Source organism: Mercenaria mercenaria, chromosome 5 (assembly GCF_021730395.1).
Source record: "Mercenaria mercenaria strain notata chromosome 5, MADL_Memer_1, whole genome shotgun sequence".
Lineage (NCBI taxonomy): Eukaryota > Metazoa > Mollusca > Bivalvia > Venerida > Veneridae > Mercenaria > Mercenaria mercenaria.
In genome coordinates, this window is record NC_069365.1 from 73,946,566 (window position 1) to 74,154,689 (window position 208,124).

Genomic DNA, 208,124 nt, shown 5'->3' on the forward strand with positions numbered 1-208,124 from the left:
AAAGTATGACCTATAATTCATAAAAACTTAACAATAAATTTCCTTAATTTTTAAGGAACAAAAGAAACTATAAATCTTAAAAAAACAATGCTGGGTTACTGTTTCCTGCTATACAGGGACCAATTTTTAAAATGATATGTGAACACAGTTTCCAAGTTTTAAACAAAAGCAGTACCTTTGATCGATCTTCCGGAGAAAGGCTCCAACCTACAGATTGATCCAAGGCAACGCCGACGCCACGGCCTGAAAACTTCAATATCATCAAACACCATCAATTATTTTCAATAAAATAAAAGCTTAAAACATGATGTCATTTTATACTTCTCTCATTTTAAAGAAAGCTGCTCCAGTGAGAAGACTATCACTCCCTGCCTGATGCTGTGGACCTATTCTTTCAATCTGAAGTTAAATCATAAACTGTCACTTTTATGGCAAAAATTAATTTTACAATAATTTTGGCCTTTAAAATGGCTATAATTTACCATGGAAAATAACCCCATCAGAATTGTTTTTCATCTTCAAACATAAAATTAATCATGATATGTCAAAAATTTAAAAAGTTCCTATTAGTACTCTTGAAGTTCTTTAGAATTATGTGTACTATCAATGATATTGTCTTACATTAAACGAAACTTCAAAGAAAAACCTGGTTATACAAAAGGTAGGTCAAACACTAACTTCAATATTTTATCTGCTATACCTACAAAAACTTTGCTCTTAGGTTATTTAATACAATTAAATAGCAGTATCTTAAATCTGCCTAGTTCAATTAATCAATGTACAATGTTCTGCCGAGGCCGTGAGTTCGTGAGAATCTCGCGTAAAAATTACGATTGTTGTGCTAAAATTGGTCAAGAAGCGTCACAAAAATTTTGGGGATGAATGGGCGTGGCTAAAACGCAATTTGTTCCATTTCTTTATCTTATTTACAAGTATTGACAAATGCAAAGAAAAAAGTTTTATAAATTTTGAAAGATTTGACATGTATATTTTAGGTAGAGGACATGATTTGTAATGACAATCTGTCTTCTTGGCATTCTTCAGCTGTATATGTAGCCCTTAGACATATGAGCAATGATTTCAGTTAACAACGAGAATGCAGAAATCCCATGTTGGCAAAAAGCCGGTTAATATGAGTACTGACTGGGCCAGCGGTCAATACTGGTTGATTCAATACAGTAGTCACTCTTGGGTTTTCAATACTGATTTATTTAACACTTTTAGATTCACAGATTAGCACAGGCTGTAACAGATAAATCACATATGGAGAAAACATATAAGAAACGGAAATTACCAAATGTCATTGCCTACTATCTTAGTGGCACAGAATGTATGAAAACTTACTTCAAGCTGCTCGGCTACTTCTTGCAGACCACCTTTCAAGTTCTTACAGCTCTTCATTAAGTATTTCACATCGTAGATATTGTGGAAATATAACTTTATCATAGCAAAGAACTCCTCTTCCTCCTCGGGTAAAGCACAATCTGTGAGCACCTTTAACAGGTAGCCAAAGTCATAACCGCTGAAACAGAGGAAGGTACTCATTAAGACAAGAGGGCCATGATGGCCCTATATCACGCACTTGAGGACAAGAAGGTCCTCAGAAAAAATATCTAAGTCCAAAGGACTGGAACAATAAAGGGAAGAAATTTAACCAAAAAGAAAAAAAAAATTCTTACAAGGTACAGATATGTCAAAATACACCTAAAAATTGGAGGTACCATCCATGTTGTACCACAGAAAAGTGGTCTCGGTTTTTTCCTACGGCCAATAATAAAAAAGTTACTAAAAATAAGCTATTTATAGTAACGTAAAAGGGAAGTAATTAAAAAAAATTATTGTAAGTGAACAAAAGAAGGATCTGCCAAATAAATCTGTTGACATAAATGAAATTTCATATCAGTATCTTCATTAGTTACAGAGATATACCCATTTTAATTTGAAATAAAGGGAGGTAATTTGACATAAAATCAGTCCATAGTTATCTACCCTGATTGGCTCAGTCCAACTAATGACAATAATGAAATTTCAAATAAGCCCTATAAGTACTTTTATTACAATCAGGGGAGGTAATCCGATATAAAATAACTCTGGAACCTACAATTGGATCTGATTTGTCATGGAATCCAAGATTTATTGTTGTTGAAGATATTTTGGAAGTTTGTATCAAATAAAACCATAAATGAAGTATCTGTATGGCTGCAAAAGCCAAAATAGCCAATTATGGACCTTTAAGGGGCCATAACTCTGGAACCCATGATGGAATCTGGCCAGTTCAAGAAAGGAACCAAGATCTTGTGGTAATACAAGTTGTGTGCAAGTTTGGTTAAAATCAAATCATAAATAAAGCTGCTATTGTGCAGACAAGGTCAAAATAGCTAATTTTGGCCCTTTCAGGGGCCATAACTCTGGAATCCATTTAGGGATCTGGCCGGTTTAAAAAAAGAACCGAGATCTTATGGTGACACAAGTTTTGTGCAAGTTTGATTAAATTCAAATCATAAATGAAGCTGCTATTGTGCAGACAAGGTCAAAATAGCTAATTCTGGCCCTTTCAGGGTCCATAAGTTATTAACTCTGGAACCCATAAAAGAATTTCCCCAGTTGAAGAAAGGAACCAAGATATTATGGTGATACAATTTGTGTGCAAGTTTGGTTAAAATAAAATCATAAATGAAGCTGCTTTTGTGCAGACAAGGTCAAAATAGCTAATTCTGGCCCTTTCAGGGGCCATAACTCTTGAACCCATACTGGAATCTGGCTAGTTCAAGAAAGGAACTAAGATCTTATGGTGATACAAGTTGCGTGCCAGTTTGGTAAAAATCAAGTTATAAATAAAGCTGCTATTGTGCAGACAAGGTCAAAATAGCTAATTTTGGCCCTTTCAGGGGCCATAACTTTGAAACCCATAACGGGATCTGGCCAGTTTAAGAAAGGAACCGAGATCTTATGGTGATACAAGTTGTGTGCAAGTTTGGTTAAAATAAAATCATAAATGAAACCACTATCGTGCAGACAAGAAATTGTTGACGCACAAACGGACGGACGGACTGACGACTGGTGATCACAAAAGCTCACCTTGTCACTATGTGACAGGTGAGCTAAAAACAAAGAACTTTATCTTTATTCTGTTTTATGCAGCTGTTAAACCATTATTATAGATAGGGGCCAATTTCTGAGAATTTCTTGGTTGCATCAACTTTATCTCCACAATTATATGTCCCAAAGAAATACCTTACCTTTATAATTTGAAATGCATAATTTGCATTGAATTACTAATGTACAATAACTTCAACGTTACTTAATTACTTCCATGTCAGATTCCAGACCTCTTAGGAGAGTTTAGTCCACAACTTGATCAAGTTTTGTACAAGCAAAATCCAAGAATTACCATATCTGTGTGTTTAAAGTCTGCCATTTAAGTTGCTTTGCAATTGCTGAATTTGGGATTTCATACACCAGTCCTGCGCTACACTTGACTTTGTCATCTTGCAGCTGAAGCCATTTTCCACTTTTCAATAATAAAGTTACTTATCCCAGCCAGTTAATCTCTCAGTTCACTTAAATTGCATGCCAGTAAAAACAGCCCAACACGAATCATAGATGGTACAGGAATTACATTTAACAGATAATTATAAACAAAATGGTAACAAATTGTGTTTATTTCAGCTCTGGATAAAAATATCATCTGCAAATAGGTTTTCTAAAGCTCTTTATTTCAAACTATTCAAACAGTATTGAGACAAAATAATGAAATACCTGTGGAATGAAAGCCAAAAGACCTGATCAGACAATACAATTCCTGACGTCATCAGAGCTTCAGCGAAAGTGAATATATCAATGCCTTCATCCTCGTGCTTCTTGAACTGGATTCCCGAGTTGGTCAGGAGATCTATAGACTCTTGAGCATACATGTCCTCTCTGAAATAATTTATATACTTGATTTTACTTTCTGGTTTCGTGACATTGAACTAAACCTTTACCCGGATAAATTTCTATAATGGACTGGTCCATCATTCATTTGGGCAGAACCATTTATCATTTGAAGGGGTGTTTACTGAAAATTTACTGACTGAATAGCGAACAGTGCAGACCATGATCAGACTGCACGGATGTGCAGACTGATCTTGGTCTGCACTGGTCGCAAAGGCAGAATCACTTGCCACCAGCAGACTAAAGGTTAAAGGAGTTTAAGCTTGGTTTTCAAGCCATTACTTTCTGCAGGAAATTTTTTTTTCTATATTATACGGATGAGAAATATTTACATTATAAAAGATGCAGTTTGTTTAATCACGGATTAATTATGCCTGTACATAGTCAAATGCACTTCTTGTTCAGAATATTTATACATTAGAAATGACTGAAATGGCTTAGCATTTGGTGCTATCAAAAGTAATATGATTTGTTTATTGTTCTGTTTATTTTATGACGAAACAATTTAGGTCATATGGCGACTTTCCATCTTTTAATCCTGCAGTTACACAGAGGCAAACACCCAGGTAGAACCACAGACTTTTCACAAGCCAGCCTGATAGCCTCCTCCAATGAAAGTGACTTTGCTTTTAACACAATTTGACACCATAAAGCCATATATTGTGGAGGACCAATATCAATGTGGGGCGAGTGAGTCAAAACAAGACCTCTTAACCACACAGCCACTTAGGCCCCTCTTGAAAGACGAAGTACTGATAGTAGATGTATTACACATCACAACAGAAAATGTCAGAGAAAAGACTAAACATTCTAAGATAACCCAAAGAAAGTGTCCAAAATTAATGTATGATACTATCTTAGGTCCTTACGCTAGATTAAATTTGAAGTTAAACTGCCAGGTTGATATAGGTGATGGCGTGTTTCCATTCTCATCCATAAAAGTGAAGCCAATCTGGATTATCTTTAGAAGGTCGACATTACACCTGAGAAGCTGGTACTGATAATCTGCTGTACTTCGGAACTCTCCAATTGGTCGTGCAACAACTCCTGGGAACTCTGTATCCTGTGGTAAATAAATCAGATTTGAAGAGATCAGTTTTTCACATAAAAATAATTATGTAAAACTTAAAACCTTTTGTCCTACTACATAAATATTTTGCTGTGTTAAATTATCTGAAAATTATTATAAGTAGTTACCATGTTGCGTAATCAAAATCTGCAAACAGTCCATGAACTATATAAAAACGTCATCAATCAGTGCATACTGTGTTGTTTTTTTAGGGGGTTTAACGTCGCACCGACACTATAATAGGTCATATGGCGACTTTACAGCTTTGATGGTGGAGGAAGACCCCAGGTGCCTCTCTGTGCATTATTTCATCATGAGCAGGCACCCGAGTAGAACCACCAATCTTCCGCAAGCCAAATAAATACATATTTACAGCAGACCGAAACTGATTGAGTTAAAGATATTAAAACCATTGTAATTTCTACTTGAGATTTTACATGCGCAAAATTTTGCAAGTTAAGGCAAAAGTAACCCGCATTTTGGACCAAAACTCACCTCATTTTTACATTCCCAAAAAAACTGGTAATGAAAGTATTTAAACAACAAGATTGTCTGTTGACAGTGCACTCAACCATTTGTGAAGAATTGAAGTAAGTATGGGGACAAAATATTACCAGAGATTTTCAGAAAAAAAGAAGCAAAATAAATTAGACAATGTACATGTACTTGTATTTGTGGAACTGGATCAGCCAATGTGTAATGCATTAATGATATAATGTAAATGTAAAGCCATAGAATCAAAAAGATTTGGGCAAAATTTATACAGAATGGCACCCGAAACTCAACTAATTTTCTATGTCAAAAAAGGTCCATAACTGTGCCAAATTCCTTGTCCTAGCCATGCAGTCTTGCCTACATGTGGAGACTATGATGGTAAACAAGTGGTCAAAATTTTAAAGCCATATGTCAAACAGTTTATACAAACAAGAGCTGTGCGTGCTCCACTTTTCTCAGTGCTTGACTCTGAATTAGAGCTTTGCCAGTAAAACTTTATAACTCTTAAACCAAAAAATCTAAGTTAAACAGGGACATAAAATTCAAATCAGAGTTATGGGGACTGTTTCTCCTGGTGTAGACTGACTATTTCAAGTTTCAAGTCAATAGCTTTGATAGTACCAGAGATATTTGACTTTATCAAAAACTTTAACCAAAAATTTTATGTCAAAAAGGGGCATAACTCCATCAAAATTCAAACAGAGTTATGGGGATTGTTTCTCCTTTGGTAGTAAATAACTATTTTAAGTTTCAGGTCAATAGCTTTGATAGTATCAGAGATATTTGACTTAACCAAAACTTTAACCAAAAATTCTAAGTAAAAAAGGGGCATAAAACGATCAAAATTCAATTCAATTCAGAGTTACAGGGATTGTTTTTCCTGGTGTAAACTTTGATAGTAAATAAATATTTTCAGTTTCAAATCAATAGCTTTGATTGTAACAGAGATATTTGACTTTATAAAAAACTTTAACCAACGGTGACGCCGACATCGGGGCAAGTACAACAGCTTTACTTTTTCTTCGAAAAGTCGAGCTAAAAATGGACTGGTATGGAAATCTTACCTGATTTTTAAGTCCAAAAGGGCCAAAATATCTTTGACATAGTTACATACCCTTGACAACGGATGGAGATCATCAAGATGAACAAGTGTTCAAAGTTTCAAAGCCATATGTCAAACAGTTTTGACAAAATAAGGACTTGTCACATGGCTGGTCACATGTCAGATTACCCAACCCACTTTAAATGTGAATATCTATAAAAGTAAGTCAAAACTGGTAACAGTAATACTTGTTTATGAAACTTAATACATGTAGGTATATTGCCATAAAATATAAATATAATAAAAAAAAAAACATTTTGCGCAGACACCTAACTGGGACCCCCCCTTTGTTATGTCCCCTTGCCTTAAACTGGACATAACGATGGTACTCAAGTGTTGAAAGTTTCAAAGCTATGTGTCAAAAGGTTTTGTCAAAATGTGGATTGGTACAAGGTGTAACGCTGACACCAATGCCGACGCTGTGGTGAGTAAGATAGCCCTCCTTTAGTCCTTGTAATTTATTTTTCAGATAATCATGCTAAAAACTTACCATTGCCACATATTTGTATCTCTGAATGATTTGTCTGATCTTCCTGAATTCTTCTTCAAGGTTTGTCATCCACACATCCTTAATACCATACTCTGCCTGTGCTACTGAAGGCATATCTCTAACATGTCCTGTCAACTCCTCAATGAAAAACTTCTTTTGATCTTCGATTTATTCTAATGATTCCTACAAATATGTGTATTTACAGATAAGAATATATACAGAAATACTAAGTGAATTGTCGACAGAACAAGCCAAGCAGTAGTCACCATTATCTATGTAAGGTGAAGCCAAAAATTGAAATGCTACTATTTTATGAAAACAGGTTTTTTTTTGGCTGTTTTTATAGCCGTCATTCGGCTATATTCCCAATGCCAAAAAGTTTGTATTTTTCCCAAAATGAGTGCAAAAATTCCCAATCTACATTCTGAAAAAAAATTCCTCAAAATTGCACAAATATTGACCAAATTATGGACAATTTTGTAATGGAAGTATGTTAAAGAGGTTGTACAATGTGAAACAAGTGTATGAGAAAGTGCTTAAACACATCTTTACTATATCCTATGGGACTAAATATTTCCCAATTTTGAACATTTATGCGTCAAATTTCCCTATTTTGGGGGTATAGGCTATGTTCCCAATTAGCTAGAAAAAACCCTGGAAAATACCTCAAAATCCTCCCAATATTATGTTAATATATACACGGGGAGGAAGTGTCACATGAAGGATGGAGTTCTTCTGATAACCTGTCATGTTTTCTTCTGATAACTGTTACGGAGTTCCTGGAAAACGTTACAGAGTTCGTCTGATTTCTGAATGACGTGCCAAGGAATCGCAGAAAAAAATGGTTATTATTTATCTTTAAATAGAGAGAATGGGGTGTAAAACTAAAGTTTGATGATCAAGGTTGCCTGATGTCTTGTGCTATGCGTCAGAAAAAACTGTTTAGTCTAATAATCAGCTACTTTGAAAAGAAGACATTCTGAGTAAAATATTGAAATCGTTTGCGCTCAGTTACTGTAGTTGTCGCGGTATCAGCCAGCCGATTTTTGATAAATATTTCTCTTAAATCATTTTAATAAGAGGAAATGTCAAGGTAAATTTTTTTATCAGATACTGTCAAATGCTGTTAAACTGTCTTTGCACCATCATAATTTGTCAAACACATCATTTAAAGTGGAGATTTGGTCAATGTCTACGGAAGTGTAACAGTATCTGGACATACAATTTTGGATATCTGGATTTTGATCAATAAAAAATCGAGGCTAGGGGTTTTGGATACGGATAGGTGGGGATGAGAATCAAACAGTTTATATTCTATGCCTAAACTTGCAAAGAAGTGCAACAAAGAGTTGAAGTGTGGTGACAAGTTAGATATTAGCATTTCAAGACTTGAAAAATGCATCCATGAACATGTAAACTCACTTTTATTATTATCTCCAAATTTACCAGGTGAGCTCATAAAAATGTGAAAATATGGGTATATTGTATTTAAAAATGCAGAGGAAAAGATGTTCTTAAATGCTTTCAAAATGCCCCAGAATGCAGGAAATGAAGCGCTGAATTTCAAAATTTTACGGGGGAGCATACCCCCGGACCCCGCTAGCTGGCTGCCTACTTTTCTATTTCAGCCTGTTCAACAAAAACTTATTGACAACCCTGAGTAGGGATAATGTTGATAAAATACCGGTATTCCCCGATGGTACCGGGGTATCGTACCACGGGAAGATGGTACTACGGTTACCGGTAATACCGCGCACCTCTAAAACTTACATGTATCAAAAGGGGATTTAATTCCTCATTGATTTATGTAAAAATTATCAAATAATACCCAAAATTATGAATTTTCTGGTGATTTAAACCTATGTATGTACTGTACATGATTAACATTTACAGTGTATACACGCCAATACAGGGTTTTCCCTTGGAAATTTTGATAGGGGGTCATTATGATAGGGCTGTCATTGATTGGGTCTTTTGCATATCGACGATACCGATATATCGGAAGACAAATATCGACGATACATCGATATATCGATTATTAAGTTAGATTAACAATCTCTTTGTTTATGGGCATGCTATATACCTTCTTGTTAATAATGTTATGTCTTCTTTTTTTGCCTACTTTTTATATTACTGTTCGATTGTGTTGCATTTGTATCTATGAAATAAATAAAATAAATGAAAATTAATGAAATCTTTTATAGATCTTCATTGTGCCTTCACTCCTCTTTTGCATTTATCCTACTTTACAACCTAGTAAACTATAATACCAGGCACTGGAGTTGGGTTTCAAACAGCTAAAATTCTGCATTCTCTTCCACAGATATCTATTTATTTATCAAATTAATTAATTTATTTATTTACAATGTTTTATTTATTTTTAGCCTGTTTCATACCCTGTCTTAATTTTTACCTTGCACAAGTTTACATTCGGATTAGGTACTGGCACCGCGTGTTTTTTTTTTTTTTTTTGTTTTTTTTCTTTTTTCTTTTTTAACTTCTGCCAAGTTTTCAATGGGCCTCAAATTTGTAGTGTTTGACTGTTTGTTTGTTGTACTGAAAGGCATGTTTAAGCAACACCCTGTGTTTCTACGAACCCAAACAAAGCTTTTCCTTCCGTCTTTGACTGTTTTTCCACTATTTAAGCCGCGACGGCTTCCTCTTCGGCCATCTTTGATTGTTATTGTTATGGGCACTAGCTAAATTCTGTACCTTTTACTGAGTGATCAGCTATACGCGAACAAGTAAAAAAGCCGAGATTGACGTGAAACAGTATATATACTCTATGTTTTACATGCACAAACAACGAAGCGACCTTCAAGACAGGACAACGTAACTTTTTGCAAGTAGATTCTGAAGTTGAGCCCTTTTTACTTCTACCCATATAGGTAGTGCCGGCTAGTGGGAAAAGACTGCTACGGTACAAGTTTAGACATGACCTTTTTTGACAACTTCCGTTACTTTCGGCACATTTTTGCAGGCAGAAAAAGTTGTTTTAGAGGGTCTGAGTGTTTATCTAGACAGTTGTTTTTTCCCTCTGTAAAATATCGATTTTTGAAAATGGGAATCGATAATCGATCGACCAAAAAATATCGTTGATACATCGATATCGTTTCTATCGATGACAGCCCTACATTATGACCCCTTCATGTTTGACTTTTGGGGTCATTTTCAATTTCAAGGGGTCATTTTTTTACTGGTAAGTTACAAAACAAGAGGACCATGATGGTCCTGAATCGCTCACCTCTTCCCACATGATCCAGTTTTGAGTATGACGTCGTTTTTTCTATTATTTGACATAGTGACCTAGTTTTTGAGCTCATGTGACCCAGTTTTGAACTTGACCTAGATATTATCAAGATAAAAATTCTTACCAATTTTTATGAAGATCCATTGAAAAATATGGTCTCTAGAGAGATCACAAGGTTTTTCTATTATTTGACCTATTGACCTAGTTTTTTAAGGCACGTGACCCAGTTTCAAACTTGACCTAGATATCATCAAGGTGAACATTCTGAACAATTTTCATGAAGATCCATTCAAGGGTATGGCCTCTAGAGAGGTCACAAATTTTTTCTATTTCAAGACCTACTGACCTAGTTTTTGATCACAGTTGACCCAGTTTCGAACTTGACCTAGATATCATCAAGATAAACATTCAAACCAACTTTCATACAGATCCCATGAAAAAAATGGCCTCTAGAGAGGTCACAACGTTTTTTCATTATTTGACCTACTGAGCTACTTCTTGATGGCACGTGACCCACTTTCGAACTTGACCTAGATATCATCAAGATGAACATTCTGACCAATTTTTATAGAGATCTATTCACAAGTATGGCCTATAGAGAGGTCACAAGGTTTTTCTATTTTTAGACCTAGTTTTTGACGGCACATGACCCTGTTTCGAACTTGGCCTAGATATCATCAAGATGAACATTCAGACCAACTTTCATGAAGATCCGTTGAAAAATATGGCCTTTAGAGAGGTCACAAGGTTTTTCTATTATTTGATCTACTGACCTAGTTTTTGATGGCACGTGACCCACTTTCAAACTTGACTAGATGTCATCAAGATGAACATTCAGACCAACTTTCATACAGATCCCATGAAAAATTTGGCCTCTAGAGAGGTCACAAGGTTTTTCTATTATTTGACCTACTGACCTACTTTTTGATGGCATGTGACCCACTTTCGAACTTGACCTAGATATCATCAAGGTGAACATTCTGACCAATTTTCATGAAGATTTCATGAAATATATGGCCTCTAGAGAGGTCAAAAGGTTTTTCTATTTTTAGACCTACTGACCTAGTTTTTGACTGCAGTTGACCAAGTTTCGAACTTGACCTAGTTATCATCAAGATGAACATTCAGACCAACTTTCATACAGATCCCATGAAAATTTTGGCCTTTATGGAGGTCACAAGGTTTTTCTATTATTTCACCTATTGACCTAGTTTTTGATGGCATGTGACCCAGTTTCGAACTTGACCTAGATATCATCAAGGTGAACGTTCTGACCAATTTTCATGAAGATCTTGTGAAATATATGGCCTCTAGAAAGGTCACAAGGTTTTTCTATTTTTAGACCTACTGACCTAGTTTTTGACCGCACGTGACCCAGTTTCGAACTTGACCTAGATATCATCAAGATGAACATTCAGAGCAACTTTCATACAGATCCCATGAAAAATATGGCCTTTAGAGAGGTCCCAAGGTTTTTCTATTATTTGACCTACTGACCTAGTTTTTAATGGCACTTGACCCAGTTTCAAACTTGACCTAGATATCATCAAGGAGAACGTTCTGACCAACTTTCATGAAGATCTTGTGAAATATATGGCCTCTAGAGAGGTCACAAGGTTTTTCTATTTTTAGACCTACTGACCTAGTTTTTGAAAGCAAGTGACCCAGTTTCGAACTTGACCTAGATATCATCAAGGTGAACATTCTGACCAATTTTCATGAAGATCCATTGAAAATTATGGCCTCTAGAGAGGTCACAAGGTTTTTCTATTTTTAGACCTACTGACCTAGTTTTTGATGGCACGTGACCCAGTTTCGAACTTGACCTAGATATCATCAAGATGAACATTCTGACCAACTTTCATAAAGATCCCACGAAAAATGTGACCTCTAGAGAGGTCACAAGCAAAAGTTTACGGACGCACGCACGCACGGACTGACGACGGACACTGCGCGATCACAAAAGCTCACCTTGTCACTTTGTGACAGGTGAGCTAAAAATGAATAAAATGGTAATGCAATCTATATAAACAAGAGGACCATGATGGTCCTGAATCGCTCACCTGTTCCCACATGACCAAGTTTTGAGTATGACGTCATTTTTTTCTATTATTTGACATAGTGACCTAGTTTATGAGCTCATGTGACCCAGTTTTGAACTTGACATAGATATTATCAAGATAAAAATCCCAGGTTTTTTTTTAACGACTGGGGGAAGAGGCCCCAGCCTGTCATTGGGGGAAGAAAATAGCGCGCGACGAGCAGTTTTGGGGGATTTTTTCACTCAGGGGGGAATTTACAATTATGCATAATAAACACTTTAAACTATGTTTTTATTACATATTCTTGCAACTTTAAGCAACTATTCACACTGTCACTTAGCAATAGATGGACTTGCACTAATGTTCACTTATCATTGTAACAAGGTGGGTGGGAAGAGTTGAAATGCTCAAATCATTGAATATTTAAAGGTCACATGCTTTTATTCACAAAAAATGCTTTAAAATAAGAGTTGCTTTGCAAGAGTCATCATATTATTATTAAATGCATACTTTTGTTGGCTTTATATTTCAATTGTACTAGAAAATCTTGTAAGAAAGGATAAAAAAGTCTGAAAATCACGATCGCGAAAACGTGTGACAAATATGAAACAAGAGGACCATGATGGTCCTGAATCGCTCACCTCTTCCCACATGACCCAGTTTTGAGTATGACATTGTTTTTTCTATTATTTGACATAGTGACCTAGTTTTTGAGCTCATGTGACCCAGTTTTGAGCTTGACCTAGATATTATCAAGATAATAATTCTGACCAATTTTCATGAAGATCCATTGAAAAATATGGTCTCTAGGTTTTTCTATTATTTGACCTATTGACCTAGTTTTCGAAGGTACGTGACCCTGTTTTGAACTTTACCTAGATATCATCAAGGTGAACATTCTCACTAATTTTCATGAAGATCTCATGAAAAATATGGCCTCTAGAGAGGTCACAAGGTTTTTCTATTTTTATACGTACTGGTCTAGTTTTTGACCGCACATGACCCAGTTTCGAAACTGACCTAGATATCATCAAGGTGAACATTCAGATCAATTTTCATAATGATCCATTGAAAAATATGGCCTCTAGAGAGGTCAAAAGATTTTAATAATTTTAGACCTACTGACCTAGTTTTTGACCGCAGTTGATTCAGTTTCAAACTTGACTTGCTAGATATCATCAAGATGAACATTCAGACCAACTTTCATACAGATCCCATGAAAAGTATGGCCTTTAGAGAGGTCACAAGGTTTTATTATTATTTGACCTACTGACCTAGTTTTTTATGGCACGTGACCCAGTTTCAAACTTGAACTAGATAACATCAAGGTGAACATTCTGACCAATTTTATGGAGATCCATTCATAAGTATGGCCTCTAGAGAGGTCACAAGGTTTTTCTATTTTTAGACCTACTGACCTAGTTTTTGGCCACACATGACCCTGTTTCGAACTTGACCTAGATATTATCAAGATGAACATTCAGACCAATTTTCATACAGATCCAATGAAAAATATGGCCTTTAGAGAGGTCACAAGGTTTTTCTATTATCTGACCTACTGACCTAGTTTTTGACGGCATGTGACCCACTTTCGAACTTGATCTAGATATCATCAAGATGAACATTCAGATTAACTTTCATACAGATCCCATGAAAAATATGGCCTCTAGAGTGGTCACATGGTTTTTCTATTATTTGACCTACTGACCTAGTTTTTGACGGCACGTGACCCACTTTCAAACTTGACCTAGATATCATCAAGGTGAACGTTCTGACCAATTTTCATGAAGATGTCATGAAATATATGGCCTCTAGAGAGGTCACAAGGTTTTTCTATTTTTAGACCTACTGACCTAGTTTTTGATAGCACGTGACCCAGTTTCGAACTTGACCTAGATATCATCAAGATGAACATTCAGACCAACTTTCATACAGATCCCATGAAAAATATGGCCTTTAGAGAGGTCACAAGGTTTTTCTATTATTTGACCTACTGACCTAGTTTTTGATGGCACATGACCGAGTTTTGAACTTGGCCTAGATATCATCAAGGTGAACGTTCTGACCAATTTTCATGAAGATCTTTTGAAATATATGGCCTCTAGAGAGGTCACAAGGTTTTTCTATTTTTAGACCTACTGACCTAGTTTTTGAAGGCACGTGACCCAGTTTCGAACTTGACCTAGATATCATCAAGATGAAACATTCTGACCAACTTTCATAAAGATCCCATGAAAAATGTGACCTCTAGAGTGGTCACAAGGTTTTTCTATTTTTAGACCTACTGACCTAGTTTTTGACCGCACGTGACCCAGTTTCGAACTTGACCTAGATATCATCGAGATAAACATTCTGACCAACTTTCATGAAGATCCCATGAAAAATGTGACCTCTAGAGTGGTCACAAGGTTTTTCTATTTTTAGACCTACTGACCTAGTTTTTGACCGCACGTGACCCAGTTTCGAACTTGCCCTAGATATCATCAAGATGAACATTCTGACCAATTTTCATAAAGATCCCATGAAAAATGTGACCTCTAGAGTGGTCACAAGCAAAAAGTTTACGGACGGACGGACGGACGCACGCACGCACGGACGGACGACGGACGACGGACACTGCGCGATCACAAAAGCTCACCTTGTCACTTTGTGACAGGTGAGCTAAAAACGAAAGCAAACATTAAAAATTCTTGATAAAATACCCGTTTTAAATTTCATCTTTTCACCAGAACTATTCCATACTTATAATATCTGATTACTTAAAACATTTATATTTTATTTTGCGCTAGCAAAATACCTCGGCAAAGATAATAAATTTGCGTAACAGCCGACCGGCTTATTTAATCGAATCAAGCACATAAAATAATAACTTTAAATTAACAACACATATTACAAAATACAGAATAAGCTGTTACCGCTAATTAACAAGAGGTACAAACATGATAATCTGACGCTGCATTGTTTATCAATCATCTATATTACATACTGATGATAACCACGTGTCAGTCGGCGCGTGGCGTGATTGACATCTGTCAGTAGCTAATTAACATACGACGCTCCGCCTACTGTCATACTTACGCTGGTGTCGACAAACAGTATGAAGTTCACTGGCATTTTGATTGACAAGGGGCAGAGCTTTCGAACTCGTTACGCATCAAAGAGTATTACAGTACAAGCAGACGCCCACGGCATATTATGTGCGGGTCAGATACGAGTGTTTATCGATTTTCGCTGGTCAAAACCGGAACCTCGGGTCCACTGAACGCTCTTCTAACATTTTTCTACTATTTCTAAAGGTTTTCACACCCATTGAAAATTGTGAAAGACCGTCTGCAATTGTGAACGGGTCCGATATTCGGTCGGGAAAATCACTGGGAGTAATCTCCATTGCTTTGTTTACCATTTTGGAGGGGGGAATTTCGGATGTAGGGGAATTTCGACTGCGGTAGGGGAAATCCTTGGCTGTGGGGGAAATCCTCGGCTGGGGGACAAGGCCGATATTCGGCCTCTGCTATAGAATAAAAAAAAACCCTGAATCCTGACCAATTTTCATGAAGATCTATTGAAAAATATGGTCTCTAGAGAGGTCACAAAGTTTTTCTATTATTTGACCTAGTTTTTGAAGGTACGTGACCCTGTTTTAAATTTTACCTAGATATCATCAAGGTGAACATTCTCACTAATTTTCATGAAGATCTCATGAAAAATATGGCCTCTAGAGAGGTCACAAGGTTTTTCTATTTTTATACCTACTGGCCTAGTTTTTGACCGCACCTGACCCAGTTTCGAAACTGACCTAGATATCTCAAGGTGAACATTCAGATCAATTTTCATGAAGATCCATTGAAAAATATGGCCTCTAGAGGTCAAAAGATTTTTCTAATTTTAGACCTACTGACCTAGTTTTTAACCGCAGTTGACCCAGTTTCAAATCTGACCTAGATATCATCAAGATGAACATTCAGACCAACTTTCATACAGATCCAATGAAAAGTATAGCCTCTAGAGAGGTCACAAGGTTTTTTTATTATTTGACCTACTGACCTAGTTTTTTAAGACACTTGACCCAGTTTCAAACTTGACCTAGATATCATCAAGGTGAACATCATGACCAATTTTCATGAAGATCCATTCAAGGGTATGGCCTCTAGAGATGGCACAACATTTTTTCATTATTTGACCTACTGACCTACTTTTTGATGGCACGTGACCCACTTTCGAATCTGACCTAGATATCATCAAGATGAATATTCTGTCCATTTTTTATGGAGATCCATTCACAAGTTTGGCCTCTAGAGAGGTCACAAGGTTTTTCTATTTTTAGACCTACTGACCTAGTTTTAGACTGACATGACCCTGTTTCAATCTTGATCTAGATATCATCAAGATGAACATTCAGACCAATTTTCATACAGATCCCATGAAAAATATGGCCTCTGGAGAGGTCACAAGGTTTTTCTATTATTTGATCTGCTGACCTAGTTTTTGATGGCACGTGACCCACTTTCGAACTTGACATAGATATCATCAAGATGAACACTCAGACCAACTTTCATACAGATCCCATGAAAAATATGGCCTGTAGAGAGGTCACAAGGTTTTTCTATTATTTGACCTACTGACCTAGTTTTTGATGGCATGTGACCCACTTTCGAACTGGGCCTAGATATCATCAAGGTGAACATTCTGACTAATTTTCATGAAGATCTCATGAAATATATGCCCTCTAGAGAGGTCATAAGGTTTTTCTATTTTTAGACCTACTGACCTAGTTTTTGACCGCACATGACCCAGTTTCGAACTTGACCTAGATATCATCAAGGTGAACATTCTGACCAATTTTTATGAAGATCCATTCACAAGTATGGCCTCTACAGAGGTCACAAGATTTTTCTATTTTTAGACCTACTGCAAGGGTGAAAGTATGGAATATTGAAAATCCTGAAAAATTTGCTGGGGGCTTGGGGGCCGCTAGGGCCCCCGGTGGGTCCAGGGCAAAGCCCTGGTAGGGGGCCAGGGGGGCGAAGCCCCCCGGAAGCTTCTGAGAATTAGTGATTTTGAACGCTTAGAACAGCCCTATTCTACCCTTATATGTGTGCCAAAAATTTACTTATTATATTGCACAAAATGCATGATTTTCAGTTAACAGCAACTTTTCTAAGTCAAGGACTTGTTTCAACAATATACCCTTAACATATTTTTGTAAGATTCAGACTGAAACTACCTGAAAATTCTAGCAACATTTTTGTTTTTTCATGACACCATATTTTAATGTTCTGGCACAACATTCACAAAATGCAGACCCTGCAATATCCGGTTTCGTAGCCAAAGACCCCATCGATCACCATCAATGTCACATTCAGATAGCCAAGCCCATCTCCATTTGTTACCATGTTTGCTTTCTAAGTCCTAAGTATTGTACGCTGGCGGTAAAAACATTATTTTCAGGCACTATCCCGTGCAGCCCTAATTACGGCGTGTTAATCCCCGAAAGAAATCTTTATCTTCCTCCTGTTCCTCGTGGAAAGATTGATACTTTGGAGATAAAAAGCGTGCAAACCGTAGAAATCAAGACATGCGTGTGCAAGTCCGTGCAAACTTTGACGCGGCAACTTTTAGGCGCACGTGAAAGTCATGAAAAACGTGAGCGAATAGTTATATAAACGGTCGTCTAAAATGATGTTTTAAAACAAACAGTTGAAGTAAATTTCGGTACGTAACGGGATCGAGTAATCATCACTGCAATATTTTTTTATTAAAGTGACTTTTCCGTGGTTGACGCTTGTTTTATAATTGGAACTCTTTACAAGGTGTGTATAATAAAATCCAGACATCACGGAAGTTGCCAAAAATGGCCGGACATTCGGTCCTGCACTGCCGGGACGAAACATTAAATATAAAACAAACAGGAATCTTGCTTCCTTTTATCAGTATGCAGCTGTTAATTATTTTTCTTGTATCCTATCTGATCTAGATTGCTTTGGATTCGAAAATCCCGACAAAAAATTATCATCAACCCACCCCTGTTCAAAACGGGAAAAAACATTAACAATTATCGGTAAATATTCTGTTGATAAAATAAGAACTGGCCTTGTTTTCGTCATCAGTTAAAACCCCCTTAAAGAACTAAAAGAAGTGTGTCGGTATCATGGCATCTGAAGTGGAGATCAAAGTTGCCCGAGATTGTCATGGCATTACGTCATGTTTTCGCGCCATGTGACACATCACTGTCTAATCGTACCGCATCGGTTCTTTAAAACAGTAAAAAAAGTATCTTCTTAAATTTTTTTAAAAGCGAATGTGCAATATCCCGTATAAACTGACAGGTAAATGTGTCAAACGATAAGTGACCTATTTTCCCTAATTTTTTTTACATTATTGTTTGAGAAGAATATCTCACATAGTGTCGTGTCAAAAATACATCTACACATATTCATTTACTAATCAAACTTATTTAAAACCACAGCGACATCATACTGCTTTATTTTAAAACCATATTTCTATTTACGTTCACGAGGTCACGTAACCTATTCTGCCGCATTACACAGAAATCTGTTTGCCAAAAATTGTTTTACTCCTGTATTGAAATAGCTGCCGCTTTTTTATTATTTAAGATTTTTTAATTCTGTTTTTTGTACTTTCTTGTCAAAAGTCTGAATTTTATGACCATAGAATGTAGTATTTATTTACTTTTAGAAATAAATAAATATTTAAGATCGCGCTGTTTGAAATTTTACAAATAAATGTATGAAAATTCGATCGTTTTTATAGACTTTTGCCTACAGGTCGCACGTGTTCGTGGAATGGAAAATTACTGGTATGACGTTTTGATATCTTTACGATTCGCGGGTAAATTCCAGTCAATCCAGGTTAGTTTTAGGGATGTAATTTTCTGCATTTGGTAAAGTTACGAGGTAAAATCCACGCGTCCGATCGGATGAGCATACAGAGAGGTCCACTCGTCCCTATCCAGACTTTAACCCCCCAATACTCGTATAAGACATAACTCGCAATATACGAGGCGGCTATATGTCCGTGGTGTTTGAAGATAAAATTGCATGCAAGAAATCGAGAAATGCATGCTGCAGACAAAAGTCCGTGCAAATTCTGACGCGCGGGAACTTTTCGGCGCATGTAAAATTTATGAAAAACGTAACAGTTGTTTTCATTGAAGTACAGCGCCTATGCAGGCCAATCAAAATTGTCGTTACATATTGACAATATGCGAGATGCGCTGCAAACGGCAAATGTGATAAACAGAGTCGATTGTGTTTGTCGCCGATCGACTGATTTTTCAAGCTTTGTTGATTGATGACACAATACCAACCCCCCCCCACCCCCCCCGAATTTCGACCCGGATTTAGACGATTTGGAAAAACGATCCCGGCCGAGATGGAAAATCCGGAACTTCCGGAGTATTCCGGAAAACTTTCACCCATGCCTACTGACCTAGTTTTTGACCGCACGTGACCCAGTTTCGAACTTGATCTAGATATCATCAAGATGAACATTCTGACCAACTTTCATACAGATCCCATGAAAAATATGGCCTTTAGAGAGGTCACAATGTTTTTCTATTATTTGACCTACTGACCTAGTTTTTTGATGGCATGTGACCCATTTTCGAACTTGGCCTAGATATCATCAAGAGGAACGTTCTGACCAATTTTCATGAAGATCTTGTGAAATATATGGCCTCTAGAGAGGTCACAAGGTTTTTCTATTTTTAGACCTACTGACCTAGTTTTTGACGGCACTTAACCCAGTTTCGAACTTGACCTAGATATCATCAAGGTGAACATTCTGACCAATTTTCATGAAGATGTTGTGAAATATATGGCCTCTAGAGAGGTCACAAGGTTTTTCTATTTTTAGACCTACTGACCTAGTTTTTGAAGGCACGTGACCCAGTTTCGAACTTGACCTAGATATCGTAAAGATGAACATTCTTACCAACTTCCATAAACTGATAAAGATCCCACAAAAAATGTGACCTCTAGAGTGGTCACAAGCAAAAGTTTACGGACGGACGGACGCTGCGTGATCACAAAAGCTCACCGTGTCACTATGTGACAGGTGAGCTAAAAAACACAGTTTTAAGCCTAAAACGAAAAAAATATATGTTTTTTGGAATTTTTTTTCCCCTATATATACTCTTATATGAAAAAGGTGCTTGTCTTGCCATAACGCTATGGAGGTTTACTAGGACATGCTGTGGAACAACCTAAATGTCCAGTTCAGTAACAGCTGAGGCTACCTTGCTGCAATTTACACATCATGCATTTATAAAATAGCAAACAATCTTGTTCTGCCTACTAAACAGCCTTAAATAACTTACATTTAAATTCAAACAAGCCAAATTGTCTAGACACTTGCAAAGTAACAGTGACGATCGGCCATTTTGTTTCAAAACAAAAGTAGAAAACCTATTCCGTTGTTGGCATCTTTGAATTTAAATGTAAGTTATTTAAGGTTGTATACTAGGTAGAATAGGATTGTTTACTGTTTTCTAAATGTCCGATGTGTAAATGGCAGCAGGGTAGCTTGCATTGGTACTGAACTGGACATTTTGGTTGTTCCACAGCGTGTCCTAAATCTATCTATAAATACTGCATGACACCCTTGCGAGTATTTTATGCAGGTGCGCGTCAGTGCATAAGAGTTTAAAAGCAGGAATGTACAGGAGAAATAAAGTAATACATAAAGTATTTGTGAGAATTTGAGACAAAGCTGATAAAAGACGAAATGTACAGTAAAAGGATTAAAAACAGCCTGGTCACTCAGAAGTCCTGGCCCAGTTTGGTTACCCCTTGCCTAAACTGGTCCAGGGTAGGTGCTTGAGCAATGTCAGCCGTCCTAGTCCTAGTAAACCTTCATAGCGTTACGACAAGACAAGCACCTTTTCAATATAAGAGTATATACTCTATAGGAAAAAAAATTCGAAATCTTTTTTTTCCTTTTAGGCTTAAAAGAGTGTTTTTAATATTTTTTTCTTTTTTGGAGAGGGCAGCAGCCATATGGGCACCAAGACTGGACGGGCACCTGTGGTTTTGACTAGGGGACGTTTTGACTTGATACTGTAGTTGAGTTGCGTCACAAATAATGCGTCCAGGATTATTTTGAGGGTCATTCTGAAAACCAGTGTGCTAAAACACACAAAAACATGCATCAAGGAAAACTCTGCTACATGCGCAAGCGATAAAACCAATAATTTTACAAGACTGTGTACTGTGATTCATCCTGCATTATTTTGGTCCTTCGAAGTTTTGACGTTTAGATTGCCAGTCACAAATATAAAACAATCTGAACGTCGAATTATTTTGACTACAGATAAACTTATATACTAACAAACGATATATATACCAAACTCCTACGAATGCCTTCGCGAAAACAGGTGATACGGGAAGTAGGTCAATCTAATCTGCGCTTCTGTACAGCCCTCTGAACTGTTTGCACGAATAAAACCTAAATGCAAACAAAGATAAACAATGATTTAATCAAATTACTTTTCAAGTTTTGATGAATGATGACTGTACAGTGCCAAAATTGCTCGAGAACTACATGGCTTTGTGTGAAACTGCTGCAAAATTTCGGGAAGTTGCGTACATCACCGGAAGTTGGAATAGTGCACATGGTTTGATGACGTTTTGTGGTTTCCGGTCAGAAAACCAGGAAGTGAAATTACTCATCACAATACCTTTTGTGACCAATCTAGTAAATAACAAACCAAAGCGATGCCTTGGTTTGGCCAAGGAGGAAAGAAAGGCAAACTGCCTGGCGCAACAGAACTTCAAGTGCAAAGGACAAAGCAAATTGAATCCCTTAGAAGAGGAAATCTGAAGTATTAAATAATTAAATTCTACATTTAATACATGATTTTCAAAAAATGTAACCATCATCTTCAGTAATTGCCTCACGATAGAAGAGTATAAGAGAGATTGTGTTTGTATACAAATCCGTTGTATTTTCTATTTTTAGAACTGATAAGAGAATGATCGGGTGGGCAGAAGCCGAACGTCTATGTTTTTTGTAAACAGAGATGTTTTTCTAACGGCTTAACTTTCTTAAAACACAAATAATATCAATAATTTTTTGATCAGTGGAAAGGTTATAAAACAAGGAATTTATTAATTACTTTTTTAAAATTGTTATTTTTAAATAAAATGGATTAATTATGAACACTTAACTTACAGTGTTTTTCTAAAAGTTTTGATCATCACTACGCCGCTATTAAAATTATATGTCATTTAAAACGGTTATACATTTATAAAAGATATTTGAATACGAAAATATAAAAATTGTAAGTATTTCAAAACTTTTTGAATTTTGAAAATCCATAAATGAGCGAAGAAGTTATTACAAATTAAAAATTCAGATCCCATACACAAATGATGTAAAAACATTTGTTTTTCCCACCACCAGATAAACATGTATAATGGTTGACTTCACGGCGATCTCTCCTGTACTTGCACTTTGATTAAAATACTGTACATATGAGCTGCAAGGGACAACTATTTACATATAAAAGACTAAAAGTCTCTCTTTATTCACATGTAGTTTAAAAAACTGATACAACTTAGAGTGGCATTTAGAATGTTTTAATATTTCCTAGAACAGCCTTAAAGCCCTCTAGGACAACAGTGGCTGGGAAGAAGCTGTGTTGGTAGACAAATTTGCTTAACTGTTGGTTGTGGATTTTGGTTGATCTTTATTGCTGTAGAGGAGGATCAGGAATCATGTCGACAAGATTATGCCTAATTTTATACAACATGGTTACTCTGGACATATTGCATCTGTGCTGAAGTGTGTCCCACTGGAGTTCATGGAGCATTTTCGAGACTGAACTTGTTTGTTGGTAGTTGTTTTTGACAAACCTGGCAGCTCTTCGCTGAATCATCTCCAGCTGGCTGATGTGGCTGTCCGCGTAGCGGGACCACACAGTGAAAGCATACTCCACCGTGGGATGGAAGTATGTCTTGTAGGCTGTTGCTTTGGCACTTGGTGGACTTGAGTGGATGTTCCTGCGGATGAATGCCATGGTGGAGTTGGCCTTTTTGGTGATGTTCTTTATTTGGGTATTCCAAGAGAGATTGGGTGCGAACGTGACTTTGAGATATTTAGCGCCGTCTGTAGGTTTTAGCGGGGTGCCATGGATGTTGTATGTGAAGTCAAATGGATTTCTTTTGTTGGTTATGTGAATAACTTCACACTTGTCAAGATAAAATGATATAATCCACTAGTTCAGTGAAGTTTGATCAGTTAGAAACAGTGACAGCATAACAATAAACGTTTCTTATTTAATATGGGTAAAGTTGATGAAATCCCCACCAGTAATTGATGGAACAACTTATTTCAAGTCAAGCTTTTACCTCCACAGTATCCAGTCAGTGTACAATTTCAGATTGCACCTAGAACTTAACACCTGATTAGTTACTATGTAAGTTACAATCGGGAGTTGAAACCTGTACTGTGACTCTGTCCTGCTGACCACTGTGCCACTGACTCCTGAGGAAATGAATGTTAAAATGTTCAGAGAAACATTCTGAAGAATTGATACTGGTTATCTTAACCATTATTGTTATAAAGAATGGGTAGTCTAAAATGACATACAAGTTCTACAATGACTAATGCAGAGTGTAATTGAAACTGATCATATAATATATATTTTTCAGTGTGATTGAAACTCTTCGTGATGTTGAATACAGACTTACAATACAAGCTGCTGGGAACTCCCTTACCTTAATTATGTAAGAACAATATTATATTATCAAATATTTGAAAGACTGTCTACTGTAAGTTGGATATTTTTATAGTCTCTTTTCTTCCTGATTTAATTAGTAAAAGAATACATATTATATTTATAGTCAAACCTGTTTTAAGCAGCCAGCCACGGGAGCAAAAGAATTTGGCTGGTGACTTCTTAAAACAAGTTGAAATTAGAATAAAAATAAAAAATTGGGAAGTACATTGTAAGCTGACTGGCTGCTTAAAATCACCTTAACTGAAAGTGATCAGTTTATTTATACTTTAACAGTGTTACAACTTAACAAAACAAAAAAAACCTGCAAATAACATACCTTTTAAACTTCAAGAATTACGGATATTTGATATATTTTTTTCCTACAACAACAACTGAATTTCTATATATCTGAATAAAACTTAAACAAATATGAGCCTTATGAGCACAGAATAATTACCACCAAAATACCCTCATTTATTGTGCATTTTTATAAATATATGCTGTATGAACCTCTGGTTTGATCAACTTTTCCAAATGCATAATTATGTGGTATGTTTTTAAGGTCCTTCAATGAGTGTATTTCGTGTGGATATTTATACGTGGATTTTAACCTTTGAAGATTATAATAAAGTGGAATTTCATCAGTTAGCTGAGATTTAATTTTGTTGACTGATGCAACCACAGAATCCATGAAAATGAGTCCTCCATGAATATTTATGGTTTTGCATTAATGAATACATAAACACTGCTTGGAACTTATTGAATCCATTCACTCGGCAACAAAGAACCCAACATACTATTTCTTATTTTGTGACAACCCCCTTAATTTATGCCCTGCTAAAAGCCCAACTGTCACAAATTGGTTCCCAAGAGGGGAATTAACTCATGGGACTGTGACTAAATATACTCTGAATTCATGTTTACCTTGTTTCTTTATTGTTTCAGAAATTTACCACCACAGTTCCCACAGGATAAACCTAGTATTACAGTTCAACCAGCCGTCAGACACCCTTGGGTTGACAGTAACTCCAAAGTTATAAATTGTCCAAATATCAACAATGTATGTGTTTAAAAACATTCTTGTGTTACTTAACATTATTAGTTACAGATAAATGTTTATCTTAAAGCATATTTTACTCTTAGTGATACTAACATTAGGTTTTGTTTTGAAGTTACGTAAATTTTCACCAATAAGATGGCATTGACCACAAGTACAAGTTGCTATATCATTAGAACAACACATTCATAAGTATTCTAGCTATATAGTGAAAGTGTTTTCAGAGGTAAAACTATAGACTTATTATAAAATTATAAAATGCATTAATTTGTATTTACAATAAGATCTTAATTGTATTTTCTGTTTAATGTCAGTATCCTTGAAGAACAGTTAAGTAAGATTTTTTTAATTTGTTAGCTTCAGTTTGATAATAAACGAAATGTACAAATTCAATTAAAGTGATTAGTTTTAGAAAATTTCTGGTTAACTTTCTGATTTTGAATAAGTTTGGTATCTTTAAGAGTACTGATACTGGCAATGATTCCACATATTTTATTTCTCAGCAGGTAGATTTGTCTGTTATATGTTACTAAAAGGTGCTATTTTATTTCCTATATTCTTCAAAAAATTTGGTATCATTGAAATTCTTGAACTCAGTAAATAGAAAAAGTTTAGATGCAAATGTTTTTATACTAGGAAAATGTAAAATAGCAGGATTTCTTTTATAACTTCATCCTTTGATATCTATTGTGATACTGTAATATTAAATTATTTTCTTGTGACCAAAATTCGCAGAAATTTTGAAATGATGTAATTTTTCGTAGTTTAATCTTTGCTATAGCCATAAATGTTTCCGTTAAAAGAAATTAAAATTTAAGTTTACGAGAGGAATAACTCTTGTGAAATACAATGTAATGGATAACAGTTAATTAACAAAATTGATCTTTTGTGAAGATTTTTGATTTTACAGTACTTTTACAGTATGTCTTTATTTATATTTCAGTTTTCAGTACATTCTAGTCTCAATACAGCTGTACAGGCAGTTGTAGATGAATTCAGATCTAATCCACCAGCTCTGGTCTCTCATGTTCAATAGTAAGTGTTTAAAAATCCAACTATTTACTCTGTCATATGTAAGTGGTCCTCTATAGCTCTGGATATAAATGTTGAAATTTGGTACATATTATATCTCCAATTCCAAGGCATTTAGCATTTTATTTCAAGATATCAAAAGTTTAACTTGAAAGATGATACTGTGTGCACCTGTGTTTGGGATGGATTTGAGAATGTCTTCCGAATTGAAAGAATTTTGAGATAAGTGAGTTCGGAATACTGAGTTTGAATTGTGTTATATTTTCTATAAATAAACTCATTTCCATTGGTCAAAACTGCTACTTTTCACTTTGAATACATATCATAATGATTTTTATATCATATTTGATATTTTTAGCTCGACTATTCGAAGAATAGTCTAGCTATTCTACTCACCCTGGCATCGGCGTCACACCTTGGTTAAGTTTTTGCATGCAAGTTCATACAGCTATCATTTAAAGGCATATAGCTTTGAAACTTATTTATTCTTTTTCTAGGTCAATTACCAACCTCACTTGATCAAGTTCCATAACTCTAACATGTATTTTGAGCAAATTATGCCCCCTTCTGGACTTAGAAAATTCTGGTTAAGGTTTTACATGCAAGTTACGATCTCCAAAACTAATGCAGATATTGAATTGAAACTTCATATGTGTCTTCGGGGTTATAAAACTAGTTGATGGCACCAAGTCCCATAACTCTGACCTTCATTTTGGCCAAATTATGCCCCCTTTTGGACTTAGAATATTTTGGTTAAAGTTTTGCGTGCAAGTACATACAGCTATTACTAAAAGGCATATAGATTTGAAACTTATTTTTTCTTTTTCTAGATCAATTACCTACCTCACTGGTTCAAGTCCCATAACTCTGACATGTATTTTGGCCAAATTATGCCCCCTTTTGGACTTAGAAAATTCTGGTTAAAGTTTTGCGTGCAAGTACATACAGCTATTACTAAAATGCATATAGATTTGAAACTTATTTTTTCTTTTACTAGATCAATTACCTACCTCACTGGGTCAAGTCCCATAACTCTGACATGTATTTTGGGCAAATTATGCCCCCTTTTGGACTTAGAAAATCCTGGTTAAAGTTTTACATGCAAGTTACTATCTCCAAAACTACTACAGATATTAAATTGAAACTTCACATGTGTCTTCGGGGTTATAAAACTAATTGATAACACCAAGTCCCATACCTCTGACATGTATTTTGGGCAAATTATGCCCCCTTTTGGACTTAGAAAATCCTGGTTAAAGTTTTGCGTGCAAGTACATACAGCTACTACCAAAAGGCATATAGCTTTGAAACTTATTTATTCTTTTTCTAGGTCAATTACCAACCTCACTGGGTCAAGTTCCATAACTCTAACATGTATTTTGAGCAAATTATCCCTCTTTTGGACTTAGAAAATTCTGGTTAAAGTTTTACATGCAAGTAACTATCCCCAAAACTAATGCAGATATTGAATTGAAACTTAACATGTTTCTTCGGGGTTATAAAACTAGTTGATAGCATCAAGTCCCATAACTCAGATATGTATTTTGGTCAAATTATGTCCCCTTTCGAACTTAAAACTCTTTTGATATTTAACATTTTGGGTAATAATTTCCTGCTTCTGTGACAATATTTCGAATAGTCGAGCTTGGCTGTCTTACGGACAGCTCTTGTTTCATTTTTTTTTTCCCTGTTCTATATATTTTAAAGGTTCAAAAATAGAACTGTTTCCTTCATTAAAACAGTCTGTTCAGTTTTAGTAAAAATATAAAGAAAACCAAACATTTATAGTGGGTTTTGATTTTGTTAAGTTCTCATCAAGTGAATATCATTTATAAAAATAAAAGTAATAACATCAAGCGAAATATTTTCCTAAATATGGAAAATTATTTTGGTACACTATTTTTTTTCTGACGTACTAATAGATACCGGTATGTAGATGTTTGTTCCTTCTATTTGGTCTAAAAGTGCTTCAAGAAATCAATTAACCTAAAATTAGCCTGCTGGCAGCAAGTGATTCTGCCTTTTTAGCTCCACTATTCATAGAATAGTAGAGCTATTGGACTCACCCATGCGTCGGCGTCCGCATCCGCGTCCGCGTCCCGATTTGGTTAAGTTTTGTATGTAAGCTGGTATCTCAGCAACCACATGTGGGAATGGATTGAAACTTCACACACTTATTCACTGTGATAAACTGACTTACACTGCACAGGTCCCATAACTCTATTTTGCTTTTTTACAAAATTATGCCCCTTGTTTGACTTACAAATTTTTGGTTAAGGTTTTGTATGTAAGCTGGTATCTCAGTAACCACTTGTGGGAATGGATTGAAACTTCACACACTTATTCACTGTGATAAACTGACTTACATTGCACAGGTCCATAACTCTATTTTGCTTTTTTACAAAATTATGCCCCTTTTTCGACTTAGAATTTTTTGGTTAAGGTTTTGTATGTAAGCTGGTATCTCAGTACTCACTAATTGGAATGGATTGAAACTTCCCACACTTGTTCACTGTCATCATCTGACATGCACAAAGCAGGTTCCATAACTCTATTTTGCTTTTTTACAAAATTATGCCCCTTTTTCGACTTAGAGTTTTTTGGTTAAGTTTTTGTATGTAAGCTGGTATCTCAGTATCCACTAATGGGAAAGGATTGAAACTTCACACACTTGTTCACTGTCATGATATGACATGCAGTGCAAAGGGTCAATAACTCAACTTTGCATTTTACAAAATTATGCACCTTTTTAAACTTAGGAGTTTTGGGTTAAATTCTTATATGTAAGCTGGTATCTCAGTACCCTCTAATGGGAATGGATTGAAACTTCACACACTTGTCCACTGTCATGAGCTGATAAGCACTATGCAGGTTCCATAACCCTATTTTGCTTTTTTTTAAATTATGGCCCTTTTTCGACTTTCTTATTCATTCAGTCGTCAAGGCTGTTGAATAGTCGAGCGTTGCTGTCCCCTGACCGCTCTTGTTGACTAGCGCAAGCTGATCTTGGTCTGCACTGTCCCCTATTCTGTCAGTATATTTTCATTGAACACCCCTTTCCCCTTGAATAATAAATGGAGCTGTCCAAATTGAATGATGGACCTTTCCATTTTAGAAATTTCGCAAGCTAAAAGTTAATTTGGTGGGTATGAAATTTTGTGGGGACAAGACTTTGTGGATTTCAAATGTTGATAATAGATTGAATGGGAATGTTATTTGTTTGTTGAGATTAAATGTTGTGATTAATTCAACCACAAAATCCATGAAAATTAGACTTTCACAAATATTGATGATTTCACAGTATGCATGAAATGTTTTATTTTTCAGTCCTGTGAATACGCCAAATCGAGGCTATCCCTCCATGTTTCCGGTAACAACAAATATATTCAGCATTTATCCCTCCATGCCTAGCTACACCTCTCCAGCATCACCCACAGAAACAACCACGTCCCCTAGTCAGGTACGGTACTTACCAACCTATAAGACAAACCTTCTATAAGACGGTTTCTTTGATAACTTTAAATTGGCTGTATCTTGCAGACTCTTGTCTTATAAGTGAGTTATTGTCTTCGACATAAAGTATTAACAAGAGTCTGCAAAGTACTGCCAATTTTAAAGATTTTTCTTTTTAAATTCAGTCTTAATGTTTGCCTTGTCTTATAAATGAGTCATTGTCTTTGACATAAAGTATTAACAAGGCATTTTAAAGAGATAAATCTGTCTTATAGTTATAGATGAGAAAATACAGTAGTTGTGTTGCATGCAGATGATTAGAGATGTAATTGAAAATATTTATATATATATAATACACATTGTATAACTGTCACTTTAGGGAATAATCCATGTATTTTGGGCTGATTTAAAACATACGCAGAACAAGTTTTATACAGCACACTAGACTGAAGATGCAATTCAGGGGTGAAAGTTTGTATGTGCATATGTATATAGATAAATCTAGCACAAAGTCCAGCACCTATCCTTTACACTTATTACTTATATTTATTTTTACGATTCATTTGTACACCATTTAACAAAATGCTTTGTTACCAGTATTTTTTTTTATATAAATGCGGTTACCTACATGTATTTGCTTCAGTAGAAGTTTGTTTAAGTACTAAAATAGAAAATTTTATGACACAAGAATAAACTCACCTTTAAACTGAAATGTAATTTATAAAAAGAAATCTTTAAACCTCATTGAACTATTTAACTTTTTTCCAATATGAGCATGATATTATTTTCAGGGCTTCACAGAAAAGAATGGATAAAATTTATTTAAACCATTGTAAAGATATGAATATTTAAGAAATAATAAGTTCCCAATCGTGGTTTATTGTAGAATAACCCGTGTTTTGAGTCCTTGTGTGTCAGAATATATCACAAAGGCCGTAGGCCAGAGTGATATATTGTTTCGCATAAGAATGAAAACCTTGGGTTATTCTACAATAAACCACACTTGGAAACTTGTCATTTCGATTCTAACACGACATACTAGTATCAACAGTGTTAGAAAAAATGGTAACTACTTTTTACGACCGTGCTATACACCTGGACCAGATGACATTATTGCATGCGCATGAGTTATTGCAGAATAACCCGAGATAGATTTTGCTCTACATGTATACATGTAGGTTATTTGCTAGTCATGTTAGAATGTAGGATCAAAACATTTTTTGCTCATGAACACCAGGTTCTACAGTGTCATGCATGAAAATATTTCTTGTTCATTTGATGGACAATTTTATGATCTTTCACTGAAATGAACAAACAACCTCCACATATGCCATTAGAAAAAGATATACATTTATTTAACCACTTTCTCCTATCAAAGCTATAGATTGTCTAGGCAGTTAATTTGAGACCTTTAATCTGCCTTTCTGAACACATTGTATTGCTAAAGAACTGCTCTATTCCTTTGATTATTTTTATATATCGAAATATATGTTTGATATGTTTCAGAACGCTACTTCGACTACAGAAACTCAACTTTCCAACTGTGATACCAGCATTCCTGATTTCAGTCAAACTAATATTATGTCTACATTCCCAGAACTCAAAGATAAAGGGTAATTTTCCTTGTATCCAAATAAAACAAGGTTTGGAGACTATATCTTGTCTCATCCTGTCCGTCCCAAAGTGTTTTCTTTACGTATCTTTTGAATCAATATAGATATTATTTTTAAACTTGAAACAGACTTCAAGGATCCAGGGAAAAGTTCAGATATCAGGGTTCATACCTTTTCTTTTCAAAGAGTTTGTTTTGGGTTAAAGACTTCGCAAGACTCATGATCTCTTTTATGTGGGTGTGTAAGTTTCTGTCTCAAATTTGTTGTGACATTAAACTTTGAACTAGTGTGCTAAAAACAATAGGGTCATCTACTGGCCATATTCAATATGGCAATGAAATTTGATAGCCATAAGCTTGAGCATTCTCTCCAGCTACAGATCCTAAACCATTATAACCCTTGTTGTTTTAGGGTTCAGGAAGTCAAAGGTCAAGGTCAATGTGACTTTGACCTTTGACCTCCTGAACCCTAAAACAACAGGGGTTGACACTGATCTTGACCTTTCACCTCCTGAACCCTAAAACAACAGGGGTTGTCTACTGTCCTTAGGCAAACATACTGTAAAGTTTGATGGCTGTAAGCCTAAATATTCACCAGCTTTTTAGCTCACCTGTCATGAAGTCACAAGGTGAGCTATTGTGACCACTTGATGTCCATCGTCAGTCGTGCATCGTCAGTCGTGGGTCGTGCGCCATCCGTCAACAATTTCTAAAAAAATCTTCTTCTTGAAAACCACTGGGCAGAATTACACCAAACTGCACAGGAATGATCCTTAGGTGGCCCTCTTTCAAAATTGTTCAAAGAATTGAATTCCATGCAGAACTCTGGTTGCCATGGCAACCGAAAGGAAAAACTTTAAAAATCTTCTTGCCCAAAACCATAGGGCCTAGGGCTTTGATATCTGGTGTGTAGCATCATCTAGTGGTCCTCTACCAAAATTGTTCAAATTATCCCCCAATTTGACCTTGATTTTGACCTAGTGACCTACTTTCACATTTCTCTAGCTACAGCCTTCAAATTTGGACCACATGCATAGTTTTGTGTACCGAAACAAACTTTGACCTTGACATTGACCTAGTGACCTACTTTCACATCAGATGATGGTGGGCTATTCAAGTCACTCTGCGTCCGTGGTCCATCCGTCCGTCCGTCTGTCCAAGCTCACATTTGCATACTTAGGTGGCTATAGGAACAATAGGTAACTGTACTTTTTCTTTGATGTCATTCATTCCGTAAGGCTTTTATGTGGCTATTATTCTCTTACGTGGCTAAAAGAACAATAGAGAGAACAAAAGAGTAGCCACATAAGTATCCATATGTAGGAACGTCTGTTTACAATTTCTCGTTATTGCATCTCCTCAGAAACTACTGAGGGGATTTTGACCAAACTTTGTCAGAATGATGTATTGGTACCCTAGTTATGTCACCCTGAAAATCAGACTGGTTCAACAATTTTTGAGTGAGTTAAGGCCCTTTGTTTATTTCTATAATTTACATAGATTTATATAGGGAAAAACTTTGAAAATCTTCTTGTCCAAAACCACAGAGCCTAGGGCTTTGATATTTGGTATGAAGCATCATCTAGTGGTTCTCTACCAAGGTGATTCAAATTATTTCCCTGGGGTCAAATATGGTCACGCCCCGAGGGTCACATGGTTTATATAGACATGTATAGGGAAAAACTTAGAAAAACCTCTTGTCCAAAACCACAGGGCCTAGGGGGTTTTTTTTTTATATGTGACATCATCTAGTGGTCTTCTACTAAGATTGTTCAAATTACCCCCCTAGGGTCAAATATGACCCCGCCCTGGGGGTCATATGGTTTACATAGACTTATATAGGGAAAAACTTTGAAAATCTTCTTGTCCAAACCACAAAGCCTAGGGCTTTGATATTTGTAATGTAGCATCATCTAGTGGTTCTCTACCAAGTTTGTTAAAATTATCCCCCTAGGGTCAGATATGGCTGTGCCCCGGCGGTCACATGGTTCATATAGACTTTTATAGGGAAAAGCTTTTAAAATCGTCAATAACCTACAATATTCAAATTTGGACCACATGTATAGTTTTGAGTAGCAAGATGAACCTTGACTTGAGTCGACCTTGATTTTAACCTGGTGACCTACTTTCATATATCTGTAGCTACAGCCTTCAAATTTGGACAACATGCATAGTTTTGTGCCTAGAAAAAACTTTGACCTTGATATTGACCTAGTGACCTACTTTCACATATTTGAAGGTACAGGCTTTAAATTTGGACCACTTGCATAGTTTCGTGTTCCGAAATATAATTTGACCTTGATTTTGACCTAGTGACCTACTTTCACATTTCTCAAGTTACAGCCTTCAAATTTGGACCACATGCATAGTTTTGTGTTTCGAAATAAAATTTGACCTTGACATTGACCTAGTGACCTACTTTCACATTTTTGAAGGTACAGCTTGCAAATTTGGAACACATGCATACATGTAGTTTTGTGTTTTGAAATGAAATTTGACCTTGATTTTGACCTAGTGACCTTCTTTCACATTTCTCAAGCTACAGCCTTCAAATTTGGACCACATTCATAGTGTTGTGCACCGGAAAAAACTTTGACCTTGACATTGACCTAGTGACCTACTTTCACATTTTTGAAGGTACAGGTTTTAAATTTGGACCACCTGCATAGTTTCATGTTCCGAAATGAAATTTGACCTTTATTTTGACCTAGTGACCTGCTTTCACATTTCTCAAGCTACAGCCTTCAAATTTTGACCACATGCATAGTTTCCTGTACCGAAAAAAAACTTTGACCTTGACATTGACCTAGTGACCTACTTTCACATTTTTGAAGGTACAGACTTCAAATTTGGACCACATGCATAGTTTTGTGTTTTCGAAATGAAATTTCACCTTGACTTTGACCTAGTGACCTTCTTTCACATTTCTCAAGCTACAGCCTTCAAATTTAGACCACATGCATAGTTTTATGTACCGAAATGAACTTTAATCTTCAGAATGACCTAGTACCTACTTTCACATTTCTCAAGCTACAGGCTTCAAATTTTGACCACGTGCATATTTTTGTGTTCAGAATTGAAATTTGACATTGACTTTTACTTAGTACCTACTTTCACATTTCTCAAGCTGCAGCCTCCAGATTTGAAGCACATGCATATTTTTGTATACTGAAATGAACTTTGACCTTGAAATTGATCTTGTGACCTACTTTCACATTTCTCAAGGTACAGCTTTCAAATTTGGACCACATGCATTGACCACATGCATGGACCACATGCACAGTGTTGTGTACCAAAATGAAATTTGACCTTGATTTTGACATTGAGCTAGTCTTGAAATTGGAACACTCAAAAATGGCTCAGTGGTGGGCACCAAGATTACTCTGTGATCCCTTGTTTATTCAGCTTTGATTTATGTGGAGAAATTGACAGTTACTTGCAGAGAACAGGTTAGCACTGTTACAGAATCCAAGAGCATTAGTTAGCTTAACTTGCCACCATTACATAACTGAAATACTGTTGAAAATAGTGTGAAACCAAAACAAAAAACAAAAACAACAGCAATAAATAAATGCATATTTATGATAATTTCAGTCGTTTAGAGATGTTAGAAATATTGAATGAAGAGGAAAAGATTCTGGAAATCATTCAAAAGATGCCACAGGTTCAGCAAGTAGTACAAGAAAGAGAAAAACAGTCATGTAAATGTACAGAATTAGCCAGTAAGTTTATATGGTGTTACAGTCACACCAGTTAAGGTAGTGACACAGTTTGGCTGCATTAGGCTAGTGGAAATAAGAACAAAATGCCGATTTGGGAAATAAGCTGACTGTGTAAGGTAAATGACTGTTAGATACAGGTGACTGCTAAAGAAGGTTGAACTATATATAGACATATTAACAAGGGGAGTGGTGGTCTAATGTTTAAGGTGTCAGTTGCTCATCTCAAGGGTCTTGCGTTCAGGCCCCTATGTAGTCATGACCACACATTCTCATATGACATTAGTACTGGCTTTTCCAGGATGCTGACCAGAATGGTTCAAGTAATTTTGAATCTTTATCACAATCAAGCTAAAACAAATTAGTATCGGCTAAACTAAATTAAACTAACTTAATATAGAATAATACTGCGATAAGAATTCTACATTATTCTAATAAGTTGAACTACATTAATTTAAGTTTGTTAGATCTCTTGCTAAAGGTTTATCTTAAATGTAGAAAAGAAATTATCTTATTTTAATTATCAAATCTATAAATAGATCCTTCAGGAGCATAAAATGCAACCAAACAAAATGTTAGCAGACTTGGCTTTGGTCTGTAAAAGGTAATGGAATTTGCAACATCCCATATGGCCACTAGCAATTACTTAAATATGTCAAATGCAATAATAAAATACATGTAATATTGAAAACATGCCATAACTTAAAAGGACCAGCAATAATAACTGTGAGTAATAAACCGTTGGACCAGGTTAAACAATTTTTTCCTTTTATATGCTTGTCTTTAAGAAGTTGCTGTTTAGTTTTTGAAACTTACAGTTAGTTCACAAAATCAGTATTGGATAACATTACTTAAGGTGAGCATATTCTTTGATATTTTGCCTTTATCATAGCTGATACAAATCCTGTTTTCAGAAGAGAATTTAAGCAAAAAGCCTGTGATAGAAGATCTGAAACAGCAAGTTAGTGAAATGGTGAGTATATTTGATACCGTAGTTATGTAAAGTGGGCTATATTGCGTCTGAACCAAAACTTATGTGATTTTGAAATAACTTGGCATAAATGACCACAATAACAAGTCTAAGAGTCAAGGGTCAAGGTTACATTTTGAGCTGAAAATATAAACTGAAGTTCTGTATCTTGACATCACATAGCCTGGGCATTCATGTCATATGGACACATTTCTAGTTTATGCTATATTTGACAATTGCACATTAAATTACTAACTGACATCAGGAGTAAAAAATGTCGGTGTCCTCTTACTCTAAGTTTAACAAGAAAGTATACATACCTTGCAATAAAAAGATGGAGAAAAAAACCCAGCTTTATTGTTGGTATTTCATAGATTTAAGCATTGATTTTGTACCTCTTTTTGCGACTATCATTGTATCGGCTATTTATCAGAAAATAATTGACTGGATTACAAACCAGTTTAGTTATAAACTTATAATATTCAGTAGAAAAATATCACACACTGAAATTTTTTCATGAAAAAAAAAACCAGTGTATCTGTTGATGACTTCCTGGATGAGCTGGATGTGGCACTTGGAGACAAGTCTCAATAATTCATGTCATTGGTCAATTTCAAATCTGAGCTCAGAATTAACCAATCAGATGCTGGATGTTTGAGACTTGTCTCTAAATTTAGTTTTATAAAACTTTTGACCCAGTCCATCTGAAGTTAGAAAGAAGCTTTTTAACAGGGATGATGTGTATAATTAAAACTTGACTACTTTTTCAGATGCAGGAGTTTGAATCACTACGCACACAATTTGAAAGCAATCAGGAGAAACAGTGTTCACTAATAGACCAATTTCATCCCAGTGTTATACAAAATAATCTCAAAGTTGCCATTCTTGAGGCAGAGGAGGAGTCAGAAAAGATTGTTGAAGACTTTTTAGATAGTAAGTTGTCTGAATATTTAAATGCAATTATTAGTCTTTTTAAGTTTTAGAATATAATTATGTGATTATTTTTTGGTGATATGCCCCTGCTTATATAACTGTTTTGCATATAAAGTTTGGAGAAAAACAGATTGTACAGACTGGTATTTATCATTTCTTTTATTTCAGATTGTACTATTTTGCTGTGTTTTATGTCACAGACTTAATGAAGGTCCTATGGGGGACTGTCCAGCTTTAATTGTTGGCATCACCAACACAGTCCGGCTCCTCTTTAAACCACCAGCTTTGGATTGCTTCCTCATATGTAAAAGCTCTAATTCCCTTCTGGGTTTAGAACCCACATAGAAGAGCAAATGATTAAAAGGCCTTTTGTTATTTTTATGCCCCCGAAGGTGGGCATATTAAAATCGCACTGTCCGTCTGTCCATCTAATACATGAATCGTATGGGTGTCCAAGCACACGATTGGTACCTTAGGTGGTAGAAGGTGTGGCCTAGGACAATAGAAATCCTTTGTTCCTTAAGTGGTCATTCTACTGTTTTCAAACAATAGAATGACCACCTAATACATGAATCGTATGGCTTCCGTGTGTGCGTCCAGTAAATTCTTGTCCGGGCTGTAACTCTTCCATTCATGAAGGGATTTTGAAATAACTTGGCATAAATATTCACCATAATGACTATTAATGAGACGACATGTAATGTGCAAGGCCCAGACCCCTAGCTGCAAGGTCAAGGTCAAACTTAGAGGTCAAAGGTTAACATGGTCTATTTCGTGTCTGGTCCATAACTCTGCCATCCATGAAGGGATTTTGAGACAAGTTGGCATAAATGTTTACCATATTGAGACAACATGCCATGTGCATGCCCCAGACCCCTAGTTCCGAGGTCAAGGTCACACTTAGAGGTCAAAGGTTAACATGGTCTGTTTCTTGTCAGGTCCATAACTCTGCCATTGATGAAGGGATTTTGAAATTACTTGGCATAAATGTTCCCTATAATGAGGTGAGGTGTCATTCGCAAGACCCAGACCCCTAAATCCAAGGTCAAGATCACACTTAGAAGTCAAAGTTGTTTCTTGTCTGGTCCGTAACTCTGTCATTTATGAAGGGATTTGAAAATAATATGACACAAATGTTAACCATATTGAAAAGATGTGTCACACTTATGACCCAGGCCTCTTTAGGTCAGTGTGATTTTTTTGCGCATAAAACTGTGGCATTCTTGGACCTACTCAAGGGGCATTTGTCACCAATAGTGATAGCTCTTGTTGTGAGTATTGTTCACCTTTGTGTTTTTTTTAGATAAAAGGACATTAACTGTTACTGTCTTGTTTTCTGTTTCAGAAAAAATAGATATAGAAGAATTTACTACACAGTTTCTTGAAAAAAGAGCAGTGAGTTATAAATTTTCATTTTAAATTTTGATACTTTATCCACAGTTTTGTTAACAATGGTTACATAATTCATTTTAAGAAATACAGTAGATTTTTTTTTTTTTCTCCAAGTCTGAATAACAAATTTGAGCTCTCAGTTTTCTTCTTAATTTTTTTAGCTATTATGTTTCAAATATTTCTATTATACAAAAAAATCAGATGAGCGTCAGCTCCTGCAAGGCGGTGCTGTTGTTTAGCTATTATGTTTCAGATACTGAAATGGTGAAATGATTTAATTTTATTCTGATGTCATGGTTTTGGCCAAAACATTTATTTCATTGGGATATTAAATTGTTGATTTCAGATTTTTGAGATGAAAGATGTTGTGATTAAAGTTTATGCAACTATTAAATCTATAAAAGTTAGTCCCTTATGCATGATTATGATTTCTCCTTGAACTGTTTTCTGTTGAAATGTGTGAAGATACTGTTTTCTTAAGTATAGTTCTTAATGGAATATTTTTTTTTGGGGGGAGGGGTTTAAGGTTGCCTTTACCATTGAAATTAAATCCCAATGTATAAATAAAATTCCCATTTATTTTTATGCCCCTGGGCATATAGGGATCAAACTGTCTGTCCGTCCCTCCATTTGTCCTCATCTCCTTCCATCTGTGCGAACCAGATTGCCTGCAGCACACATTGATGACCAAATTTAGTTCATACCCTTGTGGCAGGACCTTTAAACTGACCTAGTCTGGTCCGGATCCATGCTGTTCGCTAATGGTTTCTCTAATTGCAATAGCTTTGAAAGCGAACAGCATGGATCCTGACCAGACTGCGCGAATGCGCAGGCTGGTCAGGATCCATGCTGGTCGCAAACCCACTATGTTGGTTTTCTCATGGCGTGGCTCATTTCTATTTTCAGTTATATCATACAAGAAGGGCCAAAGAAGAGAAGATGAATCATATGAGTATTGACCAAGGATTTTAAAACAGTCTTTCATGTGTTCACATCATCTAACATTTCAGTGTGGTGTTTTAGTTTGTTTTTCATTTGGTATAACAGCTATATTACAAACATGACAAGAAATCAAAGCACTGAAAGTATGGCAAAAGTTTAAATTAAAAATGATGTCAAATTTGAAGTGAAGTTCAGTCAGACTTTGTTTGAGATTACAAATTTTGACAACTTGTAGATAAACAAAACATTCTGATGTTTGTTAAGAAATGTAAGGTTTTGAGCATTTGCTTTGGAACCAGCTTGATGCTCAATTAAATAAATGATGAAGCTTGAATTGGTAAATGCTATTGTAATTGGCTAAGTTAGGCTATCAAGGGCATTGTAATTGTTGAGGTTTCAAGACATGTACATCAAGGTCTATTTAAAGAAATGCCCTATATGTAATAATAGGCATACATTGAAAATTTTTCTGGGAGAAAATATTGCTACATGTTAGTTGCCTGCTACATGTTAATGTACATTTTTTTGGTCTTACTTATACATTATTAATGTGTATGGCTATACGTGTGTTAAAATTGCAGTGCTGAATTTTGACACCGCAGGCGCTTATTTTAAATAAGATTAAAACCTCTTAATTTTCCCAAACTGTTTTTCTATGGTTTAAAAGTTTAAATTAAGAACAGTTATTTTGTATTTTTTGCTAGAAACATATTCGTTAAAGTATATAATCTTGATGTTTTTATGAAAAATTCGTATCAAGTTAACTATATTTGAGCCGTGCCATGAGAAAACCAACATAGTGGGTTTGTGACCAGCATGGATCCAGACCAGCCTGCGCATCCGCGCAGTCTGGTCAGGATCCATGCTGTTCGCTTTTAAAGCCTATTGGAATTGGAGAAACTGTTAGCGAACAGCATGGAGCCTGACCAGACTGCGCAGATGCGCAGGCTGGTCTGGATCCATGCTGGTCGCAAAGCCACTCTGTTGGTTTTCTCATGGCACGGCTCATTTGTTTTCTTCCAAGTGAGTATCAAGACTAACTTGACTACAAGTTATGTGTCTATATATAAGACACCTGGTAGTTATAAGGTTATGTGGGTCTTTTCTTGTTTTAATTACACTCAAACATCGTTTGCTCGAACTTAACGGGACCGGTAAAATTTGTTTGAGTTATCAGTAGTCCGAGCCATATTGTAAATTGGTAAATATGCCAAATGCGTAATCCACAGAAAATAAAGTCTTTACTTACTTACATTGAAATATTTATGTTATACTGGGATTTTGCCCGACTGACATGGAGTTCAAGCAAAGGGCGATGTTCTAATTATCCGAGTTTGAGCAAAACAAAGTTTGACTGTATTTCGTCTAAATAAGATCTGCAGTATAAGCTGTCTACCAGGTATAGAGATTTTTAGGGCATTATGAAAAGTTTTATCTTTATCGAGCAAAAGGTAATTGTGGGGTATTTATCACGAGGATTTCAGAAGGGCAAGAATTCCTGGATTTTTTATTTAAGAATCCATTGCTTTAATTTTTGTCAGGGATTTGATTTTGTGCATTGCTCTTACCATATAATCCAGAGAATATTTAGCAATTGGTAAATTACTGATAAATCATGATTTGAGCCGCACCATGAGAAAACCAACATTGTGCATCCGTGACCAGCATGGATCCAGACCAGCCTGCGCATCCACGCACTCTGGTCAGGATCCATACTGTTCGCTTTCAAAGCCTATTGGAATTAGAGAAGCAGTGAGCGAACAGCATGGATCCTGACCAGACTGTGTGGATGCGCAGGCTGGTCTGGATCCATGCTGGTTGCAAATGCACAATGTTGGTTTTCTCATGGTACGTCTCAAATGATGTATCACGTTTTTTTGTTGGGGACTAATAATGTGGAATTTTTAATTACAGCTATGCTTAAAATCAATTTCTAACAAGCATTGAACTCTAGATTTAGAAATCCAGGAATTCCCTTCTGTTCTGAAAGAACAGTTCTAGCCAAAATCACATGTTTTTATACCCTAAAATTGAGATTCACAATTATAGTTTGTATATTCTGTTCAAATGTAATTTACCTTTAAGTTAAAAACACTGTTAAAAATCTATCTGATTTTTAAGCTAATGTCTTAATTTTAACATCAATATTTTTTAATTCAAAATGGATCAAATGCATTGTACTGTTAAACCTGTATTAGTGGTATCCTATATTAGCCAGCAGCCTGTTGTTTGTCACCTCCCCGGGACATTAAAGACCCAGCAGTTTTGTTATGAACTGAGCTATGGTTTGCTATTATCTAGCCAGTTCTTGAGTGGATCCTAATCACAATTCAGCTGTATGTGCAGCAATTCATTTTTATTTTCATTGGGTTTAACATCACACCAACACAGTTATAGGTCAAATGGTGACTTTTCCAGCTTTTGATGGTGGAGGAGGATGCCAAGTGCCACTCTGGGCATTATTTCATTAAACCACCCACCTACCGTAAACAAGCTGGATGGCTTCCTCACTTGAAGAATTCTATGCCAATAGTGAGGCTCGAACCCATATTGGTGAGGAGCTAGTCATATGAAGTCAGCGACCTTAACCACTCGGCCACGGAGGTCCCCGTTCAGAAATTCAGTTTGTATAAAAAGGTAGGTGGGTGTAACCTATCATGAAAAGGCAACAAGTTTTCTCATGAGGATAAAACTTCAGTACATATATTTTATGTTTACTAGTTACTTTTATAGTTTAATACAGTATTAACAGGGTCATTTAATTTTGGTAGCTGTCTTTAATAGTAATCATAATATTAGGCTTCTTTTAAAGATCATCTTGGTTTTTGGATTTTGTTATTTTACTCTGTGCTATCCGACCTATTTGTTTGTTGATAATCTAGTATAATAGACTATGGACATTAGATATGTCCTGCATTTTGTATAGATATTTTTATGCTAGTACTGAACCTTCTTGTATGTAAATTTTGACCAGCTAACACTGTTTCTTTTTATACGCCCAAAGGGACGTATTATGTTTTACCCCGGTGTCCGTCTGTCCGTCCGTTAGCAATTTTTCATGTCGGCTCTGTAACTCTTAAACCCCTTGAAGGATTTCGAAGAAACTTGACACAAATGTTTACTGCATCAAGATGACGTGCAGAGCGCATGTTTCGGATGACTTGCTTCAAGGTCAAGGTCACACTCAGGGGTCACAAGTCATATGAGTTTGTTTCGTGTCTGCTCTGTAACTCTTGAACTGCTTGAAGGATTTCAAAGAAACTTGGCACAAGTGTACACCACATCGAGACAATGTGCAGAGCGTGTGTTTCGGATGGCTTGCTTCAAGGTCAAGGAGTCACACAGTCTGTCTGTCCGTCCATCCATCTGTAATTCCTTTCCAGAGACATATCTCTGAAAGCTTTCAGTAAATTTTCAAATTACTATATATATAATAGGACAAGGTCCAAGGCCAAGTACACTCTTGGAGGTCAAAGGTCAGATTTCTTGTCCATGTCTTCTCTGTATCTTAGGATTTTCATAAAAGGATTTTCATAAAAGGTGTATCAATTGTGTACCTCATCTTGTGCAGAGTGCACAACCCAGGTCACTACATATAAGGTCAAGGTCACATTTGGCTGTCACGGTTCAAATCAATCTCATCGAAAGGACCACCTTTTATATTATTGTACCAATATTGTTTATATGAAAATAATACATTTTTCTTTCTATACAAAACACATAGTAAAGGTAAATAGAAGGTGAATAAAACTCATAGGTGTTCACTATAATATAATGAGAATCACTCATGACCCAGGTTTCTGGGTCAAAGGCCAAGGTCACACTATGAGGTCAAAGGTCAAATGACTTAATTTCTTGTATGCTCCATATCCTTTCAACTTATATGTGTATCTGGAATAAATTCCAATACAGAATAATAGATAGATAGAATTTATTATGGTAAAATAGACATAAATGTCTGTTTAAAATTTTGCTAAATTTAATCAAGTTGCTTGCTGCAAATGAAACTTCGGGTTTTTGGTAAACAAGTACATTTTGAATGTGTACAGCTGACTTGTGTGAATAGCCCGCAATGCTCTAAATTTTGAAACTCTACAAATATATTCAATTACAAATGAAATTTTAAAATATACCTGTATGGGTACGGGTATGAAATCACAACTTAACTTCTTTCTAATATTGATCAAGTTTTAGCTTAGAAATAACACACATTTAAAAATTGTAATTGAGGGCATTTTTAGCTTTAGTGTTTGAGGAATAGGTAGAACTATTGCACTCTCTCATTTGTCAGCATCAGCTTTAGCTTCTTCATTGGCGCCCTGATTTGGTTAAGTTATAGGTACATGTATAAGCTGGTATCTCAGGTAACCTATTAATGGGAATGGCTTGAAACTTTACACACTTTTTCAATATGATGTAATGACATGCAGTGTACAGGTTCCATAACTATTTTGCATTTATACAGAATAGTCCCCTTTCTTCGACTGATCAATTTTAGGTTGTGTTTTTATATGTGAGCTGGTACCTCGGTAACCACTTGTGTGAATGAAATGAAACTTAATACACTCTTTCACTGTGATAATTTGACATGCATAGCAAAGGTTTCACTCTTGATTTTGCATTTTTGTAGAGTTATGCCCCTTTTCCAATTTAGCAATTATTTGGTGTAATTTGTTATCATCAAAGCATCATAAGTGGGGAAAGTTCTACGTCTCAAAATTGTTGCCCCCTTTTTTCTTGTTTATGTCTGTGTTTTCATCATTTAAACTGTATTTAGTGACAAAGTTTTTGAATAGTAGAGCGTTGTTGGCCTCCAGCAGCTCTTGTTTGAGAATACAATGATCTATTGCTTTTATTTGAGTAAGAATTATATATATTACTTTTGTTTATGATCTTATTTTCAAACATTTTCCTTCTTGCTTTGTAAAAGAACTCCTTTTTGAGTTACAATTGGGATTAAAAAGGGGAATAGATAAACTATAAGTTTGTCATCTAGAGAGTACTAAGGTTGTAAACTTGTTTTATTTTGTTTATGATTATTGTTATGTAGATTGCTAGTCAAAAATATCAAAGCACTGGCTTGCCTTTTTCTCCTGTTGTCTTTAATAAAGTGATTGAACTATTTTATTATGATTTCTTTTGTTTATTTAAATAATCCACTTTTCTGCATGGTTTATCGCCTGATAAACCATGGTTCACGTTTCAGATGCTTAAGGTCCAGTGGTGTCCAAGAAATTGAACAATGAAACTGTTTTACATGGAAAATTAGAAATTAATACTGTGCTGAAGTAGATATGCAAAGCTATATCACTCACAGTGAGTGTTAGGCACTGAGTGATATGGTTTACATGCATATCTCATTGATAAAACACAGTGTTTCATCAACTAACATAAAATAAAACCAAAACTTCAGTCAGTCATGTTTGATACAATAGCAAAATTTATTTTCATTAGATGTGAGTTTGATCCAACATGTTATATTGAATAACACAAGTTCCAATGTGGATTTATTTCAAGAAGTGTCCCATAATTCCAGCTAATAGGAGAACTGAAATTGATGAGAAAGTGCTTGAGAGGGACACCATAATAATCTAGTTGTCTTAATTATGTCCCCCCTCCCCCCCCCCCCCCTCTGGGGGAGACATATTGTTTTTGCCCTGTCCGTCCGTCCGTACGTCACACTTCATTTCAGAGCAATAACTGGAGAACCATTTGACCTAGAACCTTCAAACTTCATAGGGTTGTAGCGCTGCTGGAGTAGACGACCCCTATTGTTTTTGGGGTCACTCCGTCAAAGGTCAAGGTCACAGGGGCCTGAACATTGAAAACCATTTCCGATCAATAACTAGAGAACCACTTGACACAGAATGTTGAAACTTTATAGGATGATTGATCATGAAGAGTAGATGACCCCTATTGTTTTTGGGGTCACTCCATCAAAGGTCAAGGTCACAATGGCCTGAACATTGAAAACCATTTCCGATCAAGAACTAGAGAACCATTTGACCCAGAATGTTGAAACTTCATAGGATGATTGGTCATGTAGAGTAGATGACCCCTATTGCTTTTGGGGTCACTCTGTCAAAGGTCAAGGTCACAGGGACCTGAACATTGAAAACCATTTCCGATCAATAACTTGAGTACCACTTGACCCAGAATGTTGAAACTTCATAGGATGATTGTACATGCAAAGTAGATGACCCCTATTGATTTTGGAGACACTCTGTTAAATGTCAAGGTCACAGGGGCCTGAACATTGAAAACCATTTCCGGTCAGTAACTCGAGAACCACTCGACCTAGAATGTTGAAACTTCATAGGACGATTGTTCATGCAGAATAAATGACCCCTATTGTTTTTGGGGTCACCCTGTTAAAGGTCAAGGTCACAGGGGCCTGAAAATTGATAACCATTTCCGATCAATAACTTCAGAACCTCTTGATCCAGAATGTTGAAACTTCATAGGATGATTGAACATGCAGAGTAGATGACCCCTATCGATTTTGGGGTCACACTGTTAAACGTCAAGGTCACAGGAGCCTGAACATGGAAAACAATTTCCGATCAATAACTTGAGAACCACTTGACCTAGAATGTTGAAACTTCATAGGATGATTGAACATGCAGAGTAGATGATCCCCATTGATTTTGTGGTCAGTCTATTAAAGGTCAAGGTCACAGGAGCCTGGTCATGTAAAATCATTTCTGGAGAATAACTTGAGAACCACTTGACCTAGAATGTTGAAACTTAATAGGATGATTGGACATGCAGAGTAGATGACCCCTATTTATTTTGAGGTCACCTCATCAAAGGTCAAGGTCACAGGAGCCCGAACAGTGACTTCAGAACCACTAGGCCAATAGTGTTGAAATTTAGCGGGATGACTGGACATGCCAAGCAGATGATCCCTATTGCAGCCAACCATCAGTGTCTCTTTGACTTTTGCTCCTGACCTCTATTGACTTCTTGCCTATAGGACTTTGCATTGGGGGAGACATGTGCTTTTTTACAAAAGTAATTTCTAGTTCATAGCTGTTTTGCCAAAATATTGCTTAGGCGACTTTCTGCTAAAATTGTTATCTGTCTGAGCTGAGAAAAACTGTTGAGCTATTTTGAAGGTCATTATTGACATCTTGTCTAAAGAAAAATTGTAGACTACTACTGGTGGTATTTCAATGAAGTATATCAATGGAAGTCTTATTCAAGTTATTGGGCATACTTAATTAGATTTGCCCAGAGTTATGGATCTATAAACTTTATGATAAAGTATCAGAATAGCAAATCTTGTCTTTGTACTTACTTATTTGAAACTACTGAATAGATTTCAACAAAACAAATTTTCTAGTTTTAAGTACCGTGTTAAGTTTAATTTTGCATATTATCATCATTTTGATATCCAGACAACCTTGCCATCTACAGATTTGATTTTAGTCACATTTGGTATAACGTTCTGTTCCGAGTTTTTGCTCATAGTGTTTTCAAGTTGATTTTTGTTGAGCACGCTGGCAGTGAGCTCGACATGGTTGTCACAATGGCTGTTCAGTGTATGTGTGTGCGTGCATGCCAGTTTGTCCGGGCTGTAACTTATCCATGGGTCAAGAGATTCTTAAATAACTTAGCGCATTTATTTTCCTCAATGACACGGTATGTTGCATGCAAGGTCAAAACTCGGGTGTTTTGCTTTTGAGAGATTCTTAAATACTTTGGCTGGGCTGTAACTCAGCCATGGATTGCGGGTTTCTTAAATAACATGGCACAATTCTTTGCCAGAGTGAGACAGTCTGTCAGGCGTAAGTAGTTGAAAGGTCAAGGTCACACTTAGGGGTCAAAGGTTGATGCAGTTTCTGTTGTCTGGGCTGTAACTTAGCCATGGATGGAGTTGTTCTTAAATAACTTGGCTGAAATGTTTGCCACAATCAGTTCTGTCACCGTCAAATGGTATCATAAATGTTAGTCCTTTTGACAGCTGGCGGGTTCGGTATGTTGCCTGTGGGCATCTAGTTTTTGTGAATTGTGCCTATGTTTTAGTGATTTTCCTTTTTATTTTTCAAAACAATGAAACTTATTTTCTAAAACTATAATACCAAATGGTTAAGCCTATAATATTGAGTTTTAACAGTGCATGGTAGTAGAGTGCTTGCTACGAGTGTGGTAGGTTGAGGGGTCCTTCCCTGGATGCATTATACCCAAGGCATGGACAATGGGATCAGTAGCTCCCTTGCTTGATGCTCAACAGCAAAAGGGAAACTGGCTTCTCTATATCCTTGTGGCAATGGACACTACCAGGAATGAGGTGTCAAGAGTAATAGTTATAAGTTGAAGAAATTGTTTCGAAATTTACTTAAAAAGAATTATAAAAGGCAAGGACCACTATATACCCTCTGGCAGCTGAATTGGCAACAATTCATCACAAGAAACGCAAATAGTCTGAAATAATTTTTATTTTTCTGTATTATATGATGACATTGGTCAAAAACTATCTAAAATCCAATATGGCATTAACAACTAATAAACAATATGGCAGTCTTAAAAATGTACAATATATAATACATATATAATTACAATATATCTACAAATGTATGCCTGTAAGAAATGTAAAACATGCACAGCTGTCGGTATTTTGAGTCAAATAGCTTGTTTTATTTACCACCCAAGAACAGCTTTTGTCTCTTCCAAACAAACAGTAGAAGGAGGATAATAGAGTGAAGTGTCCCAATAAAACTGCTGGGGATGACAACTCTGCACTGATCAGTAAATTTTTTTAGACCTAACAGTTACCCCTCTAAAATTTTCATTGTCCTTTTAAGTTTTTCTTATGTTTGAATTTTTCTTTTGCATGCTGCGCCAAGAAAAGCTTGGTTTCTGCAAGTATCAAATGATTTGACACCTGAAGAGTTAATAACTCTGAGAAACATCAGAATTTACATATTCTCTACCCAGAAGAGGCAAATTGAACTCGCTTTAAAGTTAGAATGGCTTGTTAAATCACTTACATACAAAGATGATCTGATGACAAATGTATGACATTAAAGCTGGTAAAATGATGACAGTTCTGCAGAGGACATTAAAGCTGCATACCTCCAGATTTATGTTTTTTCTCGAAATCTTGAAAATGCTTCCCTTGTTATAAATTACAGTAAAGAAGAAATTTTAGAGTAATTTTGTATGTATTAAAAAGTTTTTATCAACAAAAACTATCTTTTAATCCATAAAATATGTAGAAAACCCTCAGACGTGTTGGTCATGCTATTAAAATTTGATATAACGTTGATGGAATATAGCTATACTTTATATCATATACATTAAAATATTAAACAATACTAGTTTTAAATTTCAACTGATATATATTTTAACACACTTGAAAGTTTGATACTGATCTGGAGGCATGTCCCTTTAAGGATTATAATTTCCCTTTCATACTTGGAAGAACAATACAAAAGTTGTGAAAGGTTTAAAGGTAGTGGACCTGTTATAACAGTCTGGAAATTATATTTGTTTATTTTTGGTTTAATGCTATTTTTCAACAGTATTTTAGTTATGAAACAGCAGGCAGTAAACCTTACCAGTTTTCCTGGATTCTGTACCAGTACATACCTGTTCTCCGCAAGTAACAGCCAACTTCCCCACATGAATGATCAGAGGTGGAGGACAAATGATATCAGATACAATGTCTTTTATCAAACCTTCATGGAGAACATACACTCCGCCCAGGATCGAACTCACGACCCTGTCATTCGTAGATCTGCGCTCTCCCTATAGAGCTTAGCGGGCAGGTTATGTATTCTCCATATTCGAACTCAGCATTCTCCTATTTTTACGTAAAGTCTTGTGTGTGTTGAGCTATATTTACCCTTTAAGAATGTTGTATTGCCCAACAAGAACACATAATCACAAAGAAATTGACAAATGTAAGAATGGGTCCACTACCTTAAAGTCCCCTTTTTTCTTAAATTTACATTTGTCCATAAAGAATGAAAGAGTAACAAGAGCAATGCAAATGCTTCTTAAAATCGGTAACAAAGGACTTTGATATATTTTTGTCAGCTGCAGGATAATTAACAAAACAACAGCAGAAAAGCTTGCAAAATGTGATAAAAAAGATAAAATTTTGAAGATCTCAAACGTTAAAGCACTTCATCTTTTGAAGAGTTAATGCAAAACAAGATTTAACAACAGCTCCATAAATTACATACAAACAATATATACACACTTTAATACTAGCAATACTGATTATCGAATTTTCAACAAAACTGGAGATAAACTTGCCAAGTATTTAAAATAGGTAAAAAACATAAACAATACTTATTTTTGGGACAAGTTGGCAATATTTCAACAAATCTGAAATTCAATTTTTGAGTATTAAGTGTGTGAATACAAATGAATCCCTAGAATTTTTGTTAGTGTTCTAGGTTTTTTGTGTATTTAAGTAAAAACTCAAGGCTTTTGCTCAGAGTATTGAAGTTAAAACGAAAGGTTTTTGTTCAGTGTATTGTAGTTAAAACCAAGAGCACCGCCAAGCCGGGCAATATACACCCAAAGGGTTATATCATAGGATGGGAGCAAAACTTAAAGAACTTGACTGTTGTAGCCCAAAGGACTGAAACAACAAAAGAAATACTTCAAAAAACAAATCTAAGTCCACAAAAAAAATATTCAAAGTCCACAAAAAAATCCTTATCAGGTACAGGTATGTAAAAATACACCTAAAATTTGAGGTACCATCCATGTTGTACCATAGAAAAGTGGTCTCGGTTTTTCCCTACGGCCAATAATAAAAAAGTTTCAAAATAAGCTATTTATAGTAACATAAAAGGGAAGTAATTAAAAAAAAAATTATATTAAGTGAACAAAAAAGAGATCTGCCAAATAAAAACAAGAGCACTGCAATGCAGAGCAATATACACAAAGCAAAGTCATATATGACCTTTGACCCTTAAGTGTGACCTTGACCTTGAAGTGAGTCATCCGGAACATGTGCTCTGCATGTCGTCTCAGTGTGGTGAACACTTCTGCCAAGTTTCTTTGAAATCCTTCCAGCAGTTCAAAAGTTACAGAGCGGACACGAAACAAACTGATATGACCTTTGACTTCTAAGTGTGACCTTGACCTTGAAGAGAGACATCCAAAACATACGCTCTGCACGTTGTCTCGGTGTGGTGAACATTTGTGTCAAGTTTCCTTGAAATCCTTCAAGGGGTTCAAGAGTTACAGAGCGGACACGAAATTGCTAACAGACAGACAGACGGACACCAGCGTCATACATAATACGTCCCTTCGGGAGTATAATAAAAACTTTTGTTCAGTGTATTGAAGTTAAAACTCAAGACCTGTTCAGTGTATTGAAGTTAAAACTCAATACTTTTGTTCAGTGTATTGAAGTTAAAACTCCAGGTTTTGTTCAGTGTATTGAAGTTAGAACTGAAGGCTTTTGTTCAGTGTATTGAAGTTAAAACTCAAGGCTTTTGTTCAGTGTATTGAAGTTAAAACTCAAGTCTTTGGTTCAGTGTATTGAAGTTAAAACTCAAGGTTTTTGTTCAGTGTATTCAAGTTAAAACTTAAGGCTTTTGTTCAGTGTGTTGAAGTTAAAACTCCAGGTTTTTATTCAGTGTATTGAAGTTAAAACTCTATTCTTTTGTTCAGTGTATTGAAGTTAAAACTCAAGGTTTTTGTTCAGTGTATTGAAGTTAAAACTTAAGGATTTTGTTCAGTGTATTCAAGTTAAAACTTAAGGCTTTTGTTCAGTGTACTGAAGTTGAAACCTAAGGATTTTGTTCAGTGTATTGAAGTTAAAACTTCAGGTTTTGTTCAGTGTCTTGAAGTTAAAACTCCAGGTTTTTGTTCAGTGTATTCAATTAAAACTCGTGGTCTTTGGTTCAGTGCATTACTGTAGAAACTTAGTTTTTTGGTTCAGTGTATTACACTTAAAACTTGTGACTGAAGTGAAACTAAGGGTCATCATTGACCAAAAATTTTATATTGAAATACATGTACTGACTGATGAATGTTGTTAGTTTATGTAAAATGCTCGAAAAGAAAATGTTATTTTAACATAAAAATTATAGCAAATAAAAAGTTATTTTAACATACAATTATCGAAAACAGCAGGTATACTTGAATGAAGTTTGATAAAAGTTTTGAACTGCAAACCTCCAATGATGTAGACCTGTTTATTTGTTAATCAATTTACCTCTGCAGAGCAACAACCTGTTTAACAAGCACTTTTCATTCTTATAAGCCTCACTGCTCCAGAAGGGCTGCACCACATTTTACAAATAAGTAATAAAATGACCAATTAATACAAATTTAATGAGTACTCAAAATAACAATGTGGGAGGAAAGTTGGGATTAAAATGTTAAACTGTTGTACCAGATAAATAAAAAAGCCGCATGGCTTCCATTTTATACTAAACCATTCAAGTTATAACTAGATTAATTAGCGACTATTAACTCAATCTGTATTGATTACTTTAATAAAATGAACATACTTTATCTGCTCTCTTAAGAGCACATTATGGTTGTTGGAATTTTCGCAACACACTGACAAAATTTATGTTTATATGACAAGTTTACAGCATTTGATGGTAACATAATACCCCAGGTACCCTTCTGGGCCTTATTTCAGGCACTGGTGGGCACTTGACTTGCATGCCAACTGAATGGCTTCCTAACATGGAATATTTAGACTCCAAGGAAGGTTTCAAACCAAGAATGGAAGAGGGAGGTAAGTCATTCAAAGTCAGTGACCTTGACTTACACGTGAGTATCAAATAAACAAAAAATGAAAAGCAGCAAGCTTTGGTCAATGGTTTCAACATGATCCCATAATTAAATAACAAACTAAATTATACACAAGTAATTATGCTATCAGTAAACCCTATTACTACATGCTATACATCTATGGGTTGTCATTAAACTGAAAAAAAAAACATATAAAGGAAACAAAAGGAAAGAACTCTTTCATTTATTTGCTTAAAGTTGAATATGTTCTCATACAGCTTGGACAGAGATTACATTATGCTACTACCAAAAAAGATACCAAACTATATTTCATTGATTTGACGAATTACAATTATGAATTTAAAAGAAAAGGAAATAGTGTCAGAAATTCATATAATCCAGGAATTTGCTGCTAATGACTGTAACAGAACTTTAAAAGCAATAAACTTATCAAAATGTTTTAAAATAGAATGTCGAAAAGATATCAGAAATTGAATATTGTAAGTTGATAATTTTTACATAAGCTGCGAAGAATAGCCAAGACTGTACTACATGTACTTTACATCATGACTGATCTCCAGGCTCATTTTTAAGATTAAATCATAGTATTCCTAATGCCATGAGTTTGCATAAAATATAAGCTAAAAATAACAAAATTTACAAGACTTTATTATTGCAAAAATCATTTCTTCTTCTGTTTCGAGTTCAATATATAAAGAAAAAACAGTAGTAATTATAGACAACTGTGACAAAATAAATATTGAAAACAACAGAATGACAGCTTGAGGTAATAGCAATAACACATCTTAGAAAAATAATCAGTTAAATAAAAAAATATCTTAAAGGGGCATGCCTCCAGATCAACATGAAAATAGCAAAAAATTTAAAACCGCAACATTTATCAAATTCCCAAAATCCTACATCAATACTATTTATTCAAATTACTGTTTTACCATAATGAGTGTGATGTAAAGCACACATAAATTCCTTTCATTTTAAATCAGATTTCATTTATGGGACATACAATTTAGTGGCCTTTTTTCATATTTTATAGTCTAAAGGAATGTATGAATACTGTGAAATCATTAATATTCGTGGGGGACTAATTTTCGTGGATTTAGTGGTTGAGGCAATCCACAAAATTTAATCCCAACGAACAAGTAAAATTCCCATTCATTTTATCTTCAAAAGTTGAAATCCACGAATTCATATCCCCACGAAAATTCCGTTTTGACCAAAACCACGAAATTAAATGATTTTACAGTAAGTAATTACTGCCTAGAACTTACTGAATCAACTTGTTAGTGCTTTATATATACTACTACTGACCAACAAAAGCACTTTTTAAACATTGAAAATCTCAAGGTATGCCACATAAATGTGATAAGTTGTATCTTGTATCCTGTTCCTTTTTTTTTTATTAAATTATAATGTGAACGTCCGGATTGTCGGGATGTCGAAATTACATACTCGTCCGTAGTCCCGAACGTTCTTGAAATGTCCGAAATAAAATACAGGAACAAATAAAAATCCCAAAAAATGTTGTTTTTTTTCAAAGTTGTTGATTTTCACATAAACAGTAAACAGCCGTGTCACATTGTTTATTCTATCATTTCATGCCTCAGCTGGTGTATGAAGTCCGCTTTAAATCATGCCGTCTTTGATGACACTGATAAGTTACCAGTTATTATGATGACTATTAAGAACTGACTGGATGCATCAAAATGTTAGGTACTTAAATTAGTAACAATGTCGGTAAATCTCTTTTTTACCATTGGCGGTAAAGCTACATGTGCCTTATGGACATTATGTAACGTGTCAATAAAACGCTAATTTTTAAAAGCCCTGTAACATTTAAGTCAAGTCGATGTCACAATTTAAAATTAAAATATTGTAAGCTTTTGCCGTACGACCGATTGAATTTACCGATTCAAATATTTTATTTGGCGATTGTTATTTACAAATATGATTTATTCCTAAGAGTCATTTATTATTACATAGTTAGCTTTAGTTTGATACCAGATAGTTAGAATTACTACGGTGACCAGGTTGATTCTTCGATATGTAAGTGTCTGATTCTGTAAACTCGGAACGCAACAAATTCACGTGTCCAAATATGATGTGTATTACCCTACAGGGATCAAATACAACCTGTGATCCGTAGATCTGTGCTCTTCCTTTTGAATGGTCATTTAAAAATATGATGCATGTCAATACATCTTGAAGTATTACTATATTTAATCAGATCTTGCATGTAAAGTGAAGGATGTGCTAATGGTCGCCGCTGGAACAACAGAAATTTTAGCAACTTGTGTAATACCCTTATCTCTCAAGATAGTTACAATTATATATTAAACACCTTCATCAGGAATTGCAATATAATAGATGTACATCATTTCATCAAATGTAGAAAAGGTATCTCATAAAACTGTACAGATGGAACAGGATTCAACGATGCAATAAAAGAATAGGTACAAGAAATGAAAAAAAAAAACATTTTGCTCCATAAACACATAGAGTATATTTACTTTAAAAGAGCTGTCACTAATGGTGACAAATGCCGAGCACTTGACTTGACCTGGTGACCCAAAGTCATTGGGGGTATCAAAAGTATATCGCTGTGAAGTTTAGGTCTGGTGCAGGGTTCACAGTAAAATCAGCAAAAGTTAACATTGTGAAGAACAAATGATCGAACTAACGAACAGGCCGGACAGTTGAAAATTAAAATGCCTCCCTTCAGGGGCATAAAAATCACAATTAATAGCCTTCACAAAACTAATGAAAGAAAATGAAAATGAGACCGATATAGTGCATGAAATGCTTTCATAAAGCTACAATCATGTATAAAACTACAAACTAACATAGTTTAGAAAATAAACCGGTTTGCTTCAGAAACATAATTCAATACAAAATGTATCATGGTCCTAGGTTATAAAACTGAAGTTGGAGAACAGAAACAGAAAGCAGCATTGCCATTGGTCAATTTCAAATTTATGCTCTGATCAGCCAATCAGAAGCTGGCATTTTGCATTTTGTCTTCAAACTCAATTTTATAACTTTTGATCCATTTCTTTCAGAAAACACAATACAAAATGTACCATTTAATACTGAACACATTGGCATTTCTACAATCATACTATCTGGAGTAGCAAAGAAAGTTAAAATAAGACTTAAGCCTAAAGGAGGCATATAGCGCTATTTGCGAAAGTCTTGAAAAGTTACATTCTTTTTCATTTTGTTTTTAAAGTATTTACGTGGATACTTTAAAAAAAAAATTTCAAGTTAAAAGGATCTCATGACTACAAAAACATAAAGGTTGCTAATGGTAACCTTGGAAAACTTCGCCAAATAAAATTTTGTCCCCTAAAATATGAAAAGGTATGCGAGAAGGAGTTGATTTCATGATCATATGCCAAACAAAATATTTAATGACGATACTATAATGAATTTCTCTCTCTTTGTGTTTTCATTTAAAATATTCATAAAGACAGAAATGAAAAAAGTTCATAAAATAAGAAATAAAATATTTAGTTTTTGTTTGAAACATTCTTAAAGAAAAATGTAAAATATTGAGTTTTTATATAAAATAATAATAAACTGAGGAAAAAGTATTAAAATCTTTGTGACATTAATAAGGCTATATAAAGAAATGCATTTAAGAAAAACAAGGTCACTTTCGGCATTAAAGACAATTTCACATACACACTAAACAAAATCCAATGCTGCTCTTTTTTTTTTCAGAATCTGCTGGGGCTTTCACTTATAAATGGGATTTTAATCCAAACCTCTAAGCAAAACAGTGATCGACCAACTTCCTGGAAAATTTGGCCCTTTTCACCTTTTCAGACCAAATTTGGCAATTCAACTCCAGGATTTCAATTTGTTAATTTTTGTCCCTTTGTTTCTTTGATTCATTCTGCATATTGTGAAATGCTTGACTATGAATCAGTTTCTTATTCAGTATATTGTAAATAAGAAATAGCCCAAATTCTGTGAATCTGCCCACCGGCTACAAATAAAGGCACAAATCTGATTTATCCCTGAACACAGTTTCATAAATGTTAGAATGTCCTGCACTAACCAAATATTGGAAGACCGTTTTGGAGTATTTAAAAAAAAAAAAGGTCTGTTCCGAAGGCACACATGTTTACCCAGCTTAAATGTAAATATTATGTCAAAAAAAGAACAGAGTGTAATAGTTAAGGTACTGTATGTAGTTATAACAATAATGTAAAGTTCACGATTAACATTTTGCAAAACACATCTCTGACCAAAGCTTTATAACATTTAACAAAAAGCCGTCAGTTTCTTTGGTTCCTTTTTTTGGCATGATAATAATGAACAACTCAACACATCACATTGTTTCCAATTTCAACATTTACTGAGTCTGTATTGTTTTTCATGCCATGACTTTTTAATTTCTGATTTCCAATAATGCATCACAGGAAAGATTGTTCTAGAGTGACACATGTCTTTAACTCAGCGTAGAAATCCTGTTAGTCTTGAACACTGACTTAAATTCCAACACAGCTGTTTTTTTCAATCCCTTCAATTCATCTTTACTCCCATTTAACTGCTGTCACTGCCAAATATTGCACCAATTCTGATTAAAGCCTACCTTTTGGTCTGTTTATATGATCTCAGATCCTTAGGAGTAAAACAGAACAGCCCAATTGGCAGTTTGTAAGATCTCAGATCTTCAACAGACATGTGGAGTTAAACAAAACAGCTCAACTGTTAAGATTAGTTATGAAGTAATGACCTTAATGAAGATACAACCTTTTTTTTTCAGACATTGGTTTCTGTTGCCTCCTCCATTACTGCTCTATAATCCGGAGGCTGTAAATCGTTAAAATTATACCCGCTAGACAACAATCTAGCCTGTCCATTTCCAACATTCTTAGAGTTACTTCCCTTTGTCGGGGTTATGCCATTCATTTCAAACACTGGCACATCCTGCATATTCATACTCTTTGGTGACAAATAACCATCATTTTCATCAATTTTATCCGGCGAACTTCCGGGAGCAAAGCTCTCATGTCCACTATCACTATCTTCATTCCCGTGAACTTCCGCTTGTGTATTCAACCGTATTGGCGACCCGTTCTTTCGGCGTTTTCTCCCTGGAGAATCTCTTGTCTGCACTTCATCTACATTGTGAATAAGAGGCTGAACTTCAATGTCTTGTTGTTTATTTTTCAACCTATCTTTGGCAGCATTCTTTTTAGTCAAATCAAAATTCACGTATCTTTCCTCCGTGTCACTATCCTTTTTATTACGCTTCAAATCAACAACTAACTTTTCAGTTTCACTAGATTTCACATTGCCTGTAGGAGGGGGTGGCGCTAACGACATTTTGGTATAATCGGTGGGCTCTTCTATAGCCATAGAGTTCATACTCAGATACCCGGGCTCGACACCTGTTGCTCCTTCAACAGTTTCATCATCCTCTCCATCGAAATGGCAACCAAGGTCCAAATAATACTGAAATAAGGGCAGAATATACAGACAAAATATTTCAGATTAATTATATTCTCATTTATGTACTCTGTAAAGTTATATCGGAACCTTATATCATTTTTCCATTTTATATATCTTAATTTTATACTGGGTGTGTGACTTCATTTTAATTTGTGTCACTGTGTCAAAAATTATGTTGATAATTATGTCTTACACAGGCTATAGAACAAGTGTTTGTCATTTATAATTGTAAATTAGTATGTCAGAAAGAAGATTAGACTTTTATCAAGATTTTCACAGTGTAATAATATTTATGTTGTCTTAAAGTTTTGTATTATCCTAACTGCAAAAGTTTACATAGTTCTCAATAAAAATCTAATAACCTCTAAGTAACCCTTTTTCCTTATAAAACTGAACTGAAGTTTTATTTTGACTTAAGAATACAGCTTGGTTAATCCATATAAAGTTACCTGTTTGACATTGTCTTCTAGGAAATCTCCCATCACATTGACTAGTTGTGTAAATGTTGGTCTGTCTTCAGGATCTACTTCCCAACAGGCCAACATCACATTGTATCTGTAAAATATACCAAAACCATAAACCTGAATGAACCCTGGGATAAAACAACAATATGGTATACAAGTAGGGTCATATATATTTCTAAATAGCTTTTATGGTAGCCTTATAATTGTTTAAGTAAAGTACTGTGAAATCATTTAATTTTGTGGGCATGAAATTTCGTGGTTTTGGTCAAAACGGCAATTTCGTGGGGATACGAATTCGTGGGTTTCAACTTCTGAACACAAAATGAATTGGAATTTTACTTGTTCGTTGGGATTAAATTTCGTGGATTGACCCAACAACGAAATCCACGAAAATTAGTCCCCCACGAAAATTAATGATTTCACAGTATGCATGGTATACAAAATTTTTCTCTTGATCTGCAATGTTGTATTCGGCTCGAGTAGATCTTGCCAGATCTGGATATCATGAGGCACTTGCGCCTAAAATCAAGCAAGCCAAATGCATCACACCAAATCAAGGTGCTGTTTTAACTTTTTTTATTTTATAACTCTTCCTATTTCTTGAGTGATCTTGGCCAAAATGGACTATAATTTTAGGCAAATAAGACTAAAGGTAATCTTTTTGACACACTGTATGTCAGGATGCTATCAATATACAATAAACATTCCTATCATTAGTTATTTTTCCATGTCCAATGGGAGCTGATCACAGTTTTGTTATTATTTAGGAAATACATACTGTATTTCAGATAGAAACTTTGTAGGTATATAGTAAAGGAAGTATCTTTGCTATAAACTACAGTCAAACCTGTATTAAGGAGCCAGTCAAGGAGCAACATAATCTGGCTGTTTAATGTAGGTGGCTGCTTCAGACAAGTTGAAATTGGAACAAAATGTCAATTTAAGAAGTTAACCAACTGGCACTTAAGGCAAATGGCTGTTTAATACAGGTAGCTGCAAAGGTAGATTCAACTGTAGTATAGTGGTTCAAAAAGAGATCATAAAGCTCTGATACATACATGTCTTGGTTAGCTTGAGGAGGCTGTTCCATCCTGTACCCATCCTTGAGAAGTCCTATAAACTTATCATTGAGGTCTATACCAGGGTACGGACTTCCACCTAGAGAGAAAACCTCCCACAGAAATATACCATATGACCAGCTGCAAGGATAGAAATGAATATTGCTTTTTCAAAATCTTTGACAAAAACAGTAACTGAAAATTACATTGCTAGTGTATGTTACCTTAAATTTAAAGTCCAATCCTCTAAAGCAAGACACTAAACACTTCAGAACACAAATGTTATGGTCAGTAAAACATTAATGTTTAACTTTGTAACCCAAGGCTTCCATAAAATTTTTATTTTAAAACTCTTTCCAAAACATAATACAATGTTATTATATATTCAATTTTCAGCATATTTTGTATCCAAGCTAATACAGACTCATATGTCAAGTTTCCACACATGAATTCTATTTATAGGGTTTATGTTAATTACAAAGCAGCTTTCAACTTACACATCACTTTTGGTGGTATATAACCTATGTGTGAGAGATTCTATGGCCATCCACTTCACTGGTACTGGACCCTGTAAAAATATGTTTGTTTTGCATGAAACCTAATTTACAAAGAAACTTGCACAATAATCTCAACAATGTATATAATTTACCAATACATATATATACAGAGACATAGAAATATTCTACAAATTATAATGAAGACTTTGTTTTGTTGAATGTTCGTCACACATTCACAATTCTGATCTTTAGGCAATTTTCCAGCATTATCAGTGGAGGAAGGTCACACTTGTTCCTCTCCATACCCTACTTCAGACATGGGTGAGCACCTAGACAGAACTACTGACCTTCCCATAGCTTACTGGAAAGTTTCGAATATGAAAAAAAATGTTACATCCAAAGCAAGGTTTTGGACCAGAAGTGGGAAATGAACTTCAACCATGACTGACCTACCTGTTTTAGGACACATATAAAAAGAAAGACAAGAAACTATAAGCCCAGCTGGAAAGAGTATAAAAAGTAATTCAGTTTACTATCTCTGGAATCTGGTTCTATCCTATTTCACTTTTAGCCTGCTAAATTTCTAAAATGGACTGGTCCATTATTCAATTTGGGCAGTACCATTTATCATTCAAAGGGGTGTTCAATGAAAATTTACTTACTGAATAGCAAACAGTGCAGACAACTTGGTCTGCACCGGTCACAAAAGCAAAATCACTTGTTGCCAGCAGGCTAAAGGTTAAACGACCCATTTTTAGAAATTACTATGTCAATACTTACATCTCCTTTCTTCCTATATTCCTCATTTGCATATTTGTAACAATCTTTCGAAAGACCAAAGTCACAAATCTTTACAACATTGTCTTCTGCTAATAACACATTTCTTGCTGCCAAATCTCTGTGTATATACTGAAAATGAGGACAGAAATCAAATGTCCACATCTTACTTAACTTTTAAGATGCAAGTTTAATTTAGTTCAGTTTATTTCAGCTCGATTATGATGAATTTTGAACTTTATTTGAACCTGGAGTCCTCTTCCTGGGAAAAACTGAACTCACGGGTGTCTTCTGAGAAGGTCAATACCTCATGCTCTACAGACCAAAGCTTGTTCTTTATATAAAAGTTTGCTTGTATATATAAACTCTACTGTGGAATCATTCAATTTCGTAATTAGGGCCAAAACAACTAGAGTTGCTTTTGAGAAAAGCGCATGTCTCCCACAACTGCCTAATCATCTGAATAGTAGTATATGAGTCAACCATGCACCAAGAACTCAATTGCCTTATCAGACTTTGAGTGCTTTCCGAAGTGCCTGGGCCGATTTGCCAGTTATCGAACTTGGCGCCGATTTGCCAGTTATCGAACTTGGCCGAGGACTTATTGGCAAACACATTTTGTTCAAGTTTGGTGAAGACTGGATGAGAAATGTTCGACTTAGAGAGCAGACAAGATTTGTAACAGACAGACAGACACACAGAGGAGTAAATCAATATGTCTCCTACACCACTGTGTGGTGGAAGACATAACTATATGTATTCATACTGATACGACTTTGTGGACTTTAACTTGAGAACATAAAATGAATGTGAAGTTAAGTTGTTCACTGGGATTTATTAATTTCATGGATTGACCTTGAAATCCTTGAAAATAAGTCCCTCAAAAATATTAATGATTTCACTGTATTTACAGCACCAAGATTCTCCCTGATGTATCCCTAATAGAAACATGTACGTTTTGGAGATCTTTTAAACAGAACTTCATGTCTTGCAAACCTTTTTCGATGCTAAATATTCCATTCCCCTTGCAACTTGAAATGACCATGATATCATATTTTTCTTTGTGAGTGGTGGCCCCAACAAGGCAGCCGTATTATCCGGAGCTGCCTTGTTCATATAGTACGGTTTTGTTGCTGACGTTGCCGGCTTTTTCAAATCACCATCTGGTACTGGAGCTGCCATCTCTGGTGGATGATCCCCTGCCTCCTTCATTTTCTGGGTCACAGGGTCAAGGTAGTCATCGTTCATGGTATCTTGAAACTCGTCCTTGTGTTTCAGAATGTAGTTACGAAGATTACCAAAGTGACAATATTCTACAATCACATAAAGCTCTCCTGAAAGTATAATACAAACATTATATATCAGGTTATATAGGAGTACCATTCACATACATTCTTGTGAAATAATACTCATATCAAAACATGAACAAAGAACTTTCATTATTTCTATATTAATACATATACTTCTCTTATAAATATATACTGGTAGTTCATTACATGTTTTTTCAGTCAGTTCATAATATTATTTTTTTCTGAAAGCCTTCAATAAAACAGAAAGGAGCTATTTAAATGTAAGCAATAAATTGTGGAATAACAATGAATTTTAAAATCTGAACTAAGTCTGGTACTCAAAGGTATCACAGTCTTTAACTTGTTTTTTGAACTGCTTTAAAATTGTCTTGTGAAATTATTTCAGCCATTTAAGGTAAGCATTGTTTCCCAATTCTGCATCAATACTGACTTAATATCCACAATAAAATGACAGCTTTCTCACATGACTAATATATGGAAAATGATTGACTTCAGAGACACTGTTTTCTGTCAAATTGGCGTGGAAAACAAACACCCCACCCACTGCTTGAACTCACTATCCCTCATATAAGTGTCTTGGTGTCTGTGTACTGAGCTATAGGGATGAGGATAGGGGCTCTACATCTTCAACTTATAAATAAAAATGACAGTTACTTTGGCAGACATTTGTAAGTTAATGATTTGATAATTCATGCAAAGTGCGAATAATTAAAGACAGGAAGAAAATGTAAGAAATTATTACCTCTGGCAATATTTTTGGTTACTGCTCCTAACAAATTTAATATATTAAGATGTTGACCAATATGTATAAGTATCTTCAGCTCTGATAACAATGTCATCATCTGCTCTCTATCTGTACAATCTGTCAAAGAAATAAAATGAGCCGCGCCATGAGAAAATAACATAGTGGCTTTGCGACCAGCATGGATCCAGACCAGCCTGCGCATCCGCGCAGTCTGGTCAGGATCCATGCTGTTGGCTTTTAAAGCCTATTGGAATTGGAGAAACTGTTAGCGAACAGCATGGATCCTGACCAGACTGCGTGGATGCGCAGGCTGGTCTGGATCCATGCTGGTCGCAAAGCCACTATGTTGGTTTTCTCATGGCGCGGCTCAAATCAAGTTTACAGTAAAATCAAACAATTTGATGTGGCTCAAACTTTCATTATTTGTGAAATTGTTATTGGTTTCTGTGGTAGAATGTTCATTATAGAAATCCACTTATGAAATATACACGACTATGTCTATAAACAAAAACATCACTTTCACGAGTGATTATTTCCGTAAACATTTGTACGTGCACTGTCAGTTAGCTAACATAGCAAAAAATATTAAATCCTTTGCAAAAAAAAATCTGTTTTTTCAGTATCTCAATCTTTTTGTTTTTGGCATTTCTAGTGGAGAACGTCTTTACAGTCTCAGCAATTAAGATATAAAAAGCTCTTTTGAGTATGTAATTGTTCACATTTAATGACAAATTTCTTTTGAGAACTGAAGTACTTAATAAGTAATAATTTTAATCTACCTTTAACCATTTTAACTGCCACACTTAAAACATCCACATGATCGACAATGCCAATAGCTTCAGCTTTCACAACACGACCAAATGCTCCCTGACCTAATATCATTCCTGAAATAAAACGCAACACTTGACAAGAACTGTCTGTAAAGATCAACGATCTCTGGTTAAATGTGGGTATCCCCTTTGAGGCAATTGTTTCTTAAATAATCAAGATGAAGTCAATTTATTTTACATCTAAATTCTCTTTTTGTTTTTCTAAAGAAACTATGCTCAGCAATATCTGCTTCACACATTTCAGAATTAACAATCTACCGTATTTTACCTAAGTCTTGGGACACCCTAAATCTTGGGACACCCCTAAAATGTGGAAAAATAATTTTTTTTTTGACCCTAAGTTTTTGGACATGTATTTTCTCAGCGTATTTTTCGTCCCTAAGTGTTGGGACTAAGGTTGTATACTGATTCAAGATGTAACCCAAATACCGTTATTATACATTGTATGGTGTTGTATCGATCAAAATGTCAAATAATTATGCAGCCAGGAAGTCCAATTTTCATTATTTATTTATTTTTATTTACCACTGACTGGAATTTACCCGCGAATCGTACAGATATCAAAACGCCATGCCGGTAATTTTCCATTCCACGAGCACGTGCGACCTATCGTAATGTCTAACTTACAACACCGTTACTTTTGTTCATCGACACGTATACAAAAAACGCGCGTCACGCATTCATTTTTTGATTTTATCGCTTCAGATTTTCAACACCGATTGAGAAGTAATATAGTTTGAATTCTATAACGATCTTAAAAAGGTATCGACAGAAATGTTGGCAAAATTCTATAAAAACGGTCGAATTTTCGTAAAATTACTTGCAAAATTTCAAACAGCGCGATCCTAAATACTTATTTCTTTCTTAAAGTAAATAAATGATACAAACTATGGGCATAAAATTCAGACTTTTGACCAGAAAGTACAAAAAAACAGATTAGAAAAATCTTAAATAACGAAAAGGCGGCAGCAATTTAAAAATATGAAGTAAAACGATTTTTGGCAAACAGATTTCTGTTACGTGACCTCGTGAACGTAAATAGAAAATGCGTTAAAAAATAAAAACAATAATGATGTTGTTGCGCATTTTTAAGAAGTTTTGAATGAATCTTTGTACATGTACATTTATTTTTTGACACAACACTTTATAATAAGATATTCTTCTCAAACCATTTTGTAATTTCCTTGAGGGCAAATAGGTCACAGAGGTAAGATATCCGCTATTATAGTTTGACACGTTTACCTGTCAGTTTATACGGGATATTGCACATTCACTTTAACAAATTAAAAAGAAGCTTTTTTTTATTGATTGTTACAACACTAGATCTACTTCTCAGCACTTAAGAAACGAGGCGGTACGATCAAACAGTGATGTGCAACATGGCGCAAAAACATGACGTAATGCCATGAAAATCTCGGGGAAACTATACCGCTTTGATCTCCACTTCTAATGTCATGATACCGACACACTTCTTTTAGCTCTTTGAGGGGATGTTAAATGATGATGAAAACAAGGCCAATTACTTTGTTTATCAACAGAATAATTACCGATAATCTTTAAGTTGTTTTTTTTTTCGCTTTCAACACGGGTGGGTGGGGGATGTTACCCGATGACGATTATTATGTCCATATTTTTGGGACACTTTTCAAAATAATTATTTTTCGGGAAATAAGGCTTGGGACAGTGAAAAAAATAATTATTTTATGCTGTCCCAAGACTTAGGTAAAATACGGTAAATATAAAGAAATCTTTGTCGACACAGTAAGATGAACTGTGACAGAAAAGAATTCCATGGAAGTATATACCGATATACTTAGCTATACTCAATTTCCAACACTTTTACCCAAAATAAGACATATCAGTTAGTGCATATCCTTAAAACTTGCTGCCATTTTTTCATGAAGGATTTCATGAAGAAAACACCTACAAAATAACTATTGCAAAACTATGATTCATGTATGTTAGTCAAAAATATGACTGTTGTTTATTATGCAGTAAAACACAAATTGCTCATAGTCACAATGGGACGAGCATAATGCTCAAGCTGTCCATGGTTTCCAGTGATCCAAACATAGAGAAAAAAACTGAAAATGGCCACAGACCCCATAAATTGCTCGAGACAGCCCCGATACTCAAGTCATCTGCATTCGTGTGAGAAATGTTTCACTGTATTTACCTAATCGTAGTCTTTCTTTTGGAAATTCCCATTTAGCGTCATATGGAATACAAGATGTCTGCTCATCTATTGGCATGTCAGGGTTATAATCTCCCTTTGGCTGTATCAAATACTGCTCTAATTCTTTGTGCTGAAAAAAAAATGCAAGCAATTATAATGTAGTTTAAATGAAATAAACACGAAAATATGCTATATCTGTGAATGAAAATTTTAACGTTTTGAATTTCTTTCCAAATACCAAGGGACAATAATTTTAGAGTGTTACCAAAACACCCAGTGAAACTGTTTCCGTAGAATACTGGTCTAAACTGCCTAAAACTAAAATAATAAAGCTCCAAATGAAACAAAGATTGTGTAAATCTGATGACAAAACTAACAGTGAACTGAAATGCTTCTTATGCAGTTGCAGGTATCTGACACAAGGTAATCTGCATTTTCTAGGCAACTGTACATTTTCACATGCTATTTCAGCATTTTAGACCGTTTATGGCTTTCCATATAAGTGGGGTGTTAAAATCATTCACAAAAAACATAAAATTGAATTGAAAACTGCTGAATGTATTTGTACACTATTTTACTGGAAACCGCTACCTGTTATTCTAGTTTAAGTACAAAAAATAAAGCTTACAAGTTCCATAGATTTTCTCCTGTATACCCAGCAAAGAATGAAGACAGCCACAATAAGGGCTGCAACCACTATGCAACACACAATAATAACATTGGTCTCCCATGATGCTAAAGTTGGTGGACGCTCTGTCGGCCGCGCTGTGAGAAAAAAACGTGTTTCCTGACAAAGTTTAGTTATACAAATTATCTCACACAAATAATTTTGGTTTAACTATGATTACTGTTTGAAGCTTATTATCATTACTCCCCTGATGACACAAAGTATATACAATAGAACCATGCACAGTGGCACTATAGTCCTGGGTTCCCGATTACAGGGGTATTTAACCACTGTTTCCACAATCCTTTACCATGCATGCATGCTAATCACAAATCCAGGATCAGTAATGGAACAAAGTTAACGTAAATTTTGAGAACTTTCTCTATAATCAGTGTAAAATAAACAGGTCTAAACTTTAAAACTGACAGTATTCAAAATGAGGTGTAATAGAGCAGTAAAGAAGACATAAAGTAAACCTACCATATGTGTAAGTAAAGTTTCTGGCAATAAAACCACCTCTGTTTTCTGCCATACATGTATATACTCCACTAAAACTGGAATCAGTGGCATTGATCTTCAACCTGAAAGCACAAGACAGTTACATCATCAACTAGCAGCATATAATTAGGTTATGACATTATTCAAGGTCAAAAGGTCAAGTCAGATGAGCAATACGAGGCCATCATGACCCTCTTGTTGCTATTTCACCTTACTATTTCACCAAGAACTAAGTAAAGAATGAAAAAAAAAGTTACTTAGCACTGTTACACAATACAATCGAGTTATTATAACCATATCTTGATCTGCAATGTTGTTTTTGGCTCGAGTGGATTTTGCCAGGTCTGTATCAAACACGGTGTTAGTGCAGAGCATGATCCAGTGTAACAAAATCCACTACAGTTGAATGCATCATGGAACATCAAGGTACTACTTTAATGACCCTTTTACTACATACATATATACCTAAATCAAGTGCTATCTAAGCTAAAACTGACTGCAAACTTAAGACTGAAAACTTGTTTGAAACAGTGAACTTTTTGGCTTATGGAAATTCGAGACACAATCATCTGTCATTTCCAACCTCATATTTGATGCCACAGTCCAACCACGGAATATCTTTCTGTGTCCTGTGAGAGTTAAATACAGAGTTTTGTATTCATTTTTATTCAATGCTTATTCTTCGTGTGAAAAAAAATCTGAAAAGAACCTGGTGATGGGAGATCATGCTACGTTTAGTGATGATTAACTTACACGAAATGTGACTATTCCCAACACAGTATTACTAAAAGATACTGCAGAAAGGAAAACCTTACACAAGAGTAAAATGTCATGATGAAATGTTCTCAAACATCTAGCAAAAACTGATTCTATAAAAAACAAGAGCTGTCCGTAAGACAGCCAAGCTCGACTATTCGAAATATTGTCACAGAAGCAGAAATTATTACCCAAAATGTTAAATATCAAAAGAGTTTTAAGTTCCAAATGGGACAAATTTGACCAAAATGCATATCAGAGTTATGGACTTGATGCAATCAACTAGTTTTAAACCCGAAGAAACATGTTAAGTTTCAATTCCATACTGCATAGTTTGGAGATAGTAACTTGCATGTAAAACTTTAACCAAATTTTCTAAGTCCAAAAGGGGCATAATTTGCTCAAAATACATGTTAAGAGTTATGGAACTTGACCCAGTGAGGTTGGTAACTGACCTAGAAAAGAATAAATAAGTTTCAAATCTATATGCCTTTCAGTAATAGCTGTATGTACTTGCACGCAAAACTTAACCAGAATTTTCTAAGTCCAAAGGGGCATAATTTGGCTAAATACATGTCAGAGTTATGGGACTTGATTCTATCAACATTTATAACCCGAAGACAAATGTGAAGTTTCAATTTAATATCTGCATTAATTTTGGAGATAGTAACTTGAATGTAAAACTTTAACCAGGATTTTCTAAGTCCAAAAGGGGGCATAATTTGCTCAAAATACATGTCAGAGTTATGGGACTTGACCCAGTGAGGTAGGTAATTGATCTAAAAAAAGAAAAAATAAGTTTCAAATCTATATGCCTTTTAGTAATAGATGTATGTACTTGCAGGCAAACTTTAACCAGAATTTTCTAAGTCCAAAAGGTTAAATATCAAAAGAATTTTAAGTTCAAAAGGGGACATAATTTGACCAAAATGAAGGTCAGAGTTATGGGACTTGGTGCTATCAACTATTTTATAAACCCCGAAGACACATGTGAAGTTCCAATCAATATCTGCATTAGTTTTGGAGATAGTAACTTGCATGTAAAACTTTAACCAGAATTTCTAAGTCCAAAAGGGGCATAATTTGCTCAAAATACATGTTAGAGTTATGGAACTTGACCCATGAGGTTGTAATTGACCTAGAAAAAAATAAATAATTTCAAAGTTATATGCCTTTAATGATAGCTGTATGTACTTGCATGCAAAAACTTAAACCAAGGAGTGACGCCGACGCCGACGCCAGGGTGAGTAGAATAGCTAGACTATTCTTTGAATAGTTGAGCTAAAAACACAGCACACTAAAAGTTCATGAAGATTACACAAAAATGCAACACAAACCTTCGACTTTCATCAACAATTTCATATCCTTGTGTCATGTTTTCCGGATCCAGCTTCTCAAAATCTTTGTACCAGTAAATCACAGGCGTTGGCAAACCCTCCACCTCACAGTCGTATGCAAATGACTTGTCGTCGATTAAAGTCTTTGAGGGTTCAGTAGAAAACATAGGAGGACGAATATCTGTTACGTAAAAGAAAGAATAATAAGTAAGTTTTATTTGGCACAAGTGTACATGACATGGCAATAGAGCGATAAAACAAATGACAAATCAATGCATAATAAATATTACATAGTGACAAACCAACAATTCATTAGACAGTTATATCATATTACTCAGCAAAGCCATGTAATGCTCACCAATACCACGGATAACACAAAAAAGATGAAATGATTCTTCTTATTTCCATTGTGGTCCCTGGGTATGTAAATGATTTACAAACATAAGAATAATGCCATTTTTTTATTTGCAAGGGGCCCGATGTATCCTAAGGTATTCTGCAGATGTTATGGCAAGAAACTAATATGATTTAATGCTATTCTAGCATAAAACATACAAAAAGCTAACTTTAATTAAATCAAAAGCATTAATATCTTTTTAAAAGTAATTATGCATTACAGGGTCATTGTAACTTTACGTTTTGCCATGGAATAATATACATAAAGGTATGTTAACCTTGATAATACACCTCTACTCAATGTCAGAACATCCCTTTCTGGGATATTGCAGAAATGGACCGAAATTTCCAAAAGAACCAAGTTGAACATACTTCAGTGAGGATTATCCGAAAGATGGCTTTATTACTTTAAAAGTTCTGACTTCCGTCAGGGTTCCAACCAAAAACAATCACAGACAAGTTATTTTTTTTATTTAATTCATTTGATTTGAGGATCTGCCAAACACTGAAGCCATGATTTCTGTTTTTATCCTGATATGTCCCTTTCCATGTCTCCAGCACATTTCCCAGTTCTAAAGTGGAAATTTTTGGCGTCTGTCACTAGTTTTCATTGAAGGGTTTGTCTTAATTCAGAGGCAAGTGGCGTAACCCACTCAGCCACGGAGGCCAAAAACTTAAAGCCTGCTTATAATTTGAAACAATAAAGCACACTTAATTATAGAATTAATGTTTTTTATGATTTTATGCATGATGCTTGGAAATAAATGATAACTTCCAATACTAAACATCCACCCCTACTTATCTGTAAATCTTATGTACCTAAAAATCTTTCCTATATATAGAAACAGAATAATAAGTGCTTATTGTTTAATAAATAAACAGGCATTATCAGTTCTAAAAATATCTTTAAACACTCAAAAATAACACTTAAATAGATTTTAATGCAATATGTGCATGTCTCAACGTGAATCTTTTTTTTGAAATTATTTCTTGCTTTGTTTTCTTGTGTTTTGAATCAGAGTGAATCAATCTATTTCAAACAGCGACTTCTCAGCTTTTCTCATTCTTGAAGACTACAGACTTCCTTCACAGCAGCATTTCAGGCACCTAGATAGAATCACTGATATTTAGCAAACTGGACAGATGTCTGATCAATGGCATCTCAATGTTTCAAACACACAGTGAAGGGCAAGTTAGTCAATGTAAATGAGTCTGATGAGAGGTAAATTTATGGGAAAGAAGCTATCTGCCTTAGTAGGGAGACATTTGCTCAGCAAAGTTTCAACCGGGGCAAACCTTTGGTATGATAAGACATGATGCACCTTTTGTGCCATAACCTATGCAAGTGGGCACGTTTTCAAGAGAGGTTGGCGGTCACTATGCTCCATGAAAAATAGTAAGAAATAAAATGAACATCAAACGATGTACTCTGACTAATTTTCTAAGCATTCAGTTGTCTAAAATGCCAGGTATTTCATTTCTAAATATTATGATATATTAAAAGCAGTTCACTAACAGTTATTTACTAGTACATGTATAATTCTTCCAAAATGACTCAGAGCCTCATTTCAAAATAAAACAATATATACGCCTGCCAGCTTTAAGAGGGGTTGTGCACTCGGTCTCCCCACTGTATCTGCCTATGGCCTACTGCGAAATCATTTATTTATGAGGGACAAATTTTCATGGATTTCTGGGTTCCATAAACCAAAAAAAATTAAATCTCAACAAACTAGCAAAGTTCCCATTCTTTTATCTCGATAAGTAGTAATTTGTGTATATTCCAATGAAAGAGCCGTTTTGTGCAAAAACTGAAATTTCACTCCCACAAATTAAATGGTTTCACAGTACATTGACTCCTTAATGATTATTTACATTACACAAATCCCTGAAGATCTGTCATCTGTCATTGTGAGAGAGTATGAATAGCAAACATTTCCATAAATAGACTACATAATTTACCACTGTCACTGTATCAGTACATCAACTTACTACAGAGACGGTTCTAGTCAATAATGCTAATAATACACTGACGATTTGATTACACATTTTGCTCGATATATCAGTCATGAAGAATTTTTGAAAAATTCTTTATTATGTTCCATTATACAATGTTATTCATCTCTTCTTGGTAAAGTGAACCATACAAAAACTCCTAAAAAAATAAATCTGAGCAAAACATGACACAAACTTGCACAACTTCCCTCCATACAAATCAAAATCTGACCAGCTATTCAGGAGTTTATGTCTAAAAGAAAGTTATCAGACAAAAGCAATCGCCATATATCTACTCTTGTCAGGGCAAACATCTCAAGTAACATTACCCTAGCAGGTGGGGTAATATTTACAAGACTTCGTAACTCTCTGACAGATGTATAAAACTAGATGCCATGGGCAACATGTCGAGCCCGCCAGCTGTCAAAAGGACTGGGAGTTGCACAAGACACTCCCTGTCTCACTGAGGCAAACATTTATGCCAAATAACAAAAGAGATTGCAAAAAGTTACAATATAAGTTATTTAAAGTAACAACAAAGGGACGTAAATCTTAAAAAGAAAAGAAAAAAAAAAGTCCACACAAAAATCCTCACCAGCAGAGATAGGTCAAAATTCACCTGAAATTGGATGTAACATGCATGTTGTACTACAGGAAAGTGGTCTTGATTTTTCCCTACAACCAGTAATAAAAAAGTCACGAATATAAGCTATTTATAGTAACAACAAAGGGAAGTAATTCTAATATCTTGCGCACGACACTCTGTCTCATGATGATGAACAATTGTGTCAAGTTACATTAAAATCCCTCTATGCATCAAAAAGAAATGCTCCAGACAAAGTCATTCTTATATCTGACTTCTGACCTGTAAGTGTGACCTTGACCTTAGTCCTAGGGACCAGGTTCTTGCGCATGACACTCCGCCTCATGGTGGTGAACATTTGTGCCAAGCAACATCAAAATCCCTCCATGCATGAAGAAGAAATGCCCTGGACAAAGTTGTCATTCTTGTATCATTTGACCTCTGAGTGTGATCTTGACCTCAGACCTAGGGACCTGGTTCTTGCGCAGGACACTCTGTCTCATAATGGTGAACAATTGTGCCAAGTTACATCAAAATCCCTACATGCATGAAGAAGAAATGCTCCGGACAGTCATTTTTGAATCTGACCTTTGACCTGTAATTGCGACCTTGACCTTTAAGATAGGAACCTAGGTTTTGCGCACGACACTCCGTCTCACTGAGGTTAACATTCATGCCAAATATAAACAAGATTGCTCCATGCATGTCAAAGTTATGGTCCAGACAAACAAATCCGAACAGCCATTTGGACAACTACGTCTTCGCATCCGCAAGCAGGCTCGACAAAAAGCAACCTCTAGTCAGGGCACACACCTTAAGTAACATCACCCTAGCAGGTGGGGTAATATTTACAAATCCATCACCAATGCCACTCATGTAAATGGTATAACTTGGACTGTGTAACATCTCGAACTGACTAACATACCTCTAACTGACAACTGTATTGTTCCAATTCTTCCAGGAATCTTTTTTCCCTGAATATCAAACCCGAAACAAACAAAGTCATACTCGTCATACTTTGTGACTGGACTTATCGTCACACGGGTTGATATAGAATAATCCTCTCTGAAAAAAAAAGTTAAGTCATTAATTACTCATCACAAAATGGTTCCACTAGGAAAAAAAATCTGAATATCTCAATAAGCTGGTTCATTTACTAAGATATACTCTTTCTTGAAACATAAATAGATGTAATATAGTATAAGGAATATAGTTTAATCTGCGGAAAAAACCAACAATAACAATAGTTTGAGGTTCATGACAATATTTTTGATTCTTGCTGACAATGTTCGGCAAACAGTCATGTTATACATAAACAGAATAATTTATATATTTTGCTTATTCAAGGTAGTTTACTTCTTTTTCTTGGAAATTTGATCACCTGATAAATTTTTAATGCACAATTTACAACATTTACTGAATTTCTGGCAAAACAATGCATTCATAATAATCATAGTCATTCACAGTCAAACTAGAAATGCTTTTGAGAAAAGCACATGTTTCCCACAACTGCCTTATCATCTAAATAGTCTTTATATACTGTTTACTTAATCCACATGTGCGTGCGCTTTCTTGACACCACGACGGTTTGGGGGCAAAACTGCGCAAAAAATCGGAGTGTTTTTGGTAATTCAAAGGCCATAATTCCGAAGTGCCTAGGCCGATTTGGCTAGTTATCGAACTTGGCCGAGCACTTATTGGCAGACACATTTTGTTGAAGTTTGGTGAAGATCGGATGAGAAATGTTCGACTTAAGAGTGCGGACAAGCTTTGTGACAGACAGACAGACACAAACACACAGACAGACTGGAGTAAATCAATATATTTCCCACTCCACTGTGTGGTGGGCCACAAAATAAGGGCAACCGTCAAAATGAATGACTATGAAAATACTTGTGTGCTCCATGTCTTTTCTTTATGAAAGCTGGTACTCAATTTATGTGTACAATTTATTTAGCTACAGTTCTGACGAACGGGAAAACCCTGACAACTTATTTTTCATGTATAAATTGTTATAAATAGAATGCTTTAACTAAAATTATTGATTTTTTTATGTCTCTATGCCTAATATTTTTATCTTATAGATGTTAATGTGGTAGAAAAGTGACCAAGCTGTAGATTTAGGTCAAAGGTTTGCCTTTTTTAGAGTCTTTGCAACCTTTCTCTTTTTCATTAGCCAAAAAGGAAATTTTTGTCAATTTAAATAGATTCTTATCTAAACTTCCAAATATGGACACTGTTCGGAGATTTCTTTAATAAATACTATAGTAAAAAGAGGAAATTTCAAACTTACTTTTCATGTTTAATACTGGTTCTGTTTTCTTCCCAGCCAGGTTCTACTTGTGTCACATAGGTACGGTTCATCACAGTCAGGTTTGAGTACTTCCAAACACTTGCCTTGAAATACAACTCGATAGTATCTCCAACTACAGGGTACTTGTTTAATGCCCAATATTTGAAACCATTTTCAACATCTGAAATGTAGTCAATGTTGTTACACATGACAGTATCAAACCACAAACTTTTCCAGCCCTTAATTATTATAATTAAGACAAACACCTCCATTATTTTTCACATTCTTTCTTCATAATTTAAAGCAGTTTTCCATGTGAAGTGCTTTGTGCTTACTGCATTGGTTTTTCTTTCATTTTCACCAAACACTTGTAAAAGTCCGAAAACATCTTTAATGTGACAATAATCCATTTCCTACCAACTTAAAAATTATTTTCTTAAATCTTTCCACACTATGATTTATTATTTAAATATCTTTCCTCATACAGAGCTTGTGTCCCTGTTGTTTTTATGTTAACTTCCCACCCCCACGAATCTTTCTATTTTTCCAAATGTTTTTTCACATGTAAAATTTATCATTTTCCAAATTTTTCTAACTAATTATTTTCCCCCTAATATATTTCTTAGCTAAGACCTTCCAATACCTACAGTTGATGTTTTCCCATAAGCAAATTTTTCCATCATATCATTTTTCATTTTTAGTTTTTTCCCCAAATATGCATCCTTCTCAAAAAATTAATACTAACAGACAAGAACAACTTCAATGGTTTTGGTAAACCTTTAAACTGAATTTGTTTTTTTCAGTCACCAATAGTTTTGCAACATACCTGTAGCTACATATGGCAGTGAAGCAGATGTTGATCCGACTTTATTCTGCCCTTTACATTTATAAAACCCAACTCGATTCTCCATCACAATCAACTGGCTTATGTTTGTGTGTCCATCATCCATTTTAAAATTCACAAGTTTTGGATACACAACTTCTGCCTTGTCAGTAATAATGATTCGTTCCCATTTATCATTTTGAATGCTGCAGTTTGTGGGACTTGTACACGATTGCCAAAACCAGTCTATTCTGGTTGGAAAGGGAACCGACCGCACGGAACAGTTAATTTTGTGTTCCATATACATAAGGTAGAACTCTGAACCTCCATTATCTGTCGTAATATTTACTTCAGGCTCGTCTGCAATAGAAATGTGTCTTAGAGTGTTAGAAAGGAACACTTTGTGAAGTGATGACTAGGTAAGAAAGACACTGGTGAACCAAAAGTTAAAGCATGTAAAAAATTAGTTCATTAGGAGCAGCTTTTTGATTCCATGTAAAGCCTCAACAGGTTAAAGGCTGTAATTTATTAAAGTACACATTTCATTGCCAAAACTACCTTACTTTGAATATGAACCCAAAAATTAACATGCCCAGGCACTGCATGTGGAAAAAGCAGGTTATTTATTTCTACCAACTTATAAACAAGAGGGTCATGATGACCCTGGATCGCTCACCAGAGTAATATGAGCTACATGTTTCAAATGTCAAACTGATGATTTTTAGAAATTTTTTTGATGTACAATCACGTAACCCCTGGGGTGGGGCCAATTTTACCCAGGGGGTCGTGATTTGAACAAAGTTTGTAGAAGTCTACTAGGAAATGTTACATATCAAATATCTAAGATCTAGACCTTCTGGTTTATTTTAGCAAATTTATGAAGATTTCCCTATGTACAATCAAGTAACCCCTGGGGCTGGGTCAATTTGACCCTGGGGGGTGGGGGGGGGGGTCAAGATTTGAACAACTTTTGTAGAGGTCCACTAGGCAATGCTACATGTCAAATATCTAAGCTCTAGGCCTTCTGGTTTATTTTTAGGAAATTTTGAAGATTTTTCTATGTACAATCAAGTAACCCCATGGGGCGGGGTCAATTTTGACCCCGGGGGTCATGATTTGAACAAATTTTGTAGAGGTCCACTAGGCAATGCTACACATGAAATATCTAAGCTCCTAGGCCTTCTGGTTTATTTTAAGAAAATGTTTGAAGATTTTCCTATGTAAAATCAAGTGACCCCTGGGGCGGGGTCAATGATTTGAACAACTTTAGTAGAGGTCCACTAGGAAATGCTACATGTCAAATATCTAAGCTCTAGGGCTGCTGGTTTTTGAGAAGAAGATTTTTTAAGATTTTCCTATGTAAAATCAAGTGACCCTTTGGGTGGAGTCAATTTTGACCCCGGGGTCATGATTTGAACAAACTTGGTAGAGGTCCACTAGGCAATGCTTCACACCAAATATGTAAGCTCTAGGGCGTCTGGTTTTTAGAAGAAGATTTTTAAAGTTTTTCCTTTCTGTTGCCATGGCAACCAGAGTTCTGCATGGAATTCAATTCTTTGAACAATTTTTGTAGAGCTTCACCCAAGGAACATTACTGTGAAGTTTGGATGAAATTGGCCTAGCGGTTTATGAGGAGATGTCGTTTAAAGTAAAAGTTTACGGACGACGGACAACGGACGACGGACGACGGACGATGACTGATCAGAATAGCTCACCCTGAGCCTTTGGCTTTAGTGAGCTAAAAATGCTTTTATTTCAGAGTGAATAATAATTAAAACGAGTAATTTTAAAGAATAAATCCAACTTGTAATGAATGAATTTTAAGAAAAATAATGCCATCATTATAGTGTCAGAGTTGACATACAACAGAAATTGATTAAAAAGTTTTTTGCTTTTTTTTTAATATTGGGGTTTTAGAGAGTGGGGGCATTTATATAGGGGTATAATGTATTTTGCAAGTATGAAAAACTGAAATATCATATTATTTTCACTAGCAAATCGCAAATATTTAAGAAAGCTATTAAAACAAAACAATACAATTGGCATTTGTTCAAGAAAATAAAGATATAAAATTAATCTTTCGTTTGATAGTGAACCTCTGCGTGCAGGATAAGTATAGACACTGAGAATTATGAAAAGATGAACACAAGAGCTGCCAAAATTATTTTTAATAATCCAATCAAAACTCTATTATTACAACTGTTTTCAGAATCAAATATTTCATAACAGCTGACTGTATTATATTCAAATTGCTTTCTTACATTTTGCAAACCCATTAAAGAATTATGTCTTAAACATAACTGACAATTATTTTATCGAAACATTCATCAGAGAGCTTTATGCAGTGGGTTCTGAGGTTAAGTTATTGAATGGAAAATAAAATGGTGACTAGATAGTTTGACTTTTGAATAAAATAGATCTAGTAGAACCTAGAGTTTCAATGATCAAATTTGTATTAAAGAAGTGTATAAAGTTCACAATGCTGATACTCACATTCCACTATCAGCCTGACATCAAAAGACGTTTCCATACCGGGTACATTGGCAATGATAGTGTATGTCCCAGCATCCCGCCGTGTTGGAAACTTTACACGTAAAAATATCTGGTCATTGTTCCTGTTTAGAAAAAAACAAAAAAAAGAGAAAAAGATAGAATCTGCAAGCTTTTTTACCAATGGCATGACAATGTTGAATGTAGGATAATTTGAGCCGTGCCATGCGAAAACCAACATAGTGGGTTTGCGACCAGCATGGATCCAGACCAGCCTGCACATCCGCACAGTCTAGTCAGGATCCATACTGTTCGCTAAAGGTTTCTCTAATTGCAATAGGCTTTGAAAGCGGATGCGTAGGCTGGTCTGGATCCATGCTGGTTACAAAGCCACTATGTTGGTTTTCTCATGGCACGACTCATTTGTAATTGTTATGTCCTATTTACCAATTTCTTGAATAGTAAACAAGAGCACCACTTGTTGCAAATACTTGACACAAGACAAAACACAAGAAAAGAGTTATGGTTCTTGACCTTCTTATTCACCGATTGACGATGAAAAAATGTGTAAAGTTTCAAAGCTATAGTATTCGAGAAAAGTGGACATAAAGTAAAAAAACAACAACAAGAAATACCAGTTTTCTAATATAAAAACGACCATAATTCTGACAAAATGCAAGATCGATTGAGTTATTGTTCTTGACCTACTTATTATTGTAATGACAATAAACAAGTGTACATAGTTTTAAAACTATAGCTCTTACAGTATTCAAGAAAAGTGGACCTAAACAAGAAGTTCCAATTTCTAAATACATAAAAGGCCTTCTTGTCACTATCTCCACAGTTATCCTGATGGTTAAACCATTGGAAAGTTTCTAAAAATGTAATCAATAACGCAACTTTTAAATTACCTGAAAGTTGACATGTACTACATTAACTATTACAACTCAAAAGCATTCCAAATATCACCAAGAACAGGCAAACCAAAAATATTTGAAAATTTTGCTTTTCCACATCGAGCATGCTCGTTTTTATGTACCAAACTTCAGCTGCAGCATGATTCTTCAATTAAAATATATAGCCCATAGAGAAAACCACACCCTAGTCTAAACTTCTAAACATACAAGCATTATTTAGAGTAGACTGGTATGTATAACAAAAAACAATTTTGCAAAGGTTTGTCTGAATTTGCAGCGAAGAAGTATATACACCTGTTTAAAGTAAGAATGCATTTTTTTAACAGACCACAGGCGTTTGTGAGTATGATTTGTTTTTGTTTATCCGATACAAATAAAGATATAAGTTGTTCAAATAAACATTTTCTAACAACAGTTTAGTAGCAATGAATACCTGCAATGTGAAATTATTTAATATGGCGGGCGCGAAAATTTGTGGTTTTGTCCAAGCCGGCTACTTTGGGCGGATATGACTTTTGTTGATTTTCAAAATTTGTTTGGTACTTTATCTGTTCATTTGGGTTCAATATAATTGACTGGAGTAAGCATAAAGTCCAGGAAAATTATTTATCTCTTGCAAAACATGACTGATTTTACAGTACAACATAATCTGTTAAAGCTTGATACACACTTATAGAAACCTTTCAATAAAATTACACAATTATGACTGTGCCAAAAAATAGATATAAATTTATATTTAAAACCCATAATTCTCCCAGTCAGCAATGATTACTGTTCATTATTCTGAAGAAAAGCTTAATTTTGAATAATATTTTATAGTATACAGGTTCTGCGGCACCTCTGGTCTTGTCAAATCTGACCAATAAAATGACAAAGCAAAGTGTTAAAATGTTTCAATGATAAAAGAAAGTGATTACTAAAGTGAGTATAGGTATAAACTTATTGAAAAATGAAGTTTTGAATAGTATTCTTGTGAGAGAAAGCCATCAAAGCCGCTACTTCAATGAGGAATAAAATCAATTTTCTTTACAAACTGTTATTCTCTACAACTAACTTACAACTTCACCAAATGACAAATAGTTGGAGGAAATACCTCAGACACACTGACCTTTATCAATTAGGCACAGACAACATACACTTTGCCTCAGGATTAAACTTAAAACATTTCAGGCAATTAGACACAGACAACAAACCCCTCCCCTCGGTTCCAACTAACAACCTCTTGGGCAATTAGGAACAAAGAATATACCCCTTGTCTCAGAATCCAACTAACAACTTCTTGAGCAATTAGGCACAAAGAACATATCCCTTTTGCTCAGGATTCAACTAACAACCTCTTGGGCAATTAGTCACAGAGAACATACCCCTTGCCTCAGGATCCAACTAACAACCCTTTGATCAATTAGTCACAAAGAACATACCCCTTGCCTCAGGATTGAACTAACAACCCCTTGGGCAATTAGGCACAAAGAACATACCCCTTTCCTCAGGATCCAACTAACAACCCTTTGATCAATTAGTCACAAAGAAAATACCCCTTGCCTCAGGACTGAACTAACAACCCCTTGGGCAATTAGGCACAAAGAACATACTACTTGCCTCAGGATGTAACTAACAACCTCTCGGGCAATTAGTCACAAAGAATATACTGCTTGCCTCAGGATCTAACTCACAACCTCTTGGGCATTTAGGCACAAAGAACATACCCCTTGCTTCAGGACCCAACCAACAACCCCTTGCTTGGGCAATTCAGCAAGAGCAACATACCCCTCGCCTCAGGATTCAACTAATAACCTCTTGGGCAATTAGGCATGCAAAACATACTTCTTGCCAGGGATCAAACTAACATTTTCTTGGTCAATTAGTCATAGAGAACATTCCCCTCACCTCGGGATCCAGCTAACAACCTATCGGGCTATTAAGGACGAAGAATATACCCCTTGCCTTAGGATCAAACTGACAACTCTGTCAATTAGGCATGAAGATTATACCCCTTGCCTCGGGATCCAACTCACAACCTCTTGTGCAATTAGGCATGTAGAAAATACCCCTCCCTTGAGATTGAACTGACAACATCTTGGTCAACAGCAAAAGAGAACATAAGCCTTGTCAAGGAAATGAAGTAACAACCTCTCAGACAACTAGCCAGAGAGAGCATACTTCACCCATGGATCAAACTAACAACATCACAATTCATAGTTTTGTCCTCTTCCTACTGAGCTGTCTTAAAGTGAAACAAATTGAACCCATCCCTAAGTTTTAGCTTTAAATTGCTTACAATCTTTGGGACTCTATGTTAGTGTCCTTCTTAGTGATATTTTTGTCTCCTTTCCTCCAGTAAAAATCGGGTACAGGATGGGCATTCACATTGATGTAGAAATCAACTTTCTGATCAGTTTTTTCTCTCACTGTCATAGATTCCTCTACTGCCATCAGATATACAAATGGTTTCTCTGAAAAAAAAACAAGTATAAATAATAGTGATACACATTCATTTAGTAGTTGTTTAATTGTGTATTATTTAAATTTAATTGTGAAAATATATCTGGCAGATTCACAGTGTAGTATATATATGTTTGATTGTTTTCAACTTTTTAAAAACAATCACTGGTAAGGAACTAAGAAATGGTCTGTCTCGTTGAAACCATTTAAAACATGAAATTGTACAACTGTTGTCGAGCAATATAAGTCCTCTGCCTGAAAGATATTTGCCATATTTGATGCCATAGGAACCACAATATTTTATATTGAAACTGTAATGAAGGACCTGCATATTCCCCATATAAACTGCAATCTATGAATCAGGTTTCATGAAAAAATCTCTAATAATTTTAGAGTTAATGCTGAATCTTTTCATAACTGGCCAATGGAAAGATGGACAAATGGACAGACAAACAGAGAGCACTGCAATACGGAGCAATATGCACACGAAGGTATGACCATTGACCCCTAAGTGTGACCTTGACCTTGAAACGAGCCATCCTAAACATGCACTCTGCACGTTGCCTCCATGTGGTGAACAACAGTGCCAAGTTCGTTTTTTTTTTTAATTCTTCAAGCAGTTAAAGAGTTACAGAGCGGACACGTATCAAGGTTATATGACCTTTAACCCGTAAGTGTGACCTTGACCTTGATGCAAGCCATCTAAAACATGTGCTATGCATGTCCTCTGTGTGGTGAACATTTGTGTCAAGTTTCTTCTAAATCCTTCAAGGGGTTCAAGAGTTACAAAGCGGACATGCTAACAGACGGACACTGGCATTAACATAATACGTCCCTTCAGATGTATAATACAATAATGTGTATATTCTCCATATTGCATTCTATTTATGTGAAGGTTTCAAGAAAAGTCTTTTCTTTTTGAGTAATGGCAGAATCCACCACATGAGAAACCAAACCGGTAAGTTCCCACTAGTGAAATATCGATAGAGGACTGAAAAAAGAAATTCTGTTAGGAATAATGATTATGGTCAATGGCATAAAAGCACTAAATTATTTTCCAAAGAGCAAATTTGGTCACAGAATATGCACCTATTTCTTACCAAATAATTTCAGATATTAAATTGCTACTCACCATGAACATAAACATGGGTCTCGTCTTTGCCTTTGTTTTTGTCAGAGATCCATGCAATACATTTGTAGATTCCCTGATCTTCAAGGGTGACACTGCGAACCTCAAGGTCGCCACGATACTCCTCGAGACCACTTCCCCCACCGTCTGTTCTATATGGTTTCATTATACTGATCCGATTTGATTCCTAAAAAATTAATATCAAAGAGATAATTAGATATTAATAAGCACATCTTTTCCTGAAAAATTGCTGGTAAATCATTAATATTCATTGGGTTCTAATTTTTGTGGTTGCCTCAATCCCATAAATGAAATCCCAACAAACAAATAAAATTTCTATTAATTGCACATCCTACCAAAATGTCATTTCGGAAAAAATCCTGGTATTTTATAACAATGCCCGTTATTTACACAGTATAAATGTAAAAACAATAATAATGACAATGACAGAAAGATAGAAAGAACAGCTTTTGTAATCAAAGTAATTAAACAACTGCCATCTTAAATGAAAGATTCAAGTGTGTAATACAGAACGACTTCTTTTTTGACTATATATTAATTTTGTTTCTTAAACTTTTTTCATTAATTAATAATAAGATGGTTACTTTAAGAAACTGTACAGGAGGTATATTCAATTATTATTACAAAACTGGCTATGAAAATATACCATTTGCTGCTATTTTCGCGTTACATCTGGTCTCGTGGTATTTATTTTTTGCGAGAACAACAATATGCAGCACTCTCTACAGTAAACAAATCTGACCTACTTTGGAAGCTGATTATGTTTCACACCCTATTTTTGTAAACGTAGGTCAATTATTTTTAAATGCCCTCGTCGAACATTTGACTCAGTTAAGTTGGTAATGAATTTTGTGTTGTTCAACTATTTGACGGAGTTACCCTTCCACTGTGTTAATTTTACATTGCAGTAACTGTTAATGTCTTACTCAAGAAATTTATTTTGAAAATTTAGGGGTCCTATACATTTTACACTTTTACAGGAATCCCTGTATCAAGTCGGATGCTGTACCGCGAAATCAGAATTAACTCCCTTGGCAAAAGTGAAGGTCGCATGCACCAGAAACATGATGGGTTAAAAGTAAACAAGGACTAGAAAAATGATTTTCTGCTTGAAATGATAGTGGAAAAGAAAAGGTTTACGAAGTTAATAGGAAATAATAGCAACATAATATTGCTTTTTCTTTCCTTTATTAATTTATTCCCTTAGTACTGCGAAAATAGCTGCAAACAGGGTATATATATATTACAAAACAGTTATATAAACCAAACTGTTAACATGCAGGCATGTTTTCAACATTTTCTTCAAGATCAAATTAGTTCCCTCCATTGACTAGCCTCCATTCTAACCAGTTTTACTTTCACAGAGGGCCTTTTTTTGGGGGAAAAAACTGAGCCAAAGTTCATAAAACAAGGGTTTTGTGACCAGTCTGAATGTTCTAGCACTTGATTGGTTGTTACTATTTATAATTTTAAAACTGACCAATGACAATGTAGCATTTTGAGACTGGTCTCCTAATTCAGTTTTATAATCCTGGACTCTGTAGAATAATACTGGTGCCTTTATGAGGAATGTGTTGACCCCTAACTCACTCTAACTCCCTCTCCCTATTTGTTATTTTCTCTAAATCTTAAATTGTTTGGCCTTCTTAATTTGTAATGACTCTTGTTTATAAGCCATGTACACTCTTGACCCTCTTAAATCTTAAGCGTTTTCCCTTACAACTACATATTTATACCGACCTGGAGAAAAGAGGCAAAGACATATTACTAAGTGTTTGTAACATATGGAGGTAATGAATGTCTAATTTGACAGTAAGGAACAATATAATGGTTTAAAGATGGCATTTATAACTGTATACAGTCTCCCTGTAAACAATCATTTTCATATTCAACTGTCATTCTAATCTTACACTTGGTAATGCAAGTTTGTTTGATATTTGTTTTAACATGTTTCAACATTAATTCAGTTATGTAACAGCAGTCAGTAAGCGTGACCAGTTTTTTTTTTTCTGGGGACTGAATCACTGACCATCCATTAGGCAAATTTGAGGCTTCCAAAATCAAAACGAGATGGACCTTGATGCTTTGAGCAAAACTTGTGTGGTAAGTGATTCGATGTTAGCAAAGGTTAGTTGAATTACTGTAATATTAGATGACTCAGTAACATGCCTTTAAAACTCTGTTACAGATGAATTGCATCCAAATAAATTAAAATATGAAACAACAACAGGGCCATGAATACCCTTTATTGCTCACCTGAGTTGCAAAACTCAACAGGTTTAACAAGGAACATTTCTGGAAAAAACTAGAAATTGTGTCCATAGGACACGGCTGCCCCCACAAACTGTGCAATCCTCTATATAGCAAAAATTATCAATGGGCCATAACTGCAGTAAAAATATTCACAGAAAAAAAGTCCTTCCTTTACGGTCAACTACACATCAAGCTTGTTGATCTGTGAAAGTTTGAAGCAAATCAGGCTAATAGTGTGGGGAGGAGTTGGACACAAGATTTTGGGATGTACAGACAGATGTGTGATATGTTTGGGCAAAAATAATAACATCAATGTGTGGGAGCATAAAAATTCCTGCAGTCATTCAGATAATAAGATTTTCAATGTTTTCCAAACAGCCATATAGGGAAGACTAGGCCCACACATAGCAGACCTCTTTTTTATAAATAAAGATGGCTTTAATTAAGAAATAATTCATAGCAAAACAGTGCTTTATCACTATTTATACACGATGGGCGGTTATACCCTGCGCCGTGAAATTATTTCGGACCAGAATAACCGCCCGAGTGTATAAATAGTGATAAAGCACTGTTTTGCTATAAGTTATTTAGATTCTAATCTGTTTTTTATTGTAAAATTTATATAAAATATGATGGAACTGTTTCTTCACACAAGCATGGCGCCAATACTAGGTCTTTGTTTATACACGCCAGGACCAGAAATGGTAATATGTCTTGCGGCAGAGTTCAGTTCGGGCAAAAATAATTGCGAATTATTCAACAAAGCGAATAACTAACTCAGTATGTGTGTAAATTAATCAACACATTTGTGCAATGTGACATTTCATTTATTAAGTAAATATTGTGCTATTTCTTGATGCGTACATGGCGCTAAATATCACGTTGACGTAACGCCAACATAATATCGTTGTAATGATTAAAGTATTGTTAGTCATATTAGAATCAATTTTAATTGATAGTCAACCTGGGAACATTTCTGCGAAATTATTACAAATCAGACCACTAGTTTTTGACAAGAAAATATTTCCAATATATACACAAAGGGAAAATGGTGGCCATGTATTTTGATGAATCTGAATAATCTGAACAATCTTTGTAGAGGGTCACCCAAGGAACATTTCTGTGTTATCTATTCTAAATTGGCTAGCAGTTTCTGAAAAGGTTATTAAAGATTTCAATTCCAATGTCATTGCCATTGCATTCAGCGTTCTGATAGGAATGGACTTCTTGAAAAAAAGGAACATCTGTGCCAAGTTTCATCAACATCAACCATTTATTTTAGTCATGTTGTTTGAAGAAATTGTCCACGGACAAAGTACAGATATTGAAAGATCACAATAGCTTCCCTTGAGCATGTTGTACTCTGGTGAGCTAAAAACGAAATGCTATGAAATGCCTATTTATTTAGTTAGATGCTAAATAATGAAGCTATTTTATTAGATACCAACATACACCTGTTAATAACAAAAGAACATTAGTAGATACTGAACAGAAAATAAATAATAGACAAATATTAGTTTGTAATATAGTCATGCAAAGTTTTATCTTACCTTTAATTCTGTTTCCTATAGAAGAGAGGAGAAAAAAGATGGGATAAAGAATTGAACATGAAGGTTTGTCTAAAGCTCTGGGTTTATCATACATTCAAATGGTTACAAAACTGACTTTTTTCATCCCAGGATACCCATATTTCATATGCATTTTCAGATACCGATTTATTTTGTTTAATGTAGATTTTTACCCAGTAAATGCCCTCGGTTTTCCTACTTCCTGTACCAGTACTAACTTGTTCTTCAATATTCTTAAATGGTGGGTCACTGACCATTTCAAAACAGTCATGGATATTTAACTGCTTCACCTAGGAAACAGCAAAGTTAGCTAGTGGCGCTAACTCTTAATGATGTAAATATGGCTGTTGTATACTGAATCCTGGAACAACAGTTATGCAAAAGTTACCAAATCTACAGTAACCTTTTAAAAACAAAATTCTTTTGCGCACTAAGTCAGTTTCGTAACCTGTAACTTTGTGATGCAATTCTAAAAACAAACTTCCTGCATCTATTATTGACATTCAGAGAAAACTACAAAATCTCTTTATGAACTCGGAAACTGTAAAAGATGAAGTTCTATCATGCTATCATAACAAGAAGGTTTTCAAAGTGGTTTAATTATCGGGCTACATTCTGAAGGCATCTATCTAATCTCTACCTTTCCAATTTAGATAAAGAGGAATTCAAGATAAATAAATATTTTTTTGATTCCTTAAGTAACATAAAATATTTCTTAATTAACTTCTTCTCTCAAAGACTGTCTGAAAATTCTAGACCAGTTAATTCCCGAGTTGCTGATTATGCACAGCAATACAGAATCCTGAATAAGTGACTTATGATGTGATAGTCAACATAAATTTTTTATTATCGATAAATTCTGATGTCACAAACACGTCCCAAAATAAACTAAATCTGGCCTATATATACCAGCTACAGTGACAGAACTGCCTTTCTCATTTACTGATGTGAGTGTAAAAAAATTAAGTGCTTGATCAGGGTGAAAATTTTGTCTGATTCCCAACACTGTTGTGTTAGTGATATATCACGCTTCAGAAATATGCTAAATCGATCCCCACCCCCAAAAATTGTTCAACTGATTTTATATTTTAAATGAAGACCAATGCCTGTTCTTTAGGTAGATAACAAGCAATAACCTTGTAATTCTGAAGCAGTTTTTCAACACTGAGATAACGGTCACACATTTCTTCCAACTTTTAACTTACTTCTACCTGGATGTATTTATTATAAACAAACTTCAAATGTATAAATATCTATAAAAGGTTAAAGTCTGTGAACTGCAGATTTTTGACAACTTAAAAATATGACTGATGACAGATATTTTTACAGCAGGATGATGGGACGATGCCATTTATTAATGTCTCGAGATTCTGACTACAACAGTGTCTGACTGAGATTTAAATTATCTATTTCTAGCCCAAGAAAATTGGACTAAATAAAAGTAATAAAAGAGCCAGAATTCTGACAAAATGCAAGCATTATAGTTCTTGGCCCTTCTCTTTTAAGAATGAAAAACAAGTATAAAAAGTTTCAAAGCTACATCTTCTATAGTTTTCATGAAAAGTGGGCAATACTTATCAACGCTGGTGCTGACAATTAAAAACAAATCATTAAAATCAGAAAGCTAAAAATGTTGCAGTGAAACATTGAAATTATAGGACAGGATTTACAGAACCGGATTAACAATGACCCAAGACTGTCTTAAGTGACCTTCTGGTATTTAAGGACAAATTGCTCAGTAGAATTCTATAAGAAGACGAAAATTAACATGCAGGGATTGAATGGATCTATTTTATGGTATTTTGAGTGTCTGTAATACTTTACAAGTGAACTAAATATCATTACATACCTGTTTTCCACTGTTAGCGAAACTCCATGAGAGTATTGGTCTTATACCTGTCATAACCTTAACCTTACATTGTAAACTAAAGGCTTCTCCAACAGTTCTATGTATATCATGATTTGGTACCAAGTGTGGAATTGGTGGCACATCTGGAGGCACTGTAAACAAAAATATTTACATGTATTTGTTTTGATTCTGTTGGTTTGTCATACAGACACAATTTTAAGTCATAATTATGGCAATTTTTTTCAGCCTTGAGTTTTGGAGGAAAACCCTAGGTGCCTTTCCATGCATTATTTCAGGCAGGCACCAGGGTAGCACTTTTTTCATGGAAGAATTTCCACACCCAAACAGCAGCCCAAGATGACCCTCCAGGCATTATTTTAGACTGGCACTAGGGTTGTATCATTTTCTTTCACGAAAGAATTCTACACTCAAAGCCACATTTCAAACCCACAATGATGAGGGTAAGCATTGTCAAACATTGGCCAAAACTTATAAACAGATTGCCACCTGTGACAAGTCTGTACAGTGGTCAGTGAGAAACAAACTATATATTTAGGCCACCCACTTAGCTCAGTAGGAAGAGTGTAGCTTTATGGATTGAGGGGTTGTGAGTTTGATCCCCGGGCGGGTGTCTGTTCTCCATGACGATTTGATAAAAGACATTGTGTCTGAAATCATTTGTCCTCCATCTTTGATTCATTTAGGAAAGTTTGCAGTTACTTGCTGTGAACAGATTTGTACCTGTACATAATCCAGGAACACTGGTAAGGTTAACTACCTGCCCTTACATAACTGAACAAGAGCTGTCGGATGACAGCGCGCTCGACTATTCGAAGAACTGATTGAAGAATGGGGTTAATATATTTCCATAGATTATCAGACAAAAGAAAAAAATGGATTAAACAAAAAATGTTCCTGTATTTGTGGATTTCGATTAGTCTTGCACTAAATGGCAATGTGTAACCATGATGGCAAATATGTTAAGTTATATGTTAGGCAAAAAATGAACTTGTATAAATTTTTTTAACTAATTTCCAAGTCCAAAAAGGGTCATAATTCAGTCAAAATAGTTGAAAGAGTTCTGTACACTTGCCTACAGATGGAAATCATGTTGATAAACTAGTGTTAAAAGTTTCAAAGCCACAGTTCAAATAGTTTTGAAAAAAATTTCAAAGTCCAAAAAGGGCCATAATTCAGCCAAAATAGTTGTCAGGGTTATGTACTCTTGCCTACAGATGGAAATCATAATTATTAACAAGTGTTTAAAGTTTAAAAGCCATATGTCAAATAGTCTTGACAAAACACGGACATATACGAAAACAGAACCAATTTCCAAGTTCAAAAAGGGCCATAATTCAGCCAAAAAAGATGACAGAGTTATGTACTCTTGCCTATTGATAGAGACTATAATACTAAACAAGATATAAAAGTTTCAAAGCCATATGTCAAACACTTCACACAAAATATAAACTGGTACGAAAAACTTAACCAAGATTTCTATGTCAGAAGGGGCCTTAATTCAGCCAAAATGCTTGATGGAGTTATGTACTCTTGCCTACAACTGGACATGGTGATGGTAAACAAGTGTTGAAAGTTTCAAAGCTTTATCTCAAAAGACTTTGTCAAAATGTAGACTGGTAAGAAAAACTTAACCAAGATTTCTAAGTCAAAAAGGGGCAATAATTCAACCAAAATGCTTGATGGAGTTATATACTCTTGCCTACAACTGGACATGGTGATGGTAAACAACTGTTGAAAAGTTTCAATGCTTTATCTCAAAAGACTTTGTCAAAATATGAACTGGTACGAAAAACTTAACCAAGATTTCTAAGTCAAAAGGGGCCATAATTCAGTCAAAATGCTTGACAGAGTTATGTACTCTTGAAAGTTTCAAAGCTTTATCTCAAAAGACTTTGTCAAAATGTGGACTGGTACGAAAAACTTAACCAGGGTGTGACGCTGACGCCGTGGTGAGTCTCCTTATAGACTGAAATACTATTTCATTAACCAAAGTACCTACACTGACACAATTTGCTCTCTAATACTTACCATGAATCAAAAATGTAAACGTTCTCTTGTACGTAAAATTTCCAATGGTTGTTTCACAGACGTACAAACCATCAAAGGACCCATCTACTGTTTCTATTCTAACGCCCCATTTTGGGTCAAACACGACACCTTGCTCTGGTCCCAATGGCTTTGGGTTGTGGCATTCACAGCGAAATGTGATACTAATGTCTGGGGAACTAGTCTGGCATGGCACTGTAAAACCTCTGTTCATATACAATGTCAGATGGTTTGGGTAATACGGCAGGTCGACATAGTGTCGGTCTGTGAACGGGTTCTCTAAATCTGTAAAAAGTTTCGAAATGAATGTATTGAGACTTCATCAATTTATGTTGTGGATTTTTGTTGCTGCATCTATCAACAACATTAAATTCAAAGATATGAATTAATCATTTGTTTACAAAATTTGAATTCCATGAATTTATCTCTTTTCATTTTAATGGAAATTCTGTAGTTCCATGACAGCTTTTTTTTTACAACACTTCTACAACTGTTACATTTCTTCTTGACTTTCAAAAACAATAATCTCTCCTTCGATGTTTATAAACTATAAATAAGTAACAAACTGGTAAAATATTTCTCTGAACAGATCATAGTACTTGTGTGTTAGAGGATATTACTCTCATTAATGATACAGTAAAATCGAAATATTTGCTTTTGGCAGAATTTGATCAATTTTTGGCAGTTTACTTTTTTTCATAATATTATAAGAGATCACTTAAGAGTTTGCAAGATGTCAATACATCATGCATATAAGCATTTGTTGGAATTTTCTACCTGTCTAGTAAAACTGACTCGTCCATTAACCTTTAACCTGCTAAATTTCTAAAATGGACTGGACTCAATCATTCAATACTGGCAGTAGCAGTACTAGGGTATTCAATGAAAATTTACTGCAGTGCAGACCATGATCAGCCTGAACTGACATGCAGGCTGATCTTGGTTTGCACACTGGTTGCAAAGGCACTTGTCACCAGCAGGCTAAAGGTTAGGTTAAAAAAACAAGACAGATCTGACAAGTGCTTAAATCAAAACGTGTATCTACATTTTCCTAAAATAACAATGTTCTAACTTCTGACAATTAATACACTCATAAAGGTATGTTAGAAATCCTACAGGTACAAATAAGCCCCATCATGAGAAAACCAACATAGTGCGTTTGCAACCAGCATGGATCCAGCTGATGCAGGTCTAAAACACATTGTGTTAGTTTTCTCATGGCATGGCTCAAATATGCTCAAAAGCTATTTCAATAATTTGTGTAAAAGTTTGAAATCTCAACCTCTGAAAACATTTGTTTTCTTAACTCTAGCACTCTGCTAAATTTCTATAATAAACTTGACCATCTATCAATTTGGACAGTACAATTAACTGTTAAAAGGGGTAATTTACCAAAAAGATACTGACTGAATGGCAAACAGTTGCAACCATTATCAGACTGCAAGTATGTGCAGACCGATCTTAGTCTGCACTCGTCTGGTCACAAAGGCAGAATCACTTGCCACCAGGAGGCTAAGGGTTGATATGACTGGGTTATATCTCTGACATACCTTCAGCAAAAATGTAGACCGAATTGTTTACATTCAAATCTTGTATCAGTCTGCAGACATAGAGTCCAGTGTAGTCAAACTTTATGCTGTCTATAAACAGGTTTGTTGCATATCGATGTCCATCCACATCTTGCAGATTTGTGACCCCTATCTCCATAAGATCCATACTTATTGCAAAATTTGGACCCTGACAAGAAAAGAAGCATTTCATTATTTACTGTATTTCTGCAACCATGACCACAGCTGTCATGACTTGACTTTTTGACAACTTAAAACTTAAAGGAGGGCCATAACTTGGCAAGCCTTACATAACAGAATTATTTTTTTACAATTTATTTCAAATCTATATTTTATTAAGGCAATGATAAAAACTTGCATGCAAAACTTCAACCAAATTTTCGAAGCCAAGTAAGGGCCATAACTCAAATTAATTTCAACCAAGAGTTTTCTAACTTTGGGTTGTAAGTACGTTTGATGACAAGGATGTCTTGCTTAATTACTTCAGTTGGTTTGATGACAATGAAGTCTTAAGAGAAGTTTCAATGCAATATATACAATGGTTATTGAGATATGACCTTGCAAAACTTTAACCAAGGGATTGCTCCATCTATGACCTTGGCAGTAAATAGTTAGCTTACTCTTCTTCAAAAAGTCAAGCTAAAATATGCCAAGAGGATTGAATTTGAATGGGAAACACTAGATAGCACTGTCGAACAAAATTCCCCCACCACACTCCCCCTGATCAATTTGATCGAGGCAATCGGCCCTTTGATCTTGTTCAATACAAACATTAAAAAAAATTAAATGGTGAGAATTATCGCTTTTAAACTTGAAAAATGAGAAAGAAAGAAGAGATTTTGTCCAAAGGAGCAGGGATGATTCTGTTGGTATTTTCCAGTATTGGGGTACGTTTCATGAGCCAAAAGAGCACAGAGTTTGTACAGTACATCTAAAACGACATTTAATTTTGAAAACAAAACAGATCAAGTGTATTTTAAACATCTATAAACAACACATGAGTTGGTAATGGGTTGGTCCACACTGTATAAACAGGTTTGAACAGGTTGGCGTTTCTTTGATGTTTTAAAATCCAGCTTGGCAGCTTCACTTTTATTGAAATTTTATAGGAAAGTTCAAAGACTACAAATTGCCAATTAAAATTAAGAAAGCACTGTTATCTTATGCAATAAGATACATGAACAAGAGCTGTTGAAGGACAGCAATGCTTGACTATTCAAAAGCCTCCTTACTAAATTGAAGTTAAAATAATGAAAACATAGACATAAACAAGTACAAAAGGGGGAACAATTTTGAGTCACCAAATTCAAATCTTAGTTTGCAATAGTGCACGTCAGGGATATTTGACTGTTATCAAAAACTTTAACCAAAAAATTCCGAGTTAAAAAGGGACATAACTCTGTCAAAATTCAAATCAGAGTTATGGGGATTATTTCTCCTGGTGTAGACTTTGACAGTAAATAACTATTTCAAGTTTCAATTCAAAAGCTTTGATAGCAACAGAGATATCTGACTTTATCAAAAACTTTAACTAACAGCGACACCGATGCAGACGGAGACACCGATGCCAGGGCGAATGGCTTTACTTTCTCTTCGAAAAGTTGAGATAACAAGAGGGCCATGAAGGCCCTGTATCGCTCACCTGACCTATTGACCTAAAGATCATCAGATAGTTTCATTAAGATATGGTCATAAATGTGGCCTCTAAAGTGTTAACTAACTTTTCCTTTGATCTGACCTGGTGACCTAGTTTTTGACCCCATATGACCCAGATTCGAACTTGACCTAAAGATCATCAAGGTTAACATTCTGACTAAGTTTCATGAAGATACAGTCATAAATGTGGCCTCCAGAGTGCTTACAAGCTTTTCTTGACCTGGTGACCTAGTTTCTAAACCCACATGACCCAGATTCGAACCTGACCTAAAGATCATCAAGCTTAACATTCTGACTAAGTTTCATGAAGATACAGTCATAAATGTGGCCTCTAGAGTGTTAACAAGCTTTTCCTTTGATTTGACCTGGTGACCTAGTTTTTGACCCCACCTGTCCCAGATTTGAATATGACCTATAGATCATCAAGTTTAACATTCTGACCAAGTTTCATTAAGATATAGTCATAAATGCGGCCTCTAGAGTGTTAACTAGCTTTTCCTATAAGAAATGTTTCTTTTCAAATATCACACAATTTTCATTTCTATTTTCAAGAAAGATGTAATACCAAACATATTGCCAAGTTTCATTGTGAAATTTCGAGTTTTTAGAGAAATATAGACATTTAATAGAAGCCACCCCCTACCAATTTACTGGGCTAATTTTTGGCCCTATGGCCCTTTTTTTGTATATTTTGGTAAAAGTTTCACTCGTTTGCATTATTTTTCACTTGGATTCTGAAATATCATTCATTCCGTCATGAATAAGACCCAAAAGGATGCATTTTGTGCATTTTCTGACATTCTGGAGACAAAATATTGGCTTTTTAATCCCAGAAATCGCTGCTGAATAGGCGCATCTACTCAAAATATGGTCAAAATTCAAAATTATTCAAATTTCACTATTATTTTGCATTGAAAACACCCTTTTATATCATAAACAACCGATCTATGACTATTAAGACTAATTGCGATGTGTTTCGAGAAAGTCTTATTTAAGCTCTTATAGGTTAAAGGTCAGTAATTCAAATCCTTCTTTGTTTCATATAAAAAACGACAACTTCAGGTCGTCTTTACTTATCTTTAGAGAACATCACTTTTTCCTACACCTATTTTTCATGAAAGTTCTATCACAAATTAACGAAAAAATGAAAAGAAAATAGGGGGTTATGTAGTTCCTAGTGAAATGCCAGTCAGTTGTGGTCTGCTACCCTAAAAATGGCGCATATTTACTCTCGTCCGCGCAATAAACACCTACTTCCGGTTTCGATCTGCAAAACTTGCCATGTGGGGTGTATGAAGATGAAAACCGTCTCATTTCATGTAGAATGTCTTCTAGTAGTGAAAAACGGTGATTAAGGCACTCGTTCTACATGAATTTGCGCAAGAAATTGGAAAATTAGGATCTATTTATTATGGACTTCTTTCGACTACACCATGGAAGTACATTTTCGACCGAATTACTGACCTTATTCCTAAAACTGATTTGACCTGGTGACCTAGTTTTTGACCCTACATGACCCAGATTTAAACTGGACTTTGAGATCATCATGAGTAACATTCTGACCAAGTTTCATTAAGATATACCATAAATGTGGCCTCTACAGTGTTAACAAGCTTTTCCTTTGATTTGACCTAGTGACCTAGTTTTTGATCCCAGATGACCCAATATCGAACTCATCCAAGATTTTATTGAGGGTAACATTCTGACCAAGTTTCATTAAGATTGGGCCAAAATTGTGACTTCTAGAGTGTTAACAAGCTTTTCCTTTGATTTGACCTAGTTTTTGACCCCAGATAACCCAATATCGAACTCATCCAAGATTTTATTGAGGGTCACATTCTGACCAAGTTTCATTAAGATTGGGCCAAAATTGTGACCTCTAGAGTGTTAACAAGCTTTTCCTTTGATTTGACCTGGTGACCTAGTTTTTGACCCAAAATGACCCAATATCGAACTCGTCCAAGATTTTTATGAGGGTAACATTCTGACCAAGTTTCATTAAGATTAGGCCAAAATTGTGACCTCTAGAGTGTTAACAGCCAAATTGTTGACGACGGATGGACGACTGACAACGGACGACGGACACAGGGCGATCACAAAAGCTCACCTTGAGCGAGCACTTCATGCTCAGGTGAGCTAAAAATTGACAAACAATCCTGTAACAAAAAATATGATTCATTACAAAAAATATGATTCAAACTTTAGTTTGCAATAGCTGTCACAGATACATCCCACTGCTGCAACATTATATTCATTATCTTTAAAAAGCTGCACTTTCTGGGCAATTACTATCAATTCAACCTGATTAAAGTGCGACAGACAAACATTTTTTTGAAAGCTGAAACTTTTATTATCAAAATTTTTATGGGAAACTCTCCTAAAAGTAGAGAATCATTCCATCCCATCAGTAAAGAGCTGTAAAATTATAAAACTGAGTAAGGAGACCAGTCTCAGATTGCACACTTGTCACTGGTGGATTCAAAGATGATGCTAACTAACAACCATTTATATGCAATTACATGTGCATACTTGAGTAGTTTTCAAATTCAGCTATCTTGCAAGGGACACTGAGCCCCAAGGCTGTAAAACTTGATTTTCTAAACCTGCTGAGGCTAAAAACTACTGTAACTGACTGGTTGCTTGTGAGCACAAATTTGAAATTGACCAATGGCAAGGCAGGATTCCAAGTCTGGTCTTAAAATTAATTCTCTATACTTACAATAACATCTTCTCCCTGAACCACAACCCATTCTGCTGGTAGACTACTATAACAGGTCACATTTAGACTATCACCAGCTTTCTCTGTACTTTTCTCACCCGGTATAGCATACTTCCCTGCAGTCAGAACAACTTCACCACTCAAAATGTCTATTGAGGAGTTACTGAACTTGATTATAGGTTTGTCTTTCTTCCATAAGTTTTGTGCCGCTGGCTCTGAAAAAAAACCCCATTAACTCTTGGTTATTTTACAGTTCCGCTTAAAAACAACAAATAGTGAAACTGAAATATAATATCATATTCTCTGACAAGGCCTTAAAAGGACCATGAGTACTGGATTACTGACACACAGTGCTTGACATAACCATAATCATCACTGTGTATAAGACAGCTAACGTCTGGTCTAAGCTGATGCACAAAATGGTACAAATGCAATTTTTCAGAAAGGCAATGGCTATACATGTCCATTTACTGCACACCAAAACCAAAGTTCTAACCTGGCTGTCAAGGTGTCAGTTTCAGAAAATACTTTATAAGTCTGATTACATTATGTTAATTGATGACTGGACATCTTGAACAGAACCTAGGCTTTTGTTCACCTAAAAAACAGAGCACATTGTGGCTGATGATGACTTGGGGCAATGAGGTAATAACTGTTATTGACAAAATTTTGTAACAATTTCATCAACAGAGTAGCCAGTCATTTGAGAGATGGTTTGCAGGCATCAGCTGATTAAACAGGTATGTTACATTCTGACATCATAAATAAAGCTAATCTAGTGTTTGATATCCATTTGGCTAACAGAATTGTGATACATTTTTAATTAAGCAGAATTATTGTTGAGATGACATGGCAGTCTGAAAGACCGCTATATCCGCCGCCACTGTTATGGATAGTGGCTCAAACCTTTGACCTTGAGTTGTGACCTTGACCTTAAGCCAACATGGCTGACTTATGGGTTCTGCACATCATCTTGATGAGGTGATCACTCATGGCGGGTGATTAAAAAATGAATTAAGTCCATGACTTGGGTTGACTTGTGCCTGACAAATCACAGAACTTTTGACTGAATATAAAGTCATCCTTGGCATTTGTTGACTGGCTTAATCAAGAGGACTTTTAACACACTAAATCTTACAACGTAATAATAATAGCATCGACAACACAAGCTTGAAAAAAAACAACAGTAATTATTGTATGTAACTGACAGAAAGAGTAGCCTTCTGTTCCTCTTAAATTGACAAGTTTTTTTGTGAAGATGATAGAAGCTGACAAGGTGAGTCTGTGAAAGCCTGTTGAAGAAGACATCTTATCAGGTAATTCTCTGAACTCCAGTCAGCAACAAGCAATTTCTGTCTACAATAATTGGCTTGACCTCACAAGTGGAAGTCTACTTTTTGTTTTCCCGTGTTGTTGGGGTTTTTTTGCCAGGCCAAATTGCGGCGAAGGTACAGTGACGGAAGTGATACTACGATGACATGATAGTGATGGGAAGATGCTACGACAGCATGATCAGGAAGACGCCCGGGGATCGAACTCACAACCCCTCGATCCGTAGATCTGCATTCTCCCTATTGATCTAAGCAGTCGGGTTATATATACAATAATGATATAATTATATAATTGCACAAAACATGTATGTATTTCATTGTCTACAATTTATAAATTGCTCTCAAAACAAAAGGCTTGTTTTTTTAAACTTTAATATAGATTTGAGTATTTGACCAGAAAATTTCAAACAATTAACTAAATTCAATTCACTTTTTTATCTCCCTTTAGTTAGTTAAACTTTGTAAATTCATTTAAAACTTTGAAAAAAAAAAGATTTTCTGACAGCAGAATTTTAATGATATCCAGTTGGATGATAGGTTTATCCCATGGGACCAATACATGGATCTTGAATTTGGGACTTAAATTCACATTTGGTAACAAACAAAAAAATGATGACAAAGTCTACCAGAAGGTTTGAAAGATTATCATAAAACTGAGCTGTGAGACTTAAAAGCCTTAGCCATGCTAATTCTAGCAATTTTGATGAGAAAAAGTCTGAAAATCATCTGATAACAAACAGTCTTATATATTTACCCTCATCTAACAAATTTATAGCATAATATTTACACTTCATAATATTTACACAAACAAGGCTCTATTCAGGTACAGTGAACTGAAAACGTATCCTGGAGGGGAGAAAATGCAGAAAAAATATTACAGAAAACTGCGAATAATTATTTAATCAGAATTTCTCTGCTCTGTATTTTGAGCAGACAGAAATTTCTGTTGGAAACTCTCCAGCTCCTGTTGAATCATAAAAACTAGAAATTATCATGTTTATGTAGTAAGGATGTTTCAAATAATCCATTCTGGAGTATCCACCATAATTTCTTTAAGCCTAGAAGATTAATGGCAAACTGCTGGTGTAGAGCGTTTTATAATATCATTGCACTGTGTTTGTTCTTTTTTGTCTGCAGGTGAATTTCCCCGGATTAAAATCAATACAACAGGAAACCCTATAAACTGGATTACCCTGAAAATTGGGGAAGACCTCCAAATAAAAAAAAACTGTTTACGTTCATAAAAAAAGTCCTTCTATCACAAACAACCTGTAAATCTTTAACAACTGTCTTACACCGAAACAAATTCCTTCAATGGAAAATAACCCCTCCAAACTAACCAGAGCCCCTTCAAGACTGAAGTTTTCCACTGGTCCCGAGGTTGAGAGTGTATATACATTTTAAAAAATAAATAGAGCTTATAGTATGTGCCTTCGTTGGATACCATTAAACAGTCAGGTGATAATTAACCCAGTAAAATTAAGCCAAAAACATGCTTCTTCACTTAAAAGATTGTAACGTTATAATGAAATATGATTTTTACGTTACATGTAAATGAACAAATTCATAAAGTTTAAGGCTATAAACAAAAATAAAACTCATCTTTAATTAAATCTGAACTACCTGTACATAGAATGAACAATATAAGACTTGTTTTGACAGTTAATGTTATACAGAGACTTTTTAGTACATTAACCCTTAGCCTGCTGCAGGCGAATTTAACAGCCTTTGCAAACAGCTTGGAACCAGATCAGACGCCGATTAAATCGGCGTCTGATCAGGTTCCAAGCTGTTTGCTACTCTGACAATATTTCTTCCAATTTTGGAGCAAATTGAATGAACTTTACATTTTTAGCAGACGACATTTCCAGCAGACGACAATTTATCTAGCATGCTAAAGGTTAATATCAAAATAACTTTTTCCTAGTTTGCAATAGATAAGTGAAATGTATCAAAGCCTGGTGTTCCTCATACTGAATCAAAGCAGTTAAAGGGCCAAAGGTTAAAAAATTTATGTTCTTCAAACAAGTCTGAAACCTCCGGCATCTGATTGGCTGTCGCTAAGCACAATCTTGAAACTGACCAATGGCTTCTAAGAACCCATTCTGTCACTATAGTCTCCAAACTCAGTTCAAATACTTCAGGTCTTTGATAAATTTTTTTAAGGTCTATGTATCAATATAACAGTGTATCAAATTCACTATTCTCTCAAGCCTACATTAAATAACCGTAAATGCTGCAAATGGACCACCTAATCAAATTTAAAATACCTGAAAAACCTTTTAATTGCATGTTTAGCGCCGAAACGGCGCCAGGTAAATTCAATGTCAATATTCCAAAAACCCAGATGTAGCCTATTTCTGGGGAGGGATAAATTTCTTTAACAGAGCTGGGATTGTTTGCATGCATATTATAGGTAGCTCAAGATATGATGCTATTTTGAAATTGCAAAAAACCTTTCAACATCGGCTTGTAACAAATTCCTCTCAGTTGTGAACAACTTTTCTCTCACAACTATGCTAATGTTTTTTCTCAGAAATTACGATGTCTGACTATTCTTTAACAGTTTATGGTAGATTCTAGGCTATAGATAATTACCACAATGGTTTATAATTCTAAAATAAGTTGTTAATTGTAGTTCAGGTCGGTTCCCTCAGTCCAAAAAGAGTTAAAACACTAGGAATTCCTAATTATGTCATAATTAATGCAGCATAGTTACAAACCGACATAATTGTCTTATATTAATAGCCTACATTCCTGAAGTTAAAACTTATTCCAATAGCAGTCTGAGAAAACAAGGCATCAACAACTTCAACATACAACTTTTTTTTTTACAAATGTTCAATTGATAGCACCATACCACTGAATCCACAGCAAGGCAACATGGCAAAAAAATTGTCTTCTTTCGTTGACCACAGTATACTGTTAATAGGTTAATTTTCATGTAGGCTTATTCTTGCATACCGCAGACTGGGATTTCTTGTGATTTCACCGGTGCTTAAAATCAGGGTGTAAGATGACTCTACATCTGTATAGTAGATTTGTGTAGTAATAACTACGTTTTACGTAAAACAGGGTAAAAATCAAATACCTTGATAGTTTCTCTTTGTTCCTTATAACAGATTTCTCGATTCAAAACACCATTTAACAAAAAAAACCACAAAAACATAATGTTGCATTGCAGATGATAAAACAAAACCAGCCTATTGCGTTGTTTTCATCTTTGTAACATCATGACGTACTTCTTGTTTACGAACTTAAAGTTCCCGCGCTTTGTTAATACGCTACTATAAGAAAAAAGTGCTATAAGAAAATAATTTGTTTGAATTTATTTTTACTATTTATTGTTGTACATGGCAAGCAAAAAAAGATTCTGTCACTGGTGGTAGACGATATATCCGGCTCTCGGGTAACTGTTTAAGTGGTAACTCGGCAGAGCCTCGTTACTGCCATAAACAGTTATCAGAGAGCCAGATATTCCCATCTGCACTTACCACCAGTGAAAGAATCTTATCATATTTAACCGTTACCTTGCTAACTTTCTATAATGAACTTGTCCATCTTTCAATTTGGACAGTACCATAAACTGTTAAAAGCAGTGCTTACCAAAAAGATACTGACTGAATGGCGAACAGTGCAGATCTTGGTCAGACTGCATGGATGTGCAGGCTGATCATCATCTACACTGGTCGTAAAAGGCAGAATCAATTGTGTCGAGCATGATGAGGGTTAATGCTTTCATGGTTTAAGCAGACTTATTCGTGGACATGGTGGTGCTAGGAAACGTGAGTATTTGTGTTTTAGGTCACGCTGCAGATTAATACTCATGAATATTTTGAATTCGCAAATAGCATGATTTGCAAATATTAGCAGATATAAAACTATTGTGAATAAAACCAAATCTACAGTATTAAATTTTAAAAGTTAGATTTTAATAATAACGATTTAGAGATGATTCATAAGATCTCACAGGTCTCCTATACGGAATTCACTTTTTTTTCCCAGCTCACTGTAAAACCTCATTCAACCTTTATAGTTTGTTAGCAGAGATTTTTTTCTGTTAAAAGAGATTTTTTCTGCCACAATAATAAATTTCCTGATCCTAGTAAATTATAATCAAGTCTTTAATCAAAGACTGCGTAAAGAATTTGTCCTATCAAATTGTACATTCTACAAAATTCTGACATCTGCAAAATATACCAGTGTGATAAAAAATCAAATATAAAGATAATTTGAAATTTAGATACCTTAAACTGAAATTTAAAACTCTAAAATCTAAAAACTGGATTTTAATGTGACCTACTACTTCGTTTATAGTGCTGCCTCTTCTTGCAGTGAATATTTCTTAAACATTTTTGAAACGGAACATAGGAATTCAATATTTACAAAAGCTCTTTTGGATGCCAAGTAAAATAAACAAGAGCGCCGCCAAGTGGGGCAATATACGCCCGAAGGGTTACATCAGAGGATGGGAGCAAAATTTAAAGAACTTGACTGTTGAAGCCCAAAGGACAGGAACGACAAAAAGTCCACACAAAAATTCTTACCAGGTAAAGTTACGTCAAAATACATCTAAAATTTGGATGTACCATCCATGTTGTACCACAGAAAAGTGGTCTCAGTTTTTCCCTAGGGCTAATAATAAAAAAGTTTCAAAATAAGCTATTTATAGTAATAAAAAAGGGAAGTAATTCAAAAAAAAATTATTGTAAGAGAACAAAAAGGGATCTGCCAAATAAAAACAAGAGCACTGCAATGCAGAGCAATATACACAAAGCAAAGTCATATATGACATTTGACCCCTAAGTGTGACCTTGACCTTGAAGCAAGTCATCCAAAACATGCGCTATGCACGTCATCTCAGTGTGGTGAACATTTGTGCCAATTTTCTTTGAAATCATTCAAGCAGTTCAAGAGTTACAGAGCGGACACAAAACATACTCATATGACCTTTCACTCCTAAGTGTGACCTTGAACTTTAAGCTAGTCATCCAAAACAAGCCCTCTGCACGTGGTCTCAGTGTGGTGAACATTTATGCCAAGTTTCTTTGAAATCCTTCAAGCAGTTCAAGAGTTACAGAGCGGACACGAAACACACTCATATGACCTTTGACCCCTAAGTGTGACCTTGACCTTGAAATGATACATCCAAAACATGTGCTCTGCACGTCGTCTTGGTGTAGTGAACATTTGTGTCAAGTTTTTTTGAAATCCTTCAAGGGATTCAAGAGTTACAGAGCGGACACGAAATTGCTAACGGACGGACGGATAGACGGACACCGGGACCATAACATAATACGTCCCTTTGGGCGTATAAAAATAAAGGGGGATAATATTTAAAATGAAGTAGTTATGGTTCTTAGATTATACACTTCTCATTTATGTCCCATATCTTTGTAATATTTGTTTCAATAAATAAAAAAACAAGTAAAGAAGAGTTACAGTTCTTTTACACTGCATTTTCTCTTGTGTGAAGATTCAACAAAAACCCCTTAATTAGTTCTGGAATTTTTCTCCAGACAAAATTTTAATGTGTTACAGACAGACAGATGCATGCGCTCACAAAAACAGAGCCGATCACCATTTTCGCCTTTACCATTATTAGGGATAACTTTTTTCTGAAGCTTCTGTCTCAGCTGATTTGCTATCCCTGACCGACTCATACATCCGCAACACAACAATATCATGAACAACTTGTACAATTATTAACAATTATACTGCAATGCCTGATGACAGAACTAAATGAAACACCCATGACCAGAACAATTGGTATATTAATACAGATGAAAACCAAATGCAGATTGCACACTATGTCTCACTAAGCCCTTGAAACAATGCTTTATTCTCCAGACATGGGATTAATCTTCTCCAGTTTCTACAAGATGTTTTTTTTCCTATCAAAATCTACCAGAATAGACTGACATGAATCCATTATATAATGAAATACGCCCATATCATCAACAACATTTTATCACTGCTGCTAAATCATTATACTGTGAGTCTGCCTTTACCAATAGTCTGAATTCAAAAGTTTACCTTCATAAGTCTGCCTAACTTCATTTTTTGATGCAGAAAGGCTGTCCTGGTCCCACTGATATAAAGCTGAGTTTAGACTTTGCCTTCTGATTGGTTGATTAAGAGTTTAATCTTAAAACTGACTAATGGTACACTGGTGCATTTTGACAATCTCTTGATTTATGACCTTGGACTATTAAAGGATCACCGAGACTTTAATACTCACATCTACTACACAAGAAGTAATGGCATAATACCATTTATAACCTTGGACTAAGGATAAACGAGACCTACTACACAAGAAGTCATGGCATAATACCATTTATAACCTTGGACTAAGGATCACCGAGACTTTAATACTCACATCTACTACACAAGAAAGTCATGGCGTAATACCATTTATAACCTTGGACTAAGGATCACCGAGACTTTAATACTCGCATCTACTACACAAGAAAGTCATGGCATAATACCATTTATAACCTTGGACTAAGGATAAACGAGACCTACTACACAAGAAGTCATGGCATAATACCATTTATAACCTTGGACTAAGGATCACCGAGACTTTAATACTCACATCTACTACACAAGAAAGTCATGGCATAATACCATTTATAACCTTGGACTAAGGATAAACGAGACCTACTACACAAGAAGTCATGGCATAATACCATTTATAACCTTGGACTAAGGATCACCGAGACTTTAATACTCACATCTACTACACAAGAAAATCATGACATAATACCATTTATAACCTTGGACTAAGGATAAACGAGACCTACTACACAAGAAGTCATGGCATAATGCCATTTATAACCTTGGACTAAGGGTAAGAGAGACCTACTATACAAGAAGTCATGGCATAATACCATTTATAACCTTGGACTAAGGATCACCGAGACTTTAATACTCACATCTACTACACAAGAAAGTCATGGCATAATACCATTTATAACCTTGGACTAAGGATAAAAGAGACCTACTACACAAGAAAGTCATGGCATAATACCATTTATAACCTTGGACTAACTATCACAAAGACTTTACGGTAGTTCTGCACACCTACTTCACAAGAATTTATGTCACCTTGGACAAAGAAGCCACTCAGGGTTCTTTTTGATACTTTAGCACAAACCTATGACCAAGCCACAAGCCACCTGAAAGAGTTCCTTATGTATAATGACACAGACTTTCATTAACTCAAAGCTCAAACTGAAAAAGAACAATTGGAAGCAAACTGCTACCCTTGGAGACTCAATTCTAACAATCTACAACTAATGAAATCTTAAACAGTATTTGGTTAAATGGACTTCAATCAGTCTGTTCAATACAACAAAAAATTTGAAACAGACACTGAACTTTTGACATACTCACCTAAAAATCAAAGCATAATTATGCTTAAAGTGTCTGCCACAGTAAGATGATCCGGTTTCTATTGATAAATTCAAACTTCAATACAACATTCCTTTATTTAAACAAGCACCTAGACAGAGCCAAACCACTAAAACCACAAACACTGCAATCAAAACTTGCATATTAAACATCATTAAGTATAGGATAGAGGCTATGAGGTGAAATCCTCAGCACTAGGAAACTGAAAAGGAGGGTGCAAAAAGGAGGCAGAGCAGCAATCAACCACAGCTTCTTAATGCGAGAGAATTCTCCTCGTAGCCTCTATCTGACTAAGTGTTCTCCTTACTTTTTCTACATAGATCTGAATTTTTCTTTATTAATTATAACTCTTCATGGTGGAGCAGCTGATCAATATGTACATGCTGCACATGCTTAATTATTTTCTGGACCCCTGTGACATGCATTTTCTTTCTTCAGTGCAGACAACTATAAAAATTATTTATCACATTAGAAATATGAGCTGCGTCATGAGAAAACCAACAAAGTGCCTTTGCAACCAGCATGGATCCAGACCAGCAGTCTGTTCAGGATCCATGCTGTTCGCTAACGGTTTCTCTAATTGCATTAGGCTTTGAAAGCGAACAGCATGGATCCTGACCAGAATGCGCAGGCTGGTCTGGATCCATGCTGGTCGCAAAGGCACTATGTTGGTTTTCTCATGGTGCAGTTCATATAAAAAATATTGTTTTGATAAATCAGTATATCGCACTTGTGTAATGATTTCTACAAAAAAAATTCTTTTTGTGGCAACTAATGTAAGCTACACCTTGTCAACTAAACAATAGAACTATTGATGGGCTATCTCCTAATCTTTTTTATCAAAATGGATCTAGGTGTCATGTCTGCATGTCTATAATCAAAGTTTAAGCAATAATGAAACTTATCCTACAATATAATTATACTTCATTCACAGTATCAGTATTTAAAAGCTTTCTGGAAATTCAACCAATCATAACTGTCTTTCTCTTTTCTGCAAATACATAATTATGGGAGGATCTTTTTTTTTTAAAAACTGACCAATCAAAAACTACTGTTCCTATTTCAATTTGAATACTCTTCAAACTCCTCAATGATCTGTATCAAGGAAAAGCTTGAATATTAAAGATCAAGCAATTCAAGTGCACTTATTACACTCTGCTGTTGACCCGTGTATAGGATAGCTGCCTTTTACTTTAAGGGCCGGAAACCACTCTAGATGTCACAGTTACGTTCAACATGTAATTATCATTTGTTTAAGAGCACTTAGCTCAGTAGCCTACAAACATTTTTGTTTAATTATTCATAACTGTAAGTACCATATCATGTTATAATCCTTAATAAATAACTGCCACTTTACTCATTGTTTTTAGGCTATATATCTTTTAATTGTCAATAATAAAGAGAAGACAAAATCTGTTCATGTTCTTGATAACAATGACAAGATTACGAGAATAAAACTCCTTTTTTATAAGGAATGTTTTCGATCATTTTGGAGAACAGACTCTCCAACATCAGGATCTTTTCTGAATTATCCTCAAGTGCACAGGAAATCTTAAATAAATGATTACCATAAATAGCAACTTCCGCTATTCAACTTTCACTAAGGTTTAACAAAAGAAACAAGAAACCACTGACGATATAAATGAAGTTTGAAAATACTAAATACATGCAATGATGTAAGAGATACTGCTAAAATTAATGACGACATGACATGTGATATACATGTATAACAATGTACACAATTTTTAACCTTTAGCCTGCTAGCGGAGAGTTTTTCTGCCTTTGCGACCAGTGCAGACCAAGATTAGCCTGCACAGATGTGCAGGCTAATCTTGGTCTGCACTGTTCGCTATTCAGTCAGTAAATTTTCAGTCAAAACCCCTTGATTAATAAATGGTATAGCCCAAATTGAAGGATGGACCAGTCCATTTTAGAAATTTGGCAGGGTAAAGGTTAAGAGGTTTGTGAAAGAATTGTCTGCAATTTAAGCTAAAATAGCAATGAGTAGAATATAGCCTAAGCATTTAAGCAAGTTAATCCATATAAAAATCATATTGTTTTTTGTTTTTTTAAAGTTTTCAAATAATACAGATCAATAAATACCCCCACCCATACCAGTTGAATTTACGATTCTACAAGCAAAAACAGCAGCTCTATGAAGTTTTTAGTTCAATGAACTATTTTGTTTTACACCGAAATTCATAACAAAGGAACATGACGAAAAGCATCCATCATCAATCTTTTTATCAGCGATATCTTCCAGAAGTAACTAAACCAGAGAGGCCAACACCTTGAAATCATGACAACAAAATCATCCACAATCAAACCCTGCAAAACAACAACAGAAATCATAATTTTCCATCCAGTCAGATTTTGTGTTGTTTTTTTTGTATGTGTTGTTTTTTTTTATACATAAATTCGCAGACACTGATAAACAGGGTGTACTGAAGTGCAAAATAAACCCGAATAATCACGATATTTTCTTCTAGAAACAGTTGGCTATCAAAGAGCTGTCATTTCTTGCTGACAGTTAAATGATTTTGTATTCCTACCAAATATTAGGACGTATTACTTCAAAATGCAGTTGTAAGATCAGTCCCAGAATGCAAGCTTGCCATTGGATTGAATTTCCAACTGTTTTGAAACAGATCTTGAAACTCAGTTTTACAGACTTGCAAGGCCCTGGTTTTTCACTTCAGTGCAGGAAAGTGAGTTCTCTATTAACACAACTGCCTCTGAGACACTTCATTTTTCTATACATCCATTTCCAAAACAAGAGGGCCATGATGGCCCTATATCGCTCACCAGAGTTGATCTGGCCAACTGACCTAGTTTTTGACCCCACATGACCCAGTTTCAAACTTGACCTAGAAATCATCAAGACAAACATTCTGACCAAGTTTCATGAAGTCATAAATCTGGCCTCAAAAGTGTATCAAGTTTTTCATGTGACTTGAGCATGTGACCTAGTTTTTGATCCCACATGACCAAGATTGGAACTTGATCTAGGGATCATCAAGATAAACATTCTGACCAAGTTTCATGAAGACAGGGTCATAAATGTGGTCTCAAGAGTGTTAACAAGTTTTTCCTTTGAACTGACCTAGTGACCTAGTTTCTGACCCCACATGACCCAATTTTAAGCTTGGCATAGAGCTCATTAAGATAAACATTCTGACCAAGTTTCATGAATATAGGGTCATAAATGTGGCCTCTAGAGTGTTAACAAACTTTTCCTTTTATTTGATCAGGTGTCCTAGTTTTTGACTCCAAATGATCAAGATATAAAACTGACCTAAAGGCCATCAGGACATACATTCTGACCAAGTCTCATGAAAATAGGGTCATAAATATGACCTCTAGAGTGTTAACAAGCTTTTCCTTCGATTTGATTGAATGACCTAGTTTTTGACCCAACATGACTCAGATTCAAACCTGACCTAGAGGTCATCAAGCGAAACAATCTGACCAATTCTCATGTGTTTCAAACTTAAAATGTGGTTTGTAAAGTGCTAACAAGATTTTCCTTTGATCTGACCTCATGACCTAGATTTTGACTCCATAGGATCCAGTTTCAAACTTGACCTAGAGATCATCAATACAAACATTCTGACCATGTTTCATAAAAATAGGGTCATAAATGTGGCCTCTAGAGTGTTAACAAGCTTATAGGAGATAGTATGTCCTACGTAGGAGATACTTAAAGTCCTACACAGGAGATACTAAGTCCTACATAGGAGATACCAAGTCCTTAGTACGGAGGAAATAGTAAGTAGTACTGTCTATATTTGCGTATTAGACGCAGTTTTGGGAATTATATTTCGGTTCCATGAAGAGCAGGCGTCTTATAAGTGCACACTACAAGAAAATTAAATGAAAATTTAAAAAGTCTCGAGTTAACAGCTCAGAGCATTTTATTTCTGCATCTGCAGACAGGTACTTTCGTTTTTCGGCAGCCATTGCAGAGCAATGCTAAAAACTTTACGGACACATACCGTATTTCAGTTCGTGATAAAGATCTATTATTTACTTATTTTATGATTTAATATATTAATATTGAAAGTATATTTTATCTACAAATGTATTTTTTCCGAGTCTGCAAACCGCTACTTTCGTTTTTTCGCTAGCTATTGCATATCGGTACTAAAATCTAAACGGACACGTACCGTGTTTCAGTCTTCAATAATGATCTTCAATAATGATCAATTAATTTGAGTAAACTCTTGCTCTAAAATTATATGATTAATTTTGTGTGTTCGAAATATGTGATAAATTAATGCATTATTAGTTACAGTCCCTATGTCACATAAAATGAAAATATTTAATATGTTTTGTTTGTTTCTTTGCTTTTTCGGACTTGCGTTAATTACTCTGGGAAAATTAGTGAGGATATTTAATCTCATTAATTTTGCTCATTGAATGAAAAAATCCTAAACATATATGGGAGATCCTTTGAAAGCAATTTAAAAATTGCGTATCCTGGTAGTCCTCGAATAATTGCAAGAAATACATTATTTTCTTAAACACTCTGTGTTACTGTTATGGAAACATGGCCGAACATTTGGCGTTTCTAAGCATTATGAATAAAATCGGCGAATATCGTCAAATTTCTAGACGTAATTTCCCCATTTCGAAGTTATTTTTGTGCATATTATTACACATGAAAGTGGATTTTAAAATACTTTATTTTATTCTACATATTATGAAACAGGTCTGTAAGTCCTTTCAAAAATAAAATCGGCAAAAATCATCAATTTTCTGCCATTTTCTAGACATCGTTTCGCCGTTTTGAAGTTATTTCAATGCATTTTTTACACACGAAAGTGGATTTTAAAATACTTTATTTTATTTAACATATTATAAAACAAGTCTGCAAGTTCTTTCAAAAATAAAATCGGCAAATATTGTCAAAATTTCGGCCTTTCTTTAGCCTTTTTCCGCAGTTATTAATTCATTTCAATTCTGCATTTTCACAATAAAATTGGCGATTTACTGACATTTTCTATTACAAAACACAAAATGCTGGAGAAAATAATGCATCTCTACAAATTTCTGCTATCGTTGGTATAAAAATATGATCGCGTTTTATACGAGGGTCAGTGCAAAACCTCCCTGATTGATAGTCCAATTTCAGGGTGCGTCTTATAAGCGAGCATGCCTTATAAGCGAGTATTGACGGTATGTAAGACAAATTTTATTCCCTCAGCTGGCACCAGGACGCTGCTATAGTGTACTGATGGGGACCAGTGAATGTTAAACTGCACATAACATATTTCAAACTATTATATTTCGTAGAATTCAGTGTACTGATGATGACTTATGTATATCATGCAACAGGTTTTCAACCACTTCTCACAGAAATGTGCTTTTTGTGCAATTAATGATTAGATAATTAGTGCAAATGTGACATTTTATATATCATATGATTGGAATAATTACAAGATCAATTTGACACAATTAATTCAACATCAAACATATATTAACATTCTTGCTCAATAAAGTCTGCTATGACAAAGCTCTCACCATTTGTGACTTACATTGTGAAGTCATTTTTATTCATGGGGAATTAATGTTTGTGGATTTTGTGGATTCATTCATCATGTTATTTTAGGCCTACCACAAACGACAAGTAATTAATTACATGTGTATTTATAAGGAAAAGGGAAACAGAATTATGAAAATCATTGATATTCCTTGACAATTTTCCATACATTTAATTTTTCTAAATTTTGAAACTGCCTAATGTATTGATACAGAATGAAATATCACTGATAATTTTTAGCTCGTCTGATTTTTGAAAAAAAAATCTATTAGGTATTGTCATCACTTGATCGTCGGTTAAAATTTTTGTTTAGGTCCACACTTTCTCAAAAATTATAAGAGCTACAGCTTTGAAACTTTGAACACTTGTTTATTATCATTAGGGGACTATGTACACCAAGAACCATAACTCTAACCTGCATTTTGTCAGAATTATGGCCCTTTTTGTACTTAAAAAAATCTGAACTATAACTCTTTTCTTACGTATATATTGTCAAGCACTTGCAGATGAGCGATGGCACCGGCAGGTGGTGCTCTTGTCTATATAATTATTCAATCATTCTAAATTTTGAAACTGCCTATATATTATCATAAACTATGAAATAGCATTGATACTCCATGATAATTTTCTATATATTCCATCATTCTAAATTTTGAAATTGCCTTTTATAATGTATGGTATGAAATATCATTGATATTCCATGACAATTTTCCATATTCAATCAGTTTAAAATTTGAAACTGCCTATATATTGTAAATATATCATGCTTACTGGTTTCCCAGTAGTTTCCGGACCCAAGTAGTTTTCCGGACCTTTCACATTTCGTGCTGTATAGACTTTACGCCGTAGTAAAACATCTGGGTAACAATATCATATTATCTAGACATTTGTTGCCTTTAAATAGCAGCGAAAACCTAGCATTACCGAACTTATTTATTATTTGAAAATCCCGGTTGTTTTAACTTACTTCGATGTAATGTTTACAAAAAAGATTGTCAACCGCAGGGGAATTCCAGTTACAGTGCGCATGCGCAGAAGCTGAGGACCCTTGAAGGTAAACATCAGTCAATTGATGCTCCCATTTACAGACGATACAGTAAAAACATACTGATAGTAATAAAATAAAACAACGAAAGTCAGAAAAATCGACCTTTTCACTTAACTAAGGTATTCAATCATCGATTAAAAATAGGAACCAAAATAGACGGATTTACCTACGATACCGTCTATCAATCAAATTTTTAGAATCAGTGTCCATGCCCGAGTAGTCAGGGCGTTAGACTACCAATTCTGAGACCGGTCTTTTTGTTTTTTAGAAAATAGTTGTTAATTGTATTAAAAATTCTTAATTTCTTTTTTGTAATATTACCAGTTCGCTCAATACGTCCCGTCATTTTAGCGTGACATTACAAACGTCATTCAAACGTAATTAGACGTAACTGTAATGAGCGTATTATAAATCTAGTATTTGTTAAATTCTTGAAATATTTTTTCTAATCATCATCTCGCCTTAGAATTATGTTTTAATTTTGAATACATGTAACGAAATCGGAAATGTTTGCTTTTAGAGAAAGATTATAGCTGTGCAATGAAAGGTCCGGAAAACTACTCGCTCTAACTGAGATATTAATGGAATTTATTGCCCCCTTTGAGGCCTCATCTACATTTGTGTTATGAGCGCAAGTGTTATACGACTTCTGCATGGTGTTAATGAAGAACCTAGGTTTTTTCTGTTGAAAAATTTATGTTTCTACTATGTTTTGTTTGAAAGTTACAGGCATAAAATAGCGATTTCGGTCCGGAAACTACTGGGAATCCAGTATATATTACACAGTATAAAAATTTTCATTGATATTCCATGACAAATTTCAATATATTACATATAAATCATTCTAAATTTTGAAACTGCTTTAATGTATTGATGGTATGAAATATCATTGATACTCCATGAGAATTTTCCATAATATTCAATCATTCTAAATTATTCTAAATTTTGAAGCTGCCTAAATTAATATATGGTATGAAATATCATTGATATTCCATGAGAATTTTCCGTAATATTCAATCATTCTAAATTTTGAAGCTGCCTTAATTAATGTATGGTACGATATATCACTGATATTTCATGAGAATTTTCCATAATATTCAATCATTCTAAATTTTGAAGCTGCCTTAATTACCATGTATGGTACGATACATCATTGATATTCCATGAGAATTTTCCGTAATATTCAATCATTCTAAATTTTGAAGCTGCCTTAATTTAAGTATGGTACGAAATATCATTGATATTTCCATGAGAATTTTTTTGTATTAATTTTCCATAATATTCAATCATTCTTAATTTTGAATCTGCCTTAATGTATGGTACGAAATATCATTGATATTCCATGAGAATATTACGTAATATTCAATCATTCTAAATTTTGAAACTGCCTTAATATATGGTATAAAATATCATTGATATTCAATGAGAATTTTGAAACTGCCTATTTGCAATACTGCAAGCCTCTTCTACAATATTTTTGTAACAAAACCTTCTAAAATAGTTCATCTCCTGCAGCATTTTCTTAAGGTGAATAAGGAAATACTTTATGACTTCCTTTATTAAAATCCTGGCAGGTGATATGAAAGATAACTCCTAGGCCAAACAAAATATTTTCATACTTCTTGTTGCAATAAATTATACACTTTAAAAAAGATTTTCTTTCAATACAAAAGTGAAATGAAATTTTTAACAGTGCAAAATTTATTCCAATTAATGTACTCTTAATTGTGTGAAGACAACCTGAAAATTGAATCATCCTTGAATCTGCTTTCTGGTTTGTTTGATAGAAACTAAACACTATCTTTCAAATGTATGATCTCTGAATCCACTTGTTTTTTTTTTCCATTTTTTGGATATCACCTATACTAGAATTATTTCTATGGAAAATACTTGAAGATAATGTCAATAACTACAGATGAAAACATTTATTGTAAAAGTTCAGCTAAAATGCTTGTAATGAAAGAGGCATCTTTACTGTAAGGAAAGACAACTGTGTATAAAAAGATGGCTTTTCAAAAAACTGTGACCGAAGGGTTTATTGGCCGATTTTCTCTATAAAGTATGTTTTTCCCCCTACTTTTGACAATGTTTCCCCTCCAAATTTTTTTCTTTACATAATCCAAGGAAAACTGTTAGTATTTAAAACACAAAAGGAAGTGTTTTTTAGTAACATATATATGAACACGTGTTACATATATATATGAAAAAATATTGTTTTCGTTACAATGTAACTGTTCCCCTATTTTAGTCATAACAGCGTGATTTCCCCTCCCATCAGACATCATTACTGCCCTTGCATTGTTAATATAGATTTGACAGATAGATAATTGTAACTAACTGATACAAACACAAAAAGGGTATTACAGCATTGCCGCAACAGTCACCCAGATATGAATCAACAGCCTTCCCATCTAATCTGGTGTATGAATAATTCTCATATTTAATTAGCATAGAATTCAATGTGGTACACCAAAACAATAAGAAATAATAGATAATAAACAATAGAATCATATAAAGGAACTGAAGTGCCAATTCTCTACTGTTTGTTTCACACATTTCTGATTGTTTTTTCTTTCATAGACTTACAGGTATTCCCAATTTGAGATCTTAAGTAATTATATATTTTTCTCAGTTTTAAACAGTTTATGCACTAGGAATTTGAGTAACACGGTCTCCATGTAATTTATGGTTGCATTTTACACTTCTAAAGAATCTTCTTAAAGATTTTATCAAGATATCTTTCTTTGTGAAATTTTGAAAAAAAAACTGAAAAGGTTAATATATATAGTTATTCTGAAGTATTTGACATGTCAATTTTTGAAATAAAAGTAAAACAATCAGTTGTGGACAAAAGTAGCAAGTTTAGTAAATTGCTGCAGACATCCCAAATGTGCATAAAATGTGAATGCATTCAAATATCAATTATCTCCCTTGGGAAATCTGGCCACTTTAATAGTCTTTGTAAGGTCGAAAACAAAGCATGTATTATAGGGATTAAACAGATAAAATATCATATTCATTCATATGTGTGATGATTACATGTATAACTAATGAATGAGATCTTTTGTATTTCACATCTAAGTGAACTATTTTTAATAAATTCTATCCAAGGTACAACCCTAACAAGAGCTGTCACAGGAGACAGCGCGCTCGACTATTTCGATGCTTGATAGTGAAACTGGGCACATCTGAGGAAACTGGAGCTGTCACTGGAGTGTTTAATGACTCCAATGGTGGATGAAGATATTGCACAATAGGCTGAGTCTGTGTCACAAATATTAAGTAATAAGAGAGGTAAAGACAAAGTGTATCAAAACACTAAGTACAATTCTAAGCAAAAAGGGGGCATAATTCATAAAATATTGGTGCAATAGTTATGCACCTTGTGTCATATGATGTGGGTGATGATGTGGAACAACTACTTCAAGTTTGAATCAAATGCATTTCGTAATAACTGAGATATAGTTAAAATGCATCAAAATAAACCTTGAATTCTAAGTAAAAGGGGGCATAATTCATGAAATATTGGTGCCAGAGTTATGCACCTTGTGTCATATGATGTGGGTGATATGGTGGAACAATATCTTAAGTTTGAATCAAATCCATTTAGTAATAATAGAAATAGAGTGGGAGTGTATCAAAGCATTAAATTGAAATTCTAAGTAAAAAGGGGGGAATAAGTGATGAAATATTGGTGCAAGAGTTAGGGCCTTGTGTCATATGGTGTGAGCGATGATGTTGAACAACTGCTTTAAGTTTGAATCAAATCAATTTAGGAATGACTGAGACAGAGTGGAAATGCATCAAAACTTTAACCTGAAATTCTAAGTAAAAAGGGGGGATAATTCATGAAATATAAGTGCCAGAGTTACGACCCTTGTGCCATATGATGTGTGTGATGATGAGGAACAACTATTTTAAGTTTGAAGGAAATCCAACAAGTAATAACAAAAATAAAGAGAAAGTGCATCAAAACTTTGACCAAAGTACAGACGCCGACGCCGGGTCGAGTAGGATAGCTCTCCATACTTCATATAGTCGAGCTAAAAATGGGAAGTCAATTATTGCTATGTGAAAATAAGCATCTACCAGTATTTTCAATCTGAAATGATGGACTGTATTACATTTATCCTCCTACAGTTAACAGAAATCTTCCAAAAAACATATTACAAAACAGGTGAACCAAACATTAAGTGCCAATTAACCAATTTGCCATATTATTGTATTAGTACCCTGGAACATTGACAATTGCAGGGAACATGCACCAGACTTTCCAATTAGTTTGACCTGATGAACCAGTTAGCAACACACCCAAGTTTTAATACAAAGAACACATTGTAGAGAAAGGATGAACAATACTTCTAATACTTTAATTTCTGAAACAGAGATTTTCTTGCATCTTCTCATTAAGTAACTCCCATCAGAGACAATGAATTCTAAATTTGACTGACGATCTTGTTAGACACACAACCAGTGTAATACAATGTACAAAGAATGAGTTGTAGAAACTAAAATGGCTCTTTTATGAAATCCTTAAATAAATGCTTCAAGTACTTTGATATTGAAAAACTGAACCTTAAGTACTCTGATAGTTTTCCTTAAATGATACTTCTACCACTTCCCTAGCTTATTGATTTAACCCTTATCGTGCTAGACAAGACTGACAAGTGTAGATCATGATCAGCCTGTACATCTGTGCAGTCTGATCAAGATCTTCACTGTTTGCCATTCAATCAGTATCTTTTTGGTAAGCACCCCTTTTAACAGTTAATGGTATTGTCCAAATTGAAAGATGGACAAGGTCATTATAGAAATTTTGCAGGGTAAGGGCCGTTTAGATTTTTGGTTCATAAATACAATTACTACATGAAGCTAACTTGCACTGATTTTAAGGATGTGAAACCTCAAGTTCTTCAAGTTTTCAAAAATTTGGACCTCAAAATATCAAATTCTTCCACTACTTTGAGACCTCCCCACACCCCCCACCCCACCAAAAAAAAAACAACACACTTATATTTTGAACCAAAAAACCTTGGATTTTCAGAAAATGATACTTTCAATTCTTTGATACCTGAACAATTTAGATACTACTACACTTTCGGATATAAAAACCTAATTGATACAATATACCCTTTGATACCTCAACAAAAAATACAATGCTGCCACAACTTTAATACCTACAAAAAATGTGCAATACCTGTGCATCAGCTGATTAAAGAGAGGAAGAGAGTACATTTGTATCCTGGGCAACTCCTGCAGAACAAAACCACCAGAGAGAAGTGGCTACAGCAGCTGTTGTACTGCTACAAAACTGCAATATTTCCAGTACTTGCTCTCCACTCAATCATCTTATTAGAGGCACTGAATCATCATATAAACTATCTCACCTGCAACTGATTTTTCTATGAAGCAAGTCATGCATTCATTATCTATAACAGGAGTTAGAACCATTCTGATTCTTCATTGTATGGTATGGACCTTTCACATTAATATTTGGTATCAGGATCATGGTACAGCTTTTTCAAATGAGTTGTTCGGTACTGACCTCTCGAACATTTTGTTCAGTAATGGACCTGTCAAATTAACCTCATCATGCCGGACACGATTGGTTCTGCCTTTGCGACTTGTGTAGATCATGTTTGGCCTGCACATCAATGCAGTCTGATCATGATCTATATTGGTCGCCATTCAGCCAGTCTCTTTTTGGTATGCACCCCTTTTAACATTTAATGGTACTGTCCAAACTGAAAGATGGACAAGTTCATTATATATAAATTTAGCAGGGTAAGGATTAAATGTTAGGTATGGACCCTGTATATTAGACCATTCACTAAATTGTTCAGTTCAGCAATTTAACAGACCTGAGAATGACTTATAAAATGAGTGATTCCAAACTTTCTACCTTTTAATAGACAAATTGACTGGGCACCATATTTGATCTATTTCTGAAGATTCTGGTGGCATTTTATCCATGTTAACTTGTATCTGATGAAGACATTGTTAATTTTACAACTTTTAGTGACCAGAAATTTAAATTACTATAATCATATATAGTCATAGGGTGGGTTGGAAAATTGACACTTAGTCTATATCTATAACAGTAAGCCATTTAATTACAATCCAGCCGTGTGCTCAGGTATCCTTTGCTTTTAAGTCTTCAATATCAGATGAAGTTCTATTGTATCATATTAAGATGCATTAATAATTACTTACAGACAAAACTATTTCTTTTTAAATTTCTAAAGGAGAGGTAACTTTTCTGTAAAACAGATTTTATATACTTTTAACAAACATTTTTGAGGTCAAACCGAATTTTCTCATTGTACCTTTGTAAAAAATACATGCATTACGTATAATTGTTGATAATATGAATAATAACATACTGAATTTAACTGAACAAACAAAGGTCCCACTGAACTAACAGAAGTTTATAAATTTTTAGCTAAAAACAAATTTCAACCCCATCCCTTATACAGGAATTAAATTCTGATGAAATTAGATCAAAACTTGTTGGAGCTATATTGCAATAACTGATATCATATTCTGTGGTATAAATCTTTATTCTGACACATCTATCTGTGAAATGTGTGTAATCTATGAACTTATCACTTTGATATCTTATTCTTTCTAGGATCATGGAATGCCTGTCAGACATAACTTGGCTGGTTGTTCCACAGACTTCAATATCTGCCAATACTGTTTAGGTTAAGCAGGTGCCAGTTCCGATTATCCTGCTGAAGCTAATAGTCTATGCTAATGGGTACCTGCCTTCCATTTGAAATACTATATCAGCTGGTCAAACCAAACAATATAAATACAGGAGGAGTGTAACACGTAACTTACTAACTTGAAATGTCATAATAGCAGTGTCACAGGTGTAACACATTGTTTCTTTTTTTTGTCTCAGGTGTAACAGACTTTATATCCTTAGGACAACTGGCACATTTTTATACAATCTTGCAAGACATAGGTTTTTGACAACACAGAAAATGACATCTGATTACCTTCAGCTTTTTCCAGAACTAAAGAAAATGTAAGTACACTGACTTAACTTGAAAACGGAGGTTGTAGGGTTCACATGCAGAAGTTGACCAGTCTAAAAGTTCGACCAGTCTAAAAGTATGTGAGTGGACTTCTTTTATTTATTTAATTTTTGCTATGGAGGGTCAATTTTCAGCACTTTCTTACAATTTGAAAATACTGTAACAGAGTATGCATATAATTAAGATATTGCTGTGTTTTTTGGAACTTCATCAAATTGTGTTCAAAAGGCCCTTTTAGATGTCGTCTAGAAGTGTCAAGATATGTCTCAGATGTCAGATATTTCTGTATTTGAGAGCTAGAATATATTTTCAAAATGACTTTCGTGTAAATAATGTTGATTCTAAGGAAGCGTGAAAGGGCCACCAGATGCTTATATGTTTACTTACATTATGTATAGGATAGACAACGAGTGCCGTTGTCTACGGGATATATACAACGAGCAAAGCGAGTTGTATATATCCCGTAGACAACGACACGAGTTGTCTATCCGACTTAGACCACGTGACATAAAAACTGCAATTATTGAAAACTCTCCCAGGCGTTCAATAGAAATTAGGATTAACGTGTTTTTATAAAAGTAATATCATCGTTGTACCGTTAGCGCTTAATGGTCAGTAGGGCATATGAAATAATGCAGGTTATTTGTATGAATTCAGTTTTACTCAAATTCCGGATTTACAAAGATTTAACATTCATTAACACTTTGAGTCATTTGCAATCACAAAATTAATGCTAAACAGTTAAGTATGGATTTCTCAAAAATACTCAAAATTGGACTGCATGCTGAACAATTAGTTTTTGTGAGGAGTTTGCATGTTGGCGAAACACGATGACAGATACGTTGATTCAAGAAGATAGCCAGGTTATTTATTTTTTTAGTTAGTTAGTTATTTTTTTTTATTTGTTTACTTTGTTTATCAGGATATAGTTAGTGGGTAGATGCTCGTAGGACTAGGAATACCTTTTACTATATCGTGCCCTTCTTTTAAGAATGATGTAGTTGTTTTACTTTCTAACTGGGCCAAGTTGTTCGAAACTTTAATGGGCTGTAATTTAGTTTAGTTTAGTTTATACTAATTTGTTTTAGCTCGATTGTGATGAAAGCTTTAACTGTTTAAGCTAATTGTAACCACTCTCAAGTCCGTTTCCTATGAAAACTAGTACTGGGGTCATATGAGAAGTCATGGTCATGACCCCAATGATGCTCGAACCCACGACCACTGCATTAAGCTGTTAAACTAACCGCCTGTTAAATTTCTATTCAAGATACTAGTCTTGGTGGGTGGGAAACACTAGTATGATATTTTAATGTTACTGTAAAGATGATTTAGTGTTTATAATCCTTAACAAGTACATTTGATTTTCTAAGTTTTCTAAGCTGTCGAAATCTACTGATAAAGTTAATCGACCGTTAAGTCAATCGCCTGTTAAAGTTTCGAAGAACTGGATCCAGTTGTTTGCAAATGTAAGGATCGTGCTGACATGTCTTTTTTAAATTTTATAACAAGTGAACATAAAAAGTTACAACTGTTGGAAACATTTCAGTGAATGTGTAAATTACGTTTTTACCCAGTTGGTTCTACACTACAAATATGTAGTTTATTGTAATTCAATTTTATTGATATCTAATAACATGGGGTCATTCTCACGATATTAATATTTAGACGTTGTCAAATGAATTTACCTCCAAGTCAGTCTTATTTTTTATCCCATTGATAACTGGTGAGAATATTGCAAGGTCATTTAACTCCGGCGTTCGCCTGTATTGTTAGATGGTAAATTGACACGAAATTCACGCGTTTTTTGCCCAAGTTTCCCGCGATATATATATACAACGCTACTGTTGTATATGAAATATAGACGGGTACAAGTCTGCTTTGCGATTGGCTATTTACGGATTATCGTGGTCTAAAGGTGCGTAAATGATAATTACATAATTATGAAACTCCGGCAATACTGTATATCACATACAACAATGGTACATGAATAACACAATACAATATGTCAAATGAGTAACAAATACAATATGTCAATCAAATGTGTAACACATACAATTTGTTGAATGCATAACACATACAATAATGACAAATTTATGTGTAACACTTTAATACATTATATGGCAAGTAATTATGAAACCTGTGAAAAACAACAAAGTTGGACCAACATACTAGAACATATAAATAATATAATAAATCTAGCCTCAAGACGAAATCAGTGTTATTATTTGATAGTTAAGCGAAGAGAAAGTTTGTGGTTGTGATGAGTTCTCCTGCTTCTGAATGGAATCTTCATTATCAACAAAATTGAATGTAATAAACATCAGGCGTTATCAACAATATTTTAAATTATTCTGACAACAGGAAACAGGCTTAATAATCTAGACTCTCAAAAATACGTTTAAAAACATTGAAATACCTGTACTATTAAAAACATATGTATTAACATCTCGACAATCATTTATATATTTCAAGTAGACCACAATCGTCTTCCAACAGGTGATATCAAGTAGTACCGGGCTAAAATGTATAACACTTTTAAAATACAATTCAGCACTAAAACAAGTATATCCAATTCCTCCTTTTCTAAAGCATTGCAAAAAATTAGTAATAAATTAATACACTACAAGTATTACAATTGTATGGGAGAGAGAAAAGAAGAATTCTAAGATTGAAAATAATTTCTTTGTATTTGCAAAGGTTTAATTTTCCGCTAAAACCTGCAAGAGAAGCAATTACAGTCAGATCTATATTAAGCAGCCAATCAAGGGAGTGCCACAGTTTGGCTGCTTAGGGGAGGTGACTGCTTATGGCAGGTAAAAATTAGTTTAAGAAGTCGTGTGACTGCTTTAAATTAATAGTAGTGTTCAAGACCGTGAATGAGTGAGACTTCTGCTGACCCCCTTCCCCCTCACCTTCCTGGAAAAGAACATTATCATGCAGGGAAATGAACATATAAGCTAATTATCATTTAGCTCTTGTATATAAACATACTGACAGCTAACTATTGCACAAAGTTAGAAAATTAATGTCCTCACAAGGTTACTTGAGCCTAATGGCTCTATCCTGCACCATTCCAACCATGCCTAATCCCCATCATTTGGAAACCCCAAGTGTATTAGTATCCTTGTCATTTTAAAGCTTTCCATTTCCCACCTGAGCTAATTTCCGCCAATTTCAGTTAACTTCAACACAAAGAGAAGACTGTAAAATAATAACAACAATTTACGAAATGAGTCTATCATATTAATAGAGCTGTTTTAAGAGATGTTTAGATATATAATGTATAATAATAACATAATACTGCAGCAAAAACCACTTTGGGAGACTGTTATAATGGTATTTTATGACATAAAATCCATTAACATCTAGAGAAAAATAAACTTTCATTAGACTTAAGTTTGTAATGTCACTTATTGTCTAGAGGCAATATATTATGATATTACGCAATTTCAAGATGTCCTCCTCTGGCCGTTACACAGTAGCGGTTTACAAGAATTGAGAAGTTTTGCTATCAAATTCTTATGGTTAGCTCAACTTCCCATCAATGTAAAATTTTCAGCATTAACCATCACTTGGATGAGGAATAACATGACTTCTAACCAAATAATTAATAAACCTGTTTTAAGATATTAATCCCCAGGTAAAATTGTTTTATCTGTTAAATTAGTACATTTGTACATTTGAAATACCTACCCTTCAATGACATGAACCTAATGACACCGAAAATTTCAAATTACACCTTCGACTGACATACAAATTTGATACTTCAAACATGAACAAAAACATCTCCAGTAAACCAAATAAAAACCACAATACACACAGTTTCTGAACAAATCAGGCGTGAATGCCAAAATCGTTTCACGTTGCATTAAAACTTCAATAGCATGCATTGACTATGTACACATCATTCATGAAATTTATGAATTGCGGCTTTTTCTTACTTCATAAAAAAGGTATGCAGACAAAAAGATAAGCAAGTGAATGAAATGTAGTCACTTACGAGACAAACACAATTAAAAATCTGTACCGAATCTATATCTTTTTATCTTATTTGAACGTTGAGGTAAACCTAAGCCAATGTAAAAATGTAAAGTAAACTTCAATTTAAATGAACTGTCAAATTGCAACCACATTTGGACAGATCTAAGTCTGTGATACTGAAAATAATTTCGTTTCTCCCAACACCAAAGTTATAATTTGCAACCTAGCAATTTGTCCATTTCAAAACTGTGCTCAAACACAAACAATCATTATATAATGCTGGTCAGTTTTGAGACTGGAATTCAAGCTCTAGTATTATAACCTTGGAACCTGGACACAGTCTGCAATGTGGTACACTTTTGTTTTGGTATACCAATACCATGAATATAACATGTTTCTTAAACAGAGTGTCAACAAGAGCTTGTACAGCACAAAATGCCCCCTTGATACATTCAGTAATTGCACAAAGAGCAGAAATTATTTGATCACTGTACACAAAAGTTCTACTGTTCTGGGTCAATGTGACCTTGACCTTTGACCTATTGACCTCAAAATCTATAGGGGTCATCTGCTGGTCCCTCCCTTTTAAATTTTGTGGTCCTTACTGAGGCCAAAGTGTTCCTAATTATCATCCGGAAATCGTAAAATTGTTCCAGGTCACTGTGACCTTGACCTTTGGCCTACTGACCTCAAAATCAATAAGGATCATCTGTTGGTCATGACCAACCTCCTTTTAACTTTCATGATCCTAGGCCTAAGCATTCTTGAGATATCATCCAGAAACTGTTTAACTGTTCCAGGTCACTGTGACATTGACCTTTGGCCTACTGACCTCAAAATCAATAGGGGTCATCTGCTGATCATGATTAACCTCCATATCAATTTTCATGATCCTAGGAGTTATCATCTGGAAACCATTTAACTGTTCTGGGTCACTGTGACCTTAACCTTTGACCTATTGATCACAAAATCAATGTTCTTTCATTGTTAGTCTTTGAGTTCTTTGCAAGCAAAAATATCAACTATCTCAAGTATCCGACTTAATTTGGTTTCCCCAAAAAAGTCCCTGAGAAAAATTGATGAAAAGTATCATAGTTCTCAAAAGAAACATAACAAAAAATAACATTTATAAGTAAAAATGCCTTGAACCTTTTTACGACTTTTAAAGCATCACTTGACATTACAATACATGAAATAAAACCAAACAGAATAAAAATTTACCTGTAACCGAAACCATCTCGCAGGTAACATTTACATGACACAGGTGTCCTCAATCTTGCATGAAACCACTAATTAGTACAAATTGTCAACCAAAAACCCATCAAACTTCAAACATTAAGTAATGAGATGCCACAGCCATTGTGTACATGTCAGGTTACTGTGACTCGAAACCAAAATTTTGTGCTAGATGAAGGGATGGGGAGGCAATATAATATACGTATTGGTAACCTGATTTTTGAAGAAAGAAATTTTCTAGCTTCCGCATCACGCACTGTAATGTACGTACGTTCCCTGATTTAATTTTTGTGTACATAAGTGGCTACTGAGAATAACAAACATGCTAGGGTTTGGTTCTGGCAGGACTCAAACAACACAATCACTGTGCCTCTATTTAAAAGGACCAAATAAAGTTAACACATTTGTTATTGGACAAATGTGATGTAGATTAAAAGTAGCAAATGAAAAAATGTAAAACTGAGCAATTTTTGTTGGAGGAGCGTGCGTACTCAAAACATCAGTTGGCAGTCCCGCTTAAAAGACCTCTTGCCAACTCTGTCAGCTATGTAACAATTGACTGTAACACACCGATTGGTTCTAAAACACTTTGTAACTCGGAATACAGTATTAAAAAATTCTTGGAGCTTTAACACAAAATATTTAGTACAAAGGTGGTCAAAACTACATCAAACAAGTAATTATCTTGTGAACCATAAACATAGGTTTCAGTTTCACAAGAGAAACAATTCTTTAGGCCATTCACCTGAGTAAAGAATTATATTTTTTGTGTAACTTATATAGGTTAATTTTCTTCTAATGACTTCTGTCAACAAATATATTTGAAATAATGAGATTTTAGCTACTAGCAGAAGAAACAGGTTAACAATTTCTTATTCATTCTTTCTAGCAAAAGCACAAAAGGTACAGGACTACTTTAGTATGTTCAACAATCATGATGAGCCCCTAACCACCACTTAGCTCTATAGAGAGACTGCAGATCTACAGAACAGATCATGGTGTCTTGAGTTTGATCCTCTCGGGAGGCATTATGTTCTCCATGACGATTTGATAAAAGACACTGTGTGTGAAATCATTTGTCCTCCACCTCTGATTCATGTGGGGAAATTGGCAGATACTAGCAGAAAACAGGCTTGTATTGTTACAGAATCCAGGAACAATAGTTAGATCAACTACCCATTGCTGTTACATAACTGAAATACTGTTGAAAAACAGTGTTAAAACCCAAAACAAACACACAAAACCACCAGGATGCATGTAAAATAGAGATAATGCTGACAAGTGCAAGAGACATGCATGGCACAATCATAATCTTTATCTAATTATATAAACCATTTTGCATCCTTATTAAAGATTATCTCTGCAACTGCACACACATCCGCCTGACAAAAGTTCATGTTACTGTCTGTTAATGCAAATGGTGTATCAAATCAAAGGAAGGTAACTCTGACTTAACAAACTGTATAATGCAGTTTATTATGTCTTTGTGAAAATTTAACTCACAGCTTAAATTGCTTATTAATACCACAGATTTGATAAGAGTCTGCAAGCAAAGTGCAATGATAAAAAATAAAATGAGCCGTGCCATGAGAAAATCAACTTAGTGGCTTTGCGACCAGCATGGATCCAGACCAGCCTGCGCATCCACACAGTCTGGTCAGGATCCATGCTGTTCGCTTTCAAAGTCTATTGCAATTAGAGAAACTGTTAGCGAACAGCATGGATCCTGACCAGAATGCGGGGATGCGCAGGCTAGTCTCGACCCATGCTAGTCGCAAAGCCACTATGTTGGTTTTCTCATGGTGCGGCTCAAATACAGTTTTTACTTTACCACATTTGAAAATACATACTACATGAGCTTACTGCGCTTCAGTTTAGAAAGGGAGGTGCCAAATAGGATTTTCATTTCAAATCAATGTACCAGTATCAGTACTTCAAGACCAAGTGTAACTGACAGACACATATCTTACAGTAAATATATAGTAATTTGTGGTAAACTGAATAATTTCAAACGTCCTCTGTCTGGCTAGTTTATAAATTTTTGTATGTTTCAAAGCAAAAAATTATTATTCAACTGAAAGCCTAACAGTGTTTCTGGCTTATTTATTCTCCAAGCTTGGCCTTTTCTAGGTTTTTTTTGGGGGAAAAGGCCCCTCTGCACTTTCTGCCATTCCGTCAGTATCTTTTTGGTATGCACCCCTTTTAACAGTTAATGGTACTGTCCAAATTGAAAGATGGACAAGTTCATAATAGAAATTTAGCAGGATAAGGGCTAATATGCTTTATAACCTGTAACTGACAATATGTCAAATGACCTGAGACATATTGCTGTCATGGAGACAATAGCCTTAATCCAGGATCAAGGCACAGTAAAATGTCCCTACAAGACCAACATGGCCAATGTTTGCAAAAACATCCAGCATAACAACATTTATAACAAGTCTGCCACCATGACCTCTATATAACCATATAAAATAACAAACCCGGGGGAACATACCGGTAATAGCAACTGGTGTTCAAGAAAAGCACCCCTGATTAACCTTTAGCCTGTTGGCGGCGAAAATTTCTGCCTTTGCGACCAGTGCAGACCAAGATCAGCCTGCATGTCCGCGCAGGCTGATCATGGTCTGCACTGTTCGCTATTCAGTCAGTAATTTTTCAGCAAACACCCCTTCAATAAATAAATCGTATTGCCCATATTGAACAATGGACCAGTCCATTTTAGAAATTTAGCAGGGTAAAGGTTAAAAAAATCTAGTCATTATAGAGACTAGACTGCTATCAAAACATCTTTTCAGAACGGCAAATAGTATGAATAATTGGTATCCTAAAAAACTGAAAATGAGCAAAACGCTGATTACTACCTACTACAATAATGCCATACCATACTTTATTACGAACTTATCTGCTACAAAAATGCATTGTTTAGACCATGATTCTTGTACCGTATGCCAGGAATCATGCAATTCTACATTCTTAAGTTTACCTGGTGCAGAGAAGATATACCGCTACAGAATTATAAATGCTCTGTTTACTCATCAATCTTGTGCAATAATAGTTCAAAATATATCCTTCTTTATGTTTTCTGGTAAAATGAGATAGCGACTGTTTACTAAGAACTGTACTGACACAGGATACAAAACGTCATGGCAACCAATCAGAATAAATTTTTGTTGTTTTTTTGTTCAACTGACGGATTTAAGTACACTGAAGTTCACAACCGAAAGATGTTCCAGCATCAGTAACTATAATAACCAGACTGTTTACAATTATAAATGCTACATCAAAAAGTGCGAACACTGTCATTAAGGTACAAATATAACTTTTCCTGCAGTTCAGTACTAAATAATTAATTTTTCACATTAAATTTTTGCTTTAGTATTTTAATGCCAGTAAATTTTGGCCTGGCATTTCTTGTTTGGTGTAACAGTCCTTGTATTGTATAGTCACTTCCACTATTTCGTTTAACGAAAGTCAGGTTTTATGTCGGTCAGATGAGTTACAAGTACAGACTGCGAACGACTTGATAAAGACCTTAAAAATGCTAAAACAGTGCCTCTAAGCATGATAAAAAGATAATATACATGCACGCAGGCACACACACGCACACGCACATACACAATAGTTCTGACTTAGAAATAGTAAAATGTTTCATATAATAAAAACATGCAAAGTTACATTACATCTAGTCCATATTTAATAATAATAAACCATAATTCTAGACGAAATTTAATACATTCAACGGAAACAGAAGGGCATCTCAAACCTGATCAAACATTGATATAGATGATTAAAATGCATCGACACAATTTTACGACCCAATATTTCTTCTTCCTTGTATTTTCAAATAGACTGCAGCAAATAATAATCAATTGAAACTGATTTAGTTCTAAAACTGTAATAGTGTGCTATTTCTATTTTTATTATTCAATTTCTTTCCTTTAATGTTTTATTCGTGTCTTTTACTACAGTAACCATTAATGTTTTCCTGTCCTATAATATTTTTATGTTGACCGATATTTGTATGATGTAAGTGTACTTCATAATACACCTATTTAAATTCCTGGAAGTCTGAGAAATTACCATATCATAACATGCATCTTATTTTTATGTGCAACATTATAGTGCTTGTTGAGTCATACTGGGACAATTTAGGCCCTGTGTCGACTTTCCAGTTTTCGATGAGGTGGAAGAAGACCCCAGAAGTTTTTTTTTTTTGTTTGTTTTGGGTCTAACGCCGTTTTTCGACAGTATTTCAGTCATGGAATGGCGGGCAGTTAACCTAACCAGTTTTCCTGGATTCTGCACCAGTACAAACCTGTTCTCGCAAGTAACTGCCAACTTCCCCACATGAATTATCAGAGGTGGAGGACTAATGATTTCAGACACAATGTCGTTTATCAAATAGTCAAGGAGAACATACGCCCCGCCCGAGGATCGAACTCACGACCCCGCGATCCGTAGACCAACGCTCTACCTACTGAGCTAAGCGGGCGGGCAGACCCCCAGAAGCCCTTGGGCACTCGTGTGGCATCAAACCAGTTGGATGGCTTTTTCATATGATGATCTGAGCAGAGCTCAAACCCACAGAGGTATTTGTGTATATGAATTCAAATTTTTTAATTAAGTTAGTCGGGTCACAAACAATCAGACATAAGCAGCCCCACTTTACACATAAGTGAAAGGATATTTCCAGTCTGATACTATTAATAGAAAATAATTGAGACCCATCCTCTACTGCTACATAAACAGTGAAATTCAGTTAATATTTTCATTTTAGATTAATATTTGTTGTTATCAGTAACGTTAAGCCATTTTCATCAAGAGTTTGCTACAACGTTTGTGTAGGCAGAGAGACAGAGGTCTTGTTTCTGGAAGGGGAGACAACATGATACCGAAGGCCTTATGTGATACCTTGCAATACTGTGACGGGAGTTTTGGTCAGAAATCAAGGTAGCACTCCTCAAACATAGCTGTGAACTTTTTCCAGAATTACAATAAATCATGATATGTTTTAAAAATAACTGGTAACCTAACTCTCAGTAAAAATGTATGTACTTTCCTGAAATGAAATCTAATACATTCTTATCACGCATTTTGATCAGTTTTTTTTTCCACTTTGAATAACAGAATAAAATGTTATATTTCATGGGCACATCTCAATGCATGTGTATAAATTTGCCATTTGTAAACAATTTTTGAACACAATAAAATCTGTTTTAATCCATTCATGAACTAAAAAGTTCGGTAGATTTATATTACTCTTTTTAAACTTACATCATTACAGTAAAAAACTAATATTTTGTACCGTAGTTACCATTGTATAATATGCACCCATGAACAATATGCACCCCCGATTACCGTATTTTGGTGTGTATAGGTCGCACTTTTTCTACCCATTTTGCTGCCTGAAAAAGTTCCTGCGACCTATACGACAGAACATTGCCAGCAGTTTTTTTTTCGGGCCAATTTTCTGACCGTAGCTCTCGCAAAATTACGTGCATCTGTTACGAACGAACAAAATGGATAAAAAATATCAATATCGGCGGCTTTTCAACCAATAGCGGTTACTTTCAATAAAATATATCGTAAATAACCCATACAGACTATTAAAATTACGAATGACTTTAATTCAAAGATGTTTTTGCAGTCTGAATTACGTTTGTTTCTACTTTCGTTTTACTGGACGCCATTGACATGTACTCCGGGTTGGATAAAATCCGGACAGATCCGTCCTCCATTCCAAACATTGTTTATACTAATTCTTAGCGTATTAAAAAATTTGGAAGATAATTTTTTACTTTTGATTTTTAAATATTATAAAAAGAAAAAAATCCAAACAGATATTTTGTTAATCTTTTTACTCAAAATCAAAAGAACGCGGTTAATTACATGACACGGAAAGGTGTTATAATTGCTGTGCAAACAATTCACACTTAAACTTGCATGACAACAGAATGTAAACGCAAACCGTCTGCTGCCAATTAGTGTCAAAAAGCCGCTTTTCTTTGATGTAGTCTGTTACCGATACTACTGTTGGTACGAAACAGTTGGGAACGAAAATAACACTGTCCGATTTCCACCAATCAGGTTCCGATAATAATTCAGTCCGCGGCATCAATATGGCCGCCGCCATAACTTTTTTGCCGGTAAATACTAAATATTGCTGGGGAAAAAATCCGAAATTTAACTGCGACTAATACGCTAGAAGTTAAATTTTCCGACCATTTCCAGAGCAAAAATTAGATGCGGACTATACATTACCGCGACCTATACACACCAAAATACGGTATCGCCAAAAATCCTGGGGAAAAAACTTTTTTTGGTCAATTTTGAGGTAGATTGAAAGCGAAAGTTAGACTAAGGGTTTACATCAACACTCGTAATAAATTACCTCCGCGGTGGAGAGCAGAATCAGTCTCGCTGTACTATCTATTTTTGTTTTCTTGAAAATAAAAATAAAATATATGTGTTTTTTTTGTTTGTTTTTACAAATTAAAAATATTTTTATGAATGAATAGAAAGCAATTTTCAGTATCTTGGAATGGCATCTTTCAAAATGACATCAGCTTCTCAATTCAAAACAAAAGGTGTGATCGTCCTTTGTTAGAATCTGTTAAACTTTATTTTTTAAATAAAATGGCCAGTAATTATTGGCAATTTGCGTGATGCCACATGTCAGTTTTGTTGTTCAAAGTTTGATCTCGGTTGATGTTCTATTAGCCTAGACAAATAGCGCGGGGAGTAGTTTCCCCTTAACAAACAAGAGCTGTCGGAGGACAGCAATGCTCGACTATTCAATAGCCTTGTCGATTGAATGTAATGTAAGTCAGTTTATCACAGTAAATAAGTGTGTGAAGTTTCAATCCATTCCCACAACTGGTTACTGAGATACCAGCTTACATACAAAACCATAACCAAAAATTTCTAAGTCAAAAAAGGGGCATAATTTTGTAAAAAAGCAAAATAGAGTTATGTAACCTGTGCAATGTAAGTCAGTTTATCACAGTGAATAAGTGTGTGAAGTTTCAATCCATTCCCACAACTGGTTACTGAGATACCAGCTTACATACAAAACCTTAACCAAAAATTTCTAAGTCAAAAAAGGGGCATAATTTTGTAAAAAAGCAAAATAGAGTTATGTAACCTGTGCAATGTAAGTCAGTTTATCACAGTGAATAAGTGTGTGGAGTTTCAATCCATTCCCACAAGTGCTTGCTGAGATACCAGCTTAAATGCAAAAACTTAACCAAATCGGGATGCGGACGCCGACGCATGGGCGAGTCCAATAGCTCTACTATTCTATGAATAGTCGAGCTAAAAATGAAGAAAATCATAAACAACTGCAAATTATACACGAGTATCTACGGTAATAGTATCAGATTATTACTACAAATGGAGAAAATCTTTTCAAATTTGTGAGACATAACTTATATTCACAAATTTTTATAAAAATTAAACTATCCCAGTTTTAGTAGACTGACTGATCAGTTTTCAGCACCATTTAAGTCATTTAACAGCAATCAGTTTACTTAACCCCGTAGCAGTTCCGGCTTGTTCAGAGGTAAAGGACAAAATAATTAAAGTCTTCAGAAATACTGTTGTTGATGGAATTATAATGTACTATAGTTGCCAAGGGATCGAACTTGTGACCTTTTATTCCGTCTTGTGCTCTACCTACAGTGCTAATCGAGCAGGAATTATTTACGAATTTACAAAAACACATGGAACTTCAGTAATGCAGCATTGTATAATATCAGCGAAGTACAAGCAAACATACTATAAGTGCAATTTAGCTTCTGAGAACATTAAATACACTTACACATATTTCTTTTGAAATCTTAAGTAGAATTTCCTTTTCCTTTTTAAGAATGTTTTATTTCTTACATTAAGTACACTTCCGACACTTTAATATGTTTAAATGTTGGTGCCAATGTTCTTTAATAAATGAGCAATGTTGGATTTCAAATTAAAACCAATTAGAAAAATAACAAAAGGCTTGAAATAGAATATATTTAAGTGCATCACGCATAATTATACTGTTCCGTTGTATTTTGGGTTATTAGAGCTAATATGTCTGCTTGTTTTAAGCATTTGTTTGGCTTAATGGAGTTAGGTTAACTGCCCGCCATTCTATAACTGAAATTTTGTTTGAAAACAGTGTTAAACCCAAACAATTAAACAAACAAACAAACCTAAATTTTCATAACAGGGAGGCTTAATCTCTTTATATCTATCTTACCCCTCTGGAAAACATTTACAAAGGCTGGATTCATTAATGAAGTATCAATGAACTAAACCACAAAGATTTATAGATTAAATTGAGATCTGTACCATTAATAGGCCCATCTGCATCTAGTTCTATATTTTTTTCTACAATCTTGAGATTTTTTTCTCTGGGAGAGATGTTCCACGCTCTTGTGTCCTCTCTGAGTAAATATAAATTTTGGGCAAAGTCAGAGTATTCAGTATTAAACAGTAAAAATGTTGAAAAAAACCTAAAAATGAAAAAAAACTAAAGGCAGTTAAGTCTATAGGAAGATCCGCTGGAAGTATTATATATGGAATAATAAAACACAAAATAACAAAAGACTGACAGTTTCATCGAGTCTGTTAATGAAATGTGCAACTGTTGACCTCTCACACACTCTAGCTCTGGATTAAGCAGAACATACATACTGAACAGACTCCATGATCCAAAAGGACCAAAAATATGACAAAACTAAGTTCAAGTCCTAGCCATTAAAATCATTTTTGAAATATGAATCAAGCTAACAAACTTTTTACTTCTTTCTTTCTTATTTATAGAACTGTTTTTGTTTCATTATGCAATGTCAGCTTTTTTGGTTCACCTTGGTCATAACCCTGATTAAACATGCTTTTGAACGAAACCACCCAGACAAAAACAACTCTAGGCCATTCATCATGACCCTTTTGAATTTCAAACCACAGGAAAGTCGATAATTAATATATTGCATGTGAGGCACTGCAGTAGATTCTGTCAAAACGTGACTTCTGGGGTGACAATACACTGCCAATCCCACGAGACTTGAATCAAGGTAATGAAACAATGTTTAACCTTAAATCACCTTAAAATCAAGGTTATAAATGAAGTTTAGAAACCGTAAACTCAAACTCCAGCATCTGATTGTCTGCTTTTTAACTCAACCTTGACATTGGCCAATGATAATGCTGCATTCTGGGAATGGTCTCCAAAATTATAAATTAGAACAGCTCCAGACTTGAATATTGCGCAATAGTTCTGAATATAAAGACAATTTTTTTATCATTCCTAAAATGAATGATTTCTTAACCACAAGTACAATAATAATGTACACAATACAATGTAAACAGTGTAAATGTAAAGAACTTGTCCTATAGAAAACTATGCCCAAGATGAACTTTTAAAATGTTATGTCATTGTCAAATGACTTCCCAAAAAATATGATTTGTGTTGAAAATCTACACAATACAAGTCATGTGCCAGAAAAGATTTTATAACCTAGCAAAAGCAAAGCATTTACGCAGCAGCATCACTTAAGACTCATACGTTAAAGCAAGGAACACTGCTTAATACAACTTAATGCAATGGTTATATTTCAAAACTTAAACATTTTAATAACATGTAAACATTTTCAACAGTACTTTTTTAATTCAGTTGTGTCATATGTATTAAATTACACTGTAAGATTATTTATTAATTTTCCTGGATTTCTTGTCAGTAATAATGTAAATATTGTGCAAAATGACAACTTCCTCACAAGAAAGAATAAGTTAATGGTTATCATGCATATAACTATATGAAAGCCCTGAATCATAACTGACATAAACCAACAGCAAAGGATAAAATTTTAAAAAATACAAAAGGATGTAAAAGGATCACAATAATAATCTTGATCACCCCTAACGAAATATTTAAAAGTAAAACTAGAAGTCCACCTATTTGAAATAATTTCCCAGGTGTCAGAGCATAAATTATGTATAATTTTTTACATTCAACAGTTATATATATATATATATGATGTGAAATTGTAATAAACCATTTTTATTGCATATTGTATATCACACAAACAGCTATACACCACAGAAACAAGAACAAACGTAACCTCACTGTCAAATCTTTTATTGCCTCCTCAAACGGCCATAGACATTTCTTTTCTGTATTATATTTCATTGTGTGACCTCACCTATAAACCAACACTTAGATCCCTGAAGCATTTTTCAGCAAAGATTATGTTCAAATAATTATATATTTATATGTTACTGAGTCAGACAACACACCAAATTGTACATCACTAAAAACTGGTTTAAGAGTTAGGTCCAGGTTTTGAACTGCACCAAGTCAAAGAAAGAAACTTAGAAAGAGTTGTTTTACATAATATTAAACAAAATATAAAACTTATATAGAAGTCTACAAAAGCATCATTAATTTGCTCACATATAATATTTACTGAATTCTGGAAAGGGACTAGTCGAACTAATCTGAGGTATACAGTTTGTTTTTATACTGAGACATTGAAGTCAAACTGTAACGGTGGCTGCAAATGTCAGAAATTAAAAAGCAGCCGCTCAGCGACAGCATAATGCTTGTCTAGAAACTGCATGAATGGGCCATATTTCTGGACAGTTCAAAGCCTTTAAACACTCACCATTTTTAAAGAACTGTTACAATTGTCTTTGCAATTATGTTCCAGTGCTTAAACTTCACATAACTAGGTTAAACATTGATTTGAACAATTATTTACTTTTATTTCTTTACAAATGGCATTCTTTAATAAAGGGGGACAACTTTTGAGAATATTTTAAGTATCCAATGGTACAGGACAGTAAGGTAAAACATGTATTAGACAGATAGATAGTTGGTAAAAGTGTTGTTCCTTTACCAAACATTTCTGTGATTTGGTGCTAAACATTTTTGACTTCATCATTGAATTCCCTAGCATGTCTACAGTAAAAATCACTTCTGATCATTTGCTTTTTCATCCCAGCAGACTGGATGAGTTTTATTTTGGTTATTTAGAAATCACGTGACCTTTTAGGTATTAAAGTGCAAAACAGCTTGCCTTAGCTCTAACTGCACAGTCTTCCTACAAACAGGTTGCCTTAAATAAGGTCCAAACCAGAGCAAAAATTCCTACAAATAGCTTACATCTAAAGTAAGGTTCAAAACAAGAGCAAAAATTACTACATATAGCTTGCTCAAAGTAAAGTCCAAACCTACATAGCTTGCCCCAAGTAAGTAAGGTGCAAAACAAGGGAAATTCCTAAAAATACCTTGTCCTAAATACCACAAATAAGGTCCAAAACAGAGCAAACATTCCAACAGGTTAGGTCCAAAACAAGAGCAAAAGTTCCAACAAACAGCTTACCCCAAATATCAAGATTTAAACCTATAAATAGCTTGCTCCAATTAAGGTCCAAAACAGGGAAAAAGTTCCTACAAGCAGCTTACCTCAAGTAAGAAAAGTTCCTACAAAAAGTTTGCCTAAAGTAAGGTTAAAACAGAGCAAATCTTAAATGGATTTGTGCACCTGGACAAAAGCAAATTGCCTAAAGTCTGAACAAAATTGTGAGTAGCTTGCATGACAATTAAAAATGCAGAAAAAGTCAATCATCCAAATAGTTATTCAAACTGAATCATATTTAACAATGCACCCCACCCCCACCTCCCAGCTCCGCTTCCTGCCAATGTACATATGCAACATAAACTTTTAAGCATATGTATTTTTCACTAAGTCAAGGTCCATAACTATGTCCTGGCTGCATGAAATCCCAACAAAAACACAGGTGCATAACTTCTCATGTTGAATGAAAATCCTGTGAGGTTTGCAGCAATGACTCTTGGTCAAATACTTTTTGAGATCTGCATGCATAGATTTTGGTGGAAGAACAAGGGTTTAAACTAAGTGCCCACCAAAAACTTTTTGGGAGGCACAAGAATCAGGACCAGAAAAGTACCTTTTTAGGCTTGCACTATCTGAAGAGTAACAAACAATGCAAAAGTCTGCCCAGATAAGTATTACAAATTTCACAATTTGAAACCCCCCAAAAATGCAAAAAATGAAAATTTGACTATTATTAATCTAAAATTTACATTTTAAGAAGGTAATGGTTTGAAAACTAATATGAAAGCAAAAACAGTACAGAAGGAAAGAAAAACAAAATTGTGCAAGATAATAGTATCAATTTATTCATGTGTTACTTTTCAGCTAAGATTTTTTTGAAACTTGAGCGTTATATAAACAAATGGGGGTCGGAAATAAACCTTTTAAATCCAGTTCAACTGTGTTTAATATTTGCTACAGTAAAAAGATTAAGTTTTTCTTTTCTTTAAAAGCTGCACTGTGTCAATGATAAGATTTTAAAGTTTGATTTTCTATATAGTTTTTCACCTTCTTATATCGACTTCAAAATTTAATTTCACTGTGATAATATCAAATACATGTTTATCATCAAAAAGGTGCTATATAAATTTAATATATTATAAAATAATAACAATAATAAAAAGTAGAATTCTATATAATTTTTTTTCCATTTAAAACTTTCTTAAAACATCTGCAAGTCATTAAAAGCAGCAAAAACCAAGAGAAAGTACAAATGTATAGTTAAATCTTTTACATTCAAGATTACTGCTGGTGATCAATGAGCTACATCCTTTCCAAAATATTAATCAAACATTTGGGACTCCTTTTGTGGTAATATATTTAGCCAAGCGATCACTCCCTATCTGAATAAAAAAAAGCAATTGTTATCAGCTTTTACTTGGAAATATTTTTTGCTTCATTAAATCCCTTTGACTTTAAAATAAAGCCACTCTTTAATACAGAACGCTACATAATATAAATTATATAATGTTAAAAATAAAAAGCATTGTAACCATACTGAAAAATATTTTGTTACCAGCATTATGCTCATATAAACCAGGAAATAATACTTAAAATTGTACCGAATGTGTAAGCTTGAAATGTACACTATCATTCATCATTTGCTTCACAAACTTCACCTTTACAACAACTTGAATACATTATCATATAATATGAAACTAAAACTACATAAACTGTTTCATGAATTTAAATTTCTACTGCATTCAATAAAATTATGCGGGATAACAAATATATAATATAAAACGTTTTATACATTAAATACTGCTTCCTCTCTTCAATACCATTGTGCAGAAAAAAAAATAGTGTTCTATGCCACTACCTTGCTTCTAAAAAATTTAGACTGGAATAAAAACTCATTGGTAAAAAAGAAATAAGGGCACCGATGACTGACAAATGCTGATAATCATCATTAAATCGGTAAAAGATATACCAGCAGGTGCTCCGATTTTTGGTAGATCAGACCAAAGTACTTGAAGAACCTAGAGGATGGTATATAAAGATCTCAAAAAATATATGTATTCTTCGTCAGCTTATCTCTAACCTTTATCTAGGCTGAGGCATGTGTTTATGAGTGTTCTGGAAGATAGATGAATTCATAAGATTTTCCAGGAGACTTTCTGATTCGAGAATGTTTTTTAAGTCAAAACTTTTGATCAAAACAAAAATTTAGAAACTGTGATGGGAGATTTTATACTTAATTGTCATTATTTTCGCATTAATCATAGTATCGGTGTATAATTGCAATTTCTTTTATAGAATATTATCACTACTTTGATCATCCTTTGAACACCCAGTTAACAATCTTTATTACAAGCAAAATGAAATTATTTTTAGTTTACCTTTCCGCTCTTTTCTAATTATGTAACTTATAGATAGATTTGCATGACATGCCAGTAGTTTTCATTGCAATATGCTTATTTTGGTTCATTACTTTCAGTCTCACAAACATTAAGTTTCCTGTACTTTTTTCTTCATCTTGCATTGATAGTAAAATTGTAAAACTGAATTTCTCTTAAACATCTTAAAATCTCCCTCTTAACTAAGTCAACCATGACAATAAAAAGAATACTGGATTACAAGATGTCTATTTTTGAACATGTTATTTCTAGAAGTTTACATAAAAACCGAAACTTGTTGTTTTTTATAAATCAGATAATGATAGGGTGAAGTGTACTTGACCCAAATAAAATAAAATATGAATTTTGTTTTGTACCACCAATAATCTAGAAAAAACGAACTTACAATAAGCTTTACTGTGTATTGTAACATGACAACCTTTATTAATGTGTTGTACTACATAGTTTTTATACCACTTGCCAGTCAAATAAAATGTGTATTTATTTTAAGCTATTACAAAGTAACTGAGAGATATTAATTCTGTTTGAAGTCATTAGTTGACTCGGCCCGTAACACTGTAAGTTATAAGGTATACTTTCAAAGTTATACTTTGGTATAATTTACAAAAAATAGATCTAAAAGGGCAGTAAGCAATTCATCATTCAATTCACCTGAAATGACCCAAATGTTTGGGGCACCCGTTCTGTGTCTTACCTGCTTTATCACATCCAGTTAAATTTATGACAATAGAAAATGGCACAATAAAAACCAGCAACTGTAGGAGAATCATATCCATGGTCTGATTAAAAATATCACAATTCTTAATATATTTTAACACAAATTTTATCCATTAACCATTTACAAAAAATCAACTCCACTGCTATCTCCATAATTTGGCACTTAAACTCACTGTTGGCGTTTTGTTTGAATGTGTCATTTCACAAAATAATAGCGGCAAAATACAAATACACTTTCTTTTCACCTTACTCCATACCGAAGTTGCAAAATCTTACAATATATTTATTTTTCAACAGCTCTATGTTTCCTGTCATTTCTCCTTTGAGTCACTTTATTACCTCCTCTCCACATTGAAGAGCCGCTGTTCTGTCTATTACTTGCTACAATTAGATCGGTAAATTCCTTGTAAGTTTGTTTATTTAATGCTTTTTACAAAACACTAGCCTTACTACCAAAATTATTACTATATATTTGTTTTATCTATTATATCGTGTGCAATGCGTTGTATAAAATATCGCCAATAGTTTTTTAATGCCAAAACATTTTAATTAACAGTTACATTTTTGGACTAGCAGCCGACCTTCCTATCGGAAAATACCTCTTTGTGCGCGTGCGCTACAGGAAACGGGGATATCAACATGGTAAGAAAGTAAATTTCGCCGATTCAGAACGTACATTTTCTTAGATTAACAGATTATTATATTCTTTGATATTCGTTATTGGTGAGAAAAATATTGAAAATATATCTAATCTGCTTTCGAACAGTATTTAAGGCATGTGAATTTTGCGAGTTGTGGATAAACTCCAAATTTATCGCTTGTCATCCTTACCCCACCCACAAGTTAGCACAGCTGAAATTTAATGGTATAAAATTAAGTCATGTTATCACAAATATAAGAGAAAAATCATTGTAATATTAAAAGATATTTACGGATCTATGTGTTCTAGAATAGACCTTGTAACAGATAAAAAGTAAACAATTGATGATTTCTCTGAAAATCCTTCATTTCTTAACAACTGACACCATATTATTTTGGTGGAGAATACGGGTATTGAAATATACCCTTGAGTAACCAGTTTCTCTATAATGTTGTAAGTGAAAGCAGAGTAAAATGTTACATTCATGTATTAGCGCAATAATTTAGAGCATTAGAAAGCCATTTAACCCTTTTTTGTTTTAAACTTAGCATTAGAACATTGTTTTTTTTGGACTTCAAAGATTATGCGTCATAAAAATCTGAAAAGGGGAAATAATTCTACCAAAACTGAAGACAGCCAAGTTATTTTTATTTTTATTTGTATCATTTGTTATGCTTAACAAATGGACCAAGTTTGAAAGAAATATCTTCATTATTTTTCAAAAAATATTACTTTTTGTGTCATAAGCCCGATCGAGCAATGTTACCAGCCTGTATAACATTCGAAATTTATTTATTTTCTATCAGTTTCGACACAAATATACTGTTATAATTTAATTTTCATACACAAATTAACACTCTCGTTGGCCTTGCCAAGGATAGTTGGAGAATACTGCATGTATTATCGTTTTGCTAGGGGTGGGTTTCTATAAACCTACAGCAATTGTACAAAGAAGTTTACAATGAACAATCTATCTATCAATGAATATGACCGTTACATGTGTACTGTTAAAATGCTTTGATTAAACAAATGAGCATGACCTCCTTATTAACCAACAGCAATACTTCATGATTGTTTACACTGTACGAAAGTCTTTTCGAGTCTCTAGCCATATAAGGAAGTACACTTTTCTCTCTCTTTCGTTAAATTAATTAAAGCTTTTGAACCAGTCTTCCGAGGTCGTGACCCTCTTGTACAAAGTGTAAACAATCGGCTGCAACATGCTATTTTAGGGAAACCTCGATGTATCATATATAATTTAAAAAAGAAGTAAGGTGAATTATTGCATTAATATGTTTATACTATTTCACGTTAAATATAGTTTTCCCCACTTCCAAGTAATACACGGAGCATTTTTTAGGTGCAGAAGATGACTTGACGTTTCTCAAGTTGGCTTCCAGGTTATGATGTCAGAAAACAAAACAGTGCTCTACATGCAAATATTTCCAGTATCACAAAATGAAGGGTATCACGATTTGAGGTTACTCGAGGGTAGATGATTTGTGTCAGATTAAGGGGCATGCCTAAACAATTTCTTCATCAATTTTCAAAGATGACAAAGGTTAATGTCATTCTCATATTTTAGTTCAACACAAACTTTTTTCAATTTTTTAAGTTATTTTGACAGAATTATAATACATTATTCTTGGAAAGTTGAAATTAGAATGGTATTGCTTATTACTTTGCTTATTACTTAAGGTTCCTTGTAGGTACGATATGGTTATGTTCAGCTGTAATAAGTACTTTATTTAAAAAAATATAAGAAGGGAATACTGGTCAAAGGATTGCCAATGATTTCTTTTAGCAAAATTAACAAACAAAACTTTTTCTATAGATATTTGGGATTCCTTCCACTATATATATGATGTTCTATCAGTGTTATGGCTGAGCAAAATTGCTGGTTTATTCTGGATGTTGTGTAAGCACAACATGTTTATAAATCTGTAGAATCAGTATAAGATCAGAGGTCGCTAAAGCCGTAACACATGTCCGATAAATTTTGATCTGGTTCGCCACAATTTATCAAGTTCACAGGACCGAATGTCCAATAAAAATTGCTTGTCAATATGATAAAACAAGAAGAAAGTCCTCCACAATTTCTCTGAAGTTTGAACAAAAAACTTTAATAATTATTGTAACATGGAATCCCGAAAAATTGTTGTCAAATTATATTTTAGTAAGGGCTTTTTGATTGGTCCTTAAAATAGAAACTGGAAACCCACAATTTTAAGAACGTGCAAATCATTGGATGCATTGTTCCGACTAATCGTGGATGGTACTTGATTTATGTATGCATTCAATTTTTCTACCTATTATAACACGGGAACCAGACAGGAATTTCCAGAAATTCTGAGGTCATCTTTCTCTTTCAATGTCAACATTTTGAGGATTCTATGCAAACAATAGACTACATAAATGAACTTTGTTGGGGAAAAGACAGCGATGATACAGAAAATTAATATGAAAACTTAATGTCTGAAATCCGTTTTAATTAATAGATCTACGTGGAAATAAACTTAAAGGATGTAATTTGTGTAATGCTGTCTATATAGACTATAATTTATGTATAAATACCAGTCTTAAATATCAGTTATCAAATTTATTAAAAAGAATTTGGTCTGGTAAGATATTATCCGGTCCTGAAAAAAACTTGTGTTTACCAGACCGACTGTCCTGTGAATTTTCAGGGTCTTTCATGAACACTACACAAGATAAAATTTTATATTGCAGATAGGATAATACTACAACATATTGATTAGTGCCTGTTAAGAGGCTACAATGCAAATCAAAATGTAATTAAAGGATTCTTGGAGGTAAAATGAGCATATACATATCTAATATCTTGGACTAGCTTTGCACAATCGTGCTTTTACAGTGTTTTCTATTTCCTTGTAAAAAGTGGTACCAACAAACTGTTGAAATATTTTTCTCAAAATTAAAAAAAAACACTTTCTTTCTCAATTAACTACATTCTTTGCAAAAAGGGCTTAATGTGATTGATTCAGCACAATTTGGGACAAATGAAGACAGTAACCAAGTAAACACAAAAATATGGCTTCAGCATATAGTTAGTAAATTTATTCCTTTTTCTTGTTAAAGGAAAAACATTTTGTTGCTTCTTAACTGTCTATCAGGAAGCATAGATCGCAACCAGTCAAAATAATAGCAGACTGGGTTTGACTGAAACTGTTCATGTGAGGTAATGAAATGTGCGACACCCATAATGCCCTTGCGAGCAAAAAGTAACTTAGCTTTAACATTTAACACATCCAGCCAGATAAAAAAGAAATTGAAAAAGGCCTACTGTTTGACTGCTCAGCCTTGATGCTGATCATTGATGGAGAGAGGCTGGGATTCTTTAAACCGAAAGTGGAAAAAAAATACAGTACTCAGCATTACTGGGCAATTAATGTGGAGAAATTGGTGATCGACAGTGACTTGTATTTAATGCATAGTTTAACACTGAAATTTCTCTTTTTGTATCCAGAAGTGCTTACAATCCTAGGAATTGCATTGGGCATTTTCCTTACTGTTCTAAAGAAACTGTTAACAGTAAATTCTGTCATATTTTTTCCATACCTTTTTACTGTTTTAAAACAGAGCTGTAGCTCCACTTTTAGGGATTGGGGTTGGGGCTATTTTGGTAGAGGAATTTCGTGCCATTTGGAAGATAATGGGGGGAAGTCTTTGACTGGACTTTCTGAATTCTAGCTAAATATAGAAAATCTTTTAAAGAACATTTTCTCGTGGACTGCTTGATGGATATATATCAAATTTGTCTAGAAACCTTTCATAAACCTTTATGCCGAAAAGGAAGTTTTATGTGATAATGCTGTTAGTCAGTCCATCTGTTGACAATTTAGTGTCTGCAGAATAACTTCAGTGACTCTCACTTTATAGGCATATTGCTCCTGGGCAGTGAATAACTCCTTTTGATTTCAGTTCAGTTGTTTGAAGATCTAGGTCATAGTGCCTGTTAGTACAAAGAAAGTTACAAAAAAGAGAATTACCACAGATCCTTATTGATTTTCATGTTTCATAGTCAAATGTCGTAGTCACTGTCATTCTGAAATGCTCACATTGTTATGTGTTATAAGGACTCGTGTATATGAACCCTGAATATAGACCAGTAAAAAAGTGACTTTCCTTTTCAAGTTTATCCTCTGTGCTTTCATTTTAACCTTTACCCTGCTAAACTTCTATCCATCCCATCCCATCCTGGCTCTCCCTTTCTCTCATTCTCTCTCTCTCTCTCTCACTGCAAGCATCAATATAGGTTAAAAACAAGAAGGATTTACAGATAAAAGCAGTTTAAAAACAGGTCTATCATGTTAAGCATTGTGTGCAAGTTTGGTCACACCCTGCTTAAACTGGTTCTGGGTGGGGGCTTGCACAAGTTGTACTGGAAGGGAATTCCATAGTTTACACTATTTGGGAAAGCTAAAACACCCTAGGAACCTGTTTTTGAAAATAAAGAGCGTGTTAGTGTACAGCACATGCTACTACTTCTAAAATGGACTGGTCCATCATTCAGTTTGGGCAGTACCATTTATTATTTAAAGGGGTGTTCACTGAAAATTTACAGACTGAATAGCGAATGGTGCAGACCATGATCAGCCTGCAGGCTGATCTTGTTTGCACTGGTAGCAAGGGCAAAATCACTTGTTGCCAACAGGCAAAAGGTTAATTACTTTCTGGAAAAGCTGATGGTTATTTAACATTCTTTTTCGTGATGTCAGAAACATATATGTGCCTTGCGAGAGTGTATAAAAATCTACCCGGTGTCCTAAGGATATCATAGAAGTTGGCCGTATAATCTTGTGTATTCTACCACCCAAAGCAATTCCAGTTAAACACAATATGTTTTTATAGTAAGCAGTTCTTTCAAACTAAATAGGATCAGCTTAGCTGCAGCTAGGTCAAATTCAAAGGCCTAGAATCATTTTTCTAAAGTAAAAAGAACATGTACTAATGTCAGTTAAGTGTTGTTTGTTTGTTGGCAAACACCAGCATGATTGAAATATTCACAAAGAAAAAAGAATGATTTAATTAGTTAACGGATGCTTATTTGTGAAACATACCTGACATTACACAAGTTTATACTCAGTTTACCTATTTTATCAGGCTTTAATCAAATTTGGCACACAGTCAAGACACCACATCCCTATTCTTTCAGATTGAGGAGGAATCATTGGTTTTGAAGTTCTGAGATTTGTGAAAGAAAACAGTAGCTTTGGCATTTCTTAGATAAATCACTCAATGGTGTTTTTGTGATAGAGTAAATTTTTATGATACACTTTTCAGGGTGAGATTTGATTAAACTTTATACTCTTATAAAAAGGTAATTGTCTAGTTGGCAGCAGTTAGCAGGTGGCATGGTGCCTGTATGATTTGAGTTCTAAGAAGTCATAAACTCGCATTAAATGTCAGCATGATTGTGTGTTCTTTAAAACGTTGAATTATTGCTTTATGTTGGTCAGTGGTTTTCTCCCTTTCTATTATTAGTATAGTAAAGAAAGTATATTTTGCAGCCATTTTGTTTCAATAACAGTTTCAGAGTGTGCTCAAACAAAATCTACATTATGGATGATTTTCAGTGGAGTTATGGCCCTTTATAGATAATGTTTGAGAAAAAAATTGCTGGTTTATCTTCTATTCTACTGTTTGGATTTAAATTAATGTATGATAATTATTATCAAGCCTAGTTGCGCATGTTTTATTGGATTTTTATGCCCCCTGCATCTACTGATGCGGGAGGCATATAGTGATTGTCCTGTCCGTCCGTCCGTACGAGGTTAACCAAATGGGACCGTTTCGTCTAGCATCAATACCCCTTACTAGAATGACTTGATACTAATGCAGTTGTTACCTGTGACCATTCCTCATCTTCAGAAATCACCTGACCTCAGTTTGACCTTGAACTTGACCTTGTTTTGGACTTAGGTTGCTTTGTATCAACAAGGATGCCACCAGGGGCATCAAGCGTTTATTGAACGCAGCTTCTTGTTATGCCCCCGGCATCTACTGATGTCTAAGTGATTGTCCTCTCCGTCCATCTGTTTGTTCGTCGGTCCATCCGTATGAGGTCAACCAAATGGAACCGTTTCGTCTAGCATCAACACCTGACTAGAATGACTTGATACTAATGCAGATGTAACCTGTGACCATTCCTCATCTTCTGACACCACCTGACCTCAGTTTGACCTTGACCTTGACCTCGTTTTGGACTTAGGTTGCTTTGTACGGGCCATCTCTTGGTTAACCAAATGGGACCGTTTCGTCTAGCATCAATACCACTTACAAGAATGAATTGATACTAATACAGATTTAATCTGTGACCATTCCTCATCTTAAAACATCACCTGACCTCAGTCTGACCTTGACCTCATTTTGGAAAATCTATCGACAAGGATGCCACCGTTTATTGAACGCAGCTCCTTGTTTTTTTTCTTGTTTTGGTTGAATGATTTCAGGCAGAGTTATTGGCTCTTGAAATGTCTAAAGCTTATCCTGACTCCTCTGATACTACTGAACAGATTTCAGCAAAACTTGATACATGAATGCCTCTGTATAGAGCCTAGTGTTGCATATTTTCAGTGTTTTGTTTTGTCTTATTTAAAAGTTATGACTGTCTGTCATATTATTTTGTCAAGACTTGTCATCAAAAACCGCAGATCAGATGTCAGCCACAAATATAAAGCATGTCTTTTTTTGCGCAATTGTAGGAATATTGCATATGTACATGTATCTGTTTGCCTTGCTATAAAAATGAAAAAGTGAGACATTATGTACAACAGCCATAAAAATAAAAAGTCATAAATAATGATTTGTGACCTACTTTAATTTGAAAGTTACAATGTGTTTCATGTCATATTAGATGCAATGTCACAAATACATACATATCATGTCATAAATATAAAGAAAATATAAATGTAATACAAGGGGTGGTCCTCAGTTTTGATGTTAACATTAAAATAATTACAAGGCTTACAGTGTTATAACTTGGTTCAACCTTAATGAAGAAGATAATAATGTAAGGGGAATGTCTTTATAAAATTACATTTTAAGAATAGCACAATGCTTGCTATTTCATTTCTCCATTTCTCTTTCTTTGCTGGCTATGAATATTTACAATATACATAATTATGTAATGTTGGTAGGGACCTCATCACAGTCAAAGATGAATTTGGATTGCAGAAATACCCACAACCCTAGTAAAATATTGTCTTAAAATTGAGTGTATAGTAGGAGATTAGGTTTGCCGGAGTATAAATTATCTGTCCTTGATGTCACAATCAGGGGCCTCCGTGGCTGAGTGGTTAAGGTCGCTGACTCCAAATCACTTGCCCCTCGCTGATGTGGGTTCGTGCCTCACTTGGGTTGTTGAATTCTTCATGTGAGGAAGCCATCCTGTTAGCTTACGGAAGGTCGGTGGTTCTATCCAGGTGCCCGCCTGTGATGAAATAATAAGCTTGACCTCATCATAAGACCCAAATTGTGCCAGTTTGACTTAAAATAAAAAAAAAACAACAAAAAAACAGGAAGAATCTATGTAGATAATGAAATCGTTTCTACTAAAAGTACAAATATACTGTATTCAATAGTGTATCTTTGAACATCAAAATTTTAATGCTCTAAACTGCTTATGGGATAAATCATAGTTTTCAGCTGGCTTTTTTCAAGAAAGATACATTACTTCAGACACAACTGATAGATATTCTAGAGAAAAAAAAGATTTACTGTTCGATCCACCAGATCTGTAACAAAGTTTTTGGTGAAGTGAAGCTTCATTGATTTTGAAAGCTCCACATATAAATTACACATCATATTCTTTAAGTCTCAGGAAGTTGATGTATAATATTTTGAATTTTTAAGATATCATTAGTTATGTCAAACTTATTGCCAGAAATGCATTTTTCCGTAATTATGTAAAATACTGGCCAAGGAAATGTGTTGATTTATTTTACAGATACAAATTTTATTCATAGAGTATAGGTAATAGATCATTAAATTTTATTTAACATCTAAGTTTTGCAGTAATGGAGTGCAGTAAAGTGATAGCAGTAATTTAATTCATTAGAAAGGTACGAACTGGTCTATGATTTGCTTATAGTTTAACAAGTAAAACTTTTGGTAACTGTTAAATAGACAGTGCCACTATAAGCTTAGTAAATGAACTACATAATAGGTACAGTATAACCTGGCATAATAAACCAATTAATAAGTTAGACAAAAATTTGAAAATCCCAGCTTACTGATTGGATGTTAAATTTACTTAAACTATAAGTTTTATAACAATCAGTCAACATCTTATTTGAGCCGCGCCATGAGAAAAGCAACATAACGGTTTTACGACCAGCATGGATCCAGACCAGCCTGCCCATCCGCATAGTCTGGTCAGGATCCATGCTGTTCGCTAACGGTTTCTCTAATTGCAATAGGCTTTGAAAGCAAACAGCATGGATCCTGACCAGACTGCGCGCATCATCGCAAACGCACCATGTTGGTTTTCACATGGCGCGGCTCATTTGTCAAAATTATTAAACTCCTTAGTATCCAAAACAGCTGAAATTTACAATGAAAAAAAAGTGTTAAGAAACTAATAAGGAAATTTTTGAAGTTCCTATTACCTCCCTTGAAGTTCATTAGAATGATATACAATATGAAATGTTATGGAAAAATCTTGTCATGGAAAAGGTAGATCAAACAATATATTTCTGAGAGTTATCATTCGTTTGTTTAATTGTTGTGGCAGACAGGAGTATAGTAGTGTGGTCTAGCTCAGTGTAAACTTCAGGTAACCGCCCGCCAAAATTGATTGCCGCTCATTATCATAGTAAACATATGCCGACTGCCAATCATAATGCTGGATATGTATATTGAGATACAGAACTGTTTAATTAATAACTATAAAACAGATCCTTTGGTATTAAAAGATCTCTTATTCAGGTTTATTTAGTGGCCGTATTTGTACTGACAAATGCATATGAAGCTAAAGGATGCAAAGCATACACTTATGTGGTAATAATTTTTTTTATTGTGAGTGACTTTCTTTAGTGGCTTTTATGCCTGTGTCGATCCATTGAATTAAATCCATGCAAACATACAGAAATTCTGTTTTTATTAAAATACAAACTTAGAAATCAACAAATTCATGTCCTCTCGAAAAAGCCCTTGAAGGGGAAACTGAAAAATGTTATACTTACAAAATTGAAGGAAGACTCGATCCTCTAAGTTCATAATTATTATCATGGGTTTTATATTATATAATGGGAAAATGTAGCAACATTCCATTGATATATCTTAAACAGAAGTAATGCCCGCTAAATATTATAAAGTGCATTGTCTTATTTATTCTTAATATCTCGTTTTAATATTGAAATGTCTGCTTGGATAGAATCTGATATAAATTCTAGACCACTAGGTCAGGGTAAAGAGATGTTCTCTCTTCTGTAGGTAACTGAGTTGATAGAAATTTTTTTGATTGCTGATCATAGAAAGAAATATCCACAAGGTTTTTTTTTGAAAATTTTATAGTATTTGACACATCCAGATAAGCTCGCAGGGTGTAAAAAGGAGGCTTTTTGTAGTTTTTTTTTATTAAGCAGAAATTACTGGCAATACATGTATATAGGCAGTCGTATTTGCTTCACTGCCAGGTCAATTTTTAATGAAATAGGTGTATAATTTATGTAAGATCTTTTTACCCCAATATCAGACAATTTAGAGACAGGCTATATACAAAAATAAAGTATGAAAAACTTTGACCTCACAGTCTCTTTTTATCATATGTTAAGGAAGATAACCTCAGTGGCAAAAACTATTGTTTTTAAAGTAACCCTATTACAGGTCATTGTATCCATTCTGTTATTTCATAAAACAGGGAGAATTTTCAGTATAAGCACTTCCTGGTAACTGCAGTTGTTCCATGTCATATTCATTATTCTGAAAGCTGATGCTAAGAGTTTGTTAAATTAAACACACATTAATGCAGACTGTTCCCATTCACGTACATAACACGCACAAAACACAGAAAAACCATACAATGCAATGCACGTACGCAGAATTTTGTATGTTCTGCATTATTATTTTGGTACCTTGACAAAAAGCCAAGTGGGTTAAACAGTTTTTCTACAAAAATAAAGTTTAACCAGTAATGATGTAATTTATGTGTGTCTAATTTAAAACACCGATCAATGAGTCCCGGGTATGCATTTTTCTTCCGTGCACGCTTATTCTTACACCGCCGAAGTTAAACGTGAATCATAGCCGACAGATATCAATTAACAGTCGTCGCGGTTAACGATTTGTCAACTCCTGCTTTCGTTTTAAATTGCGGTAGGCAGAAAAAATACTTCTAGCCACTTTACCAATCAGTGTTCACCTTTCAATGAAATTGGGCAAACTGAAAAAGTATGCGGTGAAAAACGATTGACGTTGGCCCGCGACTGTGTGAAAGAATCAGTACGTTATTTCCTTCATAATTAATCGGTATTAATTGATCTTTTGAATTAATTACAAGATGGATCATCATCATTATCTCTTGTATGTAATATTGGTCTGCGCTGTTATTCAAGAGTTTCAGTCGCATTTTAAAACTAAATGATAATTTTACTAATGATATTTTACTTTTTTATTTATTTGCTTTTGTGTAAATTAATGGTAAAAGAATGAAGTTGAATAGTAAATACATTTAGAGATTGTCGCTACGGAGATGCCTATATATAATATACATGGGGTATAGTATTTAACAAATTGTGATATTGTTTTGGCGATCTGTTTAGTTATAAAAAATTCAGTTTTGATTTTTTTTTTTTTTTTTTTAAAAAGGCACCGAAATATTTTTTAACTATCTGCTTACGACCTTGCGTTCCAATAAATGTGCGAAAAAGAGGTAATACCTTAGAAATTTCAAAATGGTTGTTTTTCCATGTTTTCTTAGTTACAATATGTTGAGGGCAATACTACGCTACATTACTTTACGTGCTGGGATGCCAAATGAAAACTTCCTGTGAGTCCAAACATATTGTATGCTTGCACCCACAGTTTTCATAGAAAACCCCCAGAATTTGAAATTGTTTAGTCACTTGTGGGGGTGCAATAAACCCTCAAAGAAAAAATGCTGTGGGAACACTGTAATGCCTTTATAACATTTGATCATAATCATGTGTCTGTGTTTAGAGCAATGGAAATTATTCTAAATATAAATGTAATAATTAAAGGTATTATAGGTGTTATTATTTATTGTGAAATCTGTATATTTTCATCAGTTTCTTGTTATGAACATATTGATGATATATTGATACAGAATGTCTTGTCTTGAGGCGAAAATAAAGTAAGTGGTGCTGAAATTTTTTAGATGTTCTTCACAATTTTTTGACCAGTTATCTGCTGTGAGAGCCTCGGTTTACAGAAAATTCAGTTAACTTTTGACGTGATTTCCTCATTTATTTGATCAGTAATCTTTCAAAAAGGATATTAAACAATGTTACTTCCTGATCTGTATCGAGAGCCAAAAATTCAAATTGTTGTGGCATTTTCTTTCTCAATTAAGAATGAATTGTTTATATATAACAGATAAGTTTATTTTATTGCCAGAATTTGGTAGTCGTATACACCTGTGTAGTAAGAATATTACTAGCAGCAGATCTATTAACAATTTACCATTAATTCTGTATGTTTGTAAAACAAAACGCACAGTGCTTGTAGAAGCCTGCCAATGCCGTCAATATAATCCTCTTTGATTACTTAAACAGACCACCAAGTAAAGGTTTTATACTTAATTCCTGCTGAGACGATAGTTAATAAATGTTAGATCATCTCCGCTTGTTTTTATTTGCTTAACAGTTTATGCCATATTTTTTTTCCGAGGGATATTATGGGGCGTTGTGGTAATGATTACCTAGGCATATTTTTAATGCGTAAAATGTTGTAGTTTCGGTCAAAACTGCTATTGGAAACAATGTTGATGTGTTTTGTATTCAAACAATGTTAATGTGTTTTGAATGAGTCTCTTGATTAGGTAAACATCCAGTCAGTGATTGAGGCCCTGGCTTATATACGAGCATATGTAAAACACTATCTGTAAAACTTTCTAAAAAAAGAAATACCTTATAAGACCTAAAGAATTAGTCATAAAACTCATATTGATTGAAGAAGATTGTGAAAGGCAAAATCAGTTTATTTTTCACACATTTAAGTTGTCCTGTGGGTGCATGTCTGTTTTTGTCATCGAAATATCTTGCCATTCTGCAGACTGAATATTTGTGTTATTTCCAACTTTTCAATAGCGTAATGTAGTTAAACTATTGCAGCCATGTTTTAATAATATTTTTTGAAGTTGTTGGCATTTGGAGCATTCTCAAACTTGTTGTTACTTAAGTTTGGCCAAGCATATAATGTTATTTTGTTATGTTTGCAGTTACGATTAGACTTGATACACGGTAAAGGGAGATAATTCTGTAATTCTAGATATTATTGCACATAGATTTTGTTATATTTCCAGGCTTCAATACGACCAGATATGGAGGGTAGTCACCAGATCAAGTTGCCAGAGGGGAACTTTGGAGTTCCAGATGTTATGTTACATGGGTATGTGTTTAGGCACATGAGCCGTGCCGTGGGAAAACCAACATAGTGGGTATGCGACCAGCAAGGATCCAGACCAGCCTGCGCATCCGCGCAGTCTGGTCAGGATCCATGCTGTTTGCTAACAGTTTCTCCAATTCCAATAGGCTTTAAAAGCGAACAGCATGGAGCCTGACCAGACTGCGCGGATGTGCAGGCTGGTCTGGATCCATGCTGGTCGCACACCCACTATGTTGGTTTTCCCATGGCACGGCTCACATTAGTTAAGTGAGTGTTATGGCAAAAAGTAATCACAAGTTAAAGGTAAAAATTATCAGGTCTGGTCAGTTTTCATAGTTGACATTTATGTTTTGAGATTTTGCGCATCAGGTCACAGATCGCCCCTAAAGCTCTACGTCGAGATCGTACACTGCATATATCCGTAAGTCAGAAAAAGGCATACTGGTGTTTGTGATTGTTCATTCATATGTCTGATTATTTCTGCCCCCAGGGTCTACTTCCATTGTTAGTTTGAAAAAAAAAAAATTAGCAAGAAAGACAGGTCACGGGTATAAGTTATCTTCTATTTGGCCTGTTGCAAATCTGTTACTCTACTGGAACACAAAATTTTGCCTCACACCTGGCTTGTTTAGAAGCTTCGTACACCTGCATGAAAGGGAAATCTTTATTTTCACTGCAAACATTAAATTTGATATTAAAAGTTGGAATTGGCAAAAGCTTCTTTTACATAAGATAAAACTTGTACTATCTTAACCGTTTCATTTGATGTTAATTAAAACATAGTTCGAACAAACTTTTCCCCCTGATTATATATGATTGATATGCAATTTTGTAATAAATTTTATCCATAGAATCATGAACTGTATGTGAGGTAATGAAACCAATTTTCTGTAATCCTCAGAATCTCATCTGTATGTGTTATCAATATCAGTTACTAAAAATAATATTCATTCATAAATTCCTTTTGAAGATGTTTTGATTTAATGTCTTCACTGTAAGTCCAAATTTGATACATGACTTAAGTGCAAATTTGGTGTGCCACTAAGGTTACTGCATTTGCATCTTACTAGTTTCAGTATCTTTACCAACATAAATTCATTAGGCAACTGCAGATCTAAAAATTGTTTTTATTGATTGGTTTAAAGTCATGCCAAGACAGTTTTAGGTCATTTAACTGACCTCTCAGTTTTAATGGGTGGAGCCATCTAGGCAGTTTATCAGGTACAGGCACGCATTTGGCTGGAATCTCTGATCTTCCATAAGCCAGCAGGATAGCTTCCTCACATGAAAGAGTTCTACATCCCATGTGGAGGGGCAAGTGATTCAAGGTCAGCTACCTTAACCACTCCTCCAGAGGCCACTTGTTGTAAAATATTTATCAGCTCTTTTCCTACATAATGAATTTTTTAGTGCCTTTTTGTGTTTAAATGAGTTCAAGAAAATGGCATTTATTTAACAAATTTTGAAAGATAATTTTTATTTAACTTTACAGGTTCCAGAATGCCCAGAAAGGAAACAGTGCCGTTCATCCATTGGAATACTCGGAAAAACATGTATGTATCAGATTGGAATAACTGTGAAATCATTTTGTAAGCATTAAACAACCTGGTTTCAGCTAAAATAGTTATTTGGTTGGTATTTGATTTTGTGGATTAAAAATATTAGAAGATGATTAGGAATTATATTTGTTCGTTTGGGGTTAATTTCGTGGATTGATAAAACCTGAAACCCAGGAAATCAGTCCTCAGGAATATTTATGATTTTATAGTACAGAGTTACCCTTTAACAGTAGATAGATACCCTTTTATAATACAAAGTTACCCTTTCACAGTACATAGTTACCCCTTCACAGTATAAGTTACCCTTTCACAATACAAAGTTACCCTTTCACAGTAAAAAATTACCCTTTCACAGTACATAGTTACCCTTTCACAGCACAAAGATAGCCTTTCACAGTACAAAGTTACCCTTTCAAAGTACATAGTTACCCTGTCACAGTACAAAGTTACCCTTTCACAATACAAAGTTACCCTTTCACAGTAAAAAATTACCCTTTCACAGTACATAGTTACCCTTTCACAGTACATAGTTACCCTTTCACAATACATAGTTACCCTTTCACAGTACAAAGTTACCCTTTCACAGCACAAAGTTACCCTTCCACAGTACAAAGTTACCCTTTCACAGCACAAAGATACCCTTTCACAGTACATAGTTACCCTGTCACAGTACAAAGTTACCCTTTCACAGTACAAAGTTACCCTTTCACAGTACATAGTTACCCTTTCAAAGTACATAGTTACCCTTTCACAGTACATAGTTACCCTTTCACAGTACAAAGTTACCCTTTCAAAGTACATAGTTACCCTGTCACAGTACAAAGTTACCCTTTCACAGTACAAAGTTACCCTTTCACAGTACATAGTTACCCTTTCAAAGTACATATTTACCCTTTCACAGTACATAGTTACCCTTTCACAGTACATAGTTACCCTTTCACAGTACAAAGTTACCCTTTCAAAGTACATAGTTACCCTTTCACAGTACAAAGTTACCCTTTCACAGTAAAAAGTTACCCTTTCACAGTAAAAAGTTACCCTTTCCCAGTACATAGTTACCCTGTCACAGTACATAGCTAACAGTTCAAAGTACATAGTTACCCTTTCTCAGTACAAATTTACCCCTTTCACAGTACGTAGTTACCCTTACACAGTACAAAGTTACCACTTTCACAGTACATTTGTACACAGTTACCCTTTCATGGTACAAAGTTTTACAGTACATTTGTACACAGTTACCCTTTCATGGTACAAAGTTACCCTGTCACAGTACAAAGTTACCCTTTCACAGTACAAAGTTACCCTTTCACAGTAAAAAATTACCCTTTCACAGTACATAGTTACCCTTCACAGCACAAAGATATCCTTTCACAGTACAAAGTTACCCTTTCAAAGTACATAGTTACCTTGTCACAGTACAAAGTTACCCTTTCACAATACAAAGTTACCCTTTCACAGTAAAAAATTACCCTTTCACAGTACATAGTTACCCTTTCACAGTACATAGTTACCCTTTCACAGTACAAAGTTACCCTTTCACAGCACAAAGTTACCCTTCCACAGTACAAAGTTACCCTTTCACAGCACAAAGATACCCTTTCACAGTACAAAGTTACCCTTTCAAAGTACATAGTTACCCTGTCACAGTACAAAGTTACCCTTTCACAGTACAAAGTTACCCTTTCACAGTACATAGTTACCCTTTCAAAGTACATAGTTACCCTTTCACAGTACATAGTTACCCTTTCACAGTACATAGTTACCCTTTCACAGTACATAGTTACCCTTTCACAGTACAAAGTTACCCTTTCACAGTACATAGTTACCCTTTCACAGTACATAGTTACCCTTTCACAGTACATAGTTACCCTTTCACAGTACAAAGTTACCCTTTCACAGTACAAAGTTACCCTTTCACAGTAAAAAGTTACCCTTTCCCAGTACATAGTTACCCTTTCACAGTACATAGCTAACAGTTCAAAGTACATAGTTACCCTTTCTCAGTACAAATTTACCCCTTTCACAGTACGTAGTTACCCTTACACAGTACAAAGTTACCACTTTCACAGTACATTTGTACACAGTTACCCTTTCATGGTACAAAGTTTTACAGTACATTTGTTCACAGTTACCCTTTCATAGTGCAAAGTTATCACTTTCACAGTTCATTTGTACATAGTTACCCTTTCACATTACAAACTAGCCATGCTGTATACTCTGAGGTTTTTGGTATTTGCTGGGAACTTACTATGTCTGGTATCTGTGGTCTCTGTTTTACCACAAAAGGTTAGATCAGAGTTGCAGAGTTTCATGTTAACATATTTAGAAGAATTTCACATGGGTCTACATTTTCATATGGAAGAAAAGAAGTTTTAGTTTGTTATATAATGAAAAAGATAGTTCTTTAATCTGTATGACGGCAAAATTTTAAATATCACATAAGAAGAATACCACTTCATACTTAGACTAAGTTAGCAGTAGTAGAACATTTGAAAAAGATTAATTCCAACTTGAGACATGAAGTCAAATCTTGCAATTAAGCAAAATAGTAGCAGGCTCGGTTTGGTTGAGTCTCGGTCAGTTCGTTGGATGTTATGCAGTTATTCAGTGTATGAGGTTATAGCACTGTATAATACTGATTCTGCAGCCCAGTCGAAAAACACCAGCATCTAATTGGTTGATTCAGATCACAGTCACTTAATTGACCAGTGGCAAGCTTGCATTCTGAGACTGGTTGCCCAATACAATGGCCTGTATAAATTGGGATAGATCAACAGGCTATTCGCCCTTAAATTAACTCAATGCTTTACAGGCACAGACTTAAAATCTTCAAATTGGCAATTACAGATTAGGAAAAGGGAATAAAATGAGATATTAGATTGTACCCATTGTGTGTATTTTCACTTGCAAAAATTTAATATACAGTCAATCTTGTCTATTAAAGACCATGCTTTTGGATAGCCAAAAAGTGTTTTTATTAATCCCCCGCCACAAGTGGTGGTGGGTTAAAGGAATGGTCTCCGTCCGTCCGTCTGTAACAATTGTGTCCACTTCATATACCTTAAACCACATGAAGGATTTTCATGAAACTTTGGTCAAATCATCACCTCATCAAGACAATGTGCAGAACTCATGAGTCAGCCATGTTGGCTCAAGGTCAAGGTCACAACTCAAGGTCAAATGTTTGAGCCTTCCGTTTTGTGTCCGCTTTGTATTATCTCCTAAACCCCTTGAAGGATTTTCATGAAACTTGGGTAAAATGATCACCTCATCAAGACGATGTGCAGAACTCATGAGTCAGCCATGTCAGCTCAAGGTCAAGGTCACAACTTAAGGTCAAAGTTTTGAGCCTTCCATTTTGTGTCCACAGTGTATCTCCTAAACCCGTAGAAGGATTTTAATATGACTTGGCTGTGATATTCCCCTTATCAAGACAATGTGCAGAACTCAAAATTCACCCATGCCAGCTCAAGGTCAATGTCACAACTCAAATGTTTGAGCCTTCAATTTCCTGTTCCCTCATTTTCTGCTTAATCACCTGAAGGATTTTCTTGAAACATTGGTCAAGTGTTCACCTTATTGTGAGATAGTTTGCAAAAACCATAAGTCAGCCATGCAGGCTCAAGGTCAAGGTCTCAACTAAGGTATTGATGTTGTCATACATGGACTATAAAATATCATCAATGCTTTCACCAAATACCATCAAACCTTTCACTATCCATAATGGCGATAGGGATATATAGCTGTCTCTCGCACTGCCTTGTTTATCTGCTGGTTGCCTTTACTCACAGATAAAAACCCCCTGTAAAGTATTTGAATTAGAATTGGAAATCTGTTAAACCAGTCTGTAAAGACAGCCCTTGGGAAATGAAAAATGATGGTCTCTCAACACAGGTAAATTTTCACTTTTCACTATAGTTACATGGGAAGAGAAAACAGTGCCATTTACTAGTATATGCAGGTTTTGTTGTATTGGCCTCTATTTGGAGGTGGTCTTTAGCATATGTTTGACTGTATTGCTCGTTGGAGATATCCTGTCTCTGTTTGTGTAGATATTAGTAAATGTAGGTAAACACAAAGAGAAAATTTGACCTTTCTAGAAATGTTATGTAGTTGTAGTCATTATAAGAAAGTGGTCATTAGTACAAGTTTGACTGTATACTGTAATATGTATCCTATAAAGATTGCCAATAACATCTGTAAACAGAAAAGCTGATGGTAAACATGAGAATGATTCTGTGTTATTTGTTTACAGTGGCATGAGAATAAGATGGCCATGGATTTTGGCATGCTGAGGAACATACAGGGTATTCATGCACCACTCAGGCTCCAGATGGAACACAGCATTGTCAGAAAGGTAAATTGAGCTGTGCCATGGGAAAACCAACATAGTGGCTTTGCGACCAGCATGGATCCAGACCAGCCTGCGCATCCGCGCAGTCTGGTCAGGATCCATGCTGTTCGCTTTCAAAGCCTAATGGAATTAGAGAAACTAATAGCGAACAGCATGGATCCTGACCAGACTGCGCGGATGCGCAGGCTGGTCTGGATCCATGCTGGTCGCAAAGCCACTATGGTGATTTTCTCATGGCACGGCTCAATTAATTTACAGGATATGTCTTCTATGATAACAAGAAATAAAGCTTGCCAGACATTGGGATGGTTGATTTTATGAAAGGTGAGGGTCTCAGTGGCATAGTCAAGGTCACTGAGTCTGTATCACTTTCATGACTGTTTTTGGTTGTGTTTGGCCTCCCCAGCCAAATTAAAAGTACAAAAACCTGATTCTTGCCTTATTTAAGGTAAAAGGCAGAATGTTGTGAGATGAAAATGAAGAAAGTAATGCTGAAAATCTTAGATGTTCTCCACAATTTTTAGCTTGACTATTCAAAGAATAGACTCACCCTGGCGTTGGCGTCACACCTTGGTTAAAATTTTGCCTGCAAGTACATATGGCTATCATTTAAAGGCATATAGCTTTGAAACTTATTTTTTCTTTTCAAGGTCAATTAACAACCTCACTAGGTCAGGTCCCATAACTCTGACATGTATTTTGGCCGAATTATACCTCCTTTTGGTCTTACAGAATTCTGGTTAAAGTTTTGCATGCAAGTTATTATCTCCAAAAGTAATACAGATATTGAAACTTCACATGTGTCTTCGGGGTCATAAAACTAGGTGATAGCATCAAGTCCTGTAATTCTGACATTCATTTTGGCCAAATTATGCCCCCTCTTGGTCTTAGAAAATCCTGGTCTGTTTTGATTGCAAGTGCATATAGCTATTATTTAAAGGCATATGACTTTGAAACTTATTTTTTCTTTTTCTAGGTCAATAACCAACTTCACAGGATCAATTGCCAGAACTTTTAGATGTTTTTTGGGCAAATTATGCCCCCTTTTGGACTTATAGAAATCCTAGTTAAAGTTCTGCATGTAAATTATTATCTCCAAAACTTATGCAGATATTGATTTGAAACTAAACGTGTCTTCAGGGTTATAAAACATTATAGACATTTTAACATTTAGGATTCCTGCTTCTTGGACAACAGTACGAATAGTCTAGCATTGGCTGTCTTACGGACAGCTCTTGTTGTGACTTAAGATATCCAGCAAAAGGCTTGTGGTTCTACCCATGTGGTCACTGATGAGCAACAACCCCTACAGACAATTTGAGTCTTGCAAGCAGTGTCCACTCTGTAGTGGTTTAGCTGTAGATAAATATTTATTTTAGAAATGCACATAAAATTTTACTTTAATCTTTTCAGATGAAGCGTTTACCGGGACTACCCAGCTCTAATGTGTTGGAAGACAGTCTTACAGGCAGAGATGAGATGTTAGAATTTGATGATATATTTAACTGTAAGTATAAAATGTCCTTTGTAGGTTCAACATATGGATAGGTAAAGTCTAACTGCATGTCAGTCTAGTCCTGTATTGGAACACATTTCACATATATACCAAATATTGGTCTGGATTTCTGGGTAAAAATTGTAGAAGCATAATTATAATAATAGAAACACACATAAAATGACTTTATTTTGGGTGCTAATGAATGTTTTTGCTTGGATATCAGTCAGAGTCGCCGTCAGAGAATGAAGTTGGTACATGTGATCCATTAACAGAGAAATATATTTGGAGAATATGCTTGCAATTCTTTTCATTAGCAAATAAAAATTCAGCCGACTTGTGGAAAAACTTTAAAAAATATTATTCAAACCAAATAATGATATCAAATTGAGCATATTTTCTTTCTGGTTTCATTCTATTTTTTGGTTCAATTTCATTGTTTATGTGAAATGGCTCAGTGATTGTAATGCATTCTGATTATTTTTTTGTTCAGTTTCATCAAGGTGTATAATTATGCAAAATGGCCTTAATCAGAATCTGACTATATCTTATATAAAGTTGTAAAAAATCTCTCACAATTGATATTAAACACTCCTGATGTCTGCTTCCTTGATTTTGCACCACTACATGCACCAAGGAGAGGCATTGTTGAGACTGTGGTTAAAATCCCACTCTCCAGTTGCAAGTGTTTTCATGAAAGAATAAGACTAATAATATTCAAGTGGGTCTATTAGAGAATTGGGTTAATTGAATTAGCAAGTACTCTCTAGTAAGGAGAATAACCTGTATATATGTAAGGGTTGGTTTCCTGTCGCCGGCCAATTAAATCTGAGATGTTTCCTACTGTCTGAGGTGACGTCCGTGTTTCCCATGAGAGATCTTGGGTGATATATGGAGCTATGCTTCAAATTTCTTTCAGTCTGATTTTTTTTAATGCTTAAAACTTGCGAATTTAGTGCTGAGCATGATTTTACAAAAACTGCAAGGTTATAAAATTGAAACAGGTGTTCAAATGCACCTTTGTCATTTAAAAATTATGCACTGAAACATTTACAGCCAGTAGCGCGAGTCGTATGCTGAAGTTTTGAGATTGATTTCAAAAGTCTGCATTCATAAAGAAAACCCTGGACCTAAGTTTTTTGAGACCGATTTCAAAAGTCTGCATTCATAAAGAAAACGCTGGACCTAAGTTTTTAATGTTGCATTATTGTCTCCTCTTACAATATTATTGTGTTGCTAGGGGAGGTAATATCTGCACACAACACAGTTGTTTCCCTGCCCAATCGTATGTTAACAAGCAATGCGTTTCCATGAAAGCCTCTCTTCAGTTGTAGCTTTAGATGCCTGCAGTACTGAATAATACTAGTGATAATTTTATTTTTTGCCAATGTTGGCAAACAAAGACATTCTAGAAGTGTAAATAGTTGTAATACTGTGAAATCATTAAATTTCGTTGGCATGAAATTTCATGGTTTTGGTCAAAACGGCGATTTTGTGAGAATATAAATTCATGGATTTCAACTTTGAACAAAAAATGAATGGGAATTTTACTTGTTCATTGGGTTTGAATTTCATGGATTGATTCAACCACGAAATCCACGAAAATTAGTCCCCCATGAATATTAATGATTTCACAGTAATAATTAAGCAATATTGTCTCTAAAAGTATAACTAACAAGGAAATGTGTATTCTTGAAAACAGCTGTCTGAAAGTTAGATGGTTGCACCGAGCTTTGTGCTTGTAGTATGGTAAATAGTATGAAAGGCACGCCAGGGCTCTTCCTTGGTGTGCTGTATGAATGCTTCATACCGAGGATGTGAAAAATGGTACTAGAAGCTTCCTCGCTTGATGCTCAGCTTCAGAAGATAGTACCAGTGCTTGTCAGCCCGCCGGTGTCTGTTTAATGTAACTGGCTGGGGTATCACATGTCTGCAGAGTGATATTCTAGTGAGGCAGTACTATAAAGTTGGGCATTGTGCTGACATCTACAAGTAGGCACCTTTGTTAACATGAATGAAAAATTGTTGAAAAATATGCTTAACCCAATTACACACACTTTGGAATCTTCATGAAATATTAAAGCCAGAATGTTGCCACATTTGGCATAAATTATATCAGTGTGACTTTAAAAAAGACCCAACAGACTGAAAATATTTAGCATAGTACAATGTACTTTAACTGGCTAGTATAAAGATGATTGAATAACAAATTTGTAAAAAAAATTATATATTTCAGATGGGGATGAGAGAATGACCCTGCAGATGCCTCACATACAGATAGAGAAGGACCTTAAACTACTGTGATCTTCATCAAACATTGTATGCTGCTTGAATGGAACAGTCGTAAAAATGTGAAACTTGACATTAATTATTGTGTGAATGGTCCAGTTACATACATCAATATTCATTTAACATAAAGTGAATAAAATATTGCTGTCTTGTTTTGAAATTTTGAAAATGTGATTGTCATCTGGAATTGAAAAGCAATTGTTGCAATTATCTGGCATAAACTGTGTATACACTTAAATATACTTAATATAATTATTTTATGAACACAGTGCTAAAATGACTTTTTAAAGTGCTATATTGTACATAACTCAAAATCTTCATGCTTTTGTCAGTTAGTTAGTTACAGTATTTTGAGGAAATTAAGAACTTTGGAACTTGCAACTTGCAGACTTCCTCATGTATTGTTTTAATTAATGTAAATTACTTATGTCCTTGGTTTTTTTCCAGGCTTTTCTCAGCTCTGCAGTTTCTGTAAATTCTTCATTTGAAGAAATAAATTATGTCTGTTTAACCAATTTGTGATATTTGTAATCAAAGAAAATTGAAGCGTGCAGATTCGAGCATGAATTAATTGATCTGGTTTTTGAAGTGTCTTAATTGGCAGCTGCCTGCAGTTATGCAGGAAGGAAACTGTTTATTGGTTTACACCTGTATTTTGAAGATTATCATTATTTACTGTAAAAAAAGATTTTACAGGAAGTATGAGGGCTTTTTTTGGAAGATTAAGATTTGGGTATCTGCATGTTTTGGAATTTTTGCTTTTGAAAAACACTAGGATAAAGATACCTGATAAATTCATTGATAGTTGCTGTTTGGTAAATGTGCTGGTATGTGTTTTTGAGTTCTGAAATAGATGTTTGCAGTCCAGTGTAAATGTGTACACATAAAATGCGTTAGAATTTTAATTAGTTGGCATGGCTGACACTCATGAAAATCAGTTACTTATACAAGTATGAGGTCACAACTTCTCTCATTATCATTGATGGTTCAGACTTAAAAAATAAATAGAAATAGGAAAAGTAAGAAGTATTTTGAGCTGAAATGCTGTAAATGCCGATTGTATTGACCATAAGAATAGTGGAACTTTTACAGGCTATCTTACACACTGAAAGAATCTTCAGTCATTTTGTCTTTTCAACATTATTTATCCATCTTTTATTAAGAATGTGTATTTAATAAACAATTACACATTGAACTTGACTTTGTTGTGCATTAATTAAAAACCATTTTATTAGAAATTCAAAATATAGAAGAGGGCAACATAATGTAGATATCAATAACTGAAGTTCACAGAGCAAGAACCTCAAACTAAGTAGGCATGCAGATGGCCCCTATAGATTTTGAGATCCGTTACTAAAAAGGTCAAGGCTACAGTGACATTTACAATATTCCAATTGATGATGGCCCAACAGTCACAAACTTCACAGATCAGATAACTTCTATTGTTCTTGAGGTGAAAGGTCAATGTTATGGTGGTCTTAAGTTTTCAAGGGCCAAGGTAACTATGGCCCTGGTACTGTAAATGGTTTCTGCTTAATAACTATACAAGTCACCAACCAACAGTAAAGATTTCATTGGATGATTCAGATTGTCTTTTTAGCTCACTTGGGCACAAAGTGGTCATAGCGAGGTATTGTGATCATGCTGTGTCCTTTGTGCGTTTGTCCATCTGTCAAGTTGTCTGTCTATCATCAACAATTGTTTAAAAAACAGCTCGTCAAAGATTTTGAAGAAACTTGGCCACGATTTTCCTTGTGTGGTTCAAACAGTTCAGCTTGCTGCCAGAGCTGAAAAATAAAAAACTTCAAATGTCATCTAAACCGATGGTCCGATTTTAAATAATTTTATACAAATGGTCCTTATGTCACCCTCTACCAAGGTTGTTCAAATTATTCCGATTTGTCAAAAAACATGGCCGCCAGGAGGCGTAATAAATAAAATGACTTCACATGCCTTTCCAACAGTATTTAATTATAAAAATACAAACAAGTTTCGTGTATATATATAATAATGTAATGTTGTTTATTTTTTCTTTATGATATACTTGATACGGTACAGACTTTTAAATTTATTTATATATACATATATATAGTAGGAACTTTTTGTATGAAACTGTTAGCCCAATTTTAAAATAATTTTACACAAATGATCCTTGTGTGATCTACAAATAGTGCTCAATTTTGTTTTGATTTGTTGTAAAACATGGTGGCCAGAGGGCGTGGTCACTTTTCATGAACACATCTCCAAATCCAATGAATGGATTTCGATGAAACTACACAAATGATCTCTGGGTAGCCCTCTTTTTTTTTTTTTAAAGTTGTTCATATGGTTCTGATTCATTGAACATATGGGTAGTTTTGGTTAGAAACAGGTTTTCAGCTATGATACTTTAAAAGTCTTTTCTCTAGAGCTTTGATATTTGGCATGTGATATAAGGGTGTTACTCTCTACCATTGTCCAAACTATTGCCCTAAGGTAAAAAATGTCCATGCCCCTGAGGGTGACATGTACTTACTGTAGGCTTATATATAAGAAACTTTGAAAATCGTCTTCTCTGAAATAATAATAGGTAGTCTTGATATTTGGGTGTGATATCAGAGTTGTACTGTCTACCATAATTGTTCAAATTATTGCCCTAACTTCAAAAATCTGTGTGACATATATATAATTTATTTTATCAGGCTAACATAGAAGGAATCTAATTTAGTACTTGTACCAGTATGTTACATAAACACAAGTGAAGCCATACACACAGGTGAGCGCTATAGGGTCAATGACCCTCTTGTTTAGGTCCTTTGGGGAGTTGTAAGGTCAAGGTTAGAATGATATATTATAATGAAAATGCTTTCTTCATAGCTTAAGATCTTGGCCCTCTGTTGTCAAACTTCATAGAGTAATTGCCAGTGATCAGATGTACTCTGTTGTTTTGGAGGTCAAGGTCACTGTGATCTTGATACAGAAAATAGTTTCCGCTCATTAGCTGAAATACACTGGCCAGTAGCCTAAAACTTCATAGCCTGATTGCCAGATTGCCAGTGATCATTGGATGGTCCCTATTACTTTTGTGGTTAGTAGGTCAAAGGGCCTGGCTGATATCAAAAACGGGGTCCGCTGTGAGTTTGACAGGTCAGAGCCATAATGACTTTGAGTCTGAAAATGACTTCTGCTCAATAACTAAAGGACACACTGGCCTACAGTTGTCAAACTTCTTATGAAGGTTGACTGCGGTCTCCTACACTTTTTGAGTTAGTCGTTCAAAAGACTTTGTTACAGTGGACTCTAAGTCAAACATTTCTCATCCGATCTTCACCAAACTACAAAATGTGTTTGACCTAATCATTAGTAATATAGGAGTCCCTTTGGAGCACTTTATTTGAGCTCTAAGTGCAATCTTCACCAAGCTTGAACAAAATGTGTTTGACTATAAGGCCGCTGCTAAGTCGATATCAAGCCAAATTGGTCCAGGCACTTTGGAACTATGGCCCTTGAATTACCGAAATATGCTCAGGTCTTGGGAGCTAAAACGACAATATACTACTAATCATTAGAAGTATAGGAGTCCCTTTGGGGCACTTTATGTGCGCTCTAAGTGCAAGCTTCACCAAACTTGAACAAAATGTGTTTAACTATAAGACCTTGGCCAAGTTCGATAGCTAGCCAAATTGGCACAGGCACTTAGGAATTATGGCCCTTGAATTACCAAAAAAAAAAAAAAAAAAACACTCAGATTTCTTTCGCATTTTTGACCTCAAACAGGTGCCTATACTACTTTTAAAAGTAGTATAGAGGTCCTTTTGGTGCCAAAAAAGCGCATGCATATGTGCTCTAAGTAAACAGTATATAAAGACTGACTTACTATTTAGATGATTATGCAGTTGTGGGAGACATTCCCTTTTCTCAAAAGCATCTCTAGTTTTTAGCTAGTTTTGCAGTTTGTGTGTTTGACTGAAAATATTTTTCTTGTATCAAACATGACCCCCACTTTCTTTTGATTTTTATTCAGCACTGACAATCTTCTTCCAGAAAATATAAGTGTCAAGCATTTAAAATGGGCCCTGATGTGTACTGCGGCCATTTGAAATATGTCAATTTGATATAGAATAAAGAAGAACAGCTATTTAGTATGTTGTAACCTTAAAAATCTATGACCTACAATCTTCTCAGTTCATACATGTAGTTTGATTGCTTATTATTAGATCACCGTTGTTGTATTGTGGGTGCGTAGGCCAAAGTAAAGACCATACTGTTCGCGGTACAGATGTCTGAAAAAATCAATATCTAGAAATAATTTGATGATCAGATGTCGTCTGGGATTTAAAAAATGGCGACCTAAGTCAAAGAAATCCAAGCTGCTCCATGTATTTTGTCTCGGAAACTATTTCCGCTAACATAGGATCAAAGTCTACAATGTACTTCACCTCGTACACGTTGGCTGTAAAAATAATGAAAATATTACCAGCAAACTGACATCTTCACTATCTTTTTTAAAAACAAGAAAATACACAAAAAAGTTAGTGGAATTTCTAAGTTGTAGATATTTCAATACAGTTAAAACTGATATGCTTATCATTCCAAGACTATAAGTTTATAATCCTGTGATAATTTGATTCCTGAAGATAATTTATATTATATAAACCTCAAGATATAAAAACATGTAGGAAACTTCTAAAAATAGTGTCATTGCCAAACAGGCACAACAGTACAATGCTTTTATTTTGCTTTATTATACATAAAAGATGCAAAAATAGAAAATCTCAGTAGACTATAAAAGTAATACTAAGGAAACACACTTGCACTATACTAAGTACATAGTATTACTATAAATGAAAGTTCATTATGAACAAAGTAATAAAAAAGAAACAACTTTAATTTCACCCTTCACCAAGATATAGTGTGTGTTGCCATAGCCTTTGATATAAAAAGAAAGGGATTATCTACAGAAGTAGGAAAATCCAGAAGAAAACAAGTTGCAGAGCTTTGAAAAGAATGCCCTTTTACCTTGCTTAAGGATGCATACATGCAGCAGTTTTAGGTAAAAAATTTACCAATAATGGTATTTGTTCAAACTTTGTATTTGAACACAGTGTCATGTTAGAAACAGAATTATGAAAAAAAAAATCGAAGGTCACCATACTCGTTCAGGAGTTATCTGCCCTTGAATATGCAAATTTGAAGAAAAATCCAGTTTTAAGGACAGATAACTCATGAACAAGCACGGTGATCTATGATTGTTTTTTGCATTTTTCTCTTTCTAACATGAAATTGTGTTCATATACAAAGTTTGAACAAATTCTATTATTGGAAAATCTTTGCCCCATCTCTCCTACAAGAAACTGCAGCAAGTGTCTTTAAAGTGCTTTATATTTTCCTTCAAATTCTAACAAATGTGTGTTCAATAGAAATTATTACTAGCTGTTTAAATAACAATAAAAATATTCTTCATTTTCATAGGAAAAACTGATGTTTAAATAGCTGCAGACTAATTGGAATAATAAAAGCTTCTATTTTTCAATAAAAATCCATTTCAGTAGCGTGCTTGGTGGACATAGTGAGAACTTTTCTGACAATCTCAAACTTTACTTTTACAAGCATGTGCAAACTTTCAAATTAAAGGAACTTGAATGCAAGGAAACACAATCAGAAAATATTAAATATTAGAACAAACCTGAAATACTAAACATTACTTTATTTGCTAAATTTTATGCTATTCTTCAATTAAAACAAAAAGGGTGCTGAAAATTCAACTTCCAATCCGTTTGTATGAGCACAAAGTGCATGATAGTTACTGCTCTGTGTAGGAGCATGACTGGTGGAGTGTGGAGTCATTGTCGCACGTGACTGACTGAACGGGGAGGATACACTACGCTGATCATCCCGAGAAAAAGACTTGTCATGGGTAGTAGTGAGGTCTTTATAGAAAGTCATAATATGAATAATGTTAAATCTCAGTGAAGACGGCCTGTAACAGATATCTAGAGATACTGTGTAATGTCCTGTAACATGTATCTGGAGATACTCAGGGCTCCAGATAAGATGCGTATTAGCGTAAATTACGCTTTGAAATAATGCATATACGCATATCTGATAATTTTTAAGCGTATAAAAACGTATATGAAATTACAGAAACGCATCCAATTACTTTTTTACTAGCGTAAACAAAATCTGATTCATCTGGGTGCTTTATGTAACAGAGCACGGTAGGCATTCTCCCACATTGAACATACCCACTCATTGAATGGTACTCGATAGACCTATGTTAAACTTTATTATACACTCAATGCGTGTGTAAATCAAATAGTTGGGAATTAATATTGACGGTACGGTAGTGTATTTTAAAGCAGCGTCGATTTAAAATATCAACTTCCACTGCAGAGTAAACAACAAAAATGTCTTTTTCTACGAATGGAAAAGTGAACAAACACTGAATTCTTTAAAGCAACAAAAATGATCCAAAAAATATAACTAAAGGTAGACATCTATTGAAAATTGAAATTTCATATTTTTTGGTGAATGAAGCCAAAGCATGCCAAGGGAGAAAAAAAAGAAGCAAAAACTTGAATATTGAATTGAAACTGAACTGCAAACAAATTCATCGGCGTTATGTACCCAATAAATATATGTTAGAAAACTCATTTCTGGTTGTTGTTTTTTTTTTCACATTCATTATAAATTTTCAGGAGAAAAATTTTACTCTTTCACAAAAAATATGATGAGTAAATACTCATTGGCCAAAAAATTATCTGGAGCCCTGGATACTGTGTAATGTCCTGTAACATGTATCTGGAGATACTGTGTAATGTCCTGTAACATGTATCTGGAGATACTGTGTAATGTCCTGTAACATGTATCTGGATGTCCTGTAACATGTATCTGGAGATACTGTGTAATGTCCTGTAACATGTATCTAGAGATACTGTGTAATGTCCTGTAACATGTATCTGGATGTCCTGTAACATGTATCTGGAGATACTGTGTAATGTCCTGTAACATGTATCTAGAGATACTGTGTAATGTCCTGTAACATGTATCTGGAGATACTGTGTAATGTCCTGTAACATGTATCTGGAGATACTGTGTAATGTTGTGTAATGGATATTTAGAGATACTGTGTTATATTGTGAACAGATATCTGGGGATACTGTGTAATGTTATGTGATACTAAGTATTATCATGCAACAGATATCTGGAGATTCTGTGAAATGTCATATAGATATGTCCTGTATCCCATATCTGGAGATACTGTGTAACACTGTGAAATAGATCTATGTGTTATGTCTTGTAATGGATATCTGAAGACATTGTGTTATCATATGTAACGGATATCTCGAGATACTGTGTAACGCTGTGTAATAGATGTCTGGAGACTGTGTATTGTCATGTAACAGATATCTAGAGAAACTGTGTAATGCCAGCATATTTTCTCAAAAACGCATTTACTCTCACAATTTGGTACTTGTAGTAATAAAATCAGCTAAAACTTCCCAGTTTATAACCAATTCAGTAGTATTATGCATACCTATCTATCATAGTATTTGACTGAATCTATTACAAGAGTTATACTGTCTCGAAAATAAATATCAGTAAAAGAATTCTGAAGAAAAACATGCAGACAGCAATACTTCTATTAAAAGACTCAGAAACTGTCTACTCTATGTAACAGGAATAGAATAAAAAAGAAAAACAAGTTGTTTGATATTAAATAGTTCAAATCATTGTTGTTTGATATTAAATAGTTCAAATCATTACCACGTGATCTATCCGTGTGGACTGAGGCACCTAAAATATATTGTTCTAACATAGATTCAAACCTAGTGGGGAGAGTTCTGAATATAGAATCAATTAAATCTAAACTGATAAAAAAAATTGTGACAAACTTCTGTAATGGTAAACAAACAAACAAAATTTCCACTTTAATATATATCTAGAGTAATAATGTACTGATCAGATGGTAAAAAATAAAGAAAACAAAAAAAAAAGCAGACAGAAATTCATTACCTGAAAAACAGAAAACAAAGTTTATTTACAAATTTTGTTAAAGATAAAACTATCCGTATGTTTCAACACAATCAACGGGTCAGTCAATCTTTTCACATTTTGGTTGTATCACTTAAATTGTTTTCTCTTTACATTTGTACAAAATTAAAACATACCATCTCCTTCACCTTCCTCAGTCTGTTGTTGTTGTAACTGGACTTGTTGAGCATGTGTTGGTTTGATGATAAGATTCCTCTTCAGTAGTGAAGGTAAGACCTGTTCCACATGTTCCCGCCATTGTTCATACTTACTGTCTTCATACAGTTTCATCTGTTTACCTACACTCAGATACTTGGCTCGTGTCTGAAACAGTATGTGAAGTCACTATACTATTATGAAATAAGTTAGTTTTTTGTTGTGAATCAAGTTTTCTATAGATTCTGCAATATTTAATGTCAGAACCATTCTAAGAGCCTCAAGCCATGTTTTGTTCTTAAAAGTACTGGCACTGAAAAAAGTTAAAGATCAAAATTTAAATTTCATGACTGATCTTAAAACGTATTTATCTGGTTACACATTTAATAAGTTCATTATCAAAGAAGTTCCTTTATTAAGACACTGACAAATGTAGAAATTAATGATTAACTAATAGATGACTATGCTATGATAACTATTCTAACCCCTTTTCCCATGTCACTCTGCATCATATCTTCCATGGACTGGAATCGGATGATCACATGTTTAATTCGGTGGAACAGCGACCTCTCCCAGTAGATGGAGCCAGCTATTGGAGGATGGTTCTTGTGTAGCGGTGGGTTTTCCTTCTGTGTGGCAAACAAGTTCTCCATAGTGTCTACTTCTTTCTGATACTGAACTAAGATATCCCGGAATTTCTGCATCATCTGAGCATTAATAGCGTCGCGGGATCGAATGTGCTTAAATTTCAACAGCAGATTGAAAGCTCCCTCGGCAGATCTCAGCGACTGGAAGGATTCGTCTATGAACATTTTGGCTTCATTTTCAATGGCAACAACTTCCCTGTTGAAATGGTCCATCACATTTTTCCAAGATTGTGAATGGCGGATCACAAATGGATCAAAAGCAACCTGCAAAATAGTGGCAACATACACTTATATTTCATCATTTGTCTTAATTTCAAAAATAACTTCCAAAGTAGTGAGAAAAGAGGAACAAACAGAGAATGGTACTAAAATTTGTTTTCTGAAAAACTACCAAAGTTAAATACAGTAGTTATCATTCAACAAAGGAAAAACATACGCAAACAGAAACAAAGTTTTGGGTAAGTTGTCAGATTACATTCATTGAAGCAATAGGCAATCATACATACCCAGAGCTACAGCAAAAATTTCATGAGAAAAATTTACATTTAATGCATTAAATGATTCATGAGAAACTTTTAAAGATATTCAGCCAATTTAGAAAAACAGTTGGACAAAGAGTACACACCTCCTCCAGTGGGGTAACAAGGGCATCAACTCTGACAAGTACTTCCTCTATACGTTTAGGATCACCAGTTACTGCTTTCAACTCGGGTCCAAATATGTTGTAAAACTCTTCCAAAACCTGAACAGACAAAAATGTTTTTTATCTCTTAATCATTACAAATGGAAAATTGTAATGAATTTTTATTGAAAAAAAACAACAACAAAAACAGAAAAAAAAGCATGACAAAATGCAGAGGCATAGCAGAAGTAAACCAGGAATAAACATTAATAACAATTAAGCTTTTGATGAGATGGCAAGAACTAAAAGACATATTAAAGATCGTTTTCTGCAGTGTTATAAATCTAACACTGAAAAATTGCAGCATGCCTTAAAGAAGACAGAAGAAAAGCATAATTTTACTGGAAAGTATCAATTTTAAATTGAATAGTGAATTAAACTGGTTTACAGATTTAAGTTTACCTGGGCGACATCGTAAAGGTCCTGACAGATGTTAGACATATAGTCTGTCCTTTCAAACAACTTCTTTCTGTCAAACTCCCACCTCTGATCTCGTCCTGACTGCTCAATCTTTGCTCGGACCTCGAAGTAACTGTCCTTCCATACCTGCAACATTCTCTTGGCCTCTGATGTTCTTCTTTTCACTTCATCTGTACTGTCTCTGTGATACATATGTAAATAATAATATAAATAGGTAATTTCTGAGGGCATGTCATAAAATTTATAAGCTTCTCATGCAGTGAAAACTGTATGACTCAGATATTTAATCTTTAGCCTGCTGGTGGCAAGTGATTTTGCTTTTGCGACCAGTGCAGACTGATCATGGTCAGCACTAGTGCTGCCCAAATTGAATGAAAGCAGGGTAAAAGTTAAGGAAAATGAGTTTGTGTTGAATAAACTTACAATAAGTGAAAGCTGAGATGAATGAATTGAACTTTTTACTTACACTTTTAAGTAAACAAGATACAAAGTTTACTATATTTTGCTGGGTTATGGAGTTAAAACCTTCAAGATGTATGAAAACTAAAATGTTGTAAAAAAGTAAGAAGTTTAAAACAATACTAACTTGAAGATATTTCTGATGTTGATGACTTTATCTACCCTCTCAGCGAGTTCCCAGGCAATCCTCTCCATCAGGGGAACCATCCGCTCATCTTTGTTGTAATGCCTGGAAATAATCCATACCATACGTAGCGCATTCATCATCGACGGAATTGTCTCTATCACAACTTGAAACGTTGCACCGTGGGCAATATTTTTGAAATGACGTTCAAGAGTTGAGAGAAATCTGACATTGTCTTTTGCTTCAACGTAATATTTATTCAATTCAGATTTTACATCATCAAAATCTGCTTCCAGATGAGAATATGCTTCTAACATTTTAGCAACTTGTGGTATCTTCAGCTGTTCTGTGAGAGCGCTCAGCCCTGCATTACGTTCTCTCCAGAAGTCAATCTCTGCTAATGGTCCTTTGCCCTGTGGAACCTTCTTCAACTGAAGTTCTAACGCACCTCTGATCTGTTTAGTCCACTCGTGACAAACCTCTCGAATCTGGTCCATGAGTTCAGCATTTGCTACAATTTCATCAATATTGTCACCGAGTTCCATCTCTGGAACCTCTAATCTCACTTCTCCCTCAATCTGTTGAATTGTGCGAGTAATACTGGCTGCAAATTTCTGCATACTTATAAGAAATTCATCTCTCAACATGGCCTTAGCACGTGACTCAGCCACATTGACTTTCTTTTCTCCTTCTTTTTCCTCTCCGTCAGTTTTGTGTGATGCACGAGTGTCTGCACGAGTTTCTGGACGACTTTTTGCCTCTCCGGCCTTACTCTCACCATTTCTGTGCTGATTGTATGAGAGCAGTGGCATGTACACCTGAAACACAGATAAGAAACAATAATACTTCAAAATTTTTATCGCATGAAGCTTCAAAGAGACTTGAAGAATGGACATCAAACAGATCCAGACCATCTGTGAATATACAAGGCAGTCGCAGCAAATTGAGCCATAAAACATGGAAAATGGGCAAAACTGTTTATGATAATGCCAGAAAAAAGAAATAATCCTGTTGAACATAAACCTTTTATGTGCAAGTTTATCAACTATAACAATATACCTTTTAAATGCAAATTCTGCCATAGTCACTATCACAGTCATTTAGTAGTATAAATTCACGTATCACATTCACCATATCAAACAGAATCAGAAAAAAAGAAGATTGCAAGTAAAAACATAATCCAAAGTTTATACCTGAGCAATTATGTGCTCCAACATGACAAGTGAATGTCCATTCAAAATTCCCATCTCAAAATAGTTAGGTAGAGTTTCAAGTGCTTCATCCTTGCTGTTGGGTAGAGGAACCATGCCAGGAGTGTTCCGGATAAAGTACATGCTGTCATGATCTGCAAACTCTTCTGGTAGGTGCTGGTAACACATGTACAGATAGGTTCGCTGCACTTTTTGTACAACAATTTTCTAGAACAGAAAAAAAAGCAGTTGCCATTTGCAATACCAGTATATCAAAAATAAATGAATTGCCATTCCATTTTAACCTGTAGTGTAATCAAACTTGAACTCTTAGCAAATCTATCAAATCTATATTTAAAGTACATGTATTGGACCCCTAATAGTAATGTTTAAAAAATATTTGCTTGGTATATTCTTAAAGTTGACCATGTTTCACACTGTGTTGCAAATTTCACACTGTGTTGCAAATTTTAAACAACTTTTACCGTGTCGTTTTTTGTAAATTTTGTATAATTTATGGTATTTCCTCACGCTCAAGAAGAGACAAAATTCAATGTGATGGCCACTATCTAAAACGTTTGTAGAGAATTCATTACAGCATTAATTTTGATAAAAGAAACATCAAGCTATTATTAAACAATTACAAAACACAAATAAAACTGTAAAAATCATTTTTGTCTAGGGTGCCTCAAGTAAACAGATTTAATGAGACAGAATTCTAACTCCAACATGGAAAAATTAAGGTCGAATCCTGTGGGTCTGTTTTGAATTTTGCTCACTTCGTTCAAAAATAACCTTTGGGCAATAGTAAAACCTACCTGCATTTCTTCCACAATATGTAATCTAAAGAATGAAGGCAAAATAGAGAACTTTTACCGCACGTAACTCAGTATTTTTAAAGATGTCTAACTCTACCCCTCCTGATTCAGAGGTAAATTCACATTGAACAGCAAAAAATCGCTTATAAAATGAAAATTTTCCACTTTTGTACAATTCATCCATAATTAATCTTGAAAGAAGTAAAAACTTACTCGAAAAAAAAGGAAAACATGGGAAAAACAATTCGGTCCCAGTGGGGTTACGTTTGAACCTACGCCCCCCCCCCCACCCCCCTAAAAATTGCAGTCAAAGTAGGTTTATAGTAGGAATTGAATACTCTTCAAAAAGGAGATACTCTATTACGGGTCCAATACCTTAATACCAAATATGTTACCCTTAAAAACACCATTACAGATTTGTTCATTTTAATAAAATCCATAGAATGTTTGCTTACCGGGGTTGCCAGCACTCTGGGTGAATAAAATTCCCTGACTTTTCCCTGACCAATTCATGTTTTTCACTGACCAAAACCGCCAAACATTTAAACGGCCTCCTGACCTCCCCTACAGCCGTCCAATCCTCCCATTATTTTTTTTCCAAATGTTTTGTATTTATTTTCCAATATATTAAACATAAACATCAAACACAATGATAATAAACATGGTTTTCTTTCTTGTACGAGTGCTTGGTGGTCAAGTCAATGAAACATAATTGTGACTATTGGTCAGTGAAACCTAATTATTAAGAGATACATATCAAAAGCATCTTTGCAAGACATGTAACTATCAAAAATCTAACATCTTTTAAGGTACACTTTCCTCATGGTAAAAACAATAAAGTATGGTTAATAACAAGACCATTGGAACCCTGCTAGTATTAGCAAAATATCATTCTCAAAAGAGATGTGTTAAATTAATCATAACCAAAACACATAAAAAAATTTAAGACAGTAGAATCAAACTTTTTAATTTGATGGTTTTAGGCCATATGGCTATTTCATGAATCTTTCGAAGGGACTTTTATTTGGTTAATGGAATATAATCACAAAAATTAGCCATTACCATGCTGGACATGACTGATTCTGCCTTTGCGACCAGTGTAGATCATGATCAGCCTGCACATCAGTGCAGTCTGATCATGATCTGCACTGGTCGCTATTTAGCCAGTATCTTTTTAGTAAGCACCCCTTTTAACAGTTAATGGTACTGTCCAAATTGGAAGATGGACAAGTTCATTATAGAACTTTAGCAAGGTTTACAAGGGTTAATGATTTCACAGTAAATGAATGTTCTTACTGTTCTAGGGGCCTTCTCTTCTTCTTCTTCCTCATCTCCTTCCCCCTCTTCTCCTTCCTCAGGTTTTGATTCTGCCACTTCTGGTGTGGGAGCCTCTGGTTTAGGTGTTGGTGTTTCTGACTTGGAATCACCACCTGGTGTGCTGGCCTTCCGACGCTTTTTACCACTTGCACCTACACAAAGTAAATAGAAGATGTATACATAAAGCTTTATGAGAATTGTCATTAAATGCAACATTTAGTGCAAGTGATGTTTGTACCATCACACGATCAATATATAAAAAGCAATGTTTACACTTCTAAAATATATATATTTTAGCAAAATTTGTACATTTTGGTGAAGTTCATTTTTGTGGTGTTTTTAAATTAGGTAATAAATAAGCATTGAATGAGCACAGCCAAATTCAGCTTAAACATAAGTTCTTGTACTATGAAAGCTCTACGTGAACTAACTTAAAAAATACGAAACAAACCTTTTTTAGCTCCGTCCTCCCCCTCCCCTGTGGGAGTAGACACTCCAAGAGCTTGTTCTTTGGGTTCAGCATCCTCTGCTGGGGCTGTCTCACCCTGGGCTTGTTCTCCACCTTCACCTTCAGCAGCCTCTTCTTCCTGTGTTATATCTGGGATCTCTGGCTCTACGATAACAGAGAAAACAAGAGGCATCAGTTTTCCAGCAAGAGACAGAGCGGCTCATGCATAAAAATTTTGATTCAGTTCTAGGTTAACTAATGAGGCTACACCAAAAATTAATCCTGATGTGACCGACAGAAATTAACATAGTAAATGGTATAGCCAGAACAAATAATATGCTGTCATATCTGAGCTTGATGAGCTTCGGAACTGACATGCAACCTAAGCCATATAGCTGTTCAAAGAGTCTGCTTCTCATGATTTTAAAGGTACAGATCCGTACCTCTAGACAAGCCTGTTACGGGTTTTCTAGGGGTACGGACCTCAGTTTTTCTAGAGATTAAGGGTCATTTACATTTCAAATTTTGTTGAAAATGAAATAACAAATAACATTTCATCAGAATCCACCTTAAACTTGGATCTAAATGGTTTACAGATAACAACATTCATCCGATTTGTTACGTTTTCTTTCGGAACGTAAATAACCGAGGAACACCAAATAAATCACGAAGTTTCGAACTGGCAGAAAAAAAAAGATACAAAGATTAAACAAAATACTTTTAAGTATGTTGGGGCAAAACTTATTCTTAATTGATAATTAGCCCTTAGTGTATTTATGTTTTTCACACATCTGGTAGCCATGACGAGATACATGGGACGATTTCACAAACAGTTTCTTTTCCTTAATGTCGCTTAATTGATTATTAAACAATCAGTTCCATGCCGATTATCATTATACAACAATGTACATTGTTAAATAACAAAATAGATTGGTGCATATTATTATGCCTAATTTATTTATTTATTTGCTGAATTTCAAATAGAATTCATTTAAGGGATAGATTCATTCATTAATATAGCTGTTATCAACAGTTTATTTGACAACAAACTAATTCCTGTTGGCACAGAACAGTGTATTCACTTGGAGTTCCTCCGTTATTTTAATATTTAGGTTTTACAATACAATACAATACAAATTTTATTTATTGTCGGTATGGCATAACAAATCAACATTAGCTATGAATAGCTATTGACCGACTTATTTAACAAATATATAACAATTAATACACAATTTTAGTATGAGTAAAAGCATTTGAAATAGAAGGTAAACAATCGGACAAACGCTGGTATGTAAACCAATTAGATCCAAGTTTTAAGTGAAGACTGGTTAAGACTTAGTTGTTATTTCATTTTCAACAAAATTTAAGACATAAATAACCCTAAATCTCTAGAAAAACGAGGTACGGATCCGTACCCCTAGACAATTCCAATCATAAAATATCAGATCATAATTTTCATTATGGCATCCCAAGAAACTGAATGAATAAAACTAATTGCTTACCACATTCAACTTCTACCTCCTCCTCCTCTTCCTTTGTAATTTTATAAAATACAATCGATGACTCATTTTCCTCTGGAGTATCATTCAAGAATTTGCCAAGTTCTCTTTCACAAACCCCATCATCACGATCTAAAAGTTCTTCAAACACTTCAATTTCTTTAATGTCTAAGCCTAAATAGACTTGGTGACGTATCCAATCAATTCGTTCGTCATCCATGATTCTATTGTGACATTATTCACACAGAATAATCGAACTTCTGCGGACGCCGCTTCCAAGCTGTCCAAAACAGGTGTCCTTCCAAATCTTGACAATTTACCAAAATGCTTCCGTGAGCTAAAATAGTTCTACAGTTTAAATAAATCTGTACCGATATAAACTCTTATCAAATAACGACAATAGATATAAACGAAATTTAAATGTTCTTTTCCATTCAATATGTGTTTTTTACTGGAAAACTACTCCGCTGACGAGAAGATAAACATGTTGCGAATTAATATTTGAAAATTAGAACTACTTCTGTAATTCCTCTTCGTCCGCCATGTTGTTAGAAAGCGTGTCCAAGTAACGACGGGTTTCGAATAAAGTCTTTTTTGCGGGTTAATCGCTAAAATTGATAACCAGACAAGTACCTGCAAAAAGCATGGTAGTTGATTAAAATACCCAATTAAAATAAATTTTGACCAAATAGAAGACGACTTACTCGGCATACAAACGTATATAGTCGTTCCAGCCATAATGTGTCAGTAATTGAACGTTTGCCACGAATAAATCTATTTATCTACTATATGATGAAGATGATGATGATGAAATACAAAACTCTTGAGATGGCACAGCCTTACCTTTTATCTTTTCTACAAAGTGGTCTACCCTTACAGTAAAGAGACAATTAAACCTCTGCACATTAATATTATCAAACAATCATACCAAGCAAATCATGTAACCATGTGACCGAAAATTAAAGTCTAGTAAATCGATTTTTTTGCCGAAATTCTCATAGATCTCAACCTTTATCAGAAATTGATATGTCTCGTAGAAGTAAAATCTTTCCTATGTCTATACAGTGAGCAGCTTTTTACATTTTTTTAATTTTCATTATTGCTTAAAGAGATAACAATGAAATTATTGTCAGTTAACATTGTCTATACCACTTGGCATATTTAGACCCATTTTAAATGTCTGTAATTTACATTTTCTTGAAGAATATTGTCAGTGCTGAATAAAAACCAAAAGAAAAGCGGGGGTCATGTTTGATGCAAGAAAAATATTTCAGTCAAACACACAAACTGCAAAATCAGCTAAAAAATGAGACCCAAAATTGTATTGTTGGCGTATGACCTAAGTTTCCATGACAAAAATTTGTGATGTTATTATTTCATTATGAAAACGCTGCCTAGCTACAAGTCAAGTATAGATCTGTCATGTGATTTCAGCAGTAAATTGCAAAGAAAATGAGGAAAATAGCTCTACAGAGCAAAAAATATAAGGACTATTTGAATCCACTGTGCCATTACCATTTGTTTTCGTGCCATTTTCCTATTAAATATCCGTATAATAATAATAATACCTTAAACCGTTTAAAAGATATAACAAAAATCGCATTTATTCTTCTTTATTTAATGTGTCAAAAGCAGAAAATATCGATTGCTGGAAAAGATGAAAGTTGGATATTACACACACTTACTGTCCTCATCTTTATTTTGTTTCTCTCATATCATTTCATTATGTTTATGAAGTAGTATTCCATGGGTGTTCGCTATGACACAGTTTTTATCCTGTGATCGGAAACATTTTAAAGTCTGAAATTCCAATGTTTTAATGGACTCAAAACAAGTCGTTTGCACAGCAGGTATCACTGAATTACCGTTATATCCAAAGTATGTATCAGATTCTGCATTAATGGACTTTTTATGTACTTATATAGTGGAGAAAGGGTTGGTGGCGGTAGGCTAACGTTTACTGAAGAGAAATGCTTGGGTGATGGTATGGCGGGGAAGGACATATTACATGATTATCCCTATGCCATGGAAGCCAACCAAATAAGTAGAATAAATGTTTAACTTGTATGGATTATCATTTGCACATGCCATGGCCTCATGAACAAGTGTGCTGTGGAAATAGTTTATTTCATTTTCATTTTAATCCTGAATGTTTTATCAAAATTGTAAGACATGTTTTTATGCTCCTACATTTATATGGGGATATATAGCGTTGTTGCTGTCCATACTTCCGTATATTGTGTGTCCAACTCCTCAAACACTATTGAAAGGATATGCTTGAAAGTTTCACAGAGGAAGGATCGTAATGTGAAGATAACCATAAATAATTGACTTTTTTTCTGTGGCTATTTTTTCTAGAATTTTGACCCTTTCTTAGTTTCACAAAATAGGCCAGCGTTGATCTTTGTTATGTCAATTATAGGCCTTTCGGTTGTTATATTCATTGTATAGGTTAAATTTTGAAGACACCTTCCAAGTAGAGCTCCTCGCACACCATACATTTTGCTTCAAACCTTTAATCGAACATCCTTCATTTGAAGGTGGTCTGTACTATTTAGAGAATGGCGCAGTATGTGGGACATCCGTGTCAAATGGACACAATTCTAGTTCTTATTCTCATCTGTTAAATTTGAAATTTTATCTGGCTCTACCAATTGCGAAACTTTTCCGATCAAGTGCAAGTTACCACATTAATATATTCATTTAAGTAAAATGTCTTCGAAATTCTTTAGGATAACAAATTAACGTCTAATTTACCTTTAAAAGTAAGTCATTTTTGATGACGCGCATTCAAATTCATAATCGTAAAAGCTCCCTAAGTAAAATGTATTGTTGACAACATAAGAAGCACCAATTCGTACAAAATCTGAAAATGAACCGGGTGCAGAGCAAACTGGTTCCTGATAAAATTAGAAGTGTCAGATATATTATTCAGACGTGTCCAACTTTGTCATTAGTTTTCGCGGTCTGTAAAAATAAAGTTTATCTCTCCTTTATGAATTGATCAACTAATCAATCCTGATACTAGTATTGGTTTTCTCTGGTAACGTTGAAAGTGAAGGTACAAGTTACCACATGATACAATGGTTGAGTCTACAACCTGCACAGTTCGATTTCTGTTACCAGTTCACTCATTTTTCACATTGATTTAGCAGAATATCTGTATTCGAATTCTGAGATGCTCATTCGTATTCCTTTATTGTCATCACTTCTTTATTGTCATTACTTCTTCCTTAATATTTTAACTTCTTCCTAAATATTTATGTATTATGTCTGTATAATTAAAAAAAACACACAGACATACAGATAGACAGATCTCTTTATTCAAACCCAAAATGTACACAAAGGCAGTCCTTTACTCAATGAGTCACGAAAAAAAACCTGTATCACTACAGATAATGAACGAATAAATACATATTGATACAATACATACGTATGGGAACAGTATAACTACACAGTCTTTCGCAGAATGGTGAAATCAATTAAAATTAAGCAGCACATCAAGGGCTAGTCAGATAATGGTGGAAAGACAAAAACCTCATTTTTCCCCAGTTAAAGTGGCATTTCGTTTCATTGTGGACCTATATTAGACATTTTGGAAGAATTTTTAAGATTATTTTGCATTTGCAATTATGGAAATGTAAACCATTCTTATTACACATTTGCTCAGTTTGGAAGATATTCCATAGTTTCGACTTGTTAGACTAACAAGACCTGTGCGTAAGATAGCGCGCTCCACTATTCGGGGATTTGACAGTAAAATGAATATATGTCTGAATAAGAGACCTTTACTTTAAAAGGAAGATGCACCAAGAGGCATAATTCCATCAAATACACAAATTTGAGTTATTAGGATTGTTACAACACATGCAGATGATAATGATAAAGATATATTTTGAGTTTCAAGTCATTCTCTTATATAGTACTAAAGTTATGTCCAGAAAACGAAGTCTGTAGAAATTTAAGTATAAAAGGGGCATAATTCGGTCAAAAATAGAAACAGAGTTATGGGGATTGTTACCACACATGCAGATGATGATGATAAAGATACGGTACATTTTAAGTTTCAAGTCTTTATCTTATATTGCATTAAAGTAGTATCCAGAAAGCGAAGATTTGCAAAAGGGGCATAATTCTGTCAAAGACACAGTTAGAGTTATGGGGTATGTAGCCACACATGCAGATGATTATAAACAAATACTTTTAATTTCAAGTCATTATCTTTTAAGATACCAAAGATATGTCTATAAACGAAGCTTTTAAAAAAAATTAACACGAAAATAATTCAAAGTATAACTCCTTGGTGACCTTGACGTTGGGTAAAATGGACCAAGCCCCTACACATACTTTGTTTGTGTGCTGGACAATGTTTATGTGACCTTACAGTATGATATATGCAAAAGTAACAAAGATATGACAGAAAAACAAAGGTTGCCGAAAAACTTTAACCTTAAAAATAACCTAAGTATAAGACCTTTGTGACCTTGACTTGGATATATTGGGCCCAGTCCTAACATACATGTTTGTATGCTGGACAATGTTATGTAAAGTTACAGTAAGATATAGCAATATAACAAAGATATACAGAAAAACAAAGGTTGCCGAAAAACTTTAACTTAAAAATAACCTAAGTTAGCACCTTGGTGACATTGACCTTGGGCATAATGGACTCAGCCCCTACACATGCTTTGTTTGTATACTGGACAATGTTTATGTGAAGATACAGTAAGATATGAGCAATAGTAACAAAGATATGGCAGAAAAACAAAGGAAGTTGCCGAAAAACTTTAACCTTAAAAATAACCTAAGTATAACAGCTTGGTGACCTTAACCTTTGGTATAATGGGCTCAGCCCATATACATATATTGTTTGTATACTGGACAATGTTTATGTGAAGTTACAGTAAGATATAAACAATAGTAACAAAGATATGACAGAAAAACAGAAGTTGCCGAAAAACTTTAACCAAGAAGGGTCACGCCGACGCCGACGCCGGGGCGAGTAGTATAGCCCCCATATTCTCCGAATAATGGAGCTAAAAACGATACATAAGCCCTAGTTTTCTTTTTCAGATTCCGTTTATGCCGGTGCCGCGGGCGTGAATAGTGTTGTACTTTTCATTACCTCATTACCTCTCATGAACATTTCCGATCAAATGGAGTCTGCTATTATTTTGCAACGTTCCATTCTTTGCTTTCAAAGGATCCTCTTATTCCTCGTGGAAGCTTTGTTACGTAGCTTTAAATATGCATACAAACTTCAAATAGGCATTACCTATTTTAGAAACATTAACTAACTGCAATCAAGTTCTCAGTCTGAAAAAATAATGAAAGTATCATTTTTTGAAAAAGAGTTATTTAAAGTGAAAAATGATTCTTGGTAAAATATTTGTGGCGGGGGACATTAAAAAAGCATGCATTATTACTACATTGGTCAGCGATTTGAATGGATAATTATGTAAAGATCAAAACAATAAATGCCCTGGGGAAAGTGTGACACTTTTTGTACCGATATTTGTCAACAAACAGACGATTTTTTTAAAAAGTTCAAACCCACAGAATTTCACAGGGAAAAAAATGTTGAGAAAGGTACTGCTGGAAACAGAACAGTCTCTGCTACCTATATATTTGCGTCAAAGTATGATAAAAATATTTAGAAATATGAAATATTTAAAGAAAATAATTCAGGACTGTTGGATGCATGACTGTGTTATCCTTTACAGCAGGTAACATAGATAGATTAGTGTTCCATTTCATTGATATACCATGGACACAATTAGATTGACAAACAGTGTTCACTGAACTATTTCACTCTATAAGATAATATATTGTTTCCCTTGTGTAAATTGGGTTTAGGGTAAGTCTCTACTTTAAGTGCGAGCAATTACAAATGCATTGATGGATTGCTGAGAACCAGCTATTGCAATATATAAAACCAAATAATCACATAGTAAAAGATGACAGTTTTTCTTTTTCGTAATTGGTCAATGATAAACCAGTTTATGTACTACACAGATCTTTCAGTCTCGGTTATAATGAACAATAGCATAATAACTGGCTGCTGACTAGCTTTTACAGTACCTTATTTTTGTAGATCTTATTATATAGGTGTAAGAGGGATCCCAGAAGATTGTTTCTTTTATATATAGAACAGATGGCAAATTTATTTACTACCTTTTTTGTCCGTGCAAGTCTATAGTCTGGTTCCCGTCGTACTGCAAACCGATAACGATAGTAAAGGGCAGGTAATCCAGACTAGTGCAAGTCGGTCGCGGTAACTCGATTATCTAAATTGATCAAAGTGCTGCGAAGAAAAATCAAACACAGCTCTGTCAACAACAACTTCTACTTTCAGTTTCATTTTGTTAAAAAATGTAAATAATCAAAATATGATGAATATGTTATATGAATTCATTGACTTTTTAATAGAAAATTTTTTGGTTGTTACCTTAGTGTTTATGGGACTGTTTCTTTGTGTCAATCGACGTAATGGACTTTCATTTATGAGGACAGAGCATTGTGACACAAACTACTGTAATGATGAAAATTGTGTTAGGTGTAACAAATACCATGACACTGCTATAAAGGCACTGAATAAAGTTTCCAGTATCAATAACCAAATTATCTCTTTTAAAATACAGAAGGGTCTCGATTTCGTTTACAGACCTACAGAAACTGGATTTAAGCAAAAACCAAATGTATTCTACTATGACAATTTGCAAGCCAGAAATATATGGGATAAACAGTTTAAAAGGAGATTGGCAGATTGTTTATTGATAGAAAAGTCTTTCAAAACTATCAAAACTGAAATGGAATTCCTGCTTGAAAACCCAGATTTAGGGACATGGAAGAAAAACAGAACACATAATGGATCTTGGGATGTTTTTCATTTAATAAATCAAGGATCAACTGTACCAGAAAATCAGACTCTTTGTCCCCAAACACTGACTGTAATTAACAGTCTTACATCTGTAATGAAGGGAAATGTGTTTGGTAATGTGATGATTTCAGTGTTAAAGCCAGGAACAGTAATTACACCACACTATGGACCAACAAACATCCGACTGAGATGTCATTTAGGTATAAACAAATACAGCCGTTATTTCAATTAAAATCAAAATCAAAAATCAAAATAGTTATTTTATAACAATATTAACAGTTAATTTCTTCTATGGGAAGCACTGATAGGAGTAGCCTTACTCATTTGACTCACCAAGATGGCTTATTTTTTGTTTCATCCTGACAATAAGCAGTTCAAAGATGGACACATTGGGCTATACTTGGACTGCATATCTATTGTCATTGAAATGCAACAGTCTAAAATGGCCAAGGTTAGATCTCCGGCACATAAACTCTTCAAGTGACCTTTATTATCTTGACAATGTGTATAAAATTTCAGATCATCTGGTTGTGATACCCATGGAAGTTTATCTCATCCCCCTAACACAGGAAATCATTTTATTATCATCCACTGTCCTACAGGTTATCTTTGTATCCACTGACTGTTATAAGTGCTTCTTTTTCTCTAGGATTATAGTTAGTAACACTTTTAATATTATCTTTTTTCAGGTCTCCAGGTGACATCAGACTGTTTTCTTACTGTAGATGGACAAAAACTGACATGGGAAAATGGCAAATGTCTTGTTTTTGACGATTCGTTCCTCCATTCAGTGAAACACACAGACCAAACCAGTGATATAACATACAAAAATAAATGGTCAGAACCAAATGACAGAGTGGTGTTAATAGTAGATTTATGGCATCCAGATCTGTCTGCAGAAGAAAGAGAAACCATAAATATGTGCTTTCATCCCTAAATATTGAAACTGCTTATATGATAACACTCATAATAATCATAATGCAACCAATCTAAGAGGAAATTCTGCCAGTGTTGCTGCATTCAAACATTCAACAAGGGAAAATAAAATAAGTTTAAAGAAATTGTCTTTTACTAGCATCCTAAGAGTTTACAGTGATAGAAAGACAGTGCCAAAAGCACACATATCTTACCCTAGCATTAAGGACATAGCCCCACTGGCTGGATAAAACATTTGATATATCAGGTGATTGTGCAGTGTCATTCCCTGATTATAAACTTTCTTTGTTTTGTTGGATTTTACTTAATATTAACACTATTATGGTCAAATGATCATTTCCAGCTTAAAAGTGGAGGGAGACCAGAGGACAGGTGACCCAAAGGGCATTATTACAGGCACAGCGGACACTTCGATAGTCTCAGGGTAGAACCACTGGCCAGCTGGACAGCTTCCTGGCAACATAAACATAGCAGGGCTCAAACCCACAGTCAATATGAAAGTGATTCAAACACGGCCTTGATTATTCAGAGTTTGAATGTATTCATTGTGCTAGATCTTTAAAACCTACTTACATGCAAAATTTTCCCCAAGATTTCTAAACGAAAAAGGGGCATAATTTTGCCAACATGTAAGCCAGAATTTTGAAAGCTGTCAAATGAGGTCTACTCATATTGCAAAAGATGTCTGTCTAGTTTAAAAACATTTGGACTAGTAGTTGCTGAGAAACATACTTACATGCAAAACTTTCACAAAATTTCTATGTTAAAAAGGCGCATAATTTTGAAAAAATATAATCCAGAATTGTGATTTCTATATTTAGCACAGATAAATACATTTGATTAGGATTTTCTACATTTGAAATTAATATCTAATGATCAAATATTTTAGTGAAAGATATGCTTAGTATATCTTTAAACTAGAAATGTGTCCATAGTACACAAGATGCCCCCAAATACTGGTATATTAGAAGGCGAGGTCCTGACCCCAGTGGGGCTCGAATGAACACCTTAAGCACCACAGCTCCCCTTATTAGCACTTTGTCAATAGACAAGTATACTGAATTAAGGATTGAAAAAAGAAAAAAAGTTATCATAAATATATATTTCATCATTGTATGAATAAAATGTAATATTCTCTTGTTCTTTAGATTTAAATATTGGAGCTACTACTAACAATTTACAGAAAAACCTACTTGCATTTGCTGGGAGAAAATAACGCTAAGAATAACGCTGATATTCTATATGTCTGTAATAACAATTCATTCATCACAAGAAAGTGGTTGCTGTTTGATAGAATAAGTGTCATACTAATGCTATGATGTAAATTAATCAGGGGTCGTATTATACATTAATTCTACCATTTTTAATCAAAATTCTAAAAAAAACACACATCAGTCCCTCATCAGACTGTACAGGAGTGTTTACATTAATGGTCTGTCTTACTTGTTGCTTCCTGGTGTCCCAGCCAACCCTAAAAATAATTAAGTTGAAACTCAGTAGATAACTTACTGAAGACGGCTGAAATACATTCACCACTTTTATGGCATTTAAACCACCACTTCTGCGAAAGATATGACTATAGTGTGACTTTTGGCGAGAAAACTGCACGTTTCATGCCTTTCCATGCCTTTCCATTGAAAATGAAAGTAACTGGCGCACAGGATCCAGCTGAATCATGTAACCAGAAATATTTTAGATTAAAAATAGAAGCAAATGTTACTATAACTAAAACATCAGGGGGAATAGAAAGTGTGATTAAGGCAACTGGCTTTTGTATAATTCACTCTTTAATCTTTCACTTCTGTCCAACTGGCTTAAGGACTACTGGTGATGCCCAAATGGGCTTGCAGGATCTTCCTCCACCACTAAATTCAAGGGCTACAACTTTAGTGACAAAGACGTTCTGGCTAGTTTTTTTTTAACTTGGTCAAGATAATATGCCATAAACATCATTTGTGAACTCTGGATAATAACTTCTTATGTACATTTATGTACATATGGCTACATTAATTCAATAAAATTTTAGACATTAAACACATTGTCTTGGCCTAATATATTTCAATGTCAGTTTGAAAATAAAAAATTGTACATCTCATATTTTTCATGCTAATCGTGGAAATACAGTCATTTTGTCGCGCGTTTTTAAACGGGTATTCGCACGTGATCCCGAAGAATTTCCGACCGATTACGGAAAAGCGATAAACACGAAAGTAGGACAAAATGACCACCCATATCAGTCTAAGAAAATACAGAAACAATAATTTATTTCTCTGTACATGTGTTGATTTCAAGGGAATACTGCACGGCTATCGTAATGTTTAGTAGTATATTTCAAACTGTGTAGTCTTGTTTTAAGATTTATGTCTTTGTCTTTATTTTGCACCTTTAAATTGTTAACATTTACGCATCTTCCATTTCAAAACATGAATGATTATACCTTATATTTTAAACAAATTAATATTGCAACACACACTCATTGATTTTAAGAAGTTCGTGAAATCTAGTTTCGATACATGTATATTCATGTATAATAGCCGAATGCTTAATCAAACGTAAGACAATGGTTAGTCATGAAATTAGTTAATTAGTTTCTTTTCCTATCATTTTTATAGGAGGTTATTAAATTTTCAGCAAACAGTAGACACAAGAATTGAATAGATCCCATGGTGAGCTTGAAGACTAAATTGCCTCCCTTTAACCACGCATTTTTCTCGTTTTCAGTGAAGAGGAACATTGCACGCTCATCGATGAACAAAATATGCTTGCAGTTCATTTCTTCAAACAAAGTAAGTAATGTAAATATGTAACAGTTCTTCCTATTTGGCTTGACTGCTGCTGCTGCTGCTGCTGCTGTGTTGTTGGAAAGTTCAGTTTAGCATTTTGTAAGTAATGCGGCCGTGAAGCAAGCATACTTTACGTGCATTGCGTGCACTGCTCAGTATAACGAACCATGTGCACGGATTTCATGAATATATGCAAGTTCCAAGTGAAAGCAGAAAGGGACGTAGGGCACGGATATGTGAAATCTTTCAAATTCAGCATTATTTTGTAACTACTCAATGTTTAAAGGCCCATAATGCCTTTGTCAACAATGAGGCTGCCGTATTTTTCGTTATGAACATAAAACACATGAATTTCTTGTTGAATCCTATATCTGATAATTAATTTCTGTAACACTGTCAAAGGTTTGAATATTGATGAATATACTAGAATGTTTTATTGAATCTATTGTTTTTATTGTCTCCCTTCATGGCTCTAACTATAAAAATTTATGTGCAACATTAAAAAGTGTTATTCTAACCATGTAAGTACGCATAACATCTACCAGTATTTGGAAAAGCTGTTTCATCTGTTTTTAAGATAAAATTTTAGAGCATTATGGATCTTTAAGTTTATTGCGCAAGTTCCCTTTTGTGCAACTGCATGTTTTTCAAATGTGACAGATTTTACGTTACCGTTCTGGGACATCTCAGTGGTTCACAAATTCTTTAAGTGCAACTGGAAGGAAAAAATTCACTGTCCAAATGTTACCTTTAAATGACCTCCTTCGAAACTATTTTATTGTAACAACGTTGTCTTCTTAGAACTTGCCAAACGAACGTCGTATGTACTGTTTCCTTTCTGACAGAATCAAACAATAACTTGTTCTTCATGGCCTTTGCTTAATGCTTCCTTAAACAGATTCTCTTCAAATTCATGTCATGTTACGATTGTTTTTCAGTTTGACTATAATCTAAGATATCACAACACGCATTAATGATATCACAAAATGCATTTAATGAATGCCATAGAATGAATTTAGGATAACACAAAGTAGTAAATAAATAGTAAAACTGCACCCCAGATGGAAGAATCTTATTGCGTTATTTTTGTTCAAAGATAAATGTCATGATAACAAGCTGGTGAGATTTGCCTCCCTTGGACCACAAATTGTCTTCGTAAGTTCTCAGCAAGAGGACAAATTTTTCGATTTCTATTATAATATTAGCGAATGCTAAATACTGCATGCAGAAATGATACTGTTGATTAAGGACATAAAACCTGTATCATTTTCAAGATAGAACATTGGTGAATTAATGAATGCAGACGTGAAACAAATACATCCGTTTGAAGTACTCCCGAAGGCGCGCTTCACGTGAAATACGTGCGCGGCATACCAAGCCATTCGCTCGGGTTTCACGAATGAAATATTTAAGAAATCTTAAAGGTGGATTTCAGACATGACACAGAAGTTTCAATCGTACTTATTTATTTATTTTTAAAGAATACGCTCATTCGAATTCCCTGAGCATTTGAGTTACTTGCGTTACGTTCGATATCACCGGTGATTAATTTTTTTTTCTAATCTGCTTGACCAACCAAGATACAATTTTTCAAAGGTTAGTGTAAAATTCTGAACAAATTTTGACGTAAAGAATTTTACCCTATAACGAAAAGTCTGCTGCGTTACAACTTCCAACAGTTTTAATAGAGATGTCAGATTGAAACTTTCTATCACCCCCTTCTTGCCTAAATGTGTGGCACAACTATACGGGCTAAGAAATAGAAGTCGATTTACAAAGATCATTCTTAAAGGGAGATACACGTTCCGTCAAATAAAAGGCAATAAAATCAAGGGCATTTGTAAAGCATATCGTCAAAGGAATGTATGAAAACTGATGCACTGAGATGTAATTCGGCATGAACCGTACGGTCAATAAATAAATGACGATTTTGGTGCAAGAATAATTGCGTTAATTTACCTAGTAAGTAACAATTTTAGAAAGGTCGTTCTGACACACAGGACTGTCAAAATTGCATCGACCCGTCATTAGTGCAAGTTGGCCAAACCCGCTAGAGGTTTGCTGTATTATTTCAATTAAAGAGATAATGACTCACACGAAAAAAAATTCCGTAGACCTTTTTCTGTATAATAAAGAGAGAGAATCATTGTTTGCCACTCCGTTCAATTTGTAAATGAATCCGTTTTAATATTTCATTTACATCACATGCTCCCTCACTCATTTTATAAGCCCTATGAATATTTCGTTACACAAAATTGCAAATGTTCTAACGACCCTGAATAAACGCAACGTCACCCGTTTTTGGTTTGGCTGCTGCAGTTCTTGCAGCTTCCTGATTAGATGCATGCTTAAAGTACTTTTGTTTCGTTTTACTTTCCATTTAAAGCAGAAGCATTTCTTCTAACTTTCAGCGAGCTTGGAGGTAATTATGTATAACTGTACATTTAAAGTCGATTGTATGTTAATAATCCCCCTTTTGTGCAGACTTGATTGAATTCGCTCAGTTCTTATTGGGCTTGAAACAGACTTTGTGCTCGATAAAGGGAGGTAATTCGGCACATTTTAGAATATGCAAATATTACCGGTCACCGTCGCATTGTCATAACTCGTAGATATATAAGAAAATAAGGCAAAGGGCGTAGGGGGTGTATACGCGTGAACTTTTAAAGAAAGCCACAGAACCTCTTGTGGCTTTTCTTTAATGTTAAAGGGAAGTAATCTATTTATAATTATGCTTTCTTACGCATCTTCCATTTCAAAACATGAATGATTATACCTTATATTTTAAACAGATTAATATTGCAACACACACTCATTGATTTTAAGAAGTTCGTGAAATCTAGTTTCGATACATGTATAATGTATAATAGCCGAATGCTTAATCAAACGTAAGACAATGGTTAGTCATGAAATTAGTTAATTAGTTTCTTTTCCTATCATTTTTATAGGAGGTTATTAAATTTTCAGCAAACAGTAGACACAAGAATTGAATAGATCCCATGGTGAGCTTGAAGACTAAATTGCCTCCCTTTAACCACGCATTTTTCTCGTTTTCAGTGAAGAGGAACATTGCACGCTCAACGATGAACAAAATATGTAATCGCTTGCAGTTTAATTTCTTTAAACAAAGTTACTAATGTAAAAAATATAACAGTTCTTCCTATTTGGCTTGACTGCTGCTGCTGCTGCTGCTGCTGCTGTGCTGTTTGAAAGTTCAGTTTAGCATTTTGTAAGTAATGCGGCCGTGAAGCAAGCATACTTTACGTGCATTGCGTGCACTGCTCAGTATAACGAACCATGTGCACGGATTTCATGAATATATGCAAGTTCCAAGTGAAAGCAGAAAGGGACGTAGGGCACGGATATGTGAAATCTTTCAAATTCAGCATTATTTTGTAACTATTCAATGTTTAAAGGCCCATAATGCCTTTGTCAACGATGAGGCTGCCGCACTTTTCGTTATGAACATAAAACACATGAATTTGATCCTATATCTGATAATTAATTTCTGTAACACTGTCAAAGGTTTGAATATTGATGAATATACTAGAATGTTTTATTGAATCTATTGTTTTTATTGTCTCCCTTCATGGCTCTAACTATAAAAATTCATGTGCAACATTAAAAAGTGTTATTCTAACCATGTAAGTACGCATAACATCTACCAGTATTTGGAAAAGCTGTTTCATCTGTTTTTAAGATAAAATTTTAGAGCATTATGGATCTTTAAGTTTATTGCGCAAGTTCCCTTTTGTGCAACTGCATGTTTTTCAAATGTGACAGATTTTACGTTACCGTTCTGGGACATCTCAGTGGTTCACAAATTCTTTAAGTGCAACTGGAAGGAAAAAATTCACTGTCCAAATGTTACCTTTAAATGACCTCCTTCGAAACTATTTTATTGTAACAACGTTGTCTTCTTAGAACTTGCCAAACGAACGTCGTATGTACTGTTTCCTTTCTGACAGAATCAAACAATAACTTGTTCTTCATGGCCTTTGCTTAATGCTTCCTTAAACAGATTCTCTTCAAATTCATGTCATGTTACGATTGTTTTTCAGTTTGACTATAATCTAAGATATCACAACACGCATTAATGATATCACAAAATGCATTTAATGAATGCCATAGAATGAATTTAGGATAACACAAAGTAGTAAATAAATAGTAAAACTGCACCCCAGATGGAAGAATCTTATTGCGTTATTTTTGTTCAAAGATAAATGTCATGATAACAAGCTGGTGAGATTTGCCTCCCTTGGACCACAAATTGTCTTCGTAAGTTCTCAGCAAGAGGACAAATTTTTCGATTTCTATTATAATATTAGCGAATGCTAAATACTGCATGCAGAAATGATACTGTTGATTAAGGACATAAAACCTGTATCATTTTCAAGATAGAACATTGGTGAATTAATGAATGCAGACGTGAAACAAATACATCCGTTTGAAGTACTCCCGAAGGCGCGCTTCACGTGAAATACGTGCGCGGCATACCAAGCCATTCGCTCGGGTTTCACGAATGAAATATTTAAGAAATCTTAAAGGTGGATTTCAGACATGACACAGATGTTTGAATCTTACTTATTCATTTATTTTTAAAGAATACGCTCATTCGAATTCCCTGAGCATTTGAGTTACTTGCGTTACGTTCGATATCACCGGTGATTAATTTTTTTTTCTAATCTGCTTGACCAACCAAGATACAATTTTTCAAAGGTTAGTGTAAAATTCTGAACAAATTTTGACGTAAAGAATTTTACCCTATAACGAAAAGTCTGCTGCGTTACAACTTCCAACAGTTTTAATAGAGATGTCAGATTGAAACTTTCTACCAACTTCTTCTTGGCTAAGCGTGTGGCACAGCCATACAATAAGAAATAGAAGTCGATTTACAAAGATCATTCTTAAAGGGAGATACACGTTCCGTCAAATAAAAGGCAATAAAATCAAGGGCACTTGTTAAGCATATCGTCAAAGGAATGTACCTCGTGTTTAGTTTTCACAATAATTTTAAAACGTGACTGACTCGAGTTGTTGGATACGCTCATCGTTGATTGAAGGGCATAAATTCGATTCCCGGAACCGACAATGCTTCTTTAATTGAAAAAAGTCGGCAATTCCTTGCGGAATATGTGGGTCTTAGTCTAACTAATTTGACGCTATCCTAGGAAACAGTTACGAGTAGATTTCTCCACTCGAAAGAAATTGTCATCGCTAGATTTGGGTTTAAACGCCGATTTTGTTGCGGATATAAGATAAATTCAAATAAAACTTACATGTATCAAAAGGTAGTCCAAATAATTTTACTCAAGAGTTGAATATCGTTATATTTTTGACTGGTTCATATCCCTTTTAGGTAGACAACGTCATATATCAAAATGTAAAATCGATCTACCCAAGGTCTTATTATTTAGACCAATCAAAAGTGGGACTCAATTCCTCATTAATTTATGTAAAAGTTAACATAATTCCCCTTAATACGATTAACGTTACACATTACATAATTATTATAATGTGCAAGCGGGAAAACCAATAACTTTACATGACGGTGTACTGTTATTTATCCTCAATTATTTTGGTCCTTTTGTTTAGAGACCACCAATTGTTTTCCCATAGACTTGCATTGTAACATTACGGCGTGTACGGCCTTCCATACAGCGAAACATGTATATCTGATTACAAGTTTTTCAAGAACTATCTTAGTTTTACTAAAATATCGGACAAAAAAACATATGAATAGTGATACTTTATTTAAATAATTTTCGTGTGAATGAGATGACCCCCTGTTTACATCATTGACATGGCGGGAGAAATTCGTTTGATAAAACTTTTTTCAATACACATAAAATGTAGCAAATTTTGTCAAAATGTATAATAAAATACTGTAGATGCAGTGAGAAAATATCAATTTTGAAAAAATAATCACTTCCTGGGTTTGTTTACATGACTGACCAATCCGAACGCACAGACGTTACCTTATTCCCAGGTATACACTTACCTCATTCCCAGTAAGTTCCCTGTACTTTTTTGAATTGGTGGTCTCTGACCTTTTAGAGTGACCGTCACAAATATACAACAAACTAAACGTCGAATTATTTTAACTTATGTGACTCTATAACTGGTTCTTTCCATAAACGAAGACCAGGCTTATCAACTGCCTGTGTGTAAATAACTAAAATAGTGTTTAAACGACTTCAAATAAATAGTAGATAAATTCACATACAAGTAGAAGCTAAACCCCACCAAAAAATAAAATCTATAATCATGGAGTTAGATTTGCGATAGTTAAGCAACGGAAGACTCTGCAGAAGTCTGAATATCAAATAAATAATTTTTTATGGATATGACAATTAGATCTACAAGTGTTGCGTAACTGGAAGGTTCAAAGATACTTTTCTATAAAACCATATATACATTGCGTGGATGGAAATGTCGTCGATAATAATTGTCATAACAAACAAAAAACGCTGTTTTCATTTGAACGTAGTTGAAATATTCAATATTCTACTTTAAAACAACATTATCACCTTATTGCACTTTACAATGTATGCAAGTACGGCGATACTTAAAAGACAGAGTCAGAGCTCGCGCTTTGGGTAAAGTATAGATAAAGAAAAAAAGTTTCACGACAAGGTGAATGAATAATTTATCGGATGAGGCGGGGTTAACCTGTCAGGATTGCTCCAAAAAATAGCTTCATCTTCACAGTTTTTGTGACGTAAATGTGCAACTCTATCGATTTGAAAAAAGTTGAAGGGGCGATTTGATCTGCTAACAGTAGTAATATTGCAACAGTCACTCATTGATTTTAAGAAGTTCGTGAAATCTAGTTTCGATACATGTATATTCATGTATAATAGCCGAATGCTTAATCAAAAGTAAGACAATGGTTAGTCATGAAATTAGTTAATTAGTTATTTAACTATTAGAAACTAAATCTTTTTAAGATATAAATTTCAGTTAATATCCACAGGGGTTCCACTAGACCTGAAAACCCAAGAGTCCCAGGACCCTTGGGTCCAAATTTTGAAGGGACTCTTTTAAGTTTTTCCAAAATACAGGAGTCCTGTCCCAACACGTCGATACTGCTTCCATTGCCTTTTCATTATTTTATCTAACTTTATTACAAATTTTACGTTTTGGAAATATTTCGATATTTCGAATAAAGTGAATCCTCCTCATTACCGCGGGAAAACAGCATATTTGTTGTAAGGAGGTTGTTGTTCTGAAAATGTTAATTTTTTAGCAACTTGGCTAGATAGAAACACCATCCTTTACAAAGAGATTTTAGCTCTCTGGAGATGTGTGTACAAATGTTATCCTTGTATTCATAGACACATAATAGAAACATATTCCATACATAATACTGTTTCCTAATATTAGAAACATAAGAAATGCGAGTAAAGAAAACATTCCATGACATAAAACAAGGAGCTACGTTCAATAAACGCTTGATGCCCCCAGTGGCATCCTTGTCGATAGATTTTGCACCTAAGTCCAAAACGAGGTCAAGGTCAAACTGAGGTCAGGTGATGTTTGAAGATGAAGAATGGTCATAGTTTACATCTGTATTAGTATCAATTCATTTTTGTAAGGGGTATTGATGCTAGACGGAACAGTTCCATTTGGTTAACCAAAAGATGGCCCATATAAAGCAACCTAAGTCCAAAATGAGGTTAAGGTCAAGGTCAAACTGAGGTCAGGTGATGTTTGAAGAAGAGGAATGGTCACAAGTTACATCTGCATTAGTATCAAGTCATTCTAGTAAGGGGTATTAATGCTAGACGAAACGGTCCCATTTGTTTATCCTCGTACGGACGGACGAACGAACGGACGGACAGGTCAATCACTGTATGCCTCCCGCATCAGTAGATGCTGGGGGCATAAAAAGAAAGAATATTTTTTAGCTCTGTTTTTCTACGTTACAGCGGGCACTTAACCTAACCAGTGTTCCTGGATTCTGTATTCCCAACAAATAACATCTATCTTCACCACATAAATCAGAGGTGTAGGACGAATGATTTCGGACACGTGCCATCTATCAAATCGTAATGCCCTACCCGGGGACCGAACTCGCGATCCATGCCACCCTTACTGAATGGGGTAAGGAAAAGAAAGAAGGAAAGAAAGAAAGCAGCGGTTGTAACTGACACTCGCTGTAACTCAACGAAACCTCTCTTATATCACGAATACTGAATTGTAGAAGTTATGATTTATTTCCAATAGCGTTTGTGGTATAAAATTTCAAAATAATGAAAAATTAACTCTGACCCGTAAAAACCAAATTCCGACATCATATTATGCGAACGTATGCGTGGAGCGGGTAATTAACCGGGCAAGCCCATGGCAACTTATCTTATGGTCAGACGTTACTAGGGTGGTGAAGTAAGAAACGAAATAGTAACAACAGGACAATGATGGTCCTGATCGCTCACCTGTCCCACATGACCCAGTTTTGAACTGAGTATGACGTCGTTTTTTATTATTTGTTATAGTGACCTAGTGTTTGAGCTCACGTGACCCAGTTTTGAATTTGACCTAGATATTATCAAGATAAAAAATCTGACCAATTTTCATGAAGATCCATTGAAAAATGTGGCCTCTAGAGAGGTCACAAGATTTTTCTATTATTTGACCTAATTACCTAGTTTTTAAAGGCACATAACCCAGTTTTGAACCTGACCTAGATATCATCAAGATAAAAATTCTCACCAATGTTCATGAAGATCTCCTGAAAAATATGGCCTCTAGAGAGGTCACAAGGGATTTCTATTTTTATACCTACTGACCTAGTTTTTGACTGCACGTGACCCACTTTCAAACTTTACCTAGATATCATCAAGGTGAACATTCAGACCAATTTTCATGAAGACCCATTGAAAAACATGGCCTCTAGAGAGGTCAAAAGTTTTTTCTATTTTTAGACCTACTGACATAGTTTTTGACCGCAGTTGAACCAGTTTCGAACTTGACCTAGATATCATCAAGATGAACATTCAGACCAACTTTCATACAGATCCCATGAAAAATATGGCCTCTAGAGAGGTCACAATGTTTTTTATTATTTGACCTACTGACCTAGTTTTTGATGGCACGTGACCCAGTTTCGAACATGACCTAGATATCATAAAGTTGAAAAATATGGCCTCTAGACAGGTCACAAGGTTTTTCTATTTTTAGACCTACTGACCTAGTTTTGGACCGCACTTGATCCAATTTCGAACTTGACCTAGATATCATCAAGATGAACATTCTGACCAACTGTCATAAAGATCCCATGAAAAATGTGACCTCTAGGGTGGTCACAAGCAAAACTTTACGGATGCACGGACGGACGGACGACGGACGCTGCGCGATGACAAAAGCTCACCTTGTCACTTTGTGACATGTGAGCTAAAATGTACTCGGAATGTGCGTGCGTGCGTGCATATGTGCGTACAAAGGGAGGGTTAGGGATAATATTAAGAAAAACAAGCAAATTCGATGAATTGGTATCCCCCGCCGAAAGGGTTTGTGGTGAGGAATGGCAAAAAAATATATCCGGCAAAAAGTTAAGGATGTTACTAAGAAGCAAATAATTTCATTAGTCAAAATCAATTTAATAGAAAACAAATGTTTAATTAAAGATAACATAATAAATGAATGATACTTTGATCCTGACTAAAAAATTTAGGTAATGAAGCACATGGGGACTGAGTTAATTCACGTGACTATTTATCGATATACGATTGGCTTATCGCATTTATGGAACGCCGTTTTCGCAATATAGCTGGCACTCTATATAATATTCAGAGAAATGTTTGTAACCTGAATTGCTCATTCATTATTTCATAAAATTTATTCAAACTTTCAGCAATGATCGACACTGATACCTTGTTGTGCATAAATGATTTCTTTTGAATTGCTCTTAAATTTCCTGGATCATGGTCCTGTATTGTCTAGCTCTATATGTCAACGAAGTCCAAGTGAATGCATGTAGCACTAGTAAAGTATTTAAAAAGTCAAGAAATGTGACCAGCTGAGCTAAAAGTTATGTTATACAGAAAAGGGATATATACTAGTAGTGATTTTGCTCAAAACAATAACTTTCAGAATTAAGAAATACATATTCATAGATCTACTTTTATATCAGTTAGAAATGGAGAATGGAGTAATATTTCCCACATTATAGCGTAATGGTGTAATTAAAAAAATCAAGCACCTTATTCACTCATAAGTTACTTTTTAGACCGAGTGGTCACACATGCATCCATAACAATTTATGGTCTGTATAACTTCTGGCCGCAGGAAATCTTTCGACTTGTTTTAAATGGAATATGCTTACTATCATAAGCTTAGCTTTTAAAATTAAATGCAATTAATTGAAATGAGCTTGCAGTTTAACTGGAACGAAATATTGTCTTTGAGTGGTTTGGCACCAAGTGTTGCTGTTTAACATGTACATTTGAACTTAAAAGAACAAATGTCCTTAAGAGAACACAATCAAGTAAGATATCTTGAACATGGCTGGGGGCACGGTTGGTGCAGTTACAACTTAACATGTTGAAGGTTTGAACATTAAAAAAAAAACAACTAGAAATGTGTCCATGGGACACAGATGCCCCCACTACATGACATTAAAATGACAATTTTTTCCTAGGTCAGGGGCTGTAACTCCTACAATACTGAATGAATCCGGACGCGAAACCCCAGGTGCACAACTGCACATGCTGACCAACATTCCTGTAAACTTTGGTAACTCTAATTCAAATACTTTTGGAGCTACGTGCAACACAACATTTAAATGACAAATTTTTAACTAAGGCTGGGGCCATAACTCCTTCAGGACTGAATGAATCCGGACGCGAAACCCCAGGTGCACAACTGCACATGCTGACCAACATTCCTGTAGTTTTGTGACTCTAAGTCAAATACTTTTGGAGCTACGTGCAACACAACATTAAAATGACCAATTTTTAACTAAGTCAGGGGCCATAACTCCTTCAGGACTGAATGAATCCGGACGCGAAACCCCAGGAGCACAACTACACATGCTGACCAACATTCCTGTTGTTTTGTGACTCTACGGACAGACGGATTTTGAGGGTGGTGGGTGGGGGGAGGGGGGTGGGGGTTGAACGAGTGAGGAAACAAAACTTCACATATTGATTACATAAATATATTGATGAAAAATTAAAAATGAATTCTTTTTTAAAAATTGGGTCAAGTGGGGGGGGGGGGGGGGGGGGGGGGGGGGGGGGGGGCAGAGGATCGGTAGTGGGCATGACTGGGTGGAGGAGCGAGATGGCATGTTGATAAATATTCATGGAAGGTTTGAAAAAAAATCTAAAATAAGGAATGATTTTATTTTTTTTGCGGGGGGTGGGGGGGGGGTTAATAATAAATGTTCATGGAAGAAATTCAATGAATTTCTACAAAATGGTAAGTTTGTTATGTACAAATAAGTGATTTTTTATACAATTAAGAGGCAATAACTCTGAAGTTACAAAAGAGATCCAAACGAAATTGAGTGCACAACCACATTATGGTGCTCTAAATCCTGTTTAAGTTTCATAGTTCAAGGTCAAATATATCAAAAGTTATGATGCAGAAATTGCGATATTTTAGTACCCTATATAGTTAACACTAGAAACTTCTAAGGGCCGTACCTCTGGTGTTACTTGGGCAATCTGACTGAAACAGGCCCCATAACCTCATAGTGGTGGACATTGTATATGAAGTTTGTTTGAAAAAAATCTAAAAAAAAAGGAATGATTTTTTTTCTGGGGGTGAGGGGGGGGGGGGGGGTGACCAAGGTAAAGGGGGTTACCAGGTGTGGGTACAAAGTTTCACATGTTTACAATAAAATGTTCATGGAAATAAATGAAAGAAATTTAATGAAATTCTACCTAATGGTAAGTTTGTTATGTACAAATATGTGGATTTTTATACAATTAAAGGACAATAACTCTTTAGTTACAAAATAAATCCAAACGAAGTTGTGTGTACACAACTACATTATGGTGATGTAAATTCTGTTTATGTTTCATGGTTCTAGGTCAAATATATCAAAAGTTATGATGCAGAATTTGCTATATTTATAGTACCCTGTATTGTTAACACTAGACATTTCTAAGGGCCATAACTCTGGTGTAACTAAGGCAATCTGACTGAAACTTGTCGGGCCGCATAAACTCATAGTGGTGAACATGCATATGAAGTTTTATATAAATTTACCCAATCACTTCCAAGATATGGCTCCGGACGGACGGACGGACGGAAAGACGGACAGAAGGACGGACGGACGGACAACACCAAAACTATATCCCTCCGACTTTCGTCGGGGGATAACAAGATACAAACAACCTTTACTCCCTTGGAAGGAGGTTTAGTCAAGGGTCATACGTCTGAAATCACAACCTTTAGAATATTTGAATCTCATTCTGTTGTATAATATTGATCAATGATATTGTACAATAATGATGCTTTCTGTTTGTTTTTCAAGTGTGAAAACTCCAAACAGTAAACACAATTGCATATGCAAATATTCTTCATGTTAGCAGTGTTTTACAACGGAAAACGTGTTTATTGGTACTTTGAGTTAGAGATATTTAAACTAGATGTGTGTCCATAGGACACAGGTGCCCCCGCCCCCTGCCACTGTAACATGGTTTTATGACTCAGGTTAAATATTTTTTAAGATGTTTGCAACACAAATTTAAACCTAGGTATTTTCACTTGTTAGCATAACTCGCTAGCTGATAAATTTTAAGAGAACACTTAGTATAAAATCTAGTTAATAATTCTATGTTTAAAGATTCTAAGCCGCGCTTAGCCGTAGGTAAGAGCGTGGTCTACGGGTCGCGGGGTCGTGATTGATCTCGGCGGCGTATTTCTCGTGACTATTTGATAAACACACTGGTCTGAAATCATTAGTCTCACCTTGGTCTATGGGAATGCAGTACTTGCGGAACAGGGTTGTACTGTACAGATTCAGGAACACGGTTATGTAACTGCCGCCCTACTGCTGAAACTGTGAAACGCGTTAACCCAAACAAACAAAATAATGATTCTAGGTCAAGTACATTTAAACTTGTTTCACAAACTTTTTTTTTTTGAGTAAGTCTGGACAAAAAGTCTGGTCTTGTGTAATGAAAAAACTTAAACAAGAGGGCCAAGATGGCTCTAGGTCGCTCACCTGAGAAATACACCATAATACACCATAACAGTGTAAACATGTTTGACCTAGTGATTTCATGGAAAAAAATATTCTGACCAATTATCATTAAAATTGGAGCAAAAACAAGCATTTTCTTTGATTTGACCTAGTGACCTAGTTTTTGACCCCAGATGACCCATATTCAAACTTAACCTAGATTTCATCAAGGCTATCATTCTGACCAAATTTCATGAAGATCAATTGAAAAATACAGCCTCTATCGCATACACAAGGTTTTTCTTTCATTTGACCTAGTGACCTAGTTTTTGAACCCAGATGACCCATATTCGAACTTGACCTCGACTTTATCAAGGCTATCATTCTGACAAAATTTCATGAAGATCAGTTGAAAAATACAGCCTCTATCACATATAGGAGGTTTTTCTTTGATTTAACCTAGTGACCTACTTTTTGACTACAGATAACCTATATTTAAATTCTACCTAGATTTCATCAAGGCAATCATTCTGACTTATTTTCAATTGAAAAAAATAGCCTCTAGCGCATACACAAGGTTTTCCTTTGATTTGACCTAGTGACCTACTTTTTGACCCCAGATGACCCATATTCGAATTTGACCTAGATTTCATCAAGACAATCATTCTGACCAAATTTCATGAAGATCAATTGAAAAATACAGCCTCTATTGCATCCACAAGGTTTTTTCTTTGATTTGACCTAGTGACCTACTTTTTGACCCCAGATGACAAATAATCAAACTCAACCTAGATTTTATCAAGGCAATCATTCTGACCAAATTTCATAAAGATCAACTGAAAACTACAGCCTCTATCGCATACACAAGGTTTTTCTTTGATTTGACCTAGCGACCTTATTTTTGACCCAAGATGACCAATATTCAAACTTGACCTAGATTTTATCAAGGCAATCATTCTGACTTAATTTCATGAAGATTTTCGAACTCGGCCTAGATTTCATCAAGGTATTCATTCTGACCAAATTTCATGAAGATCAGTTGAAAAATACAGCCTCTATCGCATACACAAGCTAAATGTTGACGGACAGACAGACAGACGACAGACAGACGCCAGATGCACAACTACACATGCTGACCAACATTCCTGTAAAGTTTTGTGACTCTACTTCAAATACTTTTGGAGCTAGGCGCGACACAACATTAAAATGACCTATTCTTACAAAGTCAGGGGCCATAACTCCTACAAGACTGAATGAATCCGGACGCGAAACCCCAGGTGAACAACTACATATGCTGACCAACATTCCTGTAAAGTTTTGTGACTCTACGTCAAGTATTTGGAGCTTGGCGCGACACAACATTCTCGGAAGGACGGACGGATGGACAGACGACGGACGGACAAGAGCAAACCTATATGCCCCCACCATTCATGTGTGTGTGTGGGGGGGGGGGGGGGGGGGGGGGGGCACAAAAACATAAGCTTTATCATATAGAAAGTATATTTAAAGCGACTTTCAAATTAACATGATCAGTATTTTAAGCAAAGTTGTCGTATTGGCGTATGTAATACATTCTGCATTCAAACCATTTCTCAATGAAGTCACCAATTTTACCGTTATAAGGACTTCTTTTGAAAGGAAAACTCTTTCTCACGTTCCATGCCCCTGTAGTGAATAACTGATGAATGAGAATGTAAAACACTAAGATTTGGAAAGAGATATATCTGAAAGACAGCCAAACTAAGCTATGTTGTTTTTTGGGGGTAGGGGTAGCGTAACATAATTTTACGCGAAAATGAATTCGGTGACCCCACATTTTTTTCCCTTCAATCGACAGAAAATAGAGTTTTTATGATCATGTTAGTTTTTTGTCAAAGTCTATCTTTTGAGTTTTACATGAGACAAGATTAACGCAATTTTTTTTCAAAACTAAACGTCATATTTGTCGCTCCGACGTCATTTAAATATCGGCTTTAAGGTTAAAATGATCTCCACAAATTAAACACCATTTCAAAGACATTTATAAATGAAAATATGACGAGAAACAAGCAAATCAATACTTGTTGACTAAACAGAACGATTTAAGAAAACAGTCTGATGGACGTGAAATTATGGTTCATCAAAAATGGACGTCAATAGTTGTGTTTGAAGGTTTGTAGAGAAAAAGTTATAGATATATCAAACAAGAGCTGTCCGTAAGACAGCGTGCTAGACTTTTCTCAGTGCTTGACTCTGAATTAGAGCTTTGCCAGTAAAAAAATCCAAGTTAGAAAGGGACATAACTCTGTCAAAAGTCAAATCAGAGTTATGGGAATTGTGCCTCCTGGTGTAGACTTTGATAGCAAATAACTACTTTGAGTTTCAAGTCAAAAGCTTTAATAGTAACAGAGATATTTGACTTTATAAAAAAAAATTAACAAAAATTCTAAGTTAAAAAGGGGCATAATTCTGTCAAAATTCAAATCTACTGGTGTAGACTTTGATGGTAAATAGGTATTTTAAGTTTCAAGTCAAAAGCTTTGATAATAACAGAGATATTTGACTTGAGCCCGCCCGCTTAGCTCAGTAGGTAAGAGCGTTGGTCTACGGATCTCGGGGTCGCAAGTTCGATCCTCGGGCGGGGCGTATGTTCTCCGTGACTATTTGATAAACGACATTGAAATTCAAATCAGAGTTATGGGGATTGTTTCTCCTGGTGTAGACTTTGATGGTAAATAAGTATTTTAAGTTTCAAGTCAAAAGCTTTGATAATAACAGAGATATTTGACTTGAGCCCGCCTGCTTAGCTCAGTAGGTAAGAGCGTTGGTCTACGGATCTCGGGGTCGCAAGTTCGATCCTCGGACCGGGCGTATGTTCTCCGTGACTATTTGATAAACGACATTGTGTCTGAAATCATTAGTCCTCCACCTCTGATTCATGTGGGGAAGTTGGCAGTTACTTGTGGAGAACAGGTTTGTACTGGTACAAAATCCAGGAATACTGGTTAGGTTAACTGCCAGCCATTACATGACTGAAATACTGTTGAAAAATGGCGTTAAACCCAAAACAAACAAACAAACAAACAACAAAAACTTTAGCCAAAAATTCTAAGTTAAAAAGGGGCATAATTCTGTCAAAATTCAAATCAGAGTTATGGGAATTGTGTTTCCTGGTGTAGACTTTGATAGTAAATAACTATTTTGAGTTTCAAGTCAAAAGCTTTAATAGTAACAGAGATTATTGACTTTATCAAAAATTTTAACAAAAAATTCTAAGTTAAAAAGGGGCATAATTCTGTCAAAATTCAAATCATAGTTGTGGGGATTGTTTCTCCTGGTGTAGACTTTGATGATAAATACTATTTGAAGTTTCAAGTCAAAGGCTTTGATAGTAACAGAGAAATTTGACTTTAGCAAAAACTTTAACCAAAAATTCCAAGTTAAAAAGGGGCATAATTTTGTCAAAATTCAATCAGAGTTATGGGAATTGTTTCTCCTGATGTAAGACTTTGATAGTAAATAACTGTTTTAAGTTTCAAGTCAATAGCTTTGATAGTAACAGAGATATTTGACTTTATCAAAAACTTTAACCAACGGGCACGCCAACGCCACCGCCAACGCCAGGGCAAGTGCAATTGCTCTACTTTTCCTTCGAAAAGTTGAGCTAAAAAGTAAAATACGCATTCTATGAGGAATATGCTGAATTTTATATTAAACAAAATTTCGAAACAGAACGTAACAACTTCAAATTAGGCGCATTCCACCTTAAGTGGTAGCTGTCAATTTTCTCAATTTTAAATAATTCAAGGACTGTAACTAATGTCCGACTGGTTATTCAAACTTTTCAGAGGTGTTATACCCATAAAATACATTGTGATAAAGTTTAGAGAACATTGGATAAGAACTATTCAAGTTAAATGAGCAGCCAATTTTTTTAGTAATTCAAGGCTCACAACTCCAGTACCAGGACAAAATAGATGGTTTTTAAGCTTGGCTGAGATAGTAAGCCCATAAACACTGAGTTAGACCTTATTAAGTTAGAGTGGATTGTGTCAATTTTTGCTATTTCTAGTTATAAAGGGTCTTAACTCAGCAGCCACTAGAACAATCCAGATGGTTATCAAACTTGACTGAATGTTGGCTGGTAAAAATAATAAAAGAATAAAAACAATTCTGAAGATTTTTTACCATTTTATCCAAAACAAAATACAAGAGATAGATGAGCAAGACAAAAGATATTCTGCTACAGGAATGACTGAATTACAGAAATCAGTAATTTTCAATACATATATATAGAATGTATAGATCGCTGTTATAACTTACTTTAAGAGTACAATGGGTATTACCCCTTGTACCAAGCAGTAGGTACCAATGTGTACCATACAACATGGGCATACTTCATTTGATGTTCTAAAAACTTTCCTGCTTTATATGTTCTTCTGAAAACAAGAGGGTCAAGATGGTCGCTCACCTGAGAAACACACCATAACAGTGTAAATATGTTTGACCTAGTGATTTCATGGAAAAAAAATATTCTGACCAATTACCATTAAAATTGGAGCAAAAATCTTGAGTATAAACAAGTATTTTCTTTGATTTGACCTAGTGACCTAGTTTTTGATCCCTGATAACCCATTTTCGAACTCGGCCTAGATTTCATCAAGGTAATCATTCTGACCAAATTTCATGAAGATCAGTTGAAAAATACAGCCTCTATCGCATACACAAGCTAAATGTTGACAGACGACTGACATCGAGTGATCAGAAAAACTCAGGTGAGCTAAAATGCACTGTTTTCTTCCTATTAAACTTTTAAATTTTCAACCAGATACATTTATACATGTATGTATAAGGATGTTCTTAGTAAAACTACTTCTGTAACTATTTGTACAAAATATCAAATTGCCAAATTTTTGAAGTGTTCATGTTACTCAAAACTGTAATAGATCTACTACAGTTTGTCAAATTAACTTTTTTCATAAATTGAACTGTCAAAAGATATACTTTTCTTTCCACCTAAAATCTTCAAAAACTAGGTGATTTTACCAAGTCCAGTACAAACATTACAATCATAGATAATTTTTTTTGATGTTCCAATGTATCAAGTATTCAGCACAACAAATCAAGCAAGCCTTTTGCCTTATAACCGGTGTACCTATGTATACAATACAGTCTGCTCCAGCCTGCACTAAAACATTATTTCATTCTGTATCATACATACAGCACAGAAGTGCACACAAAAACGTATATTTCAATGTAAGTTTCAGTCACAGATTCATATTAATTATCAAACATATTATGCAGAGCTGTTTACAACTTGAAGAAATGACAAATAATGAATATAATGTATTATTCAGAACCTAAAAAGTAGAGATGATATGCTTTGGTGAAAAAAATATATATTGCAACAAAAACATACATGGACGGACCAATTAACATCATTCAGTTCCAATTAAATATATCAATTACTCAGTCCAGTGTGAAGAATTCGGCAGATTTCAATGCAAGACATTACAAGCTAAAAACACATCATGCAAGTATCACTTAAGTTCCAGACCTGAAATGATAATTGACAATTTCCATGCGGTTGTGTGTTCTATTACGCCATGTTGGACTTTTTTTTGCCAAAGATAAAAAGGTCATACGAGTACATCGCTTTCCATGCCAGCCAGGGAATGCTAAGATGGCATACGGAGGGGAATGCCAAGATGGCATATGGACAATACATAGCCAACTGTCATTTCAGATCCACTACACTACACTACAGATCTAAGTAAAAAGTAGATATATCTGTCTTTGAAACTACAGGTGTAACTGTATTTTTGAGATTCCATTCAAGCTAGTACCATCTTGTATGAAATAAGAATGAACTTACACCTTAAGTCACTTTGAACATTTGCTCCCGATACATAAAGCTAACAAATATAGACCATGCTGGATGAATGTAATTTCTGTAAGTGTACTTGATCTTGCCCTGCTAAATTTCTATAATGAACTTGTCCACCTTTCAATTTGGACAAAACTATTAACTGTTAAAAGGGGTGCATACGAAAAAGATACTGTACGAATGGCGAACAGAGCAAATCATGATCAGACCGCACGTCTGTGCAGGCTGATCATGGTCTGCACTGTTCGCTATTCAGTCGGTAAGTTTTCAGTGGACTCCCCGGAAATGCTGAAACTGAATGATGGACCAGTCTATTTTAGAAATTTCGCTGACTAAAGGTTAATATTATATACCATACAACTGACTTTCAGAATTTTGTACCAGGTAGCAGATCTCCCAGTATTACACTTATTCTAATACCGGAGGGCTGAACAGAAAACTGTTGTTTTTTTTACATTCAACAAGACACAGCAGTTTTTTGTGCAGCACTGTGTGTGTATGAATTCAGAAAGGCAATGACAAAAGTAATATTAAATGTAAAATCTACTATTACAGTGAAAAATAAAACTGCATACAACAATGATTATACCAACACAAAGTACATGACAACATTAAAGGCACACAATTACATCACATATCATCTTGGATTAGTTCTACAAGAACTGCGTTTTTAAGGTGACTAAGTATTATATCCCTCCATAACAATTAAGTTTAACCCTGCGCACAGCTGGAAGTTTTTTAACATAACTGCTTAAATGATCTAGCAAGTCTTAAGTTGATCATTGTAGATTAATGTACTTTAAACAGTAAGATTGTAAGCTAATGGGTACTTATCAAGAGTAACATTACATATTTCTGTAGTTATTTTTTCACCTACACTAAGAATAGGCATTAACTGCACTTTTATCAGTAACTTCATAATTCTGTATTACGACAGATGTGATTCTACAAGGCCAGAAAAAAACAACAGAAAATGCTTCAAGAAATAATCACGAATAGCTAATAAGAACACGTGCCCATTAATATTTATCCAGGTCAGAAGGGTTCCTAGAGTCTCTATAAGTATATACATAATTTGTGGGTATTTAGCATTATATTTAATGTTCAAAAAAATTTGCAAGTATGTAATTTTTTACTGAGCAACATAAAGACACATGTTAATCAACTGACCTTTATGTTTAGAGCGCTGTCATTCTGAACTGGCTATCATCAAGTTGTCCACAAACTGATAATACCTTGACAACCCAAATAACAATGTCAAACAAGAGTCTTCATCATTTCATTCATTTTAAAATTTATTGATGCTATTCAAACTTAAAAAAACAAACTTTTGAACAGTCTTAATTTCTTGAAAGAAAAAAAATATAATGAGTCATGCAAACTACAACCATTCATTAAAGCAATCAAGCAACTTACGATTGTCAAACAAATAATTTTATAAAACATAAAAAAGAAGAAAGAAACTGACAGTTCATAAAGTTAAGCAAGGAATCTTACAGGCAATAAACAATGCCCTTGTTATGAATTTTAGAGCAGTCTTGAAAATGTCAAAATCTATCTTTTGTCATTTTACCTCATTCTTAAGCAATGGTGACAGAAATGGCTACTTGTTCAGACCAAGATGATATAATTTTCACATCTGAGACTTGTCTTCATATTACCTGCATGAATTTCAAAAACGTACTAAAAACAAATTCTGAACATTAATTACAGAAAATTTTGCAAATATATCATTACTCAAGTTTTGCTTTTTTAACTAAAAATTTATATATTTCTGATAATGAGATTATCATCAGCATTACAGAATTTTCTCTTACATTCCTCTCAGACAATATATTATGATCCATCTCGTACAAATAAATACAAAACAACTTTTCATAGTATTTACATAAATATCGGCACTGTAGTTGACATAAATACACAATACTATTAATAAGTGATTTTCTTTTAAATCACTGTACAGCCATGGATATTCAGATGTAATAACAAAATGAGTGATTCTAATGTACATCAACAAACTCCCACACCTTCTAAACCCAATCTGAGTGAAAAAATTAACTCTCAGAATGTAATGCTACATTTAACATAGCTTGATTTCTTTGTCAGTTAAACAACAACAGAAGTTAAAGCGTTGTATATTCTGCCATAAAGGTCTGCACACAGACCAGTGAGATAATATTATCACTTCAAATAGCCGCAAGATGCCCAGTTCATTACTACTTTCATGAACGAAAGTTCAGCATGACAATTTTTTTTATTATTTTGTTAAAATGAAATAAACCATGCCTTCTCATGGTTTATCATGTTATATCGCAGTTTATCATTAAAATGTTTCAGTATTCAACTATTTAGGCATCGCCCTCATGTTAAATTCCTGTGCATCGGAACTCTAAACCATGGTATATTGAACAATAAATCATGTAAAGGCATTGGTTATTTAATATTAATTCCACAAAAA

At 34.8% G+C, this 208,124-nt stretch overlaps 6 protein-coding genes across 13 annotated transcripts; 3 read left to right on the forward strand and 3 right to left on the reverse strand.

Annotated features, from left to right (window-relative positions):
- Positions 1–291: 291 nt before the first annotated feature.
- On the reverse strand, positions 292–22,012 carry LOC123557630 (CCR4-NOT transcription complex subunit 7-like). Of its 2 annotated transcripts, none has more exons than XM_053543976.1 (6): positions 21,888–22,012; positions 7,090–7,272; positions 4,803–4,996; positions 3,760–3,921; positions 1,345–1,522; positions 292–399 (listed from the first exon to the last, which is right to left on the reverse strand). In XM_053543976.1, the coding sequence occupies exons 2-6, from the start codon at positions 7,201–7,203 to the stop codon at positions 316–318; spliced, it is 732 nt and encodes a 243-aa protein (XP_053399951.1). In that variant the 5' UTR covers positions 7,204–7,272; positions 21,888–22,012; the 3' UTR covers positions 292–315. The 2 variants fall into 2 exon arrangements, with proteins under 2 accessions (XP_053399951.1, XP_053399952.1); XM_053543977.1 differs by lacking the exon at positions 21,888–22,012 and adding an exon at positions 21,745–21,881.
- Positions 22,013–22,031: 19 nt separating this feature from the next.
- Positions 22,032–44,358, forward strand: LOC123557631 (vacuolar protein sorting-associated protein 37A-like). Of its 2 annotated transcripts, XM_045349227.2 has the most exons (12): positions 22,032–22,222; positions 24,054–24,128; positions 25,067–25,181; positions 26,122–26,213; positions 29,538–29,670; positions 31,170–31,276; positions 34,870–34,997; positions 35,909–35,967; positions 36,735–36,897; positions 38,243–38,292; positions 39,196–39,280; positions 39,396–44,358. In XM_045349227.2, the coding sequence occupies exons 1-11, from the start codon at positions 22,116–22,118 to the stop codon at positions 39,259–39,261; spliced, it is 1,095 nt and encodes a 364-aa protein (XP_045205162.1). In that variant the 5' UTR covers positions 22,032–22,115; the 3' UTR covers positions 39,262–39,280; positions 39,396–44,358. The 2 variants fall into 2 exon arrangements, with proteins under 2 accessions (XP_045205162.1, XP_045205161.1); XM_045349226.2 differs by having other exon boundaries at positions 39,196–44,358.
- Positions 44,359–56,143: 11,785 nt separating this feature from the next.
- LOC123557632 (vascular endothelial growth factor receptor 1-like) lies at positions 56,144–137,713 on the reverse strand. Of its 3 annotated transcripts, none has more exons than XM_045349228.2 (24): positions 137,343–137,713; positions 95,314–95,528; positions 90,921–91,107; positions 89,353–89,655; positions 87,304–87,455; positions 85,437–85,451; positions 81,616–81,799; positions 80,320–80,494; positions 77,128–77,249; positions 74,638–74,994; positions 73,812–73,992; positions 72,444–72,583; positions 68,545–68,725; positions 66,434–66,534; positions 65,915–66,051; positions 65,287–65,416; positions 63,060–63,164; positions 62,278–62,397; positions 61,222–61,559; positions 60,229–60,357; positions 59,449–59,519; positions 58,952–59,092; positions 57,879–57,984; positions 56,144–57,432 (listed from the first exon to the last, which is right to left on the reverse strand). In XM_045349228.2, exons 1-24 carry the CDS (start codon positions 137,422–137,424, stop codon positions 56,737–56,739), a joined length of 4,368 nt encoding a protein of 1,455 aa, XP_045205163.2. In that variant the 5' UTR covers positions 137,425–137,713; the 3' UTR covers positions 56,144–56,736. The 3 variants fall into 3 exon arrangements, with proteins under 3 accessions (XP_045205163.2, XP_045205165.2, XP_045205164.2); XM_045349230.2 differs by having other exon boundaries at positions 137,611–137,661; XM_045349229.2 differs by lacking the exon at positions 85,437–85,451.
- Positions 137,714–137,880: 167 nt separating this feature from the next.
- On the forward strand, positions 137,881–161,485 carry LOC123557634 (proteasome maturation protein-like). 4 transcript variants are annotated; one of them, XM_045349232.2, is made up of 6 exons: positions 137,881–138,007; positions 150,511–150,596; positions 152,086–152,146; positions 156,408–156,509; positions 157,920–158,013; positions 160,238–161,485. In XM_045349232.2, exons 1-6 carry the CDS (start codon positions 138,005–138,007, stop codon positions 160,303–160,305), a joined length of 414 nt encoding a protein of 137 aa, XP_045205167.1. In that variant the 5' UTR covers positions 137,881–138,004; the 3' UTR covers positions 160,306–161,485. The 4 variants fall into 4 exon arrangements, with proteins under 4 accessions (XP_045205167.1, XP_045205169.1, XP_045205168.1 ...); XM_045349234.2 differs by lacking the exon at positions 137,881–138,007 and adding an exon at positions 138,064–138,088; XM_045349233.2 differs by lacking the exon at positions 137,881–138,007 and adding an exon at positions 138,210–138,230.
- Positions 161,486–164,624: 3,139 nt separating this feature from the next.
- On the reverse strand, positions 164,625–176,604 carry LOC128557369 (dynein axonemal heavy chain 10-like). The gene is made up of 11 exons (XM_053544686.1): positions 176,067–176,604; positions 174,568–174,729; positions 174,096–174,268; positions 171,985–172,209; positions 170,795–171,609; positions 170,191–170,389; positions 169,732–169,848; positions 168,945–169,370; positions 168,441–168,627; positions 166,077–166,199; positions 164,625–164,722 (listed from the first exon to the last, which is right to left on the reverse strand). Exons 1-11 carry the CDS (start codon positions 176,281–176,283, stop codon positions 164,625–164,627), a joined length of 2,742 nt encoding a protein of 913 aa, XP_053400661.1. The 5' UTR covers positions 176,284–176,604.
- A 5,771-nt stretch (positions 176,605–182,375) lies between these two features.
- Positions 182,376–185,021, forward strand: LOC123534253 (aspartate beta-hydroxylase domain-containing protein 2-like). Its single transcript, XM_045316421.2, has 2 exons — positions 182,376–183,143; positions 183,633–185,021. The coding sequence occupies exons 1-2, from the start codon at positions 182,453–182,455 to the stop codon at positions 183,878–183,880; spliced, it is 939 nt and encodes a 312-aa protein (XP_045172356.2). The 5' UTR covers positions 182,376–182,452; the 3' UTR covers positions 183,881–185,021.
- Positions 185,022–208,124: the final 23,103 nt, after the last annotated feature.

Coding starts and splice junctions, on each gene's coding strand:
- LOC123557630 (XM_053543976.1), bottom strand. CDS start 7,203: ATGCCTTCAGTAGCACAGGCAGAGTATGGTATTAAGGATGTGTGGATG. Junction 4,997..7,089: donor GATACAAATATGTGGCAATG/GTAAGTTTTTAG, acceptor TATTTACCACAG/GATACAGAGTTCCCAGGAGT. Junction 3,922..4,802: donor AACTTCAAATTTAATCTAGC/GTAAGGACCTAA, acceptor AAATTATTTCAG/AGAGGACATGTATGCTCAAG.
- LOC123557631 (XM_045349226.2), top strand. CDS start 22,116: ATGCCTTGGTTTGGCCAAGGAGGAAAGAAAGGCAAACTGCCTGGCGCA. Junction 22,223..24,053: donor CTTAGAAGAGGAAATCTGAA/GTATTAAATAAT, acceptor TATATTTTTCAG/TGTGATTGAAACTCTTCGTG. Junction 36,898..38,242: donor TGTTGAAGACTTTTTAGATA/GTAAGTTGTCTG, acceptor TTTCTGTTTCAG/AAAAAATAGATATAGAAGAA.
- LOC123557632 (XM_045349228.2), bottom strand. CDS start 137,424: ATGGATATGATTCTCCTACAGTTGCTGGTTTTTATTGTGCCATTTTCT. Junction 95,529..137,342: donor AACTGGATGTGATAAAGCAG/GTAAGACACAGA, acceptor GTTTTTTTTCAG/AGCCAGCGGCACAAAACTTA. Junction 57,433..57,878: donor TAGAAGACAATGTCAAACAG/GTAACTTTATAT, acceptor CCCTTATTTCAG/TATTATTTGGACCTTGGTTG.
- LOC123557634 (XM_053543979.1), top strand. Junction 150,597..152,085: donor CCAGATGTTATGTTACATGG/GTATGTGTTTAG, acceptor TTAACTTTACAG/GTTCCAGAATGCCCAGAAAG. Junction 158,014..160,237: donor ATTTGATGATATATTTAACT/GTAAGTATAAAA, acceptor TATATATTTCAG/ATGGGGATGAGAGAATGACC.
- LOC128557369 (XM_053544686.1), bottom strand. CDS start 176,283: ATGGATGACGAACGAATTGATTGGATACGTCACCAAGTCTATTTAGGC. Junction 174,730..176,066: donor GGAGGTAGAAGTTGAATGTG/GTAAGCAATTAG, acceptor CTGTTATCGTAG/AGCCAGAGATCCCAGATATA. Junction 164,723..166,076: donor TCATGCTCCTACACAGAGCA/GTAACTATCATG, acceptor TTATTTTTACAG/CCAACGTGTACGAGGTGAAG.
- LOC123534253 (XM_045316421.2), top strand. CDS start 182,453: ATGATGAATATGTTATATGAATTCATTGACTTTTTAATAGAAAATTTT. Junction 183,144..183,632: donor CCGACTGAGATGTCATTTAG/GTATAAACAAAT, acceptor ATCTTTTTTCAG/GTCTCCAGGTGACATCAGAC.